The sequence below is a fragment of the Bactrocera dorsalis genome, chromosome 2 (genome assembly GCF_023373825.1).
Source record: "Bactrocera dorsalis isolate Fly_Bdor chromosome 2, ASM2337382v1, whole genome shotgun sequence".
Lineage (NCBI taxonomy): Eukaryota > Metazoa > Arthropoda > Insecta > Diptera > Tephritidae > Bactrocera > Bactrocera dorsalis.
Window position 1 is genome coordinate 70,778,461 of NC_064304.1, and position 288,358 is coordinate 71,066,818.

General features: G+C 37.7%; 3 protein-coding genes and 3 long non-coding RNA genes across 6 annotated transcripts; 3 read left to right on the forward strand and 3 right to left on the reverse strand.

The window, feature by feature from the left end:
* Positions 1-45,521: 45,521 nt before the first annotated feature.
* LOC125776152 (ATP-dependent DNA helicase PIF1-like) lies at positions 45,522-47,026 on the reverse strand. The gene is made up of 3 exons (XM_049447036.1): positions 46,549-47,026; positions 45,895-46,469; positions 45,522-45,845 (listed from the first exon to the last, which is right to left on the reverse strand). The coding sequence occupies exons 1-3, from the start codon at positions 47,024-47,026 to the stop codon at positions 45,522-45,524; spliced, it is 1,377 nt and encodes a 458-aa protein (XP_049302993.1).
* A 30,437-nt stretch (positions 47,027-77,463) lies between these two features.
* On the forward strand, positions 77,464-112,649 carry LOC125776765 (MICOS complex subunit MIC10-like). Its single transcript, XM_049450334.1, has 2 exons — positions 77,464-77,672; positions 112,459-112,649. The coding sequence occupies exons 1-2, from the start codon at positions 77,588-77,590 to the stop codon at positions 112,587-112,589; spliced, it is 216 nt and encodes a 71-aa protein (XP_049306291.1). The 5' UTR covers positions 77,464-77,587; the 3' UTR covers positions 112,590-112,649.
* LOC125776776 (uncharacterized) lies at positions 96,829-110,053 on the forward strand. The gene is made up of 2 exons (XR_007421917.1): positions 96,829-108,279; positions 109,588-110,053. It is a non-coding gene; the product is annotated as an uncharacterized LOC125776776 (long non-coding RNA).
* On the reverse strand, positions 107,858-114,555 carry LOC125776827 (uncharacterized). The gene is made up of 2 exons (XR_007422003.1): positions 114,141-114,555; positions 107,858-107,939 (listed from the first exon to the last, which is right to left on the reverse strand). It is a non-coding gene; the product is annotated as an uncharacterized LOC125776827 (long non-coding RNA).
* Positions 110,315-110,599, reverse strand: LOC125776806 (uncharacterized). Its single transcript, XR_007421981.1, has 2 exons — positions 110,540-110,599; positions 110,315-110,422 (listed from the first exon to the last, which is right to left on the reverse strand). It is a non-coding gene; the product is annotated as an uncharacterized LOC125776806 (long non-coding RNA).
* A 10,992-nt stretch (positions 114,556-125,547) lies between the features above and the next one.
* On the forward strand, positions 125,548-183,944 carry LOC125776631 (uncharacterized). The gene is made up of 3 exons (XM_049450071.1): positions 125,548-126,081; positions 172,475-172,728; positions 172,792-183,944. The coding sequence occupies exon 3, from the start codon at positions 176,670-176,672 to the stop codon at positions 178,026-178,028; it is 1,359 nt and encodes a 452-aa protein (XP_049306028.1). The 5' UTR covers positions 125,548-126,081; positions 172,475-172,728; positions 172,792-176,669; the 3' UTR covers positions 178,029-183,944.
* Positions 183,945-288,358: the final 104,414 nt, after the last annotated feature.

Consider the following 288,358-nt stretch of genomic DNA (forward strand, 5'->3'; position numbering starts at 1 on the left):
GACGGGTCTCCGTAGTCTGTGATGGGTTTGGTGGTGGTCGCGTGCCACCACGAGGTGCGGAGGGTAGGACCGCTGCAGGCGCGGTTGCCGGTACAGGTGCCGGCGTTGTTGCTGGTGCGGTGGCCGGTGCAGCGGCCGATGCTGTCGCAGCTATCGTCCGGGGTGCTGGGGTAGGCCCGTTGCATGGCACATTCGTAGCCGCGCGAGCGGTTGACGTATTTGCGGCTGGCGTATCTATATCCATGGTAATCTGTATAGAGAGGATTATTGATTATAAATTTCTATCAGATAAGCAAACATGGTGAAGGTGCCACGATATGTGGCATGAACGTGTCGTCATATTGATCGACAATTTTTTGGCTAAGATTCTTTGTTGGTTTTGACAGTTTATTATTTTTTAGCGGTTTATTACGGGCGTATTTCTCGTTTTTGCGTAAAATTTAGTGATTTTATTATATCGCGACAGTATCGGTTTGGTTATTTCGATTTTCGGTTTGTATTTTTTAACGGTTGGTATTGGCGTATTTCTCGTTTTCATTTGATTAGCTTATTGTGACACGATAATATCGGTTTGGTTTTGCGGTGTTTCAGATTCGCGATCATCGGAAGTTGGCAAAAAGCATAGCTTCACGAGCGGTCTGGTCAGCGTTCCGTTTTGCGTACGGAGATCAACGATTCGTATGTGACCGTCGGGGCCGTAATGTAGCTTTTCTATGCGGCCAAGCCGCCACTCGGTGGGGGGTAGACAATCATCGTGAATGAGGACACAGTCTCCAAGTTTAGTCGCTTGTTCAGGAGTCTTCCAACGGTATCTTTTGTGGAGATCCTTTATATATTCGTCCTTCCATCGGCGGCTGAAATCATGATGGAGAATTTTAATTCGTTCCCATCGATTTAATAGGGATAGCGACTCCACGCCTGGCTCAGGAATGGCCAGGATGGGTGCTCCTTTTAGAAAATGCCCTGGAGTTAAGGCGGTGAAATCGGAGGGGTCTTGCGATAGTACTGTAAGTGGCCGTGAATTAAGAACGGCTTCAATTCGATTTAATAGCGTCGTGAACTCTTCGTAATTGAATTTATAATTTCCAGCTACCCGTTTGAAATGGGATTTGAAGCTTTTCACAGCTGATTCCCATAAACCGCCCATATGAGGAGCGCTTGGGGGTATAAATTGCCAGTTGATACCTTGAGGGGCGTACTTTTGTACGATGTCGGGTGACACTTGTTTTAGGAAATCCACAAATTGCTTTTCGGTGGCTCGTTGAGCTCCAATGAACGTTTTGCCATTGTCGCTCATGATCTTTGATGGGTAGCCACGTCGAGCGACAAAGCGAGCAAATGCCGCGAGAAAAGCATCCGTCGTCAGATTACTACATAGCTCAAGATGTACTGCCTTTGTCGTGAAACATACAAAGACAGCCACATAGCCTTTCATGAGAGTGGGAGACCTTAACATGGACGCCTTTACTTGGAAAGGCCCAGCAAAATCAACACCTGTTGTGGTGAAAGGCAGAGCGTAATTGCAGCGTTCCGGTGGAAGTGCTGCCATAATCTGCGTTCGCATCTTCTGTTTGTGCATAGTGCACATCTTGCATGTGAAGATGCACTTCTTGATTTGCGGCTTAAGACGGGGGATATAATACTTCTGGCGTACCATCTGTTGCATGAGACGATGTTCGGCGTGTAGCATTAAGATGTGGATGTAGTGGAGGAACAGTGTGGCAAATGGTGACCTCTCTGGGATTATTATGGGATGGCGTTCGTTATATGTTAGGCTCGAATTAGCAAGCCGACCATTGGCACGAAGCAGACCTTTCGTGTCCAGAAATGGGTTGAGGACTAAGAGTGAGCTCTTTTTATCAATCGGCTTCGATTCTCTTAGTAGTGATATATCGCGGCTGTAATAGCGCGTTTGTGTATATGTTATTAGTGCGACCTTTGCCTTTTGTAACTCTAGGTGCGTCACTGTGTTGCATGGGAAATTATGTGATCCCTTAACTTTGCTTTTGAGTTGTTCTATGAATTTGAACATATAAGCGACTACTCTGAGCGCTTTTGGAAACGAGGAAAATCGTTCAAGGATGTCGGCATCATCCAATAATGTGTGAAAGGTGGCGATTTTTCGACCTTCTGGGGCGATAATGTTGCGCATGGGGGATTGTGGCCAATAATCAGGAGATTCTATCAACCATCGGGGGCCATTCCACCAGAGGGTGGTAGTGGCAAGGTGCAGTGGCTTGCACCCTCTTGTACCTAGATCGGCAGGATTGTCAGCACTGGCTACGTGACGCCAAGTGGCTGATCCCACTAGGTCAAGAATTTGAGACGTTCGGTTAGAAATATACGTCTTCCATGCATGTGGTGGTTTTTCCAACCAGGCTAGTACAATTTCTGAATCGGACCACATATATAGTTTGCATTTTGTCATATTTAAATGCATTTGCACCATGGCTACTAATTTTGAAAGTAGTAGTGCGCCACATAACTCAAGTCGTGGAAGACTTATAGTTTTTAAAGGGGACACCTTTGCTTTTGCTACTAATAAGTGGCTTGTGGTCGTGGTATCACTTTGCGTGCGCACATAGATAGTAGCGCAGTATGCCTTTTCTGAGGCGTCACAAAAGCCATGTAATTCGACTTTGTGTTCGGGGGAGTAGTTTACCCATCGTGTAATTTGTATCTGAGAAATGTCATTCAGATTTTTTGCGAACTGGGACCATTTTTCTAAGCGAAGAGGTTTCACTTGTTCGTCCCAGTCGGTTCCATCTAGCCATAATTCTTGTATTAAGATTTTCGCTTGGATCATAATTGGCGAAAGCCATCCTGCGGGGTCGAAAAGTTTTGCCACCGAGGATAAAATCTGTCTTTTCGTTATGGCTGATAATGCGGATATGGACTCCGTACTTTCCTTTTCGAAAATAAGGAAATTAGTGTCCAACAAATTTTCTTTTGGTATATTTTTTAATATACTTGGGTGATTCGCCGTAATCTTTTTTAATGGAAACCCTGCGGATGTGAGGGCTTGGATTACTTGTGATAATGATTCGTATGCTTGTGGAAGACTGTGACTTCCAGACAGAATATCGTCTACATACTTTTGTGTTTTTAACACCTGGGTCGCCAGAGGAAATTCTGACTTGGTGTTTTCTGCCAATTCATGGAGCGTTCGAATGGCTAAATATGGGGCACAGTTTACGCCAAAGGTAACTGTTTTTAATTTAAAGTCGCCTAGTGGACTATTGGGAGATTTTCGGAAAATAATTCGCTGAAAATCTTGATCATCTTTATGTACGACTATTTGTCGATACATTTTCTCAACATCCCCATTGAAAACGTATTTGTATGTACGCCAGTTTAGTATGAGGAGCATTAAATCTGGCTGAAGCGTGGGTCCCGTACATAAAATGTCATTTAGGGAATTCCCCGAACTTGATGATTTTGATGCATTAAAGACAACTCTTACTTTTGTTGTTTTTTTGTCTGGCTTTACTACTGCATGGTGTGGCAGATAAAAGGAGTAGTACTTGCCGTTGACGATTTTCTCCCCTGGGTTTACCTCTTCCATGTGATCTAAATGGAGGTATTCTTCTAACACACCATCATATTCAGATTTGAGTTCGCCTTTTTTAAGTAGGTTTCTTTCCATACTTAGAAACTGCTGAATTGCAGAGGTGCGAGAGTGACCTAAGGCGAGTGTGTTAGGAAATTGTTGCTTAAGTGGTAGTCGTACGACGTACCGACCATTTTCTGATCTAGTAGTTGTGGCTTTGTAAAAATCCTCACAATACTGATCTTCAGGGGTTGTGACTGATATGGGGGGGGAGTTCTTCTATTTCCCAAAATTTTTTCAATTGTGAATTGAGGTACTCGTTTGAGACTTGCTCAACTTGAGTTGTTAATGTTGTAACTGGTTCCGCAACTAGTCCGCTTAGGACCCATCCGAAAATGGTATTTTGCGCCAGAAGTGTTGTGGTAATTTTCTCAATACCTTCGAGAATAATTTGTGGTATGAGATCGCTGCCTAATAGTAGATCTATTTGAGCGGGGGTGTTGCTGTTTGGGTCTGCTAGCTTTAGGTGTGAAACCTTTTGCCAATGCTTGCTATTTATATGATAGCTTGGTAGCATGTTGGTTAATTGCGGTAAGACAATAGCTTCTGCTTGTATGCGCTTATCCGCTTTAAGGGAAAAGAGGGTAATGGGGCAGATTTTATTTGAGTTTTGAACAACTCTTCCACCCATTCCCGTTATTTCAAAGTTGGCCAGTTTTGTCGGTAACTGTAGCCTGTTTTGTGCCCTAGACGCTATAAATGATCGTTGTGATCCCTGGTCTATTAAGGCTCTGAGTTTAAACAGTTCTCCTCGGTGCTCGATGGAGACAACTGCTGTGGGTAAAAGTACCCTACTGTGATTTTCGCTATGTAGCGATTGGGTTTTTAACGCCTTTGAGCAGCATGGTGCTTCTTGGCAGTTTTCAGAATTTGTTGTGGCAACTAATCCTGTTGCTCGTTTAACGTTTGCATTGTTTGGGGGTAAGCTGGAAAAATTGGTTATATGTAACATATAATGATGTCTTTTATGGCAATAAACGCAATTACATTTTCTTTCGCAATCTTTAAGCGTATGCGCATGTGACAGACAGTTGGTACATAATTTTTTCGTTCTTACGAAATTGTTTCGATCGCTAACATTCATTTTTTTGAAATTTCGCATAATTTTAATTTGTGACCTCCTCTGCACAGTTCGCATGACGTTTGTTTATATTGTTCGGAAGAGAACGATTGAGTTCTGAAAAAGCTTCTATTTAAGTTATTGTGTCTACTTGCTTGGGGTCTGTTGAAGCTTCTATTGAGGTCGTTTTGAACGTTTTTCGTTCTGACTAGTTTTTTATCTACCCTTTCTGCAATTTCGTATTGGGTAGTAAGAAATTCTTTCATTTGCTGCCACGTTGGGCACTTTCTTCGCGATGAGAGCGATTGCTCCCACAAAAGTAACGATTTTTCTGGTAATGCAGCTGTGCATATGTTTACCACAATGGGGTCCCAATTATCTGTGGGAATATTCTGTGTCGATAAAACCGACAAACAATTTGAAACAGTGGATTGAAGCTTTATAAACTCTTCACTTGTTTCTTTCTGAATTTTTGGTAAATTCATTAATATCGTCACCTGTTTGTCGACCAATATTCTTTCGTTTTCATAACGTGCTTTTAGAGCTTCCCAAGCAAAATTAAAATTTTCGTCATTGAGAGCGAACTGTTTCACTATTACGCCTGCCTGACCTTTGGTTTTGTATCTGAGGTGATACAATTTTTGTGCATTAGATAATTTTGGGTGGTTTATGTAAACGGCTGTGAACATGTCCCGGAAGGACGGCCATTGTTCATAACCCCCATGAAAAATTTCTGTGTCACATGCGGGCACCTTCAGGTGGATACCTGAACTCGCCTCTTGACTTTGTACTTGTGGCATCTCTACTCGCGGAAGTGGAGTAGTTGCAATTGCATTAATTAATTTTAGCTGATCTGAGATCATCGCTTTCGTCTCTTCGTACTGATCTAGGCAGTTTTCATATTTGGAGTATGCTGACGATTTGAAATTTTCCGGTAGATCTGATTCGTCAGATTCTACGATTGCGTCATATGCCGCTTGGAGACGCGTCCAAAAATTGTCTAAATTATCTTTTTTGATTTCTAAGACCGATTCAGAATTGTCTTGAATCGGTGAAGATGAAAATCGAGTGCAGTATCGTATTAAACTGTCACTCTCAGCAATGAATTTTGTATAAGAAATATCTTTACCCCTCTTTAATTTTGTAGCACCTTGCTTTGAGCGTGTAGCTTCAGCAGGTGTACATGGGCTCTTTTCTTCTAAAACCATTTTTGGAACTTTTAGTGATTGTATTGCTTTAGATTCTTTTGAATCTGAGCTCATTTAGAAAATGTTTTGAAATAATTTAAAATGTCTAAGTGTAAACTAGACTTGTAGATGTTAGAAAAGTTTCGTATAAATTGTTCAATAGAGGACTCTTTTGTATGCAAGAGTTTAAAAAAAATCAATAAAACCAATGGCTTTTGGATAAACCGAGATTTCAAAAAAATATTTTCGTTTATATATGTATTTGATTAGACGTGAACTCTTTTAGGTAAATAAGAGCTTTGAACGAAATTGAAATATAAGATAACGCTTAACGTATTTAATAATATGCGCGATCGCGAACTCTTTTAAGTTAATAAGAGTTTTAAAATGGAATAAATAATTAATCGCTTAAATTGGATTTAATTATTTTCTTTTTTTTATGAGCGGAAATTATTTTAAGTATTTTATTTTTCTGAGTATATTCCTTTTTTTTTTTATATTCTTTGTGCCCAAATGTCCTATAGGGTATACCTATAAGTGGATATTTTATTATGTGCTAATGAGCGCTCGTATTAGAGATCACTGCACTTTGTACATATGCATGTATGTACATATGTATTACGCTTTGTTTTTTACACAATCCTGCTTGTTTTTGTTGATCAAAAATCAAGGGGTATTGCGAGAATATGCCAATTTGGACTTTGAATATATGTTATACGCAATCCTGCTTGGTTTTGTTAGCCAAAATCCAAGGGGTATCGCGGAGCATATGCCAATGTGGACTTTGAAGCAATTAGCGTATATACATACGTGACAATACACTTTGTACAAATTTTAGATTTTACAAAAAATGCTTTTTTTGTTATATGTATTTATTGTTATATAGTTTGTACCCAATGTCGATTGGGTATTTCTTCCAGTATATAGAATATATTTATATGCGCCCGTATGTTGGTGTATATATAATGGTCTAATTGTATTATTTGTTGTAAACAAGTGCTTATCGTGCGGCACATACCAGGTCTGTTTTCAAGAACAGGACGTAAAAAATTTTCTCCGTACTTTCCTTTTCGAAAATAAGGAAATTAGTGTCCAACAAATTTTCTTTTGGTATATTTTTTAATATACTTGGGTGATTCGCCGTAATCTTTTTTAATGAAAACCCTGCGGATGTGAGGGCTTGGATTACTTGTGATAATGATTCGTATGCTTGTGGAAGACTGTGACTTCCAGACAGAATATCGTCTACATACTTTTGTGTTTTTAACACCTGGGTCGCCAGAGGAAATTCTGACTTGGTGTTTTCTGCCAATTCATGGAGCGTTCGAATGGCTAAATATGGGGCACAGTTTACGCCAAAGGTAACTGTTTTTAATTTAAAGTCGCCTAGTGGACTATTGGGAGATTTTCGGAAAATAATTCGCTGAAAATCTTGATCATCTTTATGTACGACTATTTGTCGATACATTTTCTCAACATCCCCATTGAAAACGTATTTGTATGTACGCCAGTTTAGTATGAGGAGCATTAAATCTGGCTGAAGCGTGGGTCCCGTACATAAAATGTCATTTAGGGAATTCCCCGAACTTGATGATTTTGATGCATTAAAGACAACTCTTACTTTTGTTGTTTTTTTGTCTGGCTTTACTACTGCATGGTGTGGCAGATAAAAGGAGTAGTACTTGCCGTTGACGATTTTCTCCCCTGGGTTTACCTCTTCCATGTGATCTAAATGGAGGTATTCTTCTAACACACCATCATATTCAGATTTGAGTTCGCCTTTTTTAAGTAGGTTTCTTTCCATACTTAGAAACTGCTGAATTGCAGAGGTGCGAGAGTGACCTAAGGCGAGTGTGTTAGGAAATTGTTGCTTAAGTGGTAGTCGTACGACGTACCGACCATTTTCTGATCTAGTAGTTGTGGCTTTGTAAAAATCCTCACAATACTGATCTTCAGGGGTTGTGACTGATATGGGGGGGGAGTTCTTCTATTTCCCAAAATTTTTTCAATTGTGAATTGAGGTACTCGTTTGAGACTTGCTCAACTTGAGTTGTTAATGTTGTAACTGGTTCCGCAACTAGTCCGCTTAGGACCCATCCGAAAATGGTATTTTGCGCCAGAAGTGTTGTGGTAATTTTCTCAATACCTTCGAGAATAATTTGTGGTATGAGATCGCTGCCTAATAGTAGATCTATTTGAGCGGGGGTGTTGCTGTTTGGGTCTGCTAGCTTTAGGTGTGAAACCTTTTGCCAATGCTTGCTATTTATATGATAGCTTGGTAGCATGTTGGTTAATTGCGGTAAGACAATAGCTTCTGCTTGTATGCGCTTATCCGCTTTAAGGGAAAAGAGGGTAATGGGGCAGATTTTATTTGAGTTTTGAACAACTCTTCCGCCCATTCCCGTTATTTCAAAGTTGGCCAGTTTTGTCGGTAACTGTAGCCTGTTTTGTGCCCTTGACGCTATAAATGATCGTTGTGATCGCTGGTATATTAAGGCTCTGAGTTTAAACAGTTCTCCTCGGTGCTCGATGGAGACAACTGCTGTGGGTAAAAGTACCCTACTGTGATTTTCGCTATGTAGCGATTGGGTTTTTAACGCCTTTGAGCAGCATGGTGCTTCTTGGCAGTTTTCAGAATTTGTTGTGGCAACTAATCCTGTTGCTCGTTTAACGTTTGCATTGTTTAGGGGTAAGCTGGAAAAATTGGTTATATGTAACATATAATGATGTCTTTTATGGCAATAAACGCAATTACATTTTCTTTCGCAATCTTTAAGCGTATGCGCATGTGACAGACAGTTGGTACATAATTTTTATACTCTCGCAACAAAGTTGCTAAAGAGAGTATTATAGTTTTGTTCACATAACGGTTGTTTGTAAGTCCTAAAACTAAAAGAGTTAGATATAGGGTTATATATACCAAAGTGATCAGGGTGACGAGTAGAGTTGAAATCCGGATGTCTGTCTGTCCGTCCGTCCGTCTGTCCGTCCGTCCGTCTGTCCGTCCGTGCAAGCTGTAACTTGAGTAAAAATTGAGCTATCGTGATGAAACTTGGTACATGTATTTCCTGGCTCCATAAGAAGGTTAAGTTCGAAGATGGGTAAAATCGGCCCACTGCCACGCCCACAAAATGGCGGAAACCGAAAACCTATAAAGTGTCATAACTAAGCCATAAATAAAGATATTAAAGTGAAATTTGGCACAAAGGATCACATTAGGGAGGGGCATATTTGGTCGTAACTTTTTTGGAAAAGTGGGCGTGGCCCCGCCCCCTACTAAATTTTTTGTATATATCTCGGAAACTTCTATAGCTATGTCAACGAAACTCTACAGAATCGTTTCCTTCAAAAACTTCCATACACAGTTCAAAAATGAAAGAAATCGGGTAATAATCACGCCCACCTCCCATACAAAGGTTATGTTGAAAATCACTAAAAGTGCGTTAACCGACTAACAAAAAACGTCAGAAACACAAAATTTTACGGAAGAAATGGCAGAAGTAAGCTGCATCCAGCCTATTTTTAAAAATTGAAAATGGGCGTGGCGTCGCCCACTTATGGACCAAAAACCATATCTCAGGAACTACTCGACCGATTTCAATGAAATTCAGTGTATAATATTTCCTTAACACCCTGATGACATGTACGAAATATGGGCGAAATCGGTTCACAACCACGCTTTCTTCCAATATAACGCTATTTTAAATTCCATCTGATGCCTTCTCTGTATAATATATACATTAGGAACCAATGATGACAGCGGAATAAAACTTTACACAAATACGGTATTTGAGCTGAGGTATCCCTTGTGGAAAAATTGTCGTGATCGGAATATAACTTTTCAAGGTCCCTGATATCGAACACGAAGAACTCAGTGCCTAACCTAACCTAACCTAATTTTCCACCGAAAATATCGATAAATCTCTCAGAATTTAATTCTAATTAATTTCACAGCAAAATAAAAAAATGACGGATAATGAAATCTCGATTATCACTTTATCATGCGAGAGTATAAAATGTTCGGTGGCACCCGAACTTAGCCCTTCCTTACTTGTTTCGTTCTTACGAAATTGTTTCGATCGCTAACATTCATTTTTTTTTGAAATTTCGCATAATTTTAATTTGTGACCTCCTCTGCACAGTTCGCATGACGTTTGTTTATATTGTTCGGAAGAGAACGATTGAGTTCTGAAAAAGCTTCTATTTAAGTTATTGTGGCTACTTGCTTGGGGTCTGTTGAAGCTTCTATTGAGGTCGTTTTGAACGTTTTTCGTTCTGACTAGTTTTTTATCTACCCTTTCTGCAATTTCGTATTGGGTAGTAAGAAATTCTTTCATTTGCTGCCACGTTGGGCACTTTCTTCGCGATGAGAGCGATTGCTCCCACAAAAGTAACGATTTTTCTGGTAATGCAGCTGTGCATATGTTTACCACAATGGGGTCCCAATTATCTGTGGGAATATTCTGTGTCGATAAAACCGACAAACAATTTGAAACAGTGGATTGAAGCTTTATAAACTCTTCACTTGTTTCTTTCTGAATTTTTGGTAAATTCATTAATATCGTCACCTGTTTGTCGACCAATATTCTTTCGTTTTCATAACGTGCTTTTAGAGCTTCCCAAGCAAAATTAAAATTTTCGTCATTGAGAGCGAACTGTTTCACTATTACGCCTGCCTGACCTTTGGTTTTGTATCTGAGGTGATACAATTTTTGTGCATTAGATAATTCTGGGTGGTTTATGTAAACGGCTGTGAACATGTCCCGGAAGGACGGCCATTGTTCATAACCCCCATGAAAAATTTCTGTGTCACATGCGGGCACCTTCAGGTGGATACCTGAACTCGCCTCTTGACTTTGTACTTGTGGCATCTCTACTCGCGGAAGTGGAGTAGTGGCAATTGCATTAATTAATTTTAGCTGATCTGAGATCATCGCTTTCGTCTCTTCGTACTGATCTAGGCAGTTTTCATATTTGGAGTATGCTGACGATTTGAAATTTTCCGGTAGATCTGATTCGTCAGATTCTACGATTGCGTCATATGCCGCTTGGAGACGCGTCCAAAAATTGTCTAAATTATCTTTTTTGATTTCTAAGACCGATTCAGAATTGTCTTGAATCGGTGAAGATGAAAATCGAGTGCAGTATCGTATTAAACTGTCACTCTCAGCAATGAATTTTGTATAAGAAATATCTTTACCCCTCTTTAATTTTGTAACGGGTGATTTTTTTGAGGTTAGGATTTTCATGCATTAGTATTTGACAGATCACGTGGGATTTCAGACATGGTGTCAAAGAGAAAGATGCTCAGTATGCTTTGACATTTCATCATGAATAGACTTACTAACGAGCAACGCTTGCAAATCATTGAATTTTATTACCAAAATCAGTGTTCGGTTCGAAATGTGTTTCGCGCGCGTGTTTTGTTCAGCGATGAGGCTCATTTCTGGTTGAATGGCTACGTAAATAAGCAAAATTGCCGCATTTGGGGTGAAGAGCAACCAGAAGCCGTTCAAGAACTGCCCATGCATCCCGAAAAATGCACTGTTTGGTGTGGTTTGTACGCTGGTGGAATCATTGGACCGTATTTTTTCAAAGATGCTGTTGGACGCAACGTTACGGTGAATGGCGATCGCTATCGTTCGATGCTAACAAACTTTTTGTTGCCAAAAATGGAAGAACTGAACTTGGTTGACATGTGGTTTCAACAAGATGGCGCTACATGCCACACAGCTCGCGATTCTATGGCCATTTTGAGGGAAAACTTCGGACAACAATTCATCTCAAGAAATGGACCCGTAAGTTGGCCACCAAGATCATGCGATTTAACGCCTTTAGACTATTTTTTGTGGGGCTACGTCAAGTCTAAAGTCTACAGAAATAAGCCAGCAACTATTCCAGCTTTGGAAGACAACATTTCCGAAGAAATTCGGGCTATTCCGGCCGAAATGCTCGAAAAAGTTGCCCAAAATTGGACTTTCCGAATGGACCACCTAAGACGCAGCCGCGGTCAACATTTAAATGAAATTATCTTCAAAAAGTAAATGTCATGAACCAATCTAACGTTTCAAATAAAGAACCGATGAGATTTTGCAAATTTTATGCGTTTTTTTTTTTTTAAAGTTATCAAGCTCTTAAAAAATCACCCTTTAGCTCCTTGCTTTGAGCGTGTAGCTTCAGCAGGTGTACATGGGCTCTTTTCTTCTAAAACCATTTTTGGAACTTTTAGTGATTGTATTGCTTTAGATTCTTTTGAATCTGAGCTCATTTAGAAAATGTTTTGAAATAATTTAAAATGTCTAAGTGTAAACTAGACTTGTAGATGTTAGAAAAGTTTCGTATAAATTGTTCAATAGAGGACTCTTTTGTATGCAAGAGTTTTAAAAAAATCAATAAAACCAATGGCTTTTGGATAAACCGAGATTTCAAAAAAATATTTTCGTTTATATATGTATTTGATTAGACGTGAACTCTTTTAGGTAAATAAGAGCTTTGAACGAAATTGAAATATAAGATAACGCTTAACGTATTTAATAATATGCGCGATCGCGAACTCTTTTAAGTTAATAAGAGTTTTAAAATGGAATAAATAATTAATCGCTTAAATTGGATTTAATTATTTTCTTTTTTTTTATGACCGGAAATTATTTTAAGTATTTTATTTTTCTGAGTATATACCTTTTTTTTTTTTATATTCTTTGTGCCCAAATGTCCTATAGGGTATACCTATAAGTGGATATTTTATTATGTGCTAATGAGCGCTCGTATTAGAGATCACTGCACTTTGTACATATGCATGTATGTACATATGTACATATGTATTACGCTTTGTTTTTTACACAATCCTGCTTGTTTTTGTTGATCAAAAATCAAGGGGTATTGCGAGAATATGCCAATTTGGACTTTGAATATATGTTATACGCAATCCTGCTTGGTTTTGTTAAAGAGGACATAGACGGGCACACATGTGCGTTCGATCTGTGTGAATTCGTTTGCCCATACACGACACACAAATCCATTTTGCGTTCGTTCTTCACACAGTTAACATGTGCGACAGGCAAGCGGAACATTTCTTCGAATTTATTTCTAATGTAGCACTTTTATCTATTTCTTTGTATTTCGTTAATAAGTTATTCCAACTTTTATTTTTCTCAATATTATTTTTATATTTATCACTTTTCGTTTGCCAAATTGCGAATTAATTTTTTATAAGATCAATAAATTCAGATACGAAATCTTTATTAAGGGGAGAGCCTGCTTTAGAAGCTTCAAACAATCGCTTAAATCTCTTTAAAAATTATCTAACAAACAAAGTTATAGATTGGAACTCTAAATATTGTCGAAGCTAGAAGGGAAATAGTGTCCGAGCGTCAGACAGATACATACATGAGCGCTTGGGAAAAAAGCGAAAAGCGCGATTTCTCGGTTTTTTTATTTTTACGATTATTTTAATTGGCGGGCAAAGTTGGAATTGGGCAAAGTTTATTATCTTTGGCATAAAATTATCTTCTATTTAAACTAAAAAAAACTAGGAAAAGTCAAGTTTGAACATATTTTTAAACAAAATGAAGTAAATTTTTTTTGGAATTTTCTTAGTTTAACTAGAAGATAAGTTATTAAAAAACATGAATCCCTTTGAATTTTTTGTTCCTGATAAATGTATATGCGAGATGCATCGGGTAATTGCTTCCTAAAGGCAGAATATCAAAGATTTCGTATTCAAAAAATTTGTGAAAGATGTTCGAATATATGACTATAAAGCCTAGAAATTTCGCTTGAATCAATTATTTCTTTCCCTCCCAAAAAAATCCTAAGAAAAAATCGATTTTTTGATGCCTCTAAAGCAGTCTCTCCCCTTAACACTTGCAATTGTCCGCGATCTTCACTGCTCGGCGACACGAGAGAAATGAGATTTTGTGCGCTCACAACGCCATACACGATAAACATGCTCGCGCACCGATCGTAAAAAATCAAACATTTTCGCGAACATGGATCGGTACGCGAACAAGCCCATACACGAGTAAACCGCATGTTTACACATACCGATCGAACGCACATGTGTGCCTGTGTATGGCCGCTATTAGCCAAAATCCAAGGGGTATCGCGGAGCATATGCCAATGTGGACATTGAAGCAATTAGCGTATATACATACGTGACAATACACTTTGTACAAATTTTAGATTTTACAAAAAATGCTTTTTTTGTTATAAGTATGTATTTATTGTTATATAGTTTGTACCCAATGTCGATTGGGTATTTCTTCCAGTATATAGAATATATTTATATGCGCCCGTATGTTGGTGTATATATAATGGTCTAATTGTATTATTTGTTGTAAACAAGTGCTTATCGTGCGGCACATACCAGGTCTGTTTTCAAGAACAGGACGTAAAAAATTTTCTATCATAAACCGATACCGCTCTTCATTTACGGTTACAGCTCTTCCATCTTCATTCTCGAAGAAGTAAGGCCCAATGACATTTTCAGATATGATCCCACACCATACTGTACACCTGATGGGGTGAAATTTAACTGCAAAATTTAGACGTTGCCGATGTTCTGTGGGTTTTAGTTCTTGCACCATTTGCACCTTATATGGGTATAACTGTAAATCTTTTTTTAAAATGCGCCGTAGTGACGTACGAGACATTCCTAGCTGAGCAGAACGCCTTCTGGCAGATGTTTCTGGTGCTTCGTTAACACTTTGCTGTACTCGTTCAATATTTTCTGCAGTGCGCCTTAAACGTGGTCTACCGGTTCGAAGCAAATCTGCTACGCTGCCATGTTGGTGATGACGATCAACTAAGCAACGAATCATTGCTTCAGAGGGCGAAATTCTGACGTTAAAATGTCGACGATATGCTCTTTGCGTTAAAATAATTGATCTCTGGTTTAAATAATAAAGTTCTATTGTTCTGGTTCTCTGTTCAGTTGTGTACCTCTCCATTATAAATTCTCCAAGTGTTGTCTATATAATCTCAAAGAAAAAATAAAAAAAAATTAATTAACGAAAAAGTTATTAAACTTTTACACCCCTTGGTTTCTTTTGGCCCACCCTGTATGATGTAAAGGTGGCTGTGAGTTGTTGAAGTTCTTGTAGTTTCTTTCTTTCTTGAGTAACTTGTCGTAGTTTGACTAGTGTCCAAATTATCAGGATTATAATTCCAAAGTTTGTGATTGTGTAGCATAAAGTTTGGATCGGGTGATCTTCAATTGGAATGAGTAAGTTATGTAACTTCCGGATATTCGTAAACTTTGTTTGTTCATTGGAGTTTATTACTTCATCAATTGTTATGGTGCCTTCATGTTGGATTATCTGCTTTATTGTATCCTGTATGCTTGTATACTTTCGTCCATTTATTTTAATAGTGTCATTAAACTGGATCAAGTTTACTCCTGAGATAGTTTCGTTATTAATTTCATATCTTCCATTTAATATTATATTACCATAATCTAATATTGTGATATTTGCATTCGTTTCTTCAATAGTTTTACAATTTGTTTTTTCTTTTAGCACTAATTTCGAAATACATTCATTATCCTTGTTAGTTTTACATATAAAATTATTTAGTGATTCTTTATATTCTTTTACTTTTGAATAATTATTTTTATTACATTGAGCATATATTTTTCTAACATATATTTGCCATGTAGATAGCTTAACTATGTTATTTTAAATAATTTACATTTTTGCGTTATTAAAGAATATTTATAAATGATTACATATGTATCCTTAACTCTAATTACATTTATTGTAGAGTATTCCATTACATTTAAAACTGGAATATCTAATTTTTCGTTTTTTTTATTTGTTTTATATCATTTAAATTTAAAGACTTAGACAAGTGTTTTCCTGTCTTTACAGAATTTATAGTTTCGAATAGGGTTTCTAATTCCTTTAAAGGTTTTGATATGACCAGGCTTGTTGAGATTGATTGAGGATCAACCTATGAGACTAATTGTTCATAGTGTGAGTTAATGACTCTTTGTTTATTATTATTTTCTATTATTACATTTAATGATCTGGAGTCCCAGTTATAAATTTTATTATAGTCCCTAAAATGTTTATTGATCTTTTTTATATTGAATGTGAAATAGTTTGTTCAAATAAATTTGAGATTCTATTCTCGTTTATGTCCTGACAAATGATATATATTCTATCTGTTTATACTTTTCCATTATTATCATTAAATTAAATAAATGGTATAAATATTCGGCATCATCAAATAGGTATATGTCGTCAGTTTCGTTGAAGATAAAATTTTTATTTTTTAGATTGCTCACTGTGTATGCTTTTATGTTTATTATTAAATTCAATAGGAGTGTTACGTATGTTATCTTTATGTAAGACATGTTGTCTTCCTCCTCTCTCTACTAAAACTGTATCCTCACGGTTTTCTATAACTATGAATTTTAAATATTTTTGTTACGTTTTTGTACGTCGTTTTGACAGTGCGGAAATTATTTGTTTTGGTTCATAAACTTTTTGTGTTCCTTTTTTATTATGATTTTCTAAAACTTTGTCTTTGTTTTTTCAATCAATTGTTTTATTTCCGGATAATTCTTCTTATTGAAAAATACTTCCACTGGTTATTGTTTTGTCACCGAGTGTATTGTCCTATTATACTCGTATGCTGCGTTAAATATTTCCGTAACTGGATCGGTGTTATTTTGTTTAGCTAATGTTCCTGCGGTTTCTATCAGTGTGTTATGTAAGCGTTCAACTGAACTGTTTGATGTCGAATGAGCTGTTGGCGTACGATTATGTGTTATATGTAGTCGTCGGTGTAGTGACATACAAGTTATCGATGTGAATGTACTATATACTATACTATAGGTTTCTAGGATATGGGAATGTAAGTGTGAGAATTTCTTCTAGTTTGTCTACGGTGTTGACTTTATCTGCCATTTCTCTCATTAATAAACATTTTGAGTACCTACACATACTAGTTATATATGTTCTATTCCCTGTGTGGAATATATCCATACTTATAGATTCTCCTGGTAGATTTGTTGCTGGTGTTCTCCCCATCAGTTGTTTTGTTGATCTACGTTCGTATTTTTGTTCATAACAATTTGAACAGTTTCGTGCAGAGTTTTTGATTTGTTTCGCCATATCGGGCCAAAAATATTGTTGTCTTATTTCCATCGCGTTATTTTTCTCATTTCTATGCACTCGGTATAATTTGTTATAATGTCCAATTGTCTTCGACTAGATTTTGTGCTATAAAGAGCTTGTAGTTTAGAAAATGTTTACTTAGTAGTGATTTTATTGTGAATAGTTCTTGTTCATCAATTTTAATCGCGTTATTGAAATTCGGTGTAAAAATTTCTTTTAACGTTTTTGTTAGATAGTCAGTGTTTTGATATTCAATAATATGTCTGTGATACTTTGGAAAAGTCGATTGTGTTTCTTTTTTATTTCGTTTAGTTTTCTTTAATATGATTTGATTCTTAAAAGAATTTATCGTTTGTTTTGCGTATGTATAGTTTTCGTTTGGTGAACTACGTGTCGAGTGCATCGATTCTATTGTTGAAGTGTTAATTTTTTGTCTTGATAATGCATCTGCTACTACGTTTTGATTTCCTGGTTTGTATACTATTCAGATTCTTGTATACAATTTTTCCATCTTTTTAGTTTTATAGTATATTTGGATTTTTGTCCGAAATAGAAAATATTAATGCCTGGTGATCAGTGTGTATAGTTAAATCTGCTATACCGTAAATATAATTCCTAATTTTTCCTATAGCCCATACCTTTGCTAATAATTCTTTTTCCGTTGTAAAATAATTTGCTTCTGTTTTTGTTAATGTTCTTGATATAAAAAATATAGGTTTCTTTTCTTGTGATAAAACTCCTCCTATGGCGAAATTACTCGTATCTGAGGTTTTGAGAAATCTGGTTGAAATAGTTCAACTTCTTCTTTCAATTTTGTTTTAATTATTTGTATAGCTTTTATAGCTTCTTTATCTAATTTGATTTCTTTCTTAGCTGACATTTTTTTACTCGTTATACCATTTTCTCCTTGTAACGGGTGATTTTTTTGAGGTTAGGATTTTCATGCATTAGTATTTGACAGATCACGTGGGATTTCAGACATGGTGTCAAAGAGAAAGATGCTCAGTATGCTTTGACATTTCATCATGAATAGACTTACTAACGAGCAACGCTTGCAAATCATTGAATTTTATTACCAAAATCAGTGTTCGGTTCGAAATGTGTTTCGCGCGCGTGTTTTGTTCAGCGATGAGGCTCATTTCTGGTTGAATGGCTACGTAAATAAGCAAAATTGCCGCATTTGGGGTGAAGAGCAACCAGAAGCCGTTCAAGAACTGCCCATGCATCCCGAAAAATGCACTGTTTGGTGTGGTTTGTACGCTGGTGGAATCATTGGACCGTATTTTTTCAAAGATGCTGTTGGACGCAACGTTACGGTGAATGGCGATCGCTATCGTTCGATGCTAACAAACTTTTTGTTGCCAAAAATGGAAGAACTGAACTTGGTTGACATGTGGTTTCAACAAGATGGCGCTACATGCCACACAGCTCGCGATTCTATGGCCATTTTGAGGGAAAACTTCGGACAACAATTCATCTCAAGAAATGGACCCGTAAGTTGGCCACCAAGATCATGCGATTTAACGCCTTTAGACTATTTTTTGTGGGGCTACGTCAAGTCTAAAGTCTACAGAAATAAGCCAGCAACTATTCCAGCTTTGGAAGACAACATTTCCGAAGAAATTCGGGCTATTCCGGCCGAAATGCTCGAAAAAGTTGCCCAAAATTGGACTTTCCGAATGGACCACCTAAGACGCAGCCGCGGTCAACATTTAAATGAAATTATCTTCAAAAAGTAAATGTCATGAACCAATCTAACGTTTCAAATAAAGAACCGATGAGATTTTGCAAATTTTATGCGTTTTTTTTTTAAAAAAGTTATCAAGCTCTTAAAAAATCACCCTTTAGATGTATGGTTAGTGGTTTTGTTATTTTGCTATATCCTTGCTATATCCTTGTATAAATTTCCTATAATATCCCGCCATACCTAAAAATTACCTTAATAATTTCAGAGTTTGAGGTATCGGATACTTGTCTAATGTTTCTACTTTCTTTGGATCTACAGTTATCCTATTATGTGTTATTATATGTCCTAAATATTCTACTTGATTTTTAAAGAATTGTGATTTTTCATCAGAGATTTTCATATTTGCTTTATGTAATGCGCTTACTATTATTTAGATGTGTTTAATATGTTCTGCAGGTGTCGAAGAATATATTAACACGTCGTCGATATATACAAGCGCAAATTTATTTATACATTCTCGTAGAATATCATCAACACATCTTTGAAATATTGAGGGTGCATTTCTTAATCCAAAGGGCATTCGTATGAATTCATATTTTGCTCCATTCATGGAAAATGCTGTTTTTTCCCTATCTTCTTTTTTTATCATAATTTGGTGAAATCCTGCTTCTAGATCTATCGTGGAAAAATATTTAGCTTTACCTAACGCTTGTTATGTCATATTTATATCCGGAATAGAATTTCTAGCTGTTATAGCTTTGAATTTAATTTTTGAAAATCTATCACTAATCTTTTACATTTTCATCTATACCCTTTTTTGGTACTGTCCAAGCTGGTGAGTTATAAGGACTTCTACTAGGTTGTATTATATTATTCTTTAATAATTTTTTTTTTTTTCTGAATTGACTAAATCGTTATCTGCATACGGATATTGGTATTGTTTCGTCCAAACAGGTTCATTACTTTCTGTCCTAATTGTTGCTTCTATCGTTGTGGTAAATGGTAACTTTTCTGTTTTATTATTTCTCCTAATTATTTCTCTAATCTCCTCGTCACAATCCTTATTATCACTTGTGTAATTTATTTTTTGATTTTTGTTTTTATTTGTATATTTTAATTGTAGTGACGTGAAATCTATTTCTGCATTTAATTTTTTTAATCCACAAAATCCTATTATCATATCATAGTCCAAAAAATGGTAAATCATGGCTTAACAGATGTATTATTTTTTTGCTAGTCATGATGGAATATCCATGCATTGATTTTGTCCATACAGGGTCTATTGATATACTATTACCTATTCTGCATTTTTTTGATATGTAGTTGCTTGTAGCGCCTGAGTCGATTATGATATTCACTTCTTGTTTTGTCGGACCATCCTTGAGTGTAAGGCAAGGAAGTCCATCCTTTAGCTTAAAAAAGTACTCGATGTATCGTCAGCCTGGACGGCATGCACGATTCATACAGCACGCTAAGGGTACACCTCTTTCGGGACCACGCCCAGTATGGATGATCATACCATGCTGAACTTGCGTAACAGTACACCTACGTACTAAACCCTAACTCCGACTGCATTTCACTGATCCTACGGGACTGCCGTTAAGCATTTCTTCGCAGGACCAGACTCAGCCAATATTGGCTCTTCGTGGGCACCTTTCTGGACTACTCTTCTCTAACTCTTCTGATATCGCTACTTCGTTGCCTTTCCTTTTTTCTCAGTTCTTGCAGGGCAACTGCGGACTAATTCTTCACTTTATTCCACACGATTTTTCTTTTTATCATGTGGTGCACGATATTCTCTGGAGTCACACGTTCGTTGATAATAATTTCTATGTCTTTTCTTTCTGCTTCGAATTTCGGACAGTAAAAGAAAATATGCTGTGCGTTTTCGCTGCCATTTCCGCAGAATGAACATTCTGTTCCATTATCGTGACCGTATTTATACAGGTACTCTCGAAAGCATCCGCGTCCGGTCAGGAATTGCGTCAGGTAGTAATTAGAATCGCCATTCTTCCTCTCCACCCATGTTTTCACCTTTCTGATTAGCTTGTATGTCCATCTTCCATTTTCTGCTATGTCCCAGCGCCTCTGCCACTCACATAAACTGTCCTCCTTTTCTTTGTTTCGCTCCGCTGTTGTAAGACGCCTCCCAACGCTTCTTGATTTTTCGTAGACTCTTTTGAGCTCTAACGCCATTATGTCCGGCGGTATGATACCCGCTATGACCCCGGCCGCCTCGTGTGACACCGTGCGGAATCCACATATAACTCTTATTGCATTTAGCCGAGTCAGAGATCTTGCTTTTTTCGCGTATGTCTTATATGCATTGCTGGTCCCCATATTGGCGCCGCATACATGAGCACCGATTGACTCACTTTAGCCAAGAGTGCTCGCTTGCCCTGGCTTGGTCCTCCAATGTTAGCCATCATCCTGGATAGGGCCACCGTTATTCGCGCCGCTTTTGCACATGCGTTTTCAATATGCGTGCAATAATTAAGCCGCGCGTCTATTACCACGCCTAGGTATTTTAACGAATGTTGAGTCGTTATCAATATTAAAAGTAGCGTTTTCTACTTTTTTTCTGCTAGTAATTAGCACTGCTTCCGTTTTTTGGGCTGCTAGTTGGAGCTTTTTTGCCGTGAGCCAGCTCTTTATTCTTAAAGCGGTGTCTTCACATAAGCTTTCTACTTGACTGATTTCTTTCCCTACCTCCGTTACTGCAATGACATCGGCGTACCCGATAATTTGGACCCCTCTTTCTAATGGTAGCCGAAGCACTCCGTCGTATAACACGTTCCACAGCAGTGGACCTAGCACTGAGCCTTGTGGTACCCCTCCCGTCACCCTGTATTGTTTTGGTCCCTCATCAGTATCATAGAGGGCAGCCTATTCGACAGGTATTTGGAGATAATTCTCAACAAATACTTCGGTGTTCTTTTACATTCGAGAACGCTCATTATGTATGGCCAATACGCAGAATTGAACGCATTTTTAACGTCAAATGTTACGACTGCGCAGTATTCTTTCGTACCATACATCCACCTCGTTCCTTCGATGGCCTTGCTTGCCGCATTTGTCACTTTTGTGATCGCATCGATGGTTGACCTTTGCTTACGAAAACCAAATTGGTTTTCGGCCAGTCCTGGATATTCTTGCTCCAGATGCTTCTCCAGACGTACGCATATTATTCTCTCCAAAATTTTTCCAAGCGTGTCTAGCATGCAGAGAGGGCGGTACGAGCTTGGTTCTCCAGCCGGTTTGTTTGCTTTCTGCAAAAGCACTAAGCGCTGTTTCTTCCATATTTTTGGAAAGACACCTTCTTGCAAACAGCGGGTAAAGAGCCGTGAAAAAGAGCTCGCTTTGTGTGTTATAGCCGTTTTTAGGGCTTTGTTGGGGATTGCATCTAGACCCGGTGTTTTGGTATTTCCAAACCTTTTGGCTGCATCTATCACTTCATCGTCGGTGACCGATGGTGCGTCTATTACCGTATATATACTTGACAATACAGGTCCTTCGTTCTTCTGCGTAGGGAAAAGGGTTTCCACGATATTTTTCAATAGGGTGGGACAGGTTGGTGTTCTCCCTTTGCTTCCTTTGAGTTTTGTCATCACTATTTTGTACGCATCGCCCCATGGATTCTTATCAGCATTTTCGCAAAGCTCTTTGAAACAGGAGAGTTTGCTTCTTTTGATTGCTTTCTTGAGCTCACGGCGTTTCCTTTTAAAACTTTCGCGCAGGTTTTCGTATTCTGGTGAACTTCGTTTTCTCTGGCAGGAACGCCTGGCTTTGTTGCACTCAGTTCTCAGGATGTCGATTGCACAATTCCACCAGTATGCAGGCTGTCTGTAAGCGTTAGCACCTCGTTTTTTCCTGCACATTGCAGCGTCACATGCTTTGCTGACATGCCTCACCAATATCTCCGCCTGTCGTTCTGCATCTTCTACATCTGCGATGTTGTCATCTAGCATAAGTCGAAAGAGATCTTCGTCGAACGTTTCTGCTTTCCATCCTTTTATCTGTACCATCTTTGTGTGCTTGTATATTCCACTCCTGGATTTTCCAATTTCCATTATGATAGCTAGGTGGTCACTATGCGTATAGAGGTCAGACACTTCCCAGCATGTTGATCGTACCAACGGGCTACTAACAAACGTGATGTCTATCACGGATCCACGGCCATTTTTTTCGAAAGTGTTCCTGTTTCCAGTATTCAACAACACCACTTCGAGCGATGAAAAGGCTTTGAGAAGAGCGTCTCCTCGTTTGTTCGTACTAGCACTTCCCCAGTCCACAGCCCATGCGTTAAAATCGCGCGCTACCACGTTATTCGTAGTTGTTAGGATTTCCTGTACCAGATCATCCAATATCCTCTCAAACGCGCCACTCACTCGGTGGTATATAACAGCTATAAAAGTTGATTCCACAGATCCTGGCTCGTGTGAAGTAGGGCTTTCCTAATAGTGGCTTTTCCTGGAAGGCTTTGCCTCCACATGCTCATATGGCCGCTTTGCTTTGCCGCTGAAGTTTTTATGCTTCCTGATATAAAGGGCATCTTTTACTACCTATTTGGTGGTTTGAGTTTTCCCTTCCCTTGCTCTTGCAAGCACCACAAGAGGGTGCCTTGTCGCACGTCTGTGCGAAGTGCCCGTTTTCGCCACATCTCAGATAGCACTTGGTCCTGTCGTCCGAATTTTTACATGCTGCTGCCAGATGCCCATATTCCAGGCACCTGAAACACCTTTTTAAATTAGGTTTCTCTCTTACCCTGCAGACTACCCAGCCTATCCTAATTTTTCGCTCATCTAGCAGTATCCTTGCTTCCAACGCTGGGAGGCTTACAACCGCTACCTGTGTACCCGCATATGCCGCCCTGAGGTTTCTTATCGCACTCACATCAAAATTATTTAGTTTTTAACCTGCTTCCTTATAGCTTCCGCAATGTCCTCTTTGGTTGTGATTTCGTCCAGGTCCCGTATTTCTACTATGACTTCGTGGGTAAGCGCTTTGATTTGTGCCTGGTCTCCTAATAGTTTGCTTATTTCGCCCTTTAGTTCGCTCGTACTTTCCATTTGGGTTTCCTTGATTTCCAGCAATATTTCTCCCTTCGCTGACTTCCGAATACGCGATACGTTTTCCCCGAGTTTCTGCAGATTTTCTTCCTTTCTCACCTTCATAAGGATGTCTCTATAAGACATATCTCCAGAGCGCGCTATGACTATAGCATCGGGCTCGTGGGGGTGGCTTTCGGTCAATCTTTTTGTGGCTTTGTGGCTTGCCCTTGACGCTTACCCAGCCGTCATCTTTTTTAACTTCCTTACTGCATTTATCAGGGCTATTTCCTAATGTGTCTTTGCTTCGCTCTGCTTGCTGGTTTTTCGGTGCCTCTTCGTGCGTCGTTTTATTCCTTTTAGGCGGTGTCTTCCGTTTGGGCTGATTTTCCTCACGCGGCCTCTTTGGTGTTATTTCCGTGTTTGCGGTTCTGAGCTGTACCTTCCGTCTTGCTTCTAACATTTTTGTGTGAAGAGTTCAAGGGACTCCCAGTATGCTGCGTCGTGTACCGGTCAGGCAGATTTAATCAGCCGCACCTAACATGGTGAACAGACGCTGACCAGGAAGCCGCCCATTATGGATCCGTCGCGCCTGGATTTTTTTTTGTTTATTACACACCATGCCCTTGCATGTTGTGGGAGACACTTATTTCAAAGCGGCGGGGTCGATTCGCCCACTGTCGCAGAAGTTTCATCGGTCTTGCTGGCTTTTATACCACAACCTCCACTCCCGCCGCTTCTCGTCGGGGATTGCTTATTCGTTTAAACTTATTTCGCAACTAACCCGTTACTACAAGCCGTCCGGCTATCCGTGACCTGCCGACCCCCCCGGTCGCTTAAAGCTCAGCGACGGTGACTATTCCCCTTGGAAATTTAAAGTCCCACCGGGCTGAGGGTCAGGTTGTTGGTGTGTGTTGATCCTTTGTATCTTTTGCGGAATAATGTTTCTGTTAGAGTGATTTCGTTTGTACCCACTGTTTCATTGAGGTTCGTCAACATCCATGCGTTCTTGTAGAGGTTGGTATGTATTAAATACTCTTTGAGGTTGTGCATAATTGTAATTGTTCCTCGTTTGTTGCCTTGGTTGGAATTGATTTTGCCTGAAGTTGTTATTGTGATGATTAGGTTGATTATATTGGCTTCTTGACCATTGGTTTAATTTATTATTTTGCTATTGTGGTGGATTAAAATTTAAAGGGTTTGTCTTTTGTGGTGTTGTTCTATGCTGATTAGTTGGTCTTTGCCAAAAGTTATTTAAATTTTGTTTTTGGATTTCGATAGGTCGTCTTAGATTTTTATTTTGACTAGTTTGTTGTAATCGTATTTCGATTTGTTTAGCACTTGTATATGTTTGCATTAAGCTTTGATATTGATTAGATGCTAAGGCTGTTGTCAAGTTTTTATTTTTTAATCCTTTAATAAATTGTGTTATAGTTTCTTGTTTAATACATTTGTTATTTATTTCTGTTTTTAGAAGGTCCACTGTATTTTTAATCAGCTTCCTGTGCAGTGTCAATGTGTATTGGAAATAAGTGTCCAAGTCTTCTGTTGGTTGTTGTGCTAAGTTCTTCATGTGTTCTTGTATTTCATACAGTGCGTTTGGGTCGTGATATAGTGCGTCCAAAACTTCCATGATACTGTAGAAGTTGAGAGGTGTGTTGTTGCATTCAAGTAACATATCTACATGCCCCGTGATTCTTCTTCTGAAGGTTGTAATGATATTGTAGAATTGAGGTTTGTTCTGGAATACTTGGAGTGGTTCCATGACTTTCTATACATGTGACTTTCATATCGTATATTCTTCTTTGTTTCCTTGGAAAATAGGTAATTCCTTTATTACTTCGATTTGTTTCTGTCACATTCTGGTATTGCATCGTGGCTTCTTGGTATATTGTTGGAGTAGAAGTTTCGCAAGTATTAGGATTTGTAGTTTGGAACATCCGTAATATTAACTCCTTTTCCTTTCTCCTTTCCTCGTCCAATTTCGAGAACTGATTCTGAATGTAGAACCTTATGTAGTTTTCAGGAGTGGTATGGATTGTAGCTGAAGGATTTATATCCTCGTTTGCATTGTCCGTTTTGCTCCTTGACTCATTTTGTGAGTGTCTGTCTTCGTTAAGGAAGATTTAAAGATCTTGGCTTTCTTTACTAAAGATTTGAGCTTAAGGATTTAGATGTCCTTCTTTATGCGCTTCGAAGATTCTTAAAGATGCCGAAGTCCTGTTGTGCGATCTCCTCCTTCCCAGCAAAGAGCGGTTGAGCCCCCAGTTAATTCATATACTTATGAATGGTTAAAAAAAATATGTATTTACGATGTGAGGTTCGATATCACTACGGCAACGTTAAACCAATACCGTTTACGGCAATACACATTGATCATTTGGGTCCGTTCCCAAAAAGTTCAAAACGCAACGAGTATGTGTTGGTAATTGTAGACTCATTTACCAAATTCACAATTCTGCGAGCAGTCAAGAGTACCGCAACAAACCATGTAATCCTGGTATTGCTAGAGATCACGAGCTATCTGGGGATGCCTGAACGTATCATATCCGACCAAGGAACGGCCTTCACTTCAAAAGCGTTCCAAAAGATTTGCAATGAAAACAACGTCAAACATATTCTCAACGCAGTGTGGACGCCACGCGCTAACGGACACGCCGAACGAGCTAACCGCGTCATCCTATCTATGTTATTACCTTCTACAACCATTACAACCACGGGTTGTACACCATTCCGACTATTTTATGGGCCACAAGACATTCTGCAGAATCAACTTATCCAGGCACTTCAAGACGATAACGATGACCTGATAAAAGACATCGACCTACAGCAACTACGAGTCGTCACCGCTCAACGAATAAACGACGTAAGATTACAAGCCAAGAAGCTATACGACGCAACGCATAATCAACCGAAGACATATAGTATAACTAGCTGACCCGGCAGACTTCGTTCTGCCCAAAATAGATTTTTTTTTTCATTTCAAAAAGTACACCGGTATTGGTTTTAATAGAATATGAACGATTTTTCCTAATTTCATTGTGTATACTTTAACAAAATTTTTACAAATCTTTCTTTTGTAAACATTGAACGGGCAGCTTTTCGATATGATCCAAACATTCAATATATCGCATCTGTTCAAATCGGTCAGATGTCAGTAGTTTGTCAATATTGCAATGCAGTCAAATTTAAAAATGAACCGCCAGGGTTATATTGCGCCGGGGGAAAGACGATGCATTCCATGTATAATACCGAGGCATCTCCGAGTAAAGCAATGTTTTCGCGAACGGATCACTGGCGCAAGTTGCAAAGAAACTTGTTAAAGTGGTTGCTGGTGGTATTTCCGTTCGCTGTACTATGTTCTCTGCGTTGAAATAAACTCGCTGGCCATTCTCCAAATGAGCTGCCAGATGCACAACAATAGGATGGCGTTCATGAATTGCAAATGAAAATATTCTCCAGATTGCTTCATTGCAGTTCACATATCTGCCCATTTGAAATTTGCTAATTTCATCTCGTTCAACGCCAATAACCGCCATATCGCTTCCTTTGGTGACATATTTGCAAACATACTTAATTGATTTTATTGAACTGCAATACTCAACATTTATATGTGTTTTGAATGTCTTAGACAAAATTGGCGAATATGGAACGATCCATGTGTTATCAACCACGAAATTCTTTCCTTTCAATTGAGTGATGAATGTTCTGCCATTGTCAGCGGGTGAGCGACGCCGATAGAGAGGGTATCCGTCGTTTCCAGTTTGAGTTTCCGAAATAAAAGCACGGGGACAGCGTTTTTTGCATTTACTGTCCGACATACAAACCGAAGATGGATCGTGTTCTCCGCATGGCCCATGAACCATATTGGCCATCACCACTTCGTGCAACTCTGGATCTATTTCAACATCAGGAATTTCGGCGGAAATGATGTCATCAATTTGGTCAGGTGTAATTTTCTCCACCATCCAAAGAAGAATGTGTGCGTGGGGCAAACCTCTCTTCTGCCACTCCAATGAGTACATTCAGCATCGAATAGATATCTATATTCATATAAAAAAAAAACCTTAAGATTCATAGATGAATAACAGTATTATCAATTTATTAGTATATAATATAATCTAACATTATAAACATTGTTATAAATTAATATACACGTTGTTTCGTAATAAAGTCCATCAAACATCTGAGTTTTTATTTAAACACGCGTGCTGTAACATAGTGGCGATCGCTTGGTGATTGACCGGGATGCAATAGATTCGTAATGTCTGGCCATTTTGGATTGCAAGTAAATGTAACAAACAAATCCGGCCGTCCATAATTGCGCACGTAAGTCATCGCATTCTGGGAGTACTCATGCATGTGTCTAGGACTGCCAATGTATGTCGATGGCAAAATATAGAGTCGACCAATATCTGTAATATCCGCATCACCATTCATTGCATCTCTTAAGTGAATATACTCTTCAGATCGCAACTTCAACTGATTGTATTGTATGTAATTAAGTCGTTCTGTCTCAACTTTAACATACTACATGTCAACTGCATACTGTTGAAATAACCGTCCATATCTCAGTAAATGGTTGTCATAGTTTTGGCGAATCATCATTCGATATGCGTAAAACTTCATTGAACTGACTTTTTTATTTGTCTCGACACCTAAAAGCTTAAATTACCTATATGAAGTAGCAAACAAAATTTTTTTTTTACTAACCATTCACCGGATTTATCATCTTATATCCTAAGTGATATCCGTCTTCTCTACGGCAGAACATGAGCGGATATTGCATTGCGTCGTAAGACCGATGTGTCTCACTTATCCGTTTTAGTGCGTTTTGATTTCTACGTTTGATAACAATATCACGCGACTGCAAATTTTCTCCAACAACAACAACTGATATTTCGCTAACTGTAGGTGCATTATATGGTCTTTCATGTGACCCTGTTGGTCTTTTGTCCGCTTGTATGATTATACTATGATCATCTGTTGGCATACGTTCCATCGAAATCGTAAACAGTTTAATGAGGCCATTGTGTTCGTGTAACATTTGCTGCAATTGTTCGATTATTTCTCTTTTCGTTGTATTGAAGATAGCACAACGCCGATTTACTTCATCATGTGAATCTCCCAGAAAGTAAATTTGGAGATATTTGTGTTCTTGATCTGGATGCGGCAACAGCGATCCAGCGAGATGAAACATTTGCCCATGAACGTGTATAATTGTAGTTTCTGTCGAATATTGTTTGGCAAAATACCTTAAACGTTGGATTGTAGTTTTGTTCATTTACAATTTGCTTTAAGAAATGGCTCGAGTGAGGAGATTCACCGTAAAGCAGCTGGAACAATGGCTGTGGTGGTGGAAGCAATTCTGGCAACGGTTCATTTTTAAATTTGACTGCATTGCAATATTGACAAACTACTGACATCTGACCGATTTGAACAGATGCGCTATATTGAATGTTTGGATCATACCGAAAACCTGCCCGTTTAAAGTTCACAAAAGAAAGATGTTGCCGCTGTTGTCGTCGAATAATCGCATGCTGTGATCTTACTTCATCACTTTGGCGAGCACGAACTTCCTTTCTTCTCGATCGTTGTTGCTGATTGTGAACTTCCCTTCTTCTCAATCGTTCTTGCTGATTGTATGTTTGGTTGACATCTTCTAACTGGTGCGTGCTACTCTCCAGCAGTCTATTTCGTGGTGATACCCTCTCAATAACACTTTCCCTTTGACGTGCTCTGCTATTTTGTGTTCTCCTTGCGGCCTGGGAACTCCGAGAAGTGTTACCATACGTACTGATTCTTGACAAACTAACAAATATCTAATTGGAAATGATCATTCATTTGCATAAAGTTCATATAAGGTTTTACGGACCAATAACTTACCTTTGAAAACTCCAAAAATGAATGAATTAAACTAAGGAAGCAGATCAATTGAATGATAAATTCCAATGTACATAAATCGGTATTCGCCAACACGCTAAATCACTTTCACTAAATAACTCATTTTTGAAACAAAATATATCAATATATCAGTAAAGCAAGGCGCATTTTTATTGCCCTCTAAATTTTGCGTGTTCGATTGCAAAGCAAAATTGACGTTTAATTTAATTTGTGTTTGTTGCTTAAAACTGCCATTTCCATAAACCAAAAATAGCACGTAACACAACCACAATTACCATATAACCGCTGCAGGAAGAACAACCAAAATGTCGTGCTAGGTGGAAAATGAGATAAATATATGGTGGATTAACAACCAAAATAATTAAAGATTGTAAGGGAGGTACCACGTCCCCTTTTTCGATAACGCCAAGCTTTATGGGTGAGAATGGTGTTGTTTCCTATAGCTCTATACCAATTTTCATGTTCCTACCTTGAACCCTTCTTCCCTTCACAGATATTCTGCTTAAAAAATTTAGTTTGTATGGGAGGTACCACGCCCCCTTTTCCGATTATCCCTTCTTTTATGTGTAAGAAGGCTTTTGATACCATATAGGTCTATACCAATTTCCAGGTCCCTACCTTGAACCCTTCTTCCCTTCACAGATATTCTGCTTAAAAAATTTAGTTTGTATGGGAGGTACCATGCCCCCTTATTCGATAGCCCCCGGTTTTATAGGTGAGAGTGGTGTTGTTATCCTGTAGCTCTGTACCAATTTTCATGTTCCTACCTTAAACACTTTTGAAGATATTCGACTTGGAAAATTCAATTTGTATGGGAGGTGCCACGCCCCCTTAATATTTTATTCTGATTTTAAGACATGACCTGCGCGTGGTAATAAAAAACAAATCCCCCAAAGGAAGTATTTCATTTGGTTCAGCCGTTTTCGAGTTTTAGCGTTACAACTATACACCATTTCATTTTTATATATATAGATGAAGGTGATCTCGTATTGACTACAAACGAACCAATAAGCTCAGGTACATCACGTAAATTAGAACCACGATTCAGAGGACCGTTCATCATTAACAAAGTCCTGCCAAATGATCGTTATGTAATTGAAGACTTACTTCATGCCGAACGAACACAATGTCAATACAAAGCCGTATTTGCATCAGATCAACTTAAAACTTGGTGCATGTTACAACCAGATGATCCAGACGACATAGACGACAAAGGTGAGAGCACCATGGCGAGGGCGCCACATTGGGTAAGAAAAGCCGACTGTAAGCGATGGCAACTCTGCTGCCCAACAAGTGTCAGATAAAATGAAGCAAGTGGCAGCAACCAAAAAGTCGCAGTCAAAAAGCAACCGTCAGCGAGTGAACAACGTAAAATAGCGAGTACGCAGTGTTTGAAAACGTTTTATAAAAATGTGTAAAGTGTCATATTCTCATATATTTTAATAAAGTTTTATATTTTAATTGTTTGACTGCCATGTATAGCGAGTACGGTATTCTACAATACATGAACTCATTGCAAAAATTAAAACAAATAGTGACAGAAGCCCCAGTACTAAGTTATCCAGATTTCAAGAAGAAATTTACATACATACGAGTAAACTACTGATACAAGCAACGAACGTAGATATTCTATAGGGTGATTTTTTAAGAGCTTGATAACTTTTTTTTAAAAAAAAAACGCATAAAATTTGCAAAATCTCATCGGTTCTTTATTTGAAACGTTAGATTGGTTCATGACATTTACTTTTTGAAGATAATTTCATTTAAATGTTGACCGCGGCTGCGTCTTAGGTGGTCCATTCGGAAAGTCCAATTTTGGGCAACTTTTTCGAGCATTTCGGCCGGAATAGCCCGAATTTCTTCGGAAATGTTGTCTTCCAAAGCTGGAATAGTTGCTGGCTTATTTCTGTAGACTTTAGACTTGACGTAGCCCCACAAAAAATAGTCTAAAGGCGTTAAATCGCATGATCTTGGTGGCCAACTTACGGGTCCATTTCTTGAGATGAATTGTTGTCCGAAGTTTTCCCTCAAAATGGCCATAGAATCGCGAGCTGTGTGGCATGTAGCGCCATCTTGTTGAAACCACATGTCAACCAAGTTCAGTTCTTCCATTTTTGGCAACAAAAAGTTTGTTAGCATCGAACGATAGCGATCGCCATTCACCGTAACGTTGCGTCCAACAGCATCTTTGAAAAAATACGGTCCAATGATTCCACCAGCGTACAAACCACACCAAACAGTGCATTTTTCGGGATGCATGGGCAGTTCTTGAACGGCTTCTGGTTGCTCTTCACCCCAAATGCGGCAATTTTGCTTATTTACGTAGCCATTCAACCAGAAATGAGCCTCATCGCTGAACAAAATTTGTCGATAAAAAAGCGCGAAACACATTTCGAACCGAACACTGATTTTGGTAATAAAATTCAATGATTTGCAAGCGTTGCTCGTTAGTAAGTCTATTCATGATGAAATGTCAAAGCATACTGAGCATCTTTCTCTTTGACACCATGTCTGAAATCCCACGTGATCTGTCAAATACTAATGCATGAAAATCCTAACCTCAAAAAAATCACCCGTTACAACAGAAAAAGACTTGTTGGCGATCGTTTGGGCCACAAACAACTTCCGGCCATACTTATATGGCGTTCAATTTGATTTGTTAACAGATAATCAACCATTAAAATGGCTATACATTAAAGCTCACTGTAAAGATATAAATCCTAGACTACAAAGATGAATACTAAAATTATGAGAATACAATATGAACGTAGATTATATAAAAGGAAATATAACAAGGCCGCCGATTTCCTCAGCAGAATCAAACTCGTTACAAATTCAATAAATTTTATGGAAACGGGTGGCAATCATCTTTAGAAAATAATTTAGACGAAAACGATGCAAACACAATCCACTCTCAAGAGGAGCAATTGAACAACCATATACCCATTTTGGAAATGAGAAAGTGAAAGTAGTCAGTGAAAGTAGACATGTTTCTTAGTGGTCTAGCATATTTGCAAAAATTTGTATTTTTTTTAAAGTGAAAGCAAACTTTTTTTGTTTGAGACTTACCGGAAGACTGGAACCGGACTTTTAACTGATTGGATGCTAATACCAAAAATTAGATAAGTACTTTAATTTGGTCCAATAGAATTTATTTGGTACTTACCAGCCCCTTTTTTGGTAAATTTATATACAAAAAAATAAAAATTAAATAAGAATTTCCCCACGTAACAGCTAATCAAAAACTTTTTTTTGCTGTTTTGATTTTGTCTATCACATGTTATTTGTTTCGTTTCTCCTTTTTCTCCTTCTTCGTTTTCTTTGGTTACGGCGTTGCCAACCACCAAGATATAAGTAAGGTTTGCTAGGACAAAGGACTGAACGTACGCACTGACAGGTGTTCACAACTATTCTCTGGCATAATTATGGCCTCTGAGAACATGTACACCATGAATCCTTTTCGGAGGAACTCAATTCTCTTCAGAACGTCTCCAAAAGGCAAACTTGATGAGCACTGCTGCTGGATCAGCAAAAAGATGCGAAAATGCCAACCAAGCAGGCAAAGGTGGCAAATTTGAGCAGCTTCCGAATAGTGAAAATCCCAATATTCTCTACAAACTGGGTAAAACAAAAGCATGATGTCTGGTCAGAGACATATTAACCAAGCTATGCGTGACCTGGAAAGCTGTATCACAAGCTTGTATGACAAGGCAGAAAAGCAAGAGAATCCGTCTAAAATACTTATAGTGGGAAAGGAGTCGCAGGTATCGCATAGCTAAAGCGATAAAAATGCCCCAAAGAGACCTCGCGAGATATTGGGATATTTGCCACCAACGAAAAAGCAGAAAAACATGAGTCATAAAGTGCAAGCAACATACCCGTATAGTGAGGTCACTGAATGCATGCACAAAGACAGTTTGGGAGACAAGCCTGCAGTCGAAAAATGGATAGACATTGCTAACTATCTTAACAAAAAAGGAGGGAGCGTCGTATACAGATATCCTGAAGGAAATAAAATGTGACAGAGGCCTTGAAGAACTGGGTTCAAACATGAGGTACATTAGAAAAACCTTCAAAGGAGACTAGAGGGAGTTATTGGTGATATGGTCGCAATACAGCCAAAAACTCATAGTATTACCATTATGTACAAACCACCTCTGAAGAAATCTGTGGGGCATTACAAAAGGAGTGTGGGATCCAAACCTGGGGAAGCAAAATATAAAAAATCTGCGGAAAACTCGGAGTGGAACTCAAATAGCTGTTATATGCCTACGAGCTGAGGATGCCAAAACTTTACTTAAGTGTGGTAATGTAAAGATCGGGTGGTCTATCTGCCGTCTCCGGAAATTTTCACCTATTACTCGTTGTTTTAGGTGTTTCCAACTAGTACATATAGCACACAACTGTAGTAGCCCCATTGATAGGTCATCCCTTTGTACTCGTTGCGGAACCCCAGGTCACATGCCAAAGACATGCACGAATTCACCGAGTTGTATGCTCTGCAAAGGGAAACACTCTGTTCTGAGTACGGCCTGTCCTAAATACGCAGATATGTTGAAGTCTACGAAAAAATTAAGATATTGCAACTAAATCTCAATCATTGCGCTGCAGCAGACGTTGCTAGAAGAAAACATAGATGTCGCCATATTAAGCGAAGAATATTCTCACTTGCTGTAAAGATATAAGTAGCAAAGCAGCAATATGGGAATGCAAATTACAAGCCTTCACATTTTGCTCCAAAGAAACCCATAATGGCTTTATATGGGCGAATATACAAGGAATATTTTTTGTAAGCTGCTATGCTCGTACTAGTGCAACAATTAGCGAATTTGAAGATTTCCTCCTGGAGTTGTCTCTAGAAATCAGAAACAAATCGCCAATAATAAAAGCGGGAGATTTTAACGCATGGTCTACTGCTTGGGGTAGCAGAATTACAAACCATCGTGGTCGTCTCATTCCAGAATTTCTGAGTCAAACAAACCTTACGATTTTAAACAGTGGCACACAAAATATCTTTCAAAAGGGAAATAAAGGATCAATAATAGACCTAATGTTTGTTAACGACGCGCTTAGCAAGCATACTAAGTGGAAGGTGTCAGACATGTAAACAAATAGCGACCATATGGCTATAATTGCTGAAGTTTCGTTCTCACAGGAAACAGAACAATGTCCGAGAAATACCTCTCGAAAACGAACTTGGCGGCAAAAGGAATTTGATACTGACGTTTTTGAGAACGGCAAATGCATCAGGCGAGAACGCAGCCCACTTAGTGTCCGCTGTGCAGAAGAAACTAGTTGCAGAATGCGATGTGATGTCGAAATTCAAAAATAAGTCGCAGCAACCCAAGAACGCATTATTTATGAAAAACGTTGTCGAAGCGTTATTCCTGACATACGAAGTTACGGAGCCAACCCTATTAGTCACAGAAGACGAACTATTCACTATTGCGAAAAAAATCAAAAACTCCAAAGCGCCTGGAATAGTTTGTATACCAAAAAGATCCCTTAAAGAGGCCATAACTTTAAGGCCCAGTTTATTTGCTAACATGTACAATGCGTGTATATTAGAAGAAGTATTCCCCGATCCGTGGAAGATATAGCGTCTGGTTCTACTGCCAAAGCCAAAAAAAAGCCACCAGAAAAACCTTCATCGAAACGAAAGCAATGTAAGAAACCGCTTGGAGTTAGCAATCCAAAAAAAAGTGGGCAAATTAATAAAAGCTCTACACGATATACACGCTCCTCATTATCTGATAAATATTATAATGAATTACTTTCAAAATAGGAGATTGCTATTCGAGACGGACGAGGGCACTCAGAGCTACACTATCTCCAGTGGAGTATCACAAGGCTCGGTTTTAGGCCCACTGCTATGGAACCTGATGTACGACGGGGTGTTGAGAATACCGCAATCAAAAAATGTGAAAACAATCGCTTATGCGGATGACGTCATAGTGGTAGCTGCAGCTAAACATCTGGATGACCTTCGAATCAAATGCAATGACAGCATAAATGGTTTGCGCCGATGGTTTGCTACCATGATTCTAGAGACGGCTGAGCAAAAAACAGAAGTCCTGCTCATAAACTCTAGGAAAATTGAATAGAAAATATCGCTGACTATAGGAGAATGTGAGATTACCTCACAGCCGCAGTTGAAGTATCTTGGGGTAATAGTGGACTCAAGAATCAAGTTCAAGGAACACTTGGAAAATGCGACACGTAAAGCAAATAAAATATATAATGCGTTATCTAGAATGATCGCAAACAAAGGCTTTGTACGTTCCAGCCGATGATGTTTAATAGCTAAGGTAATAAGTTCAGTTATCCTGTATGCGGCTCCAATATGGATACAGGCGCTAGAAATAAAATTATATGCTAGACCAATTAACACAGTGCATAGGCTTTCAGCAATACGCGTGATAAGTGCTTTTCGAACCATATCAAATGACACTGCTGAGGTATTAGCCAGTATGTCACCGATTAACATCCAGGGAGACGAATTCGTGCGAATATACAACTTACCAGATGCGTCTACCGCAGCAAAAACAGAGGAGATAATGGAAAGCATCACAATGTGACAGCAGCAGTGGAAAACTTCATCCAAAGACGCCGGACCCGCAGACTGATTCCGGACAAACATTCGTGGATAGGTAGATCACATAAGGACCTGGATTTCCTCCTTACCCAAGTACTCAGTGGGCATGGTTACTTTAGAAGCTACCTATTCAAATATCGTCATGACTTCAGTCCATACTGCCCGATGTGTACAGAGTGTATAGAAGACTCTGAGAAAGTGTTGTTTTATTGCCCTCGGTTTACAAGTATAAGGGAAAAGCTGAAAACCACCCTTGGAGGTAGTATCACGGTGGACAATTCGACTGTACTTATGTGCGAGTCCTCTGTAAAGTGGAAAGCTGTCAGCGAAGCGGCAAATCAAATTATAACAAAATCGAGACAATTAGAACAGATTAGGCGTCAGCCAGTCCGTGCAATAGAGGAGACTTAAATTTCTTCTTCTCTCCCTTAAATTAATACTTTGTCCAGTGGTCCCGTGGGAGAGACATAAGGTGAGAGTAGGTTAGGTTTAGCGGATTAAAGTCCCGCACTCCGGCTTTCAATGCTTCCTCCTACCATAAAAAAAAATAAATAAACCATTTTGGACACCATAGTCAATCGGTTCAAAACTCAGATAATTTTAACAGATAATAAAGAGTTGAAGTTAGAAATAAAACACAACAATAAAAAAATATATGTAGTACCAGCAGATTTCGACAATAATATTTCTGATATCCTCAGAAGACATATCACTTACGGCAAAATTGGCATATGTAGCGAAGTTAATGACCATGAATATAATAAATTACATCAAAAATTATCGAGTTATTTGATGGATTTGACAACATTAAATTTCTTCAATGGTGATACCACGTTAAAGATGTAAATAGCGAAGAAGAAGCCCACTATCACAAGTTCGAAACAGAACACACAGGAATATCCGAGAACTACGAGGGAATTAAAAGACACATCTACTTTCCAAACTAGAAAAAATTGATACACATGCAATAGCGACCTATAAGAGCTTAATTTAATTTAACAGAAACACCGAAAGATTGCAAAAAATTAATTCACATGCAATAGCGACCTATAAGAGCTTAATTTAACAGAAACACCAAAAGATTACAAGAAAACAATTCACATGGATTGCTACACTAACTCTAAAGCGAATTTTTTAACTTTTATAGACAGATTTTCTAAATTTGCAACAGCATTTTTTCTCGAAGATAGGACTAGCCAAACAATAATCGAGAAAATAAACCACTATAAGTCAAAAAGAGGGCACTTTAAAAAACTTATTGCTGATAACAAATTTGAAAGCATTAATGTTAAAGATTTTCGCAGAAACGAAAATATTGAACTGTGTACATACATCTCGTTAAGCCGAATAACCCCACCGGCAATTCTGATATACAATGTCTACACAATACCCTAGGAGAAAAAATAAGAGTATTCAAGTATAACAAATAAAATGAGCAAGTCTGGCAAAAATGGCAGCTAACAATTATCACCCAGTTACAAAAGAAAAATCAATAAATATCGGAGAAGGTAATGCAACAATAACACAATCTATGAAAGAATATTCAACGAAAAGTCTAAGCGAATAAATAAGAGTGTTTAAATGACTTAAGCATCTCCCCGCATGTATAGCTCAGTCTCAGTCAGCTCGCATCCGATGGCACCATACACTTATGTACATCACCACACCACATCAACACAACTCACCACACCTGTACCCACTCAACAAAAAGGATGGACGTCGGGATGGGATTCAATTCGTTCTAAACAATCCGTCTGCACAACTTTATGCTCTATACTACGCCGCGTTAACGCACCACACACCAGATTTCGTCTCAACCCGGTTCCTGTGAGCGATCACTCGATTCAGCAATTATATTGCAGTGCGATTAATTAAACTCGGCCGTACTGATAAAATTTAAATATATTTAAAATTTTATTGTATTTTATATATAGGACAAATTAAAGTAAATGGTACAACCAATTACCCGCGTATTTTCATTTGCAATTTTCTTCCCGGGTGGGATTTGAATACTCAAATAAACTTTGGAATTAATCATGGTCCTTCGAGCGTAACCGAAAGGCTCCTTCGGATTTTTATAAGGCATAAATTAAAAATAAATTGATGTGACAGAAAACAAAAGAAAGTTCTGTAAGAAAGTGCAATGACACAAAATGCAGAAGCGAACAAAATAAAACGCAGTGACCCAACAAAAAGAACAAAAAATATGTATTTACATATGTATGTATATCAGTGGTGAAGTGACAGAAACAAAAACAAAACATATATACGTATACAAACAAAAAATATAAGAAAAGTGCAGTGGAACGAAAAAAAAAACACAAAACTGTGGTGACAAACATTTAATCCTTTCAGTAAAACAAAAAGAGAAGATACATATTTAAAGTTCTTGCCAGAAATAATAAAATAAAAACGTTTACCTAGCTAAACCACAAGCCGGGCGCGAAACCCAAAACATAAAATAAAAATAAAAACAAAATAAACGGGCGCGATCATTAAAACAAAGAGTTAAAACAACTACACCTACAAACAACAACACGCACAAGAAATTAGGCAGCTGAAAGACTGAAGGAAGAGGAGAAATACAGGAATTGGCGATTAAACTCGCACACACATTTCCACATATTATCCCCCCAAAAAACCCTTGCGGGAAGATAAAGTGAGTTGTATCGTTTCCCTTTATTGTTGTTGTCTATTATGCACGTTTGTATGTATGCCTAAAATTACAGTCGTATTTGATACAAAACCTGTAATTGAAAACCTCTTTAACGACAAAAAAAAAATTATTGTATGTCAAATTTATAAAAAGTATAATACCTTACCTTTGTGTTTTCAAAATACACCAAGTTACCAATAGCAACTAATGTTCAAGCAAATACTTGCGAAAAATTTCCGGCAAACCCTTTCTGCTTAATAAAGCAGTAAGCGGGATTGTATACACATTAGGGTGTGTCATTCTTAGGCAACCTTTTCTTTCAACTGAAAAACAGGCTCAAAACTTTCGAAAATGTGTAAAAAAAGTCACTCAAAAGATGAGCTCTTAATATTAATATATTTCAAATTATCTGTTTTCCATATAAATTACATGGAAAAAAATCCTTTTTTTTGTGGTGTTATTGTGCGGAGGTTTTATATGTGCCCCGATAGCTGCCAGTATGGATGGTAAACTCGATTCCGATTCTACTCGAAAATCGAGTTTTCTCGTAAAATAATCGATTTTTCAGAATCGATCTCCAGTAGTCGAAGTCGATTAAGAATCGGTTCTTGACATTCGAAAAATCGATTATTTTACCAGAAAACTCGATTCTCGAGTATAATCGGGATCGAGTTTACCATCCCTACTGGCAGCCATCGGGGCACATATAAAACCTCCGCACAATAACCACCACAAAAAAAAATTATTTTTTTCTATGTAATTTATATGGAAAACAGAAAATTTGAAATAGGCACCTCTTAATATTAATATTAGGAGCTCATCATCTGAGTGACTTTTTTTTACACATTTTCGAAAGTTTTGAGCCTCTTTTTCAGTTGAAAAAAAAGGTTGCCTCAGAATGGCACACTCTAATACACATAATTAGTAACAAAGTCAAAACAGCAAATCTCAAAAAATAAGAGGCAAAACCACAAACAAAATAGAAAAAAACATACGTACATATGTACATATGTATGTACATATAGGCATGTATATTTATTGCAAACATATATGTAGTATATGTATACCTCTACATAATACAAATAACATACATCAATATGTACATATGTATAATTGCCAAGCGCAAAATATTTATATATTTATATATTCACATATTTCTATAATGCATATTAGACGGCCGTTCCAATAGAATAGAAATATCCATAAGAGAAAAAAACTTTTTTCAATTCCATTTTCAAACTCTCTTTCTTTTACGATAAAATTAATATATACATCTACATAAATAGCAAAAACAATAAAAATATATCAACAAAATATACATAATTGTAAGAACTATGCAAAATATGTATTAACACATTTGTACACACACATATTATAAGTTCACATTGGCATCTATTCGGCAATACCACTTGTTTTTTGGCAAACAAAAACAAGCAGGATTGCATACAAAAAGCAAATTGATCTCTCTAACGAGCTCTCAATTGCTTACGAATAAAGCATATTCATAAACACACAAACAATTCCTGCTTACTTATGTAAAAAGCCGATTGATCTCTTCAACGAGCTCTCAATTGCACAAAACAAAATCACATACAAGTCCAAGTATTAGGGTGTACCTAAATACAAATCATTCGGACAACAGATATTTTAATTAATGAAAAGCGCGGTTTTTAATAACAACTAACTACTAAGCTGACGTTGAGCAACACGAAAAGCTCCGTCAGAATCGGGAAGGACCTCTCCGAGCCGTTCGATACCAAACGAGGTTTCAGACAAGGACTGATGATATTGATATCATCGGTCTCAACACCCGCGCCGTTAGTTCTGCTTTCTCCAGAATGGACAAGGAAGCAAAAGAAATGGGTCTGGCAGTGAACGAAGGCAAGACGAAATATCTCCTGTCATCAAACAAACAGTCGTCGCACTCGCGACTTGGCTCTCACGTCACTGTTGACAGTCATAACTTTGAAGTTGTAGATAATTTCGTCTATCTTGGAACCAGCGTAAACACCACCAACAATGTCAGCCTAGAAATCCAACGCAGGATAACTCTTGCCAACAGGTGCTACTTCGGACTGAGTAGGCAATTGAAAAGTAAAGTCCTCTCTCGACAAACAAAAACCAAACTCTATAAGTCGCTCATAATTCCCGTCCTGCTATATGGTGCAGAGGCTTGGACGATGACAACAACCGATGAGTCGACGTTGCGAGTTTTCGAGAGAAAAGTTCTGCGAAAGATTTATGGTCCTTTGCGCGTTGGCCACGGCGAATATCGCATTCGATGGAACAATAAGCTGTACGAGATATATGACGACATTGACATAGTTCAGCGAATTAAAAGACAGCGGCTACGCTGGCTAGGTCATGTTGTCCGGATGGACGAAAACACTCCAACACTCCACCCGCCGCGGGAAGCAGAGGAAGAGGAAGACCTCCACTCCGTTGGAAGGACCAAGTGGAGAAGGACCTGGCTTCGCTTGGAATATCCAATTGGCGCCACGTTGCGAAAAGAAGAAACGACTGGCGTGCGGTTGTCAACTCGGCTATAATCGCGTAAGCGGTGTCTGCGCCAATTAAGAAGAAGAAGAACTATTCAAATATATTTTCGAACTAAAATATAAATAAATAATATTATTTTGCAAAAATGGTTAACAACAACAATAATCAAAATACACCTGCAGGAGCTATACGTCCAAAACAGGTTGTTAAATTCATTTCACAAAGTGACAGTTTGTTAAGATACTGCACAAGATTTTCCCCTTCGCCGATTCATAAAACTCTGAATCGTGATTCGAAATCAAAATCTTGAAAACTTTTGGACTCGCTTCAAAGCGTCTCATGACGCCATTCTAAATTCTAACGATTCAGATACACACAATTTCAAATCATCGGCTTACGATATTTACGAAAACTGCTTAGACCAACATGAAGAAACAAAAGCTACGATCTCCGATCAATTAAAGCTAATAAAAGCAATTGCACCTACTCCACATCCGAAAGTAGAGCTGCCACAAGAAGACAGTTAGAAGGCAAGTTCAGGCATCTAACTCGAGTTGCCCGTATGTGACACAGAAACCTTTTACGGAGGTTGTGAAGAATGGCCGTCCTTCCGGGACATGTTCACGGCCGTGTACATAAATCATCCTCAATTATCACAAGCGCAAAAGTTGTATCACCTCATATACAAAACGAAAGTCAAGCAGGCATAATAGTAAAACAGTTCGCTCTTAATGACGATAATTTCAATTTGGTTTGGGAAGCTCTAAAAGCTAGATATGAAAACGAAAGAATACTAGTCGATAAGCAAGTAACGACACTATTATACTTGCCTAAAATCAAGAAAGAAACAAGTGAAGTATTTGTAAGACTACGATCCACTGTTTTTAACTGTTTGTCGATTCTGTCGACACAAAATATTCCCACAGACAACTGGGACCCAATTCTGGTAAACATTTCTCACCACCCAATCTGAAATTGCGGAAAGGTTAGAAGAAAAAATAATCCAAGCTAAGAGCAATAAACACGAGCTCAATGTAAGCTTCAATAGACCCCTAGCTAGAAGCAACAACAATATAAACAGAAGCTTTTACAAAACACAATCGTTCATATCCGAACAAAAAAAGCAAACGTCATGCGAACTGTGTAATAGAGGGCGTAAACTTAAAACTTGCGAGAAGTTTAAAAAATTAAAGATTAACGAAAGGAACAACTTTTTCAGGTCAAAAAGACTCTGTACAAACTGTTTGTCCCACTCACACAATATTAATAATTGTAAAAGCAAATTTAATTGCTTACATTGTCACAAAAGACACAATTCAACGCTTCATTACAGCAGATATCACACTCACCCCAAAGAAGCGCTAATACACAAAGAACCACGCGTTTAATTGCAAAAGCAAATCCTGAAAAGCAAAATTCTAAATGCCAGGTGACACCATGTTGCTCAAAGGCACAAAAGCTCAAACGCTGCACATCGAAACACAAAGTGGACCAGTTTCAAAACTAGTTACCACCATACCAACTCAAGTTGACTATAACACAAACAAATACCTTAATTCACAAGCAAAGAAATTTCAAAAGTCAAGGAAACTTCTCCCTATAACAAACAAAACTCTAGAAAATCAGTATTTTGAAGACTTCTCCAAAGCCACAACTACTCGATCAAATAATGGCCGGTACGTCGTACGACTACCACTAGCGCCAGAATTTTCCAACACTCCACAAATCGGTATAAAAAAACAAAGTCAGAGTTACCTCTGACAGTCGATATATTAAAAGCACATAAAACTTTCGACCCCGCAGGATGGCTTTCGCCAATAATGATACAAAAATCCTGCTTAAAAAATCTCAAGTTATGTGGCGCGCTACTAAAGGCCAAATTAGTGCATACGCACTTAAATATTACCTACAATAGTCACCGACTAGCAGTCAACGCGATCGGTCGCGCTTGTTAAACAGTCCATAAGTTGTTTTCTCTACCATCAATTCTCTTTTCTCGCGCGTCGCGCACCAGTGCATAGTGTATTTGTTTTTTTTTCGCTATTTCTATACATCTAGTGTTTTGTAAACACACGTGCTTGACTAAACTTTTGATGTGAGATGGCCCCCGGGCCCCAATGTCTCGGGGACAATAGTTTTGCACTATAGTCACCGAGCCCTCGTGCAAAAAGAAAAAACCAGTAAACGGTATTGAAGAATTCCAAAAAAAAAAATAGCCCCAAATTTCTTGTGATAAAATCTAAAGACGAAAATAAACCACTAAGTAGCTCCATTTTTGCGGTGCACAAATCACTTCTGGCTATAAGCATAGAAATAAACAAAATTACTCCTCTACGTGATGGAGGCTTTTTGCTGCTGGTGAAAAACAAAGAAATAGCAAAAAAGTTTATTAACACCCATTCTCTACCGGGCCTTTGTCAAGTTTCATGTGAACTCCACCATAATTTAAATTGTGTTAAAGGGACAGTATACGCGCCATTCTTAAATCAAGTTCCAGAGGACGAGATTATTGAAGAACTCAAGCAATACAACGTCACTACCATCCACAAATTCACGCGCATAACTGAAGGAGTCGTCCAGCCAACCGGAGCAGTACTACTATCATTCGACACCTATTTTTACCGGAAAAAATTGACATGGCCTGGGAAATATGCACTGTGCGGCCATATTTCCCAAACCCGATGCGATGCAAATCGTGTCAGAAACTTGGGCATACAATGAAAATGTGCAAAATCGCACCCGCCTGCGTTTCTTGCAACCTACCTCTCCACCAACCAGAAAACTGCATCAGAACATCATGTGCAATTTATTTTGGAGAACACGCAGCCCCGGCCAACACATGCCCCAAATATCAACAGGCCAAAGCTATTCTTAAAAAAAAACAAATAGGCGTGTCATGAAGACACGCGATAGAGGTGAAACTGAATGATTGGATCGGCAAGGATTATTTAATTTTCTATGTTTAGAGGGAGAGGAATCATTTTAATCACGTGTCAAACACTTCTTGATAGTAAATATTAATTTATTCATCATAATAATTATACTTCTTTCAAGATACAATAATATTAGTATAAATATGATGAATTAAATCTCAATCAGCTTCACCTTCATTCTCTGGTAGACTCTTCATGAACGAAATGATAGGTTTGTGGTAACTAAAATAGGTAATGAAGACTCTTGACTCCAAATTTTCGATGTAACGTGAGAAAACTGCATCGATTGTGGTACCATGGCATGTAGTCGATTCAATTGGTGAATTGTTCATTTCCAATGACAATTTCGGTTGCAAGAACTGAATTAATGGCTTGGAATCCTCTGAAGCAAAATTAACATTAAAATCTCCACCTAGAATCATAGGTATTTTGTCCAGCTCTACTCCAACTTCTGCAGCCCCCACTGGAGTACACGGCAGCAAGTGAAGGTGAATAAACTCTATTATTTTCGCCATCTTCTGATTTGGTGAAATATAGAGTGCTATAAGCATAATCCGCTGTCCGCTTTCTGTGCGACATTCAGCTGCACATATTTCTCCAACAGATGACAACCTAATTGAAAGCGATTCTAGTTGTTTCAAGTTCAGGTCCATATTGGGTGTCATGATGTTCGTTCCATGAGCAGTATTGCAAAGTATTGCGACACCCCCTGCTCTCACAATATGTCTTTTGAACTGTACGACACAATTAAAATTGGGAACATCAATTTCTTGATCGTTTTCCTTCCACGTCTCTGAAAGTATCCATATATTAGACCGTAGAATCACCGGATCATTCAAATCTCCGCTATGAGCTCCTAAGCTTTGGCAATTGAGGGTTGTTATTGATAAGCCTGGTCTGCTGATGAACTCTCGGAGAATGTCAGTCAAAGTTATCAATGGATTTGTTGATAATCTTCTAAATTCTGATTGTAGCTTGTCCATTGATTGAGCTTTTTTCCGTCCATGATAAAATTTGTTCTTTCCATCCTTCGCAACGATGTACAATCCCTGTATACTTGTGACACGGGACAAGGCTACGTAAAGGAGTTGTTGTGAATGTGTCTTTTCGTATTCATAGACGATTTGAATAAACGTACCACCTTGAGACTTGTGGATAGTAATAGCACACGCTGATACCAATGTCAGATGATATCTTTTGACGAAAATCGTTTCATTATTGTTCAAATATATCGTAGAAGTTCTTCGTGCAATGGGAACTGCCGTGTGGCTGATGTTGTTTGCTTGGATGAATGCAGCAGCTTTTCTCCGGATCTTCTGCCCGCCTTTGGTGAATCTGGAAATTCCAGCCACACACGAGTTACTGCCCCTGCCTCATCAGTTTCGATATGAACTAGTTTACCAACTGCGCCGTTTGCTAAACCATCCGAGACATCCAGATTGGTTGTTATTATGTACCATTTATCTAACACCAGTATTATCTCATAGGGCAGACCTCCAGTGTCTATTACCGTTTTTTTATGCAATTTTTGTCGTACAAATTGAGACTGTTTTATTCTCTGCAGAATTAAGAATTGTCAAATGGTATTCGTTTACAGCATTATTTGTCAAATATAGCCGAATCCCATGTGGACAAAGACGATCTGCTTCCTCTCTTGTATAGAAACGAGATTCGATTAGGTGTATCTGTTCTTGATCCAATTCTTCGCCATTTCCAATTTTAGTTAATAAAGAGGAGAAATCAGCATTCGCTTGTCTCATGACTTTATCCAATTCATAGAACTTCAAGTCACGCCAAAGTGTTGGTTCTGCTATGCGTCGTTTTGTTACCTGATAGATGGGTGTAGCACGCACTGGAGGTAACTGACGCAAATCACCTATGAAAATGATATCCATTCCTCCAAAATTATCTTGAAAATTTCCTGTTATTTGTTTTAACCGTGCGTCAATTTGAGACAGCAATTCCGCTCCTACCATACTGACCTCATCGATGAGTATAACTTGGACGTATTTGAAGAGCATTCTGTACTGTTGAGCCACTTCAATTGATAATGGTAATAGTTTGGAAAGGGATATTTTCAATGCAGTGTGGATTGTCGTACCATCAATTGCTATTTCAGCCTTTCCTGTTGATGCACATGCGATGTAAGCATTGCAAAAACCATCATTATCTGTGAAGCGGTTGTAAATTTCCATGAGGAGTCTAATGAGGAATGTCTTCCTACATCCTGCTGGCCCAGTGAAGAAAACTTGGAGTGGTGATCGGTTTGAGATTAGCAATCACATGCATCAGGAGTGCTTTCTGCGTCTGATTGGCCATTCTCATTAGTTCATAAAATTGTTCATTAGACATTAAATTATCCCTCTTCTTTGCGATAGCACCCAGTTTGTTAAGTGTTGCTAACTGCAGATCGTCTTTCATTATGTGGTCAGCGTTATACAATTCTTGAAAAAGATTTGCTTCAGGAAAAAGGCGACCTACGTTGTCTCCTTCAGCATCATCATCTTGATTTAATTCATCTTCATGACACAACTCTCGGCATATCTCGATGGTTTTCTGGATATCTAAATTCGATGAGAATTCTTTATGTCGCTCCAAAATCAACATTTCGTTGTCGTCGTAAATCTGTATGAATTTAGTGTCTGCAAGAATTTCATTTTCTTCGTCTCGGAATGGTGTATACAAAGTCACCATTTCCCGTTTGTATTCATTGAAATCATCAGCCATGTGTAGTTTCTGTACCGAATAATCCGAGGTCCTTTCCTTCGTGTCCAATTCCCCTGATTATTCAGTGTGTAATGAGCAACAAACTGGGCCAAATTGACATCTTCTAGCTCTTCAGGTCTCTTTTCGTACTTGTCAAACCAATTTTCTTTCCATATGTTTGTTGCATCATCATCAGCATCCATTTCATTGAGTTCTTTCTGAGTTTTTCGAATTCTTTGTCTTTCGATCGGCCATATTATTGGAATATAGGTAACAACTGAAGAAGACTTTGACATCGGTTCACGCAGAAGGTACCATGCAGCTTCCTGACTGGTAATTTCGACAGTATTTAGCATGTCAACGCTCATTTTCCTAGTAATTTCGACAATATCGAACTCTGGATGTTCATCCATTATTTCAGTGATGTTACGTTGGAGATTGCTAATTCCACGGTTCGTTTTATTGACGTATTTCACTACGTATGCATCACATGAGTATTCTTCGGTGATAAATTGCACATCCATGTTTGATTTCAAAATATTGAAAATGAATGGGTTGAATGGATTATGCCACTTTTCCATGGGTTGACATTTAAGAAATACTCTGGGACGATTGATGCCAGCTCGAAGCACATTTATGTAGTAATCATCTGATAGTATTCCATTTCCCTGATAGAAACTATCAATATCTGCATAGTCATTGTTCTCTAAGTTTGTTCTTATCGTGTTGTAATGTTGTTAATACGTGTGGAATCCTGGTTCTTTTTTCTGCATTGGTGTCAGTATAGTTGTGTATCTGCATGGCATTAATGGAGCTTCAAATCTGCATTTATGATGAGCGTTCGCAGCTATTTTTTTGTAACATGTGAACGTGTGCTTATGTATCTGTAGTTTGATGTTCCCCGACGATTCTGAAGTGGCCACTGATATCAATGTATCAACTAGTTCAATAGCTTTTAGTCGGTCAGCACCTACTGGATCCGCTGGAGCATTCTCAAGCCATAGCAGAATGTGTGCATGGGGGCTCCCACGATGCTGGAATTCAATTCTTTTAAAATAATGAACAACACGATATTTCCCGAAGGGAGAAGACTTTTTGGACTGAAGTATGTTCATTATAACATTGATGAGCTTATTAAAATAGATGGCACATGTTACAGCATCTTCATTGATGAGTGTGCTCTTTTCAATATAATGGAGTTCCTGAACATCTTGTTAAGTAATTTCTGCTCCATTATTCTTCAATTTATATAATAATTGTAATAATGAGGGCCAACCAACTTCATTAGCACTCATAGTTAGGAATAACGTGGGTTTTCCGAGTTGTCTGATCATTGCGAATAAGTCTCTCTTTCTTTCAGCCCAATACCAATGATTTATATACTCCTCTGATTGAATTTGTTCACGTGTAATTTTTGTGGCTTTACCTACGTGTTTAAAAGCAATGGATAGACTGTCACGAACTCTAAACCTCATAATTTTCATTGCCATATAGAGTAAATGATGAGGTGTAACCCCACGTCGTTCAGATCTCCTTAGCTCACTGGTAGCCATCATGAATGGAGTCACGTTGAGATCTTCACTAAAGCGCCGGAATTGTCCGAGATAGATAGTAGGGAAAGATAACTCTTCTGCATGCTCATCAAATAATAGACTGTGAGGGACATTCATTTCTCCAGGAGCAATCCTCAAATATTTATCGTCATTCCAGAGTAATGTGTGTTGCTGAGCGAACAGGCTCAATACCGGCTCCGTCGGCACCGATACGGAAATCCCCCATGAAGAATTCATGGAGGAACTACTCCGCCAGAACCTCCAGGATTTCAGCCCGGCGTCCCAGAGGTCGGACGTGAGGATGGTCAGTCGTCCCTGAAGGTGACCGCTGATGGTAGCACCAATGTCGTCCTTGAGGGTACGGACAAGTATGTAGATGTCCGCCCTCCTGGAGACAGGTAGGTTCTACATTAAGTGGTTTTCGTTCAGGGTGCGACCGGATAGCCCCGTTGCAGGGGATTTGATCACAGGGTGGCTGAGTGTAGGGCTAAAGCAGATGTCTGCCAGAGGTGCGGTCAAGAAGGCCACAAAGCTGCCAGTTGCGTCAATGCACCCTATTGCTGCAACTGTGAGTTTAAGGGTAGGCCAGCTGGGCATCTAATGAAGTCAGCTGTCTGCCCTATATATTGTGGCATTATTGAGCACGCCCTCGCCAGACACTGATGAGCGGGATCATCCAGCTTAACTGTCAGGGCTCCTATGCCGTGATGTGTGAGTTGGGGGGTTGTATGGTTAAGGATGGGTGCGGTATTGCTCCACTCCAGGAGCCCTACGCCACCAATGGTGTGGTTCGGGGTCTTCCTGGAGGTTTTAAGGTCTTCACTGACCTTAGTGCTAACGCCGCAATAGTTGTGAATATCCCACGCTACGATTGCGTAGTTGTGGATTCTTCACAACTGGGTACATGTGTAGCGATAAAAGGGGAGTTCGATAGGATGATTGTCGCTAGTTTATATTGTAAATAAAGCGAGCCCCTAGAGCCCTACCTGGGCTACATGGATAAGCTACTACTACTTGCGAGTAGTAGCCCATTTATCCTAGGGCTGGATGCCAATGCCTCGTCCTCGATTTGGTTTAGTAAGGTATCCCGGCATTCGTCTGGATACCAAAGCCACAGTCGAGGCGAGGCATTAAGCGAATGGGTGGTGGCCAATAGCCTCCACATTTTGAATGAGCCGAGCGAGTGGTATACTTTCGATGGGCCTGAGGCGTGAGCGACATTGACGTGACGGTTATGAATGAGGCAGGAAGTAGATGGGAGGTTAAGGGAGGGTGGGGATTGAGTGATCATAATTTGCTTCAAATTATGGTTACCCCTCGATGCCCTCCCTCACCTTAAGAGAGTCCATTGCGGCGATGGCGTACCGCTGGTACTGACTGGAGCAATATTGAGTCTCGATTAGGGAAGCGGTAGTTAATATACCGCTTAGAGAGTTTGGGGAGTTGGGGGTTAACGAGAAAATTGCTCGTCTATATGAGGTAGTATGGGGAGTTAATGATAGGGTTTTTGGTAGGTATGAATGTTCCAAAGTTAGTAAAATTAAATGGTGGACGCATGAGTTAACCTTGAAGAGGAGGTCTGTCAGGCGATTGAGGCGGAAGTTTCAACGCGCCCGGCGGTCCAATTCTGATAGGATGTCCCAGCTAAGGTATGAATTTAGTTGTGCGGATAGGGAATATAAGGAGAAGCTTGTGAAAAGCAAAGAGGAAGAGTGGAGGAGTTTTGTGAGAAAGAATAGGAACGACCCTGGGGTCAGGTCTATAGGATCTGCCGGTGTCGTAGGAGGAAGGATATCACCTCTCTTCGCGTCGGTGACACTCTGTTATCGTCGTGGAGAGAGTGTGCGGGGGTTCTGTTAGGTGCGTTCTTTCCTAGGTCGGAGGTGCAGGTACCTCAAGCACAAGAGGTGCCTGTCCCTCTATTAGATGACGGCGAGTTGGGGTACGCCTTTGGCCTGGTTAGATCTAAACTGCTCCAGGTTTTGATGATTTGAACGGAGAGATGTGTAAGAGCTTATGGAAGTTCATTCCGGAATACCTGGAGGCCATTTATAATAAGTGCGTCTGGGAGGGATACTTTCCACGCGAGTGGAAAATTGCTAGCGCTGTTCCTCTCTTGAAGTCCCCTGATAAAATCAGGAGCGATCCTCGATCTTTTCGGGGCATCAGTCTCCTTCCAGTACTTGGAAAAGTGCTGGAAAGAGTCATGGTAGAACGGCTTCAGGAGCTAACGCGGGATATGTGGTCGGATAGGCAGTTTAGGTTTAGGAAAGGACGCAGTATAGAGGATGCGTGGTTTTTTGTACAGCACGTCGTTAGGGAGAATGTCAACAAGTATGTCCTTGGCATATTTGTTGACTTCAAGGGGGCGTTTGATTACCTAAGCTGGGATCGAGTGGTGCAACGCCTGGAGGAAGTTACTCTTTGGCGGAGTTATTTTTCGGACAGAAAGGCCTCTATTGTCGGCACGAATGGGAGTGTAGAGATTGGAGTTATTCGAGGCTGCCCGCAGGGTTCCATCTGTGGTCCATATATTTGGAACCTTATGAAGGAGACTCTGCTTGGGCAGCTCGAGCCACTCTGTAAATGTTTTGCGTATGCGGACGACCTTCTTCTTATGGTTGAAGGTCGCTCGAGGTCAGCTAGAACGGGCGGGAGGAGATCTCTTAGAGGTCGTTAATTCATGGGGTTTAGTTGTGGGCATTGACATATCGATGGACAAAACGGTGGCAATGCTGCTGAAAGGTAGATTGTCACCGGTTCGTCCACCGATTGTCCGTGTGAACGGGATCAGCATCAGATATGTGACGCAAGTCAAATATCTGGGGTTGACCATAAGTGAAAGGATGTGTTTTACTCCACACTTGGCGAATGTGAAGGAGCGACTGCAAGCAACCGTAGGCAAAATACGACGCATTTTGAGGAGCGATTGGGGTCTTGGACGTCGTGCTGTCCGTACCATATATCGTGGCTTGTTTGTGGCCTGTGCCACATATGGAGCCCCTGTATGGTGGAAGACAGCGACGACTGTCTGGGGTCTCAAAAACTCTTCTTAATCCAGCGTTGTATGATGCTTGCTTGTTTGCCTGTATGTCACACCGTCTCGACGGATGCGATGCAGGTTTTGTTAGGTGTACCCCCTCTTGACCTGATTGTCATACAGCGTGCTGTTACATTCAGGTTAAGAAGGGGCTTGAGTGTGTCATTGCTGCGGAATGACTGGATTTCTGACGATGATGTGGAGAGCAAGGGACATCTAGGGAGTAAGTGGCTTTTAGATGATAGGGTTAGGTGTAGATGGCAAGAACGTTGGGACAATAGTCCTAACGGCCGAGTGACGTACGAGTACATTCGGGACGTTGGGTTCGTTGAGGATAGCCCAGACTTTAGATTTTGTCTGAATCTGGGTTTTCCGCTTACGGGGAATGGGCCTGTGAATGCATTTTTGCATCAGAGGCACCTATCGGATACGTCGAGGTGTTTTTGTAGGGCGGGGTTACAGAATTGGTCGCATTTAATGGACGATTAGATGTTAGTGGTGTGATCTCCACTAGTCGAAATACCGAACAGTTAGGGTCATTTGCGCGTGTATTATTTAAGCGGCGAAGGCGGTTAGCTGGAAATTAGGGTTAGTTTTTGTACGATTGTTGTGTGTAAGTGAAGTATGAATGGGGTTCAACCACTGGCCACTAGTCTAGAGTCGTATGGAAGCTCAACTGGTAGTAGTTTCGGCTACGAGATATGACCGGAAACTTAATTCTGGTACCACGGGGAGCAGGAGCCCTTGGAGGTAACTCCAACCTGCTCATGCGAACTGGCCCCTCGGGGAGTATCGTGGTGGTTGTAGTTGAAACCCAAATGCGGGAAGAACTGACTTTGTCAGTTGAATGTGGAGTTGCATTGCAACCGGGTGCCGGACCCAAAGCACGGCAGAGGTTTTAGATGGGCCTCGAACCCTACCAAGGTGGTTAGTGTGTCCATTCCACACTGCCAATTGGTACTGAAAATGCTTAGCATTCTCAGGGCGCTGATCAACGCATTGATTTGATCCGCTGTGCTTTTGAGCGCCGTGGAGTAAGGCTGTCGTCAGCAGGTACCCACGTAAAACACACCGGACGTTGTCAACAGTGACGTGAGAGCCAAGTCGCGGGACGACGAAGGAATTATATTTGTAAAAAACACTAAAAATACTAGTATGCAAAGCGACTGCATTATAAATAACAGTTCTACCCTAAGTGGAAACTATTTAATACATTTTTATAATTGTAATTGTAATAATTAACAATAAAACATTTTCAACAAAAAGTAAAATAATTAAAAACAGCATTGTATTAACAAGCGATATAGACAACATTAAAGATATAAATAAAACACTTATATTTGATGATATTATACAACAACACATAGAAAATATAAACTTCGTAGGTGAAATTAAATACCAAAAACAGCAACAATACATAAATATAAACGTATATACAATATCAAGCATAATTATACTCAGTCTTTCGATAATCATCTATTGTAAAAATAAAAGAAAAATTTTTAAAACTTCTAATGTGATTCACAGGAGATATGCATATCATATTTCGAAACGAACTAGGGCACTTACACTAGAGCACATTGCATTTGCGTTCCACATTTCGTTATTTTATATGTTCAAACGATTATTGTGACAACCAAAGACAAAAAGCACTTAACGTCACAATAAATTGTGTATCGTAAACATTTAAGGGAATGCAATTGATGTAATATGAGAAGTAGGCCACTTGACAAATATTGTCGCAACTACAAGTGGTTGCGCCAATATAAAAAATAAAGAAAAAACGAAAAAAAGAACAGATTGTAATAGAAAGTATGACCTAGCTTAAGTAAAATTTCTAAATAAACTGGTAAACGAATTTTGACTGTTTTAAGCCAACAAGACTTGTTTTTCATATCGCGGTTCCCTAAACCGAAGTTTGGTGAAAATTCAATTAATATAACTCAACCGAATTTCACTGAAAATTCAATTACTTAATATAACTAAACCGAAGTTTAGTCAAAATTCACTTGATACAACACGCTCGAGCACACGCAGTTTTGCTTGTATGCTTCTTCGCGGGGAAGACACTACTTTCCTTGACCCTATTCTACGCCAGAACTTCCGCCACCTCAGGAGTCTTTCCCTTCCGGAGGAGCCACTTCAAGCTGACACCACTAATGCTCTTCCTACGAGGGTTTGCCTGCTGCTGGTATAGGAGGTAGTTGAGCAAGAGCAAAGATGCAATGCAACTCCACTCCTAAACGCCGAAATGCATTGCAGTTAAGCCCCTGCAACACGACAAGGTGCCTACCCTTGGCAGAAGAAATATACCTGTTGAGGCCGCCCTCGCCCAATTTCTTTTGCCACGTCTGTATGATGAGGATAAGGCAAATTGCTTTGCAAATCACCTAGAAAAGGTATTTCAACCCAATTGCCCAAAAAACAACTTTGAGTTGCCAACCTTGCCCAATACCGCAAAAGAGTCGCATGTGTCTATTAGGACTTCTACTTCTGAAGTTACTAGAATAATAAAAGAGCTTAACCCCAAAAAATCACCTGGACATGATAATATTACCCCAAAAATGCTAATTGAGTTACCAAATATTGCCGTAAAGGTGCTCTCTTTGCTCTTCAATGCAATTCTTAATCTCGGACACTATCCAAATTCGTGGAAAAAGTCGCAGATCATCTTGATAGATAAACCTGGGAAAGACTTAACACAGCCGTCTTCATACAGACCAATCAGTCTTCTACCCTGTCTTTCAAAGATATTTGAAAAATTGTTACTATCAAAGATGACTCCTTTCCTCCACGAAAATAATATAATACCAACGCACCAATTTGGGTTTCGTGAAAAACATAGCACGATTGAGCAAGTAAATAGAATTACGAACGAAATAAGAAAAGCATTTGAGCACAGAGAGTACTGTTCAGCTATATTTCTAGACGTGGCTCAGGCGTTTGATAAGGTATGGCATGATGGCCTTTTATACAAGATTAAAAATATTCTGCCTTCAAAATTATATAAAACATTGGAATCGTATTTAACAAATAGAAAATTTACGGTAAAAGTGGGAGATTTCATATCTGATGAAAGACAGATAAGAGCTGGTGTACCCCAGGGCAGTGTTCTAGGCCCAACACTATACATCATATATACAGCAGATCTTCCAATAGATAACAATGTATTAACTTCTACTTTTGCGGACGACACAGCTATAGTGAGCCGTAACAAATGCCACATAATAGCATCAAGAGTATTAGCCGAGCACTTAAAGTTTGTTGAAGAATGGCTAGCTAACTGGCGTATAAAGGTAAATGAACAAAAGTGTAAGCATGTTACATTTTCGCTTAGACCAAAAATGTGTCCGGCGATAAAAATTAACAATATTTTAGTACCCCAAGCGAATGAAGTAACCTATCTTGGTATTCACCTAGATAGAAGACTTACGTGGAAAAAACATATATCTAGTAAAATAACTTGCATGAAGATAAGAGCTGCAAATTTAAATTGGCTATTAAATAAAAACTCCAAACTTAGCCTAGACAACAAAGTGCTTTTATATAATGCGGTCATAAAGCCGATTTGGATGTATGGCATTGAACTGTGGGGTACGACCTGTGCAACTAATATAGACATAATACAAAGGTTCCAATCAAAAATGCTTAGATCAATCACGTGTTCACCATGGTACATGCGTAATGAGAATATCCATAAAGACCTTGGTATTTCTATGGTAAGGAAAGAAGTAGAAGACAGCAGAATTAAATATATATGTAAACTCCGTGATCACCCAAACCCTTTGGCTAATGCTTTGGTACATTCCTGCAATCAAACACGCCTTAAAAGAAGAGATATGCCCGCGTACTGAGGAGCAATGTATTACCAAAACAGCTCAATAATTTGCTTGAGCGTGTCTAGTTTTTTTAAATAGGTTTAAGATTTTATTACTTATTGTTAGGCTTTCAAAACAAAAAGCAGATTCAATAAATAAAAAGATATTGAAACAAAAAAAAAAAAACGTCTGTATCGACAGAGCAATCTCTGCTTCGAAGTTTTAATTCGAGCGCAACTAAACGTTAACTAAAAAAGTTGCCCGCGCTCTCTCCTTTTGCGACCGCTTAGCGATACAGACGTGGTAAGTGTTTGTCCAATTTGTTATATTAAAATTATATATACATATGTGTATTATGTGAAACCTTTTGTTTTATTTAATATTTCTGTGGAATAAATTTGCGCCGACCGTTTCCCCCCGGCCAACCACAATTACGGAAAGAGCCACACCGTGCCCCACCAGCCAAATTATCAATACCTGTACAGATTATCTATAAATTATTATTAGCCGTGTTTTATTTGACCTTCACAAGCTAATAACTAAATCATGGACAAATATAATGTACTTAGCTTATTGCATATATTCGCTTAAAAATGAATTGGGTTGGTAACGCGGACAAGAACAATCAGCTGATATACAATTTAGCATGAAATTTCAAATTTCTAAACGGAATAATAATGAAAACAAGTGTTCATATTTGTCTTAATTTTAACTCAATACTCATCCGAAAAATATGTAATTATGGGTTGTTTACATTTTAATCTGTCAAACTGAGGTTTCTCGCTTCGCCAACTACTTTTTTTTGGGGAAAAACCTTTCTATTGTGAATGAAGAAAGCAATGACCTGGCAATGCCTCTAGTTCAAAGCAAGCTATGATAGCTTATGACAAGTCAACATAATTATGTTGGCTAATACCGGTATTCTGCTTGAGACGATTGTCTCATGTCTCTAATTGTCATAATAGTAATTTAGTGATTCTGTTTGTCAGGAGTCTCATTTTGGTATGCTGGCAGATACGGTATAGTAGTACACCGTATAGTAGTATACTGTATCTGCCAGAACAACAAAATGAGACTCCTGACTCACAGAGTCACTAAATTAAGATTGTGACAATTAGAGACATGAGACAATCGTCTCACGCAGAATACCGATGCAAGTCTTCCATATAAAATAAGCTAATAGATTAATTTGCTGGTCAAATACAACACGCCTATTATTAAATAAATGAATATGCAAGATACATCGAAATTAGCATTGTTTTTCTCATTTAAAAATGAAAATGGTCAATTCATCCAGTACCTATCCCTAAAACTAAATATTTTGATAATGGCTTGTGAAACTACTCTATTATATTGAGAACGTATATAATAGAGTAGGAGTGCGAGACGGAGGTAAAAGATTGCATAAACACATTGAAACATTTCCAGCCGTCCACCACCACTGTTACATTTTGTGCCATTTTTAAATTGAATGTGATAAAGCGTAAGTAAGAAAGAGAAAAACTATCGAATTTCAAGCTTATCGAAGTATTAATATGGTAAAAGAGAAAAAGCGATATACTCGTATAATTTTTATAGAAAAATAATTGTTAACAGAAGCTGGAAAATGCGCAATTGTTTAGTTAATTTTGGCGTTTCAAAGGGTAAGGTCTTATTTGATAAATATTTAAAATACAAGGCGATTTTTTTTAACTAAAACTTTCTTTTTTGCAGATTAACAAGCTGAGAAAAAATTATTGAAGTAAGTTTACAAAACCGACTGGTCACTGCTGGCCGTGATATCACACAATATATGTATGTTTAAGGTTAGTGGCACTAAGTATATATCTCCTTTAAAGTTGGTTGTCTTGTCATGGCGATGGGGCTTAAGTAATAGTAAAGTGCGCATCCCAAGAGGCAACGCACTCTATTCTTACGGACACCTCATAATTCCCACAATGGTGATATGAATGAATAGACCCTAGGTTTTACGCCCATCTCCTAAGCCAAGGTGTTGAGGTACCTGTGCCGATGGCTGAATGGTCAACGAGCGGTAATGAATAGCTGATCGCGAATGGTCCCCTCCGATGCCCGGGCGAGGTCGGAGGTATGAAATGCCTACTCTACGCATACCAGATCTACATTCGAGTGACCAACCCTTTCCGCCTTACTCATGGGATCAAACATGGACAAAACTAATTTAACAACACCAACCAATTTGACGACAATAGCGACGGCTACAGGAACTGCTTTTATATAACGGAATCCGATGAGGATGAACTACTCGGCGTCAGTCAGGAGACGAGTCAGAGTACTACCGGTCATACTAACCAAAGAATCATAGACTGTAACTCCTCCTCTCCAAGCACAGGAACGATGGGTGGAGATCGACGTAAGATTGTCAAGTATGGTGCTAAGCTTTTTACTCAACAATCCTGCGGGTTCTCACCCGGAGTTTGACTCCTCTGAAACCTTCTGGGGTTATAGGGTCATCAAATGCGCGGACCAGGCTTCTTTAAACTTTCCAAAGGGTAGTGTTGCTAAAATAAGCAACACCTTTGTAGGCCTCCAATTGAGGCTTAAACTCGCCAAGAACATCCTGAAGAGACCTTGTGCTCGCGTTTGGCTACCCCCTCTAGAGGTGCTGGGCGAAAACCTCCTAAAATGCATCAAGCACCGGAACAAAACTATATCTGGTATAGATGAGTGGCAGCTGATTAAGGAGGAGAAACCCAATAAAGCAAGCAGACCAATTCTGGTAGCCATTTGCGATGTGTATATAGAGGCCATATCTACTTAACTTTATCTTACATACCGCCTCACTCGGACATATCTGTATATTTGCAGCATGCTTCATTAATAAATAAGGTTTCCCCAATGGCTAATAATACTGATTCCATGATTGTTTTGAGAGATTTCAATTTATCGTGCGTATCATGGAAATCTATTGATGATTACACCATTCCTATTAGTACTCGCTTATGTTTTAACGAGTTCTTAGATGAAATGTCGGAGTTGGGTCTTAATCAAATTAATTTAATTTCAAACGAGTTTGGTAAGTTCTTAGATCTAGTTTATGTTGATAACGCTTCAATGTTCTCCGTTGTCCGATGTGATCCTTTGGTTCGGCCAGAGGACCCGCATCATCCTGCTTTGGAAATTAACATCGAAATCATAGCCAACTTTGCTCTTAACAATACACAAGACCTTTGTTTTCGGTTCAACTTTGCGAAAGCTAATTTTAAGAAGATTAATTACGAGCTTTCTAAAGTAACTTGGCCAGAATACAGTGGCAATATTGAATTTAGTGCTTCCCACTTTAATGAACTATTTTAAACTTATTTGAAAAATATGTTCCGAAGTGTGTTGTTACTCAAAAAAGGAGTTCTAATTCATGGTTTTCGAAAGAATTATGTAAATTAAAAAATAGAAAATCTCGTGCTTTTAAACTTTTTAAAAAAACTGGTTTAGTTGCTGACTGCGTCGACAATTTGCTGAACTTAACAAAATATGTTATAATAATTATATAAAAATAATATTATACGTAATCCAAAATTGTTCTATGGTTTCGTCAACTCCAAACGCAGGATTTCTAACTTTCCGTCCGCTATGAAATATAAGTCTAGTAGGTCTAGTGACAATCACACCATTTCTAATATGTTTGCTGAATTCTTTAAGTCCAATTACTCTCTAAAATCTCCAAAAAATGTTCCGCATCAGCACAAGACGTCTTATATCAGTTGAACATGTTAGAACAATCATACAATTATGGCCCAGATATGATTCCCTCATGCTTTCTTAAGAAATGTGCCAAATATATATACCAACCCCTAACAAAACTATTTAATTCATCTCTTATGCAAGGCTTATTTCCATCCATATGGAAAAAGTCATTTATAATTCCTTTACATAAGAGTGGATTTAGGTCATCTATTGAAAACTATAGGGGAATAGCAAAGTTGTTTGCAATACCTAAACTTTTTGAAGCAATTATAACAGACGACATAACCTTTTTTTCGTAAAGGGAAATCTACAATAACTAACTTGCTTGAATTTGTATCACATGTATCAGCTTGCTTTAGGGAGAATAAAAATACTGATGTTATATACACAGATTTCAGTAAAGCTTTTGATAAAGTAAGCCATTCAATTCTTTTGAATAAACTTGATCTTCTTGGTTTTCAACCAATATTTCAAAAATGGGTTGCTTCTTATCTTAGCAATAGAATTCAACAAGTCTTATTTAACGATACTTTTTCTGATATAATCAATGTTCCTTCAGGCGTTCCACAAGGTAGCCATCTTGGTCCGATTCTGTTCTTGTTATTTATTAATGACATAACATCTGTTGTTAAGTTTTCAAAAGTCTTATTATATGCTGACGATGTAAAACTTTTTAAAACGTATACTTCAAACAACGAAAGGTGCCAGTTGCAAACAGACTTAAACAACCTAGTTTCTTGGTGTGATAGAAATGACATGCTATTGAACCTTAAAAAATGTAAAACAATCAGCCCTATCACGCAATCCATCGTAGACTGTTTTTTTGGGAAAGTTACGAAACTGCTATCATGCAATTCGAGCAGTTCCGAAAATAAATTCGAAATTCGTGGAGTTGCATTCACTGAATTCACTCGGAACGGAAAATTTTTAAGTTTAGTGGAATTTTTGTACGACAGGTTTGTGCTAACGGAGAAATAAATTTCCATATGTGGGAGTCGTGATTGCTGCCAGGAACTAAGCATTCACATAACGTATTTTTATTTTATTGTCACATATCTGCAAAACATTGATTAAGATGTTTGAAATGTGAATTTGTCACCAAACTTACAATCATGGCATTGATACTAAAGTATCCTTTGCGGTTATAATAGAGAAACTTATCTTTAGTTGGAGCAACAATTTTAATATGTGTCCCGTCTACACACAAAATCGCGCCTGGAAATCCGTATTTTTGAAAAAAATCTTTTTCGCTTCACTTTTTTCAACGTTACTTAACTCGAGGTTTATCCACTGAGGGCACAAATGGGACTGAAGCAATCCCAATACTTCTTTTAAGATGCAACAAAATGTTGACTGAGCCATTGGAATATCGAAGTCTTTACCCACTCCATGCTGATAGCCTCCTTCAGCTAAAAACCGTAAAACCGAAGACAATTGATGAAGCAAAGATATAGATGACGATCTTGAAGAACTTGCATTCCTCTCTAGAATAGTTTTTAATAAACCTATTTTAAAAAAATAATTTTAATAAAATTTAACAATGAATTTTTGTGGGTTTTTGAACTGTACATTGTTTTGTCCACATCGAAAGGGTTGCTCTTGTCCCTCAGTGATTTTCGGTGAATCACCCCTACTTCTCTCACGTTCTTCCTCAAGTAACATAAATAAAAACGTTAGCGTATACATATTTTGTTCGCAAATTCAATTTGAATATGAACGATTTCACTTTTATTAATCAAAATTTTAATTTTTTCTTCTACACAGCTGATTTCGAAATGTCAAAATTAAGTCTGGCAGGAAAAGTTTCGAATTCACATGAATTCAATGATAGCAAATTATGCGTATTCGTAGCGGACATTCGTATTCGTAGCTTCGCTACGATGGATTGCGTGATAGGGCTGAATGTGCTTTTCACGTGATCTGTAGATCCTACTTCATATGCAATACAAAACTTTAGGTTGGAGCAAGTATGCAGTTTTGTTGATCTGGGAGTAACTATGGACCCCAAACACAATTTTAATCTTCACACATCTTCCATGGTTTTTAAAGCTAAAGGCGCTCTTAGTTTTGTTAAACGTTGGTCTAAAGAATTTAGAGATCCGCTTACGACAAAAATTCTTTTTACATCTCTGGTGAGGCCTATATTAGAGTATGGATCTGTGGTTTGGAACCCTAGTTATCAAGTCCATTCGGATAAGTTAGAACAATTTTTACTTTTTGCCTTAAATCTTCCCCTTTACACTAACCGTTTAAAACTTAAAAATCTCCCGACACTCGCTAGTCGTAGGGAGATGCTTGGTATAATATTTCTTGTGAAACTCATAAATGGGTCAGTCTGTAGCCCATCTCTCTTATCTGATATCAATTTTAACGTTCCTGCTCTACCAGGCAGTTTAGACCCTTACTTTTAAAATTCATTCCAGCACATTTGATTTAACAGACTCACTTTCTACAATTAAAAAAATTATTTTATCTACTCTAAACAAGTAATATTTAAAAATTAAAAACTTTAATTTAATTCTTAATTTTGGCTGTTGAAATTTTTGTTTCTGTAGCTGAGTAGCTTAAGATCGCAACTTTTAAAACTCTCTTGCCTTTTATGACTCGGCTAATTCCGCTCGTTCGCGGATTGCGCCCCTCGCGTCGGTTGGGCGGGAGGAGGGTAACCGTTGGGTATTAAAAAAAAAAAACTGACTGCATAATCAGTTTCGGCAGTCGCAAGGTAAGGTTGAAAATATTCCAAGGCGACAAAGCGGCTGACGAAGACGACACGGAAGAGGTTGATGACACCAATCAGCGGCTAAGATGTGTACAGATTAACCAGCAACACCCGAACTGTGCTATAGCGAATCTGACAACCCTTATAAACGAGAGACTAGTGGAGGACAACAGAAAGGCAAATGTCCTAATACGGTGTGATGCACCTGGCTGTGTAAACTGACGTTGAGCAACACCAAAAGCTCCGTCAGGATTCATACCAAACGAGGTTTCAGACAAGGCGACTCTCTATTGTGCGACTTCTTCGACCTACTTCTGAAGAAAATAATTTGAGCTGCAGAACTTAATCGAGCAAGTCCAATATTTTATAAGAGTGTACAGCTGCTGGCGTATGCCGATGATATTGATATCATGACCTCAACACCCGCGCCATTAGTTCTGCTTTCTTCAGACAGGGAACAAGGGCAAGACGAAATATTTCCTTTCATCAAACAAACAGTCGTCGCAGTCGCGACTTGGCTCCCACGTCACTGTTGACAGTCACAACTTTGAGGTCGTAAATAATTTCGTCTATCTTAGAACCTGTGTAAATAGCACCAACAATGTCAGCCTGGAAATCCAACGCAGGATAACTCTTGGCAACAGGTGATACTTCGGACTGAGTAGGAAATTGAGAAGTAAAGTCCTCTCTCGACGAACAGAATCCAAACTCTATAAGTCACTTCTAATTTCCGTCCTGCTATATGGTGCAGAGGTTTGGACGATGACAACAACTGATGAGTCAACGTTTCGAGTTTTCAAGAGAAAAGTTCTGCGAAAGATTTATGGTCCTTTGGCCACGGCGAGTATGGCATTCGATAGAAGGATGAGCTATGATATTGACATAGTTCAAAGACAGCAAGTACGCTGGCTAGGTCATCTTGTCGGAATGGACGAAAACACTCCAGCTCTGAAAGTATTCGACGAAGTACCCGCCAGGGGGAAGCAGAGGAAGAGGAAGACCTCCACACCGTTGGAAGGACCAGGTGGAGAAGGACTTGGCTTCGCTTAGAATGTCCAACAAGAACGTAAAAGTGGAACAGCGAAGTGAAGAAAAAGGAAAAATTATCGTAATAAATAAAACTAAATTGTTTAACATAGAGAGTGTATAAATAACGTAAAAGAGTAACGTGAAAAGTGAAGAAAAGATATCGTAAAAAAAAGAAATGTGGTGTCGTGGGACACCAGGTAGGAACAAAGTTCCTTCGGCTAATGAAGAATCGATACAATTTGCAAAAAAAATTTTGCTGATTAGTTTTTATTTAAGTACAGATAAGTACAATATTAAGAAAATTTATTATTTTAAGAAATAATGAATTACTTAAAATAAAAAAAATGTAATTCAAATTATTAACTAAAATAACAAAATAATAGTCAAGTTTGGTAAAACCAAATCTGCATGCCTATAACTTGCCCAAGTAACTAAAAGAATTTTACATTTCCGAGTTCTCTACAATCGACTTGGAAGTTTTGGGTATAGGTGGTGTTTATACGCATTTCTTTGATTTAGCCGAGGCTTACTTTCGCTGCAGTTTCTGGCCCATTGATGGGTTTCTTTTTGCAAAGGTGTGTGTTTTTAAACATACAATGTCTCCATATAGTCTAGGTCTTCGAAACTTCTACTTTGACCCCAGCTTATTCCTCCCGTTCCGCGTGTAGCCTTATCTATTACTATATCCAATACGATGTTAAGGGAATATTTAAGTCTAGATTCAGAAATTTCAAGTAAAAAATGTAAATTAATATTTTTAATATAATTTTTTATTATTTAAACATTACAATAATACATAACAAAATCTGAAAATAGGTACCGGGGTCTAAATATACGGTTTCCTGGGGGCTTGAACAGTTTTGATTGGATTTAAACAATTCTTGGTCATAAGGTGGCATACACTAAAGATATTAATTGTGCAGAGTTGTATCCAGTTATATTCATAGCTACTTAATGTATTTTGGAAACTGAACGAATCAAGCGGAATTTAAAATTGTGCTATATGGAAAGTTGGCATGGTTGTTGTCCGATTTCGTCCATTTTCACAATGTTGCATAAGAATGTAAGAAGAATGCTACGTACTAAATTTTATCGAAATCGGTCAGTGGGGTCCCGATATATGGGTTTACAACAAAAAGTTGGCGGTGCCACACTCATCGTATATTTTTCAAACCGGCTCCCACAAAGCTTTTCATACCATCCTGGTGGTCTCTGGCGTATTTAGTTATTAATTTATCGTGCTTTTAGTAGAAATGAGCAGAATTATCCGCCGATTTCTTTCAGTTTTGGTCGGTTTTTATAAGATTTATACTCAGCAAATTTGGTTGTTGTAGCTTAAGTGGTTTAAGAGTGTACATTATTAGACGGCGGGGCCACGCCCACTTTTTCAAAAGGTTGTGCCTACAGGTGGCCTTAGCTACTGCCATTCCTTGTGCTTACATCTTCGTATCTTAATTGAGCGCTTAGTAAAGGAACTTTATATATTTTCGGTAAGTGGCGATTTGTGTTCGGACAGACAGACAGTCAACCGAAATTCAACTTTTCTCTTCGTCCAGATCGTTTATATACATATATATAACCCTATATCTATCTCGCTTAGTTTTAGGTGATACGTACAACCGTTAGGTGAACAAAACTATAATACTCTGTAGTAACTGGTTGCAAGAGTATAAAAAGTACCAGCTGATAATGTGGGGCCTTAAAAGATTGGGACGTGCCCATACAAATGATTTTAATCCTCCCAACAATCTGAAACTACCACATTTATAACTGTTCGGTGTTTTTGTTTTTAATTATAAAAACTTAAATTTTGGGATATGGTCAATTCTGGACCTAGACAAGTCTATAAAGAAGACTCTCTACCATGGTATAGGTGGTTTTATTCAATTAATGAGCTCTTTTTCTTACAAAGTACGTTAACCCAATCAGAGTAGACCGTCTTATTAAATCAATTAATTTTAAGGGGACCAATCTATTATCGAAGACATCCTAGATTATGAAGTGTATTGAACGCCTCTTGGAAGTCGATAAAGATGAGATAAAGAGGGAAGCGTCATCATTTCATTCATTTTTTCTATACTGGAAACAAAACGCTTTCTGGAGTCTTTGTGACAGGGGCCTAAAATCCTGGGTCTCAAACAAAGATACTTATAAATAGCTTTTTGAGCTCGAAGAGCTTACGGTCTTTTTCATACGGTTTTACTATCACTTTTTTCAGTTAGGTCCCGCAGCAAAATTCGTATCTCCTCCAAGCCTGCCATATGGAACTTCGTTCCAATATGTATTGCTTTCAATTACGAATTGAAAGAATATGGCAACACAATGACACATTCAAAACTCTAAAGCTTATTCACAAAAGCGCAACGTAAACTTTTTCAATGGTGAAGAAATGTGCAGGGGAGCGAACACTTAGTTAGAACCCGCCGTATGCAATTCATACTTTTTTCTTACGCACTTTTTCTTATGGTTTTACTCTCACTTTTTTCAGTTAGGTTCCGCAGCAAAATCCCTATTTCTTCCAAGTCTGCCGTAAGGAACTTCGTTCCAATAATTTTTCGCTAAAATACTCGTAAAAGTTATATGCTACATTTTGAGCATTATAACAAAAACTCAAACCATTAACCAAACTTTTAGCCCTTTGCCCCAAAAAATATGCAACAATTCAACTCCCCATAAACGTATTTAGTGCAAGCACAATTCTCACCCAAAACTAATTTGCATACACAACTAGGTTACAGATTTTCATGCCTAATTATTTGGTTTTTCGATTATTACGGGTTTCTTCTTACGGTTTTACTATCACTTTTTTCAGTTAGGTCCTGCAACAAAATCCCTATCATCTCCAACCTTGCCGTAAGGAACTTCGTTCCAAAAAAGAACAGTAACAACAAGAACGTAAAAGTGGAACGTCGAAGTGAAGAAAAAGACCAATTATCGTAACAAACAAAACTAACTAAGTTACGATGGAATAGTGGAACAAAAATATCTTCTTCCCAATTGGCGTAGACAACGCTTACGCGATTATAGCCTAGTTAACAACAGCGCGCCAGTCGTTTCTCCTTTTCGCTACGTGGTGCCAATTGGATATTCTAAGCGTAGGCGGGTCCTTCCCTCTTGGTCTTTCCAACGGAGTGGAGGTCTTCCTCTTCCCCTACTTCCCCGGCGGGTACAACGTCGAATACTTTCAGAGCTAGAGTGTCTTCGTCCATTCGGACAACATGACCTAACCAGCTTAGCCGCTGAACTATGCCAATGTCGTCATATATCTCATACAGCTCATCGTTCCATCGAATGCGATATTCGCCGTGGCCAACGCGCAAAGGACCATAAATCTTTCGAAGAACTTTTCTCTTGAAAACTCGCAACGTCGACTCATCAGTTATTGTCATCGTCCAAACCTCTGCACCATATAGCAGGACGGGAATTATGAGTGACTTATAAAGTTTGGATTTTGTTCGTCGAGACAGGACTTTGCTTCTCAATTGCGTACTCAGTCCGAAGTAGCACCTGTTGGCAAGGGCTATCCTGCGTTGGATTTCCAGGCTGACATTGTTGGTGGTTTTTACACTGGTTCCCAAATATACGAAACTATCTACAACTTCAAAGTTATGACTGTCAACAATGACATGAGTGACAAATCGCGAGTGCGACGACTGTTTGTTTGATTACAGGAAATATTTCGTCTTGCCCACGTTCACTGCCAGACCCATTTTTTTGCTTCCATGTCCAATCTGGAGAAAGCAGAACTAACGGCGCGGGTGTTAAGGCCGATGATATCAATATCATCGTCATACGCCAGCATCTGTACACTCTTATAAAAGATTGTATCTGCTCGATTAAGTTCTGCAGCTCAAATTATTTTCTCCAGCAGCAGGTTGAAGAAGACGCACGATAGGGAGTTGCCTTGTCTGAAACCTCGTTTGGTATCGAACGGCTCGGAGAGGTCCTTCCTGATCCTGACGGATCTTTTCGTGTTGCTCACCGTCAGTTTACACATCCGTATTAGTTTTGCGAAGATTCCAAATTCAGAAATCGCGCCACAGAAGCAACTCCTTTTCGTACTGTCGAAAGCTATTTAAAATCGACGAAGAGGTGATGTGTGTCTATCTCTCTTTTCCAAAATTTGGCGCATTGTGAATATCTGTTCGGTTGTTGATTTTCCAGGTCAAAGGCCACACTGATAAGGTCCAATCGGTTTGTTGACGGAGGGCTTTAATCTTTTACACAACACGCTTGATACAACCTTGTACGCGATGTTAAGGAGGCTTATCCCACGGTAGTTGGCGCAGATTGTGGGATCTCCCTTTTTGTGGATTGGGCATGTTTTCGTCCGACCATATTTTGCAAAAAAGCTGATGCATGCTCTTTATCAGTTCTTCACCGCCGTGTTTGAATAGCTCGGTCGGCAATCCATCGGCCCCTGCCGCTTTGTTGTTTATCAGGCGGGCAATTGTTATTCGCACTCTTCATGGCCAGGCAATGGAACGTCTGCTCCATCGTCATCGATTGGAGAATCGGGTTCGCCTTCTCCTGGCGTTGTACTTTCACTGCCATTCAGCAGGCTGGAGAAGTGTTCCCACCATAATTTAAGTATGCTCTGGGCATCGGTGGCTAGATCACCTGTCTACAAATGCGTCTCGCTTCCCTCTTCAACTCTCGGTATCTATCCCATCCCACACGTGTTGTGGTCGATCGTAACGTTGCGCGGTAGGCAGCCTAATTTCTCTCCGTTGCGACACGGCACTCCTCGTCGTACCAGCTGTTCTTTTGCACTTTCCGAAAACCAATGGTTTCGGTTGCAGCTGTACGTAAAGAGTTTGAAACGCCGTCCCCTTATACCGAGTTTTTGACGAGTGCTCTCAGAGAGCAGAAGTGCAAGCCGAGTAGAAAATCGTTCGGCTGTCTGTTGGGATTGCAGTTTCTCGACGTCGAACCGTCCTTGTGTTTGTTGGCGTGCGTTTTTTGCTGCACAACTGCACAGAGGCGAGTGCGAATCTTGGCTGCAACAAGATAGTGGTGCGATTTGATGTTAGGACCTCGGAGCGTACGCTCATCTAAAACACTGGTTGGTTTTTCGATCCGGAGACAACCAGGTAGCTTGATGAATCTTCTTATGCTGGAATCTAGTACTACAGCTAACCATATTTCGGCCCCGGCGAAGTGGATCAGTCTCAACCCATTTGGGGATGTTTCCTCGTGGAGGCTGAATTTACCAACCGTCGTGCCAAAGATATCTTCTTTGACCACCCTGGCGTTAAAATCGCCAAGTACAATTTTGACATCGTGGCGTGGGCAGCGCTCATAGGCGCGAGTTAAGGAACGTATTCCTTATAATAGTAACAAACAACAAAACAATCTTTTGTTTTAGTAAAAGAATGCATCAAAACAACCTTGAGTTGGAACAATTGAAATGCACTATCATTAAAACAAACAATCCTAAGCAAAGAAGTATCAAAACAACATTGAGTTTGAAGACCACGACAACCTTATCTTAAAACAAAGAAAATGAATCTAAGCAAACAATATATATGTAAACAAACCTAAACAAATAATTAATCTGTATGTAGACAAACTATCAACTATTTAGTAATAAGTAAATATAGTTGTTAGTATAAATAGAAGTAAGAACGATGTAATAAGTTAGTTTTAAAAGTATAAATAAAGTGTACACATTTCGGTGCAGCTCAAAATATATTCTTTTGACTCATTTTTACTTCTGGTAAAAATTAACTCCCGTATAGAAGGCATCTTTGGTCACATCGTCCTTCTCTTCCGTCGGGGCGTGGGTGCAAATCAGCGATATGTTGAAGAACCTCGCTTTGATGCGGATTGTGGCTAGACGTTCATTCACCGGAGTGAATGAAAGTACGCGACGGAGTCTCTTTCCCACCACGAATCCAACACCAAACTTGCGCTCCTTTATATGGCCTCTGTAGTAAATACCTCAAGGACGTACTCGTCTCAGTCCTTGTCTCGTCCATCGTATTTCTCGGAAGTCCGTGATGTCAGCTTTCACTCTAACGAGGACTTTACCAGATGGGCAGCGGCATCCAATTAAGGGACCAGACATTCCAGGTGCATGCCCTTAAATCGTAGTCCTTAATTTGTTTGCCATGGTCGTCATCAAAAGGGGGTTACTCTTTAAGTTACACTCAAAATATCGATTAGATTTCATTATTCAGAGAATGAAAATAAATATGTCGACAACAAATATTAAATTTTCTATAACATAGTCAAAAAACATAATTTCCTATAAAAATTAAATATATGTTGACTTTGTTTCATAATATTTACAATATTTATGTGAAATTGATTTATTTCTAACCTTTTCGTGTTTGAGTTTGTTCCTAATATAATATATATTTAAAAACGACAATCGATTAATATCTATGACGATCTCTATTCAGTATATTCAAAAGGGTGGACCAGAGTTCGTTTTAGTTTTAAGACCTGCTAACTATCAGGTGACAAATTTGAGACAATATTTTGAGGCTAAGGCTAGAGAGTTTTTAGTAAATAATAATTGGTCACAAATTGAGACTTTACCTCAAAATGTTTCAAATAGTGAATAGAGACTGCTTACAGACTAGCGCTATATATGGTATATAAAAAAACGGAAAAATATACTTCTTCCTGCAAATGAATATTTTTGAAAAAAGTACTTCATATTTTCGGACCGTATGTTATATTGTGGCATAAATTTTATATACCAATGAAAATAAGAAATTTATTTTTATAAATAAATGACATTTTGATTTATGGTTGTATAAGTTTATTAAATTTAAGACTTTGCTCATTCGCCAATCAATTTTGTAAAATTTTTCCGTAAATTAACAATCTTAATATATTGTTACGAATTTACTGTTGCTAGTTTACTTTGTTAGGTTCGTATCTCTGGATTGACAAATAAAATCAACACTGTTTAATTTAATTCAACAACTCTTTATTTCACAACTCGTCTACACTATAGGAGTTTACTCTTAACACTGATTGATTACGTTGGCGCTGCCACGGCTTATATAGCCACGCACTTCTCGCTGATGCCGACGTGTCCTTCTAGAATATCGCGTCTGGAAATTACCAGAACATACGGCTATACGGCGCCAGACGCAAGCAGACAGTCGCGGCGCCAGACTCAGCAATTGTTTACCTAGACAAGCAGACAGTGCGGCGCCAGATGTCTATTGTTTCGACAAGCAGACAGCCGTGGCGCCAGATGTCTACAACAAGACAAATGCTATTCCATATACCTACAGCTATTGTTCATAATCAGGGATGCATATAGTAATACAAATACAACTTAATACTACTTTTGTAACACTGCCCTCCACTAAAGCCTAATCGTCCCGATTAGGCACAAATCCTCTTGAACCAAATGGGGCGAGCCTCTCCAAATGTACTACTTTCATTTTACATCGTGCTTTTCCATTTCTTTGTATGCGGTATACCACGTCATTAAGTCGTTTCATCACCATATAGGGTCCTTCCCAGGCTGTCTGCAGTTTCGGGGACAAGCCTTTCTTTCGAAGTGGATTGTACAACAGGACCAGATCACCTTCTTCAAAACCTTTTGAATTTGCCGCTTGATCGAACCGGTCCTTCATCTTATTGCTCATCAGATGCGTATGCTGTCTTACCATTAGATGCAATTCATTCATTTCTTCCTTTAAGGCAGAACAAAAATCTCCATCATTTCTTACAGCTGTAGGATTCGTTCCAAACTTAAGATCAGCAGGGAGTCGCAGATCAGATCCGAAAATAATCTTTGCTGGCGTGTAACCAGTTGTCTCGTGCTTCGCTGAACGATACGCCAGCAGGAACATCTGGATGCACTTGTCCCAATTCCGTTGATCTTTATCAACGATTTTCCGCAGATGTTCTTCGAGCGTTCGGTTGAATCTCTCTACCATCCCATCTGATTGTGGGTGTAACGCTGTTGTCCGTGTCTTGTGGATGCCCAATAATGTACAGACTTCTTGGAAAATGGAAGATTCGAAATTCCTGCCTTGATCTGAGTGTAATTCGACGGGCACTCCGAACCTTGTTATCCAATTTTCTACAAACGCTTCGGCTACTGTCTTTGCTTCTTGGTTTGGTAAGGCATATACTTCTGGCCATTTACTGAAATAATCCATGACAACCAGTAGATATTTGTTTCCGGCCGTACTGGTTGGGAACGGATCTGCAACATCCATTGCGACTCGTTCAAATGGTGATCCCACGTTGTACTGTTGTAGCCTACCGCGACTTTAGGCTTTAGGACCTTTAGCTGCCATGCACTCTACGCAATTACTTATCCATTCTGCTATGGAATCTCGACAACCGATCCAGTAGAACCGTTGTTTAATCTTCTCTATAGTTTTTGTAATTCCAAGGTGCCCTCCACTAGGTCCATTGTGATATTCTTTCAATACTTTCGGGATCATGGACTTCGGTACTATGATCAGCAGACGAGACTGTTTGCCATCTTCGCTTTCCCAGGTACGATGAAGGTATCCGTTAACGAGGATTATGCTGTTCCATTGGGCCCAATATGCTTTTGCAGTTGGACTCTCGCTACTTATTTGTTCCTTTGGTGGTCGTACCCCATTTTCTTTGGCCATTACCAGCTTTGCAAGATCAGGGTCCTCCAGCTGATTGATTCTGATGCGGTGAGGAGTCCAATCATCTTCCGGTTCTATATTCAGTAATCGCACGTCGATTATACCTTCTTTTCCTTCTGATTTGGAGCAATGTTTACATTCCAGTGGACAAGGGCGACGTGATAATGCGTCCGCATTTTTGTGGTGAATCCCCTTTCGATGTTCCGTTTCGAAGTCGTAATTCTGTAATCTTTCGATCCATCGTGCAATTTGGCCTTCCGGATTCTTAAACTGTAATAACCATTTTAATGCTGCATGATCAGTCCTCAGCAAGAATCGTTGTCCATACAAATACTTGTGGAAATGTTTTACACATTCCACCACAGCTAGTAGTTCTTTTCGCGTCACACAGTAGTTTTTCTCTGGTTTCCCGAGTACTCTGCTGTAATACCCAATTACTCTTTCTTGTCCGTCGATGAGCTGAGACAGGACACCTCCAATTCCATAAGCGCTCGCATCTGTATCCAGGATGAATTTCTTTCCAGGTATTGGATAAGCTAACATCGGTGCCGTACAAAGTAGTTCTTTCAGCTGCTCAAACGCTTTTTCTTGTTCCAACTGCCATACAAACGGGCGATTCTTCTTTGTTAAATCATGTAAACTTCTAGCCACGTTCGCAAATCCAGGTACAAAACGGCGGTAATACGTGCATAAGCCGAGGAAGCTGCGGAGTTCATGTATGTTGGTGGGTTGAGGCCAATCTTTAACTGCTTTTATTTTTCCCTCCTCGGTGTGAATCCCCTCAGTTGACACTTTATGTCCGAGATATGTGACCTGCTTCTTCCATAATGAACACTTTTTGGGATTCAAGCGTAATCCGGCTGATGCTATTCGCTGAAAGACTTCCTCTAGATTTTTCAGATGATCATCAAAACTTTTTCCCATGATGATAATGTCATCAAGATACACCAAACATGTCTTCCAGTTGAGTCCTTTTAACACATGTTCCATCAGTCGCTCGAACGTTGCAGGCGCATTACATAACCCAAATGGCATCACAGAGAATTCCCATAACCCGTCGCCCATACTGAAAGCGGTCTTTTCACGGTCACGTTCATCAATCTCGACTTGCCAATATCCACTTTGTAGATCTAATGTAGAAAACCATTTCGCTCCAGACAAGGTGTCTAATGTATCGTCGATTCTCGGTAGAGGATAACTGTCTTTCTTTGTGACATCATTCAACTTCCTATAATCTACGCAGAAACGGGTGCTACCATCTTTCTTTTTAACTAAGACGATAGGTGAGCTCCATGGACTTATTGAAGGTTCGATTACGCCGTTTTTGTGCATGTCTTCAATAATTTTGTTAGCATCTTCACGTTTTGCTAGTGGAACCCTACGCGGAGCTTGCCGGATTGGTTTAGCGTCTCCGGTATTTATGCGATGTTTGACAATGCTCGTTCTTCCTGTGTTGTTTCCTGCGTTTGCAAATATGGATGCGTATTTTTCTAATAGTTTTTCTGCTTTTAATTTTTCATTTCCATGCACCTCATTCAGCAAATTGTTTAGGAGTGTAGGACTTATCTGCTGTGGCTCAATAGTAGGCTTCTGTTCTGACCGTTCGCATCGTGCTATTGCACTTATATTCTGGCACTGTCCAATTACTGCTCCTTTCTTCAGCCTTATAGGCGTGTTGAATTCATTCACTACTCTGACCGGAATGGTGGCGTCTTCTCTAATTTTCACAAGCGTTCTTCCTACCAATATGGGTGTATCTATTTTTGTTGGTTCCACAATCCACAATTCTTCAGTCCCACCTCCTCCATTCACTTTAGCCCATACAATCGCCTCAGATTTTGGTGGAATACTCTGATTATCATCAACAATCACCCTCTTACTTTCAACGTTGGTCACATATCCGGTGTTTATAGGCATCTCCATGTTCTGGCAAAACAGCATTTGCTTGTTTAAATCCAAAGTAACCCCGTGATCAATCATGAAATCTACTCCCATTATAATTTCATCCGTGATTTCTGCTACGATGAAGGTGTGATTAACTTCCAGGGTACCAATCATTACTTCGCAAAACACTTTTCCCGCGACAGCTGCTTCCTCTCCGGTGGCCGTTCGAAGCTTGCAACCGACTAATGGTTCAACCGTTCCTCTTACTACATCCGGTCGGATAATTGAATGTGTGGCACCAGTATCCAAAGTAAGCGTTGACAGTCGTCCATTTACGATGTCGTTGATAGTAAGATTGTTGTCATGGCGACCTATTTGTGATATCGAGATGGCGGGGCAAATAGTTGTGGGAACCAGCTCACGCCCCTTTGAACTGTTCCGTTTTAGTTTAACGACTTGTGAGATGTGGATGCTCCGTCCTCGTTATCAGTTGGTTGTTTCCGTTTTGATGGGTTTACTTTTATATTGCAATTTCGGGCAAAGTGACCCGCTTTTCCACAGTTGAAACATCTTCCTGTTGTATTTACTCGCGGTGCAGCAATTGTCTTCAGAGTCTTCAATATTTCTTCCATCAGCGCCGGTTGTTCCATTTCAACCCTTTGTACTTTGTGTGCTGGTTTACTTAGTAGAGAAGCTGTTTCCTGTGTGAGGGCGTGCGAAACCGTTTCAGCAAACGTTCTTTTTGGCAATGCATATGTGGCGCGTTTGGTGTCCACATCACGAATTCCATTTATGAATTTGAATTTTTACCCTCTCAATGTAATCCACAGGTGCATCTGCATTTGCCAAATGAGCCAGCCGTTCTATTTCAGTTGCGAACTCTTGCAATGACTCGTTCATCTTCTGACCCCTATTTTGCAGTTCGATCTGTTATATTTGTTTCCGGTGCTCACTACCATATCGTCTTTCTATCGCACTCATCAATGCCTCATAGTTGTCCCGTTCACAGTCTGGAATAGTCTGAAGGATTTCTGCCGCAGGTCCTTTCAATGATACAAACAAGGACGCTACTTTGTCCGCTGCATTCCAGTTATTGGCCATTGCTGTCTTTTCAAACTGAAGTTTGAAAATTTGAAATGGAATACTTCCATCGAATGTGGGTGCCTTCAATCTTTGATTATTTGTCGATGGTGCAGGGCCATGCAATTGCAGTTCTCACACACGATTACTTAATTGAAGAACTTCTGCTTTTAAATTTTCTTCGTCATTTTTTAAAGTGCTTAATTCGTCTTCAAATTTTGAAAATTTCTCTTGCACTTGTTTTTGTAGTTGTGTAGTATTTTCCGTAATCTGTTGTACCAAACGATGTTGTTGTGTAAGGCGAGACTCTAACTAGTATGTATTTTCAGCTATTTGCTGTGCCAGACGCTCTACGCTTGTCTGCTATTTGTGATGTATTTTCAGCTATTTGCTGTGCCAGACGATTTTCTGTTTGCACTGCCTTTTCTGCATTTTCAGCTATTTGCTGTGCCAGACGATTTCCTGTTTGCACTGCATTTTCTGTATTTTCAGCTATTTTCTGTATAGCCACTAACAGCATGTTCATGTCCACACTCGATGATGTTCGTTGTTCTTCTACTTTTTCTTCTACCTTTGTAGAAGTTTCTGGCCCAACAAATTCGAACTCGTCCACATTAATTCCATCCGCTTCCATTGCTTCACGTAATCGTGCCTGCAGATCCGCCTTTTGCCCGCTTATCGGCAAATTACGCTCCTCCAGTTCCTTTTTTAATTGCTGAATTCTCAATTCTCCGAATTTAACCATCTTGATTTTGGATTATTTGACAATCCCACTTCTGACACCAATTGTTATGAATTTACTCTTGCTAGTTTACTTTGTTAGGTTCGTATCTCTGGATTGACAAATAAAATCAACACTGTTTAATTTAATTCAACAACTCTTTATTTCACAACTCGTCTACACTATAGGAGTTTACTCTTAACACTGATTGATTACGTTGGCGCTGCCACGGCTTATATAGCCACGCACTACTCGCTGATGCCGACGTGTCCTTCTAGAATATCGCGTCTGGAAATTACCAGAACATACGGCTATACGGCGCCAGACGCAAGCAGACAGTCGCGGCGCCAGACTCAGCAATTGTTTACCTAGACAAGCAGACAGTGCGGCGCCAGATGTCTATTGTTTCGACAAGCAGACAGCCGTGGCGCCAGATGTCTACAACAAGACAAATGCTATTCCATATACCTACAGCTATTGTTCATAATCAGGGATGCATATAGTAATACAAATACAACTTAATACTACTTTTGTAACAATATAAAAATCACGTGTCACGTTGTTTGTTTGCGATGGACTCCTAAACTACTGAACCGATTTTAATGAAATTTTTAACACTGTGTGCAGTTTGGTCCAACTTGAAAGATAGGATATTTATAACTCTCCTTATAGTCGCATTATTTATTTATTGCAAATTACTTGTTTATTACTAGCAAAGAGCTATCCACCAGTTGGTGGCGCTAACAGCGGTATTGAGTAAGTGCCGTATGTTACAGTAGATGGCGCTACAAACATTAAAAACATTAAATGAAAATGCGTTGTTTGAAGTTTATATTATTTGTGGTAAAGTTATACGAGTCTATGACTTCCAAAAAAAATAAAAATTGGGCGGAGCGAAGTTCGCCGGGTCAGCTAGTATTAAACTAAATATTAATTTTTTGGAAAAACATATTAAATTATTTTGAAAATGTACATTATTTTTATAATTTAACATAACCGTCTTAATACTCGCTCTACTAATAGCGGGATTCTGTAACCAGTCTTTAGTCTTTATTTGAGACATTTTGAGGCAAAGTCTCAATTTGAGACTAGTTACTATTCACTAAACAGTCTCTAGCGTTAGTCTCATTATATTGAGACCTGGTAGTTAGCTGGTCACAAAACTAAAAAGAGCTCTTGTCTGCCATTTTGAATATATTGAATAGAGATCATCATAGATATTAATCGATTGTCGTTTCTTTATATTTTGTAAGAAACTCAAACACGAAAAGATGAAAAATAAATCAATTTTACATAAATTTCGTAAACATTATGAAACAAAGTCAACATATATTTTTATTTTAATTGATAATAATGTTTTTTGATTATGTTATAGAAAATTTAATATTTGTTATCGACATATTTATTTTCATTCAAGTGTAAAAACATCTCTGAATAACGAAATGTAATAGATTTTGTGACTGTCACTTACAGAATAGCAATATCGTTTTAAGTCTCAAAAACTGTCTCTAACCTAAAATCTCAAATTTAGAGACTTGAGACTGTCTCAAGTTACAGAATCGCACGGTAAATTCAATATTACCGAAATGAAACTGCCGCCGGTATATGTCTAAATGGGATGTGTTGCCCATATATTAAAAGCAATGAACTTTCACTTCAGCAGTTTGACAGTGCAGTTTTCATTTCTGTGAAAATTTCGAAGAGGCAACATATCCCATTTACACATATGCCGACGGCATTTTCATTTCGGTAATATGAAATTTAGAAGAGCGAATATTAAGACGATTGTGTTGCGTTATTTTATAAAAATAAAATAAAGTATATTTTCAAAATAACATTTTTCAAAAAAATTAATATTAGTTTAATATTGTTAATTTACAGAATAGTTGTGCAAATTGGGTTAGGAATGAGCAAAGTCTTAAATTTAATAAATTTATACAAGCATAAATCAAAATATCATTTCTCATTTTAAATTTATTATTTTAATTGGTATTTAAAATTTATGCCACAATTATTTTATAGTAGTCCAAAAATATGAATTCTTACTTTCCCAGAAATACATTTGTAAACAAAAGGATCGTAATCCTTTTTTAATTTTCCTCAGAAAAGATTTAAACAGTTCAAGAGCTCAAAACATGCGCTACATCAGCTACCTACCCGACTGCATTTCGCAATATGATAAAATAAGTTTTTCAAGAGCTCAAAGCATGCGCTACATCAGCTCGAACCTACCTACCCTGCGCCTTTGCGCAAATGATTATGTTATGATAACAAATGCCCACATACAGATTTGGCAATGGCAATAGCAATAGATTTAGTAAGACATAGATTTTATCCTGTCGAGACGGCCCGTTAGTCTTTCAATTTTATTACTTGACCATCCATATATGTAGATACAAGTTTTCTGTATATGAAAATAGAAATTATTTTAAAATGGCTGCACCTAAAGTCAGATTTCCAGAGGATGATTTTGGAAACCGTTTAGATCGATGTTGCACCGATGTGTTAATAAAGGGATGTAAGTTGTGCTGTTTATTAATTGTGTAATAGTTTGACTGTTGATAATTTGTAGCTTAATTATTATTTATAATTCTTTAACATGTACTGGAAACAACATGAGTTGGATATTGATTAGCATAATTATTACGTTATATATGTAAGTTATGATTATGAATAAAGGTTATGAAGCCCTGATGCATTTTTAAGAGTTTTAGACTTTCAATTAAAAGTTTTAAAAAACTTTTATATAACATCCCGTGAAGTTCTCCAGACTAAGAATATATGTATGTATGCAACTATATATGTACATACAATTTTCGCTGACTTGCATTGTTCAATGTTCGATATACATTAAAGAGAGCTGGGGTTTAGAATAACATCCCCCAAGTCCTAGGTCGAAATGGATGGCTGCGATTTAGAACAGCATCCCCGGATTTCGGGATTAACACATTGAGTGCCAAGGGGTTTTGACGAAAACCTTCCCCGGGTGCCAAGCACATTTTTTGCTATAAACTGGTGTAAAAGTAGAAAATATTCAGTTCCGCGCCAATCCTGGATGATTTTGTGGTTTATTTTGGATTTAATAACGGTTTTTTTTTGTCGCACGTTTCCTTACGACATGGCACTGCACGACGGAATTGCAATCGTAAAAATCGATGTCGTACGAAAATGTGCGACGCGATTTTTTTGCTATTTTTTATTTTTTTTTCTTTTTACGCATTTTATACGATGGAGCACGTAATCCTGCAGAGCCTTCAACTAGTCAAGGAGCGAGACCTAAAAGACGAGCAACAGAAAAGCCACTGGCTGTGGTATATAAGGGGAAATCAGGCATTGATCTTTCCGACCAAATGGCAAATACCCTTCGCAAAGGGTTAAAATGGTACCGAAAGCTGGGAATTGAACTTTCACTTGGACTTTCCGTGGTAAATGCCTATACTGTGTATAAAGCAGCTACGAATAGAAACATTAATATACGAACATTCCGTGAACGCGTTGCGAAGGGCTTACTAGATCTCACATCCCCCAGCCTGTATCGAAATCAAAACATATTATCACAAAAAGAGTAGATGAAACTAATAAAACCATCCGACGTGCATGTGTTTTATGCTACGCTGAAGCAAAAAGAAAATTTAGTCGAAAGGAAGCAAGAAAGAATATCAAAAGGACAACTACGTATTGTCCGCAATGCCCCAACACTCCTCAATTGTGCATTGATTGCTTTCCAAAATATACACATCTAAAAAATTAATGTAAAAATCAATGTAATTGAAGTTATCATATCCTAATTTTAGTTTTTCAATATCTTTTTTATACTTTTTTTTCCGAAATATCGAATGAATTCCAATAAATTTTCAAAATTAAAAAGAACCTACGAGTTTTTATCATAAAAACCGCAAAAATGAAGATATCTCTATGAAACTTGGACCAAAATTTAGGGCAAACATTAGGCTGCTAGAAATACATTTAAAAAACCCTGTAGCATCAACCAAAAACACATGACAATACCTAAGGCCAGACAATGCCTGTCGCACGAAAACGTGTAGCCATGGCACCCCAGGAAGTTTTTGGTGTCGCACGAAAACTTGTAGCCATGGCACTCAATGTGTTAAAATGGGTATGTGCGGATAGAGGTGGTCCTACACATCAAGAATATGTACATACATATACGCCGCAGACTAATGGTTTTTGAGATATTTGCATTTAAAGTTAAAAAAAATCAACTATTTAAAATGCATTTTACACTTATATTTTATACTTTAATATCCACTAACACTGCACATTTCATAACCCAACAGTGTTCTCACTGTCGTTAGAAAGATCAAAAAACAGCTGTTATTGTCATTCAGGAATTCATATCGCTTAATATTTATCAAAAGAAAAGATTGTCATATAGTATTTTGAAAAAAAAAAGCCGTCTTTTTCAAATATTTTCCATATAATAGAAATAGTGGATGCATATTTTCATTTGTTAAGTCGATTTTCAGTTGAAATTAGATTCATTGCTTTAAAAAAAAATTGTTTGTTTACATTTTTTCCCCTTTGTAGTGTCTAAATCAGCTGTGATAATGCAATAGATTTCCAATGCTGACAAGTAGATGGCGCAAAATCAGAAACGCACTGAGAGATTTTGCGTGGATCAGTTTCAAATCATTTCAATGAAGTGATTTGGAACTGTCATTTTTGTATGGCGAAATCTTGATAAATTTAAAAGATTAGTGGGATAAACCACTCAACAGCCGAAATCGTGTGATTAAGTGTCGGTCTGAACATGGTATTATACTATGTATATAATTGGCACAATTCCGATTTCTTTGCCGCCGCGTTTTGAAGGTACCGTTGGAAAGAGAAAGTCCTGATTAAAAATCATATAGGGTTACAGGGTTCGCAAACGCTTAGTTTACGAGATATTCGACCTTATATTTCAAAAATTTGCAAAATTCGAACATTTCAAGAAGCTATTTCACCACATTAAACACACTTTATTCAAATTTTTTCTTCAAATTGATTAAATTACACTATAATCTTTTAAATAAATCCACATTTTACACTTTTAGCAGGTTTTTTTTACCAAAAAAAATCTTTATTTTAAAAATTACATTTTACACTCGTTTGAACTTCATTTGTTTACCAAAAATAACAACGAAATGGAGTGCTGCCATGTTATGATAAGGCAATTCGCTGAAATTCCTCTTTTTCGCAAGAATTCCTCTATACATGCATATGGATATTTTCTTTTTAAATTTATTAAGCAAATAAGTAATATTTTATAATAATATTATTATATAGTGTAAAGTGTACAGTACAGTACGAAAACTCAAATTTTGTTTCAATATGAGTGCATGATGACCGAAAAATATAACCAAATCTCATGTATTAAATATAATAATATATCGTCGCCTAAAATACAAATCATTGTATCATCAAAAATAAATGGAAATCGCTGACAGATATAATTTATCCAATTTATGACGCAAACTCAAATTTTGATTCAATATGAGTGCATGATAACCAAAAATTATAACCACTTTATAACAAAAAGTCAATATATTTTTTTATTTTTAACGCAGAACGGAGTACTACGCGAAAGTACTTCAGTCACCCCGGGTATTCGCTCGGTCAGGGTTATATTTTTTAAAGCGCTGCCGAGAGCACGATTTTTTCCAAAAAAAAACTGTTTGTGTGTTTGTTCGCTGTCAACCGAATGAAACATTAGAAGTTATGTGGGAATCTCGCCCCACCTCATTCGTGTTGAATTAGACCGTATGGAGAAGATGTATTGATTCCCCGAATCCCTATGACACTATCGGATTTACCATTCCAATTTAAACGTTTACAATTTCCGGTAAAGACATCTTTTGTAATGACCATTAATAAATCGCAGGGTCAAACTTTCAACGTTGCAGGCTTAGATTTGAGCGTTGACTGTCTTTCACATGGCCCACTGTATGTCGCTCTTTCAAGAGTAACCTCAAGAGAAAACATGCTTGTATTGTCTAATGACAAGAAAGCTGTGAACGTTGTATATAAAGACATTCTTTAATATATTAATTGTTGTTGTAAAAATAAAATAAATATGTAAAAATGCAAAAAAAATGTAGGGTATGAATTTAGATATTCCAAAGATAGCAAGGAAATCTTCATGGTATAAAGAAAGGGGGTTTTACTCCAAATGTAACGCGTGCGGGCCACGGGCAGTAATGAATAAATCAAAACTACGGGATCGATTTTAATCATTTTTTCAGTGAGTGACATAGGCCTTTTATTTTATTTCCGTGCGAAGCCGGGCGGGTTGCTAGTAGTTAATAAAGAAAAAAGAATCACTCGAAAGTACAAACAAAGAAAACGCTGAAAAATCCTTCACTTTTGGTTTTTAAGGTGTGGCAATTCTGGGGTCGAATCGTTACATACGTGAACGTATCACTCGTCACGTAAAAGTCTGTATTTCGTATTATGACATACGTGATCGTAACGCTTATATACGTGATCGTAACGCTTCTATCGTAATCTGGCATGATGACACACGTGAACGAGTATATAAACGTATCCGTTCGTTCGAATGGTCGTTCGAACGCAAATTACCAATCGTAATATAAAGGGTGATTTTTTAAGAGCTTGATAACTTTTAAAAAAAAAAAAACGCATAAAATTTGCAAAATCTCATCGGTTCTTTATTTGAAACGTTAGATTGGTTCATGACATTTACTTTTTGAAGATAATTTCATTTAAATGTTGACCGCGGCTGCGTCTTAGGTGGTCCATTCGGAAAGTCCAATTTTGGGCAACTTTTTCGAGCATTTCGGCCGGAATAGCCCGAATTTCTTCGGAAATGTTGTCTTCCAAAGCTGGAATAGTTGCTGGCTTATTTCTGTAGACTTTAGACTTGACGTAGCCCCACAAAAAATAGTCTAAAGGCGTTAAATCGCATGATCTTGGTGGCCAACTTACGGGTCCATTTCTTGAGATGAATTGTTGTCCGAAGTTTTCCCTCAAAATGGCCATAGAATCGCGAGCTGTGTGGCATGTAGCGCCATCTTGTTGAAACCACATGTCAACCAAGTTCAGTTCTTCCATTTTTGGCAACAAAAAGTTTGTTAGCATCGAACGATAGCGATCGCCATTCACCGTAACGTTGCGTCCAACAGCATCTTAACCTCAAAAAAATCACCCGTTACAAATTTATGGAAGTGTGAGCAAAATTTTTTTAAATTTCAAGTTTTTTATAATTTTTAGGAATAAGGAACATAAACAAGAAACCAATGAATGGAATATCTCATTAAAAATTAATAAAAAATTATTTATGTGATCAAATTTTTGTATTTTAGTTGCCAATAAAAATAAAATTATTTGCAAAAATAAGGATATATACATTTTTGAATTAAAATTATTTATTTGGTCCATTGCGGTGAAGCGGTTCGCTACCCCGTTATCCATTTCTTGTGTGTGATAAGAATCGCAATTTTTGAGGGTCGTAACTAATTGTAAATTTTATGCAGATGTATGTAATGCCTCACAAATGTTATCAAATCTTCCACTTTTGTGAGGTAATACCTTCCTCTCTTGTCAAATCTTCAAATACTCCACCGTGTTTTTAAGATTTCAATGCTTTGTTCAACGATACATCTACAAAGAAAATTTTATTAATGAGGATGCATAATTTTTTTTATACCTACGCTATTGCTACGAACTCCTAGCTACCTCCGTACTATTTTTGTATGCCCTTTACTTTCACTAGAGCTCAAATAAAAAAACAAACATGAATTCATTATGATATTTAATTAGCTTTTTTGTAAGTTTATTGAAAATTTCGCAACAGTTTTACAGTTCCACATCTATTGTGACCTAAAAATACGATCCAAAGCAATGTGGAATTTAAAAACTATTGTGAATTGAGAATACATTACGATCCGTTTGCTATCGTATGTCATAATGCCAATCACCGCATACGATTGACGTATCACGTAATTTTCTTTCGTATGTTTGCCGATCCGTGCACGGATGTAACGATTCGACCCCTGGTTTTCCTCATAAATAAAAGCACTCTAAACTTTTCAGCCATAAATTTGACGAGTGATTTTTAAATAACTAAATTTAGTTGAATAATTACAAAATAAATGTGAACTTATTTCAATGCTTAGAGTGTATATTTGAATATACATAGTAAAAAACGTAAAAAAAAATTAGTGAAACATGGAAAAATAACGTGTGTTCCTAGTGAAAATTTTTTAACTTTTAAACGTGAATATTTTAAAAAATATCAGTTATTTTTATATATTTTTTTTTTTAAATTCCTCCTCTGGAGAAGCTCCCCTATCCGTACATACCCCATTTATACGGAAATTCCGCCAAAGTAATCGGAATCGTGACTATATTTTAATAATGGAGTAATACGTTAGTATTATAAAAAAAAAAATGTTGGTTGGGTTACTTCTGTATTAACGGTATATTGATTTCAATGGAACTCAAATTTTTATTATACTATATTCGCGTGCCTTAATTAAAACCGGTGTGTTTTCGCAATTGGAAATTTTTAATATAATTAAATAAAATAACTTTGGTCCGACAAAGGGTTATTTTTTTTGAAGCGCGGCCAAAGGCCTCCAACGCAAAGAGGAGTTCAACGCAAAAGAACTGAGCACGCCAAGGTATTGGTCCGACCGAGGGTTATTTTATGAAGCACGGCCGAAGGCCGCCAACGCAAAAAGGAGTTGAATGCAAAAAAGAACTGAGCACGCCCAGGTGTTGGTCCGAACCAGGGTTATTTTTTTGGAAGCGCGGCCGAATGCAGAAAAAATTCTATGCGGAAAACTAATATATTTCCTGTCATTGGGGTATTATTTGTTTTCTTTATTTCTTTTGGTTCTTCTGTAAAGTAATTAAAATGCAACCCTTTTGTTATTGTACGAACAAAAATAAATTAACAAAAATTAAATGTTGGATACAGGTTATTTTTGCACTATTTAATATAAAATACATGGTTAGAAACGATCTAGTGAAGTGTTAGTGGATGTAAAAGTTAAAAATATAACGATAAAATTCATTATAAATAGGAAAACACGCTTTTTAAATAGTTGAATTTTTGAACTTTAAATGCAATCATCTCAAAAACCATAAATCAGCCCAACTATATACATATATATGTATTAGACTGTGCCAAATAATTTTTTTTTTTTTTTCGGTCCCATATCAAAATTTCGTTGAGAGTCACGAAAAAGAAATTGTGTCAAAATTTGAGCCCTTTATCTTCATTTTTCAGCTAGCGCTCGCAAAAATAAGAATTTTCGTCAAAAAATGTTTTTTTTTCATTCATTTTTATGTTATAAATAATTTAAAATACCAAATATAAAAAAACCCTTGGTAGGGTTTTGTAGGAAATTAAATTCTCTACAAAAATGATCCTTTCTCGAATTTATAGAATCAACACCGTTTTTTTATTGCTCATTCAATTACAATTTGTTCTATGATTTTTATTTTCAATTATTGATAAACACTAATTAAACTTCTTTCCAACGAAAAAAACAAACTAAATCAATTTTTCTAGGAATGTTTATGATCTAAACAAGCAGTTTTTATACTCTTAAGCTGTTAATATGTTTTATTTTTAAAATAATGAATTTTATGCTAATTTTATCTTTTTTTGCTTTTGTCCTTATTATTGTGTCAAAGCTTAGTTAAATTCATGTTTAGAGTCAGAATTCCACAAATTTTCGATTTTATGAAAAATCATTGGTATGTTAGAATTAGATAGTAGTTACTACTATCTTAAAAGGATTACATTAAGTAAAAAAATAATGAGCTATTATATTTTATTATTTTTATTCACATGTTTCATTAATTGTTAAGATCTTACATATTTTCTCTAAAAGATCTTATGTCCTCTGACATAAAATTATAATGACAAATATATTTTTGATCTTGTAATAAAAGAGGCTGATAAGATATTTACTCGAATGACTTTAAAGTCAATTATGAAATCCAAGTAAACATATTACTCACATAGATTTCGTTTATTACAATTAGGATATTTTTTGCGATGTTCAGCAACAACTTGTAATAAAAACTGCTTCTGTTCTTCATCACAAGTGAGACTATCATTATATTTGTCAATTAGCGCTACAGCTCTTTCGGCAATATCATTTACGACTTTAATTGATCGAACAGTTTCTAAAGAAGCTTGGTACCCATCATCGAACTCCCATTGATCTACAGGTAAATCCAGAAAACTTGTAGATAAACCGAAATTCTCAAACAAAATCATCAATTTTTGAGTAATAAAATCACTAATATCTTTTGAGCCAAATGTTTTTAAATCGTCTTGTTTTAAACATAACTTCCTCGTATTTTCTGTCATACTTAATTGATTTGTTATTGCTTGAACCATTTTTGTCTTGATGGTCGATGGTATTCTTTCATCGAAGAATGATAATGCCACATGATCCTCCGACAAGTACCAGAGATGTCTAAGAAATTTAGTTGATGCAGCTTCGGAAAATTTCACGTTTATGCGTTTAAAATCTAATAAGCTATTCAAGAACATAAAATCCTGATACGGAGCATAGATACTGATTGGTGCATTATACCAGCCTTTGATATAAACATCGACAATAAAAATACAAATTTCTGTTAGTTTGGGAAGCTCGACTTTAGCAAGTTTAAATTGACTTTTGAATAAATAAATTTTTAAGCAGTAAATTGCTTTTGATAGCCATCGAGCATGATGGTGTGCTCCAGGAGTCTTGAAAGAAATACCTTGAGGTGGAACTTCTCCCAAAAATATACAAGCCAAAGTTAAGAGCTCCTTATAATCTCCTCTAGGTTGAAATTCCTAAAATAATCAGATTACTTTGATCGATCGGTTGACGATATTTGTGGTATAAAAATAAAATTACATTTCGTTGTATAAGGTTACCTTCATTTGATATTGAATAAATTCCAAAATATCTTGTTTTTTTTTCACACAAAATTTGCTTGACGCTTTGATCATCCATTCCTGTTTCATACTGGGACTGATCAATTGTTGACCATTCTTGCTTGAATCGATTGAAAACTGCAGCACTTGGACCACAAGACACAGGCCAGACAACTTCTGCAACACTTTTTAAGACTAGCTCATAAATATGATGTCGACACGGAAACCAGATCGATTTTTTATTCAAAGCTTTCTCAATGTATACTGCTGCTCCATTCTCATCACCTTTAAACACAGTCAATAATGATCAACACGAAAAATCAATGAGAAAAACTAAATGACGGTAAAGCATAAGTTTTGGCTTAGAGCACATAGTTTTATTGTAATTGTACAATAATAACACACCTGAGTTAACGTAGGCAGTGTCAAAGCACATTCCTTTAACATTATTAACAACGTTCCATCGTTTCAACTCTCCGACAATCGACTGAGCTTGATTGAATCCTGTTCCACTATTCAATTTTGGAACCGCTAGAAGTTGTTCAAATTGTAATTGAATGAGCAATAAAAAAACGGTGTTGATTCTATAAATTCGAGAAAGGATCATTTTTGTAGAGAATTTAATTTCCTACAAAACCATACCAAGGGTTTTTTTATATTTGGTATTTTAAATTATTTATAACCAAAAAATGAATGAAAAAAAACATTTTTTGACGAAAATTCTTATTTTTGCGAGCGCTAGCTGAAAAATGAAGATAAAGGGCTCAAATTTTGACACAATTTCTTTTTCGTGACTCTCAACGAAATTTTGATATGGGACCGAAAAAAAAAAAAATTTTTTATTTGGCACAGTCTAATATATATATTTTCTTAATCAAGAGGACCTCCTCTATCCGTACATACCCATTTTAACCCCGAAATCCGGGCATACTATTCTAAAATTTACCCAAATGAATGCGTACGGTTAGATGAAGTTCTTCAGATTAAGAAAATTTATAAAATGTAGCGGACTTTTATTTTTTGAGATGTTTGCATTTAAAACCCAAAAATACATCTAATGCACATTTCTCCGAATTACTGTAAATTCTACACTTACTCGCGATTTGTCACCTAAAATGCAAAATCACGTATCATAACTTTTCATATGTTTACAGGCGATGGAAAAACGATATAATATTTCTATATAGAAACCACTCACATAGAAACCAAACGCCTATTTTGGTTATAAAATTTGTTATAGTTTGGTCTTGCAATTCTAGATTTTATTTTGATGATACGGTGTTTTGCATTTTATGTGACGACATGTACATACATATATTTAGGGTGAATTTACAGGTACCGCTGTGTTATAGTTTTTCAGATATTTGCATTTAAAGTTCATAAATTTAGCTGTTTAAAGTGCATGTTTCTTCGATTTGTAATAAATTTTTTCTATCCATTTACGTAATATTAAATAGTGCAAAAATGCTTTTGTTCCATTCTTTTCAATAAATAATCAGTGGGAAAAGAGGAAGTCATCTTCATTTAAAAGTATGTATATAGTAAACGCATAGTTTATGAGTTATTCGACTTTAAAGTTCAAAAATTCCCAAAATTCAAATATTTCAATAAGCTATTTCACTACATTTAACACACTTTATCCACATTTTCATTTCAAATTCATTTAATTAAACTGTAAACATTTAAACAAATTCAAAATTTACACTTTTTGTAGGTTTTATAAGTAAGAAATCTCTATTTCAAAAATAACTTTTTGCACTCGTAGTAAGAATGATTATTGTGCTAACAATTGTGAGGAAATGGAGCGCTGCCATATGATAATAAGCAAATATGAGCCATTCGCTGAAATTTGTCTTTTTCGCTTTAATCCCTATATCTTTCTTTAGCAATTTTAGTTTCAATAAAATAAAGTGTGAGTATAAACAATTTTTCCATGCATATGGATATTTTTATACTCTCGCAACAAAGTTGCTAAGGAGAGATTTATAGTTTTGTTCACATAACGGTTGTTTGTAAGTCCTAAAACTAAAAGAGTCAGATATAGGGTTATATATACCAAAGTGATCAGGGTGACGAGTAGAGTTGAAATCCGGATGTCTGTCTGTCCGTCCGTCCGTCCGTGCAAGCTGTAGCTTGAGTAAAAATTGAGATATCATTGTGAAACTTGGTACACGTATTTCTTGGCTCCATAAGAAGGTTAAGTTCGAAGATGGGCAAAATCGGCCAACTGCCACGCTCACAAAATGGCGGAAACCGAAAACCTATAAAGTGTCATAACTAAGCCATAAATAAAGATATTAAAGTGAAATTTGGCACAAAGCATCGCATTAGGGAGGAGCATATTTGGAAGTAATTCTTTTCGAAAAGTGGGCGTGGCCCCGTTTTTTGTACATATCTCGGAAACTACTATAGCTATGTCAACCAAACTCTATAGAGTCGTTTCCTTCAGGCATTTCCATATACAGTTCAAAAATGGAAGAAATCGGATAATAACCACGCCCACCTCCCATACAAAGGTTATGTTGAAAATCACTAAAAGTGCGTTAACCGACTAACAAAAAACGTCAGAAACACTAAATTTGACGGAAGAAATGGCAGAAGGAAGCTGCACCCAGACTTTTTTTATAAATAGAAAATGGGCGTGGCGTCGCCCACTTATGGACCAAAAACCATATCTCAGGAACTACTCAACCGATTTCAATGAAATTCGGTATATAATATTTTCCTAACACCCTGATGACATGTACGAAATATGGGTGAAATCGGTTCACAACCACGCCTTCTTCCAATATAACGCTATTTTGAATTCCATCTGGTGCCTTCTCTGTATAATATATACATTAGGAACCAATGATGATAGCGGAATAAAACTTTACACAAATACGGTATTTGAGCTGAGGTATCCCTTGTGGAAAAATTGTCGTGATCGGACTATAACTTTTCAAGGTCCCTGATATCGAACACGAAGAACTCAGTGTCTAACCTAACGTAACCTAATTTTTCACCGAAAATGTCGGTAAATCTCTCAGAATTTAATTCTAATTAATTTTACAACAAAATAAAAAAATGTGTAAATAACGGATAATGAAATCTCGATTATCACTTTATCATGCGAGAGTATAAAATGTTCGGTGACACCCGAACTTAGCCCTTCCTTACTTGTCTTCTTTAAATTTAATAAACAACAAATTGTGTACTCACAACGTGTCGTAAAATAATAAATTTCTATACTAGTAGTTTAAAAAATTTGCTGTTGGATTGCATACTAAAATAAGTTTACGCAAATGCAACTCTGAACGCTTTATTTTGGATCGTTATAACTTTATGAGACTATGTGAAACCCCTAAGATTAATATTGTAAAATAATGACATAAATAAACATTTATAACTCAAGAACGGTTGACCCGTTTGGCTGAAAATTGGTGGGAATTAGCTTAGAACCAATGCAAGGACATAGGATAGTTTTTATCTCATTATTCAATTCAATTCAAGTCATAAATACAAAAATTATATTTCAAATCAAAAGCATTGGTTCAAAATTCATGTAAGAATCATTTGAAATTTTTAGTAATTAAAAAATAGAAAGAAATAAGAAAAAATTTTCATATCCATACAAGCTTAGTACGAGTATAACCCGATTTTACTTCTGAACCAGCCAGTTTTTTCACCTAACGGTTGTACGTATCACCTAAAACTAATCGAGATAGATATAGGGTTATATACATATGTATATACAACCAAATTTGCTGGGGCAAATCTGTATGATAACCCCGCTCATTACCCATGTAACGCTACCGTTAAAAACTACTAAAAGCTCGATAAATCAATAACTAAATACGCCAGAAATATTAAATTTTACCACAAAGATGATGGGCGTGGCACCACCCATATTTGGTGAAATCCCTATTGCCCTATTGTGAAAATGGATGAAATCTGACAACAACAACACCTACTTCTCATATAGCACAATTTTAATTTCCAATTAATTACAAACATTTTGTAAATTCAATAAAAACTGTTCAAGCCCTTAGGTACACCCCGGTAATTGTAGTTGACGTTTGACCCAAAGGTCGGTCAATGTTTGATATATAAGTATATAATAACTGAAATTAATCGGTAATCCTTCTCTCATAATGGTATGTCTATAAACCAAAAATGGGTTGAATCGGGTCACATACTTAGCCTTTACCCCCATATACCTAATATAAAGATTTTCGGACTTCAGGGTCACTTTGTACCGCATATATTGACCAACATCTGAGTTATCTCAATGAAAATAAGAGAGCGTGTTTTATTCATAACATTGTATCTTTTTGCCTAAATTAGATAAATTTGGGCGAAAACTTGGTCTAGACGCTATATAAATAATATTGACTACTATATATGATTGGGTTTACATCTTATAGTATTTCAATGGCTTTGATTCTTGCAAAAGTATAAAATGTTGGGTTGCACCCGACCTTAGCCCTTCCTTACTTGTTGTTAATGCTATTTTTAAGATTTAAAGGAGATGTAGTTGCTAATTTTGCTTCGGAATCTGCTAGTGTGTTTCCTTGTATGCCGATATGACTGAGTATCCATGAGAGTTTAATTTTTCCTACATTGGCGGTATGTATATTTCTGATTCGGCAAATCGTGTCAGTGGCAAGCGTGCTGCTTCTGCTAAAAATACTGAGGCAAAAGATGCTAGTATAGCAAACGTAATTGTTGCATAGTTATTAACAACGCTGCTTAGAACCATCAGTGTAGAGAGTTTTCCAATTAGTGTAATTTCTTAAAATTTCCGAAAAAAGTTGTGAATAAACTTTAGGTGATGTGCTTTCTTTTTTATATGTATATGATCAAGTCCAAAATAACGCAAGATTGGGTTAGATTACATGGAGGAGCACGAAAGCGGGCAACTGCTGGGATGGCAGCAGGATCATCCATTTCTTTTGCCGCATCGAATAGCTTTTGTAAGGCTGGAGCTTGTAAGGGCTTGCACTTTATGTTTGAAATATATTTTTGAGGGCAGCTTTGGTAGATGATCCTTTTGCGAAGGTCAGTTTAGTAGACACGCCTTTTGTGATGAAGTGTAACTTGTTTTCTAAGGTAGGTAAACCAGCTTCAGCCAATATGTTTACGATTGGAGGCAGAAAGATAGAGGTGACCAATATATACGGTCAAATACCTGGGTCTCAGGCTGGATTTCATGTTGCGATGGAAGCAGCATGTTGACCTGACCATGGACCAAAGACACTGATGGTGTGCAATCGGCTTGCTGGTAAATCCTTCTTCTTCTTTACTGGCGTAGACACCGCTTACGCGATTATAGCCGAGTCAACAACAGCGCGCCAGTCGTTTCTTCTCTTCGCTACGTGGCGCCAATTGGATATTCCAAGCGAAGCCAGGTCCTTCTCCACTTGGTCCTTCCAACGGAGTGGAGGTCTTCCTCTTCCTCTGCTTCCCCCGGCGGGTACAGCGTCGAATACTTTCAGAGCTGGAGTGTTTTCGTCCATTCGGACAACATGACCTAGCCAGCGTAGCCGCTGTCTTTTAATTCGCTGAACTATGTCAATATCGCCGTATATCTCGTACAGCTCATCGTTCCATCGAATGCGATATTCGCCGTGGCCAACGCGCAAAGGACCATAAATCTTTCGCAGAATTTTTCTCTCGAAAACTCGCAACGTCGACTCATCTGCTGTTGTCATCGTCCAAGCCTCTGCACCATATAGCAGGACGGGAATTATGAGAGACTTATAGAGTTTGGTTTTTGTCTGTCGAGAGAGGACTTTGCTTCTCAATTGCCTACTCAGTCCGAAGTAGCACCTGTTGGCAAGAGTTATCCTGCGTTGGATTTCAAAGCTGACATTGTTGGTGGTGTTTACGCTGGTTCCAAGATAGACGAAATTATCTACAACTTCAAAGTTATGACTGTCAACAGTGACGTGAGTGCCAAGTCGCGAGTGCGACGACTGTTTGTTTGATGACAGGAGATATTTCGTCTTGCCCTCGTTCACTGCCAGACCCATTTGCGTTGCTTCCTTGTTCAGTCTGGAGAAAGCAGAACTAACGGCGCGGGTGTTGAGACCGATGATATCAATATCATCGGCATACGCCAGCAGCTGTACACTCTTATAAAAGATTGTACCTGCTCGATTAAGTTCTGCAGCTCGAACTATTTTCTCCAGCAGCAGATTGAAGAAATCGCACGATAGGGAGTCGCCTTGTCTGAAACCTCGTTTGGTATCGAACGGCTCGGAGAGGTCCTTCCCGATCCTGACGGAGCTTTTGGTCCCGCTCAATGTCAGTTTACACAGCCGTATTAGTTTTGCGGGGATACCAAATTCAGACATCGCGGCATAAAGGCAGCTCCTTTTCGTGCTGTCGAAAGCAGCTTTGAAATCGACGAATAGGTGGTGAGTGTCGATTCTTTTTTCACGGGTCTTTTCCAAGATTTGGCGCATGGTGAATATCTGGTCGGTTGTTGATTTACCAGGTCTGAAGCCACACTGATAAGGTCCAATCAGTTTGTTGACGGTGGGCTTTAATCTTTCACACAATACGCTCGATAGAACCTTATACGCGATATTAAGGAGGCTAATCCCACGGTAATTGGCGCAGATTGTGGGGTCTCCTTTTTTATGGATTGGGCATAGCACACTTAAATTCCAATCGTTGGGCATGCTTTCGTCCGACCATATTTTACAAAGAAGCTGATGCATGCTCCTTATCAGTTCTTCGCCGCCGTGTTTGAATAGCTCGGCTGGCAATCCATCCGCCCCCGCCGCTTTGTTGTTCTTCAGGCGGGTAATTGCTATTCGAACTTCTTCTTGGTCGGGCAATGGAACGTCTTTTCCATCGTCATCGATTGGGGAATCGGGTTCGTCTTCTCCTGGCGTTGTGTGTTCACTGCCATTCAGCAGGCTGGAGAAGTGTTCCCTCCATAATTTAAGTATGCTCTGGGCATCGGTGACTAGATCACCTTGGGGGGTTCTACATGAGTATGCTCCGGTCTTGAAACCTTCTGTAAGCCGCCGCATCTTTTGGTAGAATTTTCGAGCATTACCCCTGTCGGCCAGCTTATCAAGCCCTTCGTACTCACGCATTTCGGCCTCTTTCTTTTTCTGTCTACAAATGCGTCTCGCTTCCCTCTTCAACTCTCGGTATCTATCCCATCCCGCACGTGTTGTGGTCGATCGTAACGTTGCGAGGTAGGCAGCCTGTTTTCTCTCCGCTGCGACACGGCACTCCTCGTCGTACCAGCTGGTTGCTGGTAAATCCCGGGGGTGTAAAACCAAGGATTTTCAGATGGTTGCACACCATGGAAGTGCGACCAATTATCACTTATAGAGCGGTGGGTTGGGCTCCGAAAGCATAGCATCAGTAGGACTTCAACTATCGAAGTTGCAAAGACTCGCCTGCGTCTGCATGTCGGAATCTATGCGCACATGTCCGAAGGAGTCTGATGGAACTCAATTATATATAATTTGTCAAGTCGCCAACACACTGTGCTTCAGATGACAGCAAAGGTAAGGTAATGTCTTCCCAACGTATATAAGAGCTAAGTGGCGTCATACCACTGGCTCTTCTCCCTAGGGATAGCATTACCAAAAAGGTGAACTTCACTAGAAGGTTTAAGATTACCCTCAGCAGCAAGGCCGAATGGAGCGACTCGGCTCTAGAGGTACTGCTTAGGGACAGTACAATCAGGTGGTACACCAATGGCTCGAAAACGTCGGAGGGAATTGGCGCAGGGGTCGCAGTACTACGTGCAAAACTCTCCATATCTGTGGGTAAGTCTCCGAGCATATTCCAAGGTATTTGCTATAAGTCGAGTTAAACCTCAAACGCAACTATCGCAATGAACGTATAACTATACTAAGCGATAGCCAAGCGGCACTCAAAACGATCTCTTCGTACGAGATAAAATCACTATTGGTGCAGGAGTGTATAGAACGACTGAATAGTCTTTTAAAATTTAGCCAAGTGCATCTTATTTGGGTGACAGGCTTGCCCGCTCTGCAGCATCCACCAACTTGGTAGGACCAGAACCTTTCATAGCGGTTGGTCCCCAGACAAAGGAGCTGCTCCGTAATGATGAAACAGTGGGTAGGGAGAAGCATTCGCAACAACTCCCGCGCATGCGCCATGCAAAGTTGCTAATGAATGATACAACCTCAAAAGGTTTAAATATGTAATCAACCTCCCAAGGGAAAAACTCAGGCTACTGGTCTCCTTCTCAAGAAGCACTTATTTAACATGGGCCCAGCTTCTTGTGCAAATTGCCGCTTCTGCGACTTGAAGTCTGAAACATCAGAGCACCTGCTAATGGACTGCACTGCAGTTTGTAGGCGCAGGATTAAGGCCCTTGGAACCATGTTTCCAAATAGGGATCACATTGCCTCAATAGCACCTAGCAGTATATTGGAACACATCAATTTGCTGGGGCTAGTTCAGACGTTGTGAGTTAGAGGAGGGCACAATAGAGGTCGCTGTGCAAAATCCTCATTTACTTGTCTAATCTATTCTATTTTGATAAAAAATTGTATGATAAACAGCTTTGTTTATCACATCAAAGTAGATTAAGTATTATTAAATGTCCCTGTGGTCATTCCATGTATACTTATGATTAAATATATAGCCTAGAATTTTAAGACTATTACGTTATTTATATTACTGCTATTAAAACTTAATATATAGGGGTGTTGCGAAATCCAAGACAGAATTGCTTAGCTGTCAAAATTGCATACCAATTCTGATTTTCAATGGTGTCACAGAATTTGATTGGATTTTAACCTTTTCGAACATACGCAAAACCAATATTCGTGACAAAACTTGCAAATGAATTCATTTGGAAGCAATTCTATTAAAGTTTTTAATAAGTTTCGAATTAAAGGAAGATTTTAAGAGATAACATCTATCGAATGAATAAAGACGCATTTGGGTGTTAAATTACGTTTATTACGTTTTGTAAATCTATTATCTTTAAATACCCGGATTTTTTTTCCAAAAACTCAATGATTAAGACATTTTGTGTTTTATATTTGTGTTCCTATAGAAATAAAGATAAATCAATTCGTAACAATAAAATAACTTGATTTGTTAACTTACATTTCAAATCCGTGTGCGACTATCTTCTTGCATTGTTTCTGAAAGCAAAACCGATAAAATTGGTTTCCGTGGCACCCAAAACCGATACAAATTCTGTTTCGAATATCAAATAAATAATCAGGGGTGTTGTGAAATCCAAGACAGAACTGCTTAGCTGTCAGAATTGCAAACCAATTCTGATTTTAAATGGTGTCACATAATCTGATTGAATTTTTGTCTTTTCGAACATACGCAAAACCAATATTCGAATCAGCTGCTTACTAATGTGACAAAACTTGCAAATGAATACATTTGGAAGCAATCCCTTTAAAGTTTTTAATGAGTTTTTAAAAGATAATATTTATCGAATGAATAAAGACGCATTTGGGTGTTAAATTACGTTTATTGTTTTGTAAATCTTCTTTAAGAGGAGAACCTGCTTTAGAACCTTTAAAAAATTAAATTTTTCTTTAAAAATTATTAAGAATATTTCCCCAAAGTTATAGATGAGAATTCGAAATATTGTCGAAGCTAGAAGGGAAATAATGACCGAGCGTTTAGCAGATACATATGTATAAGAGCGTTTGGGTAGAGAGCGAAAACTTTGACGCGCGATTTCTCGGTTTTTCATTTTTGCGATTTTTCTTAATTGGCGGGCAGGGTAGAAAAAAAACTGAACGTCATATGGAATTGAGGCAAAATTTATTATCTTTGGCATTAAATTATCTTCTATTTAAACTAAAAAAACTAAGAAAAGTTAAGATTGAACATATATTTAAAGTAAATTTTTTTTTATCCAAAACCACTTTTTTCAAATTTTAAAACTTTTTAGAATTTTACATTTTTTTTTATCTTCCTAAATTAATTTGAACATAAGTTATAAAATAATATGAATCTCTTTGATTTTTTTGTTTCCGATAGAAATCTCGACCTGCATCCTGCCCGCCGTCTGGCATATGTACATGTGAGAAGCATCTTACAATTGCTTCCCAAAGGCAAAATGTAAAAGATTTCGTATCACAAAAATTTTCGGAAGATGTTTAAATATATAACTATAAACCCTAGAAATTTCGCTTTAATCAATAATTTATTTCCCTCCAAAAAAAACCAAAAAACGATTTTATTAAGCCTCTAAAGCAAACTTTCCTCTTAAATATCCGCATTTTTTCTCGAAAACTCAATAATTAAGACATTTCGTGTTTTATTCTCATGTTTTCTTCTATAGAAATAAAGATAAATTAATTCGTAACAATAAAATAACTTGATTTCTTAACTTATATTTCAAAACTGTGTCCGACTATCTTCTTGATTTGTTTCTGCCAAGAAAACCGATAAAATTTGTTTCCGTGACGCCCAAAACCCATTCAAATTCTGTTTCGAATATCAAACCAATAATATCTGAATTCATGACACCTACTGTTTTTATACTCTCGCAACAAAGTTGCTAAAGAGAGTATTATAGTTTTGTTCACATAACGGTTGTTTGTAAGTCCTAAAACTAAAAGAGTCAGATATAGGGTTATATATACCAAAGTGATCAGGGTGACGAGTAGAGTTGAAATCCGGATGTCTGTCTGTCCGTCCGTCCGTCCGTGCAAGCTGTAACTTGAGTAAAAATTGAGATATCATGTTGAAACTTGGAACACGTATTTCTTGGCTCCATAAGAAGGTTAAGTTCGAAGATGGGCAAAATCGGCCCACTGCCACGCCCACAAAATGGCGGAAACCAAAAACCTAAAATAAAGTGTCATAACTAAGCCATAAATAAAGATATTAAAACGAAATTTGGCACAAAGGATCACAAATGGGCGTGGCGTCGCCCACTTATGGACCAAAAACCATATCTCAGGAACTACTCAACCGATTTCAATGAAATTCGGTATATAATATTTTCCTAACACCCTGATGACATGTACGAAATATGGGTGAAATCGGTTCACAACCACGCCTTCTTCCAATATAACGCTATTTTGAATTCCATCTGGTGCCTTCTCTGTATAATATATACATTAGGAACCAATGATGATAGCGGAATAAAACTTTACACAAATACGGTATTTGAGCTGAGGTATCCCTTGTGGAAAAATTGTCGTGATCGGACTATAACTTTTCAAGGTCCCTGATATCGAACACGAAGAACTCAGTGTCTAACCTAACGTAACCTAATTTTTCACCGAAAATGTCGGTAAATCTCTCAGAATTTAATTCTAATTAATTTTACAACAAAATAAAAAAAATGTGTAAATAACGGATAATGAAATCTCGATTATCACTTTATCATGCGAGAGTATAAAATGTTCGGTGACACCCGAACTTAGCCCTTCCTTACTTGTCTTCTTTAAATTTAATAAACAACAAATTGTGTACTCACAACGTGTCGTAAAATAATAAATTTCTATACTAGTAGTTTAAAAAATTTGCTGTTGGATTGCATACTAAAATAAGTTTACGCAAATGCAACTCTGAACGCTTTATTTTGGATCGTTATAACTTTATGAGACTATGTGAAACCCCTAAGATTAATATTGTAAAATAATGACATAAATAAACATTTATAACTCAAGAACGGTTGAACCGATTTGGCTGAAAATTGGTGGGAATTAGCTTAGAAGCAATGCAAGGACATAGGATAGTTTTTATCTCATTATTCAATTCAATTCAAGTCATAAATACAAAAATTATATTTCAAATCAAAAGCATTGGTTCAAAATTCATGTAAGAATCATTTGAAATTTTTAGTAATTAAAAAATAGAAAGAAATAAGAAAAAATTTTCATATCCATACAAGCTTAGTACGAGTATAACCCGATTTTACTTCTGAACCAGCCAGTTTTTTCACCTAACGGTTGTACGTATCACCTAAAACTAATCGAGATAGATATAGGGTTATATGCATATGTATATACAACCAAATTTGCTGGGGCAAATCTGTATGATAACCCCGCTCATTACCCATGTAACGCTACCGTTAAAAACTACTAAAAGCTCGATAAATCAATAACTAAATACGCCAGAAATATTAAATTTTACCACAAAGATGATGGGCGTGGCACCACCCATATTTGGTGAAATCCCTATTGCCCTATTGTGAAAATGGATGAAATCTGACAACAACAACACCTACTTCTCATATAGCACAATTTTAATTTCCAATTAATTACAAACATTTTGTAAATCCAATAAAAACTGTTCAAGCCCTTAGGTACACCCCGGTAATTGTAGTTGACGTTTGACCCAAAGGTCGGTCAATGTTTGATATATAAGTATATAATAACTGAAATTAATCGGTAATCCTTCTCTCATAATGGTATGTCTATAAACCAAAAATGGGTTGAATCGGGTCACATACTTAGCCTTTACCCCCATATACCTAATATAAAGATTTTCGGACTTCAGGGTCACTTTGTACCGCATATATTGACCAACATCTGAGTTATCTCAATGAAAATAAGAGAGCGTGTTTTATTCATAACATTGTATCTTTTTGCCTAAATTAGATAAATTTGGGCGAAAACTTGGTCTAGACGCTATATAAATAATATTGACTGCTATATATGATTGGGTTTACATCTTATAGTATTTCAATGGCTTTGATTCTTGCAAAAGTATAAAATGTTGGGTTGCACCCGACCTTAGCCCTTCCTTACTTGTTGTTAATGCTATTTTTAAGATTTAAAGGAGATGTAGTTGCTAATTTTGCTTCGGAATCTGCTAGTGTGTTTCCTTGTATGCCGATATGACTGAGTATCCATGAGAGTTTAACTTTTCCTATATTGGCGGTATGTATATTTCTGATTCGGCAAATCGTGTCAGTGGCAAGCGTGCTGCTTCTGCTAAAAATACTGAGGCAAAAGATGCTAGTATAGCAAACGTAATTGTTGCATAGTTATTAACAACGCTGCTTAGAACCATCAGTGTAGAGAGTTTTCCAATTAGTGTAATTTCTTAAAATTTCCGAAAAAAGTTGTAAATAAACTTTAGGTGATGTGCTTTCTTTTTTATATGTATATGATCAAGTCCAAAATAACGCAAGATTGGGTTAGATTACATGGAGGAGCACGAAAGCGGGCAACTGCTGGGATGGCAGCAGGATCATCCATTTCTTTTGCCGCATCGAATAGCTTTTGTAAGGCTGGAGCTTGTAAGGGCTTGCACTTTATGTTTAAAATATATTTTTGAGGGCAGCTTTGGTAGATGATCCTTTTGCGAAGGTCAGTTTAGTAGACATGCCTTTTGTGATGAAGTGTAACTTGTTTTCTAAGGTAGGTAAACCAGCTTCAGCCAATATGTTTACGATTGGAGGCAGAAAGATAGAGGTGACCAATATATACGGTCAAATACCTGAGTCTCAGGCTGGATTTCATGTTGCGGTGGAAGCAGCATGTTGACCTGACCATGGACCAAAGACACTGATGGTGTGCAATCGGCTTGCTGGTAAATCCCGGGGGTGTAAAACCAAGGATTTTCAGATGGTTGCACACCATGGAAGTGCGACCAATTATCACTTATAGAGCGGTGGGTTGGGCTCCGAAAGCATAGCATCAGTAGAACTTCAACTATCGAAGTTGCAAAGACTCGCCTGCGTCTGCATGTCGGAATCTATGCGCACATGTCCGAAGGAGTCTGATGCAACTCAATTATATATAATTTGTCAAGTCGCCAACACACTGTGCTCCAGATGACAGCAAAGGTAAGGTAATGTCTTCCCAACGTATATAAAAGCTAAGTGGCGTCATACCACTGGCTCTTCTCCCTAGGGATAGCATTACCAAAAAGGTGAACTTCACTAGAAGGTTTAAGATTACCCTCAGCAGCAAGGCCGAATGGAGCGACTCGGCTCTAGAGGTACTGCTTAGGGACAGTACAATCAGGTGGTACACCAATGGCTCGAAAACGTCGGAGGGAATTGGCGCAGGGGTCGCAGTACTACGTGCAAAACTCTCCATATCTGTGGGTAAGTCTCCGAGCATATTCCAAGGTATTTGCTATAAGTCGAGTTAAACCTCAAACGCAACTATCGCAATGAACGTATAACTATACTAAGCGATAGCCAAGCGGCACTCAAAACGATCTCTTCGTACGAGATAAAATCACTATTGGTGCAGGAGTGTATAGAACGACTGAATAGTCTTTTAAAATTTAGCCAAGTGCATCTTATTTGGGTGACAGGCTTGCCCGCTCTGCAGCATCCACCAACTTGGTAGGACCAGAACCTTTCATAGCGGTTGGTCCCCAGACAAAGGAGCTGCTCCGTAATGATGAAACAGTGGGTAGGGAGAAGCATTCGCAACAACTCCCGCGCATGCGCCATGCAAAGTTGCTAATGAATGATACAACCTTAAAAGGTTTAAATATGTAATCAACCTCCCAAGGGAAAAGCTCAGGCTACTGGTCTCCTTCTCAAGAAGCACTTATTTAACATGGGCCCAGCTTCTTGTGCAAATTGCCGCTTCTGCGACTTGAAGTCTGAAACATCAGAACACCTGCTAATGGACTGCACTGCAGTTTGTAGGCGCAGGATTAAGGCCCTTGGAACCATGTTTCCAAATAGGGATCACATTGCCTCAATAGCACCTAGCAGTATATTGGAACACATCAATTTGCTGGGGCTAGTTCAGACGTTGTGAGTTAGAGGAGGGCACAATAGAGGTCGCTGTGCAAAATCCTCATTTACTTGTCTAATCTATTCTATTTTGATAAAAAATTGTATGATAAACAGCTTTGTTTATCACATCAAAGTAGATTAAATATTATTAAATATCCCTGTGGTCATTCCATGTATACTTATGTTTAAATATATAGCCTAGAATTTTAAGACTATTACGTTATTTATATTACTGCTATTAAAACTTAATATATAGGGGTGCTGCGAAATCCAAGACAGAATTGCTTAGCTGTCAAAATTGCATACCAATTCTGATTTTCAATGGTGTCACAGAATTTGATTGGATTTTAACCTTTTCGAACATACGCAAAACCAATATTCGTGACAAAACTTGCAAATGAATTCATTTGGAAGCAATTCTATTAAACTTTTTAATAAGTTTCGAATTAAAGGAAGATTTTAAGAGATAACACCTATCGAATGAATAAAGACGCATTTGGGTGTTAAATTACGTTTATTACGTTTTGTAAATCTATTATCTTTAAATACCCGGATTTTTTTTTCCAAAAACTCAATGATTAAGACATTTTGTGTTTTATATTTGTGTTCCTATAGAAATAAAGATAAATCAATTCGTAACAATAAAATAACTTGATTTCTTAACTTACATTTCAAATCCGTGTGCGACTATCTTCTTGCATTGTTTCTGAAAGCAAAACCGATAAAATTGGTTTCCGTGGCACCCAAAACCGATACAAATTCTGTTTCGAATATCAAATAAATAATCAGGGGTGTTGTGGAATCCAAGACAGAACTGCTTAGCTGTCAGAATTGCAAACCAATTCTGATTTTAAATGGTGTCACATAATCTGATTGATTTTTTGTCTTTTCGAACATACGCAAAACCAATATTCGAATCAGCTGCTTACTAATGTGACAAAACTTGCAAATGAATACATTTGGAAGCAATCCCTTTAAAGTTTTTAATGAGTTTTTAAAAGATAATATTTATCGAATGAATAAAGACGCATTTGGGTGTTAAATTACTTTTATTGTTTTGTAAATCTTCTTTAAGAGGAGAACCTGCTTTAGAACCTTTAAAAAATTAAATTTTTCTTTAAAAATTATTAAGAATATTTCCCCAAAGTTATAGATGAGAATTCGAAATATTGTCGAAGCTAGAAGGGAAATAATGACCGAGCGTTTAGCAGATACATATGTATAAGAGCGTTTGGGTAGAGAGCGAAAACTTTGACGCGCGATTTCTCGGTTTTTCATTTTTGCGATTTTTCTTAATTGGCGGGCAGGGTAGAAAAAAAACTGAACGTCATATGGAATTGAGGCAAAATTTATTATCTTTGGCATTAAATTATCTTCTATTTAAACTAAAAAAACTAAGAAAAGTTAAGATTGAACATATATTTAAAGTAAATTTTTTTTTATCCAAAACCACTTTTTTCAAATTTTAAAACTTTTTAGAATTTTACATTTTTTTTTATCTTCCTAAATTAATTTGAACATAAGTTATAAAATAATATGAATCTCTTTGATTTTTTTGTTTCCGATAGAAATCTCGACCTGCATCCTGCCCGCCGTCTGGCATATGTACATGCGAGAAGCATCTTACAATTGCTTCCCAAAGGCAAAATGTAAAAGATTTCGTATCACAAAAATTTTCGGAAGATGTTTAAATATATAACTATAAACCCTAGAAATTTCGCTTTAATCAATAATTTATTTCCCTCCAAAAAAAACCAAAAAACGATTTTATTAAGCCTCTAAAGCAAACTTTCCTCTTAAATATCCGCATTTTTTCTCGAAAAGTCAATAATTAAGACATTTCGTGTTTTATTCTCATGTTTTCTTCTATAGAAATAAAGATAAATTAATTCGTAACAATAAAATAACTTGATTTCTTAACTCATATTTCAAAACTGTGTCCGACTATCTTCTTGATTTGTTTCTGCCAAGAAACCCGATAAAATTTGTTTCCGTGACGCCCAAAACCCATTCAAATTCTGTTTCGAATATCAAACCAATAATATCTGAATTCATGACACCTACTGTTTTTATACTCTCGCAACAAAGTTGCTAAAGAGAGTATTATAGTTTTGTTCACATAACGGTTGTTTGTAAGTCCTAAAACTAAAAGAGTCAGATATAGGGTTATATATACCAAAGTGATCAGGGTGACGAGTAGAGTTGAAATCCGGATGTCTGTCTGTCCGTCCGTCCGTGCAAGCTGTAACTTGAGTAAAAATTGAGATATCATGATGAAACTTGGTACACGTATTTCTTGGCTCCATAAGAAGGTTAAGTTCGAAGATGGGAAAAATCGGCCCACTGCCACGCCCACAAAATGGCGGAAACCAAAAACCTATAAAGTGTCATAACTAAGCCATAAATAAAGATATTAAAATGAAATTTGGCACAAAGGATCACAAATGGGCGTGGCGTCGCCCACTTATGGACCAAAAACCATATCTCAGGAACTACTCAACCGATTTCAATGAAATTCGGTATATAATATTTTCCTAACACCCTGATGACATGTACGAAATATGGGTGAAATCGGTTCACAACCACGCCTTCTTCCAATATAACGCTATTTTGAATTCCATCTGGTGCCTTCTCTGTATAATATATACATTAGGAACCAATGATGATAGCGGAATAAAACTTTACACAAATACGGTATTTGAGCTGAGGTATCCCTTGTGGAAAAATTGTCGTGATCGGACTATAACTTTTCAAGGTCCCTGATATCGAACACGAAGAACTCAGTGTCTAACCTAACGTAACCTAATTTTTCACCGAAAATGTCGGTAAATCTCTCAGAATTTAATTCTAATTAATTTTACAACAAAATAAAAAAAATGTGTAAATAACGGATAATGAAATCTCGATTATCACTTTATCATGCGAGAGTATAAAATGTTCGGTGACACCCGAACTTAGCCCTTCCTTACTTGTCTTCTTTAAATTTAATAAACAACAAATTGTGTACTCACAACGTGTCGTAAAATAATAAATTTCTATACTAGTAGTTTAAAAAATTTGCTGTTGGATTGCATACTAAAATAAGTTTACGCAAATGCAACTCTGAACGCTTTATTTTGGATCGTTATAACTTTATGAGACTATGTGAAACCCCTAAGATTAATATTGTAAAATAATGACATAAATAAACATTTATAACTCAAGAACGGTTGAACCGATCTGGCTGAAAATTGGTGGGAATTAGCTTAGAAGCAATGCAAGGACATAGGATAGTTTTTATCTCATTATTCAATTCAATTCAAGTCATAAATACAAAAATTGTATTTCAAATCAAAAGCATTGGTTCAAAATTCATGTAAGAATCATTTGAAATTTTTAGTAATTAAAAAATAGAAAGAAATAAGAAAAAAATTTCATATCCATACAAGCTTAGTACGAGTATAACCCGATTTTACTTCTGAACCAGCCAGTTTTTTCACCTAACGGTTGTACGTATCACCTAAAACTAATCGAGATAGATATAGGGTTATATGCATATGTATATACAACCAAATTTGCTGGGGCAAATCTGTATGATAACCCCGCTCATTACCCATGTAACGCTACCGTTAAAAACTACTAAAAGCTCGATAAATCAATAACTAAATACGCCAGAAATATTAAATTTTACCACAAAGATGATGGGCGTGGCACCACCCATATTTGGTGAAATCCCTATTGCCCTATTGTGAAAATGGATGAAATCTGACAACAACAACACCTACTTCTCATATAGCACAATTTTAATTTCCAATTAATTACAAACATTTTGTAAATCCAATAAAAACTGTTCAAGCCCTTAGGTACACCCCGGTAATTGTAGTTGACGTTTGACCCAAAGGTCGGTCAATGTTTGATATATAAGTATATAATAACTGAAATTAATCGGTAATCCTTCTCTCATAATGGTATGTCTATAAACCAAAAATGGGTTGAATCGGGTCACATACTTAGCCTTTACCCCCATATACCTAATATAAAGATTTTCGGACTTCAGGGTCACTTTGTACCGCATATATTGACCAACATCTGAGTTATCTCAATGAAAATAAGAGAGCGTGTTTTATTCATAACATTGTATCTTTTTGCCTAAATTAGATAAATTTGGGCGAAAACTTGGTCTAGACGCTATATAAATAATATTGACTACTATATATGATTGGGTTTACATCTTATAGTATTTCAATGGCTTTGATTCTTGCAAAAGTATAAAATGTTGGGTTGCACCCGACCTTAGCCCTTCCTTACTTGTTGTTAATGCTATTTTTAAGATTTAAAGGAGATGTAGTTGCTAATTTTGCTTCGGAATCTGCTAGTGTGTTTCCTTGTATGCCGATATGACTGAGTATCCATGAGAGTTTAATTTTTCCTACATTGGCGGTATGCATATTTCTGATTCGGCAAATCGTGTCAGTGGCAAGCGTGCTGCTTCTGCTAAAAATACTGAGGCAAAAGATGCTAGTATAGCAAACGTAATTGTTGCATAGTTATTAACAACGCTGCTTAGAACCATCAGTGTAGAGAGTTTTCCAATTAGTGTAATTTCTTAAAATTTCCGAAAAAAGTTGTAAATAAACTTTAGGTGATGTGCTTTCTTTTTTATATGTATATGATCAAGTCCAAAATAACGCAAGATTGGGTTAGATTACATGGAGGAGCACGAAAGCGGGCAACTGCTGGGATGGCAGCAGGATCATCCATTTCTTTTGCCGCATCGAATAGCTTTTGTAAGGCTGGAGCTTGTAAGGGCTTGCACTTCATGTTTAAAATATATTTTTGAGGGCAGCTTTGGTAGATGATCCTTTTGCGAAGGTCAGTTTAGTAGACATGCCTTTTGTGATGAAGTGTAACTTGTTTTCTAAGGTAGGTAAACCAGCTTCAGCCAATATGTTTACGATTGGAGGCAGAAAGATAGAGGTGACCAATATATACGGTCAAATACCTGGGTCTCAGGCTGGATTTCATGTTGCGGTGGAAGCAGCATGTTGACCTGACCATGGACCAAAGACACTGATGGTGTGCAATCGGCTTGCTGGTAAATCCCGGGGGTGTAAAACCAAGGATTTTCAGATGGTTGCACACCATGGAAGTGCGACCAATTATCACTTATAGAGCGGTGGGTTGGACTCCGAAAGCATAGCATCAGTAGGACTTCAACTATCGAAGTTGCAAAGACTCGCCTGCGTCTGCATGTCGGAATCTATGCGCACATGTCCGAAGGAGTCTGATGGAACTCAATTATATATAATTTGTCAAGTCGCCAACACACTGTGCTCCAGATGACAGCAAAGGTAAGGTAATGTCTTCCCAACGTATATAAAAGCTAAGTGGCGTCATACCACTGGCTCTTCTCCCTAGGGATAGCATTACCAAAAAGGTGAACTTCACTAGAAGGTTTAAGATTACCCTCAGCAGCAAGGCCGAATGGAGCGACTCGGCTCTAGAGGTACTGCTTAGGGACAGTACAATCAGGTGGTACACCAATGGCTCGAAAACGTCGGAGGGAATTGGCGCAGGGGTCGCAGTACTACGTGCAAAACTCTCCATATCTGTGGGTAAGTCTCCGAGCATATTCCAAGGTATTTGCTATAAGTCGAGTTAAACCTCAAACGCAACTATCGCAATGAACGTATAACTATACTAAGCGATAGCCAAGCGGCACTCAAAACGATCTCTTCGTACGAGATAAAATCACTATTGGTGCAGGAGTGTATAGAACGACTGAATAGTCTTTTAAAATTTAGCCAAGTGCATCTTATTTGGGTGACAGGCTTGCCCGCTCTGCAGCATCCACCAACTTGGTAGGACCAGAACCTTTCATAGCGGTTGGTCCCCTGACCTTAAAGGAGCTGCTCCGTAATGATGAAACAGTGGGTAGGGAGAAGCATTCGCAACAACTCCCGCGCATGCGCCATGCAAAGTTGCTAATGAATGATACAACCTCAAAAGGTTTAAATATGTAATCAACCTCCCGAGGGAAAAACTCAGGCTACTGGTCTCCTTCTCAAGAAGCACTTATTTAACATGGGCCCAGCTTCTTGTGCAAATTGCCGCTTCTGCGACTTGAAGTCTGAAACATCAGAACACCTGCTAATGGACTGCACTGCAGTTTGTAGGCGCAGGATTAAGGCCCTTGGAACCATGTTTCCAAATAGGGATCACATTGCCTCAATAGCACCTAGCAGTATATTGGAACACATCAATTTGCTGGGGCTAGTTCAGACGTTGTGAGTTAGAGGAGGGCACAATAGAGGTCGCTGTGCAAAATCCTCATTTACTTGTCTAATCTATTCTATTTTGATAAAAAATTGTATGATAAACAGCTTTGTTTATCACATCAAAGTAGATTAAATATTATTAAATATCCCTGTGGTCATTCCATGTATACTTATGTTTAAATATATAGCCTAGAATTTTAAGACTATTACGTTATTTATATTACTGCTATTCTTCTTCTTCTTCTTTACTGGCGTAGACACCGCTTACGCGATTATAGCCGAGTCAACAACAGCGCGCCATTAAAACTTAATATATAGGGGTGTTGCGAAATCCAAGACAGAATTGCTTAGCTGTCAAAATTGCATACCAATTCTGATTTTCAATGGTGTCACAGAATTTGATTGGATTTTAACCTTTTCGAACATACGCAAAACCAATATTCGTGACAAAACTTGCAAATGAATTCATTTGGAAGCAATCCCTTTAAAGTTTTTAATAAAATTCGAATTAAAGGAAGATTTTAAGAGGAAACATTTATCGAATGAATAAAGACGCATTTGGGTGTTAAATTACGTTTTGTAAATCTATTATCTTTAAATACCCGGATGTTTTTTTCAAAAACTCAATGATTAAGACATTTTGTGTTTTGTATTTGTTTTCCCTTATAGAAATAAAGATAAATCAATTCGTAAAAATAAAATAACTTGATTTCTTAACTTACATTTCAAATCCGTGTGCGACTATCTTCTTGTATTGTTTCTGAAAGCAAAACCGATAAAATTAGTTTCCGTGGCACCCAAAACCGATACAAATTCTGTTTCGAATATCAAATAAATAATCAGGGGTGTTGTGGAATCCAAGACAGAACTGCTTAGCTGTCAGAATTGCAAACCAATTCTGATTTTAAATGGTGTCACATAATCTGATTGAATTTTTGTCTTTTCGAGCATACGCAAAACCAATATTCGAATCAGCTGCTTACTAATGTGACAAAACTTGCAAATGAATACATTTGGAAGCAATCCCTTTAAAGTTTTTAATGAGTTTTTAAAAGATAATATTTATCGAATGAATAAAGACGCATTTGGGTGTTAAATTACGTTTATTGTTTTGTAAATCTTCTTTAAGAGGAGAACCTGCTTTAGAACCTTTAAAAATTAATTTTTTCTTTAAAAATTATTAAGAATATTTCCCCAAAGTTATAGATGAGAATTCGAAATATTGTCGAAGCTAGAAGGGAAATAATGACCGAGCGTTTAGCAGATACATATGTAACGGGTGATTTTTTTGAGGTTAGGATTTTCATGCATTAGTATTTGACAGATCACGTGGGATTTCAGACATGGTGTCAAAGAGAAAGATGCTCAGTATGCTTTGACATTTCATCATGAATAGACTTACTAACGAGCAACGCTTGCAAATCATTGAATTTTATTACCAAAATCAGTGTTCGGTTCGAAATGTGTTTCGCGCTTTACGTCCGATTTATGGTCTACATAATCGACCAAGTGAGCAAACAATTAATGCGATTGTGACCAAGTTTCGCACTCAGTTTACTTTATTGGACATTAAACCAACCACACGAATGCGTACAGTGCGTACAGAAGAGAATATTGCGTCTGTTTCTGAGAGTGTGGCTGAAGACCGTGAAATGTCGATTCGTCGCCGTTTGCAGCAATTGGGTTTGTGTTATTCGACCACATGGAAGATTTTACGCAAAGATCTTGGTGTAAAACCGTATAAAATACAGCTCGTGCAAGAACTGAAGCCGAACGATCTGCCACAACGTCGAATTTTCAGTGAATGGGCCCTAGAAAAGTTGGCAGAAAATCCGCTTTTTTATCGACAAATTTTGTTCAGCGATGAGGCTCATTTCTGGTTGAATGGCTACGTAAATAAGCAAAATTGCCGCATTTGGGGTGAAGAGCAACCAGAAGCCGTTCAAGAACTGCCCATGCATCCCGAAAAATGCACTGTTTGGTGTGGTTTGTACGCTGGTGGAATCATTGGACCGTATTTTTTCAAAGATGCTGTTGGACGCAACGTTACGGTGAATGGCGATCGCTATCGTTCGATGCTAACAAACTTTTTGTTGCCAAAAATGGAAGAACTGAACTTGGTTGACATGTGGTTTCAACAAGATGGCGCTACATGCCACACAGCTCGCGATTCTATGGCCATTTTGAGGGAAAACTTCGGACAACAATTCATCTCAAGAAATGGACCCGTAAGTTGGCCACCAAGATCATGCGATTTAATGCCTTTAGACTATTTTTTGTGGGGCTACGTCAAGTCTAAAGTCTACAGAAATAAGCCAGCAACCATTCCAGCTTTGGAAGACAACATTTCCGAAGAAATTCGGGCTATTCCGGCCGAAATGCTCGAAAAAGTTGCCCAAAATTGGACTTTCCGAATGGACCACCTAAGACGCAGCCGCGGTCAACATTTAAATGAAATTATCTTCAAAAAGTAAATGTCATGAACCAATCTAACGTTTCAAATAAAGAACCGATGAGATTTTGCAAATTTTATGCGTTTTTTTTTTTAAAAAAGTTATCAAGCTCTTAAAAAATCACCCTATATAAGAGCGTTTGGGTAGAGAGCGAAAACTTTGACGCGCGATTTCTCGGTTTTTCATTTTTGCGATTTTTCTTAATTGGCGGGCAGGGTAGAAAAAAAACTGAACGTCATATGGAATTGAGGCAAAATTTATTATCTTTGGCATTAAATTATCTTCTATTTAAACTAAAAAAACTAAGAAAAGTTAAGATTGAACATATATTTAAAGTAAATTTTTATTTATCCAAAACCACTTTTTTCAAATTTTAAAACTTTTTAGAATTTTACATTTTTTTTATCTTCCTAAATTAATTTGAACATAAGTTATAAAATAATATGAATCTCTTTGATTTTTTTGTTTCCGATAGAAATCTCGACCTGCATCCTGCCCGCCGTCTGGCATATGTACATGCGAGAAGCATCTTACAATTGCTTCCCAAAGGCAAAATGTAAAAGATTTCGTATCACAAAAATTTTCGGAAGATGTTTAAATATATAACTATAAACCCTAGAAATTTCGCTTTAATCAATAATTTATTTCCCTCCAAAAAAAACCAAAAAAAACGATTTTATTAAGCCTCTAAAGCAAACTTTCCTCTTAAATATCCGCATTTTTTCTCGAAAACTCAATAATTAAGACATTTCGTGTTTTATTCTCATGTTTTCTTCTATAGAAATAAAGATAAATTAATTCGTAACAATAAAATAACTTGATTTCTTAACTTATATTTCAAAACTGTGTCCGACTATCTTCTTGATTTGTTTCTGCCAAGAAAACCGATAAAATTTGTTTCCGTGACGCCCAAAACCCATTCAAATTCTGTTTCGAATATCAAACCAATAATATCTGAATTCATGACACCTACTGTTTTTATACTCTCGCAACAAAGTTGCTAAATAAAATTTGTTTCCGTGACGCCCAAAACCCATTCAAATTCTGTTTCGAATATCAAACCAATAATATCTGAATTCATGACACCTACTGTTTTTATACTCTCGCAACAAAGTTGCTAAAGAGAGTATTATAGTTTTGTTCACATAACGGTTGTTTGTAAGTCCTAAAACTAAAAGAGTCAGATATAGGGTTATATATACCAAAGTGATCAGGGTGACGAGTAGAGTTGAAATCCGGATGTCTGTCTGTCCGTCCGTCCGTCCGTGCAAGCTGTAACTTGAGTAAAAATCATGATGAAACTTGGAACACGTATTTCTTGGCTCCATAAGAAGGTTAAGTTCGAAGATGGGCAAAATCGGCCCACTGCCACGCCCACAAAATGGCGGAAACCAAAAACCTATAAAGTGTCATAACTAAGCCATAAATAAAGATATTAAAGTGAAATTTGGCACAAAGGATCACATTAGGGAGGGGCATATTTGGTCGTAATTTTTTTGGAAAAGTGGGCGTGGCCCCGCCCCCTAAAAAGTTTTTTGTATATATCTCGGAAACTACTATAGCTATGTCAACCAAACTCTACAGAATCGTTTCCTTCAGGCATCTCCATATACAGTTCAAAAATGGAAGAAATCGGATAATAACCACGCCCACCTCCCATACAAGGTTATGTTGAAAATCACTAAAAGTGCGTTAAGCGACTAACAAAAAACGTAAGAAACACAAAATTTTACGGAAGAAATTACAGAAGGAAGCTGCATCCAGACTTTTTTTAAAAATTGAAAATGGGCGTGGCGTCGCCCACTTATGGACCAAAAATCATATCTCAGGAACTACTCGACCGATTTCAATGAAATTCGGTATATAATATTTCCTTAACACCCTGATGACATGTACGAAATATGGGTGAAATCGGTTCACAACCACGCCTTCTTCCAATATAACGCTATTTTGAATTCCATCTGATGCCTTCTCTTTATAATATACACATTAGGAACAAATGATGATAGCGGAATAAAACTTTACAAAAATACGGTATTTGAGCTGAGGTATCCCTTGTGGAAAAATTGTCGTGATCGGACTATAACTTTTCAAGGTCCCTTATATCGAACACGAAGAACTCAGTGCCTAACCTAACGTAACCTAATTTTTCACCGAAAATATCGGTAAATCTCTCAGAATTTAATTCTAATTAATTTTACAGCAAAATAAAAAAATATGTAAATGACGGATAATGAAATCTCGATTATCACTTTATCATGCGAGAGTATAAAATGTTCGGTGACACCCGAACTTAGCCCTTCCTTACTTGTTTTTTTATCGGTTTCAATTCTGATTCCGACATCTATCAGGAAATCCAGGTCCCGGATGTCGGGTATAAGTCTGCAGGTTCACAGTTCTTTGGTTGAGATTTGCCACCGTTGCTGCCATATAATTATGATCTTTCTCTCCTCTCTCTTTTTGGTTTCTGTAATTGCCGCTGATAGCTCATATAATCTCATGAACTTGATGATTTGATCGTCATCAAGTTGTTAGCTACTCCTACCACTATATGGTCATCCGCGTATGCTATTAGTAAAGAAATTTCCCCCAAAAAATTGGGAGGAGCAGCTATATTACAAGCTTTTAATAACGCCTTATTAATTAATAAGCATCGACTTCCTGATTGTTCATAAGTAATATTGGCCAAACAAAAAATCCAGATGAATTATTGCGCAATCGATAGCGTGATCAAAAATGTGAGATGATAGAAAAACTGCAAAAAAACTATTACTGGTTTCAATATTTATTTGCTACGCGGCATCGAAGTGAGAATGGTATCTGTGGTATAAAAGCTTTTAAAAAGTGGGCGTGATCGCGCTAAACGGAACAATATGGAGAACGTATGCTAATTCAAAAGTAGTAGATTACAATTTTTAAAATAGTATAGCTCTTCATTATACAACGTATTTAATTTAAACAAAGACTTTTTATTTATTCTTATTTCTTTATTTCTTTCTTTTTAGCAACCGGGTTATTTGTGGGTGTCACTTTTTCACTTTTGATGCTGAAAAGAAAATCTTGGCCTTTATTAATTGGATCGGGATTTGGTGTGGGCGTAGCTTTTAAGACATGCGAAAAGCATTTAAATGTCTAAAATATGTGTAAATTAACTTGTTTAAAAGAAATAATAATAAACTGATTATTGCAGGTAAAATATGTTTTTCACTTGTTTTTATAACAATATACATACATATGTACAAGGAGCGTTCGAAAGTAAACAGGACTTTTTGAATCTCGCGCCTCCTGGTGGCGACATCTACATGTCGACTGATGCGTTAGAATCTGCTATCTTTATAGATTGTCCAGTGACATTTCATCGATTGGCAGTGAAATTATTGCGTTTTAAATGTCAGTATGTTGTGTTATCAGTGCGAAAATGAGCTTCGAACCAAAAGCGAAAATTAAATTTTGTTTTAAAATTGGTAAAACTTATACCGAAATAATTCAATTGATGAAACAAGTTTATGGCGATGATTGCCTATCCCTTAGCAGAGAGGACGAGTGGTTTCAACGTTTTCAAAGTGGTCGTGAGGACATAAATGACGATCAACATATGGGCCAATCAAAGTCCGTGATCATCGGAAATTCCATCGAAACTGTGCGGGAATTCATCCAAAAACCTGAAATCCTCATTGAAATTCGTGGAATGGAACGTCTGCAAAATATCGATTTATCGCATTTGGACCGAACATTTGGGCTTACGAATGATGTGCACGGTTTGTTCCGCACAAATTGACTGACGACCAAAAATTGCTCAGAATCCAACATTCGATCGACGCTTGTGACCGATTAATTGGCCAAAAATCACATTTTAAGCATTAACCAACCCCTCCCCGTATTCACCTGATATGGCACCGTGCTACTTCTTTTACTTTTCGGAAAAAAGCATTTGCCCATGAAAGGAAAGCGTGTTGCAGACGTAGAGGCCATTTAGAAGGTTTTCACCTGCATACTGGCGGTCATACATACCGACCAACGAGCTAAAACACTCCTTTGACATGCTTTGGACCGTGCAAAAAGCTGTATTGAAGCAGAAGGATAAATAAATTGATTTTGCCGAAAAAATCATTTGTTCTGTTTGTTCCTGTTTACTTTGGAACGCACCTTGTATATGGTAAACGGGAAAACAAAATGTAAACGGAATATGTTTAGTTTTTTAATTTTAGAAGATCCAATAATAAGTTATGCTGTCCACGGCGAGAGCATTTTTCTGTGAGACACTCTGGGAGATGAGGTCTCGACAGTTGAATTTTCAACTGTTTATATTAAAATTTCAGGAGAAATTGTTCAAATATATAACTTGTACAAGCCATATTAAATTTTCAAATATATGATTGATTTAAAAACGAAAATTCATAAAAATACCTTTTGTTTTTTGTATCTCTGAAACCCACCTAACCCCTTAAATGACGTCGCAAACAAAAATAGGCAAACGTTTTTATAATTCCATTCATGTTTTTAATTAAAGGGAATCTTAGCTTTATTAGAGTAATTAAATATGGTAATTTTATAATAATGCAATATTTTTTGAAATTAAAATATAAAATATACATGTTGTGGAAACCAAGACAGAATTGCTTAGCTGTCAGAATTGAAAACCAATTCTGATTATCAATGGTGTCACAGAATCTGATTGGATTTTAACCTTTTCGAACATACGCAAAACCAATATTCGAATCAGCTGTTTACTAATGTGACAAAACTTGCAAATGAATACATTTGGAAGCAATCCCTTTAAAGTTTTTAATAAAATTCGAATTAAAGGAAGATTTTAAGAGAAAACATTTATCGAATGAATAAAGACGCATTTGGGTGTTAAATTACGTTTTGTAAATCTATTATCTTTACATACCCGGATGTTTTGTTCAAAAACTCAATGATTAAGACATTTTGTGTTTTGTATTTGTTTTCCCTTATAGAAATAAAGATAAATCAATTCGCAACAATAAAATAACTTGATTTCTTAACTTACATTTCAAATCCGTGTGCGACTATCTTCTTGCATTGTTTCTGAAAGCAAAACCGATAAAATTAGTTTCCGTGGCACCCAAAACCGATACAAATTCTGTTTCGAATATCAAATAAATAATCAGGGGTGTTGTGGAATCCAATACAAAACTGCTTAGCTGTCAGAATTGCAAACCAGTTCTGATTTTAAATGGTGTCACATAATCTGATTGAATTTTTGTCTTTTCGAACATACGCAAAACCAATATTCGAATCAGCTGTTTACTAATGTGACCAAACTTGCAAATGAATACATTTGGAAGCAATCCCTTTAAAGTTTTTAATGAGTTCCGAATTAAAGAAAGATTTTAAGGGATAATATTTATCGAATAAATAAAGACGCATTTGGGTGTTAAATTACGTTTATTGTTTTGTAAATCTTCTTTAAGAGGAGAGCCTGCTTTAGAACCTTCAAAAAATTAAATTTTTCTTTAAAAATTATTAAGAATATTTCCCCAAAGTTATAGATGAGAATTCGAAATATTGTCGAAGCTAGAAGGGAAATAATAACCGAGCGTTTAGCAGATACATATGTATAAAAGCGTTTGGGTAGAGAGCGAAAACTTTGACGCGCGATTTCTCGGTTTTTCATTTTTGCGATTTTTCTTAATTGGCGGGCAGGGTAGAAAAAAAACTGAACGTCATATGGAATTGAGGCAAAATTTATTATCTTTGGCATTAAATTATCTTCTAATTAAACTAAAAAAACGAAGAAAAGTTAAGTTTGAACATATATTTAAGTGAACATTTTTTTTAATCCAAAACCACTTTTTTCAAATTTTAAAACTTTTTGGAATTTTACATTTGCGAGAAGCATCTTACAATTGCTTCCCAAAGGCAAAATGTAAAAGATTTCGTATCACAAAAATTTTCGGAAGATGTTTAAATATATAACTATAAACCCTAGAAATTTCGCTTTAATCAATTATTTATTTCCCTCCCAAAAAAAAAAAAAAAACAAAACAACGATTTTATTAAGCCTCTAAAGCAAACTTTCCTCTTAAATATCCACATTCTTTCTCGAAAACTCAATAATTAAGACATTTCGTGTTCTATTCTTATGTTTTCTTCTATAGAAATAAAGATGAATTAATTCGTAACAATAAAATAATTTGATTTCTTAACTTATATTTCAAAACTGTGTGCGACTATCTTCTTGATTTGTTTCTGACAGCAAAACCGATAAAATTGGTTTCCGTGACGCCCAAAAACCATTCAAATTCTGTTTCGAATATCAAATCAATAATATCTGAATTCATGACACCTACTGCTTTTTTCGATTGGTTTCAATTCTTATTCCGACATCTATCAGATTCCACAACACCCCTGAATGTCTGAATTCATGATACCTACTGCTTTTTTGATCGGTTTCAAGTCTGATTCCGACATCTATCAGATTCCACAACACCCCTGATAATCAATGCTACAGTTTTACACACGATGTAATATTGAAACATAATACTATATAAAATCATAAAATGTATGGGTCTAATTATTGAATCCGTGTTGTCCGAAAAACTTGACAATTCGATCGAAAATTATTACATTGAAATCATTGAAACTGTGTTTGCTTGCCGACTCGATAAAATACATTCCGTGGCTAATAGATGGCGCTAATTTCGAAATCATTGAAACTGCAAAATCGAAAATATATATCGAAATCTATCCGTTGAACTGCGTTATAACCCTGACAGACGATCAAAATTAATACGCTTTAAGCAACGTTAATTCGCGTTGAAATTTTGTGGTGACAGACAGTAGATTTGTGCTACGGACTAACGTCGTTTTGAAATTTGTATAGATAGCTTCTGAAACGCCCATGCCCGCTTAATATTTGGGCCAGGTGGAAATCCAAGTCCCGGATGTCGGGTATAAGTCTGCAGGTTCACAGTTCTTTGGTTGAAATTTGCCACCGTTGCTGCCATATAATTATGATCTTTCTCTCCTCTCTCTTTTTGATTTCTGTAATTGACGCTGATAGCTCATATAATCTCATGAACTTGATGATTTGATCGTCACCAAGTTGTTAGCTACTCCTACCACTATATGGTCATCCGAGTATACTATTAGTAAAGAAATTTCACCCAAAAAATTGGGAGGAGCAGCTATGTATATTTAAAGCTTTTTATAAAAATCACCACGAAGTTATTAAAGGCATAAAATTAAATAACGCCTTATTAATTAATAAGCATCGACTTCCTGATCGTTCATAAGTAATATTGGCCAAACGAAAAATCCAGATGAATTATTGCGCAATCGATAGCGTGATCAAAAATGTGAGATGATAGAAAATCTGCAAAAAAAACTATTACTGGTTTCAATATTTATTTGCTACGCGGCATCGAAGTGAGAATGGTATCTGTGGTATAAAAGCTTTTAAAAAGTGGGCGTGATCGCGCTAAACGGAATAATATGGAGAATGTATGCTAATTCAAAAGTAGTAGATTACCACCCCTATCATGCATTTCGATTACGTTCCCGCTCTACGCTCCGCCGGAGTCGAAATTAGGTATCATGCGTTGCGATTGGATTGAAAAAAGAAGAGGAAGAGCTATAACTCTTTCGAAATCAGCTGTTTGCTTTGAAATATGTGAAACTGGAACATAACAAAGCAAAAATACACAAATTACTGCTGTTCAAAGAAAATAAATAAAAGTAAAATTTTTATATTGTTATTTTTTTTTATTAAACGTAACTATGGAATCTTTATCCGCGGCGATATTACTGGTTGAGGAGGAGAGCAGCGCATCTCAGAATGCTGGGGTGAGAATTGAAAGGAGAAGATTACGAGATATGTGCGATCCCTTCCAGATGAATGACGGGCTGTAAGTAATTGCACGTGAAAGTAGACATTTTTCTTACAATTTGTTTACTTATTTAGATTCAAAAAAACTTTCGTCTGAATAAGGACGCATTCAAGTATGTCCTAGATACGTTTGCAGAAGAAACGACGGCAAGAAAATTTGATGCTCTTTCCAAAAAGCCTGCACATCTTCCTTAGGACGCTGGTGGAAACCGTTGGCTATATCTAGCTTACTCTCCATCATATCTGCCAATTTTCCATATTGCTCTGCTGTTGTTGTTTTTGACCTGAAAGCATATCAAAAAACACCACTAAAACTGGAAATATCGTGTGTTTTACAACTTTTAAATACAAGTTTTACTTACATTTTTAGAAAATTAAAAAAAAAAATTACGCAAATAATAAAATTTTCGCAGCAAAATAAAAACACAAAAAGTTCTCCGCCAACAAAATTGCAACTTAGCAAAACGGAGCTACGATCGAAATGCATGATAGGCAGAATTGTAAATTTCGAAGTTGAACTGAACGGGAACGGAACGCATGATACCAAAGTCGCCAAACGGAGAAAATTTCAATCCAAGTCGAAATGCGTGATAGGGGTGTACAATTTTTAAAATAGTATAGCTCTTCATTATACAACGTATTTAATCTAAACAAAGAATTTTTATTTATTCTTATTTCTTTCTTTTTAGCAACCGGGTTATTTGTGGGTGTCACTTTTTCACTTTTGATGCTAAAAAGAAAATCTTGGCCTTTATTAATTGGATCGGGATTTGGTGTGGGCGTAGCTTTTAAGACATGCGAACAGTCATCGACTAAACACCGCCGTGTGCATACGTTTGCTCTCTTTCGCGGATCTCGTCTGACTTTCTCACCCGCTTCAGTGCAGTTATCTTTAATTATTCTTCTTTTGCGCTCTATCCCACGTGTTTCTTTTGTTTGTGCGAACAAAGGTATACTCTACCAAGTGACAAGTGACTAATAACCTAAAAGTGCAACATGCCCCCCCTGGGCTACTAACCTAGGGGAAAACAGGTTTGCCCTGCTTTCCTCTAGTCCACAATCAAAAAGGAAAAAAGCCAACAAATCTGTTGAAAAGTTTCCTGATCTCCCTCTTGTAAACATTACAAAGAACGACGATCCTAAGTTCATTGTATTAAAATCGTGCGACAACAACAAGCGCCTATGACGTTTTTCATGTTTTTTGGTACATAAAGCCCTTAACGCCAAAAGTAAAGATGTGAAAATCATAGAGATGAGAGATGGAAATCTCTTGCTACTCGCAAAAAATAAAAAAATTGCCGAAAAGTTCATCTACATCAAAAACCTCTCAGGCATCTGCCAAATCGAAGCAAAATACCATGAGCAACCTAATTGTGTCAAAGGCACAATTTTCGCTCCGTTCCTCAATCACGTCCCAGACAACGAAATTGTGGAAGGCTTAGAAGCATATGGTGTAACATTCATTTACAGATTTCAGAGAAAAACTGAAGGAGTTCTAACACCAACAGGTGCGTTACTTTTAACCTTTGAAAGCTACAAACTTCCCGAAAAAATAGATGTTGCATGGAGAAAAATTTCTGTTCGCCCATATTTCCCCAACCCAATGCGTTGCAAATCTTGCCAAATGCTTGGCCATACACTAAAGCATTGCAAAAATCTCCCATCATGCGTCAATTGCAATTTCCCTCCGCACGAAGAAGAAAAATGCTCAAGATTAATGTGCGCAAATTGTTCTGGTGAACATCCCGCGTCCTCAATTAGTTGCCCAAAATTCCAACAAGCAAAAGAAATATTAAAAATAAAAACGGAAGAAAAGTGCAGTATGCGCGAAGCAGCAAAGAAATACAGAGCGCAAGCTCCCTCCCCCACTCCTCTTCAATCATTCTCCGAAATTACTAAGCGACCTGCTCCACCAATCTATACACCATCCACCTCTTCATTAAAATCAAATGCAATAAGCCTTACCCCTTTATCCCCATCCCCTCAATGTACTAATACCGATCTTCCCACCTTTCTAAACTCTCAGCTCAGTGAAACAATGAAATCCACCTTAGCAAGCGCTAAGTTAAATGACATTGCGCAATTCGCTAATGGCTCAAGTCTTAAACATTCGTCTTCACGCGACTAGACGCGCTATGCCAAGCATAGTTTACTCATAGTTGCCAAGACTCAATTTTCTCTCCCCACTCACTAACTATTTATATTTCTCCCTTCTCTGTTTCTTGTCTTTACTTTTTTCGGTATGCTGTCGATCATACAATGCAATATGAACGGTTATGCCAACAATTATCACGAACTAGAAACTCTTATCAATTCTTACACTCCATCCATGATCTTCCTTGATGAAACTCATATCCACATAATCAATCTGCTCACACGCCAAAATCCTACGTAGGCTATTTTAAGAATCTCCCGCACGTAACAACAAAAAAACAAGGCGCTGCTATTTTAATAAGAAGAAGCATACCCCACAAAGTACTACCTGTTCGGTCTAATCTCTCAGTAGTTGCCATTGAAATTAATGCACCAACAAAACTAGCAGCAGCTTGCATCTACATTCCATCCACACAAGATTTTGCTTCTTCTAATATTCTGCAATTGATAAACCAATTAAATAAACCACTTATTTTAGGAGGAGATATAAACGCCTGGAGTACAATATGGGGATCTACGCTCACAAGCTCAAGAGGCGAAAAAGTTGAAGATGCGCTACTTGCATCCAATATTATCTGTCTTAACGATGGATCCGCCACACATTTTTTCACCCACAACACCTTCTCCAATATTGATGTCACGTTTTGCTCCACTAATATAGCGCCCCAATGCACATGGCAAGTGCTAAATTCCTTGTTTGGCAGCGACCACTTCCCAATATTCATACAAATAAATCCGCGCAACAATCAAAATACGAGTACATTTAAATTTACATCTAAATTCAAAACTGATGAAACTGATTGGAAAAAGTTCAGACAAATATGCAATAATCTTTGTGAGACCACCCAAGTTTTCTCCAACTCGAACCAGGAGTCTGCTAAAATTTCGAGAATCATTCGTACCGCTTCTCACTTTTCCATCCCTCGAACGCTTCCCAACAAAAGTAGGAAAAATATTCCTTGGTGGAACGCTGACTTGTCCAGACTACGGCTCACCAAGCAGAATTTATGGTATGAATACAAGCGAACACGCTCAGCTGAAAACCTGCTCCTTTACAAAAAGGCAAATGCGTTATTCCGACGTTCTGCCAAACATTATAAAAAGAAAAAGTTTGAAAAACTCACTGAGACCATAAACCCCCGCACTAGCCCAAAGAAAATATGGGATGATATCAAAATGCTAACCGGATCTCCTAAGCAGCCTCTATTTTCCTACATTCAAACACAAAGCGGTCCATTAACGGCTCTCGTAGATATTGCCAACCATTTTGCTTCTTTCCTGTCACTCTCTTCTTCCGATGCAAGCTTCTCAGACACGTTCCGCAACCTAAAATCTCAACGAATAAGTATTGAACCACCTATTTTGTACCGTATATCGCCTCCCGCTAAGCAACTAGAGTCGGAAATTCTACTAACCGAACTCGAATTCGCCCTTTCGTCCGTTAAAGGCAAAACCCCTGGTCTTGACAAAATTACCTATCCAATCATTCAAAACTTGCCTATCCAGGCTAAGCATCGTTTACTCAACCTCTATAACAATATATTTGAAAGCGGATGCTATCCTCATGCCTGGAAAACTTCGTGTATAGTTCCTATCCTGAAGCCCAATAAGTCAGCGCTTGATGTCAACTACTATAGGCCGAAATCGCACTTACCCTGTTTGGGAAAACTTCTTGAAAAAGTTATAGTTAACCGGCTGATGTGGTATGGCAACAAAAGAAAACTCATAAGCCCCAACCAAACCGCATACAGAAAGAATTATAGCACCCTCGATGCTCTTTTGCACCTAGATCACTTTATATCAAGCGCTCTTTCCTCTAAAAACCATGTCTCAATTTTAGCAATTGATTTTCAGAAAGCATTCGACCGTGTTGGTGCCCATATCGTTCTGAGACAATTAGATAAGTGGAAACTAGGCCCTAAAATCAAGAAATTTGTCAAGAACTTCCTCAGTCACAGGCAATGCAAAGTAAAAACAAATGGTTTCCTGTCCTCCATAGCTCCACTTGACAACGGAACCCCGCTAGGGTCTCCATTATCCGCCTTCCTTTTTATAATAGCTTTCGAAGAGATTACTCAACTCACTTACAACCTTCGCGGCATCGAGTACCAGCTTTATGCTGACGATGTAATTTTCTACACAAAGAATGCAAACCTCACCAATACAGCCCAACTGTTTGAGAATATCTTATCCGATCTATCTATCATCAGGAACTACTATCTCTTACGAAAAAATCAATAACATTACACATTTGTAAAAAACGAACATGCTCAGGTTTACTAACCTATTCTAACAATATTAATATTTGTATGGTAAATGGACTTAAAGTCTTAGGGCTAGTACTAGACTCTATATATAGCTTTAAGGCCCATTGTAAGCATATTAAGGACTGTCTCTTAACGCGACTAAATATAATAAAATATCTAACGTCGAAAAAAAGTTTATTTCATCCATTAACGCTTATCAACGTCACCAAGGCTCTAGTGATTTCCAAGATCGACTACGCTCTACCTATCTTCGGCAACCGCCCGGTTTCTACAATGAAAATACTCTCCTCCCCTTACCATGTAGTCATGCGCAGAAGCATTAGAGCATTTCCAACAATACCACTAAAGAATCTCTTTGCTGAAACTGGCGTGCCAACTATAACAGACAGGACTATCGACTGCACCAGACGTTTACTACCAAAGCTTCTGTTCACGACCAACACTATTCTCGCCAAAGACGTCCACAATGCTCTCTCGAGGAAACGGAAACCTAAGTGCTTGTCAGCCATCGCGCGATGCGTTAACTTTGCCAGGCAACTTGAGTTACCTTCCTATAAATGTTCTCTTGGACCTGAAACTCGTCCACAATGGATGATAAAAAATTCTTCCTTTGCTATTAGGACCCTGCAACTGCCGAAGGATAAGACCTCAAGCGAAAAATACAGGCAACTCTTCGCTTCGGAGAAGTCAAAATACTCCAGTTACGGTTGGAACTTTATATACACCGACGGCTCAAAAACAGCAGACAGCTCAACGTTCGCAGTCACAAAAGAAAATGGTGACTTGATTCGACACGGCACTCTCCACACAATATGTTCATCATTTACGGCCGAAGTCGTTGCTTTATTAGAAGCAGTTACTTATGTAAATTACACCAGGGGAAAGTATATCGTATGCACCGATAGCAAATCTTGCATCGAAGCCATAGAATCGCCGGAAAATACACAAAATGAAATAGTCGCCATACGCAACTATTCTGAAATATCCAAACAAACTGAAACTGATGTGGATCCCGGGACACACAGGGATATCCGGTAATGAAAAAGCAGACGCAGCTGCGAAAAATGCAGCAAATACTCCAACCATAACTTTCGGTTATTTCACAAAACAAGACATTATAACTGAGATTACACGCCTAAGGAAAAAATCAGCAAAAGATAATTGGAGTGGATATATTCGTCACTATTCTAAAATCAACCCGTTCAGAATTAAGCCGACCTACACTGCCGACATCACCTTACGCGCCATCAGGCCCTTTACCCGCTTACGTCTGGGACACACCATAATTACACACGCTTATTTATTGCAACGTGCCCCTCATGGAAACTGCCCATTCTGCGATGAAAACGCAACGTTAGAACACATATTAATCGCTTGCCCTATAACTGCAACAATTAGACATGAGATTTTTAATTCGGCCGATCCATTCCAGCTTCTGAATGAGCCCACCGCTAAAAATGTGAATATGATTTATAATTTTCTTAAGGAAACAGATCTACTTCGACGAATATAAAGATTTATAGCTACTCTAATTAACTCACTAACCCTACTTGCTAAGTACTAATCTATCCTTTCACTTCTGTTTTAATATTACATTAAACATACATATGTACATAGCATAACAGACAGCCGAAGGCCTCTAATATTACATTAAACATACATATGTACATAGCATAACAGACAGCCGAAGGCCTCTGCTGCCAGTGCTGCTAGATATTTATTTGTAGAATATTAAGTATTGTACAAATAATTTATAAAATAAAAAAAAATAAAATAAGACATGCGAAAAGCATTTAAATGTCTAAAATATGTGTAAATTAACTTGTTTAAAAGAAATAATAATAAACTGACTAAAACACTCCTTTGACATGCTTTGGACCGTGCAAAAAGCTGTATTGAAGCAGAAGGAGACTATCTTGAATAAATTAAATTGATTTTGCCGAAAAAATCATTTGTTCTGGTTGTTCCTGTTTACTTTGGAACGCACCTTGTATATGGTAAACGGGAAATCAAATATGTAAAATTTTCAAAACCCTTCTATCAAAGTTTTAATTTTTTTACTTCATTCGTAAACGAGATTTTTGTTTGTACTAACGGAATATGTTTAGTTTTTTAATTTTAGAAGATCCAATAATAAGTTATGCTGTCCACGGCGAGAGCATTTTTCTGTGAGACACTCTGAGAGAAGAGGCCTCGACAGTTAAATTTTCAACATTTTTATATCAAAATTTCAGGAGAAATTGTTCAAATATATACCTTGTATAAGCCACATTAAATTTTTCAAATATATGATTGGTTTAAAAACGAAAATTCATAAAAATACCTTATTGTTTTGTATCTCTGAAACCCACCTAACCCATTAAATGACGTCGCAAGCAAAAATAGACAAACGTTTTTATAATTCCATTCATGTTTTTAATTAAAGGGAACCTTAGCTTTATTAGAATAATTAAATATGGTAATTTTATAATAATGCAATATTCTTTGAAAATAAAACATAAAATATACATGTTGTGGAATCCAAGACAGAATTGCTTAGCTGTCAGAATTGCAAACCAATTCTGATTATTACAGAATCTGTTGGATTTTAACCTCGAACATACGAAAAACCAATATTCGAATCAGCTGTGTACCAATGTGACAAAACTTGCAAACGAATTCATTTGGAAGCAATGCTATGAGGGTTTTTAATAAGTTTCGAATTAAAGGAAGATTTTAAGAGATAACATCAATTGAATGAATAAAGACGCATTTGGGTGTTAAATTATGTTTATTACGTTTTGTAAATCTAATATCTTTAAACAACCGGATATTTTTTCCAAAAACTCAATGATTAAGACATTTTGTGTTTTATATTTGTTTTCCCTTATAGAAATAAAGATAAATCAATTCGTGACAATAAAATAACTTGATTTCTTAACTTTCATTTCAAATCCGTGTGCGACTATCTTCTTGCATTGTTTCTGAAAGCAAAACCGATAAAATTGGTTTCCGGTACAAACCGGTACAAATTCTGTTTCGAATATCAAATAAATAATCAGGGGTGTTGTGGAATCCAATACAAAACTGCTTAGCTGTCAGAATTGCAAACTAGTTCTGATTTTAAATGGTGTCACATAATCTGATTGAATTTTTGTCTTTTCGAACATACGCAAAACCAATATTCGAATCAGCTGTTTACTAATGTGACAAAACTTGCAAATGAATACATTTGGAAGCAATCCCTATAAAGTTTTTAATGAGTTTTTAAGAGATAATATTTATCGAATGAATAAAGACGCATTTGGGTGTTTAATTACGTTTATTGTTTTATAAATCTTCTTTAAGAGGAGAACCTGCTTTAGAATCTTTAAAAAATTAAATTTTTCTTTAAAAATTATTAAGAATATTTCCCCAAAGTTATAGATGAGAATTCGAAATATTGTCGAAGCTAGAAGGGAAATAATGACCGAGCGTTTAGCAGATACATATGTATAAGAGCGTTTGGGCAGAGAGCGAAAACTTTGACGCGCGACTTCTCGGTTTTTCATTTTTGCGATTTTTCTTAATTGGCGGGCAGGGTAGAAAAAAAACTGAATGTCATATGGAATTGAGGCAAAGTTTATTATCTTTGGCATTAAATTATCTTCTATTTGAACTAAAAAAACTAAGAAAAGTTAAGTTTGAACATATATTTAAAGTAAAATTTTTTTAATCCAAAATCTCTTTTTTTAAATTTTAAAACTTTTTAGAATTTTACATTTTTTTTCCTAAATTAATTTGAACATAAGTTATAAAATAATATGAATCTCTTTGAATTTTTTGTTTCCGATAGAAATCTCGACCTGCATCCTGCCCGCTGTCTGGAATATGCAAGTTATCGCGAGAAAACGACACACCCTAATTCCCGTCGTAATAAGAGCCTACCACTCTGCACATGTCGCTAAGTTAGCACATTTTGCGTGAGAACATTGGCCAGACATCAAAGTAAACTAACACCATGCACGAGGCGCAAGGTCAGCAAAACGTCAGCAGAGGAGCCACAACGCGATGCGGGTTGGTGGCTTGAGCTAAGTTAGGGATAATTATAAGTTTCACTTTATACTTGACAACTAAGCCGAGATGACGGCAAATAAAGTAATTTTGAATTAAACATTACATTTGAATAATTGGCGCCCAACGTGGGGCCCGCGAGTGAAAAGTTTAATAGAAAAATATGAAGTTCTTAACTCGACTCGTGTAACTACGACAGCTGGCTCACTTAAAATCAACAACAATCAACTACTTGGACTCAACGTGGACTTAAAGAAGAGACAACCTTTGGCCCGATCAACTAACCGGAAGAACCTAATCTATTCAAATCCAATGGAAGGGTAAGAACAAAAATTAATGAGTGAAGGTCTGGAAGACCTTTTTAGGAATTTAAAGTTAGGAAGTCAGAAAGCAAAGCGAGTTAATTAAGGCGGAAGTTAGAAGTGCTTTGGCAGCACAAAGGTTGGAGTTCGATAGGAAGTTAGGGGCAATCCGAAACCAGGTGGCGGGCAGCAGGCCAAAGGTGGAAAAATATCTAAAGGTATCCGTAAATCCACTAGTGACATGTGACATAACGCTTGATGCGATCAAATCACTTCCCGAATTTCATGGTCATATAGGCACATATGTGTCATGGCGCGAGGCGGCGCATAACGCTTATGAACTGTTCAAAAGGTACGATGGCAGTGAACGACAATACCAAGCAGTTACCATTTTGAGGAACAAAATAAGAGGGGCTGCCGATGCGGTCCTCTCATCATTTAGTACTGTGCTGAATTTTAATGCCATTATAGCACGTTTAGGTTTTACGTAGGCGGACAAACGTCCCGTATATCTTATAGAGCAGGAATTATCTGCCTTAAGACAGGGTTCTAGGTCCTGTCTGGAATTCTACGATGAGGTAGAAAAGAAGCTAACGTTACTAGCTAATAAGACTATAATGTCTTACGAGAGTAGCGTGGCAGAAATTATAAACGAGAAATATAGGGCAGATGTCCTAAGAGTTTTCATTTCCGGCTTAAGGAAGCCCTTATGCGATATTCTTTTCGCTTCACGGCCGTCTGACCTTCCGTCTGCTCCTGCTTTAGCACAGGAGGTAGACTCAAACCATGAGCGGTATGCGTTCGCGGCCAATTTTGCTGCCAGGAACGTCGAGGGCAACCACGTTAAAAAAAGTAATAACATAATTTCAAGCCAGAACAACCATAGGACAAACACTTACGATCCACCCTCATAAGAGCCCACACTACTATATAATAGGCAGTACAAACTCGGACATGCACCTCATTTTACAGAAAATCAAAGGGTAAATAACGGACGTGACAGACAGACTAGTTAAAGCGGAATCAATGGACGTTGATCCATCCTTATCAAAATTTAAACACCAATCGTTTGACAGAGACCGAGGTGCCTGGATTTCAAAGTCTCTGGGAGGGAAGGAAGTGAAACTCCTTATCGATACCGGTGCGTCGAGGAGTTATATGAAACCAACACCGACTTTAAGGACACAATATTTCAGGGACACATTCTCTGTAAAATCTATTCACGGAGTTACTTCTATCATGGAAAAATGCTACATAAAAATATTTGGCGTAGTGGCAGAATTTTTCATCTTACCGAACTTAACATCATTTGATGGCGTGATTGGGCTCGACATACTAAACAGGGTCCATGCGAACATTGACCTTAAATCGAACACAATAAATCAGGATTTTGGTGAGGAGGAAATCTTCTTCATTTCCAGTCATGACGTAAGCCATTTTAGGCTTCAAACAAATCTAGTAGAAACAGACGTTAGGGAAGATTTTTCTAGGATGATCAAAAGGATGAATGGGGTTTTTGCTGACCCCAATGAGGCACTACCATACAATACAAAAGTGATAGCAACAATTCGCACGGAGGACGAAACACCAGTTTACTTAAGATTATACCCGTACCCACTGAGTGTAGCGGATTTCGTGGACAAAGAAATCAAGGACTTGTTAGCAAATGGAGTTATCCGGCCATCAAGATCACCGTTTAACAACCCTATATGGGTGGTAAAGAAAAAGGGGGTAGACGAAAACGGACAAGCGAAGCAGAGATTAGTTATTGATTTTCGGAAGCTCAATGAAAAAACTATCGGTGATAAATACCCAATTCCTGACATAACAGGAATTCTTTCCAATTTGTGTGGTAGTAAATACTTCACCACTTTGGACTTAAAATCTGGTTTCCATCAGATTAAACTATTGGAGCGTGATAGGGAAAAAACAGCTTTCTCTGTCAAGAATGGCAAGTATGAATTTTGCCGGTTACCTTTTGGATTAAAAAACGCGCCGAGCATCTTTCAACGCGCCATAGACAACGTATTAAGAGAGCATATTGGGAAAAGCTGTTTTGTTTATGTAGACGATGTTATTATTTTTTCGGAAAACAAACAGCAGCATCTGAAAGATATAGAATCAATTTTAAATGAGTTACTTAGGGCCAACATTAGAGTGTCGGTTGAAAAATCCAAATTTTTTAGGACTGAGGTCGAATACCTGGGGTTCTTGGTTTCACAAGGAGGAATAAAAACGTGTCCAGACAAAGTCGACACAATACGAAGTTTCCCTGGGCCCACCACTCTAAGGGGACTCAGATCATTCCTAGGTTTAGCGGGTTATTATAGGTGTTTTATAAGGGATTTCGCTAGAATATCAAAACCATTGTCGAGCATCATGAGAGGCGAAAACGGTCGAGTTACTGCGTCCCAATAAAAAAAATCAGAATTGATTTGACTGATGAACAGTAAAAGACCTTCGAAACAATTAAAGAAATTTTAGCGTCAGAGGATGTAACCCTGACGTATCCAGATTTTAACAAACCATTTGACCCAACTACTGACGCGTCGGCTCATGCTATAGGCGCCGTCCTCTCTCAGGAGGGCAAACCGATTACCATGATTTCTCGTACTTTGTCCGGGAGCGAGGAGCATTACGCTACCAATGATGTATGGGCATTGAAAGCTCTTAGAAACTGCCTATATGGCGTAACAAAACTTAATGTTTATACTGACCACCAGCCGCTGACCTTTGCGGTTTCGGATAGGAATCCTAATTCGAAAATTAAAAGATGGAAAGCCTTCATAGACGAATGCAACGCAAAGCTAATCTACAAACCAGGAAAGGAAAATGTGGTGGCAGACGCTCTATCTAGGCAACATATAAATGCTTTAGATAACACGAGCGTCGAGACAATTCATAGCGAGGAATCATCAACCCATACAATTGAAAGATCGGAAAAACCGATAAATTGCTTCCGCAACCAGATTATTGTGGAGGTAGGTAGAGAACCTCAAAGAAAAACTTTTATAATTTTTGGAAAAAAGACAAGGCATATCATTTCTTACCGAGAAAAAAAGGATTTATAAAAACTTTTACAGGAGGCCGTAAACACAACAGCAGTAAACGCAATACACTGCGATCTGCATGCACTTGTACAGTTTCAATACGAACTGGTCGAAATGTTTCCAACAGTTAAATTCAGACATACGGAGAAATTCGTTAACGACATTACGAATCTGAATGAGCAGCAGGAAATTATCGCTGCTGAACATAACAGAGCGCATCGAGCAGCGCAGGAGAACACAAAACAAATTCTAGAGGATTATTTCTTTCCAAAAATGGAGAAAAGAGTTAAACAATTTGTGGGAAATTGTCGAACTTGCTCGCGGGCGAAGTATGAAGCAGCTTATTGCTCAACGCCCATACCAACATATTGTGGAGAAATTCTTCACATCGACATATTTTCTTCCGGGTCAAGTTCTTCTTGACGTGCATCGACCAGTTTTCAAAATTTGCGATAGTACAGTCGTTGAAATCAAGAACGATAGTAGATGTCAAACCACAGCTCCTTCAGTTACTCAACATGTTTTTCGGTACTCGAGTAGTTTATTGCGACAATGAGAAGTCGCTGAATTCATCTGAAAGAATCACTTCAATATCGATATTGCGAATGCTCCACCACTACATAGTACATCAAATGGTCAGGTGGAGCGATTCCATAACACACTAATGGAAATAGCACGATGCCTTAAACTTGACAAAAATCTTGATGATGTTGAGGAAATTGTCCTTTTAGCTACGATTGAGTATAACAAGTCCATTCACACAGTAACGGGGATGAAGCCCCTTACCGTATTTCGTTCAATTAAAGATGACAACCAAATACCATGCCGCTTCAGAAACGCACAGGAAAGAGAACTAACAACTCATAATAAGAACAGGCAGGATAGGGAGTTCCCTGTTGGAGAAAAAGTACTTGTTAAAAATAACAGGAGACTAGGCAATAAGCTTACGCCTCTTTATACTGAGGAAGAGGTGGAAAAGGACTTGGGTACAACAGTTTTAATAAAAGGGAGGAGGGTCCATAAGGACAACCTTCGTTAAACTTAATCTAGAACCTAGGTGTTTCTAATGATAAACAATTAAAACAGAGCCATTATTACGGAATTAAATAACATTATAACAGCTGTCACTTTCGCCAAAATTGGGGTCTTAAGTCCCATTCTCTTAGACAGTAACGAAATAAATTTCATAACAGGAGACGAGCACTTCACTGACCTTACCGTGGCCGATGTTATGGCAGTAGCTAGAATTAAGATATTACAGTATAATAACATAATTTATTTTTTAATAAGATATCCGATTCCTATGTTTAGATGTAAGAAAATTACTATTTTACCAGTAGCTCATGGCCACCAAATCCTGCACATTGAAGAATCCATCTTAGCCAAGTGTTATAACCATACCGTAGCCGTAAAGAACTGCAGCGACACTGACTCGCAACACCGCTATTTGCAGTACAACATTTAACAACCTCACACCAATTTCACCGATAAGTGACGGCCTTGTTGTCATCAATGACCATTTGGCTGTCATCGAGGAAAATAATGAGGTCCCTGTTACGGTCAACGGAACATACCTCGTGGTCTTCAAAAACAACGTAAAGATTAATGGTACGACTTTTTATAACGAAATTCTACGTTGCCTCTAAAACCTGAAACTCCATGGGCTTCTACAATCAACTTGACGCAGCACACAGAAATATTAAGCGCTTCTTATCTTCACCATGTGAATCTAGAAAATGTTCAAAGGATCAATCACCTGCAGCGATCAATCCATTATGACCACGTTACAGGTTTCTCAGCCTTTGGTGTCTTATTAATTATAGCATTCACCGTTTACGTCCTTCTCAGGATAAGGAGGACCAAGAGAGAGATTATCGTAGCCAGGTCCGTTGAAACTGCAATTAAAACCGCTTCTTTGAGGACCGAGGACGTTCTCCATTTAGAAGGGGAGGAGTTATCGCGAGAAAACGACACACCCTAATTCCCGTCGTAATAAGAGCCTACCACTCTGCACATGTCGTTAAGTTAGCACATTTTGCGTGAGAACATTGGCCAGAAAGTAAACTAACACCATGCACGAGGCGCAAGGTCAGCAAAACGTCAGCAGAGGAGCCACAACGCGATGCGGGTTGGTGGCTTGAGCTAAGTTAGCCTAACAGACGAACATTAATTCGCATTGAAATTTTATGGTGACAGACGGTATATTTGTGCATTTAGACAGCTGATTGTGAAATTTGTTTACTTATTAAAAAAAAAGTGAAATAAAAATGAATAAGATAAATTATGAACAGAAATTTGGTATTTTTGGAAATTCAATATAAATTTAACGAATTTATGTTTCTATAATAAGTGTAGCTCAAATTCAATTTAATAATTTAGTTAAGCAAACTGTTGATAGCAGCGTATCAGTGTAGCGAAACGACGAACATTGAAAGCGACTTGCGGATTCAATGTGCAAGCGTAAACAACTGCTGTGTAGATATGACAATATTTTTTGCTGTTTTGTTTTTCTTAAACTACTACCTAGTGCTGTTTCTAAATTTTCCTTAATGTGTGTAAACGGAGGATAGTGGAAAAATACGTGTTCAGAGTCTTCTATTGACTCCATATACATAGAACATTACGGACTAACGCCATTTTGAAATTTGTATAGATAGCTTCTGAAAACAATACGGACTAACGTCATTTTGAAATTTGTATAGATAGCTTCTGAAACGCCCATGCCCGCTTAATATTTGGGCCAGGTGGAAATCCAGTTCCCGGATGTCAGGTATAAGTCTGCAGGTTCACCGTTCTTTGGCGCTGATAGCTCATATAATCTCATGAACTCGTCTACATGGATGTCTATGGCCGGTATACTTAGATCGAAAAGCATTTGTTACTCTTATTACTGTGAGTTTAAGCACCGCATTTATTGATCTGGTATAGGTTATGTCCTGTGCCTGTATCCAAACTAGAGCAACATATAGTAGTACTGAGCTCATCGCTTTTGCGATTAGAAGTCGACGGCTGGAGTGCACAAAGCCCCTATTTTGTCATCATTCTTGATATTGTAAATTTTACTTGCTTTACTTAATGTATTTGATGTGTTTACCAAATGCTCCTTGAATTTCAGATTGGAGCCCAACATTATCTCTAAATACTTCTACTGTGGCTGTGAAGTAATCGCATACTCTTCTATAGTGCGAGTTATTTTTTCCTAAATTTTTCTGGAGCTTATGAGCAATACTTCTGTTTTGTGCTTAGCCAGTTCCAAACTCATGGAAGCCAACCATTGGCGTACACCATTTATGCATTCATAACATTTATTTTGATCGTCATCAAGTTGTTAGCTACTCCCACCACTATATGGTCATCCGCGTATGCTATTAGTAAAGAAATTTCACCCAAAAAATTGGGAGGAGCAGCTATGTATATTTAAAGCTTTTTATAAAAATCACCACGAAGTTATTAAAGGCATAAAATTAAATAACGCCTTTTAAATATCCTTATCGTTCATAAGTAATATTGGTCAAACAAAAAATCCAGATGAATTATCGCGCAATCGATAGCGTGATCAAAAATGTGAGATGATAGAAAAACTAAAAAAAAAAACTATTACTAGTTTCAATAATTATTTGCTATGCGGCATCGAAGTGAGAATGGTATCTGTGGTATAAAAACTTTTAAAAAGTGGGCGTGATTGCGCTAAACGGAATAATATGGAGAACGTATGCTACTTCAAAAGTAGTAGATTACAATTTTCGAAATAGTATTGTATAACTACTCATAATAAAACGTGTTTAATCTAAACAAAGAATTTTTATGTATATTTCTTTCTTTTTAACAACCGGTTTATTTGCGGGTGTCACTTTTTCACTTTTGATGCTGAAAAGGAAATCTTGGCCTTTACTAACACTTTTTGAATCTATCGCCTCCTGGTGATATCGATTATCGATTGTCCAGTAACATTTCATCGATTGGCAATGAAATTATTGCGTTTTAAGTGTAAGTATTGTTGCGAATTTACTCCTTGCTAGTTTTACTTTACTAGGTTCGTATCTCTGACAAATAAAACCAAATGCCGTTTAATTCACTTCAACAAAATCTCTTTATTTTACAACTCGTCTACACTATAGCAGTTTATTCGTAACACTGGTTGATTACGTTGGCGCTGCCACGGCTTATATAGCCACGCACTCCTCGCTGATGCCGACGTGTCCTTCTAGAATATTGCGTCTGGAAATTACAAGAACATAATGCCATACGGCACCAAATGCAGCTATTGTTTAGACAAGCAGACAGCTGTGTCGCCAAATGGGGCTATTGCTTAGACAAGCAGACAGCCGGCGCCAGATGTCTACAACAGGACAAATGCTATTCCATATACCTAAACCTATTGTTCATAATAAGGGATGCATATAGCAATACAAATACAACTAAATATTACTTTTGTAACAGTATGTTTGTGTTATCAGTGCGAAAATGAGCTTCGAACGAAAAGCGAACATTAAATTTTGTTTTAAAATTGGTAAAACTAATACCGAAACGTTTCACTTGATGAAACAAGTTTATGGCGACGATTGCCTATCCCTTAGCAGAGAGCACGAGTGGTTTCAACGTTTTCAAAGTGGTCGTGAGGACATACATGACGATCAACATGTGGGCCAATCAAAATCCGTGATCATCGGAAATTCCATCGAAACTGTGCGTGAATTCATCAAAAAACTGTGTTGAAACGTACACTCAATATAAAAATATCCGTTTTATATTTGTATACACTTTATTTTTTCGACAATTTTATTTACACCACTAAATTAATATTTTATAATTTATTGTACATATATACATAGCTTGCAAATGTAATCCACGGGAGGGGCGGGGAGATTCCAATCCCGAGAGTTAGGGTGCGCGCAGAGTGGGCGCTTAAAGCTGAGCCGAGCGGAAATTCGCGTGTTGGGTAAATGGGAAAATGCGTTCGGCTCGGCTTCAAGCGTTCACTCTGCAGGCACCTTTATTTGCCGGCGTTGGCGATCGAGTTGACGCGGATTCGTATGGCAGCGAATGTGTCCATACATATACATATACATATGTACGTTTCTATTCGAAAGTATTAAACGAATGTGTGAAAAAGCGATGATCAAATCCTTTTGTTATGTATTAGATAGTGGCTATTTGCTGTGGTGAAATCCAATTTGTCCCCAGGTGTGGTGTATTGGTGCATGTAATTTTCAGATGTTGAGTTTGCTGTTCCTATTATGTGAGGTGAGTTGTACTAGGGTGCGCTAGCTTTTCCCAGATAGAGTGGGGGAGGCTTAACTCATTTAAACATACTGGGCCCTCTAGGCGAATATTTTGCCTACATAGTATTATGCATGCGATTGAATACGTCGACGTACTTCTAGTAATGTAGCATGGCGACCGTCGGATATTTGGTGTTGGAGTTCTAATTGATCCATATTTACACCTTTGTGTAGAAACGGTTTAGTTTAATATGGATTTTAATATATGTTCGTTTGAGATAAGCAGCTTTATTTTGGGTGTTTATTTGATTTTACTAAGTGGATTATTTATTATTTGCCTTATCTTTATGAATGGCAATTGTTTGCATTTAATTTATTCTCGGCTAATGAAGGATAGTAACTCCACGCCTGGCTTAGATATGGGCAGAATGGGTACTCCTTAGCTCTGGAGTTAGGGCTGTGACAATAGAGGGATCTTGCGAGAGAGTGGCCGATAATTGCAAACGGCTTCATTAGAATTATAATTTTTTAAGTGGGATGTTCAAGCTTTACATCAGATTCTCAACAACTCCCCTTATGAGGAACGCTTATGTAGAGACGATAAGAGCGAACTCTGCTTTTGCTAGTTTTTTTTATTCTATTTTAGAATTTAGGAAACTTTTTTTTAAACAATACTTTATGAGAATGTCGATTGCATATTGTGTTTAAGTGCGTACGCATTAATTTGCCAAGTGGTAGCCCGCCACCGCTCTAGGATTTGTGCAGATTTTATTTATTTTTTTCATTACTGGCGAAAGCCATCCTGCGGGTTGTATGTGTTTTTAATAATTTAGACTGTCAGAGGTAACCCTGACATGGTTTTTTATACCTTAATGTGGGGTATTAGATAATTGTGGCTCTATTGGTTGTCGTACGACGTACCGGCCATTATTTGATCGAGTAGTTGTGGCTTTAGAGAAGTCTTCACAATACTGTTCTTCTAGAGTTTTGTTTGTTATAGGGGGATGTTTCTTTAACATTTGAAATTTCCTTAACTGTGAATTAAGGTATTTGTTTGTATTATACTCAACTTTAGTTGGTATGGTGGTAACTAGTTTTGTAACTGGTCCACTTTGTGTTTCAATATGCAGCGTTTGAGCTTTTTGTGCCTTTGAGCAACATGGTGTCTCTTGGCAATTTTTCGAATTTTGGGGTTCGGGATTTGCTTTTGCAATTAAACCCGTGGTTCTTTGTGAATAAGCGCTTCTTTAGGGTGAGATGGGATATCTGCCGTAATGAAGCATTGAATTGTGTCTTTTGTGACAATATAAGCAATTATATTTGCTTTTGCAATTTTTAAGATTGTGTGTAGAGGACAAGCAGTTTGTACAGAGTCTTCTTGATCTGACAAAGTTGTTCCTTTCGTGTTTATGCGACATCCGGACGTGCGATATTTCATCCTCGCAACACTCATCCCACAACGCAACATTCATCCCGCAACACGACATTCATCATACACAACATACAGCATCACACCACGCAACCCCACGCACCGAACACCACCATACCACAACATACATCGTTCTCACAACCCAACCGAGTAAAAAAGGATTGGCCAGATCGGGGCGGCCCCAGTCGATTTTTACGCCCGAAGACTTAGCACGCGTCTCGCCAGCTCTTGTTTCCCTTTTCGTCGAAATTGTGCCCAAACTCTAAAGAAATTCAGTTCGGTCATGTGTGGTTGTGCACTGGCAGCAATAGCAGTGAAAAATAAATAATACAAATAAAACATATATCTATTGTTGAAGATACCTGAAAATTACAATAAAACATATGCATGTATTGTTCATATGTACGTAGTTAATAAGAAAATAAAACATTGTGAATACGAAAGTGCCAACCTGGTGAAGTTTTCCCCGAAACGAAAAATATACGTGAACTGAATTGTTACATTTTTATCTTTAAATTATAAATTTTTGCAATTAAGGGCGAACAAAAAGGGATATATAATCCAAGGCACATGTAAGTATACCCTGTACAACTAAGTGTAGCGAACAAATGGTACTTCGAGCCTTTCCGAAAGGCACCTAAGTTAAACACCACAAACAAAAAATAGAAAATTAAAGATTAAAAGATAAAACGAAAAAGTAAAAGTGCAAAAAAAATTTGCAGGCATACATATTTTTAAATACATAAACGGGCGCGTTATAACATAAAACAAAGGTCAATAACCTCAATTATACAAAATACATAAACGGGCGCGATATAAGTAATACAAATAACTAACTAAAGAAAGTAAAAACTAAAGTGCGAAATTGTGACATACTGGCTACAAGTGTAAGAATAAAAATACTAAAAAGTGCTGTGAAAAGAAAACGAAGTACACATGTACATATACATATAAAATACATAGCACATATATAACTAGAGTGCAGTGCAGTGGAAAAAAAAAGAAAAAAAAACAACGAAAATTTCGTACATACATACATATGTACGTGCAAAAACCCAAAAACATTTGGCGAAGCAGACAAGGATTTCAAGCAACGTGGGAAGAGAGGAGAATACAAACTCAACACAAAATACATCAGAGAAGAAATAAAAACCAAAAAGAGGAAAACGACTAAGGAGAACACAAAGTATTGCCCAAAAACCCTTGACGGAAGAAAAAGTGAGTCCATTCCAATTTGATTTTTTATAAAATTATGTATGCGCATATGTATGCGCATATGTATGCTTGATATACAGTTGAAGCTGTAAGACGGCATACAGCTATTTAGAAATAACCCAACTGTTCTATACGAAAAATCGGTTAGACAGCTCGGTATATACATATGTATTTATAGGTACCGAAATAATTGAAAAAATTGCGGTACCTGCCTGTCGCTTATTTTGTGTTTGCAAACACACTGTAATTTTCCAAAATCAAAAAATTTTTTTCCTTTCAAAGTCAAGTATCAAGTTTCAAAGTATTACTTGCATGTTCTGGTGATACCCCTTGGGCTAAAAAAGCAACAAGCAGGATCGCCTATAATAAATAAGCAAAGGCGAGCAAAAAAAGAACATGCAAATACATACATATGTACAAAAATAAGTAAAGATACTCGATCGTGTAAGAGATACATACATACATATATACATACATACAAAAATTTATGGGCAATCGAACTTTCCGCGCCAAATTTTATATGCCGTAATTAATATACATATATTCATGGACATATGGTGCATACATAAATCACCTGTAAAAATTTTTGGAAAAACTGTTGTTACATAACTACCTGCCTTCAAGCTTACTTCGTGTCTCCAAACACACTACAAAAAAAAAAACTAAAATTTTTTTACAGTCAAGTATTCTTACTTGCAAGTTCTGGTGATACCCCTTGTGCTAACAAAGCAACAAGCAGGATCGCTTTAAAAATAAGCAAAGGCAGAAGAAAAAAAATATATATATAACAACAACATAACAGTGGATATTTGTGTATGTACATATGTGTACATACGAGGGCTGTCCGATAAATAACCGACGTAACCATGATGCACGCGACTTTTTCAAATTTTTTTTTTTATTTTTCTACATAGTCTCCTTGTAACTCCACACACTTCTCCCAGCGATGCTCCCATCTCTGCAACCCTTCCAAATATTACTTGGCGTCATTGTCTGCAAAATACGAGTTCACGAAAGAGATTGCCTCCTCATTTGACGAAAATCTCTGGCCGCCGAGCGCAGTTTTAAGTTGAGGAAACAAAAAAAAGTCGCTTGGTGCTAGATCCGGTGAGTAAGGTGGATGGTCAAGCAGTTCGAACCGCAATTCGTGGATTTCCGCCAAGGCGACTGTTGAGGTGTGAGATGGTGCGTTGTCTTGGTGGAACAAGACTTTCTTTTTTTGCAAATGTGGCCGATTTTTCGAAATTTCTTCCTTTAGCTTGTCCAATAATGATGCGTAGTATGCTCCTGTTATAGTTTTTCCTTTTTCAAGATAGTCGATAAAAATAATTCCATGGCTGTCCCAAAAAACACTCGCCATCACTTTCCCAGCCGAATACACAGCTTTAGGTTTTTTTGGGGCTGGTTCCCCCTTTTCAATCCACTGTTTAGATTGGATTTTTGTTTCGGGCGTATAGTGATGAATCCAAGTTTCGTCTACAGTTATCAATCGGCGCCAAAAACGGGTTTTATTGCCTCTAAACTGAGCCAACAGAGCGCTGGAAATGTTCATGCGCGCACGTTTGTGGTCTAGCGTAAGCAAACGCGGCACCCAACGCGCGGACAGCTTTCTCATGCCCAAATCTTGGTTTAATATGTGACAAACAGTTTCTTTTGACATCTTCATAATCTCAGCTATTTCCCTAACTTTAATCCGGCGGTCGTCTAGTACCAATTGATGAACTTTAGCGATGTTATCGTTAGTGGTTACAGTTTTTGGACGCCCAGGACGTTCATCATCTTCCAAGCTCCTGCGACCACGTTTAAATTCAGCTGCCCAAAATTGTACGGTGGTAAACGATGGTCCAGAGTCACCATACACAGAGTCCAACTCATCTTTGATTTGTGAAGGCGTATTGCCTTTCAAAAATAAAAATTTAATTACAGCTCGATATTCAATTTTTTCCATTTTGGGGAAATCACCGAAATGGACTCACAAAAACGACTGTCAACAGATAATTGCGCAAGATAAATTTCTGAAATTTTGGCGAGTAGCTATTATAATATGCACAATTTGAAGTAGAAACTTTTTTTTCAGATGTGCCGCTAGCTTCACGTTGAGGTCGGTTATTTATCGGACAGCCCTCGTATGTATATCGCGAGCTAACTACATATTTCTCGGTTATCTCTCTTACGTTTTCTCTCGGCCTTAATATATACCACCATACCAATATAAAGGCTACAAATACATACGTACGTACATACAAGTAATAATATATAGAATATATTTATTACTAAGGTCAACGAACTTAACAAAAAAAAAAAAAGGAAAGGCGTCAAAACGGAACATAGAAAAATCATCAAATTATATGTACATGGAGGATATCCATATTCAAACATTGGAAAATAAAAAAAAAATAAAAAAAGGGAAAAACACACATATTTACGTAAGCGCATTTTTACATATATACCTGCTTATAGTATATACATACATATGTGCATACATCGTGTAATTATCGAAATTTCTTTTTTCGCGCTCCTTTGGACTAACGTATGCAGATTAACGAAACATTTGCATACATACTTACTTACTTAAATATTAACATATTTACAAACATATAAAAATTTTATACTTATTCAGTATTATTATTCCATTTCCCTATATTGCACATTCGTATTATATACATATGTACATATGTATATCGCAGATACTTTTAACCAATACACGGTAACAAAAAAAAAAAAATAAATAAAATAATTATATACAAATATTTTTTGATTTGACTATTTATGCGGTGAATACGTGTTCGAAAATTTATATAATTCAATTAATTAATAATAAAAGATTCAATTCTATTATTCTTCTCATTTTTTAATTACACATTTGCTCCTATTATCAATTTTTTAATTGTATTTTAAAGCAAAACAATTTTAAGCTCAAAGCTTACCATTTAATTCTCTAAATGCAATCTGATAAATCAGAAGAGGTTAAACCAAGAACACCTCAATTATTAGAAATTCCAAAAATGGTTGATGATGACAAATCACAAAGCACACCTGCAGAAGCTACACGCTCAAAGCAGGGTGCCAAACAAAAAAGAACCAAAGATAATTTAGTGTCAAGGTTCATAACTGAAAGTGACAGTTTTGTTAGATACTGCACAAGATTCACTGCTTCCCGAAACACAGAATCAGTTCTAAATTTAAAAATTCAAAGCATAGATAGCATATGGGCACGCCTTCTGGCAGCATACGATACAGTACTAGATACTGACAATGCTGAACTCCCAGAAAACATAAAAGCTTCGGCGGCAGCTAAATATGAGAACTGCCTCGAACAATATGAAATTACGAAGGCAATGATATTGGACCAAATAAATTTATTAAGGCCATGTAGAGACACTACTCCTCCTCCGAGAGTAGCTACGACTCAAAAAGAAGAAATAGATACAGGTGTATTCTTGAAAGTGCCAGCTTGTGATACTGAAGTTTTTCACGGAGGTTATGAGCAGTGGCCCTCCTTCCGGGACATGTTCACTGCCGTATACATTAACCATCCCAAACTTTCACGAGCTCAAAAGTTGTACCATCTCAGGTACAAAACAAAAGGGGAAGCTGGCAGTATCGTCAAGCGTTTCGCTTTAAATGACGAAAACTTTAATCTGGCTTGGGAAGCACTGGTCGAAAGATACGAAAATGAAAGAGTATTGGTAGACAACCAAATAACAATCTTAATGAATTTACCAAAAATTCAACAAGAAACCAGCCAAGAGTTTCAAAAACTATACTCGACAGTGACTAATTGTTTATCTGCGTTAGAAACACAAAAGATTTCCACAGAATCGTGGGACCCTATCCAAGTAAACATTTGTGCAGCAACACTGCCTGATGCTGCTTTGCTACGATGGGAGCAATCACTAGTGGCAAGAAAGAAATCGCCAAAATGGCATCAAATGAAAGACTTCTTAACAACTCAGTACGAAATAGCTGAACGAGTTGACAAAAAAACAGTCAAACAAAAAAATAATCAAAATGAGTCGAATAAAAACTTTTTTAAACCCCAAGCCAGCAATAATACACAATATAATAGGCACGCTAATAGAAGCCAAACATTTGTGACAAACCAAACCAATAAATGGCAACCATTATGTGAAATATGTAAAGGAGGTCACAATATAAGATCTTGCGAGAAATTTAAAAAATTATTCGTTTCTGACAGAAACAATCTTGTCAGACAGCATAAACTTTGCATCAACTGTCTGTCGAATGCTCATACGACAAAAGACTGTGAAAGCAAATTTAGTTGGGTGTACTGTCAACGAAGACATCACTCATTGCTTCATATTACAAATTTTCAAAATATGAAGCAAAATCAATTCCATAAAACCACCGGGTTAGTCACTACAACCAAAAGTGATAATCCCGAAATCTCAAATCCCGAAAAAAGGGAAGAACAACCATGTTGCTCTAAAGCAGCAAAAATTCAAGTTCTTCATTCAGAGAATGAAAGCAAAATTCTTTTAGCCACTGCGGTCATCGCTATTGAACATAGAGGAGAATTATTCAAATTAAGAGCATTAATAGATCAAGGTTCTCAAAGATCCTTTATATCATCTAAAGCTCAAAATCGGCTAAAATTGCCTGTAAAAAATTCAAACTTCCAAATTTCAGGAATGGGCGGAAGAATTATACAAAATTCAAACAAAATTTGCCCAATCACTACAGTCTCCCCAAACGCGGATATAAGAATAGATGCACAAGCCATCGTTCTACCGCAACTCACAAATTTGCTTCCAAGCTGTGAAGTAAATAAAAAGTAATGGGAAAAATGCTCATATCTCAAATTAGCAGATCCCAACTGCCATACCCCATCACAAATCGATTTGTTATTAGGTAGTGACTTAATACCGCAAATAATTCTTGAAGGTATTGAAAAAATATCCAATAAATTGTTAGCCCAAAATACAATCTTTGGGTGGATATTAAGTGGCCAAGTCACAGAAAAAATTAATTCGTTTACAACTGAAGTTGAAAACATTTCAAATGAATATCTAAATGATGAACTCAAAAAATTCTGGGAAGTAGAAGAATTACCTCAGACTACTCAACTCTCAGAAGAAGACCAGGCATGCGAAGCCTATTACAAGTCCACAACAACAAGAAACGAAAGTGGTCGTTATGTTGTGCGACTCCCTTTCAAACCCACCTTCCCAGATTCTATAGCTCTAGGTCACTCTAGGATTTCAGCAGTCCAGCAATTTCTAAGCCTGGAAAAAAGCCTGATGAAAAAAAGTGAGCTTAAATCAGCATATGATAATGTGATGAACGAATATCTAGACCTCAATCATATGGAAGAAGCTGTACCATATGAAAAAGTATCTAAAAGTAGATATTTATCTTTTTATCTGCCACATCACGGGGTAATACGACCTGAAAAACTCACAACAAAAGTACGAGTGGTTTTCAATGCCTCAAAGTGTACGAGCTCAGGCAAATCACTCAACGACGTACTATATACTGGCCCAACCTTACAACCTGATCTCATGCTGCTAATACTAAATTAGCGCATGTTTAAATACGTTTTTAACGGGGATGTAGAGAAAATGTACAGACAAATTCTAGTACATGAAGATGACCAAGATTTCCAGCGTATAGTCTTCCGCAAATCAAGTAATAGTCCAATCAGCGACCATAAACTTAAAACCGTCACCTTTGGCATCAATTGCGCACCCTATTTGGCGATCAGGACACTACATGAAGTGGCAAACACAAATGCAACAAATTTGCCTCTAGCATCTTCTGTGTTGCAAACACAAACATACGTGGACGACATACTATCAGGTAGCCACAGTATCTCATTAGCGTGCGAATCACTATCTCAAGTGATCAAAGCACTAAATTCAGCGGGATTCCCCTTAAAGAAAATTACAAATCATCCCGAAATAATAAAAAACATAAAAAAGGAAGACTTATTAGATACAAATTTCCTTAAATTTGAAACGGCCGGTACAACAAAAACCCTAGGGATTCAATGGAATGCGATAACAGATGAATTCTCATATACTATTGAGTCAATATCTGCAATGTCCGCTAGTACAAAACGCCAAATACTTTCCTCGGTGGCAAAACTTTTCGACCCCGCAGGATGGCTTTCGCCAATAATGATTCAAGCAAAAATCCTCATTCAAGAATTGTGGCAAGATGGCACTGAATGGGATGAACAGGTAAAACCTGTACGTTTAACAAAATGGGTACAATTTGCTAACAATTTGCATACTATAGCAGAAATTCGAATCCCTCGATGGGTAAATTTCACCCCTAACATTAACACAGAATTACACGGTTTCTGTGATGCCTCTGAAAAGGCTTATTGCGCAACAGTTTACGTACGCACACAGTACGATAACAAAATATCTGCACACCTCTTGGTAGCCAAAGCCAAAGTTGCACCTTTGAAGACACTCAGTCTGCCACGGCTTTAACTGAATGGTGCCCTTCTGTTAGCAAAATTAATTTCAATAGTTCAAACCCATCTGAAATTAACCAATCATAAAACGTATCTTTGGTCAGACTCAGAGATACTTTTGGCATGGTTAGAAAAACCACCATATTGCTGGAAGACCTATGTATCTAACCGAATATCTCAAATCTTGGACTTAGTTGGCCCAGCAAAATGGCAACATGTTGCAAGTGCAGATAACCCAGCGGATCTTGGGACAAGAGGTTGCAAGCCACTGCACCTCACCAGCACTACACTCTGGTGGAATGGTCCAACATGGCTAACAGAATCACAAGAGTTCTGGCCAAAGTCTCCCGCTCGTAATATAATACCGCCGGAAAGTCGGAAAATTGAAAATTTTCATATCACTCCCGAAGAGGATGATATTCTCCACCGATTTTCTTCATTTCCTAGAGCACTAAGAGTAGTCGCTTACATGCACAAATTCACTGACAGACTTAAGCAAAAAATGAAAGGGATACCAAATGATCCTTGCGTACAATTAACGCATACCGATTAGCGAACTCCAGCCTTAGTTATAACGAACGACATCCCATTATTATACCTGAGAAATCCCGGTTTACTCATTTATTCCTAATATACCTTCACCAGCTTACACTCCATGGTGAGCATCGCTTGATGCAGCAAATGGTCCGACAAGAATTTTATATACCGCGACTAAAGCCACAACTTAAAAAGACGGTTTTTATGTGTAAACAATGTACCTTGTACAAACATAAAATGCGCACGCAGATCATGGCAGCTTTACCACCTGAACGCTGCAATTATGCTCTACCTTTTACTATTACTGGGGTTGATTTTGCTGGACCTTTCCAGATAAAGGCCTCAATGTTAAGATCATCTACATTTAGAAAAGGGTATGTGGCTGTGAAGTATCCCCCGAAATTGTTATGAAATATGCACCTCAAGGGATCGATTGGCAGTTTATACCTCCATGTTCTCCACACATGGGTGGACTTTGGGAATCAGCAGTCAAAAGCTTTAAGTCCCATTTAAAGAAAACGGCTGGTAATCATAAATTTAATTATGAGGAGTTTACTACATTACTCACTCGTATCGAAGCCGTATTAAATTCAAGACCTATATCACCACTCTCGCAAGATCCCTCCGATTTCACAGCTCTTACACCTGGACACTTCCTCAGAGGAGCTCCTCTTCTCGCCATACCTGAGACAGAAGGAGACTCACTCACTTCAATAAATCGACGGGAAAGAATCAAGATTCTCCATCATGAATTCAGCCACAGATGGAAGGAGGACTATCTTTTAGATCTCCATAAGAGATATCGATGGAAAACGATCCAGAAGGAACCCAGTACAGGCGAATGCGTCATCATATAGGACGAATGCCTTCCCCCAACCGAATGGCGACTAGGTCGCATTGAAAAGGTACATCGGGGACGAGATGGTCATATAAGAGTAGTAGATGTGCGAACACAAACTGGCCTACTAACTCGACCATTTGTGAAATTGTGTTTTCTTCCAAATACCGCAGAACCGATTACTTCCGGCTCGAAGGACCACATTTGTTCGCTACACTTAGTTGTACAGGGTATACTTACGTGTGCCTTGGATTATATATCCCTTTTTGTTCGCGCTTAATTGCAAAAATTTATAATTTAAAGATAAAAATGTAACAATTCAGTTCACGTATATTTTTCGTTTCGGGGGAAACTTCACCAGGTTGGCACTTTCGTATTCACAATGTTTTATTTTCTTATTAACTACGTATGTACAATATATGCATATGTTTTATTGTAATTTTCAGGTATCTTCAACAATAGATATATGTTTTATTTGTATTATTTATTCTTCACTGCTATTTCTGCCAGTGCACAACCACACACGACCGAACTGAATTTCTTTAGAGTTTGGGCACAATTTCGACGAAAAGGGAAACAAGAGCTGGCGAGACGCGTGCTAAGTCTTCGGGCGTAAAAATCGACTGGGGCCGCCCCGATCTGGCCAATCCTTTTTTACTCGGTTGGGTTGTGAGAACGATGTATGTTGTGGTATGGTGGTGTTCGGTGCGTGGGGTTGCGTGGTGTGATGCTGTATGTTGTGTATGATGAATGTCGTGTTGTGGGATGAATGTTGGGTTGTGGGATGAGTGTTGCGAGGATGAAATATCGCACGACCGGATGTCGCATAAACATCCCGGCCCCCCTAGGCGGATTAATTGCCTAGAAGTCTTTGCAACCGTTGCAGAGTGCTCACTACGGCGTTCAGTCCCGTTGGCTTGCGTTGTGAATTATGATGACCGTAGGTTGGTGCAGGTGGTCGTGAGTGCGCTCCCCTGGTGTGTCTGGAATGGTGCCCTCTTCGGCGCTGGACAGGATCCTCGTGTTGTCTGTGTCTGTTATTTGTGTGGATTGCTGGCGGATTGACTCGACGAGGGAATCGATGAAACAGTGTATGATGAGGGCGTTGACAGTATTGGCATGACCCGTCGGTTGGACATTCGAATGTGGTGTGGGAGTCTCCCAAGCAATTCATGCAATGGCCGTGTGCGCGAGCGATCTGTTGGCGCTGAGCTGGCTTCATGCTTTTGAAGATAGTGCACCTCTTCAGCATGTGGGGCCGATGGCATAAGCTGCATCGTGGAGGCAAATTTTCTTCGAATGGATCTTCTAACGTATCCCTGGGTGTTGCAACAGATGATTGCCTTGGCGGACTCAAGACTCTTCGTGTCCTTGGTGCGGCGATGGATGGTGCTGATGCTCTAGGTGCAGCAATGGCGGATCTCACAGTCTTGGGAGTAAGTTGATGTCTTCTATGTCCATTTCTATTGGAATAGGAATATGTATATTAAATATGGTTTTACTAGTAGTATGAAACATGCTACTCATTATATATGTGTGTATATATAGATATATATATTTATGTATTATATATTATATATATGGATTTTATTGCTTAGTATTAACCGCGTTCATTATGCGTTTGGTTTTTCACAAATGTTTGGCTTCTATTAGCGTGCCTATTATATTGTGTATTATTGCTGGCTTGGGGTTTAAAAAAGTTTTTATTCGACTCATTTTGATTATTTTTTTGTTTGACTGTTTTTTTGTCAACTCGTTCAGCCATTTCGTACTGAGTTGTTAAGAAGTCTTTCATTTGATGCCATTTTGGCGATTTCTTTCTTGCCACTAGTGATTGCTCCCATCGTAGCAAAGCAGCATCAGGCAGTGTTGCTGCACGAATGTTTACTAGGATAGGGTCCCACGATTCTGTGGAAATCTTTTGTGTTTCTAACACAGATAAACAATTAGTCACTGTCGAGTATAGTTTTTGAAACTCTTGGCTGGTTTCTTGTTGAATTTTTGGTAAATTCATTAAGATTGTTATTTGGTTGTCTACCAATACTCTTTTATTTTCGTATCTTTCGACCAGTGCTTCCCAAGCCAGATTAAAGTTTTCGTCATTTAAAGCGGAATGCTTGACGATACTGCCAGCTTCCCCTTTTGTTTTGTACCTGAGATGGTACAACTTTTGAGCTCGTGAAAGTTTGGGATGGTTAATGTATACGGCAGTGAACATGTCCCGGAAGGAGGGCCACTGCTCATAACCTCCGTGAAAAACCTCAGAATCACAAGCTGGCACTTTCAAGAATACACCTGTATCTATTTCTTCTTTTTGAGTCGTAGCTACTCTCGGAGGAGGAGTAGTGTCTCTACATGGCCTTAATAAATTTATTTGGTCCAATATCATTGCCTTCGTAATTTCATATTGTTCGAGGCAGTTCTCATATTTAGCTGCCGCCGAAGCTTTTATGTTTTCTGGGAGTTCAGCATCGTCAGTATCTAGTACTGTATCGTATGCTGCCAGAAGGCGTGCCCATATGCTATCTATGCTTTGAATTTTTAAATTTAGAACCGACTCTGTGTTATCTTTAATTGGGGAAGCAGTGAATCTTGTGCAGTATCTAACAAAACTGTCACTTTCAGTTATGAACCTTGACACTAAATTATCTTTGGTTCTTTTTTGTTTGGCACCCTGCTTTGAGCGTGTAGCTTCTGCAGGTGTGCTTTGTGATTTGTCATCATCAGCCATTTTTGGAATTTCTAATAATTGAGGTGTTCTTGGTTTAACCTCTTTCGATTTATCAGATTGCATTTAGAGAATTAAATTGTAAGCTTTGAGCTTAAAATTGTTTTGCTTTAAAGTACAATTAAAAAATTGATAATAGGAGCAAATGTGTAATTAAAAAATGAGAAGAATAATAGAATTGAATCTTTTATTATTAATTAATTGAATTATATAAATTTTCGAACACGTATTCACCGCATAAATAGTCAAATCAAAAAATATTTGTATATAATTATTTTTTTTATTTATTTTTTTTGTTACCGTGTATTGGTTAAAAGTATCTGCGATATACTCGCGATTAATTTGTATATTATTCCTTAGTACGTCTATCTTTGGAGATAAGAACGCAAAAGGAAAGAAATTAATAACGACGCAAAAATAAACGTATGTATATATTTATATGCATATAGTTATGCTTAATGTTGGTTTGTGCTTTCGTTTTCCTTATAGTTTCGTACCCTTGTCACATACATACATATGTACATGCATATGTATGTATATAATACGAATGTGCAATATAGGGAAATGGAATAATAATACTGAATAAGTATAAAATTTTTATATGTTTGTAAATATGTTAATATTTAAGTAAGCAAGTATGTATGCAAATGTTTCGTTAATCTGCATACGTTAGTCCAAAGGAGCGCGAAAAAGAAATTTCGATAATTACACGATGTATGCACATATGTATGTATATACTATAAGCAGGTATATATGTAAAAATGCGCATACGTAAATATGTGTGTTTTTTCCTTTTTTTATTTTTATTTTTTATTTTCCAATGTTTGAATATGGATATCCTCCATGTACATATAATTTGATGATTTTTCTATGTTCGGTTTTGACGCCTTTCCTTTTTTTTTTTTTTTGTTAAGTTCGTTGACCTTAGTAATAAATATATTCTATATATTATTAGTAATAAATATATTCTATATATTATTACTTGTATGTACGTACGTATGTATTTGTAGCCTTTATATTGGTATGTTGGTATATATTAAGGCCGAGAGAAAACGTAAGAGAGATAACCGAGAAATATGTAGTTAGCTCGCGATATACATATGTACACATATGTACATACACAAATATCCACTGTTATGTTGTTGTTATATATTTTTTTTTCTTCTGCCTTTGCTTATTTTTAAAGCGATCCTGCTTGTTGCTTTGTTAGCACAAGTGGTATCACCAGAACTTGCAAGTAAGAATACTTGACTTTAAAAAACTTTTAGTTTTTTTTTTTTTGTAGTGTGTTTGGAGACACGAAGTAAGCTTGAAGGCAGGTAGTTATGTAACAACAGTTTTTCAAAAAATTTGTACAGTTGATTTATGTATGCACCATATGTCCATGAATATATGTATATTAATTACGGCATATAAAATTTGGCGCGGAAAGTTCGATTGCCCATAAATTTTTGTATGTATGTATATGCCCATATGTATGTATGTATCTCTTACACGATCGAGTACCTTTACTTATTTTTGTACATATGTATGTATTTGCATGTTCTTTTTTTGCTCGCATTTGCTTATTTATTTTAGGCGATCCTGCTTGTTGCTTTTTTAGCCCAAGGGGTATCACCAGAACATGCAAGTAATACTTTGAAACTTGATACTTGACTTTGAAAGGAAAAAAATTTTTTGATTTTGGAAAATTACAGTGTGTTTGCAAACACAAAATAAGCGACAGGCAGGTACCGCAATTTTTTCAATTATTTCGGTACCTATACATACATATGTATATACCGAACTGTCTAACCGATTTTTCGTATAGAACAGTTGGGTTATTTCTAAATAGCTGTATGCCGTCTTACAGCTTCAACTGTATATCAAGCATACATATGCGCATACATAATTTTATAAAAAATCAAATTGGAATGGACTCACTTTTTCTTCCGTCAAGGGTTTTTGGGCAATACTTTGTGTTCTCCTTAGTCGTTTTCCTCTTTTTGGTTTTTATTTCTTCTCTGATGTATTTTGTGTTGAGTTTGTATTCTCCTCTCTTCCCACGTTGCTTGAAATCCTTGTCTGCTTCGCCAAATGTTTTTGGGTTTTTGCACGTACATATGTATGTATGTACGAAATTTTCGTTGTTTTTTTTTTCTTTTTTTCCACTGCACTGCACTCTAGTTATATATGTGCTATGTATTTTATATGTATATGTACATGTGTACTTCGTTTTCTTTTCACAGCACTTTTTAGTATTTTTATTCTTACACTTGTAGCCAGTATGTCACAATTTCGCACTTTAGTTTTTACTTTCTTTAGTTAGTTATTTGTACTACTTATATCGCGCCCGTTTATGTATTTAAAAATATGTATGCCCGCTAATTTTTTTTGCACTTTTACTTTTTCGTTTTATCTTTTAATCTTTAATTTTCTATTTTTTGTTTGTGGTGTTTAACTTAGGTGCCTTTCGGAAAGGCTCGAAGGACCATTTGTTCGCTACACTTAGTTGTACAGGGTATACTCACGTGTGCCTTGGATTATATATCCCTTTTTGTTCGCGCTTAATTGCAAAAATTTATAATTTAAAGATAAAAATGTAACAATTCAGTTCACGTATATTTTTCGTTTCGGGGGAAACTTCACCAGGTTGGCACTTTCGTATTCACAATGTTTTATTTTCTAATTAGCTACGTATGTACAATATATGCATATGTTTTATTGTAATTTTCAGGTATCATCAACAATAGATATATGTTTTATTTGTATTATTTATTCTTCACTGCTATTGCTGCCAGTGCACAACCACACACCACCGAACTGAATTTCTTTAGAGTTTGGGCACAATTTCGACGAAAAGGGAAACAAGAGCTGGCGAGACGCGTGCTAAGTCTTCGGGCGTAAAAATCGACTGGGGCCGCCCCGATCTGGCCAATCCTTTTTTACTCGGTTGGGTTGTGAGAACGATGTATGTTGTGGTATGGTGGTGTTCGGTGCGTGGGGTTGCGTGGTGTGATGCTGTATGTTGTGTATGATGAATGTCGTGTTGCGGAATGAATGTTGCGTTGTGGGATGAGTGTTGCGAGGATGAAATATCGCACGAACATCTGGTTGTTAACCATTTTTGTAAAATAATATTATTTATTTATTTTATTTTAGTTTTGAGTTTGAAAATATCCGCACTTTTAATTTATAAACACCTTTTACGTCCGTATGTTAGTGTTTGGGTACACCCTAATACTTCTCGCAAGTTTTAAGCTTATGCCCTCTTGTGCATAGTTCGCATGACGTGTGTGTTTTCTGTTCCGATATGAACGAGTGCGTTTTGTAAAAGCTTTTGTTTAAATTGGGTTCCAGCTGTCTGTGGGAATATTTAGTGTCGATAGAATCGACAAACAATTTGAAACAGTGGATTCTAGTTTGATGAATTCTACACTTGTTCCTTTTTTAACTTTTGGCAAGTTTAATAGTGTCGTTACTTGCTTATCGACCAGTATTCTTTCGTTTTTAAATCTAGCTTTTAGAGCTTCCCAAGCCAAATTGAAATTGTCGTCATTTAATGCGAACTGTTTAACTATTTCGCCTACTTGACCTTTTGTTTTGTATCGGAGGTGATACAGTTTTTGTGCCTTTGATAGTTGTGGATGGTTGATGTAAACGACTGTGAACATGTCCGGGAGGACGGCCATTCTTCATAACCTCCGTAAAACGTTTCTGTATCACATGCAGGCACCTCGAGTTGGATGCCTAAACTTGCCTTTTGAATGTCTATTTGTGGCAGCTCAACTCTACTGTGGGGAGTAGGTGCAATTGCTTTAATGAGCTTTAATTGATCGTAAGCAGATAATTTAAAATTTTGTGGTAGATCTGAATCGTCAGAATCTACAATGGCGTCATGAGCCGCTTGGAGGCGAGTCCAAAAATTTTTTAGATTTTGAGTTTTTATTTCTAGTAACGATTCCAAGTTTTCGTGAATCGGTGATGATGCAAATCTAGTGCAGTATCTTAAAAAACTGTTACTTTCTGACATAAATTTAGGAACCTGATTTGAGCGTATAGCTCCTGCAGGTGTATTTTGATTGTTATCAACTTTCATAATTTTTGATTTTTTTTTCTTACTATCGTATTGTATTTTATTATGACTATATGTATAAATTGTAAATTGCAATTAAAATCGCGCTTTTTATTTATTAAAATATTCGATGTCCAAATGTTTTGAATTTAGGTACACCTTAATACGTGGACTTGTAGGTGCTTTTGTTTTGTGCAATTGAGAGCTCGTTGTAGAGATGCTTATGCAAGAACAGTTAGTAAGTGCGAAATTACCCAAAATGTGCGTGTGTGTCAACTAATTGATCACATGCCTTTGCCTACATTTGTAGGCATGTGATCAATTAGTTGACTTTGTGAAGTAAATGGGTATTGATCGCCGTAATATTGCTCTGAGATTCAAGTATTTCTTTTGATTCTTTAAATAATAGTTGTGGAATCGTTATATTATTGTTTCTAGTAAAAGGTGAGGTTTTTTTTTTATTGTTTTTCTTTTTATTTTCTTAAGTTTGGCTTGACTATAGATGAAAAAACTAAGTGGAACAAAAATGGACGAAATCACAAGGCTTATTCATTTAAACACAACGCATAGAGAAATTGCAAAACTCGTTGGTGTTTCTATAGGCGTGATTTCAAAAATAAGACTAAGAATAAGAATCAATGAGCCCATTATGTGTAAAAAACACTCCTGGACGAAAGCCAATTTTGAATGCCACCCTGGAAAGGCGCATTGTTAGGCAGATAAAGTGTGGTGTGCATGAGAATGCGGGCCAAATCAGACGTGATCTCTCCCATAGGGATGGAGTAAATGTAACAAGTGAAGCTATAATGAAGAAATTGAAGAAAAACGGATTCCACTGACGTGTCAAAGTTAAAAAACCACTCTTGACAAAACGACACCGTAAATTGAGACTCCAATTTGCAAAAATTTATAAAACCTACACCCAAAATGACTGGATGCGAGTCATATGGTCCGACGAGACAAAAATAAACCGTCTGGGAAAAGATGGGTGTGAATGGATTTGGAGGAAACCCCGAGAACCTTTGACAAGCCGTATTGTTCAACCAACGGTCAAGTTTAGAGGCGGTAATGTGATGATGTGGGGGTGTATGAGGATGGAGGGGGTAGGAGAGTGCGTTAGAGTTGCCGGACGAATGGATGCCAACCAATATGTCGATATCCTTCAACAAGGTTTGTGCAAGAGTCTGGAAGTGTGGGGCAAGAATGTGTCGGACGTCATCTTCCAGCAAGATAATGATCCGAAACACACTTCTCGTGTAGCTAAAGCTTGGCTTCAAAACAACGGTTTTAAAGTACTCGACTGGCCCCCTCAATCACCAGACCTCAACCCAATCGAACATGCTTGGGTTGAGGTCAAGCGTGCGATTTCTGATGACCAAAGTGAGTGTCAGAATCTAGACGATTTATGGCAGAAGGCTAAAAATTCCTGGCAAAATATTAGCAGAGATTTCTGAAGAAAGGTGGTCGAGTCCATGCCCAAACGAATTGAGGCAGTAATCAAAGCAAAAGGGGGTCATATTAAGTATTAAGTAAAAAAAATCGTTTATGTCAACTAATTGATCAAATGTGCAGCGGAGACATTTTTTAAAATTCTGTAAAATCTAGCAAGTGTTTGAAAAACAAATGTGTTAATTTTATTTTATTACTTTTAATTGTTTTGTATATAAAATGAAATTGGATTGTCATTATAAATAAAAAAGTTGCAAGCAAAAACCTTTTTCTGATACCCAGGTGTGATCAAATAGTTGACATACTGTATGTATGTATGTCTGCTTTGTTGTTTTATATTTTTTGTGTTGATTTTTATGTTTGCCTTTGCTTACTTAGTTACATATGTATGTATATGCAATCCTACTTACTGCTTTATTAAGCAGAAGGAGTATTGCCGGAAAATATTGCAAGTAAATACTTGAATTTTGGCTGGCTTATGTTTTTGTTAAATAGTTGTGTTTGAATACACAAAGGTAAGCTCAACATAAAGGCTTAAATTGTTTTTATAAATATTTCGACATGTGGTATATTGTTTGTAACCGCTTTGTTGTGCTGTTAAAACTGATTTTAAGTTGCAGATTTTATACCGTCTTTTTGTCTACATATATGCATATTATTAAATATAGAAAAATGGATTAAATACGCTAACTTGGTTACATCAAGGGCTTTGTAGTTGTATATATGTATGTTTATATGTTCCTCTCCGAACCGTTTCCAGCTGATTTGTCTGTTCGCTTTGTTCCAATTCCTGTGCTCCAGCTGGCTACGTCCTCGTGCTGTTGTCTTGTTGTATGTATGTACTATTTGTATATTTGTTTTAATGTTCGCGCCCATTTGTTTCATTTTATTGGTGATTTAGCTTTTCACGCCCGATTTATGTTTTGTTCTTAGGTTTCGCGCGTTTTTGTCTGTTGAAATTGTTTTGTTTGTTTTTTTCTCCTGTGTAATTTGTTTTTGTTTTTGTCACTTTTTGTCTCTTTTGCCTATCGTGAACCTTTATGTGTATATTTACATAAAAACGCTACACTGCTCTGCACTTTCGTTTATTTATTGTACTTTAGTGCACTTTGCTCTCAAATTTATGCTTTATTTGGTTTTTGTGTTCACTTCACCTTTTTTGTATTTTCGTTCTGGTTGGGTCACTGCACTGTTTTTTTTCACTGCACAGTTTTGTTTTTTTTCTTGTTTTACTAATCCATAGTGCCTCTCACTATGGCTCGAAGGACCTTGTTGAAACGCACACTCAATATAGTGGGGTGCAGCTACCACTGCGTTAATTAAAATAAAAATATCCGTTTTATATTTGTATACACTTAATATATAATTTATTTATCTATCTATTAATCTATTTATTGTATATAGCTTGCAAATTTAATCCACGGGAGGGGCGGCGAGATTCCAATTCCGAGAGTTATTTGCCGGCGTTTGCGATCGAGTTGACGCGGATTCGTATGGCAGCGAATGTGTCCATACATATACATATGTATGTATAAACAAAAGTTGATTTGTGAGAAAGGTCAGTGCGTAGGAACCGTGTGGTCAACGTTTCGAAAGTATTAAACGAATGTGTGAAAAAGCGATGATCAAATGATTTTGTTATGTATTAGATAGTGGCTATTTGCTGTGGTGAAATCCAATTTGTCCCCAGGTGTGGTGTAATGGTGCATGTTATTTTCAGATGTTGAGTTTGGTGTTCCTATTAGGTGAGGTGAGTTGTGCTAGGGTGCGCTAGCTTTTCCCAGATAGAGTGGGGGAGGCTTAACTCATTTAAACAAACTGAAATCATCATTGAAATTCATTGAATGGAACATCTGCAAATATCGATTTATCGCATTTGGACCGATCATTTGGGCTTACGAATGATGTGCACGGTTTGTTCCGCACAAATTGACTGACGACCAAAAATTGGTCAGAATCCAACATTCGATCGACGCTTGTGACCGATTATGTGACCAAAAATCACATTTTAAGCATTAACCAACCCCTCCCCGTATTCACCTGATATGGCTACTTTTTTTCCTCTTCGGAAAAAAGCATTTGCCCATGAAAGGAAAGCGTGTTGCAGACGTAGAGACGTAGAGGCCATTTAGAAGGTTTTCACCTGCATACCAGCGGTCATACCGGCCAACGAGCTAAAACACTCCTTTGACATGCTTTGGACCGTGCAAAAAACTGTATTGAAGCAGAAAGAGCTATCCTGAATACAAAAAGTTGATTTTGCCGAAAAAATCATTTGTTCCGATGATGTTTCCTGTTTACTTTGGAACGCACCTTGTATATAGTAAACGGGAAATCAAATATGTAAAATTTTCAAAACCCTTCTATCAAAGTTTTAATTTTTTTACTTCATTCGTAAACGAGATTTTTGTTTGTATTAACGGAATATGTTTAGTTTTTTAGATGATCCAATAATAAGTTATGCTGTCCACGGCGAGAGCATTTTTCTGTGAGACACTCTGGATGATGAGGTCTCAACAGCTGAATTTTCAACATTTTTATATCAAAATTTCAGAAGAAATTGTTCAAATATGTACCTTGTATAAGCCATATTAAATTTTTCAAATATATAATTGATTTAAAGACGAAAATTCATAAATTACCTTATTTTTTTGTATCTCTGAAACCCACCTAACCCCTTAAATGACGCCGCAAACAAAAATAGCAAACGTTTTTATAATTCTATTTATGTTTTTCATTAAAGGGAACCTTAGCTTTATTAGAGTAATTAAATATGGAAATTTTATAACAATGCAATATTTTTAAAAATAAAACATAAAATATACATGTTGTGGAATCCAGAATTGCTTAGCTGTCAGCATTGCAAACCAATTCTGATTATCTCTGGTGTATCAAAACTGTACTAATGCCACAAAACGAACAAATGAATTCATTTGGAAGCAATCCTATTAATGTGTTTAATATGTTTTGACTTAAAGGAATATTTTAAGAGATAATATTTACCGAATGAATAAAGACGCATTTGGGTGTTAAATTACGTTTATTGTTTTGTAAATCTTCTTTAAGAGGAGAGCCTGCTTTAGAATCTTCAAAAAATTTAATTTTTCTTTAAAAATTATTAAAAATATTTCTCCAAAGTTATAGATGATAATATTTCGAATTCTATGTACGAATATTTTTAAAATTGTTTATAATGAGATCGACGTGCTGTACAGCAGCCGCTAAGTCGCATGAAGTTGTTTGAAGAGTTTTGCATAATGGTAAGGTATATGCAAATATACAATTTAGGCAGCACAAGCTTATCACGAACTCGCTAGTTGATATTGATCTTATAAAAGAAGATGCTTTTGAGTATCGCAATCGCTATTACCACTGAATTCTTCTAATGCACCAACAATCGCTTTAAAAATCTCTTTAAACCTCAACAGCCCATCATGGTTTTCAACCCATCGGGTCTCGCACATTGCAGTTAATGTTCTCCATTTTGTTTCTGGCATATTTTGTTTAATATGTTCTGTTAAACAATTTTTTCGTTTGTCGGATTATTTGAAAAAGAGCCCTATTGATTTTATTATGCCAATTGCATTTCTGATGGGTTGAATTTGGCATGAGTGACACAAAGCTAAATTTAGCGAATGAGAGCTGCAGTGTACATAGAGAGCTTCAGCATATTTTTCTCGGATTATTGCCTGTACACCAATCACATTGCCTTTCATGCTTGCAGACTGCAAAGTTTCATCATGTTGCTTCAAATCTATATCGCCACATTTATGACGCATACGTAATATAGCTCGAAAATTACCATCATTAATATCTGGTTCAGACTCATTGAATTTAATACATCCGAAATCGCAAGTTCCTCTTAATGATAATTCTTGTCGTCCACACAGCTTAATGGTTTCAACAATGGGAACCAGTTTTTTCCTATTTTTGGCAATATTAGCGGATCGCGCGATGTCTAGTTGACTCCTTATGTCTATTTGTTTTTTTTCATATACGCTTATAAAATTATCAGCAAATAATGTGCAGTCTTGATGATATTTGCTTTGCTCATGCTGCTTAAAATCCGCGATCGCGTCTTTCCACTTGTTTAATGGTTTCACAACCAATAAGCTCAGTTTTTGGTGTGCACCCTTCCCAGCACATTCAGCTGCAAATAAAACGCAAATCTTGCACAAAGCACCTTCAGGCTTTTCTAAGGTATAGACCAGCCAGGAGAATTGATCGAACCATTTGTGCTGAAAGGAGGATGGAGTCATGTGTAGAAGTTCACGCAAGTGAGGAAAGTTCTCTGATCGCCATTCACTTGGGAGTGGCCAGAAACGATTCTTTTGCATATGACTCAAGCAGCTCACGACTTCCGGTCTTTGACCAAGTATCTTCTGGGTAGCCTAAGAACATCCGCTTGAAGGCGAGCTAACGTGAGAAGGCGAAACATCCCCTGCATAGGGTTGTGCGCTGGGTTTGGGACCCGCCACGTAAAAAAAAACCCCAATGAAAAGGAACAACAAGCCTCGGATGAGTGACCCCCCTTTTGATGACGACCATGGCAAACGAAATAAGGACTATGATTTGAAGGCATGCACCTGGAATGTCCGGTCCCTTAATTGGGAAGGTGCCGCTGCCCAGCTAGTTGATGTCCTCGTGAAAATAAAGGCTGACATCACCGCCGTCCAAGAAATGCGGTGGACGGGACAAGGACAGAGACGAGTAGGTCCTTGTGACATTTACTACAGTGGCCATATAAAGGAGCGCAAGTTTGGTGTTGGATTCGTGGTGGGAGAGAGACTCCGTCGCCGAGTACTATCATTCACTGCGGTGAATGAACGTCTAGCCACAATCCGCATCAAAGCGAGGTTCTTCAACATATCGCTGATTTGCGCCCACGCCCCGACGGAAGAGAAGGACGATGTGACCAAAGATGCCTTTTATGAGTGCTTGGAGCGCACTTATGAGAGATGCCCCCGCCACGATGTCAAAATCGTGCTTGGCGACTTTAACGCCAGGGTGGGTAAAGAAGGTATCTTTGGCACTACGGTCGGTAAATTCAGCCTCCACGACGAAACATCCCCAAATGGGTTGAGGCTGATCGACTTCGCCGGGGCCCGAAATATGGTTGTCTGTAGTACTAGATTCCAGCATAAGAAGATACATCAAGCTACCTGGCTGTCTCCGGATCGAAAAACCACCAACCAGATCGATCATGTTGTGATAGACGGAAGACACGTCTCCAGTGTTTTAGATGTGCGTGCGCTCCGAGGTCCTAACATCGACTCGGACCACTATATTGTTGCAGCTAAAATTCGCACCCGCCTCTGTGCAGCAAAAAACGCACGCCAACAAACACAAGGAAGGTTCGACGTTGAGAAGCTGCAATCACAACAGACAGCCGAACGTTTTTCTACTCGGTTTGTACTCCTGCTCTCTGAGAGCACTCATCAACAATTCGGTATAAGGGAACTGTGGGACGGCATTTCAAACTCCTTACGTACAGCTGCTACGGAAACCATTGGTTTTCGGAAAGTGCAAAAGAACAGCTGATACGACGAGGAGTGCCGTGTCGCCGCGGAGAGAAAACAGGCTGCCTACCTCGCAACGTTACGATCGACCACAACACGTGCGGGATGGGATAGATACCGAGGGTTGAAGAGGGAAGCGAGATGCATTTGCAGACAGAAGAAGAAAGAGGCAGAAATGCGTGAGTTCGAACAGCTCGATAAGCTGGCCGACAGGGGTAATGCTCGAAAATTCTACGAAAAGATGCGGCGGCTTACAGAAGGTTTCAAGACCGGAGCATACTCTTGTAGAACCCCCAAAGGTGATCTAGTTACCGATGCCCAGAGCATACTTATATTATGGAGGGAACACTTCTCCAGCCTGCTGAATGGCAGTGAAAGCACAACACCGGGAGAAGGCGAACCCGATTCCCCAATCGATGACGATGGAGCAGACGTTCCATTACCCGACCACGAAGAAGTTCGAATAGCAATCACCCGCCTGAAGAACAACAAAGCGGCAGGGGCCGATGCCGGCCGAGCTATTCAAACACGGCGGCGAAGAGCAGATAAGACGCATTCATCAGCTTCTTTGCAAAATATGGTCGGACGAAAGCATGCCCAACGACTGGAATTTAAGTGTGCTATGCCCAATCCATAAAAAAGGAGACCCCACAATCTGCGCCAACTACCGTGGGATTAGCCTCCTCAACATCGCATATAAGGTTCTATCGAGCGTATTGTGTGAAAGATTAAAGCCCACCGTCAACGAACTGATTGGACCTTATCAGTGTGGCTTTAGACCTGGCAAATCAACAACCGACCAGATATTTACCATGCGCCAAATCTTGGAAAAGACCCGTGAAAGGAGAATCGACACACACCACCTCTTCGTCGATTTCAAAGCTGCTTTCGACAGCACGAAAAGGAGCTGCCTTTATGCCGCGATGTCTGAATTTGGTATCCCCGCAAAACTGATACGGCTGTGTAAACTGACGTTGAGCGGCACCAAAAGCTCCGTCAGGATCGGGAAGAACCTCTCCGAGCCGTTCGATACCAAACGAAGTTTCAGACAAGGCGACTCCCTATCGTGCGACTTTTTCAATCTGCTGCTGGAGAAAATAGTTCGAGCTGCAGAACTTAATCGAGCAGGTACAATCTTCTATAAGAGTGTACAGCTGCTGGCGTATGCCGATGATATTGATATCATCGGCCTCAACACCCGCGCCGTTAGTTCTGCTTTCTCCAGGTTGGACAAGGAAGCAACGCAAATGGGTCTGGCAGTGAACGAGGGCAAGACGAAATATCTCCTGTCATCAAACAAACAGTCGTCGCACTCGCGACTTGGCCCCCACGTCACTGTTGACAGTCATAACTTTGAAGTTGTAGATAATTTCGTCTATCTTGGAACCAGCGTAAACACCACCAACAATGTCAGCCTAGAAATCCAACGCAGGATAACTCTTGCCAACAGGTGCTACTTCGGACTGAGTAGGCAATTGAGAAGCAAAGTCCTCTCTCGACAGACAAAAACCAAACTCTATAAGTCTCTCATAATTCTCGTCCTGCTATATGGTGCAGAGGCTTGGACGATGTCAACAGCGGATGAGTCGACGTTGCGAGTTTTCGAGAGAAAAGTTCTGCGAAAGATTTATGGTCCTTTGCGCGTTGGCCACGGCGAATATCGCATTCGATGGAACGATGAGCTGTACGAGATATACGACGACATTGACATAGTTCAGCGAATTAAAAGACAGCGGCTACGCTGGCTAGGTCATGTTGTCCGGATAGATGAAAACACTCCAGCTCTGAAAGTATTCGACGCAGTACCCGCCGGGGGAACCAGAGGAAGAGGAAGACCTCCACTCCGTTGGAAGGACCAAGTGGAGAAGGACCTGGCTTCGCTTGGAATATCCAATTGGCGCCACGTAGCGAAGAGAAGAAACGATTGGCGCGCTGTTGTTGACTCGGCTATAATCGCGTAAGCGGTGTCTACGCCAATTAAGAAGAAGATTTGTGCTGAAATTTCAAATGTCTTTTGTCGTCTGTGATTGGGAATTTGTAAGATTTCTCTGGTACTCAAGGTTTTTTCAATAACGCATATTTTAGTTCATCATAAATTTTTTGTTTTGAATTAGCATAAGATCCTAAATCCAATTTGTCAAGCGGGTTAAACGTAGTTTCGTCTCCAGAAGAACTGGTAGTGGCGGAGACAGAAATAATAGGAGTTGAGCTATCAGTAGACACTGATGAACACTGATCTGGTTCTGGTTCCTTAGCACTTTCATCATTTTTTTGTTTTTTTTTCCAAGTATTTGAAAAGTGTGTTGTTGCTTGAACGCTTCGACATCACAAAACTATTTAAAAAAATTTAGTTTGCCTACGAATACAACACAACTTCTTTCTAACAACATAACATTGCACTTTACTTATCTAATCAATAAAATAAACTAAAACTTTTTATTTATTCAAGCAAACTTAACAATATTATTAACCAAATTAACTATAACGAACTTGCCACTGTTAAACGCACTTCAAAAGTGACAAAATTGATTAAATATGTGATCATATGCGCGAAATAAGAACCGTTATTAAAATTTACAAAGAAGGAAATGGCAAAACAAACTTGCATGCTTAGTCGTCTTTCAAATACGGCAACTTTTGTTGCGGCAATTCGTAGTTTGTGGGAGAGAGAGCGACGAGGAAAGGGGAAGGGCACCGAGTTGCTCGTGCTCGGGCAATTCGCTTTGTGTTCTCATTCTTCTTAGTATTTTAGTACTCTTGTTTCACAGCCTACAAAAACAAATACATGGGATGGAGTTGCTGTGTGTGAACGCGATGGGCAATTCCAAAAGAGGAATTGCCGAAAATGAGCAACAAAGTTGCCGTGCCTGAACTACGACTTACCAAAGTTGCAAGCGAAGATGAAACAAAACAAAATATGCGTCCACATTAGAGCGTTCAATTTGTCTAGTAACAAAAAACAAGCAAAAAAAGTACCGTACATTAAAATTTCATAAGAACAAAAACGATAAAGCAAGCGTGCCACAAAATATATGCGTACCTATCTATAAAGATTGTCGTTAGTTCAGTAGTAAAGCATATACAGACATAGATACAAATAATAATTGAGACTAACTTTTTACATGATTTCTCTGCTTCTAAAAAATACATTTAAGCATATTTATATTATAAAAAAAAATTTAATCGCATTAATTTCGGGGGGGATTGAAACGCAACGCAACCACAGACTGCTTTCTTGACTCCTAAGATATATCTCCACCGGCCATCGTAACGAAATAACCTGTGTACGATTTTCTGTCTATACTATCGCTACCCTAGTCTGCGTCTGTGAAACATACAAATTTTTTAAAATTAGCGGAAAATTTAAGTTTACCATTTGGAACTTTCTTCAGATATCGAAGCACGTATTTAGCAGCTTGCATATGCTCTTTATGCGGATGCGAGTTATACTGAGAAAACTTTGATACCACATGCGCAATATCTGGGCGATAGATTATATACAGGTACATAAGCCCACCAATTAAGCTTTGGTACGCTTTTGTCTCCAAATTGCCGCAATTTTTTCACACCTCTTAAGTATCGTCCCTGGAGCCCATGTAGTTGCCGATGGTTTGCAATCTGTCATGCCCCACTGCCGTATAAGTTCCGTAGCATATCGTGTTTGATGTATTGTTATATCACCACGATCACCATCGCGCTCTACTTCCATACCCAAATAAAAAGATATTGGACCGCGATCGACCGCCTCAATTTTCTGATTTAAAACATCTATTATGTTCTGCATTTCTTCTTTGTTTGAGCAAGCCAAAATCATATCGTCTACGTATATACCGATGATGCTCACCTTGTTATTACAACGTCGTATATATACCGATGGGTCTGATTTGCACCTTTGCGTTACTTTTTTGTTCCACTCACGACCGGCTTGCTTCAGACCGTACAAAGCCTTTTTAAGCTTGCATACCTTGTTTGGAATGCTTGCATCTTGAAACATTGGAGGTTGACACATATACACCGTCTCCTCCAAATCACCGTTTAGATATACCACAACGATGTCAATGTGGTTGACCAACAACTTATGCCTTGCTGCCAATGCCAATATTAACCGAATTGTGGAATGGGGGACCACTGGTGCAAATGTTTAGCAATAATCGACGTTATACTTCTGCGAACAGCCTAGTGCAACTAACCTCGCCTTAAACTTCTCAATAGAACCGTCAGGTTTGCGCTTTATTGCAAAAACCCATTTGCATCCGATTAAATTGCTGTTATATGGCCTATCCACTAAGTCCCACGTTCCATTTCGCATCAACGAATCGTATTCTTCCGACATTCTCGCTTTCCAGCTATCTGCTTCTTTTGAATTTAGTGCCTCAGTAACAGTGCCAGGATTTTCAACAATAGAACTTAGCATCTCGGGAGAAGGCCTGCACAATAAACTTTCTTCGGCCTACCTACTCCGCCTGAACGTACGAATTTAGGTCTTCCTCGCTTTCTCTTAATGTTACCTACAGCAACCTCTTCATAGTCGGACTCAGACTCGCTTTCTGGCTCATTTCGCCCATCTTGCTCATAATTCTCGTTTTCTAAATTCTTGCTATTTACTTGAGTTGTTCTTTCGTTAATTGTTTGTTTATTTATTTCAACAAGAAATGGTTTTTCGTCTCCATCATTATTCTTTTTATGTAATTCAAAAGACTTAAAAAAAAAATTACATCACGCGCGATTGTGATTTGATTTGTCTGTAAATTAATAAGTCGGTATCCTTTCGTAGCTTCTTGATAACCTACGAATTTAACCTTTACACCTTTAGGCAAAAATTTACTACCGCGTGGTTTCAGACCCTTCTGTAGAACCACGGCATCGCAACCAAACGTACGTAAATGTGAAACTGACGGCTTTCGGTCGTGCCATTTCTCGTACGGTGTAACCGCACATAAAACTTTTGTTGGACACCTATTTCTAATATACACTGCCGTGTTGACGGCTTCCGCCCATAACGATTGGGGTAAATTTGACGAATTTATTAAACAACGCGACATTTCAACTAATGTTCTATTGGCTCTTTCGGTCACACCATTTTGTTGAGGGCTGTATGGTACAGTAGTTTGATGCCGATGCCATTTTCATTTAAAAGTGTCTTAAATTGAGAATTAATAAATTCCTTTCCATTATCACTACGTAATGTTTTAATTTTGCGGCCTGTCTGCTTCTCCGCGGTCGCAGCAAAAAGTTTAAACATGTCGAATGCATCCGATTTTCTTTTTAAAAAATAAACCACCATATGCCTCGAAGAATCGTCTATTAATGAAATAAAATACGATGCACCGCCAACCGAACTCACACTCATTGGCCTGTATAAATCTGTATGTACTAAGTCTAAAACATTTTTCGAATAAACATTGCTATAGTTGGCATAGAGAACACTGTGAATTTTACACACCGCACAAGTCAAGCAGTCAAGGATTTTCGGAATTTTAATGTTTAAACCATTCACCATATTCATTTTTGATCATTTGTTTAAATCGTTTATGTTAAGATGACCGAACCGCCTGTGCCAATTACTTGCGCATTCACTAATCGCATTAACACTATCCGCGTTTCTTTTTATGTTAGCCAATATACATGCCGTTTTCTAATTTAGCAGTTAAAATTGCCAAAGCACTATTTTCTTCAAATTTAATTACGTTTTCACTTTCAGCGGCTTTACCGATTGAAAAGAAATTGGAATATAGATTTGGAACGTACCATACGTCTCTTAAATGTATTGTTGTGTATTTTGTCCTCAAAACAACTGTTGCTTTCCCTTGTGCATAAATATAGTTACTTGATGCTAAAATAATTTTATGTTTATCACGAACAAGAGAACTAACAAATTTTGCATTATTGCACATATGAGACGTTGCGCCGCTGTCAGTAATCCAAATGCCGTTTAAATTTCTTTCCTTCTCAAATAGTGACCAAGTTTTGTCATGTACTAGCGCGTTGTTACCTGCGACAAAGCACTGAGAGCGTATGTATATGACCTCTACGTCCACACTTATAGCACCGTACGTTGTTGTTGTTATTACTGGAAATTCGACTTTCGTTAGCTCTTCCTTTTACCTTCATTTTCGTTCTATTATCACTATAGCTGTCAGCACTTTTGCTGCTACCGACGCTGATATGCTGAACACAAAACGACGACAGACGACAAACGACAGTACGAAAGTGAAATGAAAACAAAACAATGCATGTACACAAAACAACGCAGCTGTCCATTTTGCATGTACACAATTTCGTTGTGGCCATACTAATACCTTGCACTTCAATGAAATTTTAATATTTTGTTCAAAGTGAAATTTTGTATGCAAAAAATAAGTGAATAGGTAAATTTATTTGTTTTAAATTATCAATTGTTATTACAAATGGTAAAATAGAGCTATAATAGAGCTATTTTATGCTCTTATTTGTAAAATAACGTCAAGTTTGTAAGAGCTGTGAATAATTTTACATTTTACATATTAGTGGCATCACCACTCTTCCTCATCTCTCTTCTTCCATTTTACTGTCGTTGGCAAATAGGAGTTAGCGAGAATGACAACTGTCGGCCTACAGTCGTGTATTCGTGTCGTCGTCAAAATAAGTGTCCATAAGAACGTGTGTAATATTTGACAGATGTCGTTTGTCGTCTGTCGTCGTTTTGTGTTCAGAGCATGAACTCGCTACCCATACCTCTGCCACTGCTACTGCTGCTGTTGACGCTTCTTTTATTTACAGTGTGTCGCCTTATATCATTTGCTAAGAAAACTGTTTCTCCGCTGTTGCACTTTGGTCGCAAGTGCCTTCCTGTCGCACAGAAGCCAGGCTGCCTCTTCTGATTCCGCTTCTGGGCACTTTTCCGGAACAGCACTCCACAAATCCAGAGTGATGAGAAGGCTTTTCATTTGGATGCTCCAAGTGGCATAATTGTCGCCACTAAATTTTTCGACGCTAGCTATAGCATTAGCCATTTTACCGCGTTTATTGCTTTTGACGCCGGATGAGCAAATTAACCGAATTATCGTAACTTAAATATTCTTATACTTGAAACCCACATCTATCTGGACACATAACCTTTGTAACAGTTTTCGCGCAGACCGATATTATTAACGCATTTATTCAGACTGCCGTTTTACAATAATCGTATGATCTAATGTACTGTTACAGTACATAGACATGTTATGTACATATGTATACTATAAGAGTACAGGATTGGTTTGCAGAGTTGTATTTAGAATTCAACAGAAATAATGACCGAGCGTCTAGCAGATACATATGTATAATAAAAGAGCGTTTGCGCAGAAAGCGAAAACTTTGACGCGCCACTTCTCGGTTTTTCATTTTTGCGATTTTTCTTAATTGGCGGTAGGCTTGCCACCCGTACTTTATTATAAAGTAGTTGTCGGGGTATGTCGACGTATGGGGCCGATTACGATTAATTAAAAGATAATTGTTTTAGTGTAAACGTTATAAAATAGTGATTTAATATTTCATTCGTTTTTACAAATATATGAGTGTGTGTGTGTGTAACTAATATTGGCTAAATGTGTTACTTGTATATATAAGTACGTAATTCTATGTTAATTTATTTTATTGAGGTAACCTGTTGCGAGTTCAATTTCCTTTTTGTACGCTGGGTGTATTCCCTCGTTGTGGGTGCTTGATGAGTAATGTTGGTGGATTCCTGGGTTGTCTCCGTATTGTTTTGTGTAGTAGTTAGGTTGTACCTTCACTTTTTTTATATTGTTCACTTGTTGTGTTCACTGTGTTTGTTTTATTATATTAAACTTTGTATTCCACTTGTATATCGCTCAATTCGCTATGTACTATGTTTCGCTTGTATGTTCGCTGCTGTTGGCGGGATAACAATATGCCTAAAGGCAAAAAGCGCGGGAAAGTTGTCTTCTTTTTTCCTCCTTTTTCGCCTGTTGCGTGAAGTTGGGGCGGTTTATACTCCTCTACATTACGCCTCTATTACTTTTTGTAATTTGTGGGAGTAATGCAGAGGAGTATTTGTTTGGATTAAACAGTAGTTTACGTTATTTCAGGTAATTGTACTCTACACTTTATGAGAAAAATAAAGTTCGCAAAAATACTTTATTTCGCATGATTTGATTGCTTTGAGATTTTGTAAAGTTTAGTCGATGAATTTGTTAAACGAAATTTATAGATTGGTAATTTAGTGCTGAATCGATGTTGCCACTCGTCGGCGCCACATCACTCAAACACTCGTTTGTTACAATTATCACATGACATAGAAATGTGATTTTAAAAATTTATGCACATTTTTCACATTCTGCTGTAAGAAGAGAGGAGCTGAAAAAATGTGTAGCATCAGTAGATGGAGACTTTCATGAAATAAGACGCCATGTGGGAACTAGATGGCTCTCTCTTTTGCCATGCGTTGATACATTATTATTAAATTGGTCACCTATTAAAAGCTACTTTTTAAGTTTAGACCATTGTGCAATAGTTATACAAGATTTATTGATGCTCAGTGATACCGAGAATGATATGATTGAAATTTATTTGCATTTTTGTAGTCACTTATTAAATTTATTTAATAAAGCTGTGATATGTCTTGAAGGCAATTGCATAACAATTTTAGATATTTATGGGATTATGGTTAATCTTAGAAATCAATTAACACAAAGAAAACAAGATCTGTTTTTTGGCTATGAAACAGGCAACAAAATTAAACTGTTATCTTCACCGGAACTGACTAGAAAAATTCACGGGAATTTTTTATTATTTATTGACGAATCCCTAGTGTACCTGAATAAATGGTTTGATTTTAATAACACGAACTGGTTATTTACACTGGGTAATATATATTTAAAGAGTAATATAGAATTTGACAATATTGTAAACATAATTGAAAATTTAAATCTGCAAAAACTTAATGTGGACATGGATGATCTTTATGGAGAAATCGCTTTATTAAACTAAGTTTATAATCAATTATGTACTTCTAAGGGTTTTGCAGAGCTATCAACTGCACAAAAATGGCAGCAGGTATTTAATATGAGTGATGATAATTTTTTAAACTTGTATAAGGTAATTTCATTTTTATTGTCTATTCCCGCCAGGTCAGCATTCACAGAAAGAGTTTTTTCTGTGATGAATAGCAAATGGCGAGATGAAAGAAACAAAGCGTCTCTGAATTTGATAAAAAATTAATTACTTATTTATTTTAATTTAAATATAGAATGTAAAGATGCTGTGCAATTGTTCAGTAAAAATGCTAATTTGATACAAATTGCAAAAAGCAATAAAAAATATGTTTTTAAATATAATAATAAAGAAAAATAAATTATACTTTATTTTGATAGTATGTATTTTTTTTTTTCTTACCTATAATAACCAATGTACTTTAACTGCAAAAAAAAGGTGCAACCCTAATTGGCGGGCAGGATAAAAAAAAACTGAACGTCATATGGAATAGGGGCAAAGTTTATTATCTTTGGCATTAAATTAATATATTTAAATACCCGGATATTTTTTCCAAAAATTCAATGATTAAGACATTTTGTGTTTTCTGTTTGTTTTCCCCTATAGAAATAAAGATAAATCAATTCGTAACAATAAAGTAACTTGATTTCTTAACTTACATTTCAAATCCGTGTGCGACTATCTTCTTGCATTGTTTCTGAAAGCAAAACCGATAAAATTTGTTTCCGTGACACCCAAAACCGATACAAATTCTGTTTCGAATATCAAATCAATAATCAAGGGTGTTGTGGAATCCAAGACAGAATTGCTTAGCTGTCAGAATTGCGAACCAATTCTGATTTTAAATGGTGTCACATAATCTGATTGAATTTTTGTCTATTCGAACATACGCAAAACCCATATTCGAATCAGCTGTTTACTAATGTGACAAAACTTTCAAATGAATACATTTGGAAGCAATCCCTTTAAAGTTTTTAATGAGTTCCGAGTTAAAGAAAGATTTTAAGGGATAATATTTATCGAATGAATAAAGACGCATTTGGGTGGTAAATTACGTTTGTTGTTTTGTAAATCTTCTTTAAGAGGAGAACCTGCTTTAGAACATTCAAAAAATTTAACTTTTCTTTAAAAATTATTAGGAATATTTCCCTAAAGTCATAGATGGGAATTCGAAATATTGTCGAAGCTAGAAGAGAAATAATGACCGAGCGTCTAGCAGATACATATATATAGGAGCGTTTGGGCAGAGAGCGAAAACTTTGACGCGCGACTTCTCGGTTTTTCATTTTTGCGATTTTTCTTAATTGGCGGGCAGAGTAAAAAAAAAACTGAACGGCATATGGAATTGAGGCAAAGTTTTTTATCTTTGGCATTAAATTATCGTCTATTTAAACTAAAATAACTAAGAAAAGTTAAGTTTGAACATATATTCAAAGTAAAATTTTTGTAATCCAAAACCACTTTTTTTAAATTTTAAAACTTTTTAGAATTTTACACTTTTTTTTTATTTTCCTAGTTTAATTTGAACATAAGTTATTAAATAATATGAATCTCTTTGATTTTATTGTTTCCGATAGAAATCCCGACCTGCGTCCTGCCCGCTGTCTGGCATATACACATGCGAGAAGCATCTGACAATTGCTTCCCAAAGGCAAAATGTAAAAGATTTCTTATCAAAAAAATTTTCGGAAGATGTTTGAATATATAACTATAAACCCAAGAAATTTCGCTTTAATCAATTATTTATTTCCCTCCCAAAAAAACCCCAAAAAATCTACTTTATTAAGCCTCTAAGGCAACCTCTTAAATATCCGCATTTTTTCTAGAAAACTCAATAATTAAGACATTTCGTGTTTTATTCTTATGTTTTCTTCTATAGAAATAATTATGAGTTAATTCGTAACAATAAAATAACTTGATTTCTTAACTTATAACGGGTGATTTTTTTGAGGTTAGGATTTTCATGCATTAGTATTTGACAGATCACGTGGGATTTCAGACATGGTGTCAAAGAGAAAGATGCTCAGTATGCTTTGACATTTCATCATGAATAGACTTACTAACGAGCAACGCTTGCAAATCATTGAATTTTATTACCAAAATCAGTGTTCGGTTCGAAATGTGTTTTATCGACAAATTTTGTTCAGCGATGAGGCTCATTTCTGGTTGAATGGCTACGTAAATAAGCAAAATTGCCGCATTTGGGGTGAAGAGCAACCAGAAGCCGTTCAAGAACTGCCCATGCATCCCGAAAAATGCACTGTTTGGTGTGGTTTGTACGCTGGTGGAATCATTGGACCGTATTTTTTCAAAGATGCTGTTGGACGCAACGTTACGGTGAATGGCGATCGCTATCGTTCGATGCTAACAAACTTTTTGTTGCCAAAAATGGAAGAACTGAACTTGGTTGACATGTGGTTTCAACAAGATGGCGCTACATGCCACACAGCTCGCGATTCTATGGCCATTTTGAGGGAAAACTTCGGACAACAATTCATCTCAAGAAATGGACCCGTAAGTTGGCCACCAAGATCATGCGATTTAACGCCTTTAGACTATTTTTTGTGGGGCTACGTCAAGTCTAAAGTCTACAGAAATAAGCCAGCAACTATTCCAGCTTTGGAAGACAACATTTCCGAAGAAATTCGGGCTATTCCGGCCGAAATGCTCGAAAAAGTTGCCCAAAATTGGACTTTCCGAATGGACCACCTAAGACGCAGCCGCGGTCAACATTTAAATGAAATTATCTTCAAAAAGTAAATGTCATGAACCAATCTAACGTTTCAAATAAAGAACCGATGAGATTTTGCAAATTTTATGCGTTTTTTTTTTAAAAAAAGTTATCAAGCTCTTAAAAAATCACCCTATATTTCAAAACTGTGTGCGTCTATCTTCTTTATTTGTTTCTGACAGCAAAACCGATAAAATTGGTTTCCGTGACGCCCAAAACCCATTCAAATTCTGTTTCGAACATCAAACCAATAATATCTGAATTCATGACACCTACTGCTTTTTTGATCGGTTTCAATTCTGATTCCGACATCTATCAGATTCCACAACACCCCTGATAATCAATGCTACAGTTTTACACTCGATGTAATATTGAAACATAATACTATAGGGGTATTCTCTCGCTCTTGCAAGATTGCAGATTACAAAAATACTACACCGAAATATACAATGGCACGAGAGCACCCATTGCAGAATCTAGTGATATATGAGCGACTGATTCAGTCAATTTATTGTAAATGACTATTGTGCAAGGCTATTGTGAATTGGCGCACCTTCTGCATGCATTTTTAACAAAAAAACTGTAACAAAACTTTATAATTTAAATAGAAATTATAAAATATAATTAAAATTTACCTTTCTCAACAATTTAACGACGTAATATGTCTTTATGTAAAATGGCAACTACAACATGGTTGCAATTTTATTTTTGCGTGACAGTGCACGCTAATATACATGGGTTTTGGTCTGACATATTTCACAGCCCTTGCAAATATTTTTCTGCGTGTGTTTGTTGTTGTGCCGTTGTAAATCTGCAATGCTTGCACCGTGCACCGGGTTTTGCAAGAGCAAGAGAATACCCCTTATATAAAATCATAAAATGAATGGGTCTAATTATTGAATCCGTTTTGTCCGAAAAACTTGACAATTCGATCGAAAATTATTACATTGAAATCATTGAAACCGTATCGAAAATTAAATTTTGAATGCAGTTGAACTTGCATGCCGACTCGATAAAATACATTCCGTGGCTAATAGATGGCGCTAATTTCGAAATCATTGAAACTGCAAAATCGAAAATATATTAGGTTGTCAAAAAAGGCTTGCGGTATTTTCGCTAGTTGGCGCTGAAAGCGCGTAGTTCTAGTTTTATTCGTCGCATCGCGTCATGCTTTACCTTTTTGGAAAGCTCATTCCCCGCGCGTCGCAAACTTGGAGCAAAATAAAGAGAAAATACGGCATATTTTACAGTACTACTACGATAAAAGCAAAAATGCATCTCAAGCCGCCTATAAAATTTGTGCAGTTTATGGACCCGATACATTTTCTATTTCCACCGCACAACGATGGTTTCAACGTTTTCGTTCTGGTGTAGAGGTCGAAAGAGACCGGCATAGTAGCAGCAGTAGCATCGGTCAAAAGCTGGGCATGAGTGATCAAAAATTCATTTCAAATTCAATAAAAAAAAAAAAATTTAATAAAAATACCGCAAGACTTTTTTGACAACCCAATATATCGAAATCTATCCGTTGGTCAGTGAACTGCGCAATAACCCTGACAGACGAGCAAAATTAATACGCATTAAGCAACGTTAATTCCCATTGAAATTTTATGGTGACAGACGGTAGATTTGTGAATTTTGACAGCTGATTGTGAAATTTGTTTACTTATTAAAAGTGGAATAAAAATGAATATAATAAATTATTAATAGAAATTTTGGTATTTTTGGAAAATCAATATAAATTAAACGAATTTATGTTTCTATAATAAGTGTAGCTCAAATTCAATTTAATTATTTAGTTAAACAAACTGTTGATAGCAGCGTATCAGTGTAGCGGAACGACGATCGAAAAAGCGACTTGCGGATTCAATGTGCAAGCGTAAACAACTGCTGTGTAGATATGACGACATTTTTTGCTGTTTTGTTTTCCTTAAACTAAGTACTACCTGGTGCTGTATCTAAATTTTCCCTTATGTGTGGAAACCGAGGACAGTGGAAAAATACGTGTTCAGAGTCTTCTATTGACTCCATATACATCGAACAATACGGACTAACGTCATTTTGAAATTTGTATAGATAGCTTCTGAAACGCCCATGCCCGCTTAATATTTGGGCCAGGTGGAAATCCAGTTCCCGGATATCAGGTATAAGTCTGCAGGTTCACCGTTCTTAGGCTGACCGTTGCCACCATATAATTATGATCTTTCTCTCTCTCTTTTAGATTTCTGTGATTGGTGCTGATAGCTCATAAAATCTCATGAACTCGTCTACATGGATGTCTTTAGCCGGTATACTTAGATCGGAAAGCATTTGTTACTCTTATAACTGTGAGTTTAAACAGCGCAATTATTGGTCTGGTATAGGTTATGTCTTGTGCCTGTATCCAAACTGGAGCAGCATATAGTAGTACTGAGCTCATCGCTTTTGCGATTAGAAGTCGACGGCTGGAGCACACAGAGCTCCATTCTTGATATTGTAAATTTTACTTGCTTTACTTAATGTATTTGATGTATTTACCAAATGCTCCTTGAATTTCAGATTGGAGCCCAATATTATCTCTAAATACTTCTACTGTGGCTGTGAAGTAATCGCATACTCTTCTATAGTGCGAGTTATTTTTTCCTAAAATTTTCTGGAGGTTATGAGCAATACTTTAGTTTTGTGCTTAGCCAGTTCCACACTCATGGGAGCCAACCATTGGCGTACACCATTTATGCATTCATAACATTTATTTTGATCGTCATCAAGTTGTTAGCTACTCCTACCACTATATGGTCATCACCGCAACAGCGGCAATATGGCAAACGGAAGGGAGTAGTTTCAAAAAACAAACAGCGGGAGAGGAAACGGGTTTGTCTGGATAGAAAAGAAAGCATTACGGTAATAAGTTGCTACCTGACACCGAGCGACCCTATTACAGAATTCCAAGCAAAGCTCGATGCTATAGAGGATGCTGCACGACAAAGAAACCGTCACTTAATCATAGCCGGAGACTTCAACGCCAAGGCCACGGAATGGGACACACCACTTTACAAACTCAAGGGGGCGGAAAATTCTGGACATGGCGGCTAGATTAGGCCTTATCGTCGCAAATAGGGGATCCCAAACTACCTTCAGAAGACCAGGATGCAACGGCACAACCCCCGATATCACGCTGGTATCCGAAGGATTCGCAAGCCAGCTGCGCGAGTGGAAAGTCTTGAAAGACTATACTGGTAGCGACCACCAATACATATCCTACCTCATAGGCCCAGATAAAAATCCAGCAACGACGATAAGAAGAGGAACACGTAAATGGAACGCTTCTAGGCTAGACTCAGAAAAGCTTCTCGCAGCCGTAGATGAAACACCACCAAAATATCACGCAAGTAGCACAGCTAGGCTGATCGTCCAAGCAACTCTGAGCACCATCACTGAGGCATGTAAAGTAGCAATGCCTAAAATAAAAGGCGGACATCCAAAGAAAGAAGTTTACTGGTGGACGGACGAAATCCGCAACCTTAGACAAACTTGCCTGTGCAAAAGACGACGATATACAAGAGCTAGAAGAAGAGGAAGAAACGGAACGGAAGAACATAAGGAATATAAAGCTGCGAAAACTGAGCTGAAAGACGCAATAACAAGGACAAAGAAAGATAAATGGGAAGAGCTACGTAACGATATAAACAAAAATCCGTGGGGTCTCGGATACAAGATTGTGATGAAAAAACTCGGAGCAAAACAGGCCACCCCTGAGTTAAACGCCGCAGCTATGGAGAACATCGTAAACACCCTGTTCTCAACCCATGATCTGGGAAGAGACCCACCAGAACATAAACAAGAGAGCTCATGTCCGCCTTTCACATTGGAGGAAATGAATACTGCAGCAAACACTCTAAAGACCAGAAAAGCCCTTGGGCCTGATGGGATACCGGTGGAAGTGCTAAAGCTAATCGCTACGGAACGCCCGCACTTACTGCTATCCATGTATAATGCATGTCTGAACGAGGGCATTTTCCCAGAAATATGGAATAGGCAGTATCTGACCCTAATAAGCAAAGGCAAAGGAGGCCCAGGAACACCATCAGCATACCGACCCCTATGCATGCTAGATACAGCAGGAAAGTTGCTAGAAAGACTGCTGAAACCCCGCATCATATCCGCCATAAACGACGCTGGAGGCCTATCAGAGCGACAACACGGATTCACACCAGGCAGGTCCACCATCGGAGCTGTGGAAGACGTCGTGCGCAGCGTGGAGGAAGCTCATCGGAAAAATAACTTCTCGAGACCAATAGTCCTCCTCGCAACAATTGACATAAGGAATGCATTCAATAGCGCAAAATGGGCAAATATGATCGACACAGGCATGGTTGGACTCACACGGCCTCAGCCTAGCCGCAGAAAAAACAGAACTGATCCTGCTCACTAGGAAACACATCCCGCTGGAGGAAAACATGCAAGTCCATTCAGAAACTATCCAAACGACGAAAACCCTAAAATGCCTAGGAATAAGAATGGACAACAAATTGACGTACTGGGCTCAAATCCAGCACGCTGCAAAAAAGGCAGCCAATATAACAATGGCGCTATCAAGACTCATGGCAAACACCGGTGGCCCACTTGCAAGCAGAAGGAAATTGCTTATGGACACACTGTGTTGTACTATTATACGGGACCGAAATATGGGCCGACACATTAAAGGTAGAACATGGAACGAAAGTGCTAGCAAAAGTGCAGAGGACAGCAGCCCTAAGAGTCGCCTCGGCGTACCGCACTGTATCCGAACCCGCAGTGCTAGTGATAAGCGGCGTCATCCCAATAGATCTTCTCGCAAAGGAGAGAAGACAACTCTGGCTATGGAAGAAAGACGGAATAGAAATACACATGGCCACAAGACAACAGGCGAGGAAGCAAACTTTTGAACTCTGGCAAGATCGGTGGACAAAAGAGAGCAAAGGAAGATGGACCGCCAAACTGATTAAGGAAATAGAGACGTGGCACAGCAGAAAACACGGCGAGGTAAATTACTACATAACACAGATGCTGTCTGGACACGGGTATTTCCGCAAATACCTGTACAACATGGGAAAAACAGAAAGTCCAGCATGTATTTAAGGAGACGACCCGCTAGATGATGCAAACCATACCTTTTTCAAGTGCCACCGATGGAAAGAAGCCCGAAGAACTGTAGAAAACAAGCTCGGAGAACTAAGTACGGAAGATATTTCAGGAAAAATGATAGCAAGCAAGGAAAACTGGGAAACAATTGCCGGGTACGTAGAACTTGTTTTACGCACTAAAAAAAGAGACATGGATGCGGACTCGAATAGAAGATGAGCCAATAGCTTAATGCTGGCTAGAAAACCGTAGGCATCCCTGGACGCAGGGAGAGTAGAAACTGACCTGTAATGGTCCATCCTGGAAACCTTGCCCTGAAGTAATGCGAAAGCGGTCCCGGGGTAGGGAAAAGTCCATGATAGAAGGGGGGAGTGTTTTAGTGGGTACACCACTCACATAGGATGACGATCCCTATACGGTGCGAAGGCATTTTTAGTCAATTTTTAGGCAATTTTAGTTCAATTAAATTCCAACTTATAAAATGCCTAAACAAAGTTTAAAAAGCAAAATAATCGAATTTAAAATAAGTTCTGCTATTCAGGAAATGGACTTTATTGAAGGTATTTGCTTATTAAATAATCAGAATTTTAAGGATTCAAAAAATGCTTTGTAAAAAATTTGCAGACATCTTGCATAATTTGCTGATTGTAAACAAAAACAGCTGTTAATAGCAGATTTTCCAATAAGAAAATCTAAATGGAAATGCCATTCGCTTAGTTTTATTTATTTTTTGTGCTGCCATTTAGTAAAATTCCAACGATTTTCTAACACTGGAAATAAGCAAACAACCACACAATCTGTAAACAAGGTCCCAGGTTGGTCAACTTTGGTTATTTTGTCATAACGCATTTTGTTGTTGTTTACTTAATCACATAACCACATAACCCGATAACCACCTTATCGTGAACAGCCTATAAATGGTCATCCGCGTATGCTATTAGTAAAGAAATTTCACCCAAAAAATTGGGAGGAGCAGCTATATTATTAGAAGCTTTTACTAAAAACCACCACGAAGTTATTAAAGACATCCTCTTTGAAGTTGGTTGCCTTGCCGTGGCGAAGGGGCTTAAGTAAGAATAAAGTGTGCATCCCAAAGGAAACGCACTCTAATCTTACGAACTAAGAGGGACACTTTATAATTTCCCACAATAGTGGTATGGATGAATAAACCCTAGGTTTTACGCCCATCTCCTATTGTGGAATTGTGAGGATACCCGAATCAACACCACCCTAAGCCAAGGTGTCGAGGTACCCGTGCCAAGGGCTGAATGGTCAGCGGGGGGTAATAAATAGCTGATCGCGAACGGTCCCCTCCGATGCCCGGGCGAGGTCGGAGGTATAAATCGCCTTCTCTCCGTATACCGGCTCTGCGGACGAGTGACCAACCCTTTCCGGATTACTCGTGGGACCAAAACAACAAACAAACAAACAACTTAACAACAACAACAACAACAACAACTACAACAACCATGACGACGACAACAGCGACGACTACGGACATGAGTTATAGGATTCCTATCACGGAATCCGAAGAGGACGAATTGCTTGCCTCCAGCCAGGAGACAAGTAAGAGTACTACCGGACGTACCAACCAAAGTACACCGGTATATACAGCAGACAAACCATCAAATTTAAGGGAGGAGGCGTCCACCTCCAAAGCTGCCATGAGCACCAACCAAAGTGCACTGGCGGCTAAAGGAGACAGCAGAAAGAAACGCAAAAAATCCCAGAATCAGCTGAGAAAAAACCGGTACCAGAGGGCAGTCTTCATACTAGGGAAGATAGCCAAAGGACAGGCAGCCGGTACCCCAGTTGATGAGGCTGAAACAAAGCGCCTCAAATCTATTGTAGAGGAATATGAGAGCTACCTGAAAAGGAAGCAATCACAACCTCAAGAAGAGAGCAAACGAGAGAGCACTTCTCAGAAGAGAAATCGCTCCACCACAGAAGTACCCGGAGCTCAGCCCAAAAAACCGAGGAGGAGTGAGGGTGAACACAGCAGTACAACAACGGCAAGGCATTTCTGCGATGTAGCCAGGGATAGCCTGCAGGTGGCCATAATAGATGGGAAATCCTCCTCTCCGAGCACTATTCAGGAGAGATGGGTGGAGATCGATGTCAGATTGTCGAGTATGGTGCTAAGCTATGTACTCGACAATCCTGCGGGTCCCCACCCGGAGTTTGACTCCTCTGAGACCTTCAGGGGCTACAGGGTCATCAAGTGCGCGGACCAGGCCTCGCTAGATTTCCTGACGGGTAGTGCTGCTAAAATTAGCAACGCCTTTGTAGGCCTCCAATTGAGGCTTATACCCGCTAGGGATATTCCAAAGAGGCCTCGGGCTCGCATTTGGTTACCCCCACTAGAGGAGCCAGGCGAAAAACTCCTGAGGTGCATTAAGCTGCAGAACAAATCTATACCTGGTATAGATGAGTGGCAGCTTATAAAGGAGGAAAACCCAAACAAAGCAAGCAAGCCAATACTAGTGGCCATTTGTGATGAGTCCATTGAGGCTCTGAAGAAGACTGACAAAAAAATCAGCTTCGGAATACGCAAGGCAAGAATAAAAATCTTCCAAGGCGACAAAGCGGCTGACGAAGACGACACGGAAGAGGTCGACGACGCCAGCCAGTTGCTAAGGAATGTGGGCATTGAAGAACCCCGAGATGCCCAATAACAACAGCATAAGATGCGTACAGATTAACCTGTAGCACTCGAAGAGTGCTACAGCCAATCTGACAACCCTCGTGAACGAGGGGGGCATCGACACAAGCCTAATACAGGAGCCCTGGGTCAATGAAGACTCCATAAAAGGGCTAAACAGCAGCAATTATAACCTGTTTTACACGCGGAACAGAGGTAAACCTAGGGCATGCATTCTTATCAATAAAAGTATAAATGCATTTCTTTGTCCTAATTACAGCACAGCAGATATCACAGTGGTGAAGGTGGAACAGAAGGAAAAGCCCTTCTTCTTGGTCTCGGCCTACTTGGCCCATGACGAAGACATACCACCGGCCCCGCTCACCAGGCTAGTAGAGTAGAACAAGAAGGATGATGTCCTAATAGGGTGTGATGCAAATGCAAGGCACACCGTATGGGGTAGCTCCATTAGAAACACCAGAGGTGAGTCACTCTTGCAGTATATTTTGAATAGTAATCTAAGTATTTGCAACAAGGGCGATAAGCCAACTTTTATTTTTCCCAAGCTCACGCTATCAACAGACACAGACAGTCTCGTTGTGGAGGGTGTCCGAGGAGCCTTCCATGTCGGATCACTCCTGGATACTCTTCAGCATCCGCGAGAGGTACAGTCCGCCTCTCACATACCGGAACCCTAGAAGAACGGCATGGGGAAAATTTACCAGTATAGCAACAAAATGCCTCGAAAAGGGAGGCAATAAGAGTATCAGAAATCCAGAGGAACTAGATTCAGAAGTAGAGAAGTTGGAAAAAATCCTAATCACAACTTTTATTAAATCTACTCCGCTAACAGTTTTGAAAAAGAGAAAGTCTCTTCCTTGGTGGAACAGTGAACTCAAGAATTTGAGAACACAACTAAGGAAAGCTTTCAATGAGAGTTTTAGAACTAAAATATGGCAGCCATATAAAACCTTATGAAGGAATACAAAAAAGCAGTCAGGAAAGCTAAAAATGACTCATGGCGAGCTTTCTGCACATCGATTGAAAGTTGCAGAAAAGCCGCTAGGCTGAGTAAAATGCTAGCCAAAGACCATATTAATACTGCCTACATTAGGGCGGAGGGAAGTGATTGGACCTCCTCGGCAAAAGAGTCTCTGGAGGTACTAATCACAACACACTTCCCCGGGAGTCAGCAAACACCTTCAACGAGGGTTCAACCGGAACCACCGGTGAACGCAGCTGACTGTCGAAGCCAAATAGTAGACAAAAGAAAAATCAAATATGCTATAAATTGTTTTGCACCATTTAAAGCGGCAGGTCCTGACGCGATTATGCCCATAATGCTGCAGAAACTGGTAGAACCAATGGCTCTAAGGCTTGAAAATATATACAAAGCAAGCATTCAACTATCTTACATCCCAAGAAGTTGGAAAAGGAGTAAAGTTGTGTTTCTTCCGAAACCAGGCAGAAGAACGCACGAGAACGCCAAGGATTTTAGACCTATAAGCCTTACCTCATTTATGCTGAAGGTACTAGAAAGGCTAATATATATACACGTAAGAACAATAATGGCGGAGAAGTTATCGAAGTCCCAACATGCGTACATAAAGGGCCGATCAACCGAAACCGCCCTTCACGAAGTGATAAGTATGACTGAAAAATCACTGCACCACAAACAATACACCATGGCTGCTTTTCTAGACATAGAGGGCGCTTTCAATAACATAGAAGTAAATACGATAATTAATTCTCTGGCGCATGGGGGCATAGATGACACTGTGTACAGATGAATACTATCGATGCTTGAGAATAGGAAGATTATAGCTTCAAACGGCGCTGCAACACAAACAAGTTATGTGAGTAGAGGGACGCCTCAAGGGGGGGTCCTCTCTCCGCTTCTATGCGTTGTAGCGCTGAACGAAATACTCCTCCAATTAAACGGTGGAGGAGTGAAAGCAGTAGCGTATGCAGACGATATAGTGTTGTTGGTATCAGGTATGTTTCCTTCAACAGTCAGCGAGATTATGGAAAGAGCACTTCGTAGGTTAAACCTATGGGCTAAAAGCAATGGTCTAGGAGTTAACCCGAACAAAACAGAACTGATGCTATTCACTAGCAGAACCAAAATACCTCAGTTTCAACTTCCGGTACTAAACGGCACAACACTCACTCTATCCCCAACAGCTAAGTATTTGGGGGTGGAGATTGACGCCAAACTGTCCTGGAAAATAAATATAGAAAAAAGAATAAACAAAGCATACATGGCCTTCTATACTTGTAAGAAAATTGTCAACAAGAATTGGGGCCTCAAACCAAGTATAATCATGTGGATGTACACGGCGGTCATAAGACCCATACTCACATATGGAGCTCTGGTATGGTGGCCAGCGCTAAACAAACTGTACAACATTAGAAAATTAAATGGAATACAAAGAGCAGCATGTGCGGGTGTTACAGGCGCAATCAGGTCATGTCCGACTGATGCGCTCAATGTGATCCTGCATCAACTACCAATGGACATTTTTATTCAAAAAACAGCAGCTATTGCGGCGATAAGAATAAAAGAATTGGGAGGTTGGAATCAGCAGAACTACGGACATAGTGTAATCCTAAACAAACTCACTATTAATAAATCAGACTACATTCTCCCAAAGCTGGATTTCAATAGACACTTCCAGGTGAGGATACCATCTAGACGAGAATGGAGAAGAGGTTCAATTGCAGAGGAGGGTACCACCTCAGTCTATACCGACGGGTCCAAAATGGACTGCGGAGTGGGCACGAGGGTATTCTCCGCAGATCTGGGCATATCTCTCTCTATACGTCTACCGAACTCGGCTAGCATCTTCCAAGCAGAAGTACTAGGCATAGAAAAAGCCTGCGAAGTTCTATTAGAAAACCACGGGAATATACATAAAGCAACTATATTTACGGATAGCCAGGCGGCCCTCCTGGCATTGTCTTCACCCATGACAAATTCCAGTATAGTTCACAACTGCAAGAGAGCGCTAAGCTCAATAAAAGACAAGCTCCAGCTAAACTTGATCTGGGTTCCCGGCCACAGGAACATTTTCGGTAACGAAAAAGCAGATGAGTTGGCAAAGGCAGGAGCTTTCCTCAATGAATCCGAGGCGGAGCTCATACCGAGCCCGCTAGGATCGATCAAAGGAGAGATCAATAGACAATTTCAACAAATTGCTAACAACAGGTGGAAAAACATTACAAAATGCGTCATAGCTAAACAATTATGGCCAACATACGACAGGAAAAGAACCAACGACCTATTAAATAGGTCAAGGAAAAGTATATACAGAATAACAGCTACCACAACAGGGCACTGGCCATTTGGGGAACAAGCGTCCAAAATGGGTATGCCCTACAACGACATCTGCCGTGGCTGCGGAGTAGCAGGGAACAAGGAAACAATCTTCCACTTTCTCTGCGAATGCCCAGCTCTGGCACAGATCCGACACAAAACACTCGGAATCCACCAAGCACCAAACCTTGAATGGATTTCCAACAAAAGCATATCGGACATAAGTAGTTTCATCGAAACCTCAAAATGGTTTGAGAGAGAAGGTGGAACGTAACAGCAGATACAGGAGGTTCCACGAACAGTGTATCAAAATGGCACATCAGTGCTAATTGAGCCCGATAGGGCTGCACTCCTACCTACCTACCTATTAAAGACATAAAATTTAATAACGCCTTATTAATAAATAAGCATCGACTTCCTTATCGTTCATAAGTAATATTGGCCAAACAAAAAATCCAGATGAATTATCGCGCAATCGATAGCGTGATCAAAAATATGAGATGATAGAAAAACTCAAAAAAAACTATCAATATTTATTTGCTACGTGGCATCGAAATGAGAATGGTATCTGTGGTATAAAAGTTTTTAATAAGTGGGCGTGATCGCGCTAAACGGAATAATATGGAGAACGTATAGTAATTCAAAAGTAGTAGATTACAATTTTCAAAATAGTATAACTATTCATAATCTAAACACAAATAATAAATAAAACACAAATAAAAATAAATAAAAATAAAATATGTTTTTCCCTTGTTTGTGTAACAATATACATACATATGTTCATGAAGCGTTCGAAAGTAAACAGGACTTTTTGAATCTAGCGTCTCCTGGTGGCGTCATCTACTTGTCGACTGGTGCGTTAGAATCTGCTATCTTTATCGATTGTCCAGTGACATTTCATCGATTGGCAATGAAATTATTGCGTTTTAAGTGTCAGTATGTTTGTGTTATCAGTGCGAAAATGAGCTTCGAACAAAAAGCGAATATTAAATTTTGTTTTAAAATTGGTCAAAGTTATACCGAAACGTTTCAATTGATGAAACAAGTTAAAGGCGATGATTGCCTATCCCTAAGTAGAGAGCACGAGTGGTTTCAACGTTTTCAAAGTGGTCGTGAGGACATAAATGACGATCAACATGTGGGCCAATCAAAATCCGTGATCAGCGGAAATTCCATCGAAACTGTGCGTGAATTCATCAAAAAACTGAAATCATCATTGAAATTCATGGAATGGAACGTCTGCAAAATATCGATTTATCGCATTTGGACCGAACATTTGGGCTTACGAATGATGTGCACGGTTTGTTCCGCACAAATTGACTGACGACCAAAAATTGCTCAGAATCCAACATTCGATCGACGCTTGTGACCGATTAATTGGCCAAAAATCACATTTTAAGCATTAACCAACCCCTCCCCGTATTCACCTGATATGGCACCGTGCTACTTTTTCCCTTTTCGGAAAAATCATTTGCCCATGAAAGGGAAGCGTTATGCAGACGTAGAGACCATTTAAAAAGTTTTCACCTGCATACTGGCGGTCATACCGGCCAACGAGCTAAAACATTCCTTTGACATGCTTTGGACCGTGCAAAAAGCTGTATTGAAGCAGAAGGAGACTATCTTGAATAAAATAAATTGATTTTGCCGAAAAAATCATTTGTTCTGTTTGTTCCTGTTTACTTTGGAACGCACCTTGTATATGGTAAACGGGAAATCAAATATGTAAAATTTTTAAAACCCTTTTATCAAAGTTGTAATGTTTTTTTTTTATTTCATTCGTAAACGAGATTTTTGTTTGTATTAACGGAATAAGTTTAGTTTTTTAATTTTGGATGACCCAATAATAAGTTATGCTGTCCACGACGAGAGCATTTTTCTGTGAGATACTCTGGGAAATGAGGTCTCAACAGCTGAATTTTCAACATTTTTATATCAAAATTTCAGGAGAAATTGTTCAAATATATACCTTGTATAAGCCATAATAAATTTTTCAAATATATGATTGATTTAAAAACGAAAATTCATAAATTACCTTATTTTTTTGTATCTCTGAAACCCACCTAACCCCTTAAATGACGCCGCAAACAAAAATAGCAAACGTTTTTATAATTCTATTTATGTTTTTCATTAAAGGGAACCTTAGCTTTATTAGAGTAATTAAATATGGAAATTTTATAACAATGCAATATTTTTAAAAATAAAACATAAAATATACATGTTGTGGAACCCAAGACAGAATTGCTTAGCTGTCAGCATTGCAAACCAATTCTGATTATCAATGGTGTATCAAAACTGTACTAATGCCACAAAACTTGCAAATGAATTCATTTGGAAGCAATCCCATTAAAGTGTTTAATAAGTTTTGAATTAAAGGAATATTTTAAGAGATAATATTTATCGAATGAATAAAGACGCATTTGGGTGTTTAATTACGTTTATTGTTTTGTAAATCTTCTTTAAGAGGAGAGCCAGCTTTAGAACCTTCATTATTAAGAATATTTCCCAAAAGTTATAGATGAGAATTCGAAATATTGTGGAAGCTAGAAGGGAAATAATGACCGAGCGTTTAGCAGATACATATACATATATAAGAGCGTTTGGGCAGAGAGCGAAAACTTTGACGCGCGATTTCTCGGTTTTTCATTTTTGCGATTTTTCTTAATTGACGGGCAGAGGGAAAAAAAAACTGAACGTCATATGGAATTGAGACAAAGTTTTTTATCTTTGGCATTAAATTATCTTCTTTTTAAACTAAAAAATACGAAGAAAAGTTAAGTTTGAACATATATTTAAAGTAAAATGTTTTTTAAATCCAAAACCACTTTTTTCAAATTTTAAAACTTTTTAGAATTTTACACTTTTTTTATTTTCCTAGTTTAATTTGTTGTTCAAAGTTATTAAAGAATATTTATCTCTTTGAATTTTTTGCTTCCGATAGAAATCTCGACCTGCACCCTCCCGCCGTCTGGAATATGCACATCCGAGAAGCATTTGACAATTGCTTTCCAAAGGCAAAATGTAAAAGATTTCTTATCAATAAAATTTTCGGAAGATGTTTGAATATATAACTATAAGCCCTAGAAATTTCGCTTTAATCAATTCTTTACTTCCCTCCCAAAAAAAAACCTCAAAAAATCGATTTTATTAAGCCTCTATCTAATATCTGCATTTTTTCTCGAAAACTCAATAATTAAGACATTTCGTGTTTTATTCTTATGTTTTCTTCTATAGAAATAAATATAAATTAATTCGTAACAATAAAATCAGGGGTGTTGTGGAATCTGATAGTTGTCAGAATCAGAATTGAAACCGATCAAAAATAGTAGTAGGTGTCATGAATTCAGATATTATTGGTTTGATGTTCGAAACAGAATTTGTATCGGTTTTGGGTGTCATCGAAACCAATTTTATCTGTTTTGCTATCAGAAATAAAACAAGAAGATAATCGCCAACAGATTTGAATATTCATTTTATATTTCTGGGTGTTGTTAGACGGTTGAGAAAATGTAAGTTAAGAAACTTATTTATTTTATTGTTACGAAGTAATTAACTTTATTTTTTGTAGGGGAATCCATAAGAATAGAACGCAAAATACGATCATTATTGAATTCATGGAAAAAAATCCAGACATCATAAGAGGATTTACAAAACGTAATAAGCCTACAATAGATTCGTTATGGCAGGAATTAGCTGAATCCCTTAATGCTGCAGGTCCACCACACAAAGATGTAAACGGGTGGAAAAAAGGCAAGTAAATTTCAATGAAAATTAAGCTGCGATTAAAACAAGCTTATTTCTATAGGTTATAACTGAGTGGAAGAGCGAAATCAAGAGAAAAGTAGCTAACAACAAATTTGAGAGTCTAGCAACAGGAGGTGGCCCATTTTCAAAATATCAGCTGACTCCAAACGAAGAAGCTATTGTGCGTCTTTGTGGCATTTCTAAAATTATAGAAGGAATTCCAGGCGTTTCTCTTAGCACCCAACCCGTCAATGAGAATTTAAATATAACAATTGCAGTGGAGAATGTAGATTTGTGTTCCTCATCGCCAGAGCAACAGAATAATAATGCATCCAATAGACAAAAAGATGCCGACGATATACCCTCCACGTCACAAAGGCAACCAGAAATAAATGCTAGTGTACCTAAAAAGCAAAAATTAGAGAGTACAGCAGATCGCTTAAAAAGATTTTTAGATGAGGAAGATAAAAAAACGGAGATATATTGAAAAAATTTGATCAGATAATAGAAGTACAAAGTACTGTTGGAAGAGCTATTACATAATTGAAAGATGAGTTTGTAAGTACAAGTGATCAATTGCTTAAAGCAATTGTAGAAAAAAATGAGATTAAAAAAGAACAACTAAAACTCGAAATCCTAAAGTTTGAACACAAAAGACAAAAAAAAAGACGAAAAAAAAGATCCTGTCTGTGAAATATACTTAAAGTACCTGAATTTATAATTTAAAACTGATTTTAGTTTAGTCATGAATACTGTTATACTTAATATTAAGAAATAAATCCATTGAGTTACAAAGTATTTGCTATTTCGTATCTTATTCTCAGGCCTTCGTTCTGCATTGAACCATTATCGGATTGGAAAAAATTGTCCTCGTCAATCTCATTTGCAGGAATTACTTCTTCCTGATTATACTCAATGTTGTAACGTCTGCGGATGTTGTGTAAGGCACAACACACGTTTATAATTTTAACCACTTTTTTAGGGCGATAATGTAATGTGGACATTAAACAACGGAAACGGCTCTTTAAAACTCCAATTGTCCTTTCCACAATATTCCGTGCAGCCGTATGTGCCATGTTAAACTTATACTCCTTTGAGTTAAACTGTGGATCTCTGTAAGGAGTTAACAGAATGGTTCAATTCCGCAGCCACAATCACCCAGCAACCTCAATGAACGCTGCCCACTCTCATACTGTGTACGAAAATATTGTTTAGCGTGACTCATACCCCAGATGAAAGCATCATGACTTGAACCGGGATACCGCGCATCAACGGCACGTATTTGCATATCGTTGTCACAAATCTTTTGAAAAAATAAGTACATATATAATTAGGTTTATAAATACGTTTGAATATTAATTTATTGTTTATACTTACTATCATCGCATTTATGCTAAAATATCCTTTTCTGTAAAAATATAAATGCTCATTTTCAGGTAGTTTTATTATTTTTATATGTGTCCCATCTATACAACCGACTATTCCGGGTATTTTGTACTTTCCAAAAAAGTTATTTCTTGAAATCAATTTTTCGCTTTCATCCATAGAAAGTTTTGCCCACTGACCGCAAATGTAATTTTCTAAGAGGCACATCACTTTTGTTAAAATCTGCGACACCGTGCTTCTTGCCAAACTGTACAAGAATCACGGCCTACTCCCCGTTGGTAAGCCCCTTCTGCTAAAAAACGTAGTGTTGCTGCCAATTGAATTATCGGTGGAATAGTTGAGGGCTGCATATGTGGTTCTATGATATTTAACACCATCATAAATGCTTCTTTATTCAGCCGATAATGTGATATGAATCTGTAAAGTGAGTGCGTAAAGTAACACACAAATAAATACAAGATAAATTCTACTTACGATTGTCTTGGAGCATCAAGTGGTTTCCTATGATCCTTTAATATTCAATGCTACAGTTTTACACTCGATGTAATATTGAAACATAATACCAGAGAACGTATATTTATAGAGAAGGTCCAACAACGGACAAGCGTGTAAACAAAATGCGATGAGCGTGTTTCACCACAACTAGCTAAGAAAGAGAAATATTTAACAGTAGCGCGTGAACAGAGCTGAGCATTCATTGAAAGTTATGCTCAGAAACATGCATTGCTATTACAGACATATGTTGGCCTTTTGCTTATATTTTTATATGCTTACATGCCATCATATTAATTGATATGAATATCATTTTGCGAATTTTTCTGAATTCATTCAAAATTGATAACGTTATCACACAATGATGCCATTTTCAAAGTAATATTTGTAGTTAATGTACAAATAAGAGCTACATTTTAAATATTTCATATGTTTCATAATATACATATTATAAATTCATGTATGTACATATGTACATACCAGAGAACTGCAAAAATCACTATTTTGTTGATTTACTCATACGCGAACTTTTTCATTCAACTCAACTCACTAAAAAAAACACAGTTATAAGTAAAAATCAACTCATTTTGCCGTACATATCATTCCGAGCATCTTGAGTCTTCGGTTCAAAATTTCTCATTCAATTCAACTCACTGAACAAAAGTCAGCAATCAATAAAATGAGCATGTGGTGACGAAAGAATCATTCAGTTCAATTTGAGTTGATCGTGTATAAGTAAACGATTAGCGACAAGACGACACGATGTGAGCGTTACGACTGCATGTACAGTAACAATTTCTACGCAAGCCCCATGCGTTCCACGAACTGGAGCTTGTTGTTGTAGCTTGTTTTTGTTTTCGGTCTTCTCACATTTCATCTGTGCAGAAAAAGTGCCGCTTGCTGCGCGCATGAGTAAAATCATACGAGTTGATTTTTACGACTTGAGTGTTGTTCTTGTTCAAAACAATGATTGTTGAACCGAATGAGCAAGCGCCCGTAATCATTATATTGAACACGAGCCGAACAAACTCGGAATGAAACAAAAAATCGCACGCACCCGAGTGAATTTAAAATTAACCACGAAAATGTGAGCGCATGCAAGTTTGATCGGCTGATCCGAACAGGGTGATTATTCGGCTGTTGAGCGCGTACGAATGTTTTTCATTCACCCGAAGCCGTTCTCTGGTACATACATATGTATGTGGATATGCTATATATTAGAATAATACTATATGTATGTAATTTATATTTCATTTAAATTTTCATACGCATCTATAATTAGCACATAATTACATACATATGTAAGTACATTTCAAATTCAAATCGTGATGTTATCATTTATCAGTAAAAAGTATGCGCACACTGCTCTATATGTACATGCATATGTGTACGACATTGCCGAACAAATAATGTATACACAAACCAACATACAAATATGAGTACACATGTAAATAACGCATAAACTACAAATATTGTTCTACAACAACACAAATCGTCTCTATTAGAATCAGCAGCGTCAGAAGTCAATATGGCAGCCAAATAGTCGATGCCCAAATTTGTGGAAAAATACTCAACAACAATATTTTCATTCATGAACGCAAGCGCACTTTCAACAGGCAAACTTGCTTCATTCATAAAAACAAATACCATTACATCTCCCCGACCATGCCTTTGCCTACAAGTGTCTTTTCGCGACGATGGCAAAAGCTAAAAATCATAAATTGAACAATTTCAATATTCCTCTGATTTATGTGTACGGTGAATCCCGGTTAAGTAGTATTCCGCCTAAATGAAAATCATCCCTCCTAACTGCCCATATCTTGCTGCATTCACGGTTGTTTTTTGATGTACATGGAAGTTATTGTTTTAGGTACCACTCGCTTAAGTATCCGCACCTGCTTATGTGCCATATTATATTTTTATTTTTAACAAAGCACAAAAATCTGTATCTTTGATTGTGGCACATAACCGGGATTGACTGTATTTCTCAAGGAATGTAAAAAATATTTGTACGCGGCTTGCAAAATTCTGCGTCAATATGTATGCAAGCTCATACAGAAACATACAAATTTACGCTTGTTTGTTCGAGAAGCTGCTACAGCGGCAAGGGCAGCAGTGCCAATCGGCGATCGTTCGTTTGTGTTTTCGGCACAGCTCGGATTTTCTACCAACAAAACAATGTTGTGATGCTTTGTTGTCACGTCAGCCCTTCGACACATTGACTCTTTGAAAAAAACTTAAGCTTCAGCCATTGGTTGCCCGTGAAACGAAGATTTCGCATGAAGCAATAAGTGTACACATTTACATACAAAGTTGTGGGTAGACAAATTTACAAACATTATGCGTATGTTTCTTTTTGTTTACATACACACATAATTTCATACGTGAATATGTGCCACCGCTTTTAACATATTATCAAAACTTTTAAAGACCTGACCTGTAAATAAATATGTATGTACCAGAGACCTGCATTGAGTATGATCGATCCGGTTTGATCAGCCACGCTCAAAACGGTCAAACTCAGCACAGCTGTTCGCTACAAAATTGTTCGATCGAGTTTCGTGCTCAAAACGAAGGAGTTCGATGAGTTGATTTGATTGCTCTGTTTACTGATTGAAACTGATTGGTTGGTTCCGGTATGATGATTGGAAATGATTGTACAGAAAGTGTGTATGTATGTATGTGCATAATTTGTATGTACATATTTGTGTGTTTTAACGGAAACAATTTGCGATGCATAAAATTAACCAAAACATTACTGCATATACATATGTATTTCTTCATTTTTAACGCCTAAAACTAAAATTCAATTAATGCTTAAAATTAATAAACAAAGGTAATGCTTAAAATATTAGGGAACACAAATTTCAAATTTTTATCACTTCTTCATTGAGATCAACAAAAATTTAAAATTAAAAGAAGGTAATAAACTTGGTTTCTTAATCGCAAAAACTTTTAAAAAATGAATTTAAAAACAATAAATTATCAACTGAACATGGTCCGAGCCTATTTCTTTTTTCAGTTATAATATTTCCAGCTAAAGAAAAAGAACGCTCAGCGACTGCGCTGCTGGCACAACCACCCGGTATGACCAAACGGTATGATTGTGATCGATCGGAATGCAAGCAGCATTCTCGAACATTCTTTGCTGCTCACACAAGGCGTTCGATCGAGAAAAATCATTACGAAACAAGCGACAGTGATTGAAACTGATTGTTCGCTTTGATCACGCTCGCTTACGATCATTCATTTTTGTTGAAGCAAAGTTTTCCATCACAAAAAATCTGAGTCAATGATCGGGTATGGTTGAAAGTATTGTGATCGTTGCAGCTCTCTGGTATGTACATATATATCTTATCAAGCGTACATTAATTAAAGATTTACATACATAGGTAATAATGCATGTATGACTTTATTATATATGTATTTCCAAAGATTTTAAGGAATTCATCATGAAATAGTTCAATTTGTACGTACATACATGCATGTGTGCTTTGATATAAAATGTAGAGAAAATATACATACATATGTATGTATGTATATAAATTATATGCAGAGTCGTTTGCGCATTGTAAATATGCGAATCTGTAAGCGTATCCTCCTTAACATCGGAAATAGCATAAGTTTTCTCATTAAACACTGAAAATGCTCAATTCTGCTATTTTCATGCTCCTGATGTTAAGTGGTGAAACACGCTCATCCAAAACAGTAAATATCCCAAAATTGAAATATCCCTAAATTTTCGTCATCGTGAACCTTCTCTATAAATATGCGTTCTCTGATAATACTATATAAAATCATAAAAGGACCCTCTAATTATTGAATCCGTTTTGTCCGAAAAACTTGACAATTCGATCGAAAATTATTATATTGAAATCATTGAAACCGTATCGAAAATTAAATTTTCGATGCAGTTGAACTTGCTTGTCGACTCGATAAAATACATTCCGTGGTTAATAGATGGCGCTAATTTCGAAATCATTGAAACTGCACAATCTCGAATATATATATTAAAATCTATCCGTTGATCAGTGAACTGCGTAATAACCCTGATAGACGAGCGAAATTTATACGCATTAAGCAACGTTAATTCGCATTAAAATTTTATGGTGACAGATGGTAGATTTGTGCATTTAGACAGCTGATTGTGAAATTTGTTTACTTATTTAAAAAGAAAAAAGTGAAATAAAAATGAATAACATAAATTATTAATAGAAAGTTTGGTATTTTTGGAGAATAAATATAAATTTAACGAATTTAAGTTTCTATAATAAGTGTAGCTTTAAATTCAATTTAATAATTTAGTTAAACAAACTGTTGACTCCATATACATCGAACAATGCAGACTAACGTCATTTTGAAATTTGTATAGATAGCTTCTGAAACGCCCATGCCCGCTTAATATTTGGGCCAGGTGAAAATCCAGGTCCCGGATGTCAGGTATAAGTCTGCAGGTTCACCGTTCTTTGTTTGAGATTTGCCACCGTTGCCGCCATATAATTATGATCTTTCTCTCCTCTCTTTTTTTGATTTCTGTAATTGGCGCTCATAGCTCATATAATCTCATGAGCTTGATGGTTTGATCGTCATCAAGTTGTTAGCTACTCCTACCACTATACTCATATGGTCATCCGCGTATGCTATTAGTAAAGAAATTTCACCCAAAAAATTGGGAGGAGCAGCTATATTACAAGCTTTTAATAAAAACCGCCACGAAGTTATTAAAAGCATAAAATTAAATAACGCCTTATTAATTAATAAGCATAGACTTCCTGATCGTTCATAAGTAATATTGGCCAAACAAAAAATCCAGACGCAAATCACGCAATCGATAGCGTGATCAAAAATGTGAGATGATAGAAAAACTGCAAAAAAACTGTTGCTAGTTTCAATATTTATTTGCTACGCGGCATCGAAGTGAGAATGGTATCTGTGGTATAAAAGCGTTTAAAAAGTGAGCGTGATTGCGCTAAACGGAATAATATGGAGAACGTATGCTAATTCAAAAGTAGTTCTTTCTTTTTAGCAACCGGTTTATTTGTGGGTGTCACTTTTGATGCTGAAAAGAAAATCTTGGCCTTTATTAATTGGATCGGGATTTGGTGTGGGCGTAGCGAAAAGCATTTAAATGTCTAAAATATGTGTAAATTAACTTGTTTAAGAGAAATGATGTTTGTATAACAATATACATACATATGTACAAGGAGCGCTCGAAAGTAAACAGGAGTTTTTGAATCTAGCGCCTCCTGGTGGCGCCATCTACATGTCGACTGGTGCGTTAAAATCTGCTATCTTTATCGATTGTCCAGTAACACAGGTCAACAAAAAAAATTTTTTTTTTTGGGTTTCTGTTCTCATGCTTGAATTCTGATTCTAGACATTGAAAAACACTTAAATATTAATTTTTAGTTCTTTAAGTTTGCTTTGGGCTGATCTACATCGATAAGTATATTTTAATTTATTTCATAAATCAAAAATTGCAGCACTTAGATTAACCGGAAAATAAACAGTACACCAACACACCACACGCATTATGACACCACACATAATTAACAAAAGGGACCGACGGACGCCGCCCGGCCTCTTTTGTTCTTCATCCGCGCGCATACACGTTTATAAAAAAATGTATTTTAATTTTTCTTTACAAAAATTAGTAGTCTTTAGTCTTGTTATTTGACATTTATATATTATTGTTTATCACACATCTTGAATAAAAACGACTCTTGTATCTAAAAAAAAGTTTTCTAATTATAATCTATAGTGAAATTGTAGAAAAAATATAAAAATCAGTCATTTCTGCTTAAAAATCGAAAAATTGCTCTAATTTCTACAAAAGCAAACTGGAAAAAAATTTTTTTTCCTTATTTTTGACATAGGAGAAACTAAAATTTAACATGTAGATGTCAGACCCAAAAATCGTGTTGACCGGTGTAATATTTCATCGATTGACAATGAAATTATTGCGTTTTAAGTGTCAGTATGTTTGTGTTATCAGTGCGAAAATGAGCTTCGAACAAAAAGTGAACGTTAAATTTTGTTTTAAAATTGGTCAAACTTATACCGAAGCGTTTCAATTGATGAAACAAATTTATGGCGATGATTGCCTATCCCTTAGCAGAGAGGACGAGTGGTTTCAACGTTTTCAAAGTGGTCGTGAGGACATAAATGACGATCAACATGTGGGCCAATCAAAATCCGTGATCATCGGAAATTCCATCGAAACTGTGCGTGAATTCATAAAAAAAACTGAAATCAGCATTGAAATTCATGGGATGGAACATCTGCAAAATATCGATTTATCGTATACCGAACATTTGGGCTTACGAATGATGTGCACGGTTTGTTCCGCACAAATTGACTGACGACCAAAAATTGCTCAGAATCCAACATTCGATCGACGCTTGACCAAAAAGCACATTTTAAGCATTCACCAACCCCTCCCCGTTTTCACCTGATATGGCACCGTGCTACTTTTTTCCTTTTCGGAAAAAAGCATTTGCCCATGAAAGGAAAGCGTTATGCAGACGTAGACATGCTTTGACATGCTTTGGACCGTGCAAAAAGCTGTATTGAAGCAGAAGGAGACTATCTTGAATAAAATAAATTGATTTTGCCGAAAAAATCATTTGTTCTGTTTGTTCCTGTTTACTTTGGAACGCACCTTGTATATGGTAAACGGGAAATCAAATATGTAAATTTTTCAAAACCCTTCTATCAAAGTTTTAATGTTTTTTTTTACTTCCTTCGTAAACGAGATTTTTGTTTGTATTAACGAAATATATTTAGTTTTTTAATTTTAGATGATCCAATAATAAGTTATGCTGTCCACGGCGAGAGCATTTTTCTGTGAGACACTCTAGAAGATGAGGTCTCAACAGCTGAATTTTCAACATTTTTATATCAAAATTTCAGGAGAAATTGTTCAAATATGTACCTCGTATAAGCCATATTAAATATTTCTAATTTATGATATATTTAAAAACGAAAATTCATAAAAATACCTTATTTTTATATCTCTGAAACCCACTTAAGCCCTTAAATGACGCCGCAAACAAAAATAGGCAAACGTTTTTATAATTCCATTTATGTTATTTATCGAATGAATAAAGACGCATTTGGGTGTTATATTACGTTTATTGTTTTGCAAATCTTCTTTAAGAGGAGAGCCTGCTTTAGAACCTTCAAAAAATTTAATTTTTCTTTAAAAATTATTAAGAATATTTCCAGTGATGGATTACCGCCTAGGCCGAAGCCCGGACCTAGGCCGGCACAATTTGTGGGGTGGCAAATTTTTCAGAATGTCAAAATTTTAAATCTGATATAATGTAACGACAATACATTTTAAAGATTTATTCCGATTTTTTTTACATAAATTTACAAATAATTTTTTTTGAAATAGAATGTAATTAATTTTCTGATTAACTTTTTTATTCGCGAGTGCATCATTATCAATCATTATTTGTTTATTAATTTATCCATTTAAGTAAAAAATAGCAATTAGCAATTCACAAATAATTAATATTAATTGAAAAATTTGTGCTCCCTCTAAAATGCCTTGGACATTCAAATAGCACAATTTACCAAACCTGCAAAAATTATGTGAAATTAATGAAATTTAATCAACGATTTGGTTCCATAATATATTTACGTTTCTAATACTTGGTAGTATATCTCCGATTTTGCTTTACGGCATTACATCTGCGTACCATACTTTCTACAAGCTTCTCACACCTCTCCTTTGGGATGGAGTACCAAAGTACCAAATTTTTAGCAGCAATTTTAATTTTAACATCGTTCCATAGCTTTTCTATGGGATTAAGGTCAGGGCTTTGCGCTGGCCAATCCAAAACATTTATATTTTCTTTCATAAGCCAATCCTTTGTGATCTTCGCCGTATGCTTAGGGTCGTTATGCTGCATTAAAGTCCAGCGAAGGGGCATGCAATTAAAAGCAAGAAAATTTAGATACTTTAAGTGTACAATTGACAGGACGTAAAAGTGGTTATCATAATCTTTACGCAAAATTTAATTTGACAATTTATATGAAATAGATACCAATGAATTAAAAATTCGCGCAAATGAATTAATTACTAAGTATTCTGATGAAGATGCTTTCGCGAATGGATGTATTCATTTGCACTGTCAACTCAAAGATTCTCTAATGAACACAAAAGAAATTCGTTCCGCGCAAGGAATATACAATTTTTTGCATTCTCAAAATCTTCAAGATGTTTATCCAAATGTAGACATTGATCTACATATTTTTTTGAGTATTGCGGCTACGAACTGTTCAGGTGAAAGGTTTTTTTCCACCTTGAAAAGAGTCAAAACGTATTTACGCGCAAGTATGGGCCAAGAGAGACTCAATGCTTTAGCACTACTGCCAATTGAAGCCCAACTAGTTCAAGAAATTGATTACAACGACATAATTGATGATTTTGCTCAGACGAAAGCCCGAAAGAAGATATTTAAAAATTAAGTTATACATTATAGTTTAAAAAAAATGACTGTTATTTATGTTGTTAATATTTATTTGTATTGTTTAACAATTATACTTTTATGAAACAAATATTATCTATGTATATATGTACATAAATAAAAATGAATCGCCAAAATGTATGTACGCTCATAACTTTCATACGACTGAACCAAATTTGATAATTCTTTTTTTAAAATGTTCGTTGAGGTTCAGGGATGGTTTCTGTGGAGAACAAAATTCGAATAATTGCCGGAAAACCCCTAAACAGCCCTTTTCTTTTTCTCATACAAACGAATGAATGTTTGTTCGTTAGTAACACTAAGAGAACGGCTGAACCAATATTGATGAAATTTTAAGAGGCTGTTCGTTGTGGATCCGGAAAGGTTTAGAAATAAAAAACATGTGTGTCTTTCATGAGTAAAAGTTGGAAAATTGAACAATTCCAAAAGGTATATTTTTTCCATACAATTTTTTTTTTTGTTTTTCAATTATTTAAATCTTTCAAATTTGGCGTTTGCTTCAAAAATTTTTGAAAATTATTCAGTGAAAATGTTATGTGTTTTTCACACAAAGTGATCAATTACAGATTGAAATTTGTCACGATGCCACGAAGAGGTCGCGCTAATATCGGTCGGCGTTCTTTTTGGCATCAACATATGTACATTAGCAGCCCAAGGCACATGAACGAGTACTCCCAGGATGCGATGACATACGTGCGGTATTATGGGTCGCGATCAATCAGAAAGCGATCGTCACGATGTCACAGCAAGACTTTTCAAGCAACAGCTTCGATGGACATTATCTTGAAGCAACGCATATATGGTGCTGTTACATGCTAAATGTAATGTTGAGTGGCAAAAGAGAAGTTTGCCACACGCACACATTCCTCTTTGGATGGTGGATGGTGGTTCCACCAGATCAAATTGATCAAATCATTTCTGCGGAAATTCCTGACGCAGAGAAAGATTATACGAAATGATGAAAACCAATAAGGTTCATAGACCTTACGGACACCACAATCCCACTTCGGTTTGTACGTCTGCAAATAAATGCACGAAACACTATCCACGTTTCTTTCGGAAAGACAAACTGGAAACGATGGATATTCACTCTATCGGCGTCGCTCACCAGACGACAATGGCAGAACATTCAGCATTCAATTTAGAAGAGTGAATATCGAAGTTGACTACACATGGATCGCACTATATTCACCATTATTATCTTATTCACATTCAAACTCATATCTATGCTGAGTATTGGAGTTTGATGAAATCAATAATTACGTTTGTAAGTACGTCACCAAAGGAAGCAACATGGCGGTTATTGGTCTTGAACGATACGGTCGATACGTGAACCGCAATAAAGCGCTTTGTAGGATATTTACTTTTGCAATTCATGAACATTTTCCGACTGTTGTGAGTCTCGCAGTTAATATGGAGAATGCCCAAAGACTATATTTCAACGCAGAGAATACAGTACAGCCAAAGAGAACACCGCCAGCAAAAAAATTAACATTGACGAGGTTTTCCTCAACTTTCGTCAGTGAATCGTTTGCAAGAAAATTGCTCTATTCGGATCTGCCTTGATACTATACATAGAATGCATCGTCGAAGAAATAGTTACGCAGAAAGCAAGTACCAGTAGATGGACATCCATGTGTTTTTTCAACTAATGTATTAGGACCAATTTACACAATTCACCTTAAAAAACAACGATTGCTTCTACCTTCGATTGCTATTGATGTACATTAATCAACTTCATTTAAGTCATTGCGTACTGTGAATGGTACGGTGTGTGCAAGCTTTGAAGAAGCAAGCCAGCAAATACAATACAATACATGAAAATCACTGTAATCAAACAATGTACGATGCGATAGCTATGTACATACTTCGAATGCAAATAAAGGTCGCACACTTTTCGCGATGATCATTTTGACATATCAGCCTTCAAACCCGCGTCAATTATGGGATACCAACAAAAATGACATTGCCGAACCTATTTTATATCGTATTCGCTAAGAATTCGAAGTCGGTCAATTCCGGTTGATATTTCCGGTGGTTTGATATCAATTCCATCTGCCGTTTATGAATTCAAAAAAGATGAACTCAATGTCATGACAATGAAGACGACGACATGAATTATCCAGTGTAATTTCTAAATTCTTTGAAGATGCTTGGTATGCCACCGCATCATTTGCGTCTCTAAGTTGGTTCTGTCGTTATTATGTTTCGCAATCTTCATGCGCCGAAACTGTGTAATGGAACCCGACTGATTGTGATGCAGCTATCGAATACAAGGGGGCAGAATGCTTGATTCTACGAATTCATTTGAGTTCTAACGATTTACCATTTCAGTTCCAACGTCTTCCGTTTCCAGTGAAAATTGTATTTGACACATGTACAAATTGCATACGCATAGAGTGTGGCATAAATTTTGGAAATGCTCACGAGTTCGAAAACCATCTTTTTTGTACACCGGAACAGAAACCAAAATATGTTATTTATCAAGCTGCGTTACATTGAAAAAAAAAAAATGAAATGTTAAATTCAACTTTGTTTTCGTTTCAAAACACATAATTTCACGCAGGACAACGGCTGCAGGGTCAGCTAATATCTTAATAATATGAACGGACTCAAAGAAATAAAATTTCATCCTTTAAAAAGGGCGGCTAATCAGACAGGGCCTAGGGCGGGAAAATACTTAATCCGCCACTGAATATTTCCCCAAAGTTATAGATGAGAATTCGAAATATTGTCGAAGCTAGAAGGGAAATAATGACCGAGCGTCTAGCAGATACATATGTATAGGAGCGTTTGGGCAGAAATTAATTGGCGACAGGGTAGAAAAAAAACTAAACGTCATATGGAATTGGGGCAAAGTTTATTATCTTTGACATTAAATTATCTTTAATTTAAACCAAAAAAAACTAAGAAAAGTTAAATTTGAACATACTATATATTTAACCCTTACGTTAATAGCCGGGTACCCACCGCGGCATATTTGTTTGAATAGCTTAAAAAAATTCAATATTTAATTTCAAGCTCTCAAATCGTCGTTTTTTAACTTAAAAGCAAGCTATGAATGAATAATGAACTCACATTTAATTGATTTATTTTTTATTTTAAATAAGCTTAAACTCTAGTCATCGCCCTATTAGCAACCGGGTACCCGTGTACCCACAGTGGAAAGCATAGGAAATAAATTGTATATAATTTCTATTAATGCATGCAACTAAGTTTTATTAAAAAAAATAAAGAAATATTACACTTTTTTATAATTAATGGCATTGAACACATTGTACACGATTAACGGAGTGCTCGTCACAAACATGTTGGTGACAATTGGCGCAGGCCTTCCGTCTTCTTATTGGCAAAGCATTGCAGACATGACAAGATCCTGTTATTTTTTTCCTTCCTGTTTTATCTTTTGGAGTTTCGTGAAATCCAAAAACTGTCGAATACTGCTCCCGTGTCATATTCGCTCCCATAACACTAGGGATGTAAGGTTTATTCTTTTACAACGTACCAACAATGATAATATTCCACGACAACAAATGTTTAGTAACTGGTACAGTAGTAAAGAAGTTATCCATGCAGATGTGTCTACCACTACCTTGGTACGGAGCCGTCAATTTTTTCACTACTCTTTCATCCTGATCCACAATTCTACGTTATTATTATTTTTTTCACCGACTATTAATATTTTTAATAAAACAAACAAAATTTTTAATACTCAGATAGTGGGTACCCGCTTGCTAAACGACGTCGGCAAAAGTTGGTTACTAACATAAGGGTTAAAGTAAAAAATTTTTAATCCAAAACCACTTTTTTTCAAATTTTTAAACTTTTGAGAATTTTACACTTTTCCTATTTTTCTAGTTTAACTTGAACATAAGTTAATAAATAATATGAATCTCTTTGAATTTTTTGTTTCCGATAGAAATCTCGACCTGCATCCTGCCCGCCGTCTGGCATATGCACATGCGAGAAGCATCTGACAATTGCTTCCCAAAGGCAAAATGTAAAAGATTTCGTATGAAAAAAATTTTCGGAAGATGTTTAAATATATATGTAACTAGAAATTTCGCTTTAACCTTTGACTGGTGACATGGTTTTTGTGTAACTTAACTGGTGACGAGCGGCCTCAGAGGCCGCTGCTTTACATGGTCTATAGCATCGAAACTATATACGATAGCTTACTATTAAATGAATATATAAAAGGATAAAATAAAACTACTAAATACACTCTAAATGTGATTTTTTATTAACTTCCTAATACAATCTATGTAGGAACTAAAATCAAAAATCTAGAGATAAGATCAATAATCACGTGCAACAAGAATGAAATAACATATTATAACAAAAATACTATTTATCATTATAGTTAATGAATATTCATTAACAAAAAATAAATAAAATATATAATGAAAAAATAATTTAAAAAATTGACAATGGTCAATCTTTGGTAATTTTTATTGGCAGTCAGGGCATAATTGTTTAGCGCATTGCAAGCATGCAAGTCTTTTACATGAATGGCATTGGTAATTAGACTTGCGATTTAACTTAGGAGGACAACTGGCACAGGTTTTCCGTGATTTTGGGATGTCCTCGGAGTTTTGTGGTTCTGGTGGCACCATCAGCTTGATATAAGATAGTACGTTCACCGTACTTATGTCCAACATTCGAAAAAATATCACCATAGGCCACCTTCGCGATCGGCGACTGCAGGTGTATATGGAGCATTTTTTATCTATCTCATCAACGCCTCCTTTTGTTGAATTGTAATAGGCAATAATTTCAGGTTTGCCTGTATTTTCATCAAAAACACACACTCTGATGCATTGAAGATACTAAACACACAGCTTTATTTAGCTTTGGCACGTGAGAGATCAAAGTCATTTGATTGGTAAATCCATTTAATCACACTGTTCGACACTACATTTTTAGCTCCCAACTCCTTACACTTCTTTTTTAGAGGTGCAGAATCACTCATTGTTAGTAATAACTGTAAAATTACGAAAAAAGCAATAAAGCAAAATTATATTAAAAAGTTACACAAGTGGTGACGTAAGGTCAGCGAGGCCCATGCCGAAGTTTATGTCGATGTAAGTTACCGATATGAGACAATACGATGCAACTGTCGCACTGTACGGCGTGGACGCAACTAAACTCGAAGCTACTCGGACGTTGCAACAAAGGAAGCGCGGAGAAGGGGGTGAAATGATGTTTCACTGACTCCGCTCGGCCTGTGAGATCGCTTGTCACCAGTTAAAGGTTAATCATCTATTTATTTCCCTCCTAAAAGAAAACCTCAAAAAATCGATTTTATTAAGCCTTTAAAGCAGGCTTCCTTCTTAAATATCCGCATTATTTTTCGAAAACGAAATAATTAAGACATTTCGTTTTTTTTCTTATGTTTTCTTCTATAGAAATGAAGATAAATTAATTCGTAACAATAAAATAACTTGATTTGTTAACTTATATTTCAAAACTGTGTGCGACTATCTTCTTGATTTGTTTCTGACAGCAAACCCGATAAAATTGGTTTCCGTGACGCCCAAAACCCATTCAAATTCTGTTTCGAATATCAAACCAATAATATCTGAATTCATGACACCTACTGCTTTTTTTGATCGGTTTCAATTCTGATTCCGATATCTATCCGATTCCACAACACCCCTGAATGTCTGAATTCATGACACCCACTGATTCTTTGATCGGTCAATTCTGATTCCGACAACTATCAGATTCCACAACACCCCTGAAATCAATGCAACAGTTTTACACTCGATGTAATATTGAAACATAATACTATATAAAATCATAAATTGAATCCGTTTTGTCCGAAAAACTTGACAATTCGATCGAAAATATTACATTGAAATCATTGAAACCGTATAGAAAATTAAATTTTCGATGCAGTTGAACTTACTTGCCGACTCGATAAAATACATTCCGCCGCTAATAGATGGCGCTAATTTAGAAATCTTGAAACTGCAAAATCGAAAATATATATCGAAATCTATCCATTGATCAGTGAACTGCGTAATAACCCTGACAGACGAGCAAAATTAACACGCATTAAACAACGTTAATTCCCATTGAAATTTTATGGTGACAGATGGTAGATTTGTGCATTTAGACAGCTGATTGTGAAATTTGTTTACTTATTTAAAAAAAAAAAAGTGAAATAAAAATGAATAACATAAATTATTAATAGAAATTTTGGTATTTTTGGAGAATAAATATAAATTTAACGAATTTAAGTTTCTATAATAAGTGTAGCTTTAAATTCAATTTAATAATTTAGTTAAACAAACTGTTGACTCCATATACATCGAACAATGCAGACTAACGTCATTTTGAAATTTGTATAGATAGCTTCTGAAACGCCCATGTCCGCTTAATATTTGGACCAGGTGGAAATCCAGGTCTCGGATGTCAGGTATACGTATAAGTCTGCAGGTTCAACGTTCTTTGTTTGAGATTTGCCACCGTTGCCGCCATATAATTATGATCTTTCTCTCCTCTCTCTTTTTTATTTCTGTAAATGGCGCTGATAGCTCATATAATCTCATGAACTTGATGATTTGATCGTCATCAAGTTAATAGCTACTCCTACCACTATACTCATATGGTCATCCGCGTATGCTATTAGTAAAGAAATTTCACCCAAAAAATTGGGAGGAGCAGCTATATTACAAACTTTAAACAAAAACCACAACGAAATTATTAAAAGCATACAATTAAATAACGCCTTATTAATTAATAAGCATCGACTTCCTGATCGTTCATAAGTAATATTGGCCAACCAAAAAATCCAGATGAATTATCACGCAATCGATAGCGTGATCAAAAATGTGAGATGATAGAAAAACTGCAAAAAAACTGTTGCTAGTTTCAATATTTATTTGCTACGCGGCATCGAAGTGAGAATGGTATCTGTGGTATAAAAGCGTTTAAAAAGTGAGCGTGATTGCGCTAAACGGAATAATATGGAGAACGTATGCTAATTCAAAAGTAGTTCTTTCTTTTTAGCAACCGGTTTATTTGTGGGTGTCACTTTTTCACTTTTAATGCTGAAAAGGAAATCTTGGCCTTTACTAACACTTTTTGAATCTAGCGCCTCCTGGTGGGCGCCATCTACTTGTCGACTGGTGCGTTAGAATCTGCTATCTTTATCGATTGTCCAGTAACATTTCATCGATTGACAATGGAGGATGGAGTCCTATGTAGAAGTTCACGCAAGTGAGGAAAGTTCTCTGATCGCCATTCACTTGGGAGTGGCCAGAAACGATTCTTTTACATATGACTCGAGCAGCTCACGACTTCCGGTCTTTGACCAAGTATCCTCTGGGTAGCCTAAGAACATCCGTTTGAAGGCGAGCTAACGTGAGAAGGCGAAATATGCCCTACATAGGGTTGTGCGCTGGGTTTGGGACCCGCCACGTAAAAAAACAACCCCAGCGAATAGCAACAACCAGCCTCGGATGAGAGACCCCCCTTTTGATGACGACCATGGAAAACGAAATAAGGACTACGAATTGAGGGCATGCACCTGGAATGTCCGGTCCCTTCATTGGGAAGGTGCCGCTGCCCAGCTGGTTGATGTCCTCGTGAAAATAAAGGCTGACATCACCGCCGTCCAAGAAATGCGATGGACGGGACAAGGACAAAGACGAGTAGGTCCTTGTGACATTTACTACAGTGGCCATATAAAGGAGCGCAAGTTTGGTGTTGGATTCGTGGTGGGAGAGAGACTCCGTCGCCGAGTACTATCATTCACTCCGGTGAATGAACGTCTAGCCACAATCCGCATCAAAGCGAGGTTCTTCAACATATCGCTGATTTGCGCCCACGCCCCGACGGAAGAGAAGGACGATGTGACCAAAGATGACTTTTATGAGCGCTTGGAGCTCGCTTATGAGAGCTGCCCCCGCCACGATGTCAAAATCGTGCTTGGCGACTTCAACGCCAGGGTGGGCAAAGAAGGTATCTTTGGCACTACGGTCGGTAAATTCAGCCTCCACGAGGAAACATCCCCAAATGGGTTGAGGCTGATCGACTTCGCCGGGGCCCGAAATATGGTTATCTGTAGTACTAGATTCCAGCATAAGAAGATACATCAAGCTAACTGGCTGTATCCGGATCGAAAAACCACCAACCAGATCGATCATGTTGTGATAGACGGAAGACACGTCTCCAGTGTTTTAGATGTGCGTGCGCTCCGAGGTCCTAACATCGACTCGGACCACTATCTTGTTGCAGCCAAGATTCGCACCCGCCTCTGTGCAGCAAAAAACGCGCGCCAACAAACACAAGGAAGGTTCGACGTCGAGAAGCTGCAATCACAACAGACAGCCGAGCGATTTTCTACTCGGCTTGCACTCCTGCTCTCTGAGAGCACTCGTCAACAACTCGGTATAAGGGAACTGTGGGACGGCATTTCAAACTCATTACGTACAGCTGCAACCGAAACCATTGGTTTTCGGAAGGTGCAAAAGAACAGCTGGTACGACGAGGAGTGCCGTGTCGCAGCGGAGAGAAAACAGGCTGCCTACCTCGCAACGTTACGATCGACCACAACACGTGCGGGATGGGATAGATACCGAGAGTTGAAGAGGGAAGCGAGACGCATTTGTAGACAGAAAAAGAAAGAGGCCGAAATGCGTGAGTACGAAGAGCTTGATAAGCTGGCCGACAGGGGTAATGCTCGAAAATTCTACCAAAAGATGCGGCGGCTTACAGAAGGTTTCAAGACCGGAGCATACTCATGTAGAACCCCCCAAGGTGATCTAGTCACCGATGCCCAGAGCATACTTAGATTATGGAGGGAACACTTCTCCAGCCTGCTGAATGGCAGTGAACACACAACGCCAGGAGAAGACGAACCCGATTCCCCAATCGATGACGATGGAAAAGACGTTCCATTGCCCGACCAAGAAGAAGTTCGAATAGCAATTACCCGCCTGAAGAACAACAAAGCGGCGGGGGCGGATGGATTGCCAGCCGAGCTATTCAAACACGGCGGCGAAGAACTGATAAGGAGCATGCATCAGCTTCTTTGTAAAATATGGTCGGACGAAAGCATGCCCAACGATTGGAATTTAAGTGTGCTATGCCCAATCCATAAAAAAGGAGACCCCACAATCTGCGCCAATTACCGTGGGATTAGCCTCCTTAATATCGCGTATAAGGTTCTATCGAGCGTATTGTGTGAAAGATTAAAGCCCACCGTCAACAAACTGATTGGACCTTATCAGTGTGGCTTCAGACCTGGTAAATCAACAACCGACCAGATATTCACCATGCGCCAAATCTTGGAAAAGACCCGTGAAAGGAGAATCGACACACATCACCTCTTCGTCGATTTTAAAGCTGCTTTCGACAGTACGAAAAGGAGCTGCCTTTATGCCGCGATGTCTGAATTTGGTATCCCCGCAAAACTAATACGGCTGTGTAAACTGACATTGAGCGGGACCAAAAGCTCCGTCAGGATCGGGAAGGACCTCTCCGAGCCGTTCGATACCAAACGAGGTTTCAGACAAGGCGACTCCCTTTCGTGCGATTTCTTCAATCTGCTGCTGGAGAAAATAGTTCGAGCTGCAGAATTTAATCGAGCAGGTACAATCTTTTATAAGAGTGTACAACTGCTGGCGTATGCCGATGATATTGATATCATCGGTCTCAACACCCGCGCCGTTAGTTCTGCTTTCTCCAGACTGAACAAGGAAGCAACGCAAATGGGTCTGGCAGTGAACGAGGGCAAGACGAAATATCTCCTGTCATCAAACAAACAGTCGTCGCACTCGCGACTTGGCACTCACGTCACTGTTGACAGTCATAACTTTGAAGTTGTAGATAATTTCGTCTATCTTGGAACCAGCGTAAACACCACCAACAATGTCAGCTTTGAAATCCAACGCAGGATAACTCTTGCCAACAGGTGCTACTTCGGACTAAGTAGGCAATTGAGAAGCAAAGTCCTCTCTCGACGAACAAAAACCAAACTCTATAAGTCACTCATAATACCCGTCCTGTTATATGGTGCAGAGGCTTGGACGATGACAACATCTGATGAGTCGACGTTGCGAGTTTTCGAGAGAAAAGTTCTGCGAAAGATTTATGGTCCTTTGCGCGTTGGCCACGGCGATTATCGCATTCGATGGAACGATGAGCTGTACGAGATATACGACGACATTGACATAGTTCAGCGAATTAAAACACTCCAGCTCTGAAAGTATTCGACGCTGTACCCGCCGGGGGAAGCAGAGGAAGAGGAAGACCTCCACTCCGTTGGAAGGACCAAGTGGAGAAGGACCTGGCTTCGCTTGGAATATCCAATTGGCGCCACGTAGCGAAGAGAAGAAACGACTGGCGCGCTGTTGTTGACTCGGCTATAATCGCGTAAGCGGTGTCTACGCCAGTAAAGAAGAAGAAGATGTTTGTGTTATCAGTGCGAAAATGAGCTTCGAACAAAAAGCGAACATTAAATTTTGTTTTAAAATTGGTAAAACTTATACCGAAACGTTTCAATTGATGAAACAAGTTTATGGCGACTATTGCCTATGCCTTAGCAGAGAGCACGAGTGGTTTCAACGTTTTCAAAGTGGTCGTGAGGACATAAATGACGATCAACATGTGGGCCAATCAAAATCCGTGATCATCGGAAATTCCATCGAAACTGTGCGTGAATTCATAAAAAAAATGAAATCATCATTGAAATTCATGGGATGGAACATCTGCAAAATATCGATTTATCGTATACCGAACATTTGGGCTTACGAATGATGTGCACGGTTTGTTCCGCACAAATTGACTGACGACCAAAAATTGCTCAGAATCCAACATTCGATCGACGCTTGACCAAAAATCACATTTTAAGCATTAACCAACCCCTCCCCGTCTTCACCTGATATGGCACCGTGCTACTTTTTTCCTTTTCGGAAAAAAGCATTTGCCCATGAAAGGAAAGCGTTATGCAGACGTAGACATGCTTTGACATGCTTTGGACCGTGCAAAAAGCTGTATTGAAGCAGAAGGAGACTATCTTGAATAAAATAAATTGATTTTGCCGAAAAAATCATTTGTTCTGTTTGTTCCTGTTTACTTTGGAACGCACCTTGTATATGGTAAACGGGAAATCAAATATGTAAATTTTTCAAAACCCTTCTATCAAAGTTTTAATGTTTTTTTTTACTTCCTTCGTAAACGAGATTTTTGTTTGTATTAACGAAATATGTTTAGTTTTTTAATTTTAGATGATCCAATAATAAGTTATGCTGCCCACGGCGAGAGCATTTTTCTGTGAGACACTCTGGATGATGAGGTCTCAACAGCTGAATTTTCAACATCTTTTATCAAAATTTCAGGAGAAATTGTTCAAATATGTACCTTGTATAAGCCATATTAAATTTTCCAAATATATGATTTATTTAAAAACGAAAATTCATAAAAACACCTTATTTTTGTATCTCTGAAACCCACCTAACCCCTTAAATGACGCCGCAAACAAAAATAGGCAAACGTGTTTATAATTCCATTTATGTTTTTAATTAAAGGAATTAATTAAACCTTAGCTTTATTAGAGTAATTAAATATGGTAATTTTATAACAATGCAATATTACATGTTGTGGAATCCAATACAGAATTGCTTAGCTGTCAGAATTGCAAACCAATTTTGATTATCAATGGTGTCACAGAATCTGATTGGATTTTTGTCTTTTCGAACATACGCAAAACCAATATTCGTATCAGCTGTTTACTAATGTGACAAAACTTGAAAATGAATACATTTGGAAGCAATCCCTTTAAAGTTTTTAATGAGTTCCGAATTAAAGAAAGATTTTAAGGGATAATATTTATCGAATAAATAAAGACGCATTTGGGTGTTAAATTACGTTTATTGTTTTGCAAATCTTCTTTAAGAGAAGAGCCTGCTTTAGAACCTTCAATAAATTTAATTTTTCTTTAAAAATTATTAAGAATATTTCCAGTGATGGATTACCGCCCAGGCCCGCGAGGCCCGGAACTAGGCCGGCACAATTTGGGGGGCGGCAAATTTTTCAGAATGTCAAAATTTTAAATCTGATATAATGTAACGACAATACATTTAAAGATTTATTCTGATTTTTCTAATTAACTTTTATTCATTTTCTGATTAACTTTTTTATTCGTGAGTGAAATACCGATAAAAAATGTTTTATAACAGAAATAATTGAATATTGATAAGCTTTACCTGACGAATTTTCAAAGCTCTGTTGACTTGTTGTATCTTTAGTAAAGTTAATCTTATTAGTGAGCAGTTTCTAAAATTGCACAATGTTTTCATATTTTATTTTCAATGATTCCGGTGTTTCGTATATGTATTGATATAAGTATTCATTTAAAATTCATCTTTTTGTTTGTATATAAAAATATTTTTATTCCTAAAAATGATTTCTATAGAATCAAATAAATGAATATATTCATTTTATAGCCAATTTTTTTAAAAATAGAAACAATTTGAAGGAAATAAAAATTTAATAACATTGATGTTTCATTTTCACAATATTGTGAATTATATTGACGAATATTAACGAAATTTTATAGCTTAAAGCAATAATTCGTAATTATTGTACAATGTTATTAAAATTCAAGTATATATTTATGTCGATATATACAGTCGTGGTCACGCAAATAGCACACATAGTCATAAGAAGCAATAAGAGCTTATACAATTGACAAAGTTCTTTAAAAGGCTAAAACGGGCTAAAAATATCATTATTTGTTTATTAATTTATCCATTTAAGTAAAAAATACCAATTAGCAATTCACAAATAATTAATATTAATTGAAAAATTTGTGCTCCCTCTAAAATGCCTTGGACATTCAAATAGCACAATTTACCAAACCTGCAAAAATTATGTGAAATTAATGAAATTTAATCAACGATTTGGTTCCATAATTTTAACATCGTTCCATAGCTTTTCTATGGGATTAAGCTTTCGACCTTCGCCGTATGCTTAGGATCGTTATCCTGCATTAAAGTCCAGCGAAGGGGCATGCAATTAAAAGTAAGAAAATTTAGATACTTTAAGTGTACAATTGACAGGACGTAAAAGTGGTTATCATAATCTTTACGCAAAATTTAATTTTTTTGACAATTTAAATGAATTAATTACTAAGTATTCTGATGAAGATACTTTCGCGAATGGATGTATTCATTTGCACTGTCAACTCAAAGATTCTCTAATGAACACAAAAGAAATTCGTTCCGCGCAAGGAATATACAATTTTTTGCATTCTCAAAATCTTCAAGATGTTTATCCAAATGTAGACATTGCTCTACATATTTTTTTGAGTATTCCGGCTGCGAAATGTTCAGGGGAAAGATCTTTTTCCACCTTGAAAAGAGTCAAAACGTATTTACGCGCAAGTATGGGCCAAGAGAGACTCAATGCTTTAGCACTACTGCCAATTGAAGCCCAACTAGTTAAAGAAATACATAACACACGACATAATTGATGATTTTGCTCAGACGAAAGCCCGAAAGAAGATATTTAAAAATTAAGTTATACATTATAGTTTAAAAAAACTGACTGTTATTTATGTTGTTAATATTTATTTGTATTGTTTAACAATTATACTTTTATGAAACAAATATTATCTATATACATAAATAAAAATGAATCGCCAAAATGTATGTACGCTCATAACTTTCATACGACTGAACCAAATTTGATATCAGCCTTCAAACCCGCGTCAATTATAGGATACCAACAAAAATGACATTGCCGAACCCATTTTATATCGTATTCGCTAAGAATTCGAAGTCGGTCAATTCCGGTGGTTTGATATCAATTCCATCTGCCGTTTATGAATATAAAAAAGATGAACTCAATGTCATGACAATGAAGACGACGACATGAATTATCCAGTGTAATTTCTAAATTCTTTGGAGATGCTTGGTATGCCACCGCATCATTTGCGTCTCTAAGTTGGTTCTGTCGTTATTATGTTTCGCAATCTTCATGCGCCGAAACTGTGTAATGGAACCCGACTGATTGTGATGCAGCTATCGAATACAAGGGGGCAGAATGCTTGATTCTACGAATTCATTTGAGTTGTAACGATTTACCATTTCAGTTCCAACGTCTTCCGTTTCCAGTGAAAATTGTATTTGACACATGTACAAATTGCATACGCATAGTGTGTGGCATAAATTTTGGAAATGCTCACGAGTTCGAAAACCATCTTTTTTGTACACCGGAACAGAAACCAAAATATGTTACTTATCAAGCTGCGTTACATTGAAAAAAAAAAATGAAATGTTAAATTCAACTTTGTTTTCGTTTCAAAATACATAATTTCACGCAGGACAACGGCTGCGGGGTCAGCTTATATCTTAATAATATGAACGGACTCAAAGAAATAAAATTTCATCCTTTAAAAAGGGCGGCTAATCAGACAGGGCCTAGGGCGGGAAAATACTTAATCCGCCACTGAATATTTCCCCAAAGTTATAGATGGGAATTCGAAATATTGTCGAAGCTAGAAGGAAAATAATGACCGAGCGTCTAGCAGATACATATGTATAGGAGCGTTTGGGCAGAAATTAATTGGCGACAGGGTAGAAAAAAAACTGAACGTCATATGGAATTGGGGCAAAGTTTTTTATCTTTGGCATTAAATTATCTTTTATTTAAACCAAAAAAAACTAAGAAAAGTTAAATTTGAACATACTATATATTTAACCCTTACGTTAATAGCCGGGTACCCACCGCGGCATATTTGTTTGAATAGCTTAAAAAAATTCAATATTTAATTTCAAGCTCTCAAATCGTCGTTTTTTAACTTAAAAGCAAGCTATGAATAAATAATGAACTCACATTTAATTGATTTATTTTTTTATTTTAAATAAGCTTAAACTCTAGCCATCGCCCTATTAGCAACCGGGTACCCGGGTACCCACAGTAGAAAGCATAGGAAATAAATTGCATATAATTTCTATTAATGCATGCAACTAAGTTTTATTAAAAAAAATAAAGAAATATTACACTTTTTTATAATTAATGACACTTTTTTATAATTAATGAACACATTGTACACGATTAACGGAATGCTCGTCACAAACATGTTGGTGACATTGGCACTCTACCTTGAAAAGAGTCAAAACGTATTTACGCGCAAGTATGGGCCAAGAGAGACTCAATGCTTTAGCACTACTGCCAATTGAAGCCCAACTAGTTAAAGAAATACATAACACACGACATAATTGATGATTTTGCTCAGACGAAAGCCCGAAAGAAGATATTTAAAAATTAAGTTATACATTATAGTTTAAAAAAACTGACTGTTATTTATGTTGTTAATATTTATTTGTATTGTTTAACAATTATACTTTTATGAAACAAATATTATCTATATACATAAATAAAAATGAATCGCCAAAATGTATGTACGCTCATAACTTTCATACGACTGAACCAAATTTGATATCAGCCTTCAAACCCGCGTCAATTATAGGATACCAACAAAAATGACATTGCCGAACCCATTTTATATCGTATTCGCTAAGAATTCGAAGTCGGTCAATTCCGGTTGATATTTCCGGTGGTTTGATATCAATTCCATCTGCCGTTTATGAATTCAAAAAAGATGAACTCAATGTCATGACAATGAAGACGACGACATGAATTATCCAGTGTAATTTCTAAATTCTTTGGAGATGCTTGGTATGCCACCGCATCATTTGCGTCTCTAAGTTGGTTCTGTCGTTATTATGTTTCGCAATCTTCATGCGCCGAAACTGTGTAATGGAACCCGACTGATTGTGATGCAGCTATCGAATACAAGGGGGCAGAATGCTTGATTCTACGAATTCATTTGAGTTGTAACGATTTACCATTTCAGTTCCAACGTCTTCCGTTTCCAGTGAAAATTGTATTTGACACATGTACAAATTGCATACGCATAGTGTGTGGCATAAATTTTGGAAATGCTCACGAGTTCGAAAACCATCTTTTTTGTACACCGGAACAGAAACCAAAATATGTTACTTATCAAGCTGCGTTACATTGAAAAAAAAAATGAAATGTTAAATTCAACTTTGTTTTCGTTTCAAAATACATAATTTCACGCAGGACAACGGCTGCGGGGTCAGCTAATATCTTAATAATATGAACGGACGCAAAGAAATAAAATTTCATCCTTTAAAAAGGGCGGCTAATCAGACAGGGCCTAGGGCGGGAAAATACTTAATCCGCCACTGAATATTTCCCCAAAGTTATAGATGGGAATTCGAAATATTGTCGAAGCTAGAAGGAAAATAATGACCGAGCGTCTAGCAGATACATATGTATAGGAGCGTTTGGGCAGAAATTAATTGGCGACAGGGTAGAAAAAAAACTGAACGTCATATGGAATTGGGGCAAAGTTTTTTATCTTTGGCATTAAATTATCTTTTATTTAAACCAAAAAAAACTAAGAAAAGTTAAATTTGAACATACTATATATTTAACCCTTACGTTAATAGACGGGTACCCACCGCGGCATATTTGTTTGAATAGCTTAAAAAAATTCAATATTTAATTTCAAGCTCTCAAATCGTCGTTTTTTAACTTAAAAGCAAGCTATGAATAAATAATGAACTCACATTTAATTGATTTATTTTTTTATTTTAAATAAGCTTAAACTCTAGCCATCGCCCTATTAGCAACCGGGTACCCGGGTACCCACAGTAGAAAGCATAGGAAATAAATTGTATATAATTTCTATTAATGCATGCAACTAAGTTTTATTAAAAAAAAATAAAGAAATATTACACTTTTTTATAATTAATGACACTTTTTTATAATTAATGAACACATTGTACACGATTAACGGAATGCTCGTCACAAACATGTTGGTGACAATTGGCACAGGCCTTCCGTCTTCTTATTGGCAAAGCATTGCAGACATGACAAGATCCTGTTATTTTTTTCCTTCCTGTTTTATCTTTTGGAGTCTCTGGACCAGAATTTATCACGACTGTTGCTGTCAGTGTATGGCCTAATACACTTTCAACGGCAATCTTTGTGGAGAAGTGGCGCATTACTTGTGGATTCGCCGTACGATGTTCTGTCATCGGCAATGCTAGTTCTTCACTTAGTTTACGCATAAATTGACGACGTTCTGTCGTTTTTTTGACAATAATTTTATTATTTTCATAGTAAATTATATATGCCGCAAGTGAAGAAATATCTAGCATATTGAAGAACATTGCCATTGGCCATTTCGAAGATCGTCGTTGACTGGTGTATCTCCGCACCATTTGGTCCATTGTGTCAACTCCAGCTTTATATTTATCATAAAAATTTATTATTTCTGGTTTTTGTTTAGCGTCATCACCAACTGATATATCTGAACCATTGTCGATATCAGAATGACAACTTTATTTTTCTTAAGAACGTAAGAACCAAAAACTGTCGAATACTGCTCCCGTGTCATATTCGCTCCCATAACACTAGGGATGTAAGGTTTATTCTTTTACAACGTACCAACAATGTTAATATTCCACGACAACAAATGTTTAGTAGTAGTTAGTAGTAAAGAAGTTATCCATGCAGATGTTTCTACCACTACCTTGGTACGGAGCCGTCAATTTTTTCACTACTCTTTCATCCTGATCCACAATTCTACGTTGTTATTATTTTTTTCTTTAAATTGTCACCGACTATTAATATTTTTAATAAAACAAACAAAATTTTTATACTCTCGCAACAAAGTTGCTAAAGAGAGTATTATAGTTTTGTTCACAGAACAGTTGTTTGTAAGTCCTAAAACTAAAAGAGTCAGATATAGGGTTATATATACCAAAGTGATCAGGGTGACGAGTAGAGTTAAAATCCGGATGTCTGTCTGTCCGTCCGTCCGTCTGTCCGTCCGTGCAAGCTGTAACTTGAGTAAAAATTGAGATATCGTGATGAAACTTGGTACACGTATTTCTTGGCTCCATGAGAAGGTTAAGTTCGAAGATGGGTAAAATCGGCCCACTGCCACGCCCACAAAATGGCGAAAACCGAAATCTTATAAAGTGCCATAACTAAGCCATAAATAAAGATATTAAAGTGAAAGTGAAAAGGATCGCATTAGGGAGGGGCATATTTGGACGTAACCCGCCCCCTACTAAGTTTTTGTACATATCTCAGAAACTACTATAGCTATGTCAACCAAACTCTATAGAGTCGTTTCCTTTAGGCATTTCCATATACAGTTCAAAAATGGAAGAAATCGGATAATAACCACGCCCACCTCCCATACAAAGGTTATGTTGAAAATCACTAAAAGTGCGTTAACCGACTAACAAAAAACGTCAGAAACATTAAATTTTACAGAAGAAATGGCAGAAGGAAGCTGCACCCAGACTTTTTTTTTAAATTAAAAATGGGCGTGGCGTTGCCCACTTATGGACCAAAAACCATATCTCAGGAACTACTCTACCGATTTCAATGAAATTCGGTATATAATATTTTCCTAACACCCTGATGACATGTACGAAATATGGGTGAAATCGGTTCACAACCACGCCTTCTTCCAATATAACGCTATTTTGAATTCTATCTGTATAATATTCTCATTCATTCTCTGTATAATATATACATTAGGAACCAATGATGACAGCGGAATAAAACTTTACACAAATACGGTATTTGAGCTGAGGTATCCCTTGTGGAAAAATTGTCGTGATCGGACCTTTTCAAGGTCCCTGATATCGAACACGAAGAACTCAATGCCTAACCTAACCTAATTTTTCACCGAAAATATCGGTAAATCTCTCATCTCGGTTATCACTTTATCATGCGGGAGTATAAAATGTTCGGGGACACCCGAACTTACCCCTTCCTTACTTGTTAATACTCAGATAGTGGGTACCCGCTTGCTAAAAGACGTCGGCAAAAGTTGGTTACTAACGTAAGGGTTAAAGTAAAATTTTTTTAATCCAAAACCACTTTTTTTTCAAATTTTAAAACTTTTGAGAATTTTACACTTTTCCTATTTTTCTAGTTTAACTTGAACATAAGTTAATAAATAATATGAATCTCTTTGAATTTTTTGTTTCCGATAGAAATCTCGACCTGCATCCTGCCCGCCGTCTGGCATATGCACATGCGAGAAGCATCTGACAATTGCTTCCCAAAGGCAAAATGTAAAAGATTTCGTATGAAAAAAATTTTCGGAAGATGTTTAAATATATAACTAGAAATTTCGCTTTAACCTTTGACTGGTGACATGGTTTTTGTGTAACTTAACTGGTGACGAGCGGCCTCAGAGGCCGCTGCTTTACATGGTCTATAGCATCGAAACTATATACGATAGCTTACTATTAAATGAATATATAAAAGGATAAAATAAAACTACTAAATACACTCTAAATGTGATTTTTAATTATTAACTTCCTAATACAATCTATGTAGGAACTAAAATCAAAAATCTAGAGATAAGATCAATAATCACGTGCAAAAAGAATGAAATAACATATTATAACAAAAATACTATTTATCATTATAGTTAATGAATATTCATTAACAAAAAATAAATAAAATATATAATGACAAAAATAATTTAAAAAATTGACAATGGTCAATCCTTGGTAATTTTTATTGGCAGTCAGGGCATAATTGTTTAGCGCACTGCAAGCATGCAAGTCTTTTACATGAATGGCATTGGTAATTAGACTTGCGATTTAACTTAGGAGGACAACTGGCACAGGGATTCCGTGGGATGTCCTCGGAGTTTTGTGGTTCTGGTGGCAAACCAGAACCCAATATACGCGCTAAGTTGACGCGTAGATCGCGTGGAATGTGGGTATTGTAAACTCTGCGCTGCATGTGTGTTAATACCGCGTTTCTGGTAAATATTTTATGAATTGTTCACGCTCAATAGTTTTGGCATCATCAGCTTGATATAAGATAGTACGCTCACCGTACTTATGTCCAACATTCGAAAAAATATCATCATAGGCCACCTTCGCGATCGGCGACTGCAGGTGTATATGGAGCATTTTTTATCTATCTCATCAACGCCTCCTTTTGTTGAATTGTAATAGGCAATAATTTCAGGTTTGCCTGTATTTTCATCAAAACACTCACTCTGATGCATTGAAGATACTAAACACACAGCTTTATTTAGCTTTGGCACGTGAGAGATCAAAGTCATTTGATTGGTAAATCCATTTAATCACACTGTTCGACACTACATTTTTAGCTCCTAACTCCTTACGCTTCTTTTTTAGAGGTGCAGAATCACTCATTGTTAGTAATAACTGTAAACTTACGAAAAAAGCAATAAAGCAAAATTATATTAAAAAGTTACACAAGTGGTGACGTAAGGTCAGCGAGGCCCATGCCGAAGTTTATGTCGATGTAAGTTACCGATATGAGACAATACGACGCAACTGTCGCACTGTACGGCGTGGACGCAACTAAACTCGAAGCTACTCGGACGTTGCAACAAAGGAAGCGCGGAGAAGGGGGTGAAATGATGTTTCACTGACTCCGCTCGGCCTGTGAGATCGCTTGTCACCAGTTAAAGGTTAATCATCTATTTATTTCCCTCCCAAAAAAAGCCTAAAAAAAAAAACGATTTTATTAAGCCTCTAAAGCAAGCTTCCTTCTTAAATATCCGCATTATTTCTCGAAAACTCAATAATTAAGACATTCATTTTTTTCTTATGTTTTCTTCTATAGAAATGAAGATAAATTAATTCGTAACAATAAAATAACTTGATTTGTTAACTTATATTTCAAAACTGTGTGCGACTATCTTCTTGATTTGTTTCTGACAGCAAACCCGATAAAATTGGTTTCCGTGACGCCCAAAACCCTTTCAAATTCTGTTTTGAATATCAAACCAATAATATCTGAATTCATGACACCTACTGCTTTTTTTGATCAGTTTCAATTCTGATTCCGACATCTATCAGATTCTACAACACCCCTGACAATCAATGCAACAGTTTACACTCGATGTAATATTGAAACATAATACTATATAAAATCATAAAATGAATGGGTCTAATTATTGAATCCATTTTGTACGAAAAACTTGATAATTCGATCTAAAATTATTACATTGAAATCATTGAAACCGTATCGAAAATTAAACTTTACTTACTTGCCGACTCGATAAAATACATTCCGTGGCTAATAGATAGCGCTAATTTCGAAATCATTGAAACTGCAAAATCGAAAATATATATCGAAATCTATCCGTTGATCAGTGAATTGCGCAATAACCCTGACAGACGAGCAAAATTAATACGCATTAAGCTACGTTAATTCGCATTGAAATTTTATGGTGACAGACGGTAGATTTGTGCATTTAGACAGCTGATTGTGAAATTTGTTTACTTATTAAGAAAAAAGTGAAATAAAAATGAATAAGATAAATTATTAATAAGAATTTTGGTATTTTTGGAAATTCAATATAAATTAAACGAATTTATGTTTCTATAATAAGTGTAGCTAGGGTTGCCAGATAGAAAATCGTTATTAACTGGACAGAACAAAAAAAAAATGGACTTGTCTGGACACCGCGAACAAATTAAATAATTCAATTATTTAAAAAACAAAATTTATTATATTAAAAAAAAAAACATATATAAATTCATATTAATAAGTACGTATAGGTATAATACATATTTCAAAATGTATATTTGTTATTACTTTTTAACGCCTTAGCCAATTTTATGCCTTCTTCTGTATTTAAAAATTTTATAAATTCATTACAATTTTCAGATAAATTTTGTCTTATTAAAAACTCTGATTTTATTAGATCTATAAGCATTTTGTTCCTTTCTTTCGAAAATAAATTATTAAATAAACTAAATATTTTTTCACAAAAAGCGTTGCTAATTTGTATGGAAAATATGAATGAAATAATTTTTTTCATATTTTTCATTTCATTTTCATTGTATTTTGAAAAAAAAATTAGACCATATTTTATCATTTGGAATGTCTTGTGGCAAATTGTCGTAAATATTACGTAAGGAGCAATATTCAGTACATAACTCATCACAATTAATATCGTTACATATATTTAAGTTTGATATCACATCATTTAATTCAGTCCATGTGCATAATTTTGTTTTGATACAAAACAAAGATAACTGTTTCATAATTGAATTCTCGCCGTAATCGTACTTAGCTTCTAAGTAGTTTAATGTTTTTGTTAGGAATAATTCCGCTTGTTGTTTAAATTCATCTTTGTCATCTGGGTTCATTTTGCGCATCAATGTATTTGCCTTATTCCCAAAAAAATTATCATTCAGTCTATTTTTGAGGCCTATTCTTAATTTTTCCATTACAGTCGACTTCAACAATTGTGCATGAATCAGATTCCAATACTTTGATTGCCACATGAAAATCGTGCAAAACATTTTGCGCAAAATATAAATATGCTTCCGAAATACCTTCTTCAAAGCATTCTTCGTTTTCATTCATTACATCAATATTCGAAACCCGTCTGGTAACAAAATCCCATAGCTCCCTGCGACAGTTTTCTTTTTTTTTTAAAGAAAATATCTTTTGATAGCAGGCCAATCCAGCAGTAATCTATCTATTGCTGGTAGGAGCTCAAGGCATGCGCTACATCAGCTCGAACCTACCTATCCTACGCCTTTGCGCAAATGATTCTATCATGCTAGCAAATGCCCACGTACAGATTTGGCAATGGCAATAGCAATTCGTTTGACAGCTAGTATTCTATAAATCCTATCGTGTCGAGATGCCCCGTAAGAACGTGTGTATTTCCAGTTTGAGAGATGCTGCTTGTCGCTCGCTGTTGTCTAAGTGTTCAATGCATTATGTATTCTCACTGCGTTCGATAATTATCGATATTCTAACTCCAAATATACATTTTACAACACGTTGAGACACATGATAATGGAAATAACTAAAAAATAACTTTTAAAAACAAGTCAATATAAAAATAATGAAAAAAGAGAAAAAAAGAAACAAATAAATCTGGACAAAGGCTTCTTTGTCTGGACTCTGGACAGCAACACAAATATCTGGACAATCCAGACGAATCCAGACCACCTGGCAACCCTAAGTGTAGCTCAAATTCAATTTAATAATTTAGTTAAACAAACTGTTGATAGCAGCGTACCAGTGTAGCGGAACGACGATCGAAAAAGCGACTTGCGGATTGTGCAAGCGTAAACAACTGCTGTGTAGATATGACGATATTTTTTGCTGTTTTGTTTTCCTTAAACTACTACCTAGTGCTGTTTCTAAATTTTCCCTTATGTGTGGAAACCGAGGACAGTGGAAAAATACGTGTTCAGAGTCTTCTATTGACTCCATATACATCGAACAATACGGACTAACGTCATTTTGAAATTTGTGTAGATAGCTTCTGAAAACAATACGGATTAACGTCATTTTTAAATTTGTATAGATAGCTTCTGAAACGCCCGTGCCCGCTTAATATTTGGGCCAGGTGGAAATCCAGGTCCCGGATGTCGGGTATAAGTCTGCAGGTTCACCGCTCTTTGGTTGAGATTTGCCGCCGTTGCTGCCATATTATTATGATCTTTCTCTCCTCTCTCATTTTGATTTCTGTAAATGGCGCTGATAGCTCATTTAATCTCATGAACTTGATGATTTGATCGTCATCAAGTTAATAGCTACTCCTACCACTATACTCGTATGGTCATCCACGTATGCTATTAGTAAAGAAATTTTACCCAAATAATTGGGAGGAGCAGCTATACTACAAGCTTTTAATAAAAACCACCACGAAGTTATTAAAGGCATAAAATTAAATAACCCCTTATTAATGAATAAGCATCGACTTCCTGATCGTTCATAAGAAATATTGGTCAAACAAAAATCCAGATGAATTATCGCGCAATCGATAGCGTGATCAAAAATGTGAGATGATAGAAAAACTGCAAAAAAACTATTACTAGTTTCAATAGTAGCTTTTAAGACATGCGAAAAGCATTTAAATGTCTAAAATATGTGTAAATTAACTTGTTTAAAAGAAATGATAATAAACTGATTGCAGGTAAAATATGTTTTTCACTTGTTTGTATAACAATATACATACATATGTACAAGGAGCGTTTGAAAGTAAACAGGACTTTTTGAATCTAGCGCCTCCTGTTGGCGTCATCTACAAGTCGACTGGTGCATTAGAATCTGCTATCTTTATCGATTGTCCAGTGACAATTCATCGATTGAGAATGAAATTATTGCGTTTTAAGTGTCAGTATGTTTGTGTTATCAGTGCGAAAATGAGCTTCGAACAAAAAGCGTACATTAAATTTTGTTTCAAAATTGATAAAACTTATACCGAAGCGTTTCAATTGATGAAACAAGTTTATGGCGACGATTGCCTATCCCTTACTCTGTTATTACACGCGGCAACTTTTGTTGTGGCAACTCTTGGTTTATTGGCGAGGGGGCGACGAGGAGAGGAGAATCGCGCCGAGTTTCCAGTGTTCAGCAACTCGCTTTGTGTTCTTATTCGTAACAGTTCGCTGCGACGTTTTTCGGCATTCGTGTTCTTTCTTTCGTAGTACATAGATGCATTTGAGTATATTTTTTTGAAATTAATATTTTGAATATATTTAAAAAATTTAATTTCATCTTTTGGCAAGTAATTTGCAAATATGTATACAGATATACATAATACAATATTAATAATTTTAGAAAATGGAGTATGACGAATTAATTAAAGATATTGTGAAATGTATGGAGAAAGCCATACAAATTGATAGTGAAAACGATAGTGAAAGGGTGATATATGTGAAAGTCTGTCATATAATCTTTCTTTTAATTTTGAATTAAAAATGAAATGTATTTCTTAATTGACAGAACTGATTAATATATGTGATAGGGTGGCCCAAATACCTATAAGGAAAAAGAAACGACCATGGGTTAAGTAAAGTGAAAGAGAATGAGAAAAAACACGAACAGAGTTGCGCAACACAAGTTCCTCGTGTGAAGGTAATGGGCGACAGCAAAAAAGAATCGCCCGAGAATTAGCAACTTTTGTTGCCGCGTGTAATAATAGACTTAGCAGAGAGCACAAGTGGTTTCAACGTTTTCAAAGTGGTCGTGAGGACATAAATGACGATCAACATGTGGGCCAATCAAAATCCGTGATCATCGGAAATTCCATCGAAACTGTGCGTGAATTCATCAAAAAACTGAAATCATCATTGAAATTCATGGGATGGAACATCTGCAAAATATCGATTTATCGTATACCGAACATTTGGGCTTACGAATGATGTGCACGGTTTGTTCCGCACAAATTGACTGACGACCAAAAATTGCTCAGAATCCAACATTCGATCGACGCTTGACCAAAAATCACATTTTAAGCATTAACCAATCCCTCCCCGTCTTCACCTAATATGGCACCGTGCTACTTTTTTCCTTTTCGGAAAAAAGCATTTGCCCATGAAAGGAAAGCGTTATGCAGACGTAGACATGCTTTGGACCGTGCAAAAAGGAGACTATCTTGAATAAAATAAATTGATTTTGCCGAAAAAATCATTTGTTCTGTTTGTTCCTGTTTACTTTGGAACGCACCTTGTATATGGTAAACGGGAAATCAAATATGTAAATTTTTCAAAACCCTTCTATCAAAGTTTTAATGTTTTTTTTTTACTTCCTTCGTAAACGAGATTTTTGTTTGTATTAACGAAATATGTTTAGTTTTTTAATTTTAGATGATCCAATAATAAGTTATGCTGTCCACGGCAATTAATTAAACCTTAACTTTATTAGAGTAATTAAATATGGTAATTTTATAACAATGCAATATTTTTTAAAAATAAAATATAAAATATACATGTTGTGGAATCCAAGACAGAACTGCTTAGCTGTCAGAATTGCAAACCAATTTTGATTATCAATGGTGTCACAGAATCTGATTGGATTTTTGTCTTTTCGAACATACGCAAAACCAATATTCGTACCAGCTGTTTACTAATGTGACCAGAGAACGTATATTTACAGAGAAGGTCCAACAACGGACAAGCGTGTGAACTGTCAAAAGCTAACAAAATGCGATGGGTGCATTTCACCACAGCTGGCTAAGAAGGAGAAACTTTAACAGTGGCGCGTGAACAGAGCAGAGCATTCAATGAAAATTATGCTCAGAAATATACATTCTTATTACAGACGTATGTTAGTCTTTTGGATATAATTACATACGTTTACATGCAATCATATTAATTGATATGATTATCATTTTGCATATTTTTCCGAATGCATGCAAAACTGCTAACATTCTAATAAAATGATGCTATTTTCAAAACTATATTTGTAGTTAATGTGCGAATAATAGTTATTTATTAAATATTTATAATGTTTGATAATATTATATAATTTCATATAAATATGTATGAATATGGTTGTATATACATACATATGCTATATATGTACATATGCATGTATAAGAGATACCCTAAAACACTTAATATTATATATTACAACAATATCATATGTAAATCACATTTCATCATTTAAATTTTCATATGCATCTAGATATTAGCACATAGTTACATACATACATACATACTTATGTAGGTAGAATTCAAATTCAAATCCTAATATTATCATTAATCAGTAAGAAGTGTGCGCGCACTGCTCGATATGTACATACATATGCATATGTGTACGACATTGCTGAACAAATAATGTATATACACACCAACATTCAAATATGCGTACACAAGTAAATATGTGCGTATGACATTCCCACACAAATAATGCATACACAACATACATACTTATATGAATTCATATGTAGATATGTCACCCGCAAAAAGTACAAATATTGTTCAATAATTCAAACACAACAATCGTCTAATATAGCATCAGTAGCGTCACAAGTCAATATGGCAGCCGAATTTTGCGAAGCCTAAATGAAGTAAATTTTACAACAAAAACGATTTCATTCATGAACGCGGGGGCATATGCCACAAGCGACCTCGCTTCATTCATATAAACAGACGCCGTAACATCTCCCCGAGTATGCCTTTGCCAACAAGCGTCTTTTCGCGACGATGGCAAAAGCTAAAAATCATAAATTGAACAACTTTCTGATGCTTCTTCACAGAAAGAAGTCAGAAAAGTGGCAACAACGGAGTTGTCGATTTATAATATTCAATTCTAAAATATTTTTCCGTAGCTCGCAAAAATCAGCGTCGATATGTAAGCAAGTTCATACATATGCATACATATTTACGCACGTTGGATGCCGAAGCTGTTACAGCGGCAAGGGAAGCGGTAACAATCGGCGATCGTTTGTTAGTTTCTTTCGCGTCTCGTCGCGTCAGTGCTTCGACAGATTGATGTGCTGAACACATAGAACGCGACAGACTGCAAGCGCCATCTGAATCTGATATTGAAATACACACATTCTTAAGGACACAGTTATTTAGACAGCTGCACAACTACATAACTGTGTCCATAAGAACGTGTGTATTTTAATATTTGACAGATGTCGCTTGCAGTCTGCCCCGCTCTATGTGTTCCGGGCGTGACTCTTTGAGTTTCGTCCATTGACAAGGGAGATGCGAAAAATGCGTGCGACACTTGTTATTATGAATGTATGTACATACATATGTATGTGGCTCACATTTGCTTTCGTAAACATACAAATGTGCCCGTGAAACGAAGATTTCGCATGAAGCAATAATTGTACACATTTACATACAAAGTTGTGGGTAGACAAATTTACAAACATTATGCGTATGTTTCTTTATGTTTACATACACACATACATGAATATGTGCGACCGCTTGGTCTTTTAACATGTTATGAAAACTTTTAAAGACCTGACTTGTAAATACGAGGGCTGTCCGATAAATAACCGACCTCAACGTGAGGCTAGCGGCACATCTGAAAAAAAAGTTTCTACTTCAAATTGTGCATATTATAATAGCTACTCGCCAAAATTTCAGAAATTTATCTTGCGCAATTATCTGTTGACAGTCGTTTTTGTGAGTCTATTTCGGTGATTTCCCCAAAATGGAAAAAATTGAATATCGAGCTGTAACTAAATTTTTATTTTTGAAAGGCAATACGCCTTCACAAATCAAAGATGAGTTGGACTCTGTGTATGGTGACTCTGCACCACCGGTTTACCACCGTAAAATTTTGGGCAGCTGAATTTAAACGTGGTCGCAGGAGCTTGGAAGATGATGAACGTCCTGGGCGTCCAAAAACTGTAACCACTAACGATAACATCGCTAAAGTTCATCAATTGGTACTAGACGACCGCCGGATTAAAGTTAGGGAAATAGCTGAGATTATGAAGATGTCAAAAGAAACTGTTTGTCACATATTAAACCAAGATTTGGGCATGAGAAAGCTGTCCGCGCGTTGGGTGCCGCGTTTGCTTACGCTAGACCACAAACGTGCGCGCATGAACATTTCCAGCGCTCTGTTGGCTCAGTTTAGAGGCAATAAGACCGAGTTTTGGTGCCGATTGATAACTGTAGACGAAACTTGGATTCATCATTATACGCCCGAAACAAAAAACCAATCTAAACAGTGGATTGAAAAGGGGGAACCAGCCCCAAAAAAACCTAAAGCTGTGTATTCGGCTGGGAAAGTGATGGCGAGTGTTTTTTGGGACTGCCATGGAATTATTTTTATCGACTATCTTGAAAAAGGAAAAACTATAACAGGAGCATACTACGCATCATTATTGGACAAGCTAAAGGAAGAAATTTCGAAAAATCGGCCACATTTGCAAACAAAGAAAGTCTTGTTCCACCAAGACAACGCACCATCTCACACCTCAACAGTCGCCATGGCGAAAATCCACGAATTGCGGTTCGAACTGCTTGACCATCCACCTTATTCCATCTAGCACCAAGCGACTTTTTTTTGTTTCCTCAACTTAAAACTGCGCTCGGCGTCCAGAGATTTTCGTCAAATAAGGCGGCAATCTCTTTCGTGAACTCGTATTTTGCAGACAAAGACGCCAAGTACTATTTGGAAGGGTGGCAGAGATGGGAGCATCGCTGGGAGAAATGTGTGGAGTTACAAGGAGACTATGTAGAAAAATAAAAAAAAAAATTTTGAAAAAGTCGCGTGCATCATGGTTAGGTCGGTTATTTATCGGACAGCCCTCGTAAATATGTATGTATGTATATATCTTATCGAACCTACATTAATTAAAGATTTACATACATACATAGGTAATAATGCATGTATGACTTTATTATATATTTCCAAAGATTTTAAGGAATTCATCATGAAATTGATCAATTTGTACGTACATACATGCTTGTGTGCTTTGATATAAAATATATAGAAAATATACATACATACATATGTATGTACATATATAAATTATATGCAGTCGTTTGCGCATTGTAAATATACGAATCTGTGAGCGTACATTTCTAAACATTGAAATTAAGATATTTTTTCCCATTGGGTCTACCAACTACTCAGTTCTGTTATTGTCGTGCCCCTGATGTTAAGTGGTGAAATGCGCTAATAATTTTCTGTGGTGAAATGCACTCATCCAAAACAGTAAATATCCCAAAATTGAAATATCCCTAAATTTTTGATATCGTGAACCTTCTCTATAAATATACGTTCTCTGATGTGACAAAACTTGAAAATGAATACATTTGGAAGCAATCCCTTTAAAGTTTTTAATGAGTTCCGAATTAAAGAAAGATTTTAAGGGATAATATTTATCGAATAAATAAAGACGCATTTGGGTGTTAAATTACGTTTATTGTTTTGCAAATCTTCTTTAAGGGAAGAGCCTGCTTTAGAACCTTCAAAAAATTTAATTTTTCTTTAAAAATTATTAAGAATATTTCCAGTGATGGATTACCGCCTAGGCCCGCGAGGCCCGGGAGTAGGCCGGCACAATTTGGGGGGCGGCAAATTTTTCATAATGTCAAAATTTTAAATCTGATATAATGTAACGACAATACATTTAAAGATTTATACTGATTTTTCTAATTAACTTTTATTCATTTTCTGATTAACTTTTTTATTCGTGAGTGAAATACCGATAAAAAATGTTTTATAACAGAAATAATTGAATATTGATAAGCTTTTTCTGACGAATTTTCAAAGCTCTGTTGACTTCTTGTATCTTTAGCAAAGTTAATCTTATTAGTGAGCCGTTTCTTAAATTGCACAATGTTTTCATATTTTATTTTCAATGATTCCGATGTTTCGTATATGTATTGATATAAATATTCATTTAAAATTCATCTTTTTGTTTGTATATAAAAATATTTTTATTCCTAAAAATGATTTCTATAGAATCAAATAAATGAATATATTCATTTTATAGCCAATTTTTTTAAAAATAGAAACAATTTGCAGGAAATAAAAATTTAATAACATTGATGTTTCATTTTCACAATATTGTGAATTATATTGACGAATATTAACGAAATTTTATAGCTTAAAGCAATAATTCGTAATTATTGTACAATGTTATTAAAATCCAAGTATATATTTATGTCGATATATACAGTCGTGGTCACGCAAATAGCACACATAGTCATAAGAAGCAATAAGAGCTTATACAATTGACAAAGTTCTTTAAAAGGCTAAAACGGGCTAAAAATATCATTATTTGTTTATTAATTTATCCATTTAAGTAAAAAATACCAATTAGCAATTCACAAATAACACTAGCCGACAATTTTGACATTTTTTTTCTGCTCTGAAACCAAACTTTTTTTTTTTATGTTGCTTTGATAAGGTACATATATAATTTGAATATAAAAAAAAATTGCTAGGTCCAGGTTAAGAGAAAAATAAAAGTAAAGTTTTTGCAAAAAATATATTGAATATTACAAATTTTTATCCCTCAATTTATATTTTCTTGTACTTTTTTGAACTTCTGCTGTATTGGTAGTCAAGATTATCACGTAAACATATCCAGCAATAGTCTGCCAGCATGCTAGGAGTCCATTTGCCTTGATACCTTTTCTCCATACTCAATATGTCTTGGTGAAATCTCTCCCCATGTTCATCACTGACTGCACCTAAATTGGGAGGGAAGAAATCCAAGTGCGAATGTAGGAAATGTATTTTCAGGGACATGTTACACCCTAAAGCCTGAAAATCCGTCAATAGGCTTGATATGAGTTCTTCATAATCGGGTGATTTGGTGTTACCCAAAAAATTTTTTACAACCTCAACAAATGAAAGCCATGCTTTTTTTTCTAGCGTATTTAGTTTAGAGACAAAGTTTTGATCCTTCATAACTCGTCGTATGTCTGGCCCCACAAAAATCCCTTCTTTTAATTTCGCATCACTAAGTCTCGGAAATATACTTTTAAGGTATTGAAAACCTTCTCCCGTTTTATCCATTGCTTTTACAAAATTTTTCATTAAGCCTAATTTTATATGATGGGGTGGCAATACAATATTCTCGGGTTCAACAAGACGAAGATTGGACACACTTTTCTGATTAGGTACATAGTCTGTTCTTTTTGGCCACTCTTTTTGGATATAGTGTTTGCTTCGAGCTCTGCTATCCCATTCGCTCGTCATAGAAGTTCACTCGTATAAGAAGTATAACTTCAATAATATTATCGTAATTGGACCTAAGAATTTTTTTTTATTATTTTTCTAAGGATATACATACTAACAGAAACCAAAATATATAATTTTTATTTCAGAGCAAAATCCATTGTCGGCTAGTGTAATTAATATTAATTGAAACATTTGTGCTCCCTCTAAAATGCCTTGGACATTCAAATAGCACAATTTACCAAACCTGCAAAAATTATGTGAAATTAATGAAATTTAATCAACGATTTGGTTCCATAATTTCAACATCGTTCCATAGCTTTTCTATGGGATTAAGGTCAGGGCTTTCGACCTTCGCCGTATGCTTAGGGTCGTTATCCTGCATTAAAGTCCAGCGAAGGGGCATGCAATTAAAAGTAAGAAAATTTAGATACTTTAAGTGTACAATTGACAGGACGTAAAAGTGGTTATCATAATCTTTACGCAAAATTTAATTTTTTTGACAATTTAAATGAATTAATTACTAAGTATTCTGATGAAGATACTTTCGCGAATGGATGTATTCATTTGCACTGTCAACTCAAAGATTCTCTAATGAACACAAAAGAAATTCGTTCCGCGCAAGGAATATACAATTTTTTGCATTCTCAAAATCTTCAAGATGTTTATCCAAATGTAGACATTGCTCTACATATTTTTTTGAGTATTCCGGCTGCGAACTGTTCAGGAGAAAGATCTTTTTCCACCTTGAAAAGAGTCAAAACGTATTTACGCGCAAGTATGGGCCAAGAGAGACTCAATGCTTTAGCACTACTGCCAATTGAAGCCCAACTAGTTCAAGAAGTTGATTACAACGACATAATTGATGATTTTGCTCAGACGAAAGCCCGAAAGAAGATATTTAAAAATTAAGTTATACATTATAGTTTAAAAAACTGACTGTTATTTATGTTGTTAATATTTATTTGTATTGTTTAACAATTATACTTTTATGAAACAAATAGTATATCTTAATAATATGAACGGACTCAAAGGAATAAAATTTCATCCTTTAAAAAGGGCGGCTAATCAGACAGGGCCTAGGGCGGGAAAATACTTAATCCGCCACTGAATATTTCCCCAAAGTTATAGATGGGAATTCGAAATATTGGCGAAGCTAGAAGGGAAATAATGACCGAGCGACTAGCAGATACATATGTATAGGAGCGTTTGGGTAGAAAGCGAAAATTTTGACGCGCGACTTCTCGGATTTTCATTTTTGCGTTTTTTCTTAATTGGCGACAGGGTAGAAAAAAACTGAACGTCATATGGAATTGGGGCAAAGTTTTTTATCTTTGGCATTAAATTATCTTTTATTTAAACTAAAAAAAACTAAGAAAAGTTAAATTTGAACATACTATATATTTAACCCTTACGTTAATAGCCGGGTACCCACCGCGGTGTATTTGTTTGAATAGCTTAAAATTCAATTCAATATTTAATTTCAAGCTCTCAAATCGTCGTTTTTTAACTTAAAAGAAAAAGCTATGAATGAATAATGAACTCACATTTAATTGATTTATTTTTTATTTTAAATAAGCTTAAACTCTAGCCATCGCCCTATTAGCAACCGGGTACTCGGGTACCCACAGTGGAAAGCATAGGAAATAAATTGTATATAATTTCTATTAATGCATGCAACTAAGTTTTATTTAAAAAAATAAAGAAATATTACACTTTTTTATAATTAATGACATTGAACACTGTTTAGATGAGTTAAGCATCCACCCCTTCTTCCCGGTAAAACTGGCGCATCCTAATAAAACAGCGCAATTCACCACAGGATGCCACTACAAAACGACATCCAGCAAGTGGTCACCACACAACGACATCGCATGCCGCTAAACCAACAAAAAGGGATTTGAACAATTCGATCAACACTTCGTTAGATGCATTCGCACGTCAACATTCGTCATAGACTCTTCACATCAATTTTCGTTTTTTCGACACCCAACCCGCGCGCTGCAATTAATTCTCGCTTATAGATCATATATGTATACTAAATCGGATCAATCCTGCTTTCGTCATTCAACGACTAATTCGACCGGGATCATGCACATATCGTCCAATTTTCACCTGGATACGCTTTCTATACGATCGTATCTTGGCATGCAGCGAATGCCTTTATCTTAATATATAAAAATCACGTGTCACGTTGTTTGTTTGCGATGGACTCCTAAACTACTGAACCGATTTTAAATTTTTAACACTCTGTGCAGTTTGGTCCAACTTGAAAGATAGGATAGTTTATAACTCTCCTTATAGTCGCATTATTTATTTATTGCAAATTATTTGTTTATTATTAGCAAAGAGCTATCCACCAGTTGGTGGCGCTAACAGCAGTATAGAGTAAGTGCGGTATGTTACAGTAGATGGCGCTACAAACATTAAAAACATTAAATGAAAATGCGTTGTTTGAAGTTTATATTATTTGTGGTAAAGTTATACGAGTCTATGACTTCCAAAAAAAAAATAAAAATTGGGCGGGGCGAAGTTCGCCGGGTCAGCTAGTATACTTATAAATTTTTATTGTCAAATGTGAAGTGCCAAAATACATCTTTTTAATTAAAGTAAATTGTTTTGAAAAATATAAAAGTATTTCTCTTTGCCCCGTGTAAACATGGTCCTCGAGCCATAGTGCCAGGCACTATGGATTTTTAAAGAAAATAAATTAAGACAAAATTAAGTGCAGTGCGGTGAAGAGCAGTGGCGAACAAAAACAAAAACAGCAAAAAAAAACACAGAAAAAAAAGTGACCCAGCCAAAAAAACAATAAACAGCGTCCACATGTTATGTGTATGTACACGAAACATAAATCAGTGCAGTGCAGTGAAGTGCAGTGGCGAACAAAAAAAAAAAAAAAGTGCATAAAAATACAGAGTAAAACAATTCCAGCAAACCAAAAAACCCCAACACAAACCGGGCGCGAAATCAGCAAACAAAACAAAATCTAATAAACAATCGGGCGCGAATTTAACAAATAAACAACACTTGCAAGAACCCCGTAAGCAGCTGGAAGAAGGAAAGAGGAATTGGAAAAATACGAGCAGGCATGCCATATACAGGAATATACCCTACAAACCCAAAGTGAGCGTATTCAGTTCATTTAATTTAAAAGCATCATGCATATATGTATATATTATATAAAAAAAAAATTTGTTGTATGCAATATTATAACATTAGTAACGATTCCGATGACTAGTTTTATACGGTTAATATTTCGGATTTAACGAAAATAATCCGGCCTTATATATTCGCTCATATATATAAATATATATCTTCTTCTTCTTCTTCTTCTTCTTTACTGGCGTAGACACCGCTTACGCGATTATAGCCGAATCAACAACAGCGCGCCAGTCGTTTCTTCTCTTCGCTACGTGGCGCCAATTGGATATTCCAAGCGAGGCCAGGTCCTTCTCCCTTGGTCCTTCCACCGGAGTGGAGGTATTCCTCTTCCTCTGCTTCCCGCGGCGGGTACTGCGTCGAATACTTTCAGAGCTGGAGTGTTTTCGTCCATCCGGACAACATGACCTAGCCAGCGTAGCCGCTGTCTTTTAATTCGCTGAACTATGTCAATGTCGTCGTATATCTCGTACAGCTCATCGTTCCATCGAATGCGATATTCGCCAAGGCCAACGCGCAAAGGACCATAAATCTTTTGCAGAACTTTTCTCTCGAAAACTCGCAACGTCGACTCATCGGTTGTTGTCATCGTCCAAGCCTCTGCACCATATAGCAGGACGGAATTATGAGCGACTTATAGAGTTTGGTTTTTGTTCGTCGAGAGAGGACTTTACTTTTCAATTGCCTACTCAGTCCGAAGTAGCACCTGTTGGCAAGAGTAATCCTGCGTTGGATTTCCAGGCTGACATTGTTGGTGGTGTTTACGCTGGTTCCAAGATAGACGAAATTCTCAACAACTTCAAAGTTATGACTGTCAACAGTGACGTGTGTGCCAAGTCGCGAGTGCGACGACTGTTTGTTTGATGACAGGAGATATTTCGTCTTGCCCCCGTTCATTGCCAGACCCATTTCTTTTGCTTCCTTGTCCAGTCTGGAGAAAGTAGAACTAACGGCGCGGGTGTTGAGGCCGATGATATCAATATCATCGGCATACGCCAGTAGTTGTACACTCTTCTAGAAGATGGTACTTTCTCTGTTGAATTCTGCAGCTCGAACTATTTTCTCCAGCAGCAGATTGAAAAAGTCGCACGATAAGGAGTCGCCTTGTCTGAAACCTCGTTTGGTATCGAACGGCTCGCAGAGGTTCTTCCCGATCCTGACGGAGCTTTTCGTGTTGCTCAACGTCAGTTTACACAGCCGTATTAGTTTTGCAGGGATACCAAATTCAGACATCGCGGCATAAAGGCAGCACCTTATCGTGCAGTCGAAAGCAGCTTTGAAATCGACGAATCGGTGGTGAGTGTCGATTCTCCTTTCACGGGTCTTTTCCAAGATTTGGCGCATGGTGAATATCTGGTCGGTTGTTGATTTACCAGGTCTGAAGCCACACTGATAAGGTCCAATCAGCTTGTTGACGGTGGGCTTTAATCTTTCACACAATACGCTCGATAGAACCTTGTACGCGATGTTGAGGAGGCTTATCCCACGGTAGTTGGCGTAGATTGTGGGGTCTCCTTTTTTATGGAATGGGCATAGCACACTTAAATTCCAATCGTTGGGCATACTTTCATCCGACCATATTTTGCAAAGAAGCTGATGCATTCATGCTCCTTATCAGTTCTTCGCCGCCGTGTTTGAATAGCTCGGCCGGCAATCCGTCGGCCCCTGCCGCTTTGTTGTTCTTCAGGCGAGCAACTGCTATTCGAACTTCTTCATGGCCGGGTAAATGAACGTCTGCTCTTTCTTTGGTCACATCGTCCTTCTCTTCCGTCTGGGCGTGGGCGCAAATCAGCGATATGTTCATTCTCCGGAGTGAATGATAGTACTCGGCGACGGAGTCTCTCTCCCACCACGAATCCTTCCTCCTTTATATGGCCACTGTAGTAAATGTCACAAGGACCTACTCGTCTCTGTCCTTGTCCCGTCCATCGCATTTCTTGGACGGCGGTGATGTCAGCCTTTATTTTCACGAGGACATCAACTAGCTGGACAGCGGCACCTTCCCAATTAAGGGACCGGACATTCCAGGTGCATGCCCTCAAATCATAGTCCTTATTTCGTTTGCCATGGTCGTCATCAAAAGGGGGGGTCTCTCATCCGAGGCTGTTTGTTGTTTTTCATTGGGGGTGTTTTTTTACGTGGCGGGTCCCAAACCCAGCGCACAACCCTATGCAGGGGATGTTTCGCCTTCTCACTTTAGCTCGCCTTCAAACGGATGTTCTTAGGCTACCCAGAGGATACTTGGTCAAAGACCGGAAGTCGTGAACAGCTTGAGTCATATTTAAAAGAATCGTTTCTGGCCACTCCCAAGTGAATGGCGATCAGAGAACTTTCCTCACTTGCGTGAACTTCTACACATGACTCCATCCTCCTAAATATATATACTATATACATATATAGATAGCTAGTAACCGTTTGCCTATTTGTGTTTAGCAATACCTCTTCTGTGAAAAAAAATAAAAGAAAAACAGTAAGCAGGATAAACGAATAAGCAAAAGAAAATTAAAAAACACAACTAGCATTATCAACAAACAAAAGTAAATGCATACATACATAATAAATACATTTGCTAACATTTTATATTAAAAATACATATTTACATATGCACTAAAAAAGGAAAATACCCTTTTTTGCCATTCCGTTTTCTCGCTCTCTCACCTTTGCGAAAAAATAAAATAAAATACAAGTATACACAAACATACGGCATTCAATCTGCCAAATACATTACAAAACAGAAACAAAAGAAATATATTAACAAAGTGTATACTGGAGCACTCTCTTCCCATACATACAAACATATGTACATACATATGTACAAGTACGGGAAAGAATCAGCCTATGATACATACACTACACTGGGTATGACATATCAAATTATTAAATTTTAATTAATTTTCAAAGAAAAATTTATCGTAGTTTCCATAAATAACTAAACGGAACGGTGAAGCAAAAATCAAAAAATACATTTATTGGAGCGAATATAAAAAAAAAAAAAAAACAAATTAGTATTACAAAATATAAATAAGTTTTTGAACACTACATACACAAATATATTATTGGCACATTGCAATTGTACATATGTACATCTTATATTAAAACATAAAAGTTCAAAGTCCACATTTGCAATTATCCGGCAATGCCTCTTGTTCTTTGGCAAACAAAAACAAACAGGATTGTGGACAAAAATCTAATTGATCTCTCTAACAAGCTCTCAATTGCTTACGAACAAATCATAACAAACAATTCGTGCATACTTATGTACAAAGCATATTGATCTCTTCGACGAGCTCTCAATTGCACATAACATAAGCAACTTCATATGCACATGCAAACATACATATAAGTCCAAGTATTAGAGTGTACCTAAATACAAAATATTCGGACATAAAATATTTAAATTAATGAAAAGTACGGTTTTTTAATAGCAATTAACAATTAAATTATATTTTCGCACTAAAATATAAATAAATAATATTATTTTGAAAATAATGAACAATAACAAAAATCCAAGTACACCTGGAGCTACACGCTCAAAACAGGTTGTTAGATTTATTTCAGAAAGTAACAGTTTAACAAGATACTGCACTAGATTTGCCTCCTCACCGATTCACGAAAACTCGGATTCGCTACTAGAAATCAAAAGTCAAAATCTTAAACATTTTTGGACTCGCCTCCAAGCGGCACATGACGCCATTGTACGAAAACTGCTTAGACCAGTTCGAAGAAACAAAAGCTATAATCTCCGATCAACTAAAGCTCATTAAAGCAATTGCACCTACTCCACTTCCGAAAGTAGAGCTGCCACAAGAAGACAGTCAGAAGGCAAGTTCAGGCATCCAACTCGAGTTGCCCGCATGTGACACAGAAACCTTTTACGGAGGTTATGAAGAATGGCCGTCCTTCCGGGACATGTTTACGGCCGTGTACATAAACCATCCTCAATTATCACAAGAGCAAAAATTGTATCACCTCAGATACAAAACGAAAGGTCAAGGAGGCGTAATAGTCAAACAGTTCGCTCTCAATGACGAAAATTTCAATTCTGCTTGGGAAGCTCTTAAAGCACGTTATGAAAACGAACGAATATTGGTCGATAAGAAGGTAACGACACTATTAAACTTGCCTAAAATCAAGAAAGAAACAAGTAAAGAATTTGTAACACTACAATCCACTGTTTCTAATTGTTTGTCGGTTTTATCGACACTAAATATTCCCGCATGCAGCTGGGACCCAATTATGGTAAACATTTGCACCGCCGCATTACCAGAAAGGTCGTTACTTCTATGGGAGCAATCGCTCTCATCACGAAAAAGTGCCCAACGTGGCAACAAAAGGAAGATTTTCTCACCACCCAATATGAAATTGCGGAAAGGTTAGAAGAAAAAATAATCAAAAAAAAAAGAGCATTAAACACGACCAAAATAGAAGCTTAAATAGACCCCAAGCTAGAAGTAAAAACAAATCAAACATAATTTTTAACAAAACACAATCGTTCACATCCATACGTCATGCGAACTATACACAAGAGGGCAAGCTTAAAACTTGCGAAAAGTTTAAAAAATTAAACATTAACGAAAGGAACAACTTTGTCAGATCAAAAAGACTCTGCACAAACTGCTTGTCCAATACACATAATCTAAAAAATTGCAGAAGCAAATTTAACTACTTATATTGTCACAAAAGACACCATTCGACGCTTCATTATAGCAGATATCCTAACTTACTCCAAAGGAACGGTTACACAAAAGAATCCACGGGTTTAGCAAAAGCAATCGAAAACAAGTAAGGAAGGACTAAGTTCGGGTGTCCCCGAACATTTTATACTCTCGCATGATAAAGTGATAACCGAGATGAGAGATTTACCGATATTTTCGGTGAAAAATTAGGTTAGGTTAGGCATTGAGTTCTTCGTGTTCGATATCAGGGACCTTGAAAAGGTCCGATCACGACAATTTTTCCACAAGGGATACCTCAGCTCAAATACCGTATTTGTGTAAAGTTTTATTCCGCTGTCATCATTGGTTCCTAATGTATATATTATACAGAGAAGGCATCAGATGGAATTCAAAATAGCGTTATATTGGAATAAGGCGCGGTTGTGAACCGATTTCAATCATATTTCGTACATGTCATCACGGTGTTAAGAAAATATTATATACCGAATTTCATTGAAATCGGTAGAGTAGTTCCTGAGATATGGTTTTTGGTCCATAAGTGGGCGACGCCACGCCCATTTTTAATTTTTAAAAAAAGTCTGGGTGCAGCTTCCTTCTGCCATTTCTTCTGTAAAATTTAATGTTTCTGAGGTTTTTTGTTAGTCGGTTAACGCACTTTTAGTGATTTTCAACATAACCTTTGTATGGGAGGTGGGCGTGGTTATTATCCGATTTCTTCCATTTTTGAACTGTATATGGAAATGCCTAAAGGAAACGACTCTATAGAGTTTGGTTGACATAGCTATAGTAGTTTCTGAGATATGTACAAAAAACTTAGTAGGGGGCGGGGCCACGCCCACTTTTCCAAAAGAATTACGTCCAAATATGCCCCTCCCTAATGCGATCCTTTGTGCCAAATTTCACTTTAATATCTTTATTTATGGCTTAGTTATGACACTTTATAGGATTTCGGTTTTCGCCATTTTGTGGGCGTGGCAGTTGGCCGATTTTACCCATCTTCGAACTTAACCTTCTCATGTAGAAAAGAAATACGTGTACCAAGTTTCATCATGATATCTCAATTTTTACTCAAGTTACAGCTTGCACAGACGGACGGACAGACGGACGGACAGACGGACGGACGGACAGACAGACATCCGGATTTCACCTCTACTCGTCACCCTGATCACTTTGGTATATATAACCCTATATCTGACTCTTTTAGTTTTAGGACTTACAAACAACCGTTATGTGAACAAAACTATAATACTCTCTTTAGCAACTTTGTTGCGAGAGTATAAAAATGAATAACATAAATTATTAATAGAAATTTTGGTATCTTTGGAAAATCAATATAAATTTAACGAATTTATGTTTCTATAATAAGTGTAGCTCAAATTCAATTTAATAATTTAGTTAAACAAATTGTTGATAGTAGCGTATCAGTGTAGCGGAACGACGATCGAAAAAGCGACTTGCGGATTCAATGTGCAAGCGTAAACAACTGCTGTGTAGATATGACGATATTTTTTGCTGTTTTGTTTTCCTTAAACTAAGTACTACCTGGTGCTGTTTCTAAATTTTCCCTTATGTGTGGAAACCGAGGACAGTGGAAAAATACGTGTTCTGAGTCTTCTATTGACTCCATATACATCGAACAATACGGACTAACGTCATTTTGAAATTTGTGTAGATAGCTTCTGAAAGCAATACGGACTAATGTCATTTTGAAATATGTATAAATAGCTTCTGAAACGCCCATGCCCGCTTAATATTTGGGCCAGGTGGAAATCCAGGTCCCGGATGTCAGGTATAAGTCTGCAGGTTCACCGTTCTTTGGTTGAGATTTGCCACCGTTGCTGCCATATAATTATGATCTTTCTCTCCTCTCTCATTTTGATTTCTGTAATTGGCGCTGATAGCTCATATAATCACATGAACTTGATGATTTGATCGTCATCAAGTTGTTAGCTACTCCTACCACTATATGGTCATCCGCGTATGCTATTAGTAAAGAAATTTCACCCAAAAAATTGGGAGGAGCAGCTATATTACAAGCTTTTAATAAAAACCACCACGAAGTTATTAAAGGCATAAAATTAAATAACCCCTTATTAATTAATAAGGGGCCTTCCATAAATTACGTCACACCTTGAAGGGGGGGAGGGTATCATTCAGAAGTGACATTGTGTGACAAGGGGCAGGGAGGGGTCAAAAGCTTTGTGACATCACATTTCAAAATTTAGAGCAATATTGTTCCCCGCTCAGCTGCGCTCCTGGGTGCTAGACGACTGGCTGCTCTGTTCTGCCGGCGGTGACGTGGTTTTACCGCTGCGTATGCATGCTTGTTGTTGTTTGGTCTGCTTGTCTGATTTATTCGTATCCGTGCATACACAGCGGTAAAACCACGCCACACAAACATTACAACAGAGTTTGTGTGGCGTGGTTTTACCGCTGCTTATGCATGCTTGTTGTTGGTTGCAAGACTGACAAGTGCCATCGCACATGCTTCGCGACGCTTCTATTCGTTTCCATTGTTTACTTGACAATTGTCTTCTGCCGTATAACAGCCGCCGCGTATGCATGCTTGTTGTTGTTTCGTCTGCTTGTCTGATTTCTTCGTATCCGTGGTTATCCCGTTGTATTGTTTGTGTGGCGTGGTTTTACTTCTGCGTATGCATGTTTGTTGTTGGTTGCAAGACTGACAAGTGCCGTCGCACATGCTTCGCGACGCTTCTATTCGTTTCCATTGTTTACTTGACAATTGTCTTCTGCCGTGTAACAATCATAAATTTCGAAGTCATAGTATTCTGTAGTATTTTCAATTGGTTAAGTGCTTACAAAATGAACAAAAAAATTGATTTAGGTAATCTGTACCGAAGATTATTTGATGCCTACAGTGCAGCTTATGCTGATAAGAAAAAACAAATTATACAAGACGAGGTTAACATCTTATGGAAAAATATAAAAAGTGGTGATAATATTGAAGATGAAACGGAAACAAAAATCAAAGAACTGCAAATAAAATTGACGAAAAAAAGCGACTCTCTTGAGTTTTTTTCAAAAAATTCTTCTTCGTCAAAAGCATTGGCAGTAGTAAAGCCACAGGCAAGTAAAGTAAGTTTAAAATTTATTATTAAAATAACTAAACTCAATCAGTGTGACATGTACATATAACTTAGTTATAAATTAAACGATTGCCACATCTTTTGTGTTTGTTTTTTCGAGGTCTTGTTCTTGGTTAATTTTTATGTATTGAGTAAAAACACGTCAAGTGGACCATTTTCCACTTGGTCATCGAAAAAATCAGTCAAATCTTTTCGCGGATTTCGTTACTTGAATGTTTATTGCAAAATACTGAAAAAAAAATGTATGTTTTGAGGGAGAAGTCATTAAAATGTTCATTTGTTAATTTAAAAGTTAATAAAAATAATTAAAATTCATGCATATTTTTTGAAAATACAAGTATTGAATTATAACTCCTGAAAATTGTATCAAAAAATCATCAATAGTTTTTTAATTGTTAATTTTTTAACTAAAAGCAGTAAAAATTTTCAATAAAAAAAAATTGTTGTTAAAATTAAAATTTAAAAAAACTGGGCGGGGGATTATTTGTTCATGGTGATTACTTTATGAAAAAATAATCACATTCAAATTCGATGATCAAATGGAAAATGGCGTGTTTTTACTCATTATATGTTAACTTTTAATTTTAGGAGGTTATCGAAGAGAGTGAATCAGAAAAAACTAAAAATGTTATGGTTGAATTAAAAGGATGTCAATCTCTTCAAACAGTTTCTAAACCTACACCGAGTCAATATGCTTCTAAGAATAGGATTATTGTACTTGAATCTGAGCTTAATAGTTTAGTACTTGCACGCGATGCCGGTATAGGAACAGATGATGCTACGAAAAAAATAATGTCATTAAAAAAAGATATTGAAGCAGAAAAAACTGCATTGAAGAGAAAAATTGGTGCAGCGGAACGCCAAAAAAAAAACCGTGATTCTAGAAAAGAAAAACTTTTAGAATTGAGTAAATGTAATCCTGAATTAGCAACTGCTTTAAAACTTCGAAATACTGTTGGTCGGCCTAGAGTAGAAGAAAATCAATCCGGTTTACTTGACGTAATTAAATCAATTGCACTCTTTGGTGGTGCAGCTGATGATCGACGTCGCACTGAAGTTATAAGATGTTGTAAAACACTGGATGACTTACAAGCTGAACTATCTAAGCAAGGTTATACTATTAGTCGGTCAGGATTATATTTGAGACTTCTTCCCAAGAGAGCTAATACAGAGGAAGATAAAAGACACGTCGTCACGGTTCCAGTCAAGTTGTGTAAGCCAGACTCTACACTGCAATCAAAGCATAAGGATGGAAAATTTTGTACAGCTACTATACGAAATCTCGAATCTGTGGCTTCAATTTTAGGTCCAGACCAAGTATTTTTTTTATCAATGGATGATAAGGCACGTGTACCTTTAGGCATTACAGCAGCAAATGCTCAAGCGCCAATATTAATGCACCTTGATTACCGTGTTCAATTGCCAGATCATGATTTTGTCGTCGCTGAAAAACATAAGCTTATTCCATCGGTGTATGCGGGAATTCTAATTAAAAAAGATGGTGAAGGGTCACCTGAAGCTGTAACATACTCGGGGCCTACATATGTAGCTATTCGTAGTGGAAAACATTCATCTTCCAATGCAGAGACTCATGCCACTGACGTTCACAAGCTTATAGCCCTGACAGACGACAGCGCTAATATGCATTAGCGGGCTTAATTTACATTTATTTGCGCATTTGACCCATGTCAATGCAAGTTTGTAATGCACAAGAATTCCGTGCATTTGGTTGAATTTACTAAATTTTAGTAGGCAACACTGCTCAAAAATGGCCGATTTTTGCTATTTATTGACAGATGTCGCACTTTTGCTTTGCATTTGGTTGAATTTACTAAATTTTAGTAGGCAACACTGCTCAAAAATGGCCGATTTTTGCTATTTATTGACAGATGTCGCACTTTTGCTATCCATTTTTCCAATATTCTTAACTTTTTTGCATACTTTTTCCGCATTACAATCAATTATTGCTATTAATTTCACTCTATTATCTTTTAACGTAGATAATAATAAACGATTTTTTTCGTTAAATTTATATTGATTTTCCAAAATTACCAAAATTTCTTTAATTTAATTTATCTTATTCATTTTTACTTCACTTTTTTTTTTAATGAAGAAACAAATTTCACTATCAGCTGTCTAAATGCACAAGCCTGCCGTCTGTCACCATAAAATTTCAATTCGCATTAGCGTTGCTTAAGGCGTATTAATTTTGCTCGTCTGTCAGGGCTATTACTGAATTACCGATCTTTGAAAACATGATCCGAACTAGAGAAGGTTTTGTAAAACCGGTTTTTATTTTTACATGCGATGGTGGACCGGATGAAAATCCACGGAACGAGCGGGTTATAGTTTCAGCTTTACAACATTTTAAAGATTTTGGGGATGTTCAAAATGTGACAACTTGTGACAAGGAGGGGGGGAGGGGTTAAAAAGTCCTTGAATTCGTGTGACGTAATTTATGGATGGCCCCTAAGCATTGACTTCCTGATCGTGCATAAGAAATATTGGTCAAACAAAAAATCCAGATGAATTATCACGCAATCAATAGCGTGATCAAAAATGTGAGATGATAGAAAAACTGCAAAAAAAACTATTACTAGTTTCAATATTTGTTTGCTACGCGGCATCGAAGTGAGAATGGTATTTGTGGTATAAAAGCTTTTAAAAAGTGGGCGTGATCGCGCTAAACGGAATAATATGGAGAACGTGTGCTAATTCAAAAGTAGTAGATTACAATTTTCAAAATAGTATAGCTCTTCATTATACAACGTATTCAATCTAAACAAAGAATTTTTACTTATTCTTATTTCTTTCTTTTTAGCAACCGGGTTATTTGTGGGTGTCACTTTTTCACTTTTGATGCTGAAAGGAAAATCTTGGCCTTTATTAATTGGATCAGGATTTGGTGTGGGCGTAGCTTTTAAGACATGCGAAAAGCATTTAAATGTCTAAAATATGTGTAAATTAACTTGTTTAAAAGAAATGATAATAAACTGATTATTGCAGGTAAAATATGTTTTTCACTTGTTTGTATAACAATATACATACTAGTGATGAGCGATATTTCACTACCGGTGATTTTTTCACTGTGATTGAAAAATCGCAAATCGCAACTGCGATCACATATTAAAAATAGCTGTTCGCTTCTATGAACTGTGATCGCAGTTCGAACCTGTGAATAGCGATCGCAGTTCGAAACTGTGATCGCAGTTCGAACCTGTGAATTGTGATCGCAGTTCGAATCTGTGATCGCAGTTCGAACCAGTGATTGCGATCGCAGTTCGAAACTGTGATCGCATTTCGAACCAGTGAATTGTGATCGCAGTTCGAACCTGTGAATTACGATCACAACAGCAAATATATAGCAGAAAAGTATGTAACAACTTTCTTCAGGGTATTGTATATATCATATATGCTATTTTTCGTCATAGCGGTTTGAAGTTTTGAGTGTAACGTTCTTATAATTTTTAATAATGGCAGGAAATGTATCAAGGAAAAGAAGTGAAGTATAGCAGATGTTTGAAGTGGTAGATGAAATGTAAGCAAAATGGATTTATGGAATATTTTAATTTGTTTTAATTAAATTTTTAACAGTCGGGTCTACGTAAGTGGAACAGACCCGGACTTTTATTCGGCCAAACACTGTCAAATCGGCAGAATCTGCCGCTACAACAACAACAACAAAAGGTCTCCGTTTTAACGTCGACTTAGTTGCGATCGCAATAGCAATATAAAATCACAGTGATTTAAAAATAGCAATCACTGAAATCACAGTGATTTAAAAATCGCAATATCGCTCATCTCTAATACATACATATGTTCAAGGAGCGTTCGAAAGTAAACAGGACTTTTTGAATCTAGCGCCTCTTGGTGGCGTCATCTACTTGTCGACTGGTGCGTTAGAATCTGCTATCTTTATTGATTGTTCAGTGACATTTCATCGATTGGCAATGAAATTATTGAGTTTTAAGTGTTAGTATGTTTGTGTTATCAGTGCGAAAATGAGCTTCGAACAAAAAGCGAACATTAAATTTTGTTTTAAAATTGGTAAAACTTATACCGAAATAATTCAATTGATGAAACAAGTTTATGGCGATGATTGCCTATCTCGTAGCAGAGAGTGGTTTCAACGTTTTCAAAGTGGTCGTGAGGATATAAATGACGATCAACACGTCGGCCAATCAAAATCCCTGATCAACGGAAATTCCACCAAACTGTGACTTCATCAAAAAATTGAAATCATCATTGAAATTCATGGAATGGAACATCTACAAAATTTCGATTTATCGCATTTGGACCGAACATTTGGGCTTACGAATGATGTGCACGGTTTGTTCCGCACAAATTGACTGACGACGAAAAATTGCTCAGAATCCAATATTCGATCGACGCTTGTGACCGATTATTTGACCAAAAATCACATTTTAAGCATTAACTGTATCGGAGGTGATACAGTTTTTGTGCCTTTGATAGTTGTGGATGGTTGATGTAAACGGCTGTAAACATGTCCCGGAAGGACGGCCATTCTTCATAACCTCCATAAAATGTTTCTGTGTCACATGCGGGAAACTCGAGGTGGATGCCTGAACTTGCCTTGTGACTGTCCATTTGTGGCAGCTCTACTGTACTGTGGAGAGTATGGGCAATTGATTTAATTAGCTTTAATTGATCGGAGATCATAGCTTTTGTTTCCTCATATTGGTCCAAGCAGTTTTCGTAAATATCGTAAGCCGATGATTTACAATTTTGAGGTAGATCTGAATCTTCAGATTCTACTATGGCGTCATGAGCCGCCTGGAGACGAGTCCAGAAATTTTTAAGATTTTGACCTTTTATTTCTAATAACGATTCAGCGTTTTCTTGAATCGGTGAAGAGGCAAATCTAGTGTAGTATCTTGTTAAACTGTCACTTTCTGAAATAAATTTAACAACCTGTTTTGGGCGTGTAGCTCCTGCAGGTGTATTTTGATTTTTTTCGTTATTAGCCATTTTTAATATATTGTATATTTTTGTATTAAAATATTGTTAAAGTTTTTCTCAGTGTAAACTGATTTATGGTATCTAATAGAAGCGAAAAGTGTAATAAATTGTATACTCTTTTTAAATAAATCAGAGTTTTTTCAGATTATATCGGTACAAACGTATATTTTATTAATAACGTTTATTATTTATTTGCAGTGTTATTGCAATATTATTTTTATTTATATTTTATTTTAAATTGTTAATTACTTTTAAACCGCGTTTTCTTATATGTCAAAATGTTTGATGTCCGAAATTTTGTATTTAGGTACACCCTAATACTCGGACTTGTATGTACATATGTATGTTCGTGCTTATGTTTTGTGCAATGGAGAGCTCGTTGAAGAGATCAATGTGCTATTTACTTAAAATTTAAGACTTAAATGCACGACTTGCTTGTGTTTTTATGATTATGGTTTTGTTCTTAAGCAATTGAGAGCTCGTTAGAGAGATCAATTCGGTTTTGGTACGCAATCCTGCTTGTTTTTGTTTGCCAAAGAACAAGAGGTATTGCCGTATACTTGCCAATTCGGACTATGAAAATATATACATATGTTTGTATATGTATGTTTTAATAAATGGACATATAGTATATATATGTATGTACGCAAGCTTGAATATATATTTTGCACATTGTCTACCCAAGCTTTTTGTATGTTTGAGTTTTAAGTAAAAATAAATTTAGCAGCGTTTAGTTATGCGCTAATTGTGACTTTACTTTTTTAATAACTTTTTAGTACTTAAAATTTAATAGTTTAATATTACCCAACGTAGGGTATATCGAGAGTGGCAGATTGTATGCCGTATGTAATCATAAGGTACGCTTCTATATTTTTGCACTAGAAGGAGAGCGCGAAACGGAATTGTTAATCCGCAGATATGCTTCCGTATGCACTTTGTTAATATATTTGGTATATATGTATGTATATCTATTATGTATATAAAAGTATGAAATTTTGCACTTATGTATGTATGTTTTTTGTTTCTCTTTTCATATTTTAGATAATATTTTGATCTATGCAATCCTACTTATTGTTCTGGTTAAACATAAGGGGTATTGCTTAAAGTGAAACCTGTTGTGAATTCAGGAAGGTAAGAATATATATGTACATTAAACTGTGGTAATTTTGAATGTACTGCAAATGTACTGCCGCAAATTAAAACAGTTTGGATACTGATTTTTCGTTAGGTTTTAAGCAGAAAAACCGTAACTTAAAACATACATATGTGCATATACTAAATTAGAAGTGAAATTAATACGCTCACTTTGATGTGGATTTAACGAATGTATATACCCCTTTGGTATGGAGGATGGAGTCATGTGTAGAAGTTCACACAAGTGAGGAAAGTTCTCTGATCGCCATTCACTTGGGAGTGGCCAGAAACGATTCTTTTACATATGACTCAAGCAGCTCACAACTTCCGGTCTTTTACCAAGTATCCTCTACTTAGGGTTGTGCGCTGGGTTTGGGACCCGCCACGTAAAAAAAGCACCCCCAATGAAAAACAACAAACAGCCTCGGATGAGAGACCCCCCTTTTGATGACGACCATGGCAAACGAAATAAGGATTAATTGATTTGAGGGCATGCACCTGGAATGTCCGGTCCCTTAATTGGGAAGGTGCCACTGCCCAGCTGGTTGATGTCCTCGTGAAAACAAAGGCTGACATCACCGCCGTCCAAGAAATGCGATGGACGGGACAAGGACAGAGACGAGTAGGTCCTTGTGACATTTACTACAGTGGCCATATAAAGGAGCGCAAGTTTGGTGTTGAATTCGTGGTAGGAGAGAGACTCCGTCGCCGAGTACTATCATTCACTCCGGAGAATGAACGTCTAGCCACAATCCGCATCAAAGCGAGGTTCTTCAACATATCGCTGATTTGCGCCCACGCCCCGACGGAAGAGAAGGACGATGTGACCAAAGATGCTTTTTATGAGTGCTTGGAGCGCACTTATGAGAGATGCCCCCGCCACGATGTCAAAATCGTGCTTGGCGACTTCAACGCCAGGGTGGGCAAAGAAGGTATCTTTGGCACTACGGTCGGTAAATTCAGCCTCCACGAGGAAACATCCCCAAATGGGTTGAGGCTGATCGACTTCGCCGGGGCCCGAAATATGGTTATCTGTAGTACTAGATTCCAACATAAGAAGATACATCAAGCTAACTGGCTGTCTCCGGATCGAAAAACCACCAACCAGATCGATCATGTTGTGATAGACGGAAGACACGTCTCCAGTGTTTTAGATGTGCGTGCGCTCCGAGGACCCAACATTGACTCGGACCACTATATTGTTGCAGCCAAAATTCGCACCCGCCTCTGTGCAGCAAAAAACGCACGCCAACCAACACAAGGAAGGTTCGACGTCGAGAAGCTGCAATCACAACAGACAGCCGAACGATTTTCTACTCGGCTTGCACTCCTGCTCTCTGAGAGCACTCGTCAACAACTTGGTATAAGGGAACTGTGGGATGGCATTTCAAACTCCTTACGTACAGCTGCAACCGAAACCATTGGTTTTCGGAAAGTGCAAAAGAACAGCTGGTACGACGAGGAGTGCCGTGTCGCAGCGGAGAGAAAACAGGCTGCCTACCTCGCAACGTTACGATCGACCACAACACGTGCGGGATGGGACAGATACCGAGAGTTAAAGAGGGAAGCGAGACGCATCCTATGCAGGGATCCGGATCGAAAAACCACCAACCAGATCGATCATGTTGTGATAGACGGAAGACACGTCTCCAGTGTTTTAGATGTGCGTGCGCTCCGAGGTCCTAACATCGACTCGGACCACTATCTTGTTGCAGCCAAGATTCGCACCCGCCTCTGTGCAGCAAAAAACGCGCGCCAACAAACACAAGGAAGGTTCGACGTCGAGAAGCTGCAATCACAACAGACAGCCGAGCGATTTTCTACTCGGCTTGCACTCCTGCTCTCTGAGAGCACTCGTCAACAACTCGGTATAAGGGAACTGTGGGACGGCATTTCAAACTCATTACGTACAGCTGCAACCGAAACCATTGGTTTTCGGAAGGTGCAAAAGAACAGCTGGTACGACGAGGAGTGCCGTGTCGCAGCGGAGAGAAAACAGGCTGCCTACCTCGCAACGTTACGATCGACCACAACACGTGCGGGATGGGATAGATACCGAGAGTTGAAGAGGGAAGCGAGACGCATTTGTAGACAGAAAAAGAAAGAGGCCGAAATGCGTGAGTACGAAGAGCTTGATAAGCTGGCCGACAGGGGTAATGCTCGAAAATTCCACGAAAAGATGCGGCGACTTACAGAAGGTTTCAAGACCGGAGCATACTCCTGTAGAACCCCCAAAGGTGATCTAGCCACCGATGCCCAGAGCATACTTAGATTATGGAGGGAACACTTCTCCAGCCTGCTGAATGGCAGTGAACACATAGCACCAGGAGAAGACGAACCCGATTCCCCAATCGATGACGATGGAGCAGACGTTCTATTGCCGGCCATGACGAAGTTCGAATAGCAGTTGCCCGCCTGAAGAACAACAAAGCGGCAGGGGCCGACGGATTGCCGGCCGAGCTATTCAAACATGGCGGCGAAGAACTGATAAGGAGCATGCATCAGCTTCTTTGCAAAATATGGTCGGATGAGAGCATGCCCAACGATTGGAATTTAAGTGTGCTATGCCCAATCCATAAAAAAGGAGACCCCACAATCTGCGCCAACTACCGTGGGATTAGCCTCCTCAACATCGCGTACAAGGTTCTATCGAGCGTATTGTGTGAAAGATTAAAGCCCACCGTCAACAAACTGATTGGACCTTATCAGTGTGGCTTCAGACCTGGTAAATCAACAACCGACCAGATATTCACCATGCGCCAAATCTTGGAAAAGACCCGTGAAAGGAGAATCGACACTCACCACCTATTCGTCGATTTCAAAGCTGCTTTCGACAGCACGAAAAGGAGCTGCCTTTATGCCGCGATGTCTGAATTTGGTATCCCCGCAAAACTAATACGACTGTGTAAACTGACGTTGACGTCAGGATCAGGAAGGACCTCTCCGAGCCGTTCGATACCAAACGAGGTTTCAAACAAGGCGACTCCCTATCGTGCGACTTTTTCAATCTGCTGCTGGAGAAAATTATTCGAGCTGCAGAACTGAATCGAGCAGGTACAATCTTTTATAAGAGTGTACAGCTGCTGGCGTATGCCGATGATATTGATATCATCGGTCTCAACACCCGCGCCGTTAGTTCTGCTTTCTCCAGACTGAACAAGGAAGCAACGCAAATGGGTCTGGCAGTGAACGAGGGCAAGACGAAATATCTCCTGTCATCAAACAAACAGTCGTCGCACTCGCGACTTGGCACTCACGTCACTGTTGACAGTCATAACTTTGAAGTTGTAGATAATTTCGTCTATTTAGGAACCAGCATTAACACCACCAACAATGGCAGCCTAGAAATCCAACGCAGGATTACTCTTGCCAACAGGTGCTTCTTCGGACTAAGTAGGCAATTGAAAAGCAAAGTCCTCTCTCGACGAACAAAAACCAAACTCTATAAGTCGCTCATAATTCCCGTCCTGCTATATGGTGCAGAGGCTTGGACGATGACAACAACCGATGAGTCGACGTTGCGAGTTTTCGAGAGAAAAGTTCTGCGGAAGATTTATGGTCCTTTGCGCGTTGGCCACGGCGAATACCGCATACGATGGAACGATGAGCTGTACGAGATATACGACGACATCGACATAGTTCAGCGAATTAAAAGACAGCGGCTACGCTGGCTAGGTCATGTTGTCCGGATGGATGAAAACACTCCAGCTCTGAAAGTATTCGACGCAGTACCCGCCGCGGGAAGCAGAAGAAGAGGAAGACCTCCACTCCGGTGGAAGGACCAAGTGGAGAAGGACCTGGCCTCGCTTGGAATATCCAATTGGCGCCACGTAGCGAAGAGAAGAAACGATTGGCGCGCTGTTGTTGACTCGGCTATAATCGCGTAAGCGGTGCCTACGCCAGTAAAGTAGAAGAAGATATCCCCTTTTTGTCACCAATTCCTCTTTCCTTATTTCCACCCAGTTCCTTCCAGTCTGCTGGGTACGACAATGGCTTTGTAGTTTTTTTTTTTTATTCGCGCCCGTATTGTTATTACAATTATTTATTTTTTGTTTGAGGGTTTCGCGCCCGGTTTGTGTGTTGTTTTATTATTTAGGCGCTTTAACTTTTCGCCTCGATTTATGTTTTTTTTTTTTGTACAATTTTGTTTATATAGGTACATGTGTCTTATATGTACATATGTTGTATGTGTATGCACATATTTTGAGAGCCGCTACACTTTTTTTAATTTCAGCACACTAGGCTCGTTTGGTTTGATTGTTGTTTTTTGTTTGTGTCACTGTACTTTGTCCATTCGTTTTTGTCTTTTTTTTTTGTTTTTTTGTCACCACACTAGTACATATACATATGTATATTTATATGGTTATTATGTTTTTTGTTTGTTTTGTGTTTCATCACTTCACTTTTCCTCTTCGCTCATCGTCAGTATATGTAGGTACGACTGCATGTGTATATATTTAAAATGTACTGCACTGCACTTTCTATAGCTTCCTTGGCTTATTTTTTATTTTGGTCTAGTTGTTTACTGCACTGTTTTGCTTTGTACTGCACACTTTTATTTGGTTGTTTTGTGTTTGTTTTTGTTTGCCACTGCACTGATTTTTTTGAGGTTTGTATCGCTTTTTTTTATATTTTATTTTGCCACCATTGATTTTAAAGTATTTTTTGTTTTTATTGGACGGAACCAATAGTGCCATTCGGAATGGCTCGAAGGACCATAAACAAATAACGACCCAATTTATTGGGGAATACAAACCACTGATGGTATGAACTGACACTCGCGCAAGTGTTTAAAAGGAAAAAGTAGTTGAGCATTTGAAAAGTACAATTTATTTAAAATTATCTTTTGTTTGCAGCACAATGTTTTGCTTAATAATATATCGCGCCGAATAGAAATAGGATGTGTTGTCGGCGCGAGTGGAACGATGACGCTCGAAGCCAAAGTGGGAATTCCGCGGCGCCGTGTGGAGTCGAAAAAAAAGCGTTTGTGGATGAGCGGCTTGTATAGCACGAATGCTGATTTGCGACGAGTGTATGGCGAAAGTGTAAATCGAAAAGTGTCCGCTTCTCCGCTTTTGTTTTTGTTGGTTGGGTTGGTGCGAGTGTGGTGTGTTATATTGATGTTGTTGTGTAGTGGCATCCTGTAGTGAATTGCGCTGTAGCATTAGGATGCGCAGGTTTCACCGGGTAGAGGGGGTGGATGCTTAACTCATTTAAACAATGACACCTACTGCTTTTTTTGATCGGTTTCAATTCTGATTCCGACATCTATCAGATTCCACAACACCCCTGAATGTCTGAGTTCATGACACCTACTGCTTTTTTGATCGGTTTCAATTCTGATTCCGACAACTATCAGATCCCACAACACCCCTGATAATCAATGCTACAGTTTTACACTCGATGTAATACTGAAACATAATACTATATACAATCATAAAATGAATGGCTCTAATTATTGAATCCGTTTTGACGATTCGATCTTTCGTTGACAATTCGATCGAAAATTATTACATTGAAATCATTCAAACCGTATCGAAAATTAAATTTTCAATGCAGTTGAACTTGCTTGCCGACTCGATAAAATACATTCCGTGGCTAATAGATGGCGCTAATTTCGAAATCATTGAAACTGCAAAATCGAAAATATATTAGGTTGTCAAAAAAGTCTGGAAAGCTCATTCCACGCGCTAACGCGTGTTTGATTGATTGTCGTTTCTTTTATGTCGTTCGTGAGTTATAGCGTCGCAAACCTGGAGCAAAATAAAGAGAAAATACGGCATATTTTACAGCACTACTACGATAAAAGCAAAAATGCATCTCAAGCCACCAATAAAATTTCTGCAGTTTATGGGCCCGATACATTTTCCATTTCCACCACACAACGATGGTTTCAACGTTTTCGTTCTGGTGTAGAGGTAGTCGAAGATATGCCACGCTCCGGAAGGCCTGTCGTCGAAAATTGCTATAAAATCGCTGAATTGGTCGAAAGAGACCGGCTTAGTAGCAGCCGTAGCATCGGTCAAGAGCTGGGCATAAGTGATCTAATATTCTTTCAATTTCAAAAAAAAAAAAAAAATTCAATAAAAATATCGCAAGAATTTTTTGACAACCCAATATACCGAAATCTATCCGTTGGTCAGTGAACTGCGTAATAACCCTAACAGACGAGCAAAATTAATACGCATTAAGCAACGTTAATTCGCATTGAAATTTTATGGTGACAGACGGTATATTTGTACATTTAGACAGCTGATTGTGAAATTTGTTTACTTATTAAAAAAAAAGTGAAATAAAAATGAATAAGATAAATTATTAATAGAAATTTTGGTATTTTTGGAAAATTAATATAAATTTAACGAAAAAATTCGTTTAGTATTAACTACGTTCAAAGATAATAGAGTGAAATTAAAAGCAATAATTGATTGTAATGAGAAAAACGTTTGCGAAAAAAGTTAAGAATATTGGAATAATGGATAGCAAACTGCATTATTTATTTTCTGCCATCTAAAAATATTATAATTTGTTTTTGTTAATATACTTACACATTATTTAATTAGCAATATAAAACTGCTTACCTTTGATACTGTAAACGCAAAGGAGACGGCAGACTTCAAGCGACATCTGTAAAAGAATAGCAAAACTCGGCCATTTTGCCTACTAAAATTTTTAATGGACTAGAAATTAAGCCCGCTGATGCAAATAAGTGCTGTCGTCTGTCAAGGCTATGAATTGGCAAAAATGAAGCATTTGTAAGTACATATTTATGTAAAAAAATGCCTGAGATCGCATTAAATTATGTTTTAACCTTTAATTTAAGAGGTCAAATTTCGAAACGTAGTTTTAGAGGTAGTAGTAAATTTTACACCATTTTGATTGTTAAAATTTATTAGAGATGTTTTTATTATAATACTTACAAATTTCATCAAACTGATTTAAATTAATTCTAATTACAGTATTTGGAAAGAAAATTTTAAACTCTTTGTATTTTTTTGAAAAATGTGTCGTTTATTTTAGAAGCCTTTTTTACAAGCAAAAAATAGAGGTACTCCGTAACTTGTACATATGAAAAAAAATAAAAACTTAACAGCAAATTAAATGGCATTTTTTCACAGCCTAATACGTATAAATTAATATAAACAAGTAAGGAAGGACTAAGTTCGGGTGTCCCCGAACATTTTATACTCTCGCATGATAAAGTGATAACCGAGATGAGAGATTTACCGATATTTTCGGTGAAAAATTAGGTTAGGTTAGGCATTGAGTTCTTCGTGTTCGATATCAGGGACCTTGAAAAGGTCCGATCACGACAATTTTTCCACAAGGGATACCTCAGCTCAAATACCGTATTTGTGTAAAGTTTTATTCCGCTGTCATCATTGGTTCCTAATGTATATATTATACAGAGAAGGCATCAGATGGAATTCAAAATAGCGTTATATTGGAATAAGGCGCGGTTGTGAACCGATTTCAATCATATTTCGTACATGTCATCACGGTGTTAAGAAAATATTATATACCGAATTTCATTGAAATCGGTAGAGTAGTTCCTGAGATATGGTTTTTGGTCCATAAGTGGGCGACGCCACGCCCATTTTTAATTTTTAAAAAAAGTCTGGGTGCAGCTTCCTTCTGCCATTTCTTCTGTAAAATTTAATGTTTCTGAGGTTTTTTGTTAGTCGGTTAACGCACTTTTAGTGATTTTCAACATAACCTTTGTATGGGAGGTGGGCGTGGTTATTATCCGATTTCTTCCATTTTTGAACTGTATATGGAAATGCCTAAAGGAACCGACTCTATAGAGTTTGGTTGACATAGCTATAGTAGTTTCTGAGATATGTACAAAAAACTTAGTAGGGGGCGGGGCCACGCCCACTTTTCCAAAAGAATTACGTCCAAATATGCCCCTCCCTAATGCGATCCTTTGTGCCAAATTTCACTTTAATATCTTTATTTATGGCTTAGTTATGACACTTTATAGGATTTCGGTTTTCGCCATTTTGTGGGCGTGGCAGTTGGCCGATTTTACCCATCTTCGAACTTAACCTTCTCATGTAGAAAAGAAATACGTGTACCAAGTTTCATCACGATATCTCAATTTTTAATCAAGTTACAGCTTGCACGGACGGACGGACGGACAGACAGACATCCGGATTTCAACTCTACTCGTCACCCTGATCACTTTGGTATATATAACCCTATATCTGACTCTTTTAGTTTTAGGACTTACAAACAACCGTTATGTGAACAAAACTATAATACTCTCTTTAGCAACTTTGTTGCGAGAGTATAATTATTACATTGAAATCATTGAAACCGTATCGAAAATTAAATTTTCGATGCAATTGAACTTACTTGCCGACTCGATAAAATACATTCCGTCGCTAATAGATGGCGCTAGTTTCGAAATCATTGAAACTGCAAAATCGAAAATATATATCGAAATCTATCCGTTGATCAGTGAACTGCGTAATAACCCTGACAGACGAGAAAAATTAACACGCATAAAGCAACGTTAATTCCCATTGAAATTTTATGGTGACAGATGGTAGATTTGTGCATTTAGACAGCTGATTGTGAAATTTGTTTACTTATCAAAAAAAAAAGTGAAATGAAAACAAGTAAGGAAGGGCTAAGTTCGGGTGTCACCGAACATTTTATACTCTCGCACGATAAAGTGATAATCGAGATTTCATTATCCGTCATTTACATATTTTTTTTATTTTGCTGTAAAATTAATTAGAATTAAATTCTGAGAGATTTACCGATATTTTCGGTGAAAAATTAGGTTAGATTAGGTTGGGCACTGAGTTCTTCGTGTTCGATATCAGGGACCTTGAAAAGTTATAGTCCGATCACAACAATTTTTCCACAAGGGATACCTCAGCTCACATACCGTATTTGAGTAAAGTTTTATTCCGCTATGATCATTGGTTTCTAATGTATATATTATACAGAGAAGGCATCAGATGGAATTCAAAATAGCGTTATATTGGAAGAAGGCGTGGTTGAGAACCGATTTCGCCCATATTTAGTATATGTCATCAGGGTGTTAAAAAAAATATTATATACCGAATTTCATTGAAATCGGTCGAGTAGTTCCTGAGTTATGGTTTTTGGTCCATAAGTGGGCGACGCCATGCCCATTTTTAATTTAAAAAAAAAGCCTGTGTGCAACTTCCTTCTGCCATTTTTTCCGTAAAATTTTGTGTTTCTGACGTTTTTTGTTAGTCGGTTAACACACTTTTAGTGATTTTCAACATAACCTTTGTATGGGAGGTGGGCGTGGTTATTATCCGATTTCTTCCATTTTTGAACTGTATATGGAAATGCCTGAAGGAAACGGCTCTGTAGAGTTTGGTTGACATAGCTATAGTAGTTTCCGAGATATGCACAAAAAACTTAGTAGGGGGCGGGGCCACGCCCACTTTTCCAAAAAAATTACTTCCAAATATGCTCCTCCCTAATGCGATCCTTTGTGCCAAATTTCACTTTAATATCTTAATTTATGGCTTAGTTATGACACTTTATAGGTTTTCGGTTTCCGCCATTTTGTGGGCGTGGCAGTGGGCCGATTTTGCCCATCTTCGAACTTGACCTTCTTATGGAGCCAAGAAATACGTGTACCAAGTTTCATCATGATATCTCAATTTTTACTCAAGTTACAGCTTGCACAGACGGACGGACAGACGGACGGACGGACAGACAGACATCCGGATTTCACCTCTACTCGTCACCCTGATCACTTTGGTATATATAACCCTATATCTGACTCTTTTAGTTTTAGGACTTACAAACAACCGTTATGTGAACAAAACTATAATACTCTCTTTAGCAACTTTGTTGCGAGAGTATAAAAAGGAACATTCTTATGACTGTCATAGTTTAGAAAATAACAGTCAATATTTGGTTAACTTAAATATTACTCATCATATTCAGTATTCGTACAATTAATACACAAGCGTTTGCTACAAGCCATACACATGGGTTTTTTACATTCTAAGCATGTATGTGTTGTTTTTCTTTTTAATTTATTAGGACATATGTAACATAATTTGCTTGACTGTGAAGTAACCGCTTTCTCCACAACAGGCTCTGGAAGAGAATCAGAACCCAATATCGAGTGGATAATATCACGTAAAGAACGAGATATTCTCTTGTTGTGTTCTCTTCTTTGTAAGTGTGGCACAACTAGATTTCTAGCAATAGTTTTTAAGAAGTTAGCTCTTGAAATCTCACTGTAGTTACGCGAAGATTGATACAAAATGTATGCATTAACTGCACTTATATCAATTAATCTGTAAAATACTGCTAAAGGCCAACGTCGTGTTCGGCGACTGCATGAGTAAATAGAACATTTTTTGTCGAGCTCATCCACTCCTCCTTTTGTATTATTATAATCGGCAGTTCCTTCTATATTCTTAGATAATCTTACAACCGCTTGAGTTGGCACTGCAAGCTTTTTTTCGGCATTTGAAAGATTAACACCATCTGAATTCTTTCCATAATAAATATAGGCGTTTGAAAGATAATGCGTACGTGCGTCTGTTAAAGCCATTATTTTTAAACCATATTTTGTCGGTTTCTGTGGCATATACACTTTAAATTTACATCTGCCGCGAAATGGAACTAACATTTCGTCTATACAGGCATGAGTGCCTATGGAATAATTCGTTTCGCAATTCTCAATTATCTCATTAAAAAGTTCTGAAATTGCTGCTGTTGGATCATTAGACAACTTTTCTTTCCTATCTAATGAATTGTCAAACCGTAAGCACGAAAGTATATTGAGAAATCGAGGCTTGGACATGGTAGCCCTAAATATATCTCTGCCTGTTCCATCAGTAGCAAATATAAGATCTGTGGATTTTCGATTAGATTTAAAAACAGATAAATACAGTAGTAGGCCTAAAAACGCCCGCAATTCTATTCTATCCAAAGATTTCGCTTCAACGTTATTTTTAAGCTGAAATATTTCTGCTAATTTCTTGTTGGTGTGTTCAATGATTATATTCTCAATGCTGTCATCAAAAAAACGTGACCAATATTGACACAACATGCTTTCGCGCTCACCTTGAGTACGTGTACAACCTATTAAAATTGGCAATCTCACAATATTATGTAATGGAGTTCTACCAAATCTTTGTGGTGGTTGCGCCGACCACTTAAAACGATTTTTTCCGTAGTAATAAACTCTTTTAGAACTATTATTATTTATTATTTCAACCTCATCCACTTCAATGCTTTCTAAATCTTCCACTTCTTCTCTAAGTACTGTTGGGTTTATTTCCTCTTCATTATCTCTTTCTGTTATTTCGGAGTTACTGTCACCGCAAGTCTCAATGCAAAAATTTGGATCGATGTTAGTTAATTGCTGCCCAAATTTGCACACCGACATATTAATCACCTGAGCAATTACTTATTTAATAAAAAATGCAAGCAGGTTAAAATTTACATTAATTTATTATAATTTAAGGTGTTCACAATCGATGTTATTGTAATCAAATTCTTATAAAAAATTATAAATTATTTGTGGGCGACGAATGTATGTAGATGCACCGAGCGGGGTGGATGTAATTAGCGCACCGGGCCGATGAGGGATCACAGGAAGGATTTACGTAGCGCCGCATATGGTCGAACAAACTTGTATATAAAAAAACGAATGTAATAACTGATGTTGATAGCGACTGCGTACACGAATTACGAAGTGCGATGATTGTGTGCGAATTGTGTCGAACGAATGGTGGTAGCGAAGCGGACCGGGTGATGACTACGGGACGCAGTGTGTCAGCGAATGCCTGTATTGCAAATGTCTTCAAAAATAATAGCGATGATCCAATCCTTTTGACATCTGCTGTGGTAAAATCCAATGTGTCCGCAGGTGTGGTGAGTTGGTGTTGTGTAAAGCTAGGGTGCGCCAGTTTTTCTCGGGTAGAGTGGGTCGAGGCTTAACTCATTTAAACAGATGTCTTCGTCATCGAATTCACTTACATTATCATAAATTTCGTCATCGTAAAAGTCATCATCTCCCAAAATTGTGGTAATCTCCTCTGTGTTTATTTTTTTTGAATGTGCCATTTTTCACTATATAATTGAAAATTTATATTGCAATTTACTTAACATTTAAGGGCTATTTTATGAAAAGTTGTTTGCTAACATTTTTCATAAAAAAGCTACACTAAAGTTGATGTGTAGTGGTTTTTTTTCTATGAGATACTTACGGTAACTAAGATGTGGTAGTAAAATATTTTCTATCCAAAAATTTCACTAATGACGACGTGTGGTAAATTTTACACCTATACTTTAATTTTTCCGTGTTACTCTTCGTTGCCACGAGCGAAACAATACTGACAATAAGTGTGGAACAAAATATTAGAGTACTGAGAGTATAAAGTTATGAGAGCGAAATGGAGCGAAGTTATGAGAAAATCAAAACACAAGGTGTAAAATTTACTACCACGTCTTAAGTTAAAGGTTAAATGTGTAATTTAGAGAGAATAAACAAAAACACCAACAAAAATCTACCAACAAATTCAAATCACTCACATCCCATATGTGAGAATCATGTCTACTACGAAAAACATATATGTATATATAGAATACTAAGTGAAAAGTTAATTTTAAAAGAGCCTCATCACCATAACATTCAGACTTGAGAATCCTTTGCGGTTAAAATGCAGATGCTTATCTCTTGGCGGTGCCATAATCTTTACGTGAGTTCCATCAACTGGCTTTGCAACACCAGAAAATATGTTTTTGCTTCTAATTCCTCGTTGGCGGCTATGTCAATGGAAATCCATCTTGAACCATAGCCTGTACTCAAGAATGTTGAGTACTCTATCTAATACAACACAAAATGTCAATTGGGTCATATTTATATTCAAGTCCTTTTCAATGTAATGTTGATAACTGCCTGTGGCTAAGAAACGAAGACATGCAGCAAGTTTTATTTTTGGAGAAAGGGACCCTCTTCTTTTGTCATTTTCAAATTAATTTTCCCATTCCCCCAAAATGTATATAAATGCCCTTTTGTTGATCTGAAATTTTTTGAAACTGTGCATGTACATGCATACATATGCACATAAATAAAATGTGGTTTTTTAAGCTTAGATAGTTCAACGGAGGATGGAGTCAAGTGTAGAAGTTTACGTAAGTGGGGAAAGTTCTCTTATCGGCATTCACTTGGGAGTGGCCAGAAACGATTCTTTTACACATGGCTCAAGCAGCTCACGATTTCCGGTCTTTGACCATGTATCCTCTGGGTAGCCTAAAAACATCCGTTTGAAGGCGAGCTAAAGTGAGAAGGCGAAATATTCCCTACTTAGGGTTGTGCGCTGGGTTTGGGACCCGCCATGTAAAAAAAACACCCCCAATGAAAAACAACAAACAGCCTCGGATGAGAGACCCCCCTTTTGATGACGACCATGGCAAAGGAAATAAGGACTATGATTTGAGGGCATGCACCTGGAACGTCCGGTCCCTTAATTGGGAAGGTGCCGCTGCCCAGCTGGTAGATGTCCTCGTAAAGATAAAGGCTGACACCGTCGTCCAAGAAATGCGATGGACGGGACAAGGACAGAAACGAGTAGGTCCTTGTGACATTTACTACAGTGGCCATATAAAGGAGCGCAAGTTTGGTGTTGGATTCGTGGTGGGAGAGAGACTCCGTCGCCGAATACTATCATTCACTCCGGAGAATGAACGTCTAGCCACAATCCGCATCAAAGCGAGGTTCTTCAACATATCGCTGATTTGCGCCCACTCCCCGACGGAAGAGAAGGACGATGTGACCAAAGATGGTAGGTATCTTTGGCACTACCGTCGGTAAATTCAGCTTCCACGAAGAAACATCCCCAAATGGGTTGAGGCTGATCGACTTCGCCGGGGCCCGAAATATGGTTATCTGTAGTACTAGATTCCAGCATAAGAAGATACATCAAGCTACCTGGCTGTCTCCGGATCGAAAAACCTCCAACCAGATCGATCATGTTGTGATAGACGGAAGACACGTCTCCAGTGTTTTAGATGTGCGTGCGCTCCGAAGTCCCAACAGCGACTCGGATCACTATATTGTTGCAGCCAAAATTCGCACCCGCCTCTGTGCAGCAAAAAACACACGCCAACAAACACAAGGAAGGTCCGACGTCGAGAAGCTGCAATCACAACAGTCAGCCGAAAGATTTTCTACTCGGCTTGCACTCCTGCTCTCTGAGAGCTCTCGTCAACAACTCCGTATAAGGGAACTGTGGGACGGCATTTCAAACTCCTTACGTACAGCTGCAACCGAAACCATTGGTTTTCGGAAGGTGCAAAAGAACAGCTGGTACGACGAGGAGTGCCGTGTCGCAGCGGAGAGAAAACAGGCTGCCTACCTCGCAACGTTACGATCGACCACAACACGTGCGGGATGGGATAGATACCGAGAGTTGAAGAGGGAAGCGAGACGCATTTGTAGACAGAAGAAGAAAGAGGCCGAAATGCGTGAGTACGAAGAGCTTGATAAGCTGGCCGACAGGGGTAGTGCTCGAAAATTCTACGAAAAAATGCGGCGGAAGGTTTCAAGACCGGAGCACACTCTTGTAGAACCCCGAAAGGTGATCTAGTCACTAATGCCCAGAGTATACCAAATTTATGGAGGGAACACTTCTCCAACCTGCTAAATGGCAGTGAATGTGCAACGCCAGGAGAAGGCGAACCCGATTCCCCAATCGATGGCGAGGAGCAGACGTTCCATTGCCCGACCATGGAGAAGTTCGAATAGGAATAGGAATTAATTAACGGCTCCTTCAAGATCGAGAAGAACCTCTCTGAGCCGTTCAATACCAAACGAGGTTTCAGACAAGGCGACTCCCTTCGTGCGACTTCTTCAACCTGCTGCTGGAGAAAATAATTCGAGCTGCAGAACTTAATCGAGCAGGTCCAATCTTTTATAAGAGTGTACAGCTGCTGGCGTATGCCGATGATATTGATATCATCGGCCTCAACACCCGCGCCGTTAGTTCTGCTTTCTCCAGACTGAACAAGGAAGCAACGCAAATGGGTCTGGCAGTGAACGAGGGCAAGACGAAATATCTCCTGTCATCAAACAAACAGTCGTCGCACTCGCGACTTGGCACTCACGTCACTGTTGACAGTCATAACTTTGAAGTTGTAGATAATTTCGTCTATTTAGGAACCAGCATTAACACCACCAACAATGGCAGCCTAGAAATCCAACGCAGGATTACTCTTGCCAACAGGTGCTTCTTCGGACTAAGTAGGCAATTGAGAAGCAAAGTCCTGTCTCGACGAACAAAATCCAAACTTTATAAGTCACTCATAATTCCCGTCCTGCTATATGGTGCAGAGGTTTGGACCATGACAATAACTGATGAGTCGACGTTGCGAGTTTTCAAGAGAAAAGTTCTTCGAAAGATTTATGGTCCTTTGCGCGTTGGCCACGGCGAATATCGCATTCGATGGAACGATGAGCTGTATGAGATATATGACGACATTGGCATAGTTCAGCGGCTAAGCTGGTTAGGTCATGTTGTCCGAATGGACGAAGACACTCTAGCTCTGAAAGTATTCGACGTTGTACCCGCCGGGGAAGTAGGGGAAGAGGAAGACCTCCACTCCGGTGGAAGGACCAAGTGGAGAAGGACCTGGCCTCGCTTGGAATATCCAAAAGGCGCCACGTAGCGAAAGGAAGAAACGGCTAGCGTGCTGTTGTTAACTTGGCTATAATCGCGTAAGCGGTGTCTACCCCAATTAAGAAGAAGAAGTTCAACTCACTTATAGTCATCCATTTCCAACAGGTTTTTTGAAATATTCCTCAAATTTCCGCGCTCAGGACGAATGTTTACACTATTTACATCATCACTACCAAAAAGCTAAGACAATTTATTTAATTTTTCAACCTTGTTAAATTTGTTGATAACGCAGTTTATTTAAGGTATGGTAAAGCAGATTATTGACGGTATCAATGATCGCATGAACATTTTCGAACGAAAATTCTTTTCGCAACGAATTCGCCTTCGATACGGATTCACTAATTAGATCCAATATTTGGTCCAAAAACTCTTAGTTGGGTTTAAAGCGTTCAATCGGTGGGACATTCTTTTTTTTTTGTATATTTCGATGCAAACACGAGAGGAATTTCATTCCAAATTTCTTAAGTCCGCTCCCATAACTCATTTAACCCATTAGGAGGATTAGAGTACTTTGTCAGCTGCGTCTTGACATGACTCCAGTGATTATGGGCACTATAAAAGGACCGAAAAATTTTGACGTTTTACGCAGTCGGATTTGTGCTTCGAGTATAGTGTTGCGTCAAGACATCCTTTAAACATATATACTATTTTTAAACATAATACTAAACGAATGTTTATGAATTAATTTTATATTAAATATTTAAATTAAAATGTTAAAGTTTATTTTATATTATATTATACTCACCCTAATAATACTGTTTATATACTCACCATAATTTTCTACCATAATGTAACGAATTGAATTCTACTTACCCCTTTTTTATAAATACATATTTACGCGTCCCGTTAGTTTAAGCCGTTAGGTTAAGGTTTAGGCTAAGTCATAAAATTCATGAAATAAAGAATTCAATTGTGTAAGAAGAACATTCGCGAGCGGTCGCTATTTCATTTTCTCGGCACAGGCAATTTTGTACCTTCGGTTCACGCATTCCCAATTAATCAGTTTTCTCAAAAAAGCTTGAGATTTTTCATGGCGCCCGAGCAGGGACAATAGTGCGTGATAAAAGTTTAACAAAGAAAAGTTCAAAGTTTTTATTAACATTTTTAAGACAATTTTCGTGGATATCAAATATCCGTATACATACATATACAATTTTCGGTTTCAATTTAATTGCCTGTGCGCGCGCGTTTCGTTTCACGATTGTCGGTTGTCGGTTGTCGTCGGTCTAAATAAAAGTGAAAAACATACAAACGTGACTTAAAAAGAAAAAGTAACTTAAAATAAAAAGTGTACTAAACGTGCTTAAATTTACAAAAAAAAAAATTCGTTTAACAAATTATTACTGTGGAAGTGAAAATATAAATACATATGTGCATATATGTATGTACGTACATGTACATAAGCAGTGATAGTGGGATAAAAAGAATATCCAGCATATGAACGTTTAACATTTAAAAAATTAAACAGAAAGAAATAAGTGAAGTGGAGTGCGGAAAATTCCATTCGGCAAATGCACAAATTCGTACATATATACATACATCAATACTTACCGGTACATATGTACATGCAAAATATATGCACATACACATAAGTATGGATAACTAAGTGCGAAAGAATTTTCGAAACAAGTGCGGTAAAGAAACCACGTATGTACAAATCTACATATGTACATATACGTACGGCAAGTTCAAAACGGGTAGTGAGTACAGTGGAGTGCAAAAATAAAGGCACATAAGTATTTCAATTTGTATTTTGGCAAAAGTGGTGAAATTTATATTTATACAAGTTTTGTAAAAAGTTAAAATTAAAAAATTTATTACTGTTTTCGAATTACAAACCCAAAAAGAAAAATCCGTTTTTTAGTGCCGTTAACTTAAAGTACCGATTGAAAGTGAAGTGCCGGTATAGAAGTATTTATTAAACACCCGTTAAAAAATTCCGTAAAATCTACCGTAGTGTACAAACCAAAATCACCGTCCCGTTTTGATACAAAGTGAAGTGCCGGTATAAAAGTATTTATTGAACATCCGTTTTAAAAAAAAAAAAAAAAATCGTTTGTCGTTTTTTTACACAAGTTTGCCGTTTTCTACAAAGTACTGTACTACACCGTACTGTTTTAAAGCATCGCTGCCGCTATTAACATCGTTTGCCGTTGACAACATCGTTTGCCGTTGACAACATCGTTTGCCGTTGACAACATCGCTGCCGCTGACAACATCGCTGCTGCTAACAACATCGTTGCCGTTAACAACATCGCTGCCGCTAACAACATCGCTGCTGCTTATAACATCGCTGCCGCTGACTTGATCGCTGCTGCCAACGATATCTCTGCTGCGTCACTACTACTAGCTTCGTGGGAATGAGCTGCCGTTGCCTCCTCTGCACCAGGGAAGTGAACGCAGGCAAAACGCCTACGCATTCACAACAGGTAACGAGTGCGAATCATTGAAAGTGGTGCAAACAGAGAAAATAAATAACAATAATTAACATTTGCACCCTTTCAGTGTTTGACTCTCCCTTTTTACTTATATGCTCATATACAATATATATACATATATAATATTTGGACACGTATGTATATACATACATACGTACACATACATATATTGACATAAAAGAAAAGGGATAGAGGGATTTGTGATTTTGTGCTCATTACGAATATTATCGGTTAGGCTTTCGTATAATTGGAAATCGATATTTTTTTTTTTCGTTTTCGTAATCGATTCCTATTATATTTGTTGCCAACCTTTATCATTCGTTTTCGAAATTTTAATTTCAACAAACAAAAATGAGCAAGCCAAAGCCAACTATCGCCAACCTCTCTCCAAGTAAGGAGTTGATCGATTTAAAATCATTAAAGCGTCAAAGGACGGTGGCGAAAAGTAGCATTTTGCGTATAAAGACGGGCCTTCTGGAAAAAACCATGTCGTTAGATCCGATTGAGTTGGAATGTCGTCTCGACATATTAAACTCCCACAGTGAAAAGTTGATGAAGTGTCAATCTAAAATTGAAGAGATTGATGAAGACGACATGGCCCGAGGGGAGTTAGAGGACATAATTGTAGAAACAAAATCTATAATTAAAACAATTTTAGCAAAAAGTAGAACGTCTATTGCGGACACATCTTTCGTAACATCTCACAGCTCGAGACTCCCAAAAATGAATCTGCCGAAATTCAAGGGAGAGTATTCCGAATTTAAAAATTTTATGAGTTTATTTGAGAGTCTGGTTCACAATGATCCAAATATCCCAGATATTGAAAAATTTAACCATCTGGTTAATTGTCTATCTGGAGAGGCTCTGGGTACGGTAAAAGCGTTTCAAATGTCGGATGAAAATTATCCGAAGGCGTTGGCAAGCCTCAAAAAAGTTTACGATAATAAATGTTTGATATTTTTCAACACAATTTCGAAACTTTTTGAGTTGCCAACTATTCAAAAGCCATCGGCACCCTCATTGCGAGCGATGATCGATGAAGTGTCGGCTGTGTATGACTCATTGCTATCGCTGGGCGATGAGAAACAAATTACAAATGCGATTATCATACACATGGTCATGACAAAAGTGGACTCTGCCACCCGATCAAAGTGGGAAGAACAGCTGGATTACGACAAGCTACCTTTATGGAAGGACTGTGAAGCCACCCTGAATAGAAGATTTCAGCAATTATCAGCAGAAGGAGCGTCATGTTCGAGAACGAAACCCGGAGCTGCAATCAGCGCGAGTCACATGACAGGAACCAAATCGGACAGGACCAAATCGTCGTTAGTAGCTACAAATACAAAGCAACCTCTTTGCCAGCAGTGTAAATCAAAGGACCACTACATATCTGCTTGCCCCACTTTTAAAACTCTCTCTGTGCAACAGAGATTTGAGTATGTCAAATCGGTGCCCTTATGCATAAATTGTTTGCGTAAGGGGCATACGGTTTCCAAGTGCAGAGCGGATCGATGTCGCGTGTGCAATCGATCCCATCATACGTTGCTTCACCAGTATCCTGTTTCCTTTGCTGCTGAATCTCATCCGCAACCAACAACAACTACACATGCAATGCATACATCGAGTATGCCGGATCGGGTAATGTTGGCAACAGCAGTTATTCTGGTGAGGACCAGCTGTGGAGCATACCTACCTGCAAGAGCCTTACTGGACTCAGGGTCACAAGTCAATTTTATGACAGAGGATTTGGCCCAAAAACTGCGGATTCGTCGCCAAAACAGGACCTTAAATATTATAGGAATTGGAAATTCCAGTACGAAAGTCGGGGCCAAATTAAGCGCGTTTATTAAGTCACGCGTTAATAATTATGAATTTTCGGCGGAATTCTGGATTATGCGATGCATTTCTGCTAATCATCCAGACCATACCATTAATGTTAATGGTTGGAAAATTCCGCGCAACATTGAATTGGCGGATCCAGAATTCCACACATCCCAAAAGATTGACATCTTATTGGGTGCAGAAACCTTTTTTGATCTGTTAGCGGTTGGCCAAATTAAAATTGGCCCTAATCAACCAACGCTGCAGAAAACTCTTTTGGGATGGATTGTGTCTGGCAAATATGTCAGCAATCTTAGTCCTCCTCCCGAAGCAACTAGCACATTATGCCAAACTGAAGACGACTTAACGTCCATAGATTCAGTAGTCCAAAAATTCTGGGCTCTGGAGGAACTTCCTTCAGAAACAAATGGCAACAAGTTCACACCTGAACAAAAAGAGTGTGAAAAATTTTTCGTTAACACAACTGAAGTATTGCCTTCAGGAAGGCTTCAAGTCAGAATGCCCTTTAAATCTGACCGTAAGTTACTCGGTCACTCCTATGAAACCGCAGTTCGGCGGTTTCAGGCCCTGGAGAGGAAAACATTGAAAAATCCAGAACTTCGTAGAATGTATCTGGACTTCATGAATGAATATAAAGCACTGGGTCACATGAGCCCAACAAACAATAAGATCCCGAGTGAGCCACACTATTTCATTCCGCATCAATGCGTTTTAAGACCCGAAAGCACAACAACCAAATTACGTGTTGTTTTTGACGCTTCGAGTCGTACTTCATCTCAAATTTCATTGAATGAACTTTTGATGGTAGGCCCAACCATCCAAGAAGAGTTGTATTCAACTCTTCTTCGTTTTCGTTTACACAAGTACGCTTTAACGGCAGACATTACTAAAATGTACCGCCAAATAATGATGCACGAAGAAGACAGAAATTGTCAGCTTATTGTGTGGAGAGAGCATCCCTCAGAGCATATTCAAATTTTTCGACTTAACACCGTCACTTACGGCACTGCGCCTGCACCATTTCTCGCAACACGGTGTTTGCAAATGCTCAGCGATGCTAATACAACTAAATACCCACTCGGTTCATTGGCCATTAAAAGAGACTTTTATGTCGATGACTTATTGACAGGATCTGAAAATTTTGAGTCTCTAGATCTTATAAGAAGTGAAGTAGTTAAAATATTAAACTCGGCAGGATTCACCTTAACGAAGTGGTTTTCGAACCACCCTAAATTTTTCGACAGTGATTGCACTGAAAAGTCATTAAGCTTCAATGACAAAAATTCTACAAAAACGTTGGGAATCCATTGGATGCCGAAAGAGGATTTGTTTCGATTTGTCCTAGACGACAATTTTAATGATTTGCGAGCCACTAAACGAAACATATTATCAGTTTCTGCTCGCCTTTTCGATCCTCTTGGATTATTAGCCCCACTAGTTACCAAAGCAAAAATCTTATTGCAAGAGCTGTGGATTCAGAAACTAGATTGGGATGAGTCGATTCCATTGCGCCTCGACACTAGCTGGCAGAATTTCAAAGCCAACCTAATGCAGCTTTCAACAATTAGCATTCCTCGTTACGTGAACGTAGAGTCGAATGCCATCTGCCAAATACATGGCTTCTCCGACGCTTCAATAAGAGCGTACGGATGCTGCATATATATACGAAGCCAAACTGCTAGTGGTATTAAATGTATGCTGCTTACTGCAAAGTCTAGAGTGGCTCCGCTGAAGACCAAATCTCTTCCGCGTCTTGAGCTCTCGGCAGCACATCTTCTTTCAAAATTATGGTCAAGAGTTGCGCCTATGTTGAATCGACATTTCGAAAAAATTACATTCTGGACAGACTCCGAAATTGTTTTACATTGGATAAAAACACATCCTTCCTCATTACAAACATTCGTCGCAAATAGAGTGTCCGAAATCCAAGAGTTGACCGACAAAGTACATTGGCGACATGTGCCAACGAAACTAAATCCTGCGGATCAAGTGTCTCGGGGTTGTAACGTGGACGAATTAAATAATTCAATATGGTTTGGCGGTCCACAGTTCCTCCTAGAAGACCCTGCATTATGGCCAATTAACACCCACTTCCACCTCTCACCAGAAGACGAAGCGTTAGAGAAGAAGAAAAATGCATTTACATTAATTTCGACCACAGAGAAAAATCCAATATTGGAACTCATTGAAAAATTATCTTCTCATAGAAAGTTGCTTCGTGTGGTCGCATATTTACTACGATGGATCAGACGACCAAAAATGCCTACGGAGGGTAGGGATCTGACATCTAACGAATTGCACCTGAGTTTTTTGAAAATTGTTCAAGTGATTCAAAATTCGGAATTTGCAAATGAAATCCAAAAACTGACTAAGGGCACCACGCTACCGGCAAACTTGCAAAAACTAAATCCGTTCTTGCATGAGTACTCGGATATGTCGCTTTCGTTCAAATTAATCCGAGTAGGAGGTCGCCTTTTAAATGCACCTCTCCCATACGATGCCAAATTTCCACTATTGCTATATAAAAATTCGCACTTCGTTACAACTTACTTACGGTTCCTGCACTTTCGGAATCACCATGCTGGAGCAAAAGCGCTGGTTGCGCTTCTTCGAGAACGCATATGGCTGATTAATGCAAGAGAAGCATGCAGTAGAACCGTAAGAAACTGCACACACTGCTTTCATTACAAGCCGAAGCTGCAAACCCAAATAATGGGAAACTTGCCATCAGAAAGACTTCGAGCGCTACGACCCTTCCTTATATGTGGCGTAGATTTTTGTGGTCCAATATATACAACATTAAAAATACGTGGTCGACCACCCGTGAAAACTTATATTGCTGTTTTTGTGTGCTTTACTTCGAAAGCAGTACACTTAGAATTAGTTTCTGACTTATCGACTAATACATTCATTTTCGCCCTCAAAAGGTTCATTGGTCGCCGAGGGATTCCGCAGAAAATATACAGCGACAATGCAACCAACTTCGTCGGCGCCGACCGCAAGCTGCGCGAGCTGAAAGAGGCATTTCTAGCTCAGTCAACGGAAGTGAAGGAATTCGCCGCAGAAGAAGGATTCAGCTTCACCTTTATACCACCCAGGGCGCCGCACTTCGGCGGATTATGGGAGGCCGCGGTGAAATCCGCCAAACACCTGGTAGTTCGCGCACTCGGCAACGCTCTTCTCACCGCAGAAGAGCTGTCAACAGTACTAGCCGAAGTGGAAGCCATTCTCAACTCGCGTCCACTAGCACCGTTGAGCCAAGACCCCAACGATGGAGAAGCTCTAACGCCAGCACACCTGCTGATCGGTTGCCCTCTACGAGCACTGCCACCAGCACAAGTGCCAACGGACATAATTCGTTGTTGCGAGAGATGGCAACTTGTTTGCTATCTCAAGCAACAGTTTTGGCAGCAGTGGTCCAAAACGTATCTCACGAGCCTTCAAGAGCGGAACAAATGGTTACATCCGGAGCGGAATCTGCAGGCCGGCGACCTCGTCCTCGTACACGAAGACAACACACCACCGCAGCAGTGGGTACTAGGACGAGTCGCCGCAACCGTAGAAGGGCAAGACGGCAAGGTGCGAGTGGCAGACGTGGCAACGAAAGCAGGCACAATCAAGCGGCCCATTCATAAGCTCGCCCTGCTACCCATCAACGTTGAAGGATCATGATCCTGTCAAGGCGGCCGGTGTTGCGTCAAGACATCCTTTAAACATATATACTATTTTTAAACATAATACTAAACGAATGTTTATGAATTAATTTGATATTAAATATTTAAATTAAAATGTTAAAGTTTATTTTATATTATATTATACTCACCCTAATAATACTGTTTATATACTCACCATAATTTTCTACCATAATGTAACGAATTGAATTCTACTTACCCCTTTTTTATAAATACATATTTACGCGTCCCGTTAGTTTAAGCCGTTAGGTTAAGGTTTAGGCTAAGTCATAAAATTCATGAAATAAAGAATTCAATTGTGTAAGAAGAACATTCGCGAGCGGTCGCTATTTCATTTTCTCGGCACAGGCAATTTTGTACCTTCGGTTCACGCATTCCCAATTAATCAGTTTTCTCAAAAAAGCTTGAGATTTTTCATGGCGCCCGAGCAGGGCGAGCAGGGCTACGAACGTCCAACAGAGTGATAAATATTTAGTTTTGTCTCATAAGACTATATTACCTTGAAAAAATAAAAATGAAGGAAATATTTTTATTATAAAAGAAATGTTTTAAACTTGCCATATTCCAATCTTCTTCATTCCAATGCTCATGTCTTCCAACAAAATCGTGCCGTAGTCGTACGTGTCTTTTTATCAACATAGGAAGACTATTTTATTTTTTAACAACTAAAAACTGTCCACGTTCTCATAGCAATTACAAAAAATACATAGTACTAATAAATCCTCACATAACGGGCGAGAATAACTGTAACATTGCAGTTATTCTTAATTTACGCTCTGTACACTATTGTTTTGTTGTTAGATCTTTGCACTTTTTCAGTAAAGATAAAATACAATGTTCACTCTCAACATCAACAAAAAAAAAAATGAAGTTGCAGCTTAAACTGGTAGAATATACTTAATTGAAATAAGAGCGTTTTCAACGTGTTACGGTGTTGCTCGTCACTATGTATGTACGTTTGAAGATCATTAGAACAAAACAAGAATAATATGGAGATCGTGTCAAGAAAGATTAATTGTAATATTAATATGGTCAGCTTCTACATTTTTAGTAACTAATAATGTAGAACGTTATACAGCCGGTTATGATCCAAACAACTAATTTTTACTTTCAAGATTACTTTATATTCTCTCTTAATCAAGTCATTCTCATTATGCACTGCGTATTTGGTTGTAGTTCTATTCTATCATTCCCAATATATGAAATTGTATTATATCTGAGACTGGATCAGGTTGCAATTGTTCGCGTATGTTAATGGTTGCTTTAGTATAGGTAAAGAATGTCAATCCCAGACAGTGGTGAGACAGCATCACCGAAAACTTCATCGTTGCCATTTAAATCTTGTAATTGTTCCGCACTCATCTGAAGTTATAATTGAACTTATTGTCAACACTACAGCTTATTGTTTTAGCGGATACCTAGTACCCGTTGGGATGGTAAGGAATAGTTGTCGTGCACGTCATCTAACGGAAAGCCAAAAAAAAGTGCTGTTTCGACGGGAACGAACCAAAGAGAGTGTTAGATGAGTGGGGTTGGTAGCTTTGCATGCCCTACCTGGGTAGCAAGTGTAATGCGGAGACTAATAGTACGCAAAACATATGTATGTTTGTATGGGTCTATTCTGGATAAGTAGGAGTTTAACCTGCTACAATATCCAGAACGAAGCTGCGCAAGGGCTCGAGCTCTTCGTCTGCAATGGGTGGTAGTTTGACACCAAGAACGCCATTCACTGGAAGGATGTCGGTGGAGGTGTTGATGGCTCCACTGTGAATGGCGGTCAGTGCTTGTCGGTATTTAGTTGCGTCTGAAGTTCGGTCGGCGTGATGTCTAATATCGTCGACGTAATTGAGGAATGACCTCTTAATGTTTCTAGAAGGCGGTTCCGCTCCAAGCAGGTGACAGCAGGGGTGATTTGTTCGAAAGTAGGAGGAGTGCTTGGTTTCGCTTTACCCTTTAACAGTGAGCATATGGGCTTCACTAAGTATGTGTTCGAATAGGAAACATGAAGAGGTATCTAAAGCTTCCTCCGAGCAAAGTAGTTAAGGAGCGGCCAGCCGATTGCTTTGTAAATTGCTGCCGGCTACCGACTTGATTTTTGTTGCGGCTTTGTACTTTGGCGATAACCGCGGTACACATAAAATCTTAGAACTATTGACTGCTATATTAAGATCAAGTCTGTACTCCTTCGTTCAGTTTGAAAATATGGTTGTTGTGGATTTGGTGGGGGAGACTGCTAAGTTTCGTGCAGAGATATCGTGCCATCAGCGTACGAAGTTTTGTAAACTCCCTCTGGTGGCTGTGGGAGTTTTAAGAATAGAAGTTAAACTATATCGGAGACACGACACCACCCAGCGGAACCTTTTGTTTAATTATTCTCAACCCTTCAGACCTGCAGGGCGCATAATTTTTTCAACGTTGTGTAACTGGGTGTGTCAAAGGCTTTTGAGAATTCCAACGCTACGAGGATTGTTCTCTCAAAGGGTGGTTTCTGGTTAAGGCCACGAACTATCTGGGCATTTATGACGCTAAGTGCTGTGGACGTACTGTGCAGTTTTCGGAAGCAATGCTGGTGGCTTGCTATGATCAGGTTGTGAGTGAAGGTCGGGGTAGCAAGGTCTCAAGTTTCTTCACTACTGAAGAGAGGAGAGTTACTGGATAAGAGGACTCCCCTTGGTTGGCGGGTTTCCCAGGTTTCAGTGGTGGGACCACTCTTTCCTCTTTCCGCATATCGGGTATTTGAAGAGTAGTCAGTGAGACGTTGAGGACCTTGGTGAGGTAGCTTACTCCCGTCGAGCCTAGATGCTTTAGCATAAGCATGTTGATTCCATCAAGGCCAGTAGATTTAGATAATTTCGCCTTGTTTATGACATTCTGATTCTCCCCATCAGTGACAGTAAGTGGTGCGCAGCCGTCGGGTAACACATCGTTTGGTTTTGTCTACCGAAGGGTGCAGTGTAAATTTGCGACTAAAATATATCGCGCACTTCTTCGCGTTCGAAGAGGCATGGCCATTGAACTTCAGCTGGTTCACTATGTCTCTTCGGATTAGTCAAAGCCTACGGTCAAGGCTTACTTACACTAGACAGGTTAAATTAATTTAGGTGCTCTATCTAGTTCGTCCGCGCTACCCAATAAATAAAAAAGGCTGGCCTCAAATTCTGCACCAACTACCGTAGAATAAGTCTCCTCAACATCGCAAATAATGTTCTATCGAGCGCATAGCGTGAAAGATTAAAGCCTTCCGTCTCAAACTGATTGGACCTTCTCAGTGTGGCTGACGACTGACCAGATATTGGCCATGCGCCAAATTTTGAAAAAGCCCCGTGAAAAGAGGATCGACACGTGATCTCTTCGTCGATTTGAAAGCTGCTTTTGACATCACGAAAAGAAGCTGCAAAATTAATACGTCTGTGTAAACTGATGTTGAGCAATACCAAAAGCTCCGTCAGGATCGGGGAGGACCTTTTTCAGCCGGTCGATACCAAACGAGGTCAGATAAGGCGGCTCCTTTCAATCTGCTGCTAGAGAAAATAATTTGAGCTACAGAACGTAATCGAGCAGGTAAAATCTTTTATAAGAGAGTATGCCGATGGTATTGATATTATTGTACACCCGCGCCGTTAGTTTTGTTTTCTCTAGAATGAATACCAAGGCAAAGAAAATGGGTCTGGTAGTGAACGTGGGCAAGACGAAATATCTCTTATCATCAAACAAACAGTCGGGGCACACGCAACTGGGCTCTAACGTCACTGTTGACACTCAAAACTTTGAAGTTGTAGATAATTTTTTAAATCTTGGAAGCAGCATTAACAGCAACAATAAAGTCAACTTCGAAATCCAATGCAGAATAACTTTTCTTTGATTGTTGGTGCTACTTCAGACTGCGTAGGCAATTGATAAATAAAGTCCTCTCTCGACGAACAAAAACAAAACTCTATAACTCACTCATTATTCCCGTCCTGACCCGGACCTCTACTCCGTTGGAAAAACTAGATGGAGAAGAGCCTGAATTTGCTTGGAATTTCCAACTGGCGCCACATAGCAAAACGAAGAAACGACTGGCTCGCTGTTGTTAACTCGGCTATAACCTCGTAAGCGGTGTCTACGCCAGTAAAGAAGAAGAAGAGTGCATAATTTAAATGATAGTTATTTAGAGACACTCATCGGTGACAAATTCAATTTGATTCATGTTGATCCAATGAATACTGTTTCTCTAAATGAAGTATTTAATATGTGGAAGAGTACAAGTCATTCAGGCTCTAACTTTTTAAGTCGTAATTTGTTCATTGTCCAGAACGTTGGGATCCATAATTAGTCTATTTGAGAAGACCAATCATCCATCCATTAAACTCAAAACAAGTAAGGAGTGCTAAGTTTGGTGTAACCGAACATCTCACGCAATTCGAAGAAAAACGGTAGTATTAACAGTGGTTAAATTAAATAACAAAAATTTACACACACTTACATTTATAGTATACTATTCGACACTTAATTAAACATTACATTCATTATTTTTGTTCCGCTTGCGCATTATTATGACCCCTCAAATCTTAACTTTTTAGGTTGGTAATAATCATCAAACTTTGACTGAAAATAGTTGAAAATCGTAATACCAAAAGAAGAGTTGGGCTGATCTGAAATTGAATTGCTCTAACTTCAATTCGGCGGAATTAAACATGAAGGTGTAAATGTTAAAATCAAACAAATTATCTTATATGAGAAATACCCAAAAATTTAATCGCATGTAATAGCCGGTTCTACATACTGGATTTGACCCGGCCAAGGGCTGTGATTTCGGTGATTTAATCCTGTTTAGATCGGTAAGTCTTAGTTTAAGATTGTCGTCACTGGAGCAACGCCTTGTAGCAGGGTTGCTCCGTATCCTCCTGACTCGTGCTGGGATTCAGTCCAACCCGGGCCCGTAGGAACTTTTCTGCTGCGTTTGAGCTAAAGGGCTCCATCCAAACTTCACCTCGGTCAGGTGTAATACATGCAATGGATGAAGCCATCTTAAGACCTGTTCAGGCCTTAAGACACATAGCGAGTAGACCACAAGTAATGGGGCAATCTGCACCCACTGCGCCGCACAGGAGCTCATACAGGCAACATAACTTCCGTTCAGACCTTTTCCCCCCCACCAACTTTCCTGCTCCAATCCTCTTGCGAGAACCATTTAGCAGCTCCTGTCATACGTCGGAACATCACATCAGTCAAGTGCAATTCTTGCACTGGCTGGTGTCACTTCTCGGCGTGTTCCAGCCTGCGCACCACACGTGAGTGGAGTGTGTCGTACATTGCCTCATGCTGCAGCAGTCTGCCGCCACAACAATCAACAGCGGCAAACACCAAACAACACCACAGTGCGACAACCGCCCTGGCGTTTTAACACCTGCAAAAAACTCCACCTACACACCACTCGCTCAACCTCAGGATCACATACGGACACCCGCCACAAAAATAAACAGCCGTTCAGATCTTTTGAGTTGCGTAGAGATCACGAGCAAGATAATGATAGAGGCCTAGCCTTCATATTGAACAACACCGTGCAATATCGTCTAATCGATGGAGACATCGACCGCAGGGATACTACCCTACAATGTCAGGGTGTAGGCGATGTCGAGCCCAAAATAACCTATGCTAACTTTCGCATCAGACCACCTGCCCGAAAAGTGCACAGTACGTCCACATCACTTAGCGTCATAAACGCCCAGATAGTTCGTGGCCTTAACCACAAACCACCCTGTGAGAGAACGATCCTCGTAGCGTCGGACTTCTCAAAAGTCTTTGACACAGTCAGTTACACGACGTTACTGCAGGACATCGAAAAAATTATGCTCCTTCACTCCTCCACGTACCGCGGTTATTGCCAAAGTACAGAGCCGCAACAAAAATCCTGTCGCCAGCCAGCAGCAATTTACAAAGCAATCGGCCGGCCGCTCCTTACCTAGGTCGCTCCAATATGGTCGCCAGGATGCAGTGGAAGGTAAACGAAGAAGCTTCAGATGCCTCTTGATGTTTCCTATCGAACACCTTCTCAGTGTGCTCCCTGCTAAAGGGTACAGCGAACTTCCCTCCAGGCACACCTCCTACTTTCTAAGAAATTACCCCTGCTGTCACCTGCTTGGAGCGGAACCACCTTTTAGAAACATTAAGAGGTCATTCCTCAATTACGTTGACGATATTAGGCAGTACGCCGACCGGACTTCAGACGCAACTAAAATCCGACAAGCACTGACCGCCACTCACAGTGGAGACATCAACACCTCCACCGACATCCTTCCAGTGAATGGCGTTCTTGGTGCCAAACTACCACCCATTGCAGGCGGAGAGCTCGAGCCCTTGGGCAGCTTCGTTCTGGATATTATAGCAGGTTAAGCTCCTACTTATCCAGAATAGACCCCGACATATCCAATATATGTCCTGCGTACTATTAGTAAGACCTCGAGCGCACGCACATCTAGAACACTGGAGACGTGTGTCCCGTCTCTAAGAACATGATCGGTTGGGGGCTTTTCGATCCGGAGACAGCCACGGGGCTCGATGTATTTGCTTATGCTGGAATCTAGTACTACAAGTAACCATATTTCGTGCCCCGACGAAGTCGATCAGCCTTAACCCATTTGGGGATTGTTCGTCGTGGAGGCTGAACTTACCGACTGTTGTGCCAAAGATACCTTCCTCGGCCAACCTTGCGTTAAAGTCGCCAATCACGATTTTACGGTCAATTCTTTTGTCACATCGTCCTTCTCTTCCGTCGGGGCGTGGGCGCAAATCTGCGATATGTTGAAGAACCTCGCTTTGATGTGGATTGTGGCTAGATGTTCATCCACCGGATTGAATTATATTACTCGGGACGAAGTCTATCTCCCACCACCAATACCCAACCCAAACTTGCGCTCCTTTATCTGGCCACTATAGTAAATGCCACAAGGACCTACCTACTCGCCTCAGTATTTATCCCGTCCATCGCATTTTTTCGACGGTGGTGATTACAGTTCACTCTAACGAGGACAGCTGAGATAGAGGATACCGGACGTAGAGAGCTGCTTGAGCCATAGGTAAAAGAATCTCGGCGATAAGAGAACTTTCCTCACTTGCGTGAATTTCTACACATGACTCCATCCTCCAACTAATATTACAAGGCTAAATTTATGATCGGAATTTCGTATGTTTTTAGTAGATATAAAATTTGTTTACTATATTTTGTCTTTATACAAGTATTATAAAATCTTAATGAACATTTCTTGTTTTAGATACAATAATAGTCGGACTAAATCCTTTGCGGCTAAACGAAATAAAAATGAAAGCGTAAAAGTAACTCCGTTTTTATTAAAATTAATTTGTTTGTTATTACATTTAATACTAATACTATGTATTCTAAATGTTATAAAATATTTGAATTAAGCATATTGTTTCTGACGAGAGGAACAGTGTTTTCGTCTTTTCTCGTCATCCCATCACCAACAAAAAATTGTTTTGGGCGACAAAAGAGTCCATGTGTAAACTGGTAATTAAACGAACAAATAAGTAAGCAGAAACTCTATAGCGGAAAGTGTAAGCATATAAATGGAATGTGGGACAATAAGAGACCATATATAGCAATGACAAAAGTGTAATGGGTATTATTGGATTTTTATAATAGTATTGGAGGAACACGGAAATAAAACCTGTACGTTCAGGATTTTTTTTTTTTGAAAATTATAGTAAACTTTTTTTAATTCATTTTCGATTACACGATTTTGATAATTATTTTAAGAACATCAAAAAATTTGTATATTTATTTATATTCTATTGTAATTACTGGATTTTTTATTTGTCTTCTAGGCACAATTCTGATTTCTTTGGCGCTGCGATCTTAAGGTAACGTTTGAAAGAGGAAATCCTGGTTAAGAAATATGTATATATACCACAAGCGCTTAGTTTACGAGATATTCGACTTTAAAGTTCAAAAATTTCCAAAATACGAACATTTCAACAGACATTTCACTACATTTAACACATTTTATGCCCATGTTTCACTTTAAATTCATTTAATTAAATTGTAAACATTTCAACAAATTATACCTTTTGCAGATTTTGTAAGTAATAATTAGCTACTTTAAAAATCACTTTTTATACTCGTTGTGAGCATCATTATTGTGCTAACGATTATGAGGAAATGGAGCCCTGCCATATGATAATAAGCAAATATGAGCAATTCGCTGCAATTTTTTTCGCTATAATTCATCTTTATTTAGAAATCATAGTTCTAATCAAGAATGATAGAATACAAGATTACACACTAGTTTACCGTTAGTTTTTTTCGGTTTAGCTCTTGACAATTCTTACAAAAACAAATACATTGTGTAACAATTTCGTGACGTCACACTTTTGCGTTGAGAAGAACAAGCATAGAAATGCATACAAATTTATTCGTCTTTGCAGGAAAAATTTCAGTGAAATGTTTAGAATATTGTTGCGAGAAAAGATATATGTAAGTAGTTTTAGGCACATCCACAATAAATAGAGTAGCATGTGTGGAAATTGTTCAAATGAAGAAAACCAGTGAAAGTGTATTGTTGTATGTATTTATTTAAATTTCTAAGCATAAATATATTAATTTTTTAAAATGAAATTTGCAGTGGCTTGTTGTAATAATTATTATGCAATTAAAGGATCGAAAACGAGTTTTTTCAGTTTTTCGGCCGATTTAAAAGTTGCCAAAAAATGGGTGTTATTTTGCAAAAGAAATGATATATTTAATACTAAATCCTCTTTAATTAATTAATTTCACAATTCTTTTATCATAATTTCATACATCTGACACATCTGAACTTATAATATATGTATATATTTATATACAACACAAGAAACGTCTTCTCCATTTGAATCACAACTTAATAGACAATTTTATTATCAATAGGCCGATATATTTCTTTAGAAATGATTCAAATCTTTTTACTCAACAATATTCAATCGCTTCACTAAAACTTTTCATTAAAATCGAAAGAATTAATAATATTTTGCGAATTTACAAAAGTGTTCACTTTTCTGTTTACAATTTGCAAGCCATTTGACAGTTTTTCACTCTTGTTCTTCTCAACACGCAACTATGACGTATCATAATGGCGGTTGTCGTAATCTTGTATTCTATCATTCTTGGTTCTAATAAAAACAAGAGACCAGAGTTACCCCATATATACCGAAATTCGTGTTTATCGGAATTGTGCCCATTGTATAAACCTACAAGTAACCAATCCTTCATTTTTCACTAATACATACGCAAAAATCTACTACAAATTAGGCACTTGGTTCGGGTTGCCCTCAAATATTCTGTTACTAATTAGTCACTTGGTACGGGTTGCCCCCAAATATTCTACTACTAAAACGTTCAAATGCCTCAAATCTGCTATAGTGTGTTGCCGTGTTAGGTTTTAAAATTTATAACTTTAACAATATTTTTATAAAATATTCAAATATTTTTCGATTATTTAAATTCCTAAATATTAAATTTAATCAGTTTAGTCCAAAATATTAATTATTGTATCAATACCAATTCTACCTCATTTCAAAATATACAAATCGAGGTAAATGTGGACGTAGATGAAAGCATACATAAAAACATAAAAATGCTTTTGTGTATTTTTGCGGTTATTTGAACTATAAATATTTTAAACAACATAATTGTTTAATGCCCTTGCCAAGATTTGATGGTGGTATTACTAAAGAAGATTTTTTCTTCACTTCAGAAAAGCAATATAGTAATTGCCAAATAGTAAAACCACCCCTTGAATTTACAGATATTCTATCGAAAATCGAAGATATTTATACACAACATTTTGATTCTTCTTGCCATAGGATCGGATTTTCCCAAATATTATTTGAAAAAATGGTTAACGTAGAACCGTACTATTGTTGTGAAAATTCTAATTCTCATATTATGCAATGTCTATTCATTAGAATTAGAACATACTTCCTAGTAAACGCTTTTAATAAAAAAGTAAAACAAAGTGATTTCAAAAACGTAAAGTTCTTGTGTGTTACACATAAATAGTAATCACGTCCGCTTATCTGTCTATATGAGTCGGAATTTATATGTACATATATACATATGTCTGTCAGTCTGAATTATTTTATATTTGTCAAAAAGTTTGTCTGTCGAAGGCCGTATTTCCATAGTTATCTTGATCTGTGATTTTGAAATGGGAATTTTAGCGATTAGGTTTGTACGCTTATTATCAATATTTATACTCTCGCAACAAAGTTGCTAAGGAGAGTATTTTAGTTTTGTTCACATAACGGTTTTTTGTAAGTCCTAAAACTAAAATAGTCAGATATAGGGTTATATATACCAAAGTGATCAGGGTGGCGAGTAGAGTTGAAATCCGGATGTCTCTCTGTCCGTCCGTCCGTCCGTGCAAGCTGTAACTTGAGTAAAAATTATGAAACTTGGTACACGTATTTCTTGGCTCCATAAGAAGGTTAAGTTCGAAGATGGGTAAAATCGGCCAACTGCCACGCCCACAAAATGGCGGAAACCGAAAACCTATAAAGTGTCATAACTAAGCCATAAATAAAGATATTAAAGTGAAATTTGGCACAAAGGATCGCATTAGGGAGGGGCATATTTGGACGTAATTCTTTTGGAAAAGTGGGCGTGGCCCCGCCCCTACTAAGTTTTTTGTACATATCTCAGAAACTACTATAGCTATGTCAACCAAACTCTATAGAGTCGTTTCCTTTAGGCATTTCCATATACAGCTCAAAAATGGAAGAAATCGGATAATAACCACGCCCACCTCCCATACAAAGGTTATGTTGAAAATCACTAAAAGTGCGTTAACCGACTAACAAAAACGTCAGAAACATTAAATTTTACAGAAGAAATGGCAGAAGGAAGCTGCACCCAGACTTTTTTTAAAAATTAAAAATGGGCGTGGCGTTGCCCACTTATGGACCAAAAACCATATCTCAGGAACTACTCTACCGATTTCAATGAAATTCGGTATATAGTATTTTCCCACCCTGATGACATGTACGAAATATGGGTGAAATCGGTTCACAACCACGCCTTCTTCCAATATAACGCTATTTTGAATTCCATCTGATGCCTTCTCTGTATAATATATACATTAGGAACCAATGATGATAGCGGAATAAAACTTTACACAAATACGGTATTTGAGCTGAGGTATCCCTTGTGGAAAAATTGTCGTGATCGGACTATAACTTTTCAAGGTCCCTGATATCGAACACGAAGAACTCAGTGCCTCACCTAGCCTAACCTAATTTTTCACCGAAAATGTCGGTAAATCTCTCAGAATTTAATTCTAATTAATTTTACAACAAAATAAAAAAAATGTGTGAATAACGGATAATGAAATCTCGATTATCACTTTATCATGCGAGAGTATAAAATGTTCGGTGACACCCGAACTTAGCCTTTCCTTACTTGTTTTTTTTTTGTTTTTTAAGTGTTTTCGTGTACCAGGTATAGGACCCTTCTATCCACCACTATTGATAGGGTTTTTAATAAGTATTTCGCTGTGGGTGATTTAGAATATTTTGTAAATATTATTTATTACTTAGTAGATTGTTTTGAATTTTATTGTTTTTGTTCCTGAATTGTACCTGATTTTTTATATTTATTTTAGTTTTTGTTTAAATAATTACAAGTTGATTGTTATGACTTGTATTGTTAATGTTTACAATGGAATTGTACCCGATTTTTTTTTTTTTATTTTAGTTTTTGTTTAAATAATTACAAGTTGATTGTTTTGACTTGTATTGTTAATGTATACATACAATGGAATTGTACCTGATTTTTTATATTTATTTTGGTTTTTGTTTAAATAGTTTCTAGTTCATTATTTTGACATACATATACTGTCAATGTTATATTTTTAATGTAATTAATATTCATGAATTTTACCTGACTTTATATATTTATTTTTGCCTAGTCATATTTTATATAAGTAGATTGATTTAAAACAGTATATATGTATAAAAAGGGTGAAAAGAGGCCTCCTGGGGAAGCGAACATCCAAAAAAGATCGGTAACGCGCCAATAAATATCCAAAAAACTTTTGTTTCAAAAATATTCTTGAAAATTTTCATTAATGTTTTCCGTTACAAATACTTTTTCACAAAAAATTTGATCTACTACATGTCTTTTAATTACATCTCTGTGCCTAAAAAAGGCAGATTTCGATCAGGTGATCTCAGCTGTGAAAAATTCTTGGAAAACAACTGATTCTTTGGTTACTTGTAGGTTTATACAATGATTGTGCCGTTGTCTTTATCTATAACTCAGTGCTACCAGAGTTTTTGTTTTGCAATATGTCAATTAATTTTAACAGTTGAATTTAAAACACAATTCCGACCATATTTTGTATGAAATTTTCGAACTGTGGCCACCAAGCTTTTCTTATTTTTGTAATCTTACTCAATAAGGAAGATTCGTTGTTCTATCATGTAACGATCAATTTTTACTGAGCCTAAACTTTCAGCAGTCGATTTTTTATGGTTGTCAACACTTTACTACCTAAGTGGCGGCAAAGTTAAATCTTGCATAAATCATCCAGTATTTACCAATAATAAATCAAAAAAAAAAAAAATAGTATGTTAGGTTAGGTTAATCTGGTGGCCTCGTTAGCCACATATAGACCAATTTTGATCTTTAGAGAAAAGAATTTTAAAATGCTAAACTTTCTAAAAAACTAATAGCTTCTGAATTGTGTGATCGTAATCGAAATACTTGATTGATGTGAACCTTATGTAAAACTTTAGTTTACATCCTACGTGTACAAGTACAAAAGTTTTCTTCAAGAATTAAATTGATAAAATATTGCACTAGTTTACAGTATTAAACTTTTTCTGTTGCCGCGAATTCTGCGATTGATATTGTTCACTTATTATTGCACTTGTTTTTTTCAAATCTACCCTCAAAAATTTTTGAGCAGCTCGAGTTACTTTGTTTTTGATTTTTATCATTTAAGCATATATATTAATCGAAAACAGGCATATTTTACTGTGTTAAGATTAGTTTCTCAAGTCTTAGTTTGCATCATGAGTAGTTCAAGAAGATGTTGTTTAAATAAACCAGATCATTTTTGCTACATATGCGGAGAATATGTGTTTAAAAATTGTAGAAAAGTTATATCAGAGTTGGTGAAAAATACCTATTTTAAGTATTTTGGAATGCTCTTGAATAAAAACAAGAATTCTTGGGCTATCAATTGTGTTTGTAAATCTTGTGTGGAATGTTTAAGATTATGAAAAAGTTGTAAAAGAAGTGCTTTTAAATTTGGAACACCGACTATTTGGCGAGAACCACGAAATCATCTCATAGACTGTTATTTTTGTAATGTGAACATAAACGGTTTAAACACTAAAAATCGAGCTAAATGGCAGTACCCAAGTACTAGTTGTGTTCAACGTCCAGTGCAGCGTTCACCTCACTCTTCAGAGCCTAAAAATATATCTGAACCATTAGAGCAAGACATTAAAGGACCAAGCTCATCACAAAATGATGCTGATTTTGAAGGTATGTCTAATGAGCCAAAACGCTTTTCCCAAAATGAGTTGAATGATCTTGTAAGAGATATAAATCTTTCTAAACAAGCTTCAGAATTGTTAGCATCAAGACTAAAAGAAAAAAACTTGCTATCCTCGGATACTAAAATAAGTTTTTATCGTGAAAGAGAAGCAGAATGACGGCGTTATTTTTCCGAAGAAAACGGCATTACCTTTTGTTCAGATATCAAAAACTTGTTTATAAGAATGGGCTTGAAGCGATACGAACCAAACGACTGGCGTTTATTCATTGACAGCTCAAAACGTAGCCTTAAATGTATTCTATTACATAATGGAAATAAATACGCTGGGGTACCTACATATTGCCCACAGTACAAAGTTAAAGGAGGAATATAGTAACATTTCGCTAGTCTTGAAAAAAAAATACAATGACCATGAGTGGCAAATTTGTGTCGATTTAAAAATGGTCAACATTCTTCTCGGTCAACAAAGTGGTTATACCAAGTTTCGCTGTTTTATATGTCTTTGGGACAGTAGAGCTAATCAAGAGCATTGGGTGAGAAAAAACTGGCTCTTGAGAGAAAAAATGGAGCCTGATAAGCACAATATAGTCCACAATCCATTAGTAGCTCGTAACAAAATTATCCTTCCACCATTACATAAAAATTTGCCAAAAATTTCCTCAGCTCCCTATGGAAAAGATTAAAGCCGGAATTTTTGATGGCCCCAAATTAGACAACTTACAAAAGATACTCAATTTAGAAATTCTATGACTGAGTCAGAACTAAAGGCTTGGACAGCATTCGTATCTGTGATGCATAATTTTCTCGGAAATTAAAAATCTGAAAATTATATTGAACTTGTAGAAGGCTTTCTGCTACAATTAAAAAATATGGGATGCAATATGAGTATAAAACTTCACTTCCTCCATAGTCACCTAGAGAGGTTTCTGGTAAATTTAGGAGATATGAGCGAAGAGCAGGGAGAGCGTATGCATCAAGACTTACGCGTCATGGAAGAGCGCTATCAGGGTTTCTGGGATACAAATATGATGTCTGATTATTGTTGGTCTCTACGAGTAATACGTCATTTTCCAAAGTTTACACATCGGAGAAGAGCTTTAAAACGAAGTTTCTTAGAACTAAATGATTAATCATTTTTCTTAATCAAATTTTTCTTAATAAATACATGTTGTTTTCTGTGTAATACCTCCATAGCTGAAACTCTGAAACTAGAGCTGATAAAAATATTTAAACTATATTTTTGGAAATAGCATATTATATGTAGTCAGCAACAGCTAAAATTTCTTCGGCAGCAAATGTACTGTGAACTAGTGTTATCTCAAGTAATTCCAGATAAACGCACGTCAACAAGCACAATGAAGGTTCGACGTCGAGAAGCTGCAATCACAACAGACAGCCGAACGATTTTCTATTTGACTTGCACTCCTGCTCTCCGTTAACACTCGTCAACAACTCGGTATAATGGAACTGTGAAAGGGTCATTTAAGCTCATACAGAGGAAATGCTCGAAAATTATACGAAAGGTTGCGGCGACTAACGGAAGTTTTCAAGACCACTTCATACTCTTATAGAACCTCCAAAGGTGATCTAGTAACTGATGTGCAGAGCATACTAAAATTATGGAAGGTACACTTCTCCAGCAGCTAGCAGTGAATGAATTGAGAATGCGAACCCAAATCCCCAATCGTTCAATTGCCCTACTATAAAGAATTTCGAATAGCAATTACCCACCTGAAGAACAAAAAAGCGACGGGGTCCGACGGATTGCCGACAAAGCTATTCGAACCAGCCTTTTTTGTAGAATATGGTCGGACAAAAGCATGCCCAGCGTTGGAATTTAAGTGTGCTCTTTCCAATCAATAACAAAGGCAGACCACATATTCTGCACCAACTACCGTGGAATAAGTCTCCTCAACATCGCACACAATGTTCCATCGAGCGCATTGTGTCAAAGATTAAATCCACCGTCATTAAACTGATTGGATCTTATCAGTGTGGCTGACAAATCTACAACTGACCAGATATTCACCATGCGCCAAATTTTGAAAAATTCCCAGGAAAAGAGGATCGACACACGCCATCTCTTCGTCGATTTGAAAGCTGCTTTTGACAGAACGAAAAGGAGCTGCCTTTATGCCGCGATGTCTGAATTTGGTATTCCCATAAAACTAATAAATCTGCGTAAATTGACGTTGAGTAACACCATAAGCTTCGTCAGGATCGGAAAGGACCTCTCCCAGTCGTTCGATACCAAATGAGGTTTCATACAAGGCGACTCCCTATCGTGCGACTTCTTCAATCTGCTGCTAGAGAAAATAATTCGAGCTGCAAAACTTAATCGAGCAGGTACAATCTTTTATAAGAGTGTACAGCTGCTGGCGTATGCCGATGATATTGATATCATCGGCCTCAACACCTGCGCCTTTAGTTCTGCTCTCTTCAGACTGGACAAGAAAGCAAAGCAAATGGGTCTGGCAGTGAACGAGGGCAAGACGAAATATCTTCTGTCATCAAATAAACTGTCGTCGCACTCGCGACTTGGCTCTCACGTCACTGTTACTAGTCATAACTTCGAAGCCGTAGATAATTTCGTCTATCTCGAAGCCAGCATCAACACCTCTAACAATGTCAGCCTGGAAATCCAACGCAGAATAACTCTTGCCAACAGGTGCTACTTCGGACTCAATAGGCAATTGAGAAGTAAAGTCCTCTCTCTCTTTTTCATTTGTGGCATAATTTCTTTCTGTTTTATTTAAAGATTTTGAAATGAAAGTTATAGTTATTGCAAAATTAGTTGCGTCTGTGGTTAACTCAAATTTCTTTGAATAGTTTGGTTTTGTCAATTCCATTTCCGACGCCAAATTTTTCTTTAATTGATAAAATATTGAAATGCCTTTTTGATCTAAATTTATTTTAAATTTTCTTGATATGTTTTTTGAAACTTTACCATTTACCGCGGGCAAATATATGGTCAGAGGCTTTGCGATTACGGCATACACACAAATTCGCGGTAATATCCAGCAATTCCCAAAAATCCCCTTAGTTCTCTTAAATATTCAGGAATGATAATTTAGAATTAACTTTATTTTATTAGGATCTGTTTTTATAACGTTATGGGCTATCGTATATCTTATTTCTTCTACAAAAAATGCCGACTTTTCATTTATGTTGTTTTTTTTTTAATCATTTAAACATGACATCTGAAAAATTCTAGGCGCATATTTCCATCTAAAATGCAATCTCAAGAATTCATATTTCTCGTTATTAACGGAAAAATCCGTTTTCCGATATCGTTATTTGACATTAGGATTTGATGAAATCCTGATTCTAGATTGAAGCTCGAAATATATTTTGCTTACCTAAATAAAGCAAGATTATACATATTAGTATCTGGAATTGTATGTTAATTTTTTTTTTGTAATCGATTACCAGTCTAAGTTATGGCGAACCATAATCCCTTTTACCCTTTTTTGGTACTACCCATATTGGTAAATACGGAATGTTACTAGGCCTTATGATATTTTAATTAATGTTTTTATTAATTTCCTCATTAACAAACGAATTAAGATAAGGGATGTGGATTTTCATTCTTATTTTGCTTTTACATTTGTTATGAATGGGAAGCTTGTATTAATGCTTGAATGCGTTTTGGCAACTGTTTCCTTTATACGAGTAGAGGATTTATATTAAGAGAGATCCGAGCCTTTTCGCTCATTACGGAGTAGTCTTTGTTCATATTTCCAATAAAATCATTGGTTGATATTTCAACATATTTTTTAAGATAATGCTATCGCCAAAATTCTGTTGTTGTTGTTGGCTGTTTGGTAACTTTATGTTCCTTAATTTTTATACTCTTGCAACCAATTGCTACAGAATATTATAGTTTTGTACGTATCATCTAAAACTGAGCGAGATAGATATAGGGTTGCATTTACTATATAGTGCATATGTACATAGTTAAAAAATTATTAAAATTTAAAAAGTAAGGAAGGGGCCAGTTTGGGAGCAGTCGAACCATTAATGCTCTTGCAACTTGCATATTCAAAGCCAGGGGAACACCTTAAGGTGTAAAACGTTACCGGAGGATGGAGTCATGTGTAGAAGTTCACGCAAGTGAGGAAAGTTCTCTGATCGCCATTCACTTGGGAGTGGCCAGAAACGATTCTTTTACATATGACTCAAGCAGCTCACGACTTCCGCCCTTTGACCAAGTATCCTCTGGGTAGCCTAAGAACATCCGTTTGAAGGCGAGCTAAAGTGAGAAGGCGAAATATCCCCTACTTAAGGTTGTGCGCCACGTAAAAAAACACCCACAATGAAAATCAACTATAAGCCTCGGATGAGAGACCCCCTTTTGATGACGACTATGGCAAACGAAATAAGGACTATGATTTGAAGGCATGCACCTGGAATGTCCGGTCCCTTAATTGGGAAGGTGCCGCTGCCCAGCTAGTTGATGTTCTCGTGAAAATAAAGGCTGACATCACCGCCGTCAAAGAAATGCGATGGACGGGACAAGGACAGAGACGAGTAGGTCCTTGTGACATTTACTACAGTGGCCATATAAAGGAGCGCAAGTTTGATGTTGGATTCGTGGTGGGAGAGAGACTCCGTCGCCGAGTACTATCATTCACTCCTATGCATGAACGTCTAGACACAATCCGTATCAAAGCGCCCCGACGGAAGAGAAGGACGATGTGACCAAAGATGTCCTTTATGAGTGCTTGGAGCGCACTTATGAGAGATGCCCCCGCCACGATGTCAAAATCGTGCTTGGCGACTTCAACGCCAGGGTGGGCAAAGAAGGTACCTTTGGCACTACGGTCGGTAAATTCAGCCTCCACGAGGAAACATCCCCAAATGGGTTGAGGCTGATCGACTTCGCCGGGGCCGGAAATATGGTTATCTGTAGTACTAGATTCCAGCATAAGAAAATACATCAAGCTACCTGGCTGTCTCCGGATCGAAAAACCTCCAACCAGATATATCATGTTGTGATAGACGGAAGACACGTTTCCAGTGTTTTAGATGTGCGTGCGCTCCGAGGTCCTAACATCGACTCGGACCACTATATTGTTGCAGCCAAAATTCGCACCCGCCTCTGTGCAGCAAAAAACGCACGCCAACAAACACAAGGAAGGTTCGACGTCGAGAAGCTGCAATCACAACAGACAGCCGAAAGATTTTCTACTCGGCTTGCACTCTTGCTCTCTGAGAGCACTCGTCAACAACTCGGTATAAGGGAACTGTGGGACGGCATTTCAAACTCCTTACGTACAGCTGCAACCGAAACTATTGGTTTTCGGAAAGTGCAAAAGAACAGCTGGTACGACGAGGTGTGCCGTGTCGCAGCGGAGAGAAAACAGGCTGCCTACCTCGCAACGTTACGATCGACCACAACACGTGCAGGATGGGATAGATACCGAGAGTTGAAAAGGGAAGCGAGACGCATTTGCAGACAGAAGAAGAAAGAGGCCGACAGGGTAATGCTCGAAAATTCAACGAAAAGATGCGGCGACTTACAGCAGGTTTCAAGACCGGAGCATACTCTTGTAGAACCCCCCAAGGTGATCTAGCCACCGATGCCCAGAGCATACTTAAATTATGGAGGAAACACTTCTCCAGCCTGCTGAATGGCAGTGTACGCACAACACCAGGAGAAGGCGAACCCGATACCCCAATCGATGACGATGGAGAAGGCGTTTCATTGCCCGACCATGAAGAAGTTCGAATAGCAATTGCCCGACTGAAAAACAACAAAGCGGCAGGGGCCGACGGATTGCCGGCCGAGCTATTCAAACACGGCGGCGAAGAGCAGATAAGGCGCATTCATCAGCTTCTTTGCAAAATATGGTCGGACGAAAGTATGCCCAACGATTGGAATTTAAGTGTGCTATGCCCAATCCATAAAAAAGGAGACCCCACAATCTGCGCCAACTACCGTGGGATTAGCCTCCTCAACATCGCATATAAGGTTCTGTCAAACGTATTGTGTGAAAGATTAAAGCCCACCGTCAACAAGCTGATTGGACCTTAACAGTGTGGCTTCAGACCTGGTAAATCAACAACCGACCAGATATTCACCATGCGCCAAATCTTAGAAAAGACCCGTGAAAGGAGAATCGACACTCACCACCGATTCGTCGATTTCAAAGCTGCTTTCGACTGCACGAAAAGGATCTGCCTTTATGCCGCGATGTCTGAATTTGGTATCCCCGCAAAACTAATACGGCTGTGTAAACTGACGTTGAGCAACACGAAAAGCTCCGTCAGGATCGGGAAGGACCTCTCCGAACCGTTCGATACCAAACGAGGTTTCAGACAAGGCGACTCCCTATCGTGCGACTTCTTCAATCTGCTGCTGGAGAAAATTATTCGAGCTGCAGAACTTAATCGAGCAGGTACAATCTTTTATAAGAGTGTAAAGCTGCTGGCGAATGCCGATGATATTGATATCATCGGTCTCAACACCCGCGCCGTTAGTTCTGCTTTCTCCAGACTGAACAAGGAAGCAACGCAAATGGGTCTGGCAGTGAACGAGGGCAAGACGAAATATCTCCTGTCATCAAACAAACAGTCGTCGCACTCGCGACTTGGCACTCACGTCACTGTTGACAGTCATAACTTTGAAGTTGTAGATAATTTCGTCTATTTAGGAACCAGTATTAACACCACCAACAATGTCAGCCTGGAAATCCAACGCAGGATTACTCTTGCCAACAGGTGCTACTTCGGACTGAGTAGGCAATTGAAAAGTAAAGTCCTCTCTCGAGGAACGAAAGCCAAACTCTATAAGTCGCTCATAATTCCCGTCCTGCTATATGGTGCAGAGGCTTGGACGATGACACCAACCGATGAGTCGACGTTGCGAGTTTTCGAGAGAAAAGTTCTGCGGAAGATTTATGGTCCTTTGCGCGTCGGCCACGGCGAATATCTCATTCGATAGAACGATGAGCTGTACGAGATATACGACGACATTGACATACTTCAGCGAATTAAAAGACAGCGGCTGCGCTGGCTAGGTCATATTGTCCGGATGGATGAAAACACTCCGGCTCTGAAAGTATTCGACGCAGTACCCGCCGCGGGAAGCAGAGGAAGAGGAAGACCTCCACTCCGTTGGAAGGACTAAGTGGAGAAGGACCTGGCTTCGCTTGGAATATCCAATTGGCG

Excerpts from the sequence above, each read along its gene's own strand:
- LOC125776152 (XM_049447036.1), bottom strand. The coding sequence starts at position 47,026 with ATGGCTGATGATTTCAATGAATACAAACGGGAAATGGTGACTTTGTAT. Across the intron at positions 46,470-46,548 it reads CAAACCGATCACCACTCCAA|ATAATGATGGTTTTTGCAAT; the intron begins GTTTTCTTCACT and ends ACCGCTTCACAG. Across the intron at positions 45,846-45,894 it reads TATATTTGACAAATAATGCT|TCTCAATTTGTACGACAAAA; the intron begins GTAAACGAATAC and ends AGAATAAAACAG.
- LOC125776765 (XM_049450334.1), top strand. The coding sequence starts at position 77,588 with ATGGCTGCACCTAAAGTCAGATTTCCAGAGGATGATTTTGGAAACCGT. Across the intron at positions 77,673-112,458 it reads CGATGTGTTAATAAAGGGAT|CAACCGGGTTATTTGTGGGT; the intron begins GTAAGTTGTGCT and ends CTTTCTTTTTAG.
- LOC125776631 (XM_049450071.1), top strand. The coding sequence starts at position 176,670 with ATGCCCGGGCGAGGTCGGAGGTATAAATCGCCTTCTCTCCGTATACCG.